This window comes from Drosophila serrata, unplaced genomic scaffold (genome assembly GCF_035046125.1).
Source record: "Drosophila serrata isolate PLE 108 unplaced genomic scaffold, ASM3504612v1 contig_8, whole genome shotgun sequence".
In the NCBI taxonomy this organism is placed as follows: Eukaryota; Metazoa; Arthropoda; class Insecta; order Diptera; family Drosophilidae; genus Drosophila; species Drosophila serrata.
In genome coordinates, this window is record NW_028256906.1 from 1,392,970 (window position 1) to 1,622,323 (window position 229,354).

Below are 229,354 nucleotides of genomic sequence, written 5' to 3' on the forward strand. Positions count from 1 at the left end.
CCCTGGAAAAGTAATTTTAATTAGCCAGTGGTGCCAGCCACCACCCCCCCCCGACCAAAGTCGTTTGCTGAAAAGTGGGTGGAAAGCGGGGGTGGGTAACAACCCCCTGGGGATGCGCTTAAGTGCCTTGAGGATGAGTAGTATTCCTGTTCTCCCTTGCTCCCGCTGTGTCCTATTTGGCTTTTTGAAGGTGTCGTAATTGCACTCAGCTCACTTGATTCCCGATAAAAGCGGAACACAGGGAATACGGATTTCGAATGCAAACAAATTAAAAAGCACTTAACAAGGGAACAGGGCGGGGCAAGAACCGGGAAATCCGGTCACAGAAACAGAAAAGAAATCAAATGGAATGGAGTCCCATCTCCTAAAAGAGAGAGAGAGAGCGGTCATTTACCAGTTTATCAGGGTTTATATAGGAAAATATATAATAAAAGGGTCTTAGTTATGAGATTCTTTTAAAGAATTTATATTACATATTATTTATTTAACATAATAAACACAAATTTATTCCCATATCTACGCATAAACAATCACTAATAACCTACTTATTAACCTTTTACTGCTAACCAATTTGTGACTTAAATCTACTCTCTGTCGATATCGAGTTAATCACTCTTCGATTTTAGTGCATTTAGCGGTAGAGTGGTAATTATGAGTGCCCCTAATGCCATCGTGGCATACCTGATACCTTTGATTGTCAGTTGCCGGAGATAAGTTTCTGGTCCTGAATGGCCCAAATGGCAGGAAGGGTGCCTCGCATAAATACTTATAAGTCCGGGTCCCCTATCAAAATCTTATCGCCGCAACACATCAAGACCAAGAGTCCAGAGTCAGAGTCAGAAGGTTTTTCCAACCCACAACAACGAACCAGTCAAAGAGTTGGGAATCGGCGTTGACAATATTTTTCATGCTAAGAGACTTTTAAGCTGTCAACGCGCGCCGCTCATAAAAATCGACCACCAGCTTGAACAGAGTGGACGGGAATCGAAAAAACGTGTCCCAAATTGAATCGGTTCAGACTTACACACAGGCAAAAAAATATATATATCAAATAATATATATTATTATAAATAGAAACAGACTTTCAACCACTATATGAAAATATATAAAGAAAGTCAAGGGAAAGACTTGTTTTAAATCACTTTTAGACATGGCTAGGATCTATGGGTTCTTCTTTACTAGGTTAAAGTTTTTCTGTGTGCATCTTGAAGCTTTGAATTGGTTTTAGAATTGCATTTCGAGGTTTCCCAACAGCGTCAAACTGTCTGGCAATTGTTTTATACATTTAATGTGCTACGGGGAAGTGGGTGAAGCTTAACTTGATTGGAATGCAAATTAAGTGAGTGAGGAATGTGAAAAATAGTTTAATCAAGATTACAAAAGTAATCAGTTATCTTAAAAATACGAAATTATGCTCAGTTTATCAGATTTTCCATTGAAAAATGTGAAATCAGATCGATTTAATCTGGCATATAAAACGTATTTTAAGAGTAAGAGCAATGGAAACTGTAAAGTCGGGTAATTAAACAGACTTCGTGGTATAAATTTACTATAGATTTGTGTTCAAAAATATCACAGTTTTTGCCGCATTTTATAGTTAAATTAAACAATCCTTCACTGATAAAAATATAGATATTTTAATAGAAATAAATTTGTAATTAAAAAAGTCCATAAACTTGGAAGAATTTGACTTGCAAGTTAGGATTATTATTGAGCAACTTTCTCATATATGCAAAATAGGTAACAGGACCTTCTTCGTCGCAAAGTTCACAACGTGGTTGGGGAATCCTGATAGGCTGTTCCCCATCGTTATTTGCTTTTCCCGGTGGTGAAAAAAAACAAATGAAATGAAACCAAATGAACAAACAAATTGGCATCGCTGTAACATCAGCACGTGCCCTTATGTGAGTGTTGATTCGAAAGTGTGTGGTGTATGTGTTAGTCTGTGTGTGTAAGGGCTTGTTGACAATTGCCAATGGCTGCCTTGTAATTCCCAATCTATGAATATCAAATAGGCCTGGCGTGCCCCATGCCCATCCAGGGAGCCCAAAGTCCCCAGCTCTCTGCACGAAAAACCGGGAGTTGGGCTGTTTGTCAATCAAATCATAATCTGAATTTTCGAACAACAACAATGAGGTGAGTGTAGAGCGGATGAGACAGTAGAATACACTTAAAAAATCCAGAAGGCATTCTTCCTGATAGTAACTTGTAGTAACTTTATCTGTTAAATGGATTGTTATATTCATTTGTTCATTTGTATATTTGTTCATTTCTTCATTTTCTCTTTTTCATATATTATCAGTTGTTTTTCTGTTGTTCAATTATGTTCATGTCCATTAATACCGAATGGATCTCTTCAAATCACAACAATACCAAGTTTATTTAATAAATCATATTTTTAATACGTAATACTACCTAAATTTTTTTCAGTGTAGATAGAATGGTAGATGGTGAGATGAGGCACAGTAGATAGGGAGAGGAAGGAGATGGAAGGATGAAACGTGTAGATATGGACAGTAGGAAGGCGCAAATGCAATTTTACAATGTTACATGAAACGAGAAAACGCGCAATTTGTGCTCCCACAAGTGCGAATGAGATAGAAAATTGTAGAGTGAGTAGGACTGAGAATGGGGGTGTGAAAGAGCAGGAAAGCACAGAGAGTTCTCTGTAAGAGGGAGTGAGAGAGAGGGCAAAATTGTGGAAGAGGACTTGTGCTTTGACGCCTTTTTGATTTGATTGTCCATGACATGGCAGTGGCCCAATGGAGGGAGGATCCCAATCCCAATCCCAATCCGCTCAACCGAACCAGACCCCATATATATATATATATATACAAATGTATATATATATCTGTGTGTGCTTTCGTTTCGTACCTCTAAACCCTCTCACTGCAGGTTCATCATTTGTAATTCAAGTTAAAACGTAGTTAGTTGGCGCCATTGTCACTGTCTTTATAGACTCCGATTTACTAAGATATGTAAGGGGACCTAGGAAATATATGATTTGCCAAATGTCCTTTAAAGTTTAAATATCTATTATAATTAACTATACTATATTCATTCCAGAAATACTTATTTCATTTGAAACTGATTTAAAATAGTAATGATCAGTATTCCCCTGTAAGAATCCTTAAAATCACAACCTAACTATCCTTTGACTTTAAAGAGTATCCTAATATTCGATTATTATATCTTCAAGCATTCCATATCCTTGTTTTTCTTGTTGCTTCTGCTGTTATTCCTTGGCGGCTTGTAATTTTCTTTTACGTTTCAATGCATTCATTTTCCATGCCTTCACAGGAGCCAACGTTTGTATTTATTCATACATATGTGTGTATGTGTCGTTGGTGTTCTTATTTTTGCATTTTTGACTCAATTATAATATTCATGCAAAGCAAAAAATAAAGTTAAGGACAACAAGGGGAACGCATAAGTAATATTGCTGCCAATCGGATTACATCGTGTGATCAAAATATTAAATCAAAGTCAGGGAAAAGTACAAGCAGGCTTTCATTTCCTTTTTTTTAAAGGTTTATATTCTTGTTTTACTTTCTTTTACTTTATATGATAAAATATATGGGGACTTTCGAAATAAAAAAGTGTAGAGCCAAAGAGGTCTTAAGATTATTGAAAAAATTAGTAAGAAAGCTACTGTTGAGTGTAAAAATCTACTAACTGACGAATAAGACAATATTAGCAATTTTATACCCTTGCAGGGTATAAAGCTTATAACTTTTTAAGGAGTCATTTCCGACCCTATAAATCATATATATTCTTGATCAGCATGAACAGCCGAATCGATCTAGCCATCTCAGACAAAAAAAAATTGTTTTTAATTTTTTTTCAAAATTTTTAAGGGGTTTCATCGTTAAAATTGTAAAAAAAAAATGATAAAAAATTTATTTTTTAAAAATCTTAAATTGAGTAAGCAGATTTATTACAATTATAAAAACTAACATAGAACCGCTTTCAGAATTAAAATTAATGCTTCTTTGGCTTAGTTATGAGATTTTTAAGATTTGATTTGTCGAAAAAATTGTCTATGAAAATCGAGTTTTATTTTCTAGATATTAAAAAATATAAATTTTGATTAATATTGAATTTTAAAATCATTTCTAAGCTTTAAAGCAAGTGTATAAATTTATATAAATAAATTAAATACGTTTTAATAAATATTTACTGTGTTATGTTGGTATCACAGAAGTAATCAAATCTCATAGAACATTGTAGCTTTGGGTACTCACCAAAGATAGCCAGGGATCCGAAAAATCTATATCTGGCCATTCTAGAATCTGTTATATTTCTTTTTAAATTCCCAAACATATATACTGATAACTTAATATTATTTTATATATTACATTGAACACAATTATCTATTTTCTTTATACCCCTTTTATGAACATCAACAAATGAGATTATTCAAATTTTAAAACATGTATATATGTAGTTCCCCATTCCCCAAAAACTTATTAAAATATTATCATAGATTTATATTTTCACCACTTCCAAATAAAACACAACTCTTTTCATTCGTTCTTCATCTGTCTTGTTCAGCTCAATAAAACACTTAAGTCTAATTTTGTTACAAAGTCCTTCCACTTAATCATTTTCTCGTTTTTACTCAAAAAATAGGATTTTAAATTATAGAAAAAGTTTAATTAATTATGCATAAAACAAACGCACACACGCATCTTTACTGCCTAGTAAAAAAAAAAATAAAAAAACAATCAAAAGAACCTAGGGTGGCCACACGATTCTCGCATTTCACGCTCACTTTTCACGTTTGCCTTACTTCACAATTTTTTGTATATATAAACTTTATCATTCTGACACCAAATACAGGAAGAGGGGCTCGTGAAAGTATACAAACAAACTAAAAAACTTTAGGTTATAGCCAAGTTCCATACACACAATACAAATATTGCATAAATCAAATTTCCAATTAGTTTTTATGGTAAACAAATAAAAGAACACAAACCTTGGTAAACTTCACAATAGATCAGAAATCAATAGGATAACAATTCTTAAGGTTTCAAATTCTTTATAAATGATCTTTATACCGTTTCTAACATACTTTTGGATCTTTATACTCTGCAACTATTAGGTTTTAACTTAAATTTAAAAGTACAATCAATTTATGATACTTTACGAACAAACAGATATCGGAAAATAAACCCATGCAATATGTATAGTGTGTTTCATTACTTAGTTTTAAACATACATAAGGATTAGGACAAGGATTCAAGGGCAGTATTCCCGTATGGGGCTACATACATAATTCAATTGCTGTGTATGGCGTTAAGTGTGTGTTAAAAAAAAAACAGTGTCTTGATTTTGTCTGTCCAGTACTGGGAACTAAGGCGGAAACGTTGGGCTTATAAGGTCTAATCGTAAATGTTAGAATTCGCAGGGTATGTAAAATGCTATCAATGAGTTTTTTTTTTTTTTTTTTTTTGGGAACTGAACACACACCCCGCAATATGATTTGTTTGTTTTTTGTTGTATGGAAAACGGAATAATTTTGCCAGATTTATGGAGGGAGGATAATAATGGTTCCAGTTTCCAAATTCCAGATTCTGGACACTGGCTGTGCTGCTCGCAGTAATTATTGTGTGTGGGCCGATATCACGATGTTGATCTGCGGATAGACATCTGGCTTGGCCTCCGATGTAATTAACTGAACCATCCGCTGTTGTAGTTCATCCTGGCTAGCTTGCGTTCCTGGTGGAATCATCCAAATGGCATCTAAAAAAGGGATTTAATCATTAGAACTTGTTTTCTTTAATGAAAGGAGGATAAAAAACAATAGAAAGAAATCTCCTTGAGATAACATAGATTATTTACTCTGCTGCTACATTACAGTTGAAATTTCATAGAAATTCAATTATTCAAAGATTTGTATTGCTAATTACTTAGCAACCTTGACGCTTATGCTTATGCTCAACGAGAATAAGTTAACCAGCTGATTCCTTCGTAAATTAAAAGTCTCTTTTGTTTATCTTTGCTCACCGCCAAAGTACCAGCCATTTGGTGTACACAATCGCCACATTATCGGTGGCTGCGTTGGCATCAGATCGGCCAGTATATCACAAGTTTCGCCTGGACGTAGGGCGGGCACATTGATGCGCTGCGTCTGGATGGGTGAGGTCAGATAGCAGTTGTTTGGCCAACGCTCAGTGCCATCATTCTGCAGCTGGAAGGCCTGCTGCTGGGCATTCAAATGTTTGCCCTGCACGATCTTCATCGAGGGCAGCGACTGAAGGCTGCAAAAGTCCAGGTAGCAACCCACTGCGGTCTGTAGGCTCCTGTAAAATAGATTATAATGATGAAATTCATAGTATTGTTTAGTTTTGTGAGGTCTCACCAGTTGCTCATCTCAAGGTAGAATCTGGCCGACTCCCGATTCATCTGATTGTTCATCAGACTCTGGAACTGGCTGATGAGATCCTCGTGATCCGTGGTGCCCATGCAGCTAAACTGTTGCAGCAATATGGAGTCAATATCGAAGTCGTTTGTCGGTAATCCTTTAATCGATGCTGCGGGCGCCGATCCGGCTGTTGTGGCTGCTGTGGGATTTGGATTCGGATTCGAATTCGGTTGCGGATGCGGATGGGGCAGCATGCCGGGCGGCGCTGGCAGCGGGATGGCCATCATGGGGTTTGTGGTTGTTGTTGTATTGGTTGTTAATCCAAACAGAGGCTCACATTGCATTTGCTGCTGCTGCTGTGGGTCGGCATTGGCATTTGTATTAGAATTCGAATTTTGATTTTGATTTAGGTTTAGATTCAGATTTTGATTCTGCATTTCTGTTGAGTTCTCGTAATTCTCCTCCACATCCATGTTGCTGCTGGCGGCGCTTGCTTGCTCTCGCTCCTTTGCTGGATTAGCCCGTTTCTTTGTGTCTTCTGCAATAAAGAAATGTGTAAATAAATCGCTTTCAAAACGTAAATGCGTTTTAAGCTTTGTTGTTATTTCGTGCACTTGTACACACACGCACACACGCGCATTCCGAAATACTTACACACGCACACACGCGCAGGGGGATGTAGCAGCTGGCGAAAACAACAACAACAACAGAGGTTGACCTCTGCTGCAGAGCGGCTGTCGAATGGCTGGAGTCCGAGTCGATTGCAGTAGCCTGTGGCCTCTGACCTCAATCGGCCAAACAAATCAGCGGCGATCGCTAAAACAGCGAAAATTTCCGGGAATAGAATAAAAAAGGCAACAATGTTTAACAGTGTGACCAGGTGGTGTTGAGCGAATCAAAGAGTGACAGCGGCGCGGCAATCGATATATTCAGTTAAAATACTGGAACATATCGATATGTTGATATATTTCCTATTGTCAATTTGAGTGGCACAGATAAAAAACAACATTAATATATTTTAATTCATTTTTAAAACGTCACATTATTGTATCCTCTTTCTGTATTGTTACAACTTTGAAGATATTTCTATTCTCACACTCTGCTGGCAAAATACTAATTGTGTTCCCCCGCCTATGTGGCAACGCCAATCAACTTTATAGTATTTTTTCTCTTGTTTTATGCCGACGACAAGAGTATCCCAACTATTGTCATCCCTTTTGCTCTCTCTTCCTCTCTCCCTCTCTCTCTTTCTCTCACTCTATCCCTCTCTCTTTAAAACCATTTACATCGCTCTGAGAACCTGACATTGCGCCAAGCGATTTGATTACGTTCATGTTTGAGTGTGACCAGCAGCCGCGGGAGTAAAAATCCTGTCTTTCTCTGACGAATTTCGGCATTTTTATCGACAAGTGCGGTCGGCCAGACCAATCTCTCCGACTCTCGCGAGATTTTCTCGCTGCTCCGTCGCATTAACAATTTGTTAAGTATTGTTAACAAAACCGTACAGTAGCCGGTTCATTGCAGATTGCGACTTAAACCGCCGTATTGGTTTAATCGAAACAGTGAATATTTTACCTAAAACAACGCGTAGTTTACCAATTTTTTTTTGAGAAAGAAAACAAAATACAAACAACGAGCGGTGATTGTGTGCAAAGGAAACAAGCCAAAAATATTCAGTTGGAGTTCGCAAGAGAGATTTAAACAACAACAAAATAGTAAACAAATAAAAGTTACCGACGAAAGTGTCTTCGCCAAGCGAAATAACAGTGAAATTAATAATAAAAGGCATAATTTATTGAATATATTCAACCAATCAAACGCCAGTTATACGAATTCGAGAGAGTTGAGCGAAGCGACAAACAAAACCACAACAACAACAACAAAGATGGCAGCACTAAACAAATTCACAAAAACACTGTCCATTGATGAAAAGGCGGAGATCAAGGAAAAATTCACCGAGGTAAGTTGGTGGTGGCAGAGGACAAGAAACGAGTAACGAAGATATAATGAGAAATCATGAATAATAAGAAACCGAGTTAAATGTAGAAATTCAATCAATAACAATAATAGAGACGGCAAATTATTAAAATTAATTGTCAATTGCATGACTCACTCGCATGCACCCACACAAACACACAGGCATACCACCAAGCGTGGCTCTGAAAGGAAGAGGAGGTGGAGAAGGAAGAAACCGTTAAGCGGTGCATGTGGGCGTCGTCGTTGATAATGGGGAGCAACGACGCCGACGCCGACTGCGACTGCGACTGCGAAGCTGGCCTTCAACAGTGCGAATCAACCCCCCATGATGTTACGACGAGGAGAAGGATGATGACGAGGTGGGGTAGGGGCAGGATAGAGAGAGAGAGAAGAAGAGAGCAAGAAAAAGTAGCGACAACGTTGAAGAAGAGTCAACGCTTTGCCAGCTAACGGTTAATGTGGCTGCTTCCATGGGCTCCACTGTATGTCTGTGTGTGTGTGGTAAAGAGGGTGTGTGTCTGTGTGTGTTTAAGAGAGTGAAAGAGGGAGAGAGTATGTGGGTGGAAGGGGGGACAGATGAGCAAACAAGTTTCCCACAACATCTCCTTTATCTTTTCTTCTCTCTGTAGCTCTCGGAAAGAAATAGAGTTGGACTATTATTGTACGAACGTATTTGATTGTATTTTAAATACTTTTACTTGCATTCCAGGGCTTATTCTGCAATTGCATTCAAAATACTTCTACTTTGATTTTTTTTCGAAATAATATTTCTAATACTTTCCCTACATCCTTTCCCCAAAGAAATAAAATCTTTCTGCTCTACATTTGAGTACAGGGTATCTCCTAGTCGCTATCATAGCATAACAAAAATATAAATAAATAACAAATAAATAATAAACAAAAAATTTCACTTGTCAACTATATATATTTGTTTGTACAACTTTGCAAAAGATTTTATTTAAATTTTAGCAAGGTTAGCAGAGCGGTATAACGTGCATTTATTTCCATACTATGACACCACATAAAAGTATCTCCCCTCGGTCACCCTTAACAGGGGGGGGGGGGAGGGGGTTGGATCTCAAAAAACCAGTTTCTGCTTAAAATAAAAATACAAATCGCAAGCACACAAGCACAAACGTTAATATACCAGCAAACTCACTTAGAGAGCGTGAAAAACAACGTCTCAGCATCAGTTTATATCTTGGCTTTGCTCTGAAAGCAGCAGCCGAACAGTGGGGCCACCACAATGGGGCAATATCAGGGAATAGAGATTATTACAGGATCAATCAGAGTACAAAAACTAGAATAGATGGATAGTGTAGGATATTTCGTAGTTAGCTTCATCCAGGAGCTTATATTAAATATACATATATGGAAGTATAGGTATAGGGTAACGAATGTGCTTATCCTTCCCTTTTTTATACCCCTTACGGGTATTATAATCTCACTCAGAAGCTTGTAACTATGTGAAGGAGTCGTTTCCGACCCTATGTTTCATATATATTCTTGATCAGCATCAACAGCTGAATCGATCTAGACATCTCAGACAAAAAAAAATTGTTTTAAAATTTTTTCGAAAATTTTGAAGGGCTTTCATCGTTAAAATTGACGAAAAAAATTTGCAAAAAAATTAGATTTCTAAAAATTTTTCATTGAGTATGCAGATTTATAAACCATACAAAAACTAACTTTGGAATGCTTTCCGAATTAAAATTAAACCTTTTTTGGCTTGGTTATGATATTTTTAATCTTTGATTTATTGAAAAAATGGCCCTATCAAACCGTCAATAAATATCGATTTAAATAATGCAAATATTGTAAGTATAGTTATCCGTTTTTTGCCCCAATGTGCGTCGTGCCAGTCGTCGTCACCTTGGTTTAAGGGGGCACTGAGAGTCAAGCAATTTTAGTTTAATTTTATGCACACATTTAATAGTTTTCAATTGTTTCTTGCTATTTTACCGCCGTCATATACTTCACCTCGGTGTTCCCCTTTCCTCTAAGGCACTTTTATGCATTTTGCATTTCGCTGAGCTCGTAATTTTCCTCAATTCCAAGACCGAAAATAGAGGAATAACAAACACGCCAACGCTGAAAATGCAGAGTGGAGCCTAGCCGGTCATAAAAATATCAGTACGTTAAAAGACATAAAAAACGAGTTCGCAATCGGTAAAGCAGGATGCACAAAAAAAAAAAACAACCTAAGCAGTGGGATAGATAAATATTGGAAATAAATAACCACTGAAAAAAAAACTATATTTTTAAATAGTTAATAGCTCATAAATCGTTAAATCCCTCAAACCTTTAGTTCCCAGCGTTATCAAATGTCTAAAGCTTGTGTTTTCCTGTGTTTATTTGTCATTTAATTCCTGTTACTGACACTTAAATAATACTAAATTCTTGATGTAGTGCCTGTCAAGTCAAGATTTATATTAAATGCCAGTAAATTTTAATTAAGAAATTGTCAAGAAAATCATATGAGAAATGTCCTTTCTTTAAGATAACTTTCTGACTTGATTCGTTGAGAAAACCCTTTGTTAGGCTAACCAGGAGTTTATCTGTCTGAGAAATGTTAACAGGACACTAAGAAACAGGCTCTGATAGCGTCCTGTTAAACAGAGTTGAAGGAGGAGGAAATAGTTGTAATCAATTGAAGTATTTATGAAATAGATAAAAGATATATGAAAAGGATATAGTTATTAGTAAATTAAAAACGTCTCTATTCTGCTAGACAATGTAATACATTATAACCGCTGATCATTGCTAATGGCATATGAGTAACACATTGTGGCCTCTGTTAAATTCAAGAACTGAGGCTGAGTTGCCACACCCACGCACAAAGCACTGCCTTTGTTTGTCTTTCGTCTCTGGTTTCTTTCTTTTTTTTACCCCCCTCTTTCTCCTTGTTTTGTCTCTTCGTCTTGTTGTTTCAATTTCTGTTTCTGTTTTTGTTGCCTTTGCTGTTTCTCTGCTGCGTGGGAGTGTCAGTGTTAATTGCCGCTAAGCTGAGCATTTTGAGTGGCCGATGTGAGGGAGATATGAATGTATTTCTTTTTATGGGGTAATCCCAGTACTGCATACTTGATAAACTATTCCGGTTACAATATAAATTTATGAAAATATTTTACTGTACTTTATGTATAATATATAATTTTATAAATATGTTTTTTTTTTATAATTTATAAATATGTATATTTAATATACAATCAATGAACTGCGAGCCACTGTGCCAGTCCCTTTTTGATGGATTCTGTATGTCGAGTGTGTTGGTTTCCATTAAACAATCCTTGGCATTTGCATTAAAATTACAAAACAAGAAAGAAATGACACAGAAAATGGTTAAAGTAAATAAAAGAGAAGAGTGAAAATCGTTTTTAAATCGAAGTGCTTGAGCTGCGGCCCCTTTTGCATTTAAAATTAACTTGAATGCAACCATAACAATGTTGACAAAAGCCAAGCTGCATTCAGATCTCGATAAAATATATACATATATATTCGAAAAGACTGAAGCTAAAGTAAATATTGGTTTTGAAGTGAAGAATGGGGGGAACCTAAATCTCAGATAATAGCATCTATAAATGCTATTTTGTTCCTACGAAAATTCTTTATCGGAAAATTAGTACAACTTGCATTGTATTTACTGATAATATGATAGTATTTAGCCCTTGTTATAATGCGGGTACGTAAAGATACTTAACTCTGCCTGGTGGTCTAACTTCTTGAAGGCAATTTAGGCACAATTTAACACAAATAGATGTTAATTAGCGGCCTCAAAAAAATTATACAAAAAAACTGAAGGCAAGTCGCGTTTATTGTTTTGTTTGCAAAGCTTTTTGGGGAGGGTAAATGTTTGAGTGACGTAATTGCAAATATTAACTGGCCAAGAAAACAATTTTGCGTCACTTTGTTTCGCTTTCGTTAAACCGGATTTGTCTTCGGGTCGCCAGTGTTTTTAAGCATATCAAGTAAATTGCCATCCGATAATGCAACTACATTTTACCCTACCGAAACACCACCCATTACCTCATTCCACCCACTTTTTTTATGGTGCGACACTGCCAACAAAGGTAGTGTTACATCATGAAACATAGTCACAAAAGTAATGCCGAAAGCCGACAATTTTTATACATTAACTTAAAGTAATCTAAAACTGTAATAGTTAATTTATTTGACTTGATTGTCAGGTGACAACTATATGACTCTGACCTAATAGCAGTTCTTTGATCGATTTCCAAGTATTAAACCATAAACTTACGATTTATGTGGCATTATCTCTAGGCTATTTCGATTAGATTGGGTTTTAAAGTTAGATATGGTTTATATTTGATATTAAAGCCTAACAACAGAAGAAACTTATAGTTATATAACTATGCAGATGCTGATCTTAAATATTATAGTACCCTTTGTTAGAGTAAAGATATAAATATAAACAACACTACAACAAAAACGCCCGCTGATTGAACGTGACTCAACAACATCATTCCCTAGCATGTTAATCAACATTGTCTGAATACAAAGATAGATAGATATTCAAACGAGTACCCGTTAAATACTCGAATTGTCTACCCCTTTTGACCCCCTAACCAAGAAATAGCTGTTCAAATATGGGTAAAGGAAATCAACTGAACAAAAATTAATAATGAGCCCATGCGAATGCGTATGCCAATGATGATGATGATGATGATGATGGTGATGGTGATGGTGATGATGGTGATAATGATGGTGCTGATGATGGTGATGATGATGATGATGATGATATGTGATAGATAGTTATTTGCCTACCGTTGCACAGCCGTAACCGCAAAAGAAAAAAGACCACCAAAAGATACTTAATAACGCATAAGGCCCCACGAAATAGAAGGTACAAAACCGGTTACAAAAGTGTGCCAAAATTGGAAAAACCACTTCTAAATTCCATTCAGTCCAGGAGGTAAACAATTAGAAAATAAACGTGGGTCTTAAGCACCAAAATAATTGATTTTATTTAAAAGAAATTCTAAGAATGTGGGAGTTGAGAAGCTTAACATTAAACATTTCTTACAGGTTTGCATTTAACAGAAGGTCCCTCTGTTATGTTAGGTACTTTAAGAATAACAGCTGTTACAGATACAGCTTTACAGATATGCACTTATAAACATTCACCTTTTGCTGGGTATTTCATAGTCGTGGCTTTTAATAACTTTAATTAATTGAAATGCAAGTGAACCGAAATGTTTGCGGTTAAAGGCAGCTCTTAATTTGGCTAATAAACTAGTTTCCCTTATTTGAGATATCTATTACCCCATCATATCCATTAATATCCATTGAGTCAACAGTGTTTCGTCAAGTGTAGAGCACGCGACCAATAAGGGGGGGGATCTGCTGTGAAAGTCAACGGTGCAGTTCATTATGACAAATTTACAGTTCATCAGCGATACAAAAGAAAAAAAAAAACGAGTCAAATGGAAAATCGGGGAGACTGAATATATACGTACATATGTACATATGGATATATAAGCATTTGTAAAAAATGGGGTAAATATTAGCAATGAGACACTAAATCATCAGTGTCTCTGTTTACCATACCAAACCCCAAACCATACCATACACCATACAATACACCATACCATACCCAACCATACCATACAATACCATACCCTCCATATCCATAACCATATCCATTTTCCCCCCGATTTCTCCCTCTCTCTATCACTTCTCCTTCTCCTCTGGGGGCCAAGTGAAACCCGAAAATGGCAAAAGCTGATAAAACGAAGTGACAAACAATCCAACAACGCGCTGCCCGTAAAAGGTAAATGGCGTTCAGAGTTCAACAAACCCTGTCTCTGAGTTTGCAGAAAAAAACAATCCCAAAACCAGAAAGGAGACGAAGCCAAAGTCTGTATACCCTTGAAATTGTAAAGGATATAGTTCAGATTCATAAACTAACACTTGAGTAACTTACAAATTGATAACTTCAAAGCAAACTTTATTTCCTTGATGCCCACATTCAAAAACTTAATTTGAATATGTATTTTTAAAGATTTTGTTTTAATTAAGAAGGACATATTGATTCTGACTATATTACCTATATTACTATCCCCTCGAGTATTCATTACCTTTATATCTAAAACAGCTGCATTTGCAATAAAAATGACAATTATTAATTGCATAATGGTATATGCATAGTATAACAGTTGTTGCAGTTTTTTTTATTACAATATGTTTCGGTAAAACGTGGACCTTGTTGGGAGTGGCCAACAATTACAACAGTCAAGTGTCTTTGTATGTCCAGCCGGAGGGGTTAGTCATCTCGTCCATTTCAACGATGACTCCCGTTGGTGACTATTATGTATGACTGCATGGGGGAAAATACATATATATTTCAGTTTGACTTTAAATATTTTATCTACTTATTATAAGCCATAGATATTTTTTGCAATCCAATTAACCCAAAGAGGTAATATAAAGACCACATACAATTATGTTGTAGAGGAAGTCCTAAAGAAATTCTATTGTCGCATTTCCTTGTCTTATCGCATTGCTCAAACTTTCATTATCTTGGCCTGGGGGCATTAGATTTATGTTCGACAAGTTATAACTAAACAGAAATGACACTTGGCACATAATTCACTTGCTGATACAATGCCTATTAAAAAACCAATTACGTTTAATTGCGTGTCCCGCTCTTTGACTCTCTCTCTCTCTCTCTCATTTTATTTTTTGGTGGTTTTTACCTTACCTTACCTTTATCTCTTTCAATAAGTTTTTACCTGTACGGGTATTGCATTTAGTCGAAAACTTTTGCGATGCGTAAGCGATTTCTTTTAAAATGTATTTCATGTGGACACTTGAGTATGTTGCGAACAGGGTTGCCAAGTCAAGGGAGAAACCGTAGATTAACTTGTGACTCAACGGGAATACATATGAACATGAGTATATGTATGAATGAGTATTCATTTCCTTGTAGCATATGTTGTTTATTTACAAGATGTGAGTTGCTTCGACTAAATTAGTCATTCATTGATGGGGTATTTTTTAATGAATTGATTATTTTTATTTACTATTTTTTGATGGGTTTTGATTAGCATATCCTTTTAAATTGTTCAGGTTTTAATGGATAACGTTTACGTATCCTTTATAGTATAAAGATTATGTTCTTTAGTTTGACCTAGTTCAATATCTTTGTTTTACTTGAAAAGAGTAAAGTTGTTTATATAATTCTTGCTTGGATCGCTACTGTGGGTTAATTACACAGGTCAACTTGGTTCATACCCTTTTTTCGGGCCTGATTCCATTAAAATTCTATAGTTTTTAGTCTTGTGAAAATCTCCATTTAAATGTTTTATATAAAATTCTTGTGTTTCTTAATAAAATGTAAAGTCCTAGTAAAAAATATTGGTGAGTCCCGGTTATCGCATAGTCGTGGCACTTGACTTTAACGTTCTCTCTTTTATTTTATTTTTTTTTTGTCAACCTGTGTTATCAGTTCGCTCTAGAAAAGCGTTTAGAAGTTTTTGGTAGTGGAGATTAGAAGCACAAAATTACAAAGAATTGGCCATTAAAATTTGGTTTAATTTATATATTATATGTATATACAAATGTATTAAAGTACTGTTTATCACTGACTAATTTTCAATAATGTGCTTATGGTCTTATTTGTTACTATTCAGGATGACGCGTTCTCACAAAGGTGTTCTTCTACCACTCTCTTGCTCTTTTCATTACTCTCTTTCTCACTGATAAAGACTCTGTTCGATTGGTAGTTTTTATATATTTTTCTGATAAAAGAAAAGGCATAAATAGTGGGCCACACTGCACCGCTCGTTTAGTAACCAGAACGAGCTTGTCGGTAGCTTACACCAGGAAAGGAGTATTAAGGATTAGCAGAAACAAAGGATTCTATTAATTACCTAGAGGCAACACTCGCAAAATCCTTGAACGCTCTCTTTCGATCTTGTTTGCTCTCTTTCAATTGATTGGTTTTCGCTTAAAGTGTGTGCCGTGTATAGTGTGTGTGCGCGTGTGTTTAAATCAATTGGTTATTTTTTTTTGTTGTTAAACAAGAAGGAATCCGTGCCGTAACATAAACAAAATCTTAATTAACTTCGTGCGCAAATCAATTGAAAAATAATGGCCGATATTATCGACATCCAGCAACATCAGACGATCGAGGAGTTCAAGCTGAATCTCGAGGAGCAGTTGCCCGACGTAGGTGGCGCTAGCATAGCAGTTACAGTGGATAATCGCTAAAGCTGACATTGATAAACTAAAATCTAGAACCTTAGTATTTTTTTACATTCATTTTTTGGAAATGTGTTATTATTAAACCTTGCAAAATCCATTTATAAATAGAATATCGATATCAAATTCTATATATCAATAAAATATTGATAGTGATATTGAAATCGACAATACAATTTGGTGCCTATATCTGAAACATGAATTGATTTATAAATAATTTTTGAATATACTTGATATTGGTAAAGGTGAAAGTGATCAGTTTTCGATGTTTTAATATAGAAATATCGATTTATGATCGAGCAGCATCGATAGATCTTTAAATTTATATTGCCTTACTTCTTGATTTATGGAATTACATAGAACGGAAGTTAGCGAAATTGATTTATGGAAGTTCGACTGTAGTGTTGAATGGGTTTCTTTTTTTTTTATTACTCACGATTCACGTAATCGCGCTCCCTCTCAACTTTCGTGTGTGTGGTTCTGTGCTTTTCGATTGTCGCCATATCGCTGTTTCCCGGAGCATTTTATGGACTTTTAATCGATAACACAGACAAGAACCGACACGCATACAAATGGCCAAAAAGCGGGCCTTTTGCAGTGAAGAACACCTTCGATAAAGGCAGGTGACCCGAGCTTTAACTTCACACTGACGCAAAATAAAAGAAGAAATAGCAATAATAGCGAAAATCACTTCCGTTGGACGTCAGTCATAGTCTCCCTACTCCCTTTTTGATAACCAGATCGCCACATTCCACTTTTGTCCAAGGACTTTTGGGGTCTCTATCTCCCTATGGCTCCCACCACCCACTGATATCATTACCATATACATAATCGAGTGCTGTGTTCGATTCTATGTTCGTTTTTCTTTTATTTTTGCCACACACAAGTTTATCTTATCGGCAAACAGGCCAAGCGGAGCAATCAACGCACCACTACCAGTACAACCGCTGAGACCACCTATAAATTCCACAGTCCAGTATCAACCCAACTCCCCACTTTTCGCGCTTTTTGGGGTCTTTTCGATTTCCATGAGCGGCACACGAGGAAAAAAGAGAGCGCCCAGCTAAATATTTGTTTTTCCCTATATTGTGGCGGATATGGGTTGGGTTCATGGGAAATTAGCAAAAATTTCTAGTCCACTAACCATCGTGGTTTATAAATTATATATACACTTTGCATTATTTCATTGAATACAGTCTGAATATCTTGAGTAAATCCTAATGAATCCCTCTACTCTCAAGTATTTTCCCACTGAATCATCAAATGATTTATATAAAATTTGTTTAGATAGATATTCGCACTTTGTTTCTTTATTATTTACCGCCTCTTGAATGTTTAATTTCAAACCAAACAAAAGCTGATATTCAGCGATACTATGTTGTCAGTCAGTCAGGTGAAGAATAGTTCCCCAGGAACTAGAAAAAAAAGAATGCAAATTAAAGCCGATAAGGCCGACATACAGACACCGAACGACTTTGGTGATAAGGTCGCGTGAGATGGAAATTCAATTTTTTTTTTTTGCTGTTGTTATTGTTGTTTTCATAAACATTCCAGCGATAATGTGAAGGCACTAGAGTCTCTACGGATGTGTGTTTGCAATCTGGATTTGATTGATGACTCACAGACCGACCGATCGACTCACTCATGACCGGTGAGGATTACTCATAGAGATCTCTCTTCTCTGCCACTCAAGTGTTTCTATTTTTGGGCTCAAATATTAGCATTTTTTTGAGAAAGGGTCAAAAGTGTTTATTCATGGTTTAAAGATGAGTTGCTTGAATAAAATAAGCCAGAGAAGTACTATTTTTGTGAGTAAATGAATATTTAAAGAGCAAGGTTCATGGGGAAACTTAAATATATAAATATTAACCCTTATCCTCTGTTACTCTTCAGTTGGACGCCAACAAGGATGGCTTCATTGACCTGCACGAGCTTAAGGATGCCCTCAATCAGGTTGGCTTCAAGTTGGCCGGTTACCAGGTCCGCGAGATGATCGACGAGTTCAAAAGCAAGCAGCGTACCGCCCATCAGGGTAAGCTGAATCTGGAGGAGTTTGAAACGCTGTGCCTGGACCTCAAGAGCAAGGATGTTGCCAGCACATTCAAGACGGTGGTCTCTAAGAAGGAGAATCTGGAGACTCTAGGCGGTATGTCGAGCATATCGTCGGAGGGCACCACCCATTCGGTGCGCCTTGAGGAGCAGCTGGCCTTCTCCGATTGGATCAATTCGAATCTGGGACACGACAAGGATCTGCAGCATCTGCTGCCCATCGATAGCGAGGGCAAGCGTCTGTATTTGAGCATCAAGGATGGCATCCTGCTGTGCAAGATCATCAACCACTCCTGCCCGGACACAATCGATGAGCGGGCGATTAACAAGAAGAGTCTGACGGTGTACCGGGAGTTTGAGAATCTGACTTTGGCCCTGGTCTCCTCGCAGGCAATTGGTTGCAATATCGTTAACATCGATGCCCACGATCTGGCCAAGGGCAAGCCCCATCTGGTGCTGGGTCTGCTGTGGCAGATCATCCGCATCGGTCTCTTTAGCCACATCACCCTGGACAGCTGTCCGGGACTGGCGGGTCTGCTGTTCGACAATGAGCGTCTGGAGGATCTGATGAAAATGTCACCGGAGGCCATTCTCTTGCGATGGGTTAACCATCATTTGGAGCGTGCCGGCATCTCGAGGCGTTGCACCAACTTCCAGTCGGACATTGTCGACTCGGAGATTTACTCGCATCTGCTGAAGCAGATTGCGGGCAATGATGCGGACGTAAATCTGGATGCTCTGCGCGAGGCGGATCTTCAGCAGCGAGCGGAGATTATGCTGCAGCAGGCTGCTAAGCTCAATTGCCGTAGCTTCCTTACGCCACAGGATGTGGTCAATGGCGTTTACAAACTCAATTTGGCCTTTGTGGCCAATCTGTTTAACAATCATCCTGGCCTGGACAAGCCCGAGCAGATTGAGGGATTGGAGTCTATTGAGGAGACGCGCGAGGAGAAGAGTGAGTATTTAAGAGCAGTCAGAGCAGGAGAAAGAGAGAGAGAGAGTTCAAACTAAGGAAAATATGCATAACGCTCATACAAAAATCCTTGAGGTCTCACTCTCTCTCTTTTTATATTACAATATTCAATAGAGCCCAGCGCCAGAAAGCTTCTTGTTCATTACATTTTCTTTTGGTTAAAAAAATGTTAATCAGCTTTTACTGCTGTTTTTTGATTATATTTTCCACTTGTTTTTTGGGAAACACACACCCAACCCGCATCATACAATCAGTTTCTCTTATCGCGAAGCAAACTGAAACTCTTTTACTCGCTTCGTTGCTCTTAAACTTGTTTCACACAAGCAACGTATATTTGTTTTTATCAAACACGAGCCAAAAAAATATATATATACATATAGAATGTCTAAGAAACCTGACAAACATAGTTTTCAAGAAATATTCTATATGACAACGTCAAGGATAGCTTTTATAAAGAACAACACGTACTAGAAACGGTCAGGAAAAATAGCATAATTATAAACAATAGCAATGACAACATGTAAAAGCTAAAATGACGTAGAGGAAAAATATTTATTGTACCTAGATTCTTGTTGTTAAAGACTCCCAATGAAATATATAACTTATATCCTGTGTGTTCCATTTATTTCCAGCCTACCGCAACTGGATGAACTCGATGGGCGTGTCACCGCATGTAAACTGGCTTTACTCTGACCTGGCCGATGGCCTGGTCATCTTCCAGCTCTTTGATGTGATTAAGCCGGGCATTGTGAACTGGAGCAAGGTGCACAAGAGGTTCACGCCGCTGCGGAAGTTCATGGAGAAGCTGGAGAATTGCAATTATGCTGTGGATCTGGGCAAGCAGCTGAAATTTTCGCTGGTCGGAATCGCTGGTCAGGATCTGAATGATGGCAACGCAACGTTGACTCTGGGTAAGGCAAAATCACCTATTTTTATATAACATTTAATAGATATATTAATTAATTATTGTTAATTTTATGCGTTATAGCTCTCATCTGGCAGCTGATGCGCGCCTACACCTTGTCTATTCTGTCTCGCTTGGCCAACACGGGCAATCCCATCATCGAGAAGGAGATCGTTCAATGGGTGAACAATCGTCTGGCGGATGCTGGCAAGCAGTCACAGCTACGTAACTTCAACGATCCGGCCATTGCGGATGGCAAGATAGTGATCGATCTGATTGATGCCATCAAGGAGGGCAGCATTAACTACGAATTGGTGCGCACCAGCGGCACCCAGGAGGTAAGTATCCTAAGCTAACTAGTCTGGTTCTTAGGGAATAATGTTTTAATATTTAAATCATAATTTAAGGATAATCTGGCCAATGCCAAGTATGCCATATCCATGGCCCGTAAGATCGGTGCCCGCGTCTACGCTCTGCCCGAGGACATCACCGAGGTGAAGCCCAAAATGGTGATGACCGTCTTCGCCTGCATGATGGCGCTGGATTATGTGCCCAACATGGACAGCGTGGACCAGAATAATCACAACTCCGCCGCCGCCAACTCCAACAACAGCAATTAAGTGTAATTAAGTCACGTAACAAAAAAAAACTCAATCAATTATAAATATTAACGAGAAAGCAAAACAAAAATTGAAGGAACGAAGGGAAGAGCTGGAAAACTATGTAAACATTTCATAAATTCGCTTATATAAGTACTCTTTGGTCGAAAGATAGTCCTCGTTTCGGGCTACCACCTTTTTTTTTATATAATTCGATTACCTTTTTGTAATATTTTTATTATATATTAATATATATAGGAGAGTATTTGAGTTTTCCCCCTATTGTAATTAAGCGAAGCATTTTAATTCGAGTTTTCTCGATTCATTTTGTTTACCAATTTTGTAATTTTACAAAAAAGAAAAATGCTATCCAGCGACAGAGTAAATACACTGAAACCTTATTTTATAAATAGGGATCTTGCTATTTCTGCTTTAAATTTATAACAAAACAAAAACAAAAAGAGACCATGCAAGATTAAGAGAGAGAATTGTAAACAATGAAAGCAATTAACTTTGTAATATATAAAATATATATTTATAATATGCGCCTATATAGTAACATATATATATATTTACATAAATCGATATATATATATATATAAATATATATTTTTGCATAAAGGAGTTGTCCAAAAACGAAAAACAACAAAACCAACACCGAGAGTAGCGAAGAGTAAAACTTTGTATTTAACTTTCTTTTTTTGTGTAATTAATTGTAAGCCAGGAGTGTGTAAGCCGCATTTTGTTTATGTTTATTTTTTTTTTTTTGCTACGTACATATGTACATATGTGTTTTTTGTTCTACTTCTTTATACATATATATTTGTTTTTAATTTCGCATTTAAGTGAGTTCGAAGGGAAAAGAGATGGCAATAGGCGGCGCGGCGCTGAAAGAGAAGGCAAGAGGAAGGAAAAAGACGGCAACAATGGTCTTTAGTGCAATGAGGCGACATACAAATACAACAAAACAAAACAATACAAAAATAAATCCAGGAAAACAAAACATGAAAAATAAAAAAAACACAAAAACAAAACAAAAAACATTCAAATACTATATTCATAATAAAAGTAAAACAATAAAGTAAACCTTTAAAAAAAAATGTATTTAATTATGCAGTTTTACTGTTGAGTTGGGCTTTCCATATTTCCATATTTATGGATAATTATGGATTGTTCTCTAGAGCAATGAGCAAAGATCTGATCTTTGAAATATATAGCTTATGAAATGTCCGACTTCAATTGTACATTCTTAATTAGGCTATATATTAAAACTTCTATTAGAGCTTTTGGAAACCTATTCAGTTTGGTTCTATAAATCTAATTGGAGAGTTCAACGAAGCTTCTATTGAGATTACAACAACAAAAAATGTATGTTGGCTCATAAAGATCCTTTAGTCAACCATTTATTTGTGGATAATTATGGCTTTTTCTGCTATATCTTGTCCCCAACGTTGCTCTAGAAACAAAGAAAAACAAAATCACATTTTGTTAGTAGATATATTTATTTATTTATAAATTATTTTGGAAATATTTAGATTACATCGATTTATATTTTCCAAAACGGAATTAAAATTATATATTTCAGCTGATTTGCGTATATAAATGTGTAGCATGATTTCTTCTTGTTTATTATTATAATTATAATTATTTATTAATTACACTAGAGATTCAGTATATACTTTAGGTAGTGTTGTCTCTAAGGTATTAGTAATTCAGTTACGAAAAAATAGATAATCATGAAAGATATTTATTGTTGGATATATCCAACGGAAGCCCTGTTTATTATCGATCTGCATGCCTCGCACATCACTCTCAAGTCGGACAATCTATATATATTTTATAATATATATTGAAGCTATCCATTTCCAGGCATAATAACTCCATAGTAGATGCTGCATCCCGTTTCTCTATTCTATTTTGTAGTAATACTTTCGTTTCACACCTGTGCATATACATAAAAGAACTTTGTTTCTATTCGAAAATCTCGAGTGTTTTCTTTTTTGTGGCAGTTTGACGGCAGTCACCCCATTTTTGCATAGAGTTTGGTCTTGTTCTGGATCAGCTTTCTATATATACACATTAGTAACTAGAAAAAATTTAAGGAAGCGCGTTTGACTTGAAACTACCTAATTTTGGACGGTATATATTGAGAATACAAACACAAGGGAATATTGTTCTATCGAAATGCTCAACGGCAGCCATATATGTATTTATTATTAACTAAAATGTATACTTCTCCTAATCTCTGTCACTTTTCCTAATCGCTCTCTAGAGTTTATTTTCAAATCTATATACTTGTTGGGGAGTGCAGAACACACAAATCGAATAAAGATTGGTATCCAATCCTTTTTTTTACCTTGTTTTGCTCTTTACAAGAGACATTATTAATTATTATAAAATGCAGCGAATCGAAAGTTAAAAAGTCAGGATAACGTGACCATTAAACGGACATTTTAGTTTCTATTAATTATTATTTTAATGTGGCTAACTTTGTCGTCAGGCAATTGTAATTGGCACTTTTTTTGTTGTTTGTGTTTAAGTATGCAGATATATATATATGTATATATGTCAGTATGTAGAGTCCTTTGTGACCTACGTGTGAATGCAAATAATAATATTGTAAGGACATCCACTCAAGGGGCTGGACTTACGTCCTGCCACTTCTTGTTGGATGTCCGTTCTTTACAATATTGTAATTTAATAATTAATACCCTTCCCGGAACGTGTGGTTTTTAGTCGATTGTTTGTTTGTTTGTTTTTTTTTTTTTTTTGTTAATTAAAGTGACTCTCTTTCTCTCTCTCTCTCTCGATTTTTTATTGTGGCTACCATTACCACTTGCGTGGTGGTGGCGGCAAGGGCATATCCTTGCCAGCATGGTAGACACTCCTATGGGTCTCCACATATTCGCTCTGCGTCTGTGTCTGGGCCAGGACACGCTCACCTGTCCTGCCCTGGTGAGTCGTCAGTGGGAGTGGCTGGAATGGAATAATTGAAAGCTATAGTGCCATTTTTGGATAATTTATATAATGTATAAATCAATTCAAATATGATGTTGTTAATATCTGATTTTGTAGTTGATGGATAGATAGAGAAATCACACCTTAAGTGCGTAAACCAATTCTACAATCGAGGGAAATACTACTACTCTTTTTTACTACAACAGTCTTCTAGTACTACTTTCTTCACTTATTTTAGTATGATTATTGTCTTCTACTACTACTCTTCTCGTCTACCATGATTTTTTACTACTAATAGTCTCTTCTTTTAATGTTCTCTTCTAATGCTTTCTTCCGCTCTTCTAAAGCTTCTTCAACCACTCTCTTCTACTACTCTTTTTTCTTCTACTCTTCTCCCTTCTACTGTTCTCACTTCTTTACTCTACTACTCTCTCCGTTTAAATTCTTTCACTAATTTCTCCTACAACTTCACTCCTTTCTCCCTACTTTCTTCCACCTCTCTCTTCTGCTATTGATCTTTCTTGTACTATTCTCTCCCCTACAGTTCCCCCTTCTTCTCTCTTCTCTCTCCTCTCTTTTTTCTTCTCTCTTCTCTCTTCTCTCTTCTACAACTCCCTCATCCAACTCACTTGACGAACTCCTCGTCGTGCACGGGGTGTTCCCTCGGGTGAGGAGATCACCATCTCGTCGGGATCGGGAGCAGTCCAGTGCTCGGTGAACTCGCTGGCGGAGCGGGCCAGCGAAGGATGACTCAGGGAGCGGTGGAAGGAGCGACGGTCGTCATCGTCATAGTACTGCATCCGATAATAGCTGCTGGCATCGCTCATGTTGTCCGAGTGATCCGGCTGCGGTCGGCCAAAGTCCACGGTCACCTCGGACATGGAGCGGAAGTCGTTGTGGTCGGTCTGATACGAGGTGCGTGAGCTGCGGCGAGAGCGCTGCAGATTGAACGGTCCCTGGCCGCCATTGAAGCCACCTCCCGATGCCGATGAGGGGAAGCCCGGCATACCGGGGTCGTTGCGAATGGTACGGACACTGGAGCCGCCATCGCTGTCATACTCGTAGAGCGTGGGCAGGGAGCTGCGACGCGAACGCGTATCCCAGGGCTGTGGAGGAGCCTTCTTGCCACCGCGTCGTGGCATTCTCATTTCCACATCCGGATCATCGTCGCCGGGTGGTGCCAGGATACGGATGATAACGTCCCAGGTCTGGGGCTCAAACATACGCTCATAACGCGTATCCTGACGAATCCGCTCGAAGTCCTCCCGCACCACCGCCTCGGTCAGCATGGTGCGCAACGAGGACTGCGTGGTTATGATCTCCTTCCACTTGGCACGATCATCGTAGCTCAGATTACGCACCGAACTGACATCATCTCCGGCCTCCGACATCTCTGGCTCCTCCAGAATGCGTATGAGTACATCCCAATTGGGCACATCCTTGTCCTGGGGCGGCACCTCGATCGGCTTCATGTTGCCCACCAGCTCGGGACTGGTCAGCTTCAGTTTATTGTCATGGATCTGGGACGGTGGCTCGGCCAGCGGCAAGGTCAATTCGCTGCGCTCCATCTTGGGCGTAAGGGTCAGACCGGAGGCACTGGAGATATCCGAGAAGTTCTCCCACTGCTGCTGTTCCCGCTCATTGGGATAGTTGCGCACGCGCACATCAAACTTGGGATCCACTGGTGGCGGCGGTGGTGGTGCCGGTGGTAGTGGTGCCCTCGGCTTGCTCTTATACTCAGTGACACTTCGCTTGTGACTCTCAATATCCTCGATGGTCTTCTTCTCGGTAACCGTGCGCAGGTAGACATCATCCACGGTGTGCGAGGTCACTGGCGGCGGCAGCTGCACATTCGGCACATACTCATCCTCGTAATAGTGCATCGTGTCCACGGTCATGTCTGGAGCCTCGGAGGATAGGTCAGTGATCTCACTGGGTGCGGGGCCATCGGTGTAGTCAGACCATGTCTCTGGGCGACCATCAACCACCTCCTGATGCGTGCGCGTGTACACAGAGAACTTGGGCTCGGCAATGGCCATTGGTGGCGATGGAAGCGTTTGTGGTACCTGCGGAGCCGGATGCAACTCTGGCACGTACGTGAACTGGGAGTGGATTGTCTCAACATGTGGCGGCAGGGATTCCATGGTCATGACACTCTCACGATCCTCGTAGGCCTCCATTATGGTCGATAGGTTATTCCTGTCTGGACGCAGGGTGGCCACGCTTTCCGTGTCCGAGGTTACTGGCGAAGGCGGCGGTGGTGGTGACTTCTTGACGCGCACCTGGACATCGAACTTGGGTGAACCGGCTGCCACGGCCTCCTGAATGGGTATGGCGTGACGGGTGAGCGAGGATGTGGTCATAACAGCAGCCGCCGCTGGCATCTCCTGGGCTGGAACATAGTGGTCGCTATAGATGCTGGAAGTCTCCTGGATGAAGGCACGATTCTCGAAGCTACCCGCCGAACTGAAAGGCAGTGAACGTGTGTCAATCTCCTCGATCTCAGAGTGCGATTCGCTTGGATAATCGGATGGAATGAGAGCTCCCTCGCTGCCCGAGGAACTGTAGACAGCCTGGAGAGCGGCATGGGCACGCGGTATCTTAACGCCCTCAAAGACACTAATGTTACCCACACTGCTGCCACTCAGTTTGGTGATCTCAGAGCCACTGCCCATGCTCATGGGCAGGCGACGCACCACGGGTATAGGACGGCTACGCAGGCAGTAGTAGGAGACGGCCAGTCCCAGGAGCAGCAGAGTGAGGAACATAATGGCACAGATGATCATCAGGATTTGGATGCTCTTCAGCGGTGGCTGGAGCACAGAGCCCGTGGCAATGGGATTGAGACTGTTCAAGGAGATTCGAATATAGGATTTAATATAGGTTTAGGAAAGGAAACCATAAGGATACCCACATGGGAGCTGGCAGGGCTGGTGGCAGTGAGGGCACCGGCGGTGGATAACGGCAGACAATGGTTATAATTTCATCGCCATCCATCTCTAGATTGGCATGGAAACGCACTATAATGTTGTTGGTGAACACGCGGGTGGGATTCTGCAAAAGAATTCGAGATATGGAGTTGGATATATTCGAAACCAAAACAAGATCTTGCCACGCACCTGAATGGTTCCACATCCCTTCAGGGGCAGCTCGAGGCGGTAGCTAAGGGCTCCCTTGCCGCTCACACGACAGGCACTGCTGCGATCATAGTCAGCCTGTATGATGCCATGGAACGGATCGTTGAACTTGAGATCAACCTGAAGGGGATACAAGAAGAGTAGAGCTTCAGTTGAGGAGCAGGGAGCTGGGGTTAACCCAACACTCACCTGCATGGATCCGGCGGCACAGTTCAGCGCAGCCTTGGTTCGATTCAGGAATATCAATGGGCTAATGTCATCCAATTTGGTTACCTATAAAAGGGGGAAAGCATTTTATTAAGGGTACAAGGAGGAAGGGATCTTAAGCCTTTTACCTTGCCATCCAGAGTGGCCTCCTCGGGCAGTCCGTTTGTTGTGTAATTACCACTATCTCCATGCTGCACATAGTTCGATTGTCCTGCTACCAGACCACTGCAGATGAGGATCAAGAGCCCCACGGCCATTACTCTGGGCATGCCGACCCTAAATGGCCTCTGGTCCGAGCTCATTTCGTTGGGAATCCACTAAAAAAGGAAGAGAGCTAAGCATAAAAAAACAAAGAGATTAGTATTTACAAAGGAGAATAGGAATATAAACAGAGATATCAGGAAGCTTGTTTTTTAAGTCTACACATCCTCGAAAAAAGTATCTTGAGACTCTTAAGAGGTTCCAAAGATTGTTATAGAAGGATATATATATTCTTTAAATATATATGTAATATATATACAACTCGAAAGCACCGTTAGAGCCAAAAGCACACACATCATTCCAACAAGTGGCCTCGCCTCACTTGTGTCAACGACTTTCGTGCCAAATATTTCGCCTTCAAACGAACCGCAGATAAAAAGATACAAAAGCCACAACACAACACAACACCACACATAGAAAGAACTTAAAAGAGAACCTTTTGAATCTATATTCCAAATCTATTCCCGACTTTCTTTCTTTCTTTATTTTTATTTCGTGGGTTCTTTCGGTGAACCGATTAAGGTCGGCGATCTCCGCAACTGAAGAGCTGGTCAATGCCAGTGTCAAGATTGATAGGTCGGTCGTCCAACCGAGACCACCTTCAGACGCGATTAAACAGCTAAAAATATTCATACATCTGTGTATAGATGTATCCGATCTTCCAGCAAAGGCATTAAGTATTGCATAAAGGCGTCACAGCACACGCAATAAATATATATATATATTATATATAAAAGACTGTGCAATATACACCAAGATGTAATAAGTAGTTGTCGATATGCTCGAACAGACCAATAAAGCGAGACGAGACACCTACGACAATTTTGCCATATTTGTCAGGAACTTTTGCCTTGAAGCCGTCAGTCAGCCAGCCAACAAGTCAGCCAACAAGCCAGCCAGCTAGCCAGCTTAAGCGGGCCAAGACAGAGGCTCCAAGACAACGGCAAAGGTATGGCAAAGCCAGCAATGACTAAGACTACTTGACTTGAGTTTTCCATTTTTTTTTGTTTTTTTGTTTTTGCAAAAACGAGTTTTATAGCTTACCAAGCCAAGCCAAGACAAGCAAGCGAGCAACCAGCCTGCCAACACACCGTCGTAGATGCGGATACATACACCGGCACCGATACAGATACAGATACAGATACATCAAGAGTGCAAGAGCATTATGTGTGGTTACACTAGCAAAAAATATCATTATATTCCATGGATATCAAAAGATATAGATCACAAATATATATCACAGATAAAGAGTCTATATAGTACTATATCTAGGAAAAATCACCTTTGAGATAAACGCCCTAGAACTCAAGAAAAGATCAAAATTTAATTTACCGAAACATCTCGTACACCTGCACATATGATTCCCAGCTTGTTCTAACATCCCCAGAATGAAGTGACTACTACCAGCTGCCGGCCAACTCCTATAAAAGTGTGTGTGTGCAATTACAAAAGTTTCAAGTCACTACTGTTTTAAGTTAATTACCCCAAAATGAACCAGATATTTTAAATATGTCAAGTAAAATTAACCTTAAATTAAGAAATAAATTATGCTAATTAAACAATCAATTAAATACTCCTACAACTAATGAAAATTCTTTCTAAGTATACCAATAGTTCACATTTTATGAATATGGTAATTATGTCTTACGTATGACTAATCAGATTCAAGAATTAAAGATATAAGAGAGACCCTGAAATCAGATAATTAATGGATATATCTCTCAGTAAGCTATTGCTAACTAACTAATCAGTTGTTAAGTTTAAGGCAGAGCACCATAAAATCTAAACAAGCCACTAAAAATATCATTTTTAGGGTTTATTTTCTTATTTTGCTCGTAATTAACGTTGTACTGAAATATCTCGTACACCTGCGCATATGATTCCCAACTTGTTTTAACCTCCCCAGAATGAAGTGACGACTACCAGCTGCCGGCCAACTCCTATAAAAGTGTGTGTGTGCAATTACAAAAGTGTCAAGTCACTACTGTTTAAAGTTAATTACCCCAAAATGAGCCAAATATTCTAAATATGTCAAGTAAAATTAACCTTAAATTAAGAAATAAATTATGCTAATTAAACAATCAATTAAATACCCCTACAACTAATGAGAATTCTTTCTAAGTATACCAATAGTTCACATTTTATGAATATGGTAATTATGTCTTACGTATGACTAATCAGATTCAAGAATTAAAGATATAAGAGAGACCCTGAAATTAGATAATTAATGGATATATCTCTCAGTAAGCTATTGCTAACTGACTAATCAGTTGTTGAATTTAAACCAGAGCACCATAATATCTAAACAAGCCACTAAAAATACCAATTTTAGGGTTTATTTTCTTATTTTTCTCGTAATGAACGTTGTACTGAAAAATCTCGTACACCTGCACATATGATTCTCAACTTGTTCTAACCTCCCCAGAATGAAGTGACGACAACCAGCTGCCGGCCAACTCCTATAAAAGTGTGTGTGTGCAATTACAAAAGTGTCAAGTCACTACTGTTTAAAGTTAATTACCCCAAAATGAACCAAATATTTTAAATATGTCAAGTAAAATTAACCTTAAATTAAGAAATAAATTATGCTAATTATACAATCAATTAAATACCCCTACAACTAATGAAAATTCTTTCTAAGTATACCAATAGTTCACATTTTATGAATATGGTAATTTGTCTTAGGTATGACTAATCATATTCAAGAATTAAAGATATAAGAGAGACCCTGAAATTAGATAATTAATGGATATATCTCTCAGTAAGCTATTGCTAACTGACTAATCAGTTGTTAAGTTTAAGGCAGAGCACCATAAAATCTAAACAAGCCACTAAAAATATAATTTGTAGGGTTTATTTTCTTATTTTTCTCGTAATTAACGTTGTACTGAAAAATCTCGTACACCTGCACATATGATTCCCAACTTGTTCTAACCTCCCCAGAATGAAGTGACGACTACCAGCTGCCGGCCAACTCCTATAAAAGTGTGTGTGTGCAATTACAAAAGTGTCAAGTCACTACTGTTTAAAGTTAATTACCCCAAAATGAACCAAATATTTTATATATGTCAAGTAAAATTAACCTTAAATTAAGAAATAAATTATGCTAATTAAACAATCAATTAAATACTCCTACATCTAATGAAAATTCTTTCTAAGTATACCAATAGTTCACATTTTATGAATATGGTAATTTGTCTTAGGTATGACTAATCAGATTCAAGAATTAAAGATATAAGAGAGACCCTGAAATTAGATAATTAATGGATATATCTCTCAGTAAGCTATTGCTAACTAACTAATCAGTTGTTAAGTTTAAGGCAGAGCACCATAAAATCTAAACAAGCCACTAAAAATATAATTTGTAGGGTTTATTTTCTTATTTTTCTCGTAATTAACGTTGTACTGAAAAATCTCGTACACCTGCACATATGATTCCCAACTTGTTCTAACCTCCCCAGAATGAAGTGACGACTACCAGCTGCCGGCCAACTCCTATAAAAGTGTGTGTGTGCAATTACAAAAGTTTCAAGTCACTACTGTTTAAAGTTAATTACCCCAAAATGAACCAAATATTTTATATATGTCAAGTAAAATTAACCTTAAATTAAGAAATAAATTATGCTAATTAAACAATCAATTAAATACTCCTACATCTAATGAAAATTCTTTCTAAGTATACCAATAGTTCACATTTTATGAATATGGTAATTTGTCTTAGGTATGACTAATCAGATTCAAGAATTAAAGATATAAGAGAGACCCTGAAATTAGATAATTAATGGATATATCTCTCAGTAAGCTATTGCTAACTAACTAATCAGTTGTTAAGTTTAAGGCAGAGCACCATAAAATCTAAACAAGCCACTAAAAATATAATTTGTAGGGTTTATTTTCTTATTTTTCTCGTAATTAACGTTGTACTGAAAAATCTCGTACACCTGCACATATGATTCCCAACTTGTTCTAACCTCCCCAGAATGAAGTGACGACTACCAGCTGCCGGCCAAATCCTATAAAAGTGTGTGTGTGCAATTTCAAAAGTGTCAAGTCACTACTGTTTAAAGTTAATTACCCCAAAATGAACCAGATATTTTAAATATGTCAAGTAAAATTAACCTTAAATTAAGAAATATATTATGTTAATTTAACAATCAATTAAATACCCCTACAACTAATGAAAATTCTTTCTAATAGTTCACATTTTATGAATATGGTAATTATGTCTTAGGTATGACTAATCAGATTCAAGAATTAAAGATGTAAGATAGACTTTGAAATCAGATGATTAATGGATATATCTTTCAGTAAGCTATTGCTAACTAACTAATCAGTTGTTAAGTTTAAGCCAGAGCTCCATAAAATCTAAACAAGCCACTAAAAATACCAATTTTAGGGTTTATTTTCTTATTATTCTCGTAATTAACGTTGTACTGAAAAATCTCGTACACCTGCACATATGATTCCCAACTTGTTTTAACCTCCCCAGAATGAAGTGACGACTACCAGCTGCCGGCCAACTCCTATAAAAGTGTGTGTGTGCAATTACAAAAGTATCAAGTCACTACTGTTTAAAGTTAATTACCCCAAAATGAACCAAATATTTTAAATATGTCAAGTAAAATTAACCTTAAATTATTTCTTAATTTAATTTATGCTAATTTAACAATCAATTAAATACCCCTACAACTAATGAAAATTCTTTCTAAGTATACCAATAGTTCACATTTTATGAATATGGTAATTTGTCTTAGGTATGACTAATTAGATTCAAGAATTAAAGATATAAGAGAGACCCTGAAATTAGATAATTAATGGATATATCTCTCAGTAAGCTTTTGCTAACTGACTAATCAGTTGTTGAATTTAAGCCAGAGCACCATAATATCTAAACAAGCCACTAAAAATACCAATTTTAGGGTTTATTTTCTTATTTTTCTCGTAATTAACGTTGTACTGAAAAATCTCGTAAGGCAAGGCACTCGCTATTTACACTTGAAATCTGTAGACATAATATAAATAAGTACATATCCTTGCCCTATATTTATCTACATTATATATAACATAGTGACTTGTTAGTGAAGTTTCCCAGTTGTAATTGAATAACCTTTGTAATATTTCTTTTTTCGAGTGTAGGAGGAGTACATGGCAACTTGTGTGTGTCTATGTGTGTGGTGACACCTGGTCCAGGGGCTGGCTTTAATGACAACGTCTCCTTCTGCCCATTACCGGAATGTTCAGGCAGTACACGCAGAAATCTGGATTTGTCAAGGCTGTTTCTCAGGTATGTACAGACAATATTATTCCAATGCGTCATCGTGCATCGAAAGCTAAGAGACAAATGTTGATAGAACTTGTTTTTGCTACCTCCAAAATTGATATATTATTTAAATTTTACCAGTTTTGTAGGGAAAACATATAAAAAAGAGACAAATTTCAAGAAAAATGGAATTACTGAAATATATAATACATTTTGTAAACATTTATAATACATAATCATATTATAATTAAAGGTTTGCAAAACAAGTATTTGAGATACTCTAGCTCCTTTATAACATATGAGTGGAACCTTGCATGTTCCAGATGTACTACTTTAATGCGAAATATCTTGAATATGTTATATAATATGGCAAATGTGATGTATCTATGTATCTATATACATATATATTTTGGCTAATGAATTAAACGCCGTCACGCGAATGTATTTAAAAGAATACAACAAAAAATAGCTCAAAGTTTTCAAAGAGAGCATTGTGTGTGTGTGTGTGTGTGTGCAAAAGTTTCGACACACACCTAACATCATCGCTGCACATACCACACCTTTACATCTGTATGCATAGGCATACCTGTGTGTACAGGTAGGCATGCAGCTTCGCAGACACACACACGCTCTGAGATACAGATACAAAAGCACAGCTACATATATAGATACTTTTATATAGACAGAGATAGTCTTGCTTCGTTGCTCTGAGCTGTGAGCAAAACTGGTTTTATTTATTTATTTATTTTTTGCTTAACTCGTTGCTGCTGCTCACTCCGAGCTCTGGTCTGAGCTCTGCGTTTAATGATTAGGCGCTGCGATGGGTGGAGGAGAGTTTTGGGTACCACTAACATGTTTAAGGGAATAAGATTACATGTGGAACGGAACATCACATGCAATAGCAGTGTTGCATAAATTTTATTGGAAGGAAAAGAGATGAGATAAATATATAGATTTGATACCAAATATCGTTTTCTGCCTTGGTATATACACACTTTAGTTGTTGGAATTTGGTTCTAAAATAGATGTAACTAACAAGGGTTCTACACTCGGAAGAAATTCAATTTTTACTAATTTATAATCAGTTTTTGACAAAGTTTTTGCCTTTGAAACAGCATGTTGTTGAAATTGTTGGTGAGATTGTTGTTTAATTTTTTTACAAGATTGCCTCACTTAAAAATAACAAAATTTAAGATTTGTTTTAGTAGGGCTTAGCCTTAGTTCAAACTAATATATATTTTAGTTTAATATATATTTTAGTTTCAACTAATATATATTTTAATGCTATACTTATAACTAAAAACTATTACCATATAGTATATATAGTATAGTACAGTATATAGAATAATTTAAATTCCTAATGAATGCAGAAAATAGCAAAAGCCACGCAAATGTATGCATTTGATTTCCAAGTCAAACCTCTTTAATCATAAGCTTCTCGAAATTATTTAAAAATCTGCTTCGTTACAAAGTCTGCCTTAGAATTGATTACTTCCTAATATGTAAATAATTGTTATATTTTTTGTTCTGTGTAGGAATTAAGAGAGGGGCAAGCACGTCAACGGTCAGGTACGCATGCGCAGTACGCCTATTTAAATACTCCCTCTCCCTTGGCCATTCTCTTGCCAGCTCTGTGCTCTCTGGGAGCTTGCGCCAACCTTAACGACTTGGCTTAAACGTCATTGACCGTGGAGCGTAGGCAGGGCTTGTCTTAAAAGGGGGATTTCCGAAAATAACAATAAAATAATCGCTTAAAACTTGCATCAGCTATAAGCTATATGTATATACTAAATATGTATATTCAATTGAATTTCTCAGGGGGGAACTGAAACCCCTTCCTCTCTCCCTAGGCAGCCACGCCACTGCCTCAGAGTTAGTGTTCTGCTCTGGCAAGCAGCAGCTTCTATGGTGGCGGCATTTCGGCAATATTCCCACTTTTCAAAGCCCACAAGTGGCTATTATATGTATATATATATAGTATATATAATATATATAAATATATACATATGTGTATGGATACATATAAGTACAATCAATGATTATAAGTTGTACCTAGACATTTTTTATGCCTTTGAAAGGTTCCATTGAAAATTCGGGCTTAAAAAAGTTTAGAAACACAATTAAGAAAAGTCTACAAAACAATATTTATAAAATTGTATTGAAATTTGTACAAAAATAGATTGTAGAAAGGAAATCATGATATATTATAAATATTACATATAAAAATGCCTCATTTATAAAGAAATTCTCGTTGTAGAATATTTTTCAGCTACATTAAAAAAAATTGTTTTATTTCAAAGTCGAAATAAGAAATCAAAAAGGTTTAAAAATAGACTAAAATTTTCTTCTCAAGATAAAGCTACAAAAACCTTTTCCTCTTAACATCAAACAAATAGAATCTATATTCAATGGAAAATCTTGATAAGGCACACAAAATCAATTTTAATGAACCCATCAATGCGATTAGACCCACTTCCGTGGACAATAGGCCGAAAATGAGTGGAACTTTCGAAAGAATTTTATTCTGAGAGGCAATTACTGTACTTCAAGCATCAAATTACAGGTTAGAGCCACTATTTTCCTTTTTCTTTCTTATTTGTTTTATTATGGATGATTCAGTCAGTAGTTGTGTTATTTTTACTATCCCATTTTGTGAGTAATGTCAATTTCCGGTCAACAGATGCGATCTTTTTTCTCTGATGATCTCTTAATAGTTCTCAGAAGTGATATCCCGCGATTCACACATCACAGACACAAGCAAAAAATAAGGTATTGACTGATCAGAAAACTGAATCAAACAGTATATATATATATCCGTTTCAAAGGTTACTCCGTCACATTATATGCTGATCGTGCGAATGCGACGACTGTGCGCTCATTGTTTATTTTAATAATTTCACAAAAGCAAAAAAAAAGAGAAAAAAAACCGAATTAATGCTTTCCCAGTAAGCTACTAACACGGACCGCACTCTTGTTAGTATCTTACCAGGTTACCGGAAATATTACGAGCAAAAAAATAAAGAAAAGATAATGCAGAGAAACAGGAGAAAAGCTTGTAATTTGCATACTTTTTTTTTGTATGTTTGGAGTCGCGCTTAGGCGCCGTTGCCGTTGATCTTCGTTCGTTGATTTGTTGTGGGCTTAATTAATGCCGATTCTGTGCGAACTGCGGAGACAAGCGACCTGTTGCCTCTCTAACTTTTATCCGTGCCCGAACGCGCTCTAGCGGATTACCTGTTAGCGACTGAGTTGGCTGCTCGGCAATCTGGCAAACTGGCCCCCAGCCCGGGCCACAAAGCTGGCTTGCTTCGCTCCAACGCCGCTCCGCCGCCGCTCACAGCTTTTAGGCCAAGTTAGGACCGAGTCTGTGTTGGAGTTTTGTTCATCAATGTGTGTGTTTTGTTTTTTAATGTTTTTGTTTTGTCTCTTCTCAGCTGAGCAATTTGCCCATTCCACTCTCTCTCTCTCTGTCTCTGTGTTGTATTGTTATTTCTAGCTCCAACTTTGCTCTGCTCAATTCTCCAACTATTATAACTTTTTTGGTTTGATCAAATAACATTTACCAAGTTTATGCCATGAATTTCCTGACTTCTTACATACTAAATATAAGAGACACACGAGAGTATGTGAATTTAAATTATGAGAATTGCAAATTATACTAATTAAATCATTTTTCTATTACTACGAAAAATCGACTAAAAAAAATTATCCATACTTAGAATATTTTTCCAGAATTAAAAACACAATTCCATTAATTTTAAGCCAAGGCACCAAAATATCGCACACCTGCGCATATGATTCCCAACTAATTCTAACATCCCCAGAATGAAGTGACGACTGCCTGCTGCCGGCCAACTCTTAAAAATGTGTGTGTGTGCAATTTAAAGTGGCAAGTCATTACTGTTTATGGTTACTTAGACTACAGTCAATTAATATATTTGAATTCTGGTGTGAAATAAGGTCTGGTTGGACTTAGTGGAGCTCATCCTATTGGAGTCGGTAATCTTCTTCAAGTTCTGCGTCAGTTGAGTGGACACTACAGGAATATGCAATATGCCGCAGCTCCACCCACAAGTCGTCGTTCTCATCCAACAACACCTCCTGGTCGGTCTGGTTGGGCCAAGGTGTATAACGATAAACATCGTTTGGGATTGGATACAAATCAATGGATTTTGGGTAAGTTTTTTTTATGAGTACACCAAACGAGAAACTTATCACGGATCATGTTTGTGTAGCTGTTTATAAATAAATATTATTGGTAGTTTATAATATTTTCCTACATTTTAAATGATAATTAAATCAGTGCATATATGTAATTATTTGTAATTCTGTTAAAAATGCCTGAAATAAAATTTTAATACGTCGTCAGAATAAAATTGTTGATCGCCACCTACCGGCCAAAGAGCGAACCACAAACTGCGCTTCCTGTCTATATTCAGGGCAAAAGTATGCTTTGAATTTCCGGTACGTATATCGATTCAATTGCCAGAAATAAAATTTTAAAGTCGTTAGAATGAAGTTTTCTTGAAAGCCACCTACCGGTCAAACCGCCTCCGGGCAAAAGTGTGCACTGTATTGACATGTCAAATAGCATGTCTAAAAAGTCGTTAGAATATTTATCTAGAAAGCCACCTACCGGTCAAGTCACAAACTGCTTCCCGTCTAGATTAAGCGATTTTTACATGTCAAATAGCATGTCTAAAATGTCGTTAGAACATTTTTCTTGAAAGCCACCTACCGGTCAAGTCGCAAACTGTACTTCCCGTCTAGATTAAGCGCAAAAGTATGCTTTGTCTTAGTATTTCCGTCTCTTGTTAATCAATTCAGCCCAAAAGATGCAACACATTTGCGTCTAAATTTTTGTTGCATACTTTTGGGGCTTACACCCGACGGCAGTTGCTTTCTGCTGATTTCTGTTCGCCTGTTACTCAAAACCTGAAAACAGTCAATTTGCTTACTGAGGGTTGGGAAATTGAATGGCAAATGTTTTTTTCGTAAAAATGTAAATAAATACATAAGACCTTTACAAGTTAAATGAAATCTTCGAAAATTTATTAAATTTCAACTTATTTCCTAATTTATAAACAATTACATACTTAATTTCTTTACGCTGGCAAAAACTGTACAATCTGTTATTTTATAATTAAAGTTATTGTGGTGCATGTGCATGTGCTTTAGACAGCATACACATTCCGGTGTTTTTATTTTTTTTTTGTTTTCTTTTTATATTTTATACATAAAAACTGAAAATGTAAACGTTCTCTCTCTCCGGAAAACTATAATCATGGAAGGGGGGAAGGAGTTGGTTTCTGTCACATCTTAACCAATCAATTCTTTGATGGATTTCATTTCATTGATTGTTATTAAACCGAAATTGAGTAGTTTGTTTCAGTGTACGCCTGATAGGAATTTTCTAAAAAACAAGAAATTGTATTTATTAATATTCAATTATTTAACAAGAATCTAAGCAAAACCTACGCACCTGACAGATAAGCTATCGATTTTGGCAAATTAACAACATCGCGTCGGAATGTCGACAAGTTTTGCGTGAACCTAAAATAAAAAAAGAATAAATTATTATTAAGTATATAATACATAATATTGGCCAGTGGATTGGACCCAGATTTGGGTTTCCTCTAGGCCAAAGTATCCTGATTTTTAATTAGCGTTTTTTTTTTTAATTCCTTAAATCTTATTCTACTTCTAAAAACTCACTTTTCCTTATTTTTACTGGACACATTTCGCTCAATTCCAAACATAAGATCATCAAACCACTGCGCCATGGTCTGTTGCTTCTCCAAAGGCTGGCCGCAGATAATCCTCTCCTTAAGTGAACTGCAAATTACAATTATGTCAAGTTTATGGACTTAATTAAAAATATGTAACTACAGTTACCGATAGTAGTCTTCGTAAAGTAAAATTAGCACCAGCAAAGGACGCGACATGGACCATTGATTTCGACAATCCTCTGCCAAAACGTTGTTTAATAATGACGACATCATGCTCTGTAGCAAATCTGAATTAATCTCAACAACCTGCAAAAGAATAAAAGCCAATTAAATTTCGTTTAAGCTAAAATCCTTAGTTTTTCTATTTCAACATGGGACTCTTCACAAAGGAAGTATGGAGAATATAAACTCACCTTCAGGAACTGGGCATTTTCTTGCGTTAAGCTCCGCAGCTTTTTGTTTGGAAAAGTGGAAACTAAAATGACAGGTTTGTTTACTTTCTAAATTACTTCCATTAAAACAAATAATTACGTCCACGTTACCTTTCAGTTGAAGCTGCTTAAAGATGTATGAAACGATACTATCCAAAATTGTGCAGCAACTTATATAAATGGCTGAATCTAAACAATTATTAAAAAATAATTAATACAAATCGCAATAATTATTATAAAAATACCCACCCAACGCTGCCAGACCCTTTGTTAGACTCTTCAAGATGTACACAAAGGCAGAGGGCTCCAGGGCTGCGAGGTATGTGACATGATCTTGCGAGAGGCAATTCAATAAATTGTAATACGCCGTCGACAGTTTTGGATATTCCTATAATTATTAATAATTAATTCAGTTTTTTAAATTTTCATTCAATGCCTAAATATACTCACAATTAAATCGTTTTGCTGAATAGAGAGTATTAGCTTGGCTATTATATTAAGGACATTGTCCAATGTATCATCTCCATAGAGTTTAAAGACTCCACAATTCACATAGTTGCCGCCGAGGGAGTTTTTTAAAATCAAGAAGCATATGGCAATGCCCTTAAGTTTCATTGGATAAAGGCGATCGCGGGGCACATCCAGGTGCAGAATCCGATTGCCGTATATGCAGATAAGTTTGGAAGCCTCCCGAAATAGTAGAATACCCATGGGACTAGATACATTGCCCGCCAGCCTCTGTGTGCGACAATGTACCAGCTCAGCAAATAGTTTTAATACTGGCGTTGTTACGGCGGGATCATGGGCCCACAGTTCCACTGCCCGCAGTAATATTGGTAAATAGTCAGCATAGTACCTACAAATTATAAATTTTTATATATATTATTATGTATTACAGAAGAATAAAATAGAGTCATACGCACAGCCATTCGAATAACATGGTGTACTGAATACGAGCGTTGAGCGGCAGCGCCAAGCCACGAAGGTCTCGAGCCAGGCCAATGATGGCCTTTTTAGCCTCATCATTAGGGAAGCTATTGGTGCCCATTAGCACAGTTCTGAGAGATTCGAATTGATCTTAATTTAAGAGACAAATGTATGATTATTAATAGTAACAACGGATAAGTGAGAGCTTGTTTTAAATATGATATGATATGATTTAGAAAAACTATACTCACTTGTCAGTGGCGCCAAAAAATTATAGAACCTCTCCTCGTCCTCCCCTAAATCAAACATTAACAATCGTCCCAGGGATGTGTAGAACATCGTGCGACACCGCATTTCACTCAGCGAGGAGTTCGTTCCCAGGAATGGAAAGTGTTCACTGGTGTGATGCGTTAGCATAAACTGCACTTCCTCGAGGCGTGCCAGCTTGCGCACGGAATTGAAGTGTACAGAGAGATCGGAGAGTAGCATCAGAGTCTTGGTTATAATTGGTTCCGAGCGTCCCCAGTACTTTAAATTGGTAATGCTGAAAGTTAAGACATTAGATAGAGCATTATCGAAACTCGATTAACACTTACATTTTACGGTTTATAAAACTTAATAGCATTTGCTCGTCGCTAACTCCAAAGACCTCGCTCAGTCTCTTGTAGACATTCGCCTTTTGCGTCTGCTCACTGCTATGCATTTTCCGGACCTGATCTAAAAAGCTGAGTATGGCCAGCTCGAGCTTCTCGCAGCCAGCCTGCGGTAGACGGGCATCAGTCAGACTCATCAATTGTAATACTCTTATCACTAGCTCTGCGTCCATCGAGTCGTGCTCATCGCTTGTCGTCACAGAAAGACGACCGACTATCGCCGAACCGATGATGTACACCAGCCACGTTAACTGCAGCTCATGCACGGTGATGTCAATAGGATTGGCATTGGGCATTTGTACCAGGTTCTCGTATTCACGGGCCTTCTGATCAAAATGCTGGACAAGGAGGCCACACGTCTTGTTGTACTCGCACCTTTCGATTACCGACAGCTGCTCAAGCTGCTGCTGCACCATGCATAAATCGTCCAGCGGATCCTCCAGATTATCCCGAACTATCATCGGAACGGCATCTATGCGGGACTCAATGTACGCCTTTATCACCTCCGGTGTGTAGGAGCCCAGCAAATGCGGATCTGGAGATTTCACATAGGGAACTGAAGCCACCATGCGTTGCCAAAGCGTAAGTAGGTAATGTACACTATTCGGTGCAAAAAGCCACAACTAAAAATGGATAAAAAGGTTGAGTGGTCTAGAATATAAAAGATTGATCAAATCAAGAGCAAAGCATCCAACAGTTGACTGTTTTTGGTTCTTCCGAAATAAGAGAGGTCTTAAGAGGACCCTTTGGAGCAGTGAAGCTACTGGCTCTAGAGCGCTCTTCCTTAAACATGACGTTTGCTATCTTATTTGTTATATGGTCCAAACCGAAGCTCTTCCCCTTCATTTCTTCTAAGACAAAAGCTATCAACAATTGTTTGCTAGATCTTGAATGATTTGGAGAGTACATACATGCAGCGATTGAACCGTAAACTTGGCTATTAGTTCAATAGCTTCTGGATAACAAGGAACCGCTATAAGTTCACCCAGTTGATAATTGGATTTAAGGCGCGCCAGTAATCGGCAGAATTCGTGATAGTTATCTGGATCACTTAGGCCCTGAAAACATGATTAGTATTTGTTTTGTGTTGTTGTGTTTTTTTTATCAAGAACAAAAAAGAAAAGTATAATAAGGCATGTTAAACAAAAGAAAAGTACTCACGTGCAAGTTTGTCAGAATATCTTTGACGCCCTCAACCAAATGTGTTAAAAATTTCGTTCTTTCGGAATTGCTAAAAAGAGATCGACGCACAGATGTCATTTGAACCAAACACGATATGGAATAGCTAGCTAAACCATTTGGCAAAATCTGATATAAATCAAAAAACAGTTTAAGTGTGTTTGAATCTAGAAATGCAGGACGCCAAGCTGTGGGTATCTAAGTATAAGGACCAAATCAATAAAAAATTGCAAATAAATAAATTGCATACGTACTTGAACATTATTCATATCATCGGCCGACTCATCAGTCGAACTGCCAATAAAGTCAAAGCTTAGGCAATTTTTCGTAAGTCGTAAGACATGGGATATTAGCCTGGTAAAAAGAACAAATTATTATTATAAATGGATATTTTATAGATTCTTTTTAAGCTTTTGATAAATATAATACCCTCTTGCAAATCATCAGAATCAAGAGAGAATAATACTCACGCTTGCTGCGATTCATCCATATAATTGAGGGTCTTGCTATTGTCACGAGCAGTGACCAACAGCGAGCAGGATAACAAGAACGTATCGTAGAGCTGTTGGTCGCGATACGATGTTGCGATTTTTCTATTTTTTGAAAAAGACAAGTGCACATCTATCTCCACAATGGAATTCATTTCGCATACCAATTGTGATAGGATTTGGACACCGATTGTGCAATGCTCGACAGAGCCCTAATAAAAATTTAGGTATAAATAAGTATTTACTGAAAGACCTTAATTGTGTACATTACCTGTAAGAACTTTTTCACATCCTCCAGTAAGTTTTGAAATACCATTTCCCCCTTGAAGCTATCAAACCATCCAAATTTGGTTATTTTCGCCAGGAGAGTAACCAATGCCTGAATGACGAAGTGCTGCAAGTTGGGCCTGGTGGCCAAGTAGTTCAGGGCATAGCTTCGGATGTCGATTCGTTGTTCCAGACTCAGTCCCTGTATGAGCTTTGTGAGCGTGGACGCGGCCAGCAGCTGGGCATAGCTGGAGTCCGCTCTGTCCAATAGGAGCTGACATTTGGGCAAGGCGTCCTGGCTGGTCACAAAGGTACCCAAGGCCTTTTCCGCTTCGGCACGAATACCAACATCCGTGGCTTCGTATAGTTGCTTGCAGAGCACCTCGAGTTGCTGTATGTCCTTAAAACGCAATACAGTATCCACAGTCAATATTTACATTCGATATTAATTGCAATGTTAATACGAACCATCACGTTGCTATAAAATGTTATGCGATATAGTGAGTAGGTGGATTTTAAGTAGTTTCTTAAAACAAGTCGCGCTTGCTTTCCTAATTTACGGGGCTTACAGAGTATGTATATTCCTTACTAACGCTACGCAATGTGGAGCGGCTCCACCAATAAATAAGTTATTGAAAGTAATGGTTTACAACAAACCATCAAGCAATCAACTTCTTTAGTTTTAAACCGTTTTCATTAATATCGGGTTAATAATGAAAACAAAACACCAAATTGTTCTTAAAACAAACGACAAGTGTGACCAAAACATAAGACTTTAAAATTCCCAGCGACATTAATGCACTTGTTGAACCATTCAAGTAAGAAATGCAGCAATTCCTGCAACATTATGTTATCGATATTTTCGTTAATTGTTCAGTTTTTATAAATCAGCTGGAATCGGTGCCCATATTATTTATGCTATAAATATATATATCAAAGCCGAGGACTATTGTTTAACTGTTTTCGTATTAATTGCATTATTTTCATACTGTAACATTTATAGGCAATTCCCACAGAGACACATCAATTTTTGACCGTCTATCACGGAGTCGGTTTAAGGAGCTTTCCAGCTCTGCAAAATTAGCGGTCCGTTCCGCATGTGTTTTACGCCGTCTTCTTGCGAAATTAAGAACGTGCCCTTAATTCTGACATTAAAATAAATAATATGCAACAGGAAAATGTATAGAAATAAATAAATAATTTAAATATTACAAAATATAATTAAAGATAATTAACATAAATAACCAATCAAAAATTGCTATAGTAGATAAACAAAAAATGATCAGCCCTTTAATCAAATTTATGAGACTTATTCGGCTGGAAATCATCTGTTTTAGACGGTAAACGGTGAATTAAAAACAAAATCTCCGATTTTTTAAATAATCCAAGCCTATTCTCGAGATATACGTTTCGGAAAACCATATGAGCTAGAGCTTTAATAATAAATTTACATTCCCTATATAGTACTTACAAAAATATAAATTTTAAAAGATTTTTGCAAATCTTTGATTTCCAAGAAGACAATGTGAATTCCTTTGTATACCACTGCAGTTTTCAATTGAATCGGGAATGAATTTTAAATCTCTCATAACTAAGCCAAAAATCTATTAATTTTAATTCGGAAAACTGTTCTGAGCTAGTTTTTTTTATGTTAATAAATCTGCATACTTAAATTAAAATTTTTAAAAATTAACTTTTTTTCTGCGTTTTTGAACATTATTAACGTTAACGTTTGCAAAACTTGAAAAAATTTTCCTTCCGAACATGGCTAGATCAACTCGGCTATTGTTGCTGATCAAGATTATATAGAGTCGGAAATGATTATTTCACAGGTTGCAAGCTTTTATGAAATATAATTCCGTAGGTGCATAAAAAAAGCAATACTATTCTTGTTTTGACCTCTTTAGGTCACATCCTAGTTTCTCCTTGACCTTCTAAATAGCCTTATATCTAGAGTTTTAAATGATATCTTGGTCACTCAGATTACATTCCCAAAGAAATCGTACTCCAGAGAACTTGTCTTTGCAAAGGGAAAACCAGTTGTAACTATTATTTATTTTGTATTTTTTATTTGTCTAGACTGTTTTAGATTTAATTTTATTGGATTTTTTTGTTCAGAAAGGCATGCTAAAATAATGACCGTGATCGGGGGCCACTCGCAACCTCTATAAAAACCTTGGGGGTCCGGAATTGAATGTCCCGGAATGTTGTTGTTGGGGATGGTGTGATGTTGGCGATGGCTGCCCCTGCCGCACGATTTCAAATGGCGAATTTGAACGTTGCATAAAGTGATGATAGTTATTCTGTGGCAGTTGATGCTAGAAATATAATAACAAAATAATAATTACACTGGAAAATCCAATATATAATTTACTAACCTGTATATTTCGTAATGTCATAGCACTAGCAGCATTTCCAATTATATGTGGGCTTGGCCCATCGCCCAAATCTAATTGCAAACTCTCGGGCATGTCGTTACTATTGGCAACTGCACCGCGTCCATGCCCATGACCATTGCCGTTGCCGCGTACACTGCTTCCGTTGCCGCCACCGCCGCCGCTGCCGCCACCACCTCCACCGCCGCTTGTCAAATGTAGCTGCCCCAATGAGGCTGTTGCCATCGCCACATCCGGCATCATTTCGGAAAGATGACTATTACCCGTGTCCAGGCCACAAGCACCGCCGCCGCCGCCTTCAGCGCCCATGCCCATGTCCAACCCCAGACCATTGCCGCCATGTGGAAACCGAAAGTCTCCCTCGGTAATCAAGGCGGGCAGGTCGTTGCGTTGATGATGATGCACCGTTGACGACAGCCGCGCATAGCTGCACTGCAGAGCCGCTGGCCCCGAGGTGGATCCAAAAATACTGGCCACGCCAATTAGACCGTTTGAGTGGTGACGTGGGAAGGTGAGATTCCGGCTATAGCACGGGTGAGCGGCAATGTCTGTGCCGCACGACGATATGGATGAGCCCATCGATGAGGAGGATAAAAATGCGGCGGAAGGCGCCACGACGTTGGTGTGCCGCGGAATTGACCCCGTGGCCGCTGGCGATGGCGGCGGACTCTGATCCTCGTCCTCCAGCAAACAGTCCTCGGTTTGAGTGGTCGAGGCCACAACGCCGCCGCAGGTCTCCTCCGCTGAATGCGTCTCACCGCCACCCCTGCCCTCGTTGGCCTGAAGTAGTGAGTGTTCCAATATATCGGACACCTCATCCGGCAGATTGAACTCACGGACAACCCGCAGACGGATTTGCCGATCGATTTCATGCTTCGACGACAGCGGCAGCAGCAAGGCTCTCTGGCACATAGGCGACTGGCGCAGCTTGTGCTCCCGCTTGCGCATTGCCAGCAGGGTTTGGTTATCCGGCGGCGGTATAGCAGCTGCTCCGCCTCCGCCTCGCAACATTATATCCAGGTGGCCGTCGCCAGTACTTCTTCGACTTTCGGCAGCGCTGAGATCACTGTTCACCTTTGACTTCATATGCGACACCATATACAGTGTGTCCGGGATATCAGGGGGATGTCGGGATCGTCGCATCCGCATTAGTTCCGCCTGGTGATGGGAGGAGGTCATGCGATCCTGGAGTAGCGCCTTCACCTCCTCAAAATACGGCATGAAAAGACGCGGCCGCACGTATAATCCCTGATTCTTGCCGCCACGTATCCAGGCATTAATGCGTAAATTCTCCCTGTCGTCGCCAATCATGTGAGATGGCGGGGTGCTCACCAGTCCTCGGCGAATGGCCTGGCAGAGGACCTCGCAGTGCGGCGGCAGGACATGATCCATGCGCACCAAGGGTAATAGTTCTGAAAGTATTTCCCGCAACTCAACGTCACTGAGGTCGCGCTTTTTAACGCCCTTGCGGGCCACCGAGTGGGCGGTGTGCGACAACAGGTTGGGCTCACGATCCTCCATGCGACGAATGAGTTCCTGTTCGCCCCATTTCAGGACAGCCTGCAGCACCTCCAGTTCGGATGCTTGCAGAAAGTTGCTGTGCAAAATGTGAATAAGCTGAGCCTTGTCCAACTGATGCAGCACCGGCGAAGCGCTCACCGCGGAAAACTCCTCACGCAAATATTGACAGGCCTGGCGAAAGACCCAGGCCGATCCATGCGGCTGGCATCCCCACTTGAGGACCGTCGGCAGCGTTTCAATCGATAGCCACTCGAGGATCAGGTCCTCACAGCCCTGAGCCAATATGTCAAGCTCCAGGAACCGTCCAATTTGATAGAGTTCCATGGCCTCCTCCAGCGTTGTGGGTCGCACACGTCCTGTGTTTGTCAGGGCATGCACTTCGCCCAGGGATCCCGCCGATGTCCCAGATCCGACGCCACGCAATATCAAGCTCAAATCTACCGAATCGAGATAAATGGCTTGCAGCAATACTCGGGCATACCGCTTGGGTATAACCGTTTCGTCCAACACAATCCGTGTGGGCACGTGCAGCGAACGCTCCACGTACTCGTCAATATTCCGTGTGCGACGCGCAATTAAATTGCGGAAGAACGGCGAGCGGGCGCTCAGCACCGCTTTATGGCATGGCAGCTCAATCTTTGGCCGAAACCCGTACTCCGATGTTCCAGAGTCTTGCCGCAGATAATCGTTGGATCCATCCGCTGTGAAAACAAGTGCCGCATCCGCATAGTCACCTGTTTCCAACAGATAGCGCAGATCATGCTCCAGCGGATTTGGCGTCCCAAAATCCTTCCCCAGCTGACGCAAGAGTGTGACATCAATGTTCGGATCGTGCGGACAAAGGTCACCGGTGTATAGGTAGCGCAATAACGACGAAAACAGTTGCACATCTATGGGCGAAGTAGGTAACTCAAGACAGATACGCGCTCCGAAGCCCGGACATCCGGCCAGCAGGTCTCGAAAATACACACAACGTGCTGATAATATCGAACGATGAACTGAGAATATCGTTCCGCGAAACACAAGATCACAATCCGTACACAATGTTTGGTCATAGAGAGCGGCCAGATCCTGCTTGTACGTTGTGGCCGGTGGGCGTGCCAGCTCAGCTTGAACCTATAAGACAGAAATATATATAAAAATCCAAGGTAAACATATGAAAAATATAGGTTTTGCTAACCGACAAGTCCCTCAGAGCTGACAAGGCTTCGAACTCCTCGCAGAGAGCGGCCAGTTCGATGGGTGCCCAATCAGACACGAAATCTCGTAATACGCGCGCATGATCACAAGCCTTTGATGAGCGTCTACGACGTATGAATTTTCGCTTGAGTGTGGCAAAGCCCGTAGCCCGCTTCCGCCTTTGATCTCGATGATGATAATGTTGTGCTGCTCCGCCTGCCCCACCGCTGATGACAATTCCAGGCGTTCCGCTCAAGCTACCGCTGCCAGTTGTCATTGCCACAGCGCCCGCTGTCGACATCCCGGCCATGCTCATGGGCAGGACGACCGCTGATGCATTTCCATTCGGATTGTTGCTAGAATTATTATTTGCTACGTTTCCTCCTCCGGCTCCGCCGCCACCTGATGCGAGCGTGGGATAGCTGCTGCTTGAACTATTGGCTCCCATCTTAATATTATTATGTGTGCAATAAATACTAAATCAGATGCTGTGTTTCACATAAGGATCACATCTTGTCCTCAGATGCACGTATGTTTAGAATGTAATGGCATGAGGCTTTCCTCTGGATAGCCTTGCGCAAGTAGTAGTCATCAAGTGTTTTCCTTTTTGTTTTAATGCAACCAGATTCTGAAATATATGTAAAATATATGTACATACAAATATATAAATATATGTACATACAAATTATTAAATTGTTATTTAACCCATCAAGACTACAATATGTTATGAAAATATTGGTATTAAATTTAAGTAAGATAGCATAGACTCCAAAGAAAAAGAATTAAGATATAACAAATCATATAGGTTTGATCAAATTAGGATTATCTTTTTTTCCTTGCAAGAAAACCTAAACTAACCTGAATATTTTTTACTTTGACTATATGACTTAAGATTCATATATAATTCCAATTGGTTTCTTATTGCAAATCAAGCTGTATAGGAACTCCAATAACATTCCAATTTGAATTAATAAAAGGATTTAAAAGCTTTAAACTAAACTCTTACATATGTAAGCACTACATATGTTGTATATGAATGTCCATATATGTCTGAGAAACCTGGTATCTCATAGTCTAATAGTTGCAATGCATTTTTACCTTTCGATTAATTATATATAACAGATCATTTTAAAGAGCAATCCCGAAAATATAATATTATATACATACATATGTATTCATGCACAAACCTGTGCTTCCCAAATGCAGCTGTCACTGTACATTCAGTCTTCGGAATCCCAATATACACGATGTGTGATGAATGATGAAAGGGCAGACCAACTTGGATAATTCAATTAATGGAACTCTACTATTTAATATTACATTTATGGGTGCCTGTCGATTGCATTTCCCGACACATAGAATTCTGGAAACCTAAAACAGAGATGTTTTAAAGAATATATTTATGTATATACATATATAGATGTAAAGAATTCACTTACCGACAGGCCAAATAACGCAATGCACAAGTGCCACCATCATATTTTGGAGATTCTATGACCATCGTCTACCTTGACCCACATATAATTATGCATACATATATTATACATAGAGAGGTCTACTATGAAGACAAATATTAAGCCATCGTGTATATGAAAGTTTTCATCTGCATCGTGTCACAGAAATCACTTGCAATTATTTCAGAGATTACAACGACAACAGCAGCAGTTGTTTTACGTTAAAAACTGTTTCTAAGCTGGCTTTTGTCCGAAACACACTGAAAATATTTTGCACCTTTCTTTTCTTTTTTAATTTTCACACCAAAATAATAATCTCAGGTCATTTTTGTGACACTCTCCAGTTACACACATACATGCACGTCAATTGCAAGGGTGAAATGTTTTATGCAAAACAGTTATAAATACACTTGTCAATACGTTCATACTGGGTTAACATATATATATATACGTAGTTTTGTTTTAGCTTTTGTTAATGTAATGACAACTCGTATGGACTTTTATATTCTTCATTATATTGTTAATGCGCATATGTACATATATACATATTTCAACATAAGTGCCCACACACCAATATATATGTATGTACATTTATATGCATACATACTAATGTGTATCCGGATTTATGTGCACTGATGAAAAACATATGTATGGCTTAAGATTGAACAACTGAAAACGTATACACATACGCACGTAAGCTCAGCACTTCAGTCTAATTTTTTAATTCTATTTAATTGCAAGCCAGGCCACAATGAATTTTTCTTCACCACTCCATGTATGTATATTTATACCTACACACTTTTTCTCAACTTTGACTTTTTACAATAGGGAATTTCACATATAAAATGCTCAAATTCTATTGTTTTCACTGTTTTGACGTTTAAATGATACATTTACGTGTTGATTAATTCATATTTTATAATGGCCTTACATCAATTTATAATGTTGATTGTTTTATTTACATGACAATATTAAAATACGTTCGGAAAATTAATGTGCCCGTGCCTAGTATTTCGTCGAAGACACACGAATAAAAATACCAAGTGTGCTGGTTTTATTATACCAATACGAGTCATAAAAATATACTAAAAGATTCGTTGGCTTTAATCGATAAGTTATTGTGGTACATGCGCGTGAGCGTAGAATGCACAATAATCGTTCTCACTGGCACTAGCTTGGGCTTTGTACCAAGCAAAGAACTGTTTTTTTTTTCTTGGAAACATTAAAATAATTCAAGAAATAGATGTAGCTTAAAAAAATATTGTAAAAGGGATGGATAAAACAGCGGTGACAATACCATAATTAAATAAAAATTTGATAGAACTAAGGGCATTTTAAGTATTTTTTCCTATGAAGGGCTAAGAATCGGTATTTATCGAGTACGGCCTATAAAGTACATCGATTCTAAAGAGTGGCGCCAAAATGTACCCAAAGAAGAATTTAAAACAACATTTTTATAACAATTTTTTATGAATATTCTTGTGGGACAGCAAAAATAACACATACTTCTAATGTTCTTTGCTTTCGATAGCATGTTAAAAGTACTGTCGAGTCCTCGTTATTTGTTATCATAGTACAGCGACCTCAATAATGTGAAATAGCTCATTGACGTACTTAAAATCTAAAAAAGAAAACTATATGTTTTAAATTTGATTTCTATCAAATAGGCGTAGAGTATTTCATACACACCGCTGTAAAACTTTGTAAAGATAGAGTGGAAAATTTATAAGCTGTTATCTTGACGGGTTGTTGACTGCAGAGTATCATAAACCTTAAATGATTTTGGATTTGCTTGCTCGTCACTGTATACACATGGTTGCAATGCTCGGAACTTTCCCATTGGCATCCATAGAGAACATTCGCTGTAAAAGTCGACTAGTGTTTTTATTAATAATTAATTATACAAATAGGCAGTCACTTTATGTTCCTTACATGTTTCAATAAGGCATCTCCGTTTTCGCAAAGGACATACAATTGAGAGATCGCAGAGGATATGTACACTATGAATTTAACATAATCTCCGATAAACATATTTTTGCCCTGCACAGGTAAGAGGCAAAACTTTTTAATATAATTAAAACTAATTTTAGTTTATGTACTTACAGTTATTATCTGAAAGCCAACCATGCAAATTAGAATGGATGAAATCATAAGATTGACTAACAGAATTGGATTAAAAAAGTCTTCTAAGCGCTGAGCGAACCTAAAAAAAGTGATAAATGTTAAATTATAACAAAAGCTGGGAACATATAATATAAAATCGTATTACTACTAGTTACCTTATAATTTTATTATGCTTGTCTATGATTCGTTTTAAACGGTTCAGCTGCACACGTTGTGTGTAGTCCCAAGTATCACCGCCTCTTGCGTTAACTTTGACTTCAGTAAATAATTTGTTGATATTTTCGTGTAGTAAACGGAATTGACCACAGGTGTATGTTATAAAAAACCCAAAAATTGAATCTTCTGCAAACAGAGTGGTCACTACACAAATTCCTGCGTACGATGTAAACATGTAAGTTAGTACGTAACGAGTCCAACTACTATAGGGATCGTATGGAAAGACCATTTTGTAAGGAAATGGTTTCTCGTGTGAATCAAGCCCAAAGGTAAAAAATAGCTCAATCAAAGGTAAAACGCAGTACATAATTATGAGGCAAGAGAGCAATCCTGTCATTATGTAAAACGTGTTCATTCGCTTGCGACATTCAGCCACAATCGAATTGTTCAAGCTTCTGTAGAAGAGAACAGAATGTGGAATTAGTAAATCGATTAAATAAGCGTTAAACTTATAAGCCAGGCACACTAACATGTCCAGATTGACTCGTCTGATGATGCTGATTATAGAAAAATACTTACTCTGGCATCCATATTTCCATAGCAAATTTCTCAATGAGCTTTCGAAACTTTCTTTGGTTAAGCCTCAAATGAAGAAGGCGGACAAAATTAAGAACTCCCATAAATGTGGTGCAACAGTTTTCCGTTGTTATTATGATATCCGATAAGTTTTTAAACAAAAAAGCTGATTGGTAACAAATTGTAACGCCCACAGATGTTATAACGTACCAAGCCCATGCCGTATAAGCTATACCAAAAATTGAGCTATTTAAATTTGATTTATAACCATTTGTTGCCGTCGATGGCGGTAATGGCCAAGATCCATTAAGCTTTAGCCAAGTGCACTGAACAGGCATACGAAGACTTAAATGACTGTCCCTATGCCGGTATTTATAAAACATGGTATTGTCTTGAAAATTATCAGGATTCAATATTTTACCTGAACTGCCATCAGTTTTATACTTTTCCATTATACCAAACAATTCGGAAATATGAAAGAGAATTTATTATAAACAAAAAATTACCCAGTTTAATGAGCTTAATTTGAGTCCACAGTAAGTATTTTAATAAGGGGGTGCGCACGACCCGCCCTGTGGGACCATCTTACCCTTACCACTATTACCATATTAATGGCACAGCCATAAAAGCAATCACTTATTTGTTGGAAAGTTTCTCTTCTGATCAATCCCATTTCTCCGTTCAAAAAATATAATTAAAGAAAAAATAGATATTTAAATTCGATCAGATACGGGTTTGACAACTGAAACCTTTTATTTTTCAACAAATTTAAATAATTATATAAATAATAATAAATAAATAAATATAAAATATTTATATATCCGTCCTGAGACCCCAGTAACTATTACTTCATGAATAATTTTTAAAATTACAGGGAACGTTATAGGTCGAGAGCTTTTAAACTAGTGTTTTTTTTTTGCTTTGGCCAATTGGTTGGCCATTTACCTCTAGCTCATAATTAACTATAAATAGACCATCTATAGAGAGGCTAAAGGAAGATTTATACGATCCATAGAATTTCAAAACATATGGGATACAAAGATACAAAGTTTTAGCACGACATAAAACTCTGGACAGCCTCCAAAGTTGACTCAGCCGCAGTGAATTCTATAGAAATAAGGCATAATGAACCATCCCTTAGGTACTAAGTGGATGGAGGCTGAAATTCTGAGGCGATATGTATTGCTATATGATATTTTAAATCTTTTTTTCTTTTTTGTTTACTCGAACCTAAAAAGCTTTTTTGAATTCAAAAGTAAGACATTCAATATTAACTCAGTTTTACCGTTGAGATATTTGTAAGAAATAGTTACGGTACTTACGCTATTGCTCGTTTCTTATCGATATTGTATCGATATAAACATTTTACACCATAATGTATGTCTCCATTATCACTTTTTGTGTTGAGCAAACAGCTGTTGATTGTTTTGGGTTTTTTATAATACAGTAAAAAAAGTTTAAAATTAAATAAAAATTATTCATTCCAGGGAGTCTATTCATTCCGGAATTTAATTATTGAGAAATAAGTCCACTTCTTTCTTCTCAGCGACTAAGTATTTATAACGATTTTCTTCTATAAAATTTATTTTTAACGTAAAGTTTTTTCTTTCCGTTTATAATTTGCTTTCTAATCTGCATTCCCATACCGCGCTATCTAAAACATATTGAAGACCAGATGAGAATTGTCGCATTACCGCGAAATAATGACCAGTGCGAAGTGCCCCGATTGCATATCGATGTATCGATACGAATTAAATACACCGATACTATTTTCTTACACCCCAATTTGTTTCTAGGTGTTGGCTGCCAATTGTAGAGTGCAAATGAAAAGTTACGGATTGGTTTTCGTTACAATTTTCAGTTACATGTGTATTAAAATCTGAATCTATCGACGGAAATTTGGTTTTTCTTGTTAAAGTTGACGTTGCGTGTAAGTAACACATTTTCCGGAAAATCTGTATTGCGAATAACAAATTAAAGAAAACGACTGGATGTGTGTGTATGTGATATATTAAAATATTTTTCTCATGCCGTATGTATACAGATGCAACGAAATCTTTTATGCATTGATACTTATGTACATCTGACGGGGCCTCGGGAATCGTTTCTTTGCGCTACGTTTATTAGAAAACACGGGAAAATGTTTTACTCTTCGGTCTTTTTTTTTAAAAGTTCAACATTTAAAATTGATTATTTTTTGCTATATATTTCTTTCTTGCTCTTTGTCATGTGGGCTTACGCTACCGACCTTGGTGTGAATGGGACAAATAATCATCGCAACTGCTGTTGGGGACTTCCGACCTGCTTTTGCTGCCGTGTTCTCAATTGCGCACGGCTCGTATCACTGGCTGTGCTACTTACTCCAATCAGTTCAGCATTATACGCAGCGGTGGTGGTGCAAAAATTGCGATTTTGGTGTACAAAAAAGCAAAAGAAGAATATCCAACCAACAGAAGCAAGAAAGCAATCGAAAGGACGGGCAACATAAAGTAAAATTTGTATTTCTATCTTGTAATACTCAAGATACACTGTTTTTTTTTTGTAATTAGTGCTGTTTCTCGACGCACGACACTCTTTTAACAACATACAAAGTTGATCGAAAGGATTTCGAACACAACAGTTTTCATAGTCGTATTTGAGACACATACTAAAGAGCAAGCGGAGGAGCAGAGGCAGGAGCAGGAGCAGAAGCAGGTGACTTGACTGCATTAAAACAAGGTTGGTTAAACTAACTAAAGCAAAAACCTAGGAGATCTGATCAGCGGCACACATACACATTTTTTTTTTTTTTTTTTTTTCGCCAACCTTCAGAAAAGCCCGATAGATAGATAGTTGAAGAAATATGCGAACAAAATATAATTAACAAAGCAAAAAAGGGATATAAAATACAGAGAGCGCACATTTATACGTACATCTACATCTACATCAACAGCTCCAACTGTGCGGCAACGGCGTTAACAACAAATTTAATCGGAAGTGGAGGATAAATACAGCAGCATCAACTACAATTGAAACAGCAAAAACAAAAGATCACCGGTCTAAAGAAATGCAGGATTAAAATGTGTGAATAAGTGTAATAACCGAATGAAAAATAATACCGAGTTAATAATTTAACAAACCAACTAGAGACGACTGTGCACAAAATAATAGAATCGTTGTATGTAAGCATCTCATCCTACAAAGCTACATATTTATTAAAATAAGCTTCGACCTTCCTACAAATTCAACAAGAACAACAACTCGTAAGTACTTTCTTCATTATTTTAACTGAGTCAAAAATAAACGATTGTTTACCTTTCCCTTGCCTTTAGCGCTTTCTGCTACACCTGCTGCACTGCATCTGTAAAACGAACGCGTGAGAGTATACACAGGACTTGGAAACGCACGCCGGTCGCCGTGTACATACATACATAAACGAATCGAGGAAAAGAGAATACCAATAATAACATCTAACGAAAGATGAATGAACTAGACAGTCTTAGGCAGGAAGCCGAATCCCTCAAAAATGCTATCCGGGACGCTAGAAAGGCCGCCTGCGACACATCCTTGTTGCAAGCAGCCTCCTCGCTGGAACCCATCGGACGCATACAGATGCGCACCCGGCGTACATTACGCGGACATTTGGCGAAGATCTATGCCATGCATTGGGGCAACGACTCTAGAAATCTCGTTTCCGCCTCACAGGACGGTAAGCTAATTGTGTGGGACTCGCATACTACGAACAAAGTCCACGCCATTCCACTGAGATCCTCATGGGTGATGACCTGTGCGTATGCCCCGTCTGGCAGCTATGTGGCCTGCGGCGGCCTCGATAATATGTGTTCAATTTACAACCTAAAAACGCGCGAAGGTAATGTCCGTGTGTCCCGAGAGCTGCCGGGTCATGGTGGCTATCTATCATGCTGCCGTTTCCTCGACGACAATCAGATCGTGACCAGCTCCGGCGATATGTCGTGCGGGCTGTGGGATATCGAGACGGGCTTGCAAGTCACCTCCTTTTTGGGTCACACTGGAGACGTTATGGCCCTGTCATTGGCACCCCAATGCAAAACCTTTGTGTCCGGCGCCTGCGATGCCTCCGCCAAGCTCTGGGACATCCGAGAGGGAGTTTGCAAGCAAACCTTCCCAGGTCACGAGTCGGATATCAATGCAGTTACCTTTTTCCCCAATGGACAAGCATTTGCAACCGGATCAGACGACGCCACCTGTCGACTCTTCGACATTCGGGCCGATCAAGAGCTGGCCATGTACTCCCACGACAACATCATCTGTGGCATCACCTCTGTGGCATTTTCAAAGAGCGGGCGCCTGTTACTAGCAGGATACGACGACTTCAACTGCAACGTGTGGGACACGATGAAGGCGGAGCGGTCTGGCATACTTGCCGGTCACGACAACCGTGTATCGTGTCTGGGCGTTACCGAGAACGGTATGGCGGTGGCAACAGGATCGTGGGACTCTTTCCTGCGCGTATGGAACTAAAAACAAAGAGAAGAACTTCAAACTTCATTAAAAAAAAAGTAAAAAGGGTGGGGGTGGGGTCAACGGTTGCGCAGTCTGCGGCGATAGTGTTACTGCACCATTCATCCATCTTACATTGTGATCTGATGTAAATGGCATGTGAATGGTGTTGCCACCTTCCCGTGCGTGGTTTATATAAAATGATGACGGACGAAGACGAAGACGACGTTTTGAATATGTGGGTGTGGGCGCAGCTAGTTGACTAGAACGTAGACCACAACAACAAAGAACTTTATATACAACATTATTTATATTGCTATATACTTATTAACTAAAATTATACAAAAGAAGGAAAAAAAAAAACAAAAGTGCAGACATACGCAGCAACATACATACAAATAGACATACACACATGCAAACAAACGCACACACACACACAAAAACACACGCATACAAGAATATTATTAGTGTAAATGGGAAATTCAAGCAAAAAACAAAACGAAAGGAAGAGAAGAGAGAAGAGTAAAGAAAAGGATGCGCCCGCTGATATTCAGTCAGTTGTGTAGTAGTCAGAATTCCGGGTACAACAGCTACAGTTTAAAAACGTACGTAATGTAAACTTAGTTCAAATCGTGTATTTGAGTGCAGTGCAGTGCTAACGAACGCACGCACGCACGCATGCCTGATGAAACCTTGAACAATGTAAGAGAAAACAACGGTAAATGATACATACATAGGTATGTACATATGTATGTGTGACACATAAATACATTGTCTTCTGCGTATAATACATTAACTTCAGAAAAAAATGGGATCCTGATTAAGCGAAGTCAAAGAAGTAAAATAAAGTAAAAGCATTTAAAAAGAAAAAGAAAATAAGAAAGAAGGAAAGAGAGAAGAAAACATCACGGCGGCGAACCTAAAAGAAAATTAAAACAATTGAGCATAATAAACTTTAAAAATCAAGTAAACAAAAGAAAAAAAAGAAAAAGAAAAGTAAACAAAACAAAACACTATACAACATTTTTGTCTTATTATGTTTAAGTCCCTAATTTATATACAAACAAACAAAAAATAAGAATGATTTAAATAACAAACTATGCATTAGTAAAAAAAAAACCAAGTGGAAAACTATACATAATATGATGGCCATATAAGCTATAACAATAAATTTAAAAAAAAAACACCTTTAAATCTTATAATACATTTATAAATGTTTAACAAAATCTTAACATATACATTCATAGAAAAGCGGCATTAAGGGGCATCAAAATAAAACCATACTTACTGCAATGAAAAACAGCGTTTGAACAAAAATACATCCTCCCCCTCACTTCACCTCACCACAACTCAACTCGACTCACCTCACCGCAACCCATTAAAGCAGAGTTACATTTTTCAATTGTTCAATTCAATTTTTTGAGGTTTGTATATGTACGAGAGGTTTGAGGATGCTAAAATCGAATGTTTTATACGAAATGCTTGAAAAGTGAAAGTTTATTGTTTTCGGTTGTCATACGAATCTACACACTAACTCCCAGTTTCTTCTGTTTTTTTTTTTTTTTAAATCAATTGAAATACCAAAATGTATGTATATGCAGAGATTGATTGATTCCAGTATTCTGAAATCCTATTCTATGATTTGGAAGTTGTTGCATAGTTTTCAACACACACGCACACACACGCGCAAAAAAAAAGCTCTTGGTCCGATAGATAAACTCCGATTTAAAGTAATAGTTTTTTAAGCACCGAGGAATTAGGAAACTTAAACCAAAACCAAAAATACAATCCTTATCAACATTTGAAGTGCACAAGAAACGAGAGAAAGAGTGGAAGCATTGTGTATTTTTATTAACTTTTAATTCTAAACAAATATTGTACGCAATATCCTTATGTATATGTATGACTATTGGTGTGTTTGATACAACTGCAATTATTTGAGCTGTGCTTTTTAATAAGTACGTATTATATATTATGTAAACCCCCCTTTTCCCCTAACAACAACAACAACAACAACGCACACTACTCTTCAGACTCCCCAATACCTACCCCAAACCCCACGTCATGATTTATGTAATTCAAGCAGCATGTTTTCAACTACTTAAAATACGATATGGTTCTGTCTGTCACAGCCTTAGTGGATTATACCGATTATCCAGCATAGCATTGGTTGGTTCGAAATCTTCAAAATCGAAACTACAAATCTACAAAAATCTTCGAAATATGTTAATATCACAACCCCTCTGTATGTATGTGTGTTACCATGTAAATTTAATACTGTCCACATTATGTTAATATGTATACGCCACAAGATCGATCATATATATGCGAATATATTGTAATTTAGTTACTCTTTTATTTCGTCTGCCTAAATTTAAAGCATTTTATAAAGCGGTACATCTTTGTAATTAGTTATTTGTATTACAAAGTAAACCAACTTAAAACAAAATGAAAAGCTGTCAACAACAACAAATTGAAAAATCTAATTAAATAAATGATGTTCATGTAAGATTAACATTAACATAAACAACAACATACAACCTACAACCCATACATATTAAAATAAAAAACGAAAAATGAAAATTAAACATTACTAACATTAATTTATAATTTGTGTCATAGCCGTCAACTCAGCGTTATACCTAGAATATATAATAAAGAAAATTGTGTTAAGCAAATGCTATATCATTTAATGTATGTGCGTCGTGTGCCCATGCCGAAAATATTGATTAAGACATTTGGTCGGTTAGGAATAACGGGTTAATAAAACTGGCATGTTAATAGTCATACATTTAAATGCAATCTAATTAAATTATTATATTTTTTTTTTAATCTTTTCAATTTAGTCCTTGGTACTATTATCAGTCCTTTGCCATTCCATGTCCATTTTAAATTGAAAAGGATGTCGATATTTTGGAAACTAGTATTCTCTTTATTTGAAATATGTAATTGATAGGATTTCCTATTTTGTAATACTTTTTCTTTTTAATTAATAAGCATTTCAACAGTTTATATTATCCACAACTTATCCGACTATTTATTTAAATTTTGTTTTCGAATAGTTTTAAAAACTAAAACCCGTTTTTGCCAATACTTTTAATAGAACGTTGAAATAAGACACTTGAGGTGTTTTTTTTAGCTTTGCTGATAAAATTAGAAGAGGTTAGGTAGTACGTTTTTTGGTACTGCTGTCATAGGAATCTCTTACTATAAGCTTTAGCTTTTGGTAAGCATTCAAATTTAATGGTTTTAAATGGGTGAAAATAAGTTCTAGCATTCAGATAATTGCTTGAGTTAAACTAGTCACATCCCATATCTGCTGATGAAAACCAGGTTTGTATTCAAAGATAGTTAAACATTAGACCATTGTTTTTGGTCACAAGTCATTTACGCAATAATATTGGAGATAAATGACTCATACTTGGCGCATACTGTAGTGCATCTTCCTCTAATGAAAACAGCCCTAAATATCATGAGTCAAATGTGCGTCATCCTTCAGCATTATTTGGTGTGCTTTCTCGTGATTCTCAGAGTGTTGAAGATATTCTATTTTTTACAATTTACCTTATTAAATAAAGGAACAACAGTCGTTAACATATCTTTCGGTGAAATTAAATAATTGCATACTTTTTAGCGTCGTTTTTTTGGCTGAAATTAAAATATGCTCTGTATTATATTTTAAATTATGTGCATGTATGTTCCTTAAAAATTTAGCTATTAAAATGAATTTTATAAAGGTAAAGTATCTTAAAAAGCAAAACCTTAAGCAATATAAACTTCCAAGATCCATGTCTATAAGCTGTCTTAATCTTCTCATTGGTTAACGCTTGTCAGGAACTAGCAAATTCGTAAAAAGCTTTATTCCTAGATTTCTAATGAAATTAAATATATTTTTAACTATCTTGTGCTTAAATATTGTCTAATTCTTATACGTAATGGATAATGAACGCGGGAGATTTGAAACCAGAACGTTGTTGCTCTTATAAGGACATTTACGACATCGATGCTGGGGATAGTGTTTTGCAACATGTTCCTGGCAACATTTCCTTGTGGATCTCGCTATACGCAATTTCGATTTCCTTAAAATGTGCTTCTGTCCACACTGGACTGTAGATTTTGTCCTCAAAGTAGTAAAGGATGTCCTTTTCGATAAACCCAGCTTTGTGTAATCGATAAATGCGGAGTCCGCGCTCCTTCTTTGAATCTTGAGCCCAAAGGTAAACTTTATTTTAACTTACTGGAGAAAAAACTATTGGCCTGAAAAAAAAATACGCATAATTTGTATTTAAGTGTGTGAATATATTATTTATTTATTTATAATTGAACAATAATTATAATTATATACTGCGCATATAATTGTATATAATTGATAGCATTTGTAATAGGTATTTAATTTGATTTCATTTGTTTAGGGAATTACATATGTATGTATATTGAACTTTCGATTACGAATAACAAACAATTTTTTATAAACTCGACAAACATGAAAGAATCGTTTAGCAAGACTATGAATTAATTTTACTATGAATTATATTACGTTAATATATTTAATCTTCCTTGGATAGGCTACCCAAGTCGCTCAGAAAGATCTCGGGAGATAGGACATGTGAGGATCCGACCAAGACCTCCCAGTTGCGAACCGCATTGGTTACTTCATATGCGCACCTCATCTCCGACATGCTGACGCCGCCCACAATGAACACAATGAGTCTGGGGACGTTCTTCACCTGCGCCTGGGCCTTGTCCTTGTGCCAGTGGCCATACCGAGCACTGGCAGGTGCCTGATGGTAGTTGGTGTTTTGGGCACGGCCCTCGAGGAAGGGGAAATGACGCAGATCCAACTTATCCTCTATGCAATCCTCCATGATGTCCTTGATGACAGGTGTCCAGCGAGACATTTGGTAGGTGCTCTCGGTGATTCGTTCTTTTCGCGGCACGGAGTAGATCTTCTTGCGGGACTATTTCAATGGTTTAATAGTAAATCTCATGAACAAGTTAAATTATTAATAGAAACTTACATCGGCAATGACATTGATTCCCAAATAATTCAGATTTCGAACCATGTCCTGATCCTTGGGCGACAACTGCGCATGGGTGAATAGTTTGGTCAAGTTCTCCTCCGATATTCCATTCTTGATCATCACATAAAGCGCAATTATGCGAACTTTATCATAATTGGAGACATTCTGTATGAAAATACTTGCGTACACAAATTGACAAATATGTTAAGGATATGACTGCGCCTTACCGCATCTAACAAAATGGGAACAATGTTACGCATATGATCCTTAATCTTCTCCCCTTCGGCATCGGTTCCCATCGCTAAATCCTGTTCAACTCGGCAAAGTTTGTCGACATAGTTCTGGTAGGACTTCATACAGTCTTCGGCCAAATGCAAATGGGTCGAGTACTTGGACAGTTCCTTTTGATACTGCGGCATCTTTTTAATCATTTGCGATAAGTCGCGCATTGAAGACTTATCGGCTATAATAAAATTGGGATATATATTTGATTTATAGAGGTGTCAAATAATATCTGATTGGACTTACTGGAGCTCATCCTCTTGGAGTCGGTAAACTTTTTCAAGTTCTGCGTTACTTGAGTGGACACTACAGCAATATGCTCGTGGCGCAGCTCCACCCACAAGTCATCGTTCTCATCCAACAACACCTCCTTATCGGGCTGGTTGGGCCCAGGTGTATACCGATAGACGTCGTTTACGATTGGAAGCAAATCATAGGCCATGGCCTGCAGTGTCAGTTCATGCAAGAGCGGCGAGACACAATCGAAGCCACGATCCAGGATTAATAGCTGTGAACGGGACTTCTCCGGTCCCTCGCCCATGGTTGGTTCGTCGGCCTTGTAGGCGTCCAGCTTCTGCTGCACGGATGCAGCCAAATCAATGTTCCGATCCCAGTCACAGCGGTAGCGCACGTTCGGGTATTCCCCCAGAGTAGCGCATAGAGTTGCGATCTGCTCCGCGATGCGTTCAATATGCTTGCTTCGGATGGAAGCGAATGCCGGCGAATACAGGCACTGGAACGTATCCGGCGAGTCCAGCGAGAACACCTAGACACAAAGGAGTTATGCAGGTAAATATTACCAATCCCAATTAACTCTTCATGGTACTCTGCACTCGTAGAGCATCTTTATCTATGCCTCTACAGGAATATCCCTATCTCGCGATGTATTTTACGAAAATATTTTAAGAAACGCCTACCTAAAAATATAAAAAATATAACTATCTTCGCATGCCGAAGAGTATCCATACTTGCTGTATCCGCCTTCACATCTTGTGCAGCTATGGCAAAAGGTGATTTAATGAATATGCTCAAAATATGGTTACAACAAAACAACTCGAAACTTTTACCCTCGGAAAACCTTTTATCATTTAAAAACGATTTGTTTTCATGTATACAATTTCAATACATTAAATTGAACACTGCAAAATAAGTATAGCAAAACTTAAGGAGATTGTGTGTGAGAGCCTAATATAAAATTTAATAACCTAGCCCGATATAGAAAAAAAAGAGTCCAGTTAATAAGTTAAAACGTTCAGTTACCGTCAGAAAGTAATGCTTTAGTTATTTTACCTTCTTTTTGTACTAACAGTATTGAATTCTAATATATTTTTAGAAACAATATTGCATTTATTCATGTTTCCTGTAAGCTTAGTGAAAGAAAATTTTGGCGCACCTGGCATTCGTAAGGAAGAAATGCAATATTAATCTCCTTTAGAGTTTTGATCTTTCTTGCAGCGCACGATTTACACAAATCGTTGAATAATTCCTCTGGGCAAACTATAATTATATTCAAATTTAAAAAGAGTGAAATTTAAATTGAATATAAGTACAATAGCTCATTGATTTGATATAGTTAATTTTAACATGATGAAGGAAATCAAGAATGCATTTATGCTGGAAACCCCTGTCATTATTTCTGTAGAAGGAGGAGTAGATCAGCGAAAAAAATACATAGTATTTACATAGTTATATTTAAATTGAAAATGGTTAAAATGTAATAACTGACTGAACGAATATTGAATGTAATAGACCGGAAAAGGAAATGGGCGACTGAAATCTCATACCCTCAGTGAAAAAGACGTGCGCGTATCGGTAGGTTGGGCGAGCGGGGTTCTCAAAATCCCGAATCAAAGAACGAACCGACTCATCCGATGGGGTTATCAAATAAATAGCATCCATAGTTGGCAATGGCTCACGCTTCTTGTTAATATCTTCCACCACTGTAAAATTTGTAATATAATTTTGGATTTTTAATCTGCAGATCTGAAAAAAAGAAGACTTACAGGTGATTCCCTCGGCACTTATCTCATGCATTTTGGTGCAAGCCGAGACCATGCGCATACCCAGCTTGTCTACTACCAGGACACGCCATTCCATTCCACCGGCGCCAGCCTTGGGAGCTGACGTGACTTGTTTTTTCGGAGCTGGAGGCTTGTACTTGACCACCTCGTTCATGATCTCTAAAACAATACAGTATATGTGCATATAGAGGTTTAATTTCCTTTTTCCCCTTGCAAGTTTAAGATGCTAAATAAAACAAAACTAATAAATATTTATTAAGCTTATTTGGTGAGCAGATAAAAAATGTTCAATCTCAGAATAATTCTGTGGTGACTTTAAATGGACAACATTCTTGTATGTATGTTTTGATTGTAGAAATAAAACATGCGTATTGCTAAATAAAATATACATACATACATACAAAAATATGTAAATAAAAGCTGCGAGTTGTGCCGCCAAAAAAATGAGTCTGTATTAACTTTTGTTAAATAAATACACACAAAGGGTTTTGAAGGTCGATTACAAAAAGAAAATGCTTATTCTACGTTTTCGACTAATTTGTTTATTGTTCAATTATTATTAATGATGAAAAACTTATTTTAAAGATGATTTTAATTTAACCAACTTAAAGTAAATAATTTTATTTGTAAACGGATGAAAAAAAATGTGTATATAGCTTATTCTGACAGTATTTATCATATAAAGGAAGCTTGTAAGACTTCAGAAATTAATATAAAATACGGATTTGATTTCCGGGAAAAATCAATCGGATGCCATGCCCTTGCCAGTCTTGTAATATCAACTTTATTGCGACGAATTTTGGCAAAACGAATAGTTTTTTCACCTAAATCACACTTACTTTGACCAACTAATACTTTCAAAGCCATTTTTAATTGAATATTTTGTTAACCACAACAGGAATATGAATGGGAAAAGCTTAAATAATGTTTTGGTATATTTCTTCCTTTTAATGTCAACTGCTTTTTAATGCTCGCAAAATCGATGACCTACTCGATTCATCGATGCCAATAACATCGACTATTCGACTTATTTAATCGCTCAGATTACATCACGGGGGAACGGCATTTGACATTAATCCCCAGTTAACTTTCATTGAAATTTTTACTATACATCTTTATTTTTATTTTTTTTATTTCCTAATGTTTATATTTTTAATTAATTGAATCTTTCTTGAACGAATTTCTTGGAACAATATTTAAAAAATGAAAACTTAACAGAACGGTGGACGGTGGATGCGCCACTTGAGAATATGTTGTAATATCGTTTCATTCGTTTCAGAATTTCTATCGGTACTATCGAATAATTCCTGGCAATGAAAGACCTTTAACCTGCTAAAAACACCAAAGTCACTATTAAATGTGATAAATAAAATCCAACTGCGATTAAAACTCAACGAGGTCAGTGTGCTGGTGCTGCTCTGTGTTACAAATATACCTGTTACTTTCTCATTTGCATTCATTTAGTATTTTTTCTTGTGGTGCTATACATACATACACATATTTACATATAAATATATGTGCATATAAATATATTTATGTATGTATATTGCAATCCGAGGTGCACAATTGTGTAAATTGTAACGATATATAGCCAACTAAAAGATTTGGTATTTAATGTAATCATGATATACCTGTGTACATTCATACATATATACATATGCCTTTTTCTATAACATATCGTTTGTAATTTATTTACCATCTGTTAGGACACCGCCTCTTCCGAACGGACAAACATATATATATGTATTTCGTTTCATGTATACTTCCATCCGTTAAAATGTATGTATATGTATATATTCCTGACATGACGACGATAATAAATTCCAGTTCATCTAAACTTGCAGTTTTTAGCTCTCCCCGCAAAGTATAAAAAAAGGAACAACAAAATGGAATCGAACGTTGGAGAGGATTTGACACAAAAGTCTGTGGATGCGGAAAATGTGTTAAAAAATGAAGAATCTTCGTTTCTGGCAAACATACTACGGGAAATTCTCTACAGTCCCATGAACTTGGCTCTTTTAGCCATTATCTGCTTCTTGGTTTATAAAATTGTTCGGGATCGCACAGAAGTACCGAGTGTCGGTGCCCCAAAACCATCTGAGCCGGAGCTACCAAAAATACGGCGAGATTTTACGGTTAAAGAACTCCGGCAATACGATGGAAATCAGCCTGATGGTCGCGTTCTGGTGGCAGTCAACGGCAATATTTACGATGTTAGCAAAGGAAAGCGATTTTATGGTCCAGGTGAGTTTTTAATTAGAAATCAAGTCGAAAGAAGCATTTAAAGCATTTATTGAAATTAATTTCGTCTCGATAAGGTTTTGTTCAGAACCAAGGTCAGTTCCGTATTCAGGACACATTTTTAGAGGTCATAATGTACTAGTTATCGTTATCTACAATGGTTTTCGCTTATCAAAATAATCAAAAGAATTGTAAAATAAATAGTAACAAAGGAAGGATCTGACGAAATTCGCACGTTTTTTTTTTGTTATCTCTAGAAACTGATAAATGACACATTTTCTGATAGTTTAAAACTTCACTATTACTTTTTATAAATAGCGCGGCTTTATCATTCGAAATATCTGTAGTGTAAAATGTTCTGATTTTTTAAAACAGTCTTTTTTAAATGTTAACTTTTAATTTAAATCGTAAAACTTATTAAATGTACATATAATAACCCAAAAATCGAATACTCTTAAAGGTGGTCCATACGCTACGTTCGCTGGAAAAGATGCCTCTCGCAATTTGGCCACATTTAGCGTAAACTCCAACGATAAGGATGAGTACGACGACCTGAGCGATTTAACTGCTGTGGAGATGGACTCTGTAAGGGAATGGGAAATGCAATTCAAAGGTAGCGAAATGTTAATAATATACATGTTTATCATTATTAATATGCTTTCTTTTTTGATCACCAAGAAAAATATGAACTAGTGGGCAAGCTATTGCGAAAGGGTGAGCAACCAACTAACTACGATGATGATGAGGACGACGATAATGCCGCAAACGTAGAGGACGCCACTACTCCCGCTACTGATATTTTAAACGATCAAAACGAAGGTGCGCGAAAACGTCAGCCTGACAGGTCAAAAACGGAGGCTAATGGTCCTAATGCGAGCACAACTAAGGCGCAGAATGAATCTACCGATTGTTAGCACGCCCATATACATGCATCTTTTTTTTTTTGTTTTGTTAGAAAAACATACATACGTCTAAAACGTCTAAAAAATAATACATATAACCTGCAGCATTTCTTCAGACTATTTTATAAATGCTGTGTCTGCTCCTCTTTTTGGTAAATTGAAAAATAACTTGAGCGATAAAAGACATTATTAAATTTATGTGTATCACTAAAACAGAAAATCGTTATTTAAGAAAAAAAGAATCACATACACATATACGAGGGCTTTCTATGATAATTGTATTTAGTTTGCAGCCTTGAAACAGCTATTGTTGTTACTACCATTTTTCACGTTGTGGCTAAAATTGTTCCACAAGAATAATTGTATATTCATCTAAAAAACGGAAATTGTAAAGTTTTTTAAAGGAGAAGGCAAATTTGTGTGAGGGTATGAAATACTTCAAATAAAAGTGAATAACTCTAGTCGTTAGTTCATATATTTTTTGTTTTTCAAGAGGATGAGGCGCAGTTGGTGGGTGTTGTTTGAAAACCCCAATTAAAATAATAAATCTCTATGTTACGGAAATAGTAAAACGAATTGGTTTATTTTCAAAGCTTTTCTTAATTCCAAGATTATTTTCAAATCTGCAACTGTCAACGTTCCATATTCCATTGTTCCGATAAAAAATCATGGTATATTTTAAAGATCTATGCGCGGTCACACTTGCCCTCTTGATTACGAACATATAAAGTGTATTTTTTTAAGTGGGATATATAAGAATATGGATCGTCCCTTTAATTTGTTGTTTTACAATGCCATTTGCCGATTCATCAGAATGAAGCAACCAATATCTGTTACTGTAAGGCACAAGAGTACCAGCAAAACCAACAAAGTGAACGTGGTGCGCCAGAGCAAGATATTTAACTCTTTAGTTGGAAACCGGCGCGAAGGTAACACGCGCTGGTACCCCTCCCACGATGTGAACACCAAGAGTCGTCCGTCCAGCTTTCAGCAATCGGCATCCAACTCCATTCGTGCTCCAAAATTCGGAGGAATGTCTCATTCACGTGCCCATCTGGACAGTCGCAGAATGTCTGTGCTAAACAAGATGTTCATGACGACCATAACCGATTTTTTGGCAACCGGAGATGGTGATGCTGCCCGCTCTATTGTTGGCCGAGGTCTGCAAGTTTCCCATGTAAAGATCACAAGCGATTTCTCGCAAATCAATGTGTACTGGTCTTGTGGATCGTCGGCTGAGAAAGCTAACCCAATGCTCGAGGAGGAATTAAGCCGCTTGAGTGGCCAGCTGCAGCATGAACTTTCCCAGCTGAAACTAATGGGTGAAGTTCCCCGGATCAAGTTCGTTCGGGACAAAACGAGCGCGAATCTATGCCAGGTGCAGGAAATCCTGGCCCGGCTCGGTCCATTTGAATATGTGCCTTCGCAAAGCGATTCAATTGAGAGAAAAGTGAACAATCCATCCATAGAACCTTCTTCCCACGCAGACAGTTGGCCGCAGATGAGACAAGATGTTGTAAATTTTAACCAAAGCATAGTAATGGACAAGATACTCAATAAGATGCATAAATTTAAAGATGCCTGGGTCTCTCATATGAGGACGTTGTCCAATTCAAACGATTCGGCATAAAAAACGTTACTAATTAATCCACCTACAAACGCATAGTGCATTCAATACTATGGCATAGTAATAAATGGTTAAATATTTAACAATATTGTACAAGTTTATACGCAAGACGGCATTTTTAGGATGTTTGTTAAAAAAATCGAGTAGGTTAGAGCCAGCCGACAAACAGCTGATCGAAATTGAACGATATCTATTGGGGAATTACCTTGGCTACCACTGAAATATCGATAGTGCTATCGCTCTCTCCTCGTACGCCGTACATGCGCGATACATTGAATGTAGATGGCGCCAGTCGTCCGCAGGGCGGTATTTTGCAGTTATCGAGCGAAGTTTCCGACCTTCTACATCCCTAAATTCATTGAAGATTCCAGTTGAATGCTAGTCAGTGGTCCACATAAATAATTGTTTTGCTGTGAAAATTACTTGATAAATTACAAGTTGGGCGTACGCAGCGGGCGCACAACATTCTGCATTCAATCGGTTACTCACCGCAGTGTCACTCAAACAGTTGCCTTTTCGTTAGTTTAACTTGTGTACACATACACACAAATGTATATATTTTTTTTTTTAATGACTAACTGTTGTGTGAATGTACATGGAGAGGATTCTTAGTCCCAGCTGCAAATCGGGAGACCTGACTTGTTCGCACATAACGCATTCTGCTGGTTTCATTGTTTGTGAGCAGCTAAGTTTTTCGCCTTTTATTTTTTTTGCATTGGTATCGGTTTTACGTGATATCGAGTGTGTGTGTATGAGAACCACATAAGCGATTTTTGTTGTGCGCACGGCTTACGCATATTCTTTTTTTTTTATCTCAATGATAGTTAACCCGAAAAACATACACACACACCAGCAGTAATCAATGTGCAAGAAGCTGAAGTGACAAGCAAATTGAAAGCAGGAGTCAAGTGCATATAGAGACGCAAAAACAGTTTGATAACACAACAAGAATCGGACGGCAGCACTTGCAGCAGTTTCGCCAGAGCCCTCTTTTGAGCTAACGAAAAAACGGAACGAAAAAATCGGGGTCGAAGTAGTAGTAGGCGTTCTCCGCTGCGCAGCGCCGTCGTTGGACATCTACACCTCGAATTCTTCAAATCATTGCGAAAACATATAGATTATTTTGCTGAGACCGGAACAACAACAGTCGGGGAAAACGCGCCGCGATGGATAATCTAATAACCATTGTAAACAAGCTGCAAGATGCGTTCACATCGCTCGGCGTGCACATGCAATTGGACTTGCCACAAATCGCCGTTGTTGGTGGGCAGTCCGCAGGCAAAAGTTCGGTTTTGGAGAATTTCGTTGGCAAGTAAGTAATCATCGACATATAAACATAAAAGTATAATGCAAATATTGGCCGAAAGATGTTTGTTTGTTTATCTAAACGTGTGGGTTCCCAGCTAATGTTACCCCTTTTAACATTGTTGTTATTTGTTTAAAAAACATTGGCTTACAAGCGATTCGAACCGGAAAAGCATAGAGAAAAACATAAATATTTTGTGATATTGGATAATGTTTCCTTTTCGGGGAGAATTTCCTCCTGGTTAATCGTTTTTCAATCGCACAATTATGCAAGTACGCTTTGTGTACATACAATAGCCCAGAGCGGGTCTTATCAGTGGCCATCGAAAACAATGGTGTTTATCTAGCTTTTTCGGTGGAATGCCGGAGCAGGTGATGAGGCGGTGTAATCGTACATTTTTGGCCTCAAATATTAGTTAACAAAATTCGACAAAAAATCAGTTTTAACAATAAAATCAACCCCGTTTTGGCCGTAGTCGATGGGTCTTTTTAATGTCATTGCTCTCATTTTTGTACATATTAGGCTCTTGCGCGCGCTCTCTCTCTCCCACTCTCTCTCTGTGAATGTCGACCACCGACCGCCCACACTCTCAAAACACAAATACAATGGTTTCAACGCCCCAAAAAGAATGTCGATAGGAAAAATCAATATATATGTTACCGAGTCTACTTTCTTGCATTTTATCGTTTCGCTCTTAACAATTCCTATATATGTACATACATACCTAAGTACATATATGTATGTATATGCAGAAATGACCATGAACTTTGTCATTAAACATAAACATAAATGATAAGAACTATATTCCGTTATATTTTATATATTTTGGCAAGAAACGTAGACATCACTTTCACTTCTTTTTAATTTCCAACTAAAATAAATCCAAAAATTTAAGTTTAAATAATGATTGTTAATCAACCAATATAATTAAATACATAAATATCTATGTACTCAAGTACATTGCATTGCTTTGGTTTATCTTTATCTATTTTTGTGATAAGATATTGATACATTTTGCAACGTCCTTTTGTCATTCTATAAATGTTCCAGTAAACTTGTAACAAACAGCGTGTGTTGCTTACATAAGCTCTCTCTCCCTTCATATATATTCTAAATAATCCCGTTAGATTCGGAATGCGCAGGCGCATATATTTATATGAATATATGCATGTGCTCAGGGTCAAAAAATAATGTGTAAGCACACACAAGAGCCTGGCTTACAGAATCCAAAATATCTTGTACATCCATTCATGTATCTAATTAAAAATTATTTAGATATGCTACCATTATAATATCTTAACCTCGTCAAGTGTAATAGAGCTACTGATTACAGTTTATAAGTTACTTATCAGGTATAAAATACTCGTTAGAATGGTAGAAGTTTGTTGGTTATAATGGTTGGATTTTACTCAATATTTAGAGCTAGATACTAGTTATTGTATAAAGAAATATTGGGTAGTAAACAGGTATCAGACTACAAGAAACTCTTGATTGTGTAACTTATTCGTTACCATATAAAAGAGACTTGATTAATGGTTCAAGTTTCTCTTTATAATGTTATATGTTACTGGATACCCAGCAAGGAAGATATTTGGGGGCCATCAAATTGTTAAAATTGCTGAGTCTTGGTCTTTTAGATTTATCTTGGGCTATGAATAATTTCGAATGATTTTTCTTGTACATGAATTTTTATTTGTTGTTATAATGAGTCATTGTTAACAGGGACTTTTTACCACGAGGTTCTGGTATTGTGACTCGTCGACCTTTGATATTGCAACTTATAAACGGAGTTACCGGTATGTATCGACTACTTTGATAAATTCAAGAAAGAGTCATATTAAAATAATAAATATATTAACACAAATAGAATATGGCGAGTTCCTTCACTGTAAGGGTAAAAAGTTCTCCAGCTTTGATGAGATTCGCAAGGAGATCGAAGATGAAACGGATCGTGTGACTGGCAGTAATAAAGGCATTTCGAACATTCCAATTAATCTGCGCGTTTACTCGCCGCATGTCCTCAATCTCACCCTGATCGATTTACCCGGATTAACTAAAGTGGCAATCGGCGATCAGCCCGCGGATATCGAGCATCAAATCAAGCAGATGATCTTCCAGTTCATCCGGAAAGAGACATGCTTAATTCTGGCCGTCACGCCGGCCAACACAGATCTGGCTAACTCAGATGCGTTGAAGCTGGCCAAGGAGGTGGATCCGCAGGGTGTTCGCACCATAGGCGTTATAACCAAGCTAGATCTCATGGACGAAGGCACGGATGCAAGGGATATTCTGGAGAACAAGCTTCTGCCGCTGCGACGCGGATATATAGGTGTCGTGAATCGATCACAGAAGGATATCGAGGGACGTAAGGACATACATATGGCGCTGGCTGCCGAGCGCAAGTTCTTCCTAAGCCATCCATCGTACCGTCACATGGCCGATCGCCTGGGCACTCCCTACTTGCAGCGCGTCCTTAATCAGCAACTAACCAACCATATAAGGGACACGTTGCCGGGCCTGCGGGATAAATTGCAGAAGCAGATGCTGACCCTGGAGAAGGAGGTCGAGGAGTTTAAGCATTTCCAGCCTGGCGATGCCAGCATCAAAACCAAGGCCATGCTCCAGTAAGCTCTCAAATGCAGGGAATAATTTTCAATATATATAAACCCCGTATTCAATTACAGAATGATTCAGCAGTTGCAATCAGACTTTGAGCGAACAATCGAGGGCAGCGGCTCCGCCTTAGTCAATACCAATGAGCTCTCTGGCGGCGCCAAAATTAATCGCATTTTCCATGAACGGTAAGTGTCCTGCAGAAAAGACGTGAATTATTAATACTCACCTCCGTTTGTCTAGTCTACGCTTTGAGATTGTTAAGATGGCCTGCGACGAGAAGGAGCTGCGGCGCGAGATCTCATTTGCCATTCGCAATATTCACGGTATTCGTGTCGGTCTCTTCACGCCCGATATGGCCTTTGAGGCAATTGTCAAGCGACAAATAGCATGTCTCAAGGAGCCGGTCATTAAGTGTGTCGATCTAGTTGTGCAGGAATTGTCGGTGGTTGTCCGTATGTGCACAGCCAAGGTCAGTTAAATTAAACCCAATACCGATATGTATTTATTTCTAAACACAAACTATAGATGAGCCGGTATCCACGCTTGCGGGAGGAAACGGAGCGTATTATTACCACGCATGTCCGACAACGGGAGCACAGTTGCAAGGAGCAAATACTGCTCCTTATCGACTTTGAGCTGGCCTACATGAATACCAACCATGAGGATTTTATTGGTTTTGCTAAGTATGAGATATTTGAAATATGCCTACAGGATATATACTAATCATTATTTGAACTTTTAGTGCCCAAAACAAATCGGAGAATGCTAATAAAACCGGTACACGACAGCTTGGTAATCAAGTTATACGCAAGGGTCACATGGTTATACAAAATCTTGGAATTATGAAAGGTATGGATGTTAAAAAATGGATATATAGGGTATTGCCAGACTTGAATTTTAAGATATGTTGCATATAAAGCTAGCCTAATATATTCAAAATACGCTTAAAATATCGATGGTACAAGCTAAATATTGGATTATAAGGATTCTATGGATGGCACCATTGATTGCTAGTACTTTGTTTTGTTGAAATAAATCTCCTTGAACACTTATTCATTCAAGCTTTAATGTATATTTTTCAGGCGGATCGCGGCCTTATTGGTTTGTGTTAACATCCGAAAGTATCTCCTGGTATAAGGACGAGGATGAGAAAGAAAAGAAATTTATGCTGCCGTTGGATGGTTTAAAGTTGCGCGATATTGAACAGGGCTTTATGTCAATGTCTAGACGTGTCACATTTGCTTTATTTAGTCCCGATGGACGTAATGTTTATAAGGTTAGTAATTTTTGTTAGCATACAAAAAAATGAATTTTAAATGATTTCAAAACTAAAAAGAAAAGAAAAACAAAACAAATGAATCAAAAACAGAGAGACAAAAACCTTAAACTTCTTTCAACAAATTAATCATAAAAAAGAAAACAAAACAAAAACTAAAACACAACTAGACCAATTTTTTAACGTAAACTTTTGCAAAATAAAGAAGTAATTCAAACGTAACAATTTAATTCCAATTTGAATGAAACCTAACCTTTTGTTAATTATATAGTCTGAGGCAAACAGATCGAGATCAATGAATTATTTTTTTGTATAATATATAAAAATTACTATGTTTTTATCAACATTTGAGTCAAATTAAAGGCCAAGGAGCTTGCCACAGCAAAACAGCATATGTAAGCTCCTTGTGCTTTTTCTTCACATCAATTTTTGAAACTCATGAAGCATCGCGCGTCGTCCTAAAAACACTCTGTAGCTAAGTCTCCTAAACAAAAAGTAATCCTTTGGCTTGTACTGCTACTCATTAATGTATTCAATTAATATTATTGCTTTAATTGCTGTTTAACTCTGTGCTAGAAAACCGAGCAACTTAACATTTTACATTTGTTTCAGGTTTGGTTTGCTGTTAAGCATGTCTGAGAGAGAAAAGATTATTGATTGCATATTTAATTTAATTTGTGGGAAATTCTAAATCTTAACTACTTCACGGAGAATCTTACTGCTACAGTAACTAAATATTTTTTGGGGATTTTATTTAAAGAAAAATATTTGGAGTTTTATCAAAATCAGACGGCTATAAATACTTGCCACAAGAAAAACTGGCTCGTTTGTTGGTATTATTCTGTTAGAAATACTTTCCCTTGGTGTAGACCGACTATAAACCAGTTCTTAAATGTAGTACAGTGACAGCCGACTTCACAAGTATATCAAACGCTATACCCATAAGTCCATTTGTAAATAAACCTTTTCTTCAATTGGATCACTATAGATTAGCACTGTTCTTAAGCATATTGACCTTTTCATAAACCTAAAAGTAACTTAGTAGATAGAGTAAGCTTTTGTTAAATTAAAAGTGCATTGCAAATCTGAAGCAAACATGCTGCTAAAAATGTCCGATTACAATTGTTAAAAGTTCTCTTCATACAAGTTTTCTTTCTTTTTTCTCCCATTCTAAGAAGGATACTTACGTCATCTTGCCTTTCGTGGCTTTTGGGCTTCAAAAATACCATTTACTGCATCCCAATCCAAGCAGTTGTCATTATCGGCGATACTTAGGATCTGAGTTTCTAAAAGACTCAATGAGAGGCTAATGAGACTACAGCAAACATGACCGAAACCTATACGGGAAACAAACGAATCCTAAACGAGACCCAAACGAGTCCTAAACGAGACCTCAACGAGTCCTGAAGGAATCCTGAACGAGACCTTACCGGGAGCCTAGAGAAACCTACAAATACCTATTTACACGGGCCAGTTATTTGTTTGGAACCTAAAAACTATACCTATAATGTATATTTATATCGTGTGATTCTGATAAAGCTTCTAAGGCAAAAAGATTGGGGTTAAAACGAAGACACCCCTTTCGGAGGATTATTGTATGGGTATTCCGACTAGAAAGACAAACCCATAGACACAACGAGGTTCAATAGTACACTAGGCAGTTATATAGCCAAAGGAGAGAGAGGGGAGCAGCCAAAGGAGACAACGATATATAACATAGACACGAGTTTTGGTCCAGATCTTGTTCTTGATTCAAATAGGCCTTATGAGAGATGGAAACAATAATATATTTAATTGCTTTTTCTTTTCTTTTTGTTTATGTTAATTTCTTGCTCTTTTATTCGAACAACAATGCGGCGTGTGTGTGTGTTGTGTTTCTAGGATTACAAACAACTGGAGTTGTCCTGCGAGACGGTCGAGGATGTTGAGTCGTGGAAGGCATCCTTCTTACGGGCCGGTGTCTATCCCGAGAAACAGGAGACCCAAGAAAATGGAGATGAGGTGCGTATATATCTTTACAAGCATATATATATAAATAAGAAGAAATCTACTACTTACACTTGATATATCTTACATATTTGTGTGTTTAAAAGCAATGCATATTAATATTGTATTGTCTAAGATATCCCAAAACAAAATAGCCATTTTAAATAACATGAAAACATCTTTAATTTATCTCTTACTGGAGGTAGGCTGAGAAATACAAGAAAACAAAGTGTATTTATAGAGATATTTATGGATATAAATATCTGTCTATAAACAATAAACAATGTATTGCTGGCAAAGATTAGAAAAATGCAGGCATGATTAAACCTTATTAATAACCAAATACATATAGTGAAAACCAAATAGAAAAAGAACTACACAAACTTGATTGTCCAATATTTTATATCTTATCTTTTCGCTGTTCCGTTGTTGTTGTTGGCCAAATCAACAAACAATTATCTCTCGCCATATTGATGCTCTAAATGCATAATCTTCATCCAGGAAGGACAAGAGGTTTGTGTGAATTTCTAAGTAACTTTGACAATGTTCTCTTGTTTTTGTTTATTTTTTCAATTTTGTTTTGAATATAATTTAATGAAATGACTCATAGTAATATTGGGGCTTGCTCTGATTTAATTGAGAATAATAATAACATTTGTATAACCATTTTAATAGAGGCTCAAAGTTCACATTTTTGTATTCTAAATAAATATTTAAATTATTGTCAGAGCAGCCCGATATTTTATGTACTTGGTTTATATTTTTCTAATGTTGATTTCGTTGTTTACTAATATTATACTATGCTACTAAGGTAACCCCTATATAATTGTGTTAAAAAAATGTGATTTTTGCTTTTTATAAACATAAAACATGACTCTGTTACATATATATATATATATTTATATTTATATATATATATAAAAATTATTATTCATTACTAACATTGCATAAGGATATATTCATAAGATATACTTTTCCTGAATATTTAAATATGTTTTCTTATATTTAAATATTTAAAAAAGTGGAATATGCAATGCCCTACATAAGCGCCACATATAAACACCCTACCATATATATCCCGTTTGTCTTGGAGCTGAAAATATACCCCATAAATATATGTATATATACATACATACCTGAACGATCACCTTCAAGTTCGGAGCTGAATCCCGTATCATTCTTGTACTGCGTTCTGAAATACTAATCAAAATTATAATATTCGCCAAAAGGGGTAAAGAGCTTTTAACTACTCACTAACTATGGTCATGTTAGCTAGTTATTGATAACTTAACACAATATTTATAACCAATCAACTAACGGAAAAAGCAATCTGGTCGGATGACTTCGACCATAGAATTATCTTACTTATTTATTTTAACAATTGTCTTTATGTTATTTTCTTCTATTTTTCCCTCCACGTACCTCAAACAAAACGACAAAATTTTACCAAAAACAAAAATATATATGAATAAAACGCCAATAATAAAAATCTATACAAATAAATATTTAAAACGTTCTGTTTTTAGCAACAAGTATGTGTTGACCTCCAAAATTTGTTTTAAGATTAAATCTTCTTTATTAATGCAACGAAAGTATTTAGACAAGCTTTAAGTATTTAGTCTTGTGTCATTTTCTTGGTCATCTATTTTATATATTTTAATATTCTTGAAATTAATGGAAGGGTGTGCAACCTCTATTCGAGATTTATTTTTCTTTTTTTTTAGTTACTAGTAAACTCCAGACCTAGGACGAAAATAATTGTTTTGGTTACACACCTGTAGCGATAAAGAAAGTTCAGTAGGTGTTTTAGACAAAATTTAACAGAATATAAAGAGACAACTTATTAGTATCAGGTTTAATTGGAATAATATTTTTATAATACAATAAGTAATGAGATTAACTTTATTTATCTAGTCTTTAACACCTTTACCGGACTGCCACTGACTTTCCTTGGAATGTCAAAAAATATTAGCTTAAGAGGGACTTTATTGAGTTTGGATTATCTTAGTGTTTTTTTTATATGTTTCTTAAATAGATGACAATATTATTTGAATTTATATGAGTACTTTAAAAAGGATGATCCAAAATCCCAATCGAATGTCTTTGTTATTTTACCCGGGGTGCGCACAGAAATCGCTAGATTTTAAATCAATAGAAAATGTGTCTAAAAACAAATATTTTTAAAACCTTTGTGACTTACTTTCGGGTGTACTTTCGAAATGGCTCCGTGATTACACAGGTGCTTTCTGTGGGCACTCCTGTTTTGAAGAGAACTTTAAATCTTACATTTCGTTAAAGAAAATCAATCTCTATTCAAATTGCTTTCTTATCTGGCACTAATTAACTATTAAGTCATATTTACACCCTAACACATATACATGCATTTTGTTGTACAATTGGGTTTCACATTATTTTTGCACTCTTTATGCTCTTCTTTTTTACAAAACAAAAAAATCAATATGGCAAATCAATTCAATCAAATCGATTATTTCCCACACCAAACCCTTTCTTTAAACGAAACTTTCCACAAATCGCAGTCGCAGAGCGAGGAGAGTTCCTCCGATCCACAGCTGGAACGACAGGTGGAGACCATACGCAACCTGGTCGATTCGTACATGAAGATCGTAACGAAGACCACCCGCGATATGGTGCCCAAGGCCATTATGATGCTGATCATCAACAATGCCAAGGACTTTATCAACGGCGAGCTGCTGGCCCATCTCTATGCGTCTGGTGATCAGGTATTATATAACCAACTAAAGTTTAATTATAGTTTAAAACTAATGACATTTGCTTGCAGTCACAAATGATGGAAGAGTCGGCTGAATCGGCCACGCGACGAGAAGAAATGCTGCGAATGTACCGGGCCTGCAAAGATGCCTTGCAAATTATTGGTAAATAATATATATTCACCTCTTAAATGGCTTTGTTTATTAACTATTTAAATACCAAAATCCAAAGGGGACGTATCCATGGCAACTGTATCATCGCCATTGCCGCCTCCGGTAAAGAATGATTGGCTGCCCAGCGGCTTGGATAATCCACGACTCTCCCCACCAAGTCCGGGCGGTCCTCGTAAGCCAGCTCCTACCGCACAGGTACAAATAACATTTGTATACACCCTTCACATATTACATAATTATTTATTTACAGGGCACCATGGGTGGACGAAATCCCCCATTGCCGCCAGCTACTGGTCGCCCAGCTCCAGCGATTCCAAACAGGCCAGGAGGCGGTGCACCGCCACTACCTAGTGGTCGACCAGCCGGCACGTTGCCACCACCAATGCTACCATCGTAAGTATTAGAGCTCCAAGCCTTTAAAGTTATTTAACAATATCTATAGTGTATAGTATATAAACATGTGGAAGTCGACGGTTGAGACCTCTTTTTATAATATGCAAAAAAAATAGCTTTTAAAATTGACCTGGTCCTTGATCTCTCAGAATATTTTTATGTTTTGCTTCATTATTAAATTTTGGATTTTGTATTTTTCGACTTAATTGGTATGTTATTATTATTTTTGTTTCTTTGGACATTTCCATATCATAGAGCTGAATTTTTATTCAAGAGAGCTTCAGCAACATACATTTATTTATTTATTTATATAATAATAATAGATTACAAAAAAAGCACTAAATTGTGCAAGCAAACCTTGTAAAGTTAACTAGGTACATTTACATTTCTTAATTTTTTTTCAATACAACATTTGGTCTTGTGGAAATTTTTAATAACAACAACATAATTACTAAGTTGTAAGCGTTAAGGATGTTTTATGTTTACAAATCTAACAAAAATAACAACCTGGTTTCGTTAAAAAAAAACTCAAATTACCCATTTTTATACATATATGTATGTATATATTTTTATAAAGGTAGCAAAGATTTTTAATAAAATCCTTCCGTCACTATAAAGCTGCTTAAATCGACATGTCTGTCTGTCTGTTCCTTTTAGATTTATAATTATCATTTTTTGTATTATATGTTTTCATAACAAATTAGCTTTAATTAAGAACTTCTTTGTATATTTTTCAGTATAATTTAAGAAGAAAAAATTAATTTTTAAAGCTTGCGTATAACAAATTTAAGTATCTCAATCTCCTATACCTCAACCGATTTGCTCTCTCTGAAATATATTATTGATAGAATGAAAAGTGCAACTAACCAAAGACCAAAATTCGTCAACTGTTATATACGAGCTCTAAAAGTTATACCAAATGTATAGCATAGCATATACAGGAAAAATATAGAGCTAGTTATAAACCTTATGTTGCTTGTTAAGAATTTGATTACTTACATTTAAATAAGAGATTTGTTGAACAAAATTAACAAAACTATTTTTGTTATTTCTCTTTTTCTCTTTCTATGTGGTACGATTAACACCAAAAAAAAAAATAATAATAATGCATTAATCTAATCACTCACACACATAATGTAAACAGACGTCGTTAAGTTGTTGTTCAGCCATCGCGAGATATGTACATCCATAGGCCGAGATCGATCCACCTTATATAAATTAATATATGTATCTTGCTGACGATTTAACCAACACACAATATCGCCAATATTGAAATATGTATTTCGACTTTGGTATTATTCCGGCATAAACAGATAACACGGCAACAACGATGTGTGAAATCGATACATTTATCGTTAATCGTTTATGAACTATTGTAGTTAATATTTAATCTGGCGCGTTAATAATATTGAAAAAGAATTGTTTATAGACATATACATACAAACAAGCAGAAAGAAAAGAAGAAAGAAAGAAAGAAACTAGTCGAGAAGCACATGTTTCCTTTTATTCCAAAAGAAATTTGTTTTCTTTACAATTTACTCTTACTTTCCCGTGTATATATATACATACATATGTATATGTATGTGCTTATGTATGTCGATCGATGCATGCAATACCTTCTACATCAAATTATCCTGTTAAGTCTCGCTTACAACGGCAAATGCTCAAAAGTTACATACATATATACATACATTTGTATGGGCAGATGTCGAATGACGGATATTAACTAATGATCTTAATTATAAAAGTAAATAACTATAATATACGGCTTTCGTTATAACATATACATAATATTATATGGCTTTGTGTTATTGTTGTTGATGTTAACACTATAACTCTATGAAAATGAGAAATTGTTAGGTAAAGCACAATTAAAGCTACATATGTATAGTCAGTCACAAAGTATTTCCTTCTAATTGAAACCAAATTATAAACTTGTCCGTTGGTTAGAGCGACCATTTCAATTCATTTAAATTTAATTTTAAAATCGGCCTAAAGCTGGAGAGACACTTAAGAAACCTCGATGCTATTCGAACCATCGATAGCTTGTAACATTAATGTTTTTCCAGCTTTATAATAATCATATTCCAGGCGTATTATTTTATATTAATTTTTGTACTAGTTTCAATGTTTCAAATCAATTTAAAAACGCTTGTTTGCTTAATGCTAAAGCTACTTATACAAACATTAAGCAAAACTATATCACATTTCGAGCAAGTCGAGAGAAAACAAGGCATTCCTAGCTGCTGCAGTCGTGTTAACCCCTATAGATTTGTAGATAATTTGTTTCAGAGATTCAATTTGAAGTTCAATTTAGGTTTTTTTTTAATTGTAAATGAGATCATACTAGTTTTGTGACTCATTGTAGTAATCGATTATGACGAAGGAAATATGCAGCTACTTATATTACAACATACAAGCAAGTTTACGTATACTAAATAAAGTGCATAAATAAATAATTAAATAATAAATACGGCATTTGTGTTGTGTGTGTATCTATTGTATATCTAAAGTGAAGCTGGCGGGCAAGGTTTCTATGTATGTTTCAATATTTACTTCCAAGTAAAAATAATAACGCCATACAAATATCTGCATTCATGTATGTATAAAATAAAGGTATATCATCAGCATTTTTAGTTTATAAATTGTAATAGTTACCCAAAATACTTTAATTTTACAATGTTATCTATGTATTATCGATATTGTTTTGCTTTTGCTTTTATACTACATATATATTTGAAATGAAGTCGTTAAACAGAAAAGACAAACACCTTAGATTTGGCAAGGACGAACCAAGTGAACAAATAAAAAGGGGTTTCAAGCGTTACGATGCTTGTTTGGTTGCATAAGACGTTGGTCTAGCAAATATGATGAATGAATGAATGTACATACATACCGTATAAATGTAAAATACCATTTATGAATTTCAAGTCGAGTCACTGGAGCTGTTGGCGGTGCCATTACACAGCAGACGGGCGCCCATCGCTATGTGCCGGAGAGCATGCGTGGCCAGGTGAATCAGGCTGTTGGCCAGGCGGCTATCAATGAACTGTCCAATGCCTTTGCTACGCGGTTCAAGTAAACTGAGGATTGATGGAAAACAGTATTATGCACTATATAAATATTAATATATGCAAATTGGCGCACGCATCATATTAAGAAGATGTATATCGGTTGGTTTTCAAAGCTCTACAACTAAATTCGTCGGTATCACGAGAATCTTAGATATATTTTCAGCATTTTAGGTTCATTTTCTATTTAGAATAAATGTATCAAAAAATTTAAAAATATAAACATTTAATTTATTTTTGAGGATTAGTTTTGTTTAATTAAGATTTATTACCCTTTCATTTTAGAAATGAGATTTTATAAATAACCAACATAATGATTGAAAAAAGGAAATACACATATATATATATATATAGATACACTTATATATATATATATATATATATATATATTTATTTATTTATTTAGAAAACTTATATATATAACCGTGTTAATAAAAGTGTTTCGAAGATCACTTGTTTGCTTGTGTATTTTATTTAAACAATTAAAAAAAATCGTGAAAAGAATATTGGAAAATAACTGAAAACATAAAACGATTGATTTAATGATTTCCTTGCGATGACATCCTTTTGTGGCTTCTGCCCACTGCACTCCTAAATCTATAGATGCTGCTGCGGCTTAATTCAACAATAAGCTTTTTGAAAGGAATAATTATTTTAATATTTAGGATTGCTCTAAACTGACCTAACAGATGTTCTCTTTCCATATGTCACCATTAAAATTAACAAAAAATAATGTAAAGATTATTTTAGTTTGCGGTATGAGTTGACTGAATGTTTACACTTTGTCCATGCTCTAATTAAACCGTGATTATTGAGATATAAATAAATTCGTTTTAAGTTATTTTATTGCTCTCAATCGTTGCGCCAAAATCAACTAAAACTTTCGATATATTTAAAAACCGGTCACACTAGGCTTTTTCTGGTATATTTCCGGCAAACTTGGCAATATGTTTTACAGCGTCCTATGGTATGTGAGACAGGCCGACGTTCAGTCACACTGCACGGCATTCAACACTTTGGGAGTGAAATAGAAAGTTTTTAGTTTGTAAATAAACACGAAATACTCGATCACTGTCTCTTAATATAGGTTTAAAATATTTATTCAAAATGTTTTCGGTAACTTGTGTAGCCCCTGTTAATATTGCTCTAATAAAGTATTGTGAGTATGCAGTATTATTAAAGTTTTTACAGTGAAATCTTTAACAATTTGATCAATTTTCCAGGGGGAAAGCGCCATGAAGATTTAATTTTACCTGTTAATGACTCGTTAAGCATGACGCTAAGCACAAATGAGGTAAAGTATGCCTAAAATTGAGTTAAGCAGATGAGACTTGTTCATTTTATATTATTGATCTCCAAAGTTACATTTACTAAACTAAAAAGAATTAATTCAAAATAAACATTAAAAAGCATATAATACTATCGATCACGAAAGTATAGAGTATTTTCTACTGATTATCGGCTTAATCGGTAAGTTTAAAAGCTATCGGCCTTTAAACTTTTCCATAACTGCAGTTCAATCAACTATATATTCCACCTTTTCTTTAGTATCTTTGCATCTTTTTTGTTTTTTTTTATTTTTAAACAAATACATAAAAATGAATACTAACTGCATTACAATAGAGCTCAGTTTCTAACAAGTTTTCTTTTATGTATGCACATAATTATAGCTTTGCGCGAAGACAACAATAACTGCCTCAAAGAGCTTCGAAGACAATCGGATGTGGCTGAATGGCGAGGAAGTCTCTATTGAAGAAAGCTCACGTCTTACTCGCTGTTTAAAGGAAGGTGAGTAGTTTAAACATTCCCTTTCATCTGGTTCTCACTGTACTATATATTTTAGTTCGCCGTCTGGCTCTGGCCACTGGTTTTCAGAAGGTATCACCATCATGGAAAGTACACATTGCATCGGTCAACAATTTCCCCACCGCCGCTGGACTTGCATCCAGCGCCGCTGGTTATGCCTGCTTAGTGTATTCTCTAGCCCGTCTGTACGACATTCCATTGAGCGATGAGCTAACTACTGTGGCTAGGCAGGGCAGTGGGTCAGCATGTCGCAGTTTGTTCGGTGGATTTGTCCAATGGCATCGTGGTGTCCTGGAAGACGGCACTGACTCGGTAGCCAAACAAATTGTACCGTCCCAGCATTGGCCCAACATGCATGTCCTCATTTTGGTGGTGAATGACCAACGCAAGAAAACTGCCTCTACAAAGGGAATGCAGAATTCGGTTAATACATCGAAGCTTATTCATCATCGAGCCGATAAAGTTGTTCCCGAAAGGATAAATCAATTGAGAGAAGCTATTCAAAACCGGGACTTTCAGACATTCGGAGAAATAACTATGAGGGACTCGAATCAGTTCCATGCAATCGCTATGGACACCTATCCTCCGTGCGTGTATATGAACGACGTGTCCCATGAGATCGTATCGTTTGTGCATTCTTACAACGAAATAATGGGATCCTTACAAGCAGCATACACCTTTGATGCCGGACCGAATGCCTGTCTGTACGTTTTGGCGGAACACGTCCCGCAGCTAGTTGGCGCCATTCAAAAGGTATTTCCCAATGACTTACTTGATAGTACCGAATACTTACGGGGGCTTCCTATTTCGACTGAAAATCTGGAGACTTCTCAGAGCAATAAAATTAAGTTATTAGGCATTGAGCCCAAGAAGAATTCAATTAAGTATATAATTCATACGGAGATTGGCCAAGGACCAAGTCGTTTGGGGGAAGATAGTAGTCTATTGATAAACGGGCTTCCACTGAACCAATAACACAGTGTTTTGCCTTTTTTATATTAATTTTTATAAAGTATTAAACTTTTGTAAAGATTTTTAAAGTACAGTAATTGAATATATTACTTTGGTCCGAGCAGACACAGTAATTGAAAAAGAAAAACTTTTTAAGAAACAGAATCAGGTCTATTGTAATGATAACAATGGTTTTGGTTTCAAATGTTATCTGGATGAATAATTGTTAAATAAATCCTTTGGCGAAATTTATAAACATTTTATTATTTAATTTAATTAAGCAAAACAAATGAAACAGTAAAATAACGTATGAGAATAATCAATTGATTCACCAAAAGATGACGCAAAAAAGCTTAAAAGAGGTAATAGGCATGAAATGTAACGAAATCAGGAGAGTTTCGAACAGGTGCATTCATTCCTCACACAGAACGCATTCTAAAGCTTAATTTTTATACATCATGCAATGTATTTTGTCAACTTCGAAGACTTATAATAGTAGCTTCTGGCATTTATTTGATAAACAATTCAATATGTCCCTGATATAGACCTTTTTTTTGTGCATGTGTGGCACCGACACAATTATTTAAATGCTTGGTAATCGGTCTTTTTCATACAACTACATACATAGTGAAACTTTATTTAACAACAATAAAAATATTTGTGTATGGATGTATGTATATTTATATATATTATATATTTCTTGATTTTGACTTTTTTCCTATGTTGGTAGCTTTAAGAGAGAGAAGAAATAATCTTGAATTTTGTGTATATATTTTATGTGGTGCTGCTTCACCGGGGAGCAACAACATTATTGTTATATAACTGTGTGATGCCAGCACTGCCAGCCGCTTCTGCTCTGCTCTTCTAGTTGATGTAGGTAGCATCTCTCCCGGCTAACCGCTATTTAACCTCTATCTCTGCTGCTGACCCGGGGTCGGTTGTATTTAATCCTTACTCTGCATGTACTTGATCAAGTCGATGACGCGGTTGGAGTATCCAAACTCGTTGTCATACCAGGAGATGAGTTTGACGAACTTATCGTTCAGAGAGATGCCAGCCTTGGCGTCGAAGACCGAGGAGTGGGTGTCGCTGAGGAAGTCGGTGGAGACAACCTCCTCGTCGGTGTAGCCGAGAATTCCCTTCAGGGGGCCATTGGCAGCCTCCTGCACCTTGGCCTTAATTTCATCATAGGAAGCGCCCTTGCCCAAACGGACAGTCAGATCGACAACGGACACGTTGGGGGTGGGGACACGGAAAGCCATGCCAGTCAACTTGCCGTTGAGAGCTGGGATGACCTTACCGACAGCCTTAGCGGCACCAGTCGACGCCGGGATGATGTTCTGGGCAGCGCCACGGCCATCACGCCACAGCTTTCCAGATGGTCCATCGACGGTCTTCTGGGTAGCAGTGGTGGCATGCACAGTGGTCATTAGACCCTCGACAATCTCGAAGTTATCGTGAATAACCTTGGCCAGGGGAGCCAGACAGTTGGTGGTGCAGGAAGCGTTCGAGACGACCTTCATGTCCGGGCTGTAGGCATCCAGATTCACGCCGCACACAAACATGGGTGCATCGGCAGATGGGGCCGAGATGACGACCTTCTTGGCACCGCCCTTCAAGTGAACGGATGCCTTATCGAGGGTGGTGAACACTCCAGTCGATTCCACAACGTATTCAGCGCCAGCGCTGGCCCAGTTGATGTTAGCGGGGTCGCGTTCGCTGAAGACGGTGATCTTCTTACCGTTGACGACCAGGAATCCGCCCTCTGCGGAAACAGTTCCCTTGAAACGTCCGTGAGTGGAGTCAAACTTGAACAGGTAAACCATGTAGCTGACATCGATGAAAGGATCGTTGACGGCCACAACGGTGGCGCCCTTATCAATGGCGGCACGCAGCACCAGCCGGCCAATGCGACCAAATCCGTTAATACCAATCTTCGACATGATTATAGCTTTATTTCTTCACTTTTGCTCCCTAGAAAAAAATACAAGTCGATTAACAGATGTGTCTTTGTGTAGTTTCTCAAATGGCACTACCGTTCAGTTCGTTAGCAAGGAATCGACTGCGATAGCAGAGAAATTCGTTGAAGTAAGCTTTTTTAGCAATTTTCAAAGTCAGATGAAGGACGTTGATGTCAAACGAAATGAAGACAGTAAAATGGGCTTTCACTCTCACCTCTCTCAAAGCTCAAAGGCTACCCAATAAACAGAATTGGGCTCTTTTTCTAAATGAAACTAGTTCGAAGTGCAAAAAAAAAATGCACTATTTCATTAACTTTAGTTTAAAATACTTAATGGAAAGTTTTAAAATCTTAAATATCGCTATAAAAGAGTTTATTTTAATATTGTTCACGCCACTCGGAACTTTTTTGCATTACGTTTCTTCAAAGTGTTTGTTGTGTTAGCCGCCGCTTGCCAATTTTAAGAGCTTTTAGAGAGCATGAGAATTTTGCTGTGCGATGCGTGACACTCTCTCACACTAGATTACTCACATACACAGGTATTTTTTATATTAAACATGCCGAAAAATGCAGCATGTAATAATAACAAATTTCATGTTATTTCACCAACCATTTTTCTGATAGATTTACATGCATTTTTGGCGTCTAAACAATTGCAAAAATAAATAGAAAGGAAAAGCTCGTACGGAAAAGTACAACCATATGTAATGTTTGTCCGCCATGAGAGTGAGTGAGAGGCACATACATACTTTTCAAAGGCGTTTTTGCCTAGCCTTGTTTGCAAGCTAGCACCGGAGATGAGAAAAGAAAGAGCTAGAAATTACTCTATATACATATGTATATATTTGTATATATATATATGTATATATTCAATATGTACATATGTCTGTACGCATGTATATATGTGGTACCGGAAGCGGATGAACTTTGGATGACCTTTGCTAAGACCGGGTAATTATTTAATACTTTAATCTCTTCTGTGTACATAGAAAAAATGAAGATGTGCCGGATGTACTTGCATTTCCCTTTCATTTTTACATAATACATATTTATGTATATATTCATGTACATGCATGCAAACAACATCAATAATTTTGCAAATATACACCTATTCAAGATTAGGAATTGTATAAAAATATTATAGTCCAAATTTCAGGTTGAAAGTCAAACGGAGCTATCGAAATATAGAACAGTGGCTCACAGCTTATATTGGGAATATATTATATATTGAAAAATCTTAAAATATTACTAAAAAATATATACAAAATAAATCTTCCAATTTAGTATTGCCTAGGCGGGTTATAATACTCTAGAGTTTTGAAATCAACACAATCAGAATATGTCTACCTCTTAATAACAATAGATTTCAATCAGCACTGTCTATCCCTAATAACTAAAGAATTCAATAGTTTCGGTAGTTTATTATTAGTATTGGTAGCCCTTAAGATACGTTATACATGTGTTTGTTTTGCTGCAAGTCTTCGAAACCGATCTTAATTTTGCTTTTACGAGGTCCAACTTAATATAAAATGATAAAAACGTGCTAATGACATTAATCATGAGTTTATTTCGATTGATCAGAGTACATAATTGAATATAAAAAAATGTAAAATATATATTTTTGTGTAACAATGCCTAATAGTTTTATTGCAAAAATACAAAAATGCAATTTATATGCGTAGAAATAAAATGGTTGCCACCATTCAATATTAAGAATATATGCTAGCAAGCAAGCATATACTACAGTATATACAAATTATGTAAATAATATATAATCGTAAAATTGATACTGGATCATAAATGTAGCAAGAGATTTTTTTTAAATCGAACCGAAGCGATCGTATTTCCCAATAATTTTTTGCTTCTCAAAGTTGAGGGAACGTGGCAGACAGGAAAGGTTTTTAAGACATGCGTGCGCCTGCTCCTCCATAAACTGCTGATCTTTGGTTTTGCCACAAGCAACCCGTGCCCATTTGGGATCAATGACATGGTCAAAGGATGACGACGATAGGCCTCGATACATATAGCGACTACGACTGGAATGGAATGGCCTGCTATTTTCCTTTCTGCCCTCGTCAAACGGCAGGTCTTGTTCGCTACACAAAGTGTCCTTCATTATGCTGCATGGCGATGATAGAAATTTACTGGGCGTCTCCGTCTCAAAAGGCTGAATTCTCTTGGTGGTGCTGTCCCCACCACTGGGCAGGTGGTTGGTGCTCCAAGTTGATAGTAATGACTTCCTGGCACGTTTCTGGTGTGGGGACACCGACTTGGTCGCACTATTGTTGTTATCCACGCTCAACGAAGCCCTAAAGTCGCGCCGACTCTTTCGAATATCTACGTCGGAACAGTTTCTCGAGTGTTGTGTAGATTGCGAATCGTTCAGCTGTTCGTCTTGAATAATTTCAGCTAGATCCTCCACAAGGCTGGACGGGCTAGAAGGTTCATATTGTCGGCCGTCTCGCTTCTTCCCAATAGCAGCAAGCGCATTTTTAAAGGGTGTTGGCGTTCGCGGCCCAAGCTGACCTGTATATTTAAACAAGATACAGAGTGGCAATAAGAAGAGAGGCTCTTTTGATCTAATTATAATTACACTTACTCTTGTGGGGCGTTTCGATAGACGACGATTCCAATTCCTTTTTGATTTCCATTCCGACACGATTGTAGATCTTCGTAACAGGAGTACTGGCTCTCAAGTTCATATCCTCAAATGTTGTCAGACAAGGAGACTTAAGGAATTGACTCGGCGAGAATGGTAATGCTTTGATCGGCGTAATGACTGGTGACTCCGGGAGCCTGTTTGGCCTTACTTCTCCACTCAGGTGAGGCTGATGCTGAGAAGGTTCGGGTGTACGTTTCTGAGACCGCTTCAGTATGTTGGGCGTTTTTCGGGGAAGTCCTGTCATCTTTGTAAGTGAATGGTGATGCACGGCAGACTCTGTTTGAGGTTCAGTTCCAGTAGCATCCGTATCCTTGGGGCTGTCATCACTTCGTTCTGCTTTGACAATTTCCTTACTTTCCGTTTTTTCGGCAGAAACATTTTTCTCTTGCGAATTATTAAAACTCTTGCTAATGCCCCCGGACTTAATTAAGGTGATAAGATGAGTTCGAGAAGTCTTCAGATCACTTCCAGATGCGTTCGCCGACCTGCGCTCGGCATCATATTTACGGCGCATGGTCGAGTTCCAGTGATTCTTAATTGCGTTATCGGTGCGACCAGGCAAAAGCTTTGCAATTTTCGCCCATTGATTGCCAAGCTTAATGTGGGCGTGGTATATGATCCTGTCCTCCTCCTCGGTCCAAGCGGTTTTCTTTATATTGGGATTGAGGTGATTATGCCACCGTTCGCGACATTGCTTTCCAATGCGTCCGTTGAGGTACCGAGCTATTAGAGTCCATTTTTTTGGGCCAAAGCTGCGCACTAACTCAATAACCTTTTCGTCCTCGTCCCGCGTCCATGGACCCTTGATGAGTTCCGGATTAAGCACCTTGGCCCAACGCTGCTGCACCTGCTGCTCCAATCGATCTTTAAAATGGGGCCCGATAATCTCCCAGCTCTCACCATGCTTTTCCACCAAAGACTTCAGCAGTAAATCCTCCGATTTGGACCACCGCTTACCAAATCCATAATTCGGATGACACGTCGTCGCTGTTCCATTGGCACCCTTTTTGGGACTTGTTAATCCACTCGACGAGGGGGTTACACGAAATTGCGAATCGATATTGAAATTTAAAGTGACTGCTCCTTCTCCTGTTATAACATCCGATTCTTCTTTATCATCATCGTGATCCGAGTACTCCGACTCCTCGGAATCGGAATGATGATCATAGAGAACTTGTTCATCCCCATATTCACTGGCAGCACTAACACTAGCACTCACAACACTCGCACTCGCCATCTTGTCCTTTAGTTTTGTTTGCGCGGCGAACAAAAGTGATAAATTGCCGGACTTGTCTTCTCTGCTCGTTGATAATAATGGACGTCACGACCGCAGTACAAGCACTTGTTGGTATTGCTCTGATTACAATTATTACTATGGTAAAATGTATAATGAGCACAAATGTCACTAAAGGAGCAGCTTTCAAATTGCATATGACACGTCAGGCATTGGACCAGTTCACCCTGATGACGATGATCGCTGCGCAATATTGGGTGCGTCGCATCATTTTCCGTACGATCCAATAGGTCAGGTATGCTATTGCTGGCGTTCACGTTGTTTAGGGTCTGCTGCGTCTGCGGCTGTCTGTTCATAGACATGCTCATTCATTCAAATTCGTAACGTGCATGAAGCAGATAAAACCATACATCCAATTGTTGTATCCCACACGCCAAACATTTTGTCAATGTTAATTTGTTGCAGGCTATCCAACCATCTGCTTTGCTTAAAAGAGACTATTTTTGGTTGCGAACATTCGCTTTAGATGTTTATTTATATGATTAACTTTTTTGGTTAATTATAAGGCAAATATTTATACATTTTATTTTAATTGTTCACGTTATTTCGCTGTAATTTGACGGCGTCGTTTATCTTTTTAAAATAATGTAAACAGTGTGGCCGTTTCTAAGTTGTGACCGAATACTAATGAACATAAAAATGTAAAATGAATACCCTTAATGAAAGTTTGATATCGATAAATGCATGGAAAACACAGAATTGTCGCATGCAAAGCAAATATAAGTGTTCTCCCATTTATAAATTAACGCTTAGAAAGCAAAATGTGGCTAAAAAATATACAGAAGATGTATTCGCAAATAACCAATTTTTTTTAATTTAATTGCCGATATTTTTCGTTTGCTACCCGTCTATTTTAGATGGTACTTTTCACCGTTCACGTGTTATATATATTTCAATTTTCACTCTCAACCCCAAATTCACTGCAAAATTTCTATAGTAATCCACCAGACTTCTGGAGAGAAGAAGAGTCAAAGACTATATAAACAATAAATGGCATAAAAACGCTTGTTTCATATATTATATATGACAATAAGCTGAGTGCAATAATATCAGATAGTGGAAACTACCTATCATGCAAAAACAGTGTAGTCTATCGATAAATTGAAATTGAATTCTCAAAAAATCATTTTCACAACTTATCGACAAATTTGTCCACCTCTGAGACTCTGTATTGGTTCTTTGTGGTTAAAAATTTTTCGGAACATAATATTGTATTTTATGTAAAACACTATACATAATAATCGTGATGACAGTTAGTTGTAACAAAGTTTAACTTAAGTACATTTGTGTACAAAATGTTACGCGAATTGTCTGCAAAATATACATGCTTAATTGTATTTTAGCATTCAATAAGTTTCTTGTATGTACGTGCTGTGTAGTGCAGCTAGAGACGCTGGCCTGTCTCTGTTGCTGCGTACACAACATGAAGGGACGACACTATGTCGACAGCAATCGCAATTAGAAAAGTGTAAGCGAGATGACTATTGCTACTAGAGACATTGTATACAGCCCCATACATACAATGCGAACTAGCGCGCGAGCGCTCTCGTTGCCGATTGCAGCGACGACGACGACGACATCAACTATAGGCGACAGAAGCATAGAGAAAAAAAAAACCGAACGGCTACCTATATATATATTTAAATACATATATATTCAAGAGTACATGATGATATGTACATATAAATATATATATATGTTCTCATGTGTAAAAAGAAGTGTAAATGACGAATGAAGAAGTGCAGTTATATCCGATTATACATAAATAAGTGGAAACTATACAAAATAATAAACATGGACTATGTGTATATATTAAATGTGAATACAAAATATTGCGCGTACTAAACATAATTTGCATTACTTTTGTAAAAATCGGCTTTTTTTTGTTTGTTTTTGTTGTGTATGTGTGTGTGTGATTCGTAAGGTGTGTGAGGTGTTGAATAAAGTAAAGTACATGGAAATATGTATGAAAACAAATTACATACACTGTGATGTTACATTTGATGAAGGTGATAAAATCAACCAATATGGCTTTGCAAATGCGATTCGTCTTCCAATTCGCAAACGAACTGTAAATTGTAGGAAAGAAAATTTTAATTTAATTTCAAGTGGAGGATAATTGATTTTTTATTCTTTTTTTTCTTTTATTTCTTTGCTTAAGAAGAAGTGTTGTATATAGTAGTGTAATACATACATAGATGGAGTCACAAGTATGTTAAAACCTTTATTTTGTTGGTTTAGAGCCATCATCAGAGCCGGATGCATCGGATGAAGAAAAGGTTTGCTGTAGCAGCTCGTCGTGAGGCGTATAATGGACATCGATCATTTATATTCTTAAGGAACTGCTGCTGAACCATTGCTACAAATCAAAATCGAAACGGCTTTGGCTGGAAGGAAGCCCATTGCAAGTGACGACGACGACATGGACAGCGCTAAATTAAAGACTGCCTCTCCGTCTGCGTCTGGCGGCAACAACAACAATAACAGCAACAACAACAATAACAATATTAATGGATCCGGAGGTGGAGTAGCGCAAGTGACGACGCACGTTGCGCTGCAGGATCATATCGCAGGATCCGTTAAGACGAAACCCCAAGACGACAAAAGTGAAAAGCCACTGGGCGCAGTTAGTGGCCTGCCACCAGTAGCCAGTAGTCAGAATAGTGCCACGAAAAGTACTAATCCTGCTACTCCCGGTCCTGCTCCTGGTGTCGTGGTACTAAATCTTCCCCCGCCCACTGCCTCCGCCTCTGCTTCTGCCTCCGCCTCTGTCACCATTCAAGCCAATGCAGAAATCACCGAACAGTCAGCAGAACCAATAATTACCGTTGCCGGAGCAGCAGCATTGGGAGCATCTGATTTGGATTCATCGGCATCTACGCTAGAGCCAGCCTGTTCGGAAACAGCTTCGATGAGACCCAACAATAATACATGTGACTTTGATTCTGATACGGAACTATCGATAGTGGCCGCCGCGGCGGCAGCTGTCTCAGCGTCGTCAGCCATCATCGTCTCGTCGTCGAGGTCTCCTCCCACATCACGGCCTGCATCAGCATCCCTTATTTTACCGGCACTGAGTCCCAGTGTAGCCAACGCTGGGGCAGCAGCAGTAGCTGTATCCTCTTTGTCGGCTATGACGGGAAATCAACAGCAGATTCAGGCCGGATTTGGAGGAGGAGCTGGAGCAGGAGTGGGTGTTGGCAGCACGAATGGTCACAGTAGCAATAGCACTCACCTGAGTCTAAATGCAAAGCAACAGCGTCAGCAGAAACGTCGACGGGAACGTGCGCAACGTTTGCAAGCAGAACGCGACAGTCGATGTAATTCCAGTGCACTGAATGGCACATTCATTGCTGGATCTGTGGGAGTCAGCAGTAGTGGCGGCAGCGGCAGTGCTGTAGGAGCTGCCAGTGCAGCTCAAGGAGGCCTAGTTACGCCTGTCGGCGGCGGTGGCTCGTCGTCGTCTGTGGTGGTAATGGGCAATGGATCAGGGACAGTAGCCGGCAACGGCAACGGGATGATTTATCACATTAACAGCGCTGGCAGCATGGGCGAGGATAGTAACAATTCGAACGGCAACTTCACCAGCAGCAGCAACGGCAGCAATAATCTCCTGCCGCCAACAGATAGTATTGCTTCGTTGCTCCTCAACCCGCCACATTCCCCCGAGTGTAACTCAGGACTAATGGCCACGCCCAGTGATAGTGAGGGTGAGTCATTAGACGAGGATCTACTCTCCACATCGTCGTCGTCGACGCTTCTATTGCCTCGCGATAAGCCACCGCCGCGACCGCCACCTCCAGTTCGAAGGAAACTGCCTCGATCTCCGGTGCTGGAAGAGGAAATAATCGATGGCTTTGCTATATTGGAATTCAAGACATATGAAGATCTCGAGGTAAGTGTTGAATCGTTAATCTTAATTGATGTATACTAACCGCATCCCTATATAATTCGTCTAGTTTGCCATCAAATTGGGGCAGAAGCGTAAGGAGAAGCGCCTGTCGGCCCTCGAGGAGCTAACGTGTACCTATAGCATAGAGGAAATGAAAATTCCAAAGGTCATTGATACGGGCCAATCGTCGCATCCGATGCGTGTCTCCAGTCTATCCACATTGTCTATTGTTGGCAGCACGAACAACAATAGTTTAAAGGAAGTCTCTACCCAGCCACCAAATCGTCATAATCCTGTTAATATCAGCAGCAATGGGTCCGCCACTTTAAACAGTAAGAACGACACCGGCAGCAATGTTGTTTATATGCTGCCATCTGCGGCCTTGGAGACGGAAGCAGAACCTCGAGCACACTGGCGATCTGAATACGGACAGCAGCAGCAGCCGCAACAGCAGCAGCAGCAGGTACAGCAAACGCAACAGCTGCTGCAACAGGAGCAGCAGCAGCAACAGCAATGCGACAAAAGTAAAAGTAATGTCATCAGTAATGATGTTCAAATGAAGAATAATCACCAAATAATAAGTCAACCCGGCAACAAGAAAACGGATGGAGCGGTAACAATTGAACCAAGCACTGACACTAACTTTCTGGAGAATAATGGCCACGACAACGATTCCCTAATGCTGGATATAACCCTGACGCCAGCATTAGCTGGTGGTGGTGCTGCTACTGCTGCGACCGAGCACATGGATGTGGGGGCCATAAATGTCAATAATAAATCGCACAATTCAATTCCCAAGAGTAGCAGCAGTTCGAGTGATCCAAAATCGCTGCCCCAACTCCAGCTAAATAGTTTAATATCCAGGGATCTTACTGCGGGAGTAGTAGGAGTGCATAATAATCACCTGATGAGTATTGGCTGCAAAGCGGCGGCTACATCAGAGCACACGACAGTTAAAGTGAGTCTCAAATTTGTAATTTCATTCCTATCAATAAATATTTTCCCATTTCAGCAGAAATTGAACAGTTTGGAGAGTATGGAAATCGTCACACCGTCGGCCGCCGTGTGCCGCTCTTTGGATGTCCAGGAACTAGCCAATGGCTCAGCGCAGGTCGTTGGTGCCAGTGGCAGCGGTAGCAATAGCAATAGCAGCGGGAACAGTGCGAAAAAGAGTAGTGGCGAGCCAAGTGATCTTTTGAATGATGTAAGTATTTTAATTAAAAAAATATACAAGCATAATTGCTTACCTATGGCTTTATGTTCTCCAGACTTCAAAGAATGGTAGCAGTACCGGAAGCAAAGTGAATAATATCGTATGTATAGCTTTACGTTAATTAAATTTGGCTTGAAAACATTTCATTCATGATCATAAGCTCCCAGTCAACCAAAGGCAATAGTAAAATGAATCGCCAAACGATCCAATTTCACTGCCTCAAGCTGAGCGGCTTTTGTATCTCAAGTCATAGGCAGTACACTTTTTTGTTTACGCAAAGTTACTCTAGTTTGCGATAACGCTCACGAAGCTTTGGTTCACTGGTCTTTAGATTTCTTAAAAAATTAAATACCCTGCTTTATTGTGAGGCAATTTGTACTTATGAATGCTCTCTAATAAATTGATATTTATTAATATATAATTACAGAATACTGAGAAAATGTTCGATATTATGGACTATCCCACAACGACGACAACTTTGCATATTTCGAATAATGCCTCATCGGTTCAAGATCGATCAGCTGCCGCCGCCGCTGAACTGCCGCACTTTAAGGGCATTATGTCTTTGGCCGCCGCTGGAGACAATAATAATGTCACATTTTCGGGAGTGCCTTCGTTTTCTACGCCCTCATCCACGTTACCCGTGCCTGCCGCATCGGGTATGGAGACGGATGCCATGAAGTGTACGACGACAGCTTTAAATGAGAGTGCACAAGCCAACATGGCAGCCGTTTCAACGAAAGCCGAAGGTGAAAGTGGAAAAAGGGAACCGCCCGGTAGTATTTTACAGAAATCTACAGCCGACAAGCCGCTGCTTTATTCTGCTACCCTTGGCTCTTCTGCTGTGACCACACAAGTGAGTATTACTTATTATTCTCCTCCTACGACAATATGAACTCACTATTTCGTTTCTCAGTTCACCGGCGCTGGAATCGTACCCTTTGGGAATGATAAAAATGTGGTATCAGTCTCAGGTCCAGCAGCAGTTGAAAATGATCAAAAGGTGGCTTTTGGTGCCACCAAGCCGGCAGCCAGTTCAGTTTTAAACGGCTTGCCATCGGGATCAGGAGGAGGGCCGCGTCCCCTAGTGCCGCAGTCGCCGGTGGCTGTCACAACACCGTCACCATCACCATTCAGCGCACGAGGATTGGCGACTTCGAGTGTGATTCTGGCAGGCAGCAACACAAGAACCAGCAGTGGCTCTGAACCTTTGGCCGTGGCCACAGAAATAGCAAAGAATCAAAGTACGGTTCTGGCATCCTGCTCCTCCTCATCTTCCTCAACAACAGCAGCAGCAGCGTCAGCGGCGAGCAGCAATGCAGCTTTAGTCAATGGTTTTCTTTCTGTTTACCCGCCTGCCACAAGCACCACAGTAATTGCTAGCAGTACGATGCCGCGTGCTTCGCCGACCCATAATAACAACAAATTGATGTCACCAGCAGCAGCGGTAGTGGCAGCGGGAGCACCTGGCGTAGTCTCAACAACTGCATCCACTGCTGCTTCTGGCATGGGGAAGATGATGTTTGGCAGCGGAAGTACACCAGCACCAGGCTCGTCACCGTTGCTCTTCTCAGGAGCGGGACAACCCATGCCCATGCTAATACAGGCTCCACCTCCGTACCGTACTCCGTACGCCAACTACCCGCTGTTCACCCCATACAGCAGTCTGACCACGCACGGATCGTACCTGCCGCCTGTATTGCCGATAGTTGCCACGCCCAACATACCGCCGCCGCCCTCGCCTTCGCATCATATTCGTAGCTCGGAGGTCGGCCGTAGCAGCAGCCGCGAGTCGCCATCGGCGGCTGGGTTAATGAAGGCAAGCCAGTCGGTTCTACAAAACGTATCGATGGCAGCGCCGCCCGCCATGTTGCGCTCCATGACGCCGATCAGCAGTGGAAGTAACAGCAACAGTACCTCTCAGCCCATCGCAAGTGTCGTCACCACGAGCAGTGCCGGAAGCTTCCTCTCTTCAACAACCGCCCTGCCGCCCAGTCATTCACATAATATTCTATCTCATTCCCACAATATGCCTGTCTACGGGACAAGCAGCAGTGCCGCAACAGCAGCATCAGCAGCAGCTGCTTCTTCGCAAACGCTTCCTCCCCCAATATCTGCCCAAATACTGGCACAACCTGGGAACTTTTCATCGCTGTCCCATCATCTGCTGTCCACTCACCCAGCAGCAGCGGCAGCAGCAGCACAACAACAACAACAACAACAACAACAACAACAACAACAACAGCAACAACAACAGCAACAGCAACAACAGCAGCAACAACAGCAGCAACAACAACAACAACAACAGCAGCAGCATCAACCTATAGTACGTTATTCATCATCATCATCATCATCTGCCGCTGGCGCTGCTGCTGCTGGCTCCAACTTCAACTCCCCCTCAATCCTCACCGTCCAAAGTTTAACGACAGCGGTAACGTCGTCGTCGAGTTTGTCATCCTTATCGACGACCTCGTCGTCATCATCATCGTCATCTGTGATCCAAAAGATTATTTCGCCCAAAGGTGAAAGTCCCAGCAATAAGGATCGGGATTCTAGTCACGGGTAAGTCTTTCAGAAAGTCAGCCTAAGTCTTGTGCTTAGCCCAGGAGACGTAAATATCTAATCAAATTCTTTGCAGCAATCCAAGCATGAGGTCCTCCCACGTGGCATCAACTTTGCTGCCTGTGGTGTCGTCGCATGGCATCGGAGTGGGCTCTGCTGGCCCATTTTGTGGCATACCATCGAGCCAATATGGAGGCACGCCGGTCTTGCCCTCGAATGCATCCATGATGACCAGCATGGGAATGGGAATGGGGAGCCTGTCGTCTTATCCATCAAAGGCAGCGCTATGGCTCAAGTAAGTCGGGGATATTATCCCAAATGAATCGAACTGACATATGTTTTATCATCTTAATTTGTAGCTCCCCCGCCAATGGTATGGTGACATCCTGTGCTGCTTCCTCAGCGCCCATAGTATCCAGTGGCAGCAGTACTCGACCAACGCCACCGCTTCTTAACTGCACTCCGAGCATGGGAATGGCAATTGGCATGGGAGCGGGTCTGTCTGCGGCGAGAAGTTCTTGCAATACGATATCGCCCCACCCTTCCATTCCCTCAACTGCCAACCCGTCGCCGTACTTCCCAGCATCTATGCCACAGCCACAATCATCGCCATCGCCTGCCGCCATATCTTCAACAAGCTCTTCGGCCTCGCAATTGCCGATGGTGTCGCACGCTATGAGCAGTATTGTGACAACCGCAGCGGTCACCACGCCCACCACGTCCACGGCCTCATCCGTGGTACAACAGCCGGCGGTAGGGAGCAGTGCCAGTACAAGCACGTCGGCACATCCCTTTTCCGCCGAATCTCTGTTCCAGCCAAGCAAAAGTATGTACTTCTTCATAATCAATGGCATCATATGAATATATGTAACTAATGATATATGCTTTGCAGACGATCAAGCCGATTTGCTTCGACGCGAACTGGACAGCAGGTTCCTGGATCGTTCGGGATTATCGGTGGCGGCTCCCACGCCGCCTTCGTCGACATATTTACGGCCGCCCGACCTGCAGCAGCCACAGCAGCAGACGCCGCATCATCATCATCAGCACCAGCACACACATCTGCATCAGCACCAGCAGCTATTGCCACCGCCGCCGGCATCGGCAGCAGCTGGCTCGACTGTACAACCAAATCCGGGACAAATCTTTCCACCGCCGCTATTCAAGGACATTTCGAAAATGTCGGCCGTGGATCCGCAATTCTATCGCTCTGCGGGAGGCATGGGATTGCCACCCGGAGGAGGCTACGCGGGATATGCAGCGACCGGGCTCTTGCACAGTGGATTGGGAGGGCCAACGCCGTTTATGCCGCCCAACCATTTAACATCTTTTGCGCCCAAGGTAAGAAATGTTTTATTTTTCTTTAGAGATTTCCAAGTTGAAAAATATTCGATTGGTATTTGAACTTTAAACACAATATAAAATAGTTATAGCAATGAATTAAGTTGAAGGTGTATTGGCAATGCATTGACTTCATTTTTCTTGTTATAATACTTAAAATGATCAATTTATTATTTTAACAAGTTTAAAGCACTGTCCATAATTACTTCCTCTATAAAGAATTAAAAACATAGTGTTTAACGATCCTTAAGCATAACGGTACTCTAGGCCGAAATAGGTGTGTCGAAAAAGAAAGAGCAGGAGAGTGTAACAGAACAAATGCAGAGATAAAACAGAAAGAGAGAGATGCTTATACATACATATGTATATCCACCGAATCGCCATGCTCCGACTTACATTCTAGTAAAATTATATAGAAGAATAACTCCATAGTTTCATTCAAATAGCTTGCTTTAAATTTGTTCTAAAACAAATTTCGGACATCTGTGCATATGATTCCCAACTTGTTCTAACATCTCCGGAACGAAGTGACTGCTGCCGGCCACGTCTCAGGAATGTGTTGTGTTAAAAAAGTTGCAAGTCATTGTTTACTAGTGTTCAAAGTTAGTAACTGATCATACATACTTACTGGTCATAGATACTTACTGTTTAGAGTTACTTACTGGTCATAGATACTCACTGTTTAGAGTTACTTACTGGTCATAGGTACTTACTGTTCAGAGTTACTTACTGGTCATAGATACTCACTGTTCAGAGTTATTTACTGGTCATAGATACTCACTGTTCAGAGTTAATTAATGCTAATAGCTACTTACTGATTATAGATACTTACTTTTCAGACTTACTTAATGCTCATAATTTTATTTCTTCAATTTTCCGATCGTTCGTATGGGAGTTATATATATATATAGTCCACCGATTCGCCATGCTCTGACTTACATACTAGTAAAATTATATAGAAGAATAACTCCATAGTTTCATTCAAATAGCTTGCTTTGTTCCAAAACAAATCTCGCACATCAGTGCATATGATTCCCAACTTGTTCTAACATCTCCAGAACGAAGTGACTGCTGCCGGCCACGTCTCAGGAATGTGTTGTGTTAAAAAAGTTGCAAGTCATTGTTTACTAGTGTTCAAAGGTAGTAACTGATCGTACATACTTACTGGTCATAGATACTCACTGTTCAGAGTTACTTTCTGGTCATAGATACTCATTGTTCAGAGTTACTTACTGGTCATAGATACTCACTGTTCAGAGTTACTTACTGGTCATAGATACTCACTGTTCAGAGTTAATTAATGCTATTAGCTACTTACTGATTATAGATACTTACTATTCAGAGTTACTTAATGCTCATAATTTTATTCTTTAATTTTCCGATCGTTCGTATGTGAGTTATATATATATATAGTCCACCGATTTGCCATGCTCCGACTTACATACTAGTAAAATTATATAGAAGAATAACTCCATAGTTTCATTCAAATAGCTTGCTTTAAATTTGTTCCAAAACAAATTTCGCACATCTGTGCATATGATTCCCAACTTGTTCTAACTTCCCCGGAACGAAGTGACTGCTGCCGGCCACGTCTCAAGAATGTGTTGTGTTAAAAAAGTTGCAAGTCATTGTTTACTAGTGTTCAAAGTTAGTAACTGATCATACATACTTACTGGTCATAGATACTTACTGTTCAGCGTTACTTCTGGTCATAGATACTCATTGTTCAGAGTTACTTACTGGTCATAGATACTCACTGTTCAGAGTTACTTACTGGTCATAGATACTCACTGTTCAGAGTTAATTAATGCTATTAGCTACTTACTGATTATAGATACTTACTATTCAGAGTTACTTACTGCTCATAATTTTATTCTTTAATTTTCCGATCGTTCGTATGTGAGTTATATATATATATAGTCCACCGATTCGCCATGCTCCGACTTACTATACTAGTAAAATTATATAGAAGAATAACTCCATAGTTTCATTCAAATAGCTTGCTTTAAATTTGTTCCAAAACAAATTTCGCACATCTGTGCATATGATTCCCAACTTGTTCTAACTTCCCCGGAACGAAGTGACTGCTGCCGGCCACGTCTCAGGAATGTGTTGTGTTAAAAAAGTTGCAAGTCATTGTTTACTAGTGTTCAAAGTTAGTAACTGATCATACATACTTACTGGTCATAGATACTTACTGTTCAGCGTTACTTACTGGTCATAGATACTCATTGTTCAGAGTTGCTTACTGGTCATAGATACTCACTGTTCAGAGTTACTTACTGGTCATAGATACTCACTGTTCAGAGTTAGTTACTGGTCATAGATACTCACTGTTCAGAGTTACTTACTGGTCATAGATACTTATTGTTCAGAGTTACTTACTGATTATAGATACTTACTATTCAGAGTTACTTACTGCTCATAATTTTATTTCTTTAATTTTCCGATCGTTCGTATGGGAGTTATATATATATATAGTCCACCGATTCGCCATACTCCGACTTACTATACTAGTAAAATTATATAGAAGAATAACTCCATATTTTCATTCAAATAGCTTGCTTTGTTCCAAAACAAATCTCGCACATCTGTGCATATGATTCCCAACTTGTTCTAACATCTCCGGAACGAAATGACTGCTGCCGGCCACGTCTCAGGAATGTGTTGTGTTAAAAAAGTTGCAAGTCATTGTTTACTAGTGTTCAAAGTTAGTAACTGATCATACATACTTACTGGTCATAGATACTTACTGTTCAGCGTTACTTCTGGTCATAGATACTCATTGTTCAGAGTTACTTACTGGTCATAGATACTCACTGTTCAGAGTTACTTACTGGTCATACATACTCACTGTTCAGAGTTAATTAATGCTAATAGCTACTTACTGATTATAGATACTTACTATTCAGAGTTACTTACTGCTCATAATTGTATTCGTTAATTTTCCGATCGTTCGTATGTGAGTTATATATATATATAGTCCACCGATTCGCCATGCTCCGACTTACTATACTAGTAAAATTATATAGAAGAATAACTCCATAGTTTCATTCAAATAGCTTGCTTTAAATTTGTTCCAAAACAAATCACGCACATCAGTGCATATGATTCCCAACTTGTTCTAACATCTCCGGAACGAAGTGACTGCTGCCGGCCACGTCTCCGGAATGTGTTGTGTTAAAAAAGTTGCAAGTCATTGTTTACTAGTGTTCAAAGTTAGTAACTGATCATACATACTTACTGGTCATAGATACTTACTGTTCAGAGTTACTTACTGGTCATAGATACTTACTGTTCAGAGCTACTTACTGGTCATAGATACTCACTGTTCAGAGTTACTTACTGGTCATACATACTCACTGTTCAGAGTTAATTAATGCTAATAGCTACTTACTGATTATAGATACTTACTATTCAGAGTTACTTAATGCTCATAATTTTATTTCTTCAATTTTCCGATCGTTCGAATGGGAGTTATATATATATATAGTCCACCGATTCGCCATGCTCCGACTTACATACTAGTAAAATTATATAGAAGAATAACTCCATAGTTTCATTCAAATAGCTTGCTTTAAATTTGTTCCAAAACAAATTTCGCACATCTGTGCATATGATTCCCAACTTGTTCTAACTTCCCCGGAACGAAGTGACTGCTGCCGGCCACGTCTCAGGAATGTGTTGTGTTAAAAAAGTTGCAAGTCATTGTTTACTAGTGTTCAAAGTTAGTAACTGATCATACATACCTACTGGTCATAGATACTTACTGTTCAGCGTTACTTACTGGTCATAGATACTCATTGTTCAGAGTTACTTACTGGTCATAGATACTCACTGTTCAGAGTTAATTAATGCTATTAGCTACTTACTGATTATAGATACTTACTATTCAGAGTTACTTACTGCTCATAATTTTATTTATTCAATTTTCCGATCGTTCGTATGGGACTTATATATATATATAGTCCACCGATTCGCCATGCTCCGACTTACAAACTAGTAAAATTATATAGAAGAATAACTCCATAGTTTCATTCAAATAGCTTGCTTTGTTCCAAAACAAATCTCGCACATCAGTGCATATGATTCCCAACTTGTTCTAACATCTCCGGAACGAAGTGACTGCTGCCGGCCACGTCTCCGGAATGTGTTGTGTTAAAAAAGTTGCAAGTCATTGTTTACTAGTGTTCAAAGGTAGTAACTGATCGTACATACTTACTGGTCATAGATACTCACTGTTCAGAGTTACTTTCTGGTCATAGATACTCATTGTTCAGAGTTACTTACTGGTCATAGATACTCACTGTTCAGAGTTACTTACTGGTCATAGATACTCACTGTTCAGAGTTAATTAATGCTATTAGCTACTTACTGATTATAGATACTTACTATTCAGAGTTACTTAATGCTCATAATTTTATTCTTTAATTTTCCGATCGTTCGTATGTGAGTTATATATATATATAGTCCACCGATTTGCCATGCTCCGACTTACATACTAGTAAAATTATATAGAAGAATAACTCCATAGTTTCATTCAAATAGCTTGCTTTAAATTTGTTCCAAAACAAATTTCGCACATCTGTGCATATGATTCCCAACTTGTTCTAACTTCCCCGGAACGAAGTGACTGCTGCCGGCCACGTCTCAAGAATGTGTTGTGTTAAAAAAGTTGCAAGTCATTGTTTACTAGTGTTCAAAGTTAGTAACTGATCATACATACTTACTGGTCATAGATACTTACTGTTCAGCGTTACTTCTGGTCATAGATACTCATTGTTCAGAGTTACTTACTGGTCATAGATACTCACTGTTCAGAGTTACTTACTGGTCATAGATACTCACTGTTCAGAGTTAATTAATGCTATTAGCTACTTACTGATTATAGATACTTACTATTCAGAGTTACTTACTGCTCATAATTTTATTCTTTAATTTTCCGATCGTTCGTATGTGAGTTATATATATATATAGTCCACCGATTCGCCATGCTCCGACTTACTATACTAGTAAAATTATATAGAAGAATAACTCCATAGTTTCATTCAAATAGCTTGCTTTAAATTTGTTCCAAAACAAATTTCGCACATCTGTGCATATGATTCCCAACTTGTTCTAACTTCCCCGGAACGAAGTGACTGCTGCCGGCCACGTCTCAGGAATGTGTTGTGTTAAAAAAGTTGCAAGTCATTGTTTACTAGTGTTCAAAGTTAGTAACTGATCATACATACTTACTGGTCATAGATACTTACTGTTCAGCGTTACTTACTGGTCATAGATACTCATTGTTCAGAGTTGCTTACTGGTCATAGATACTCACTGTTCAGAGTTACTTACTGGTCATAGATACTCACTGTTCAGAGTTAGTTACTGGTCATAGATACTCACTGTTCAGAGTTACTTACTGGTCATAGATACTTATTGTTCAGAGTTACTTACTGATTATAGATACTTACTATTCAGAGTTACTTACTGCTCATAATTTTATTTCTTTAATTTTCCGATCGTTCGTATGGGAGTTATATATATATATAGTCCACCGATTCGCCATACTCCGACTTACTATACTAGTAAAATTATATAGAAGAATAACTCCATATTTTCATTCAAATAGCTTGCTTTGTTCCAAAACAAATCTCGCACATCTGTGCATATGATTCCCAACTTGTTCTAACATCTCCGGAACGAAATGACTGCTGCCGGCCACGTCTCAGGAATGTGTTGTGTTAAAAAAGTTGCAAGTCATTGTTTACTAGTGTTCAAAGTTAGTAACTGATCATACATACTTACTGGTCATAGATACTTACTGTTCAGCGTTACTTCTGGTCATAGATACTCATTGTTCAGAGTTACTTACTGGTCATAGATACTCACTGTTCAGAGTTACTTACTGGTCATACATACTCACTGTTCAGAGTTAATTAATGCTAATAGCTACTTACTGATTATAGATACTTACTATTCAGAGTTACTTACTGCTCATAATTGTATTCTTTAATTTTCCGATCGTTCGTATGTGAGTTATATATATATATAGTCCACCGATTCGCCATGCTCCGACTTACTATACTAGTAAAATTATATAGAAGAATAACTCCATAGTTTCATTCAAATAGCTTGCTTTAAATTTGTTCCAAAACAAATCACGCACATCAGTGCATATGATTCCCAACTTGTTCTAACATCTCCGGAACGAAGTGACTGCTGCCGGCCACGTCTCCGGAATATGTTGTGTTAAAAAAGTTGCAAGTCATTGTTTACTAGTGTTCAAAGTTAGTAACTGATCATACATACTTACTGGTCATAGATACTTACTGTTCAGAGTTACTTACTGGTCATAGATACTTACTGTTCAGAGCTACTTACTGGTCATAGATACTCACTGTTCAGAGTTACTTACTGGTCATACATACTCACTGTTCAGAGTTAATTAATGCTAATAGCTACTTACTGATTATAGATACTTACTATTCAGAGTTACTTAATGCTCATAATTTTATTTCTTCAATTTTCCGATCGTTCGAATGGGAGTTATATATATATATAGTCCACCGATTCGCCATGCTCCGACTTACATACTAGTAAAATTATATAGAAGAATAACTCCATAGTTTCATTCAAATAGCTTGCTTTAAATTTGTTCCAAAACAAATTTCGCACATCTGTGCATATGATTCCCAACTTGTTCTAACTTCCCCGGAACGAAGTGACTGCTGCCGGCCACGTCTCAGGAATGTGTTGTGTTAAAAAAGTTGCAAGTCATTGTTTACTAGTGTTCAAAGTTAGTAACTGATCATACATACCTACTGGTCATAGATACTTACTGTTCAGCGTTACTTACTGGTCATAGATACTCATTGTTCAGAGTTACTTACTGGTCATAGATACTCACTGTTCAGAGTTAATTAATGCTATTAGCTACTTACTGATTATAGATACTTACTATTCAGAGTTACTTACTGCTCATAATTTTATTTATTCAATTTTCCGATCGTTCGTATGGGACTTATATATATATATAGTCCACCGATTCGCCATGCTCCGACTTACAAACTAGTAAAATTATATAGAAGAATAACTCCATAGTTTCATTCAAATAGCTTGCTTTGTTCCAAAACAAATCTCGCACATCAGTGCATATGATTCCCAACTTGTTCTAACATCTCCGGAACGAAGTGACTGCTGCCGGCCACGTCTCAGGAATGTGTTGTGTTAAAAAAGTTGCAAGTCATTGTTTACTAGTGTTCAAAGTTAGTAACTGATCATACATACTTACTGGTCATAGATACTTACTGTTCAGCGTTACTTACTGGTCATAGATACTCATTGTTCAGAGTTACTTACTGGTCATAGATATTTACTTTTCAGAGTTACTTACTGGCCAAAAATTCTCACTGTTCAGAGTTATTTACTGGTCATAGATACTCACTATTCAGAGTTAATTAATGCTATTAGCTACTTACTGATTATAGATACTTACTATTCAGAGTTACTTACTGCTCATAATTTTATTTCTTCAATTTTACGATCGTTCGTATGGGACTTATATATATATATAGTCCACCGATTCGCCATGCTCCGACTTACAAACTAGTAAAATTATATAGAAGAATAACTCCATAGTTTCATTCAAATAGCTCGCTTTGTTCCAAAACAAATCTCGCACATCTGTGCATATGATTCCCAACTTGTTCTAACATCTCCAGAACGAAGTGACTGCTGCCGGCCACGTCTCAGCAATGTGTTGTGTTAAAAAAGTTGCAAGTCATTGTTTACTAGTGTTCAAAGTTAGTAACTGATCGTACATACTTACTGGTCATAGATACTCACTGTTCAGAGTTACTTACTGGTCATAGATGCTTACTGTTCAGAGTTACTTACTGGTCATAGATACTCACTGTTCAGAGTTAATTAATGCTATTAGCTACTTACTGATTATAGATACTTACTATTCAGAGTTACTTACTGCTCATAATTTTATTTATTCAATTTTCCGATCGTTCGTATGGGACTTATATATATATATAGTCCACCGATTCGCCATGCTCCGACTTACATACTAGTAAAATTATATAGAAGAATAACTCCATAGTTTCATTCAAATAGCTCGCTTTGTTCCGAAACAAATCTCGCACATCTGTGCATATGATTCCCAACTTGTTCTAACATCTCCAGAACGAAGTGACTGCTGCCGGCCACGTCTCAGGAATGTGTTGTGTTAAAAAAGTTGCAAGTCATTGTTTACTAGTGTTCAAAGTTAGTAACTGATCGTACATACTTACTGGTCATAGATACTCACTGTTCAGAGTTACTTACTGGTCATAGATACTTACTGTTCAGAGTTACTTACTGGTCATAGATACTCACTGTTCAGAGTTAATTAATGCTAATAGCTACTTACTGATTATAGATACTTACTTTTCAGAGTTACTTAATGCTCATAATTTTATTTCTTCAATTTTCCGATCGTTCGTATGGGACTTATATATATATATAGTCCACCGATTCGCCATGCTCCGACTTACATACTAGTAAAATTATATAGAAGAATAACTCCATAGTTTCATTCAAATAGCTCGCATTGTTCCGAAACAAATCTCGCACATCTGTGCATATGATTCCCAACTTGTTCTAACATCTCCAGAACGAAGTGACTGCTGCCGGCCACGTCTCAGGAATGTGTTGTGTTAAAAAAGTTGCAAGTCATTGTTTACTAGTGTTCAAAGGTAGTAACTGATCGTACATACTTACTGGTCATAGATACTCACTGTTCAGAGTTACTTACTGGTCATAGATACTTACTGTTCAGAGTTACTTACTGGTCATAGATACTCACTGTTCAGAGTTAATTAATGCTATTAGCTACTTACTGATTATAGATACTTACTATTCAGAGTTACTTAATGCTCATAAATTTATTTCTTCAATTTTCCGATCGTTCGAATGGGAGTTATATATATATATAGTCCACCGATTCGCCATGCTCCGACTTACTATACTAGTAAAATTATATAGAGAATAACTCCATAGTTTCATTCAAATAGCTTGCTTTAAATTTGTTCCAAAACAAATCTCGCACATCAGTGCATATGATTCCCAACTTGTTCTAACATCTCCGGAACGAAGTGACTGCTGCCGGCCACGTCTCCGGAATGTGTTGTGTTAAAAAAGTTGCAAGTCATTGTTTACTAGTGTTCAAAGTTAGTAACTGATCATACATACTTACTGGTCATAGATACTTACTGTTCAGAGTTACTTACTGGTCATAGATACTTACTGTTCAGAGCTACTTACTGGTCATAGATACTCACTGTTCAGAGTTACTTACTGGTCATACATACTCACTGTTCAGAGTTAATTAATGCTAATAGCTACTTACTGATTATAGATACTTACTATTCAGAGTTACTTAATGCTCATAATTTTATTTCTTCAATTTTCCGATCGTTCGAATGGGAGTTATATATATATATAGTCCACCGATTCGCCATGCTCCGACTTACATACTAGTAAAATTATATAGAAGAATAACTCCATAGTTTCATTCAAATAGCTTGCTTTAAATTTGTTCCAAAACAAATTTCGCACATCTGTGCATATGATTCCCAACTTGTTCTAACTTCCCCGGAACGAAGTGACTGCTGCCGGCCACGTCTCAGGAATGTGTTGTGTTAAAAAAGTTGCAAGTCATTGTTTACTAGTCTTCAAAGTTAGTAACTGATCATACATACTTACTGGTCATAGATACTTACTGTTCAGCGTTACTTACTGGTCATAGATACTCATTGTTCAGAGTTACTTACTGGTCATAGATATTTACTGTTCAGAGTTACTTACTGGCCAAAAATTCTCACTGTTCAGAGTTATTTACTGGTCATAGATACTCACTATTCAGAGTTAATTAATGCTATTAGCTACTTACTGATTATAGATACTTACTATTCAGAGTTACTTACTGCTCATAATTTTATTTCTTCAATTTTACGATCGTTCGTATGGGACTTATATATATATATAGTCCACCGATTCGCCATGCTCCGACTTACAAACTAGTAAAATTATATAGAAGAATAACTCCATAGTTTCATTCAAATAGCTCGCTTTGTTCCAAAACAAATCTCGCACATCTGTGCATATGATTCCCAACTTGTTCTAACATCTCCAGAACGAAGTGACTGCTGCCGGCCACGTCTCAGCAATGTGTTGTGTTAAAAAAGTTGCAAGTCATTGTTTACTAGTGTTCAAAGTTAGTAACTGATCGTACATACTTACTGGTCATAGATACTCACTGTTCAGAGTTACTTACTGGTCATAGATACTTACTGTTCAGAGTTACTTACTGGTCATAGATACTCACTGTTCAGAGTTAATTAATGCTATTAGCTACTTACTGATTATAGATACTTACTATTCAGAGTTACTTACTGCTCATAATTTTATTTATTCAATTTTCCGATCGTTCGTATGGGACTTATATATATATATAGTCCACCGATTCGCCATGCTCCGACTTACATACTAGTAAAATTATATAGAAGAATAACTCCATAGTTTCATTCAAATAGCTCGCTTTGTTCCGAAACAAATCTCGCACATCTGTGCATATGATTCCCAACTTGTTCTAACATCTCCAGAACGAAGTGACTGCTGCCGGCCACGTCTCAGGAATGTGTTGTGTTAAAAAAGTTGCAAGTCATTGTTTACTAGTGTTCAAAGTTAGTAACTGATCGTACATACTTACTGGTCATAGATACTCACTGTTCAGAGTTACTTACTGGTCATAGATACTTACTGTTCAGAGTTACTTACTGGTCATAGATACTCACTGTTCAGAGTTAATTAATGCTAATAGCTACTTACTGATTATAGATACTTACTTTTCAGAGTTACTTAATGCTCATAATTTTATTTCTTCAATTTTCCGATCGTTCGTATGGGACTTATATATATATATAGTCCACCGATTCGCCATGCTCCGACTTACATACTAGTAAAATTATATAGAAGAATAACTCCATAGTTTCATTCAAATAGCTCGCATTGTTCCGAAACAAATCTCGCACATCTGTTCATATGATTCCCAACTTGTTCTAACATCTCCAGAACGAAGTGACTGCTGCCGGCCACGTCTCAGGAATGTGTTGTGTTAAAAAAGTTGCAAGTCATTGTTTACTAGTGTTCAAAGGTAGTAACTGATCGTACATACTTACTGGTCATAGATACTCACTGTTCAGAGTTACTTACTGGTCATAGATACTTACTGTTCAGAGTTACTTACTGGTCATAGATACTCACTGTTCAGAGTTAATTAATGCTATTAGCTACTTACTGATTATAGATACTTACTATTCAGAGTTACTTAATGCTCATAAATTTATTTCTTCAATTTTCCGATCGTTCGAATGGGACTTATATATATATATAGTCCACCGATTCGCCATGCTCCGACTTACATACTAGTAAAATTATATAGAAGAATAACTCCATAGTTTCATTCAAATAGCTCGCATTGTTCCGAAACAAATCTCGCACATCTGTGCATATGATTCCCAACATGTTCTAACATCTCCAGAACGAAGTGACTGCTGCCGGCCACGTCTCAGGAATGTGTTGTGTTAAAAAAGTTGCAAGTCATTGTTTACTAGTGTTCAAAGTTAGTAACTAATCGTACATATTTACTGGTCATAGATACTCACTGTTCAGAGTTACTTACTGGTCATAGATACTTACTGTTCAGAGTTACTTACTGGTCATAGATACTCACTGTTCAGAGTTAATTAATGCTATTAGCTACTTACTGATTATAGATACTTACTATTCAGAGTTACTTAATGCTCATAATTTTATTTCTTCAATTTTCCGATCGTTCGAATGGGAGTTATATATATATATAGTCCACCGATTCGCCATGCTCCGACTTACATACTAGTAAAATTATATAGAAGAATAACTCCATAGTTTCATTCAAATAGCTCGCTTTGTTCCAAAACAAATCTCGCACATCTGTGCATATGATTCCCAACTTGTTCTAACATCTCCAGAACGAAGTGACTGCTGCCGGCCACGTCTCAGGAATGTGTTGTGTTAAAAAAGTTGCAAGTCATTGTTTACTAGTGTTCAAAGTTAGTAACTGATCATACATACTTACTGGTCATAGATACTTACTGTTCAGCGTTACTTACTGGTCATAGATACTTACTGTTCAGAGTTACTTACTGGTCATAGATACTCACTGTTCAGAGTTAATTAATGCTATTAGCTACTTACTGATTATAGATACTTACTATTCAGAGTTACTTACTGCTAATAATTTTATTTATTCAATTTTCCGATCGTTCGTATGGGACTTATATATATATATAGTCCACCGATTCGCCATGCTCCGACTTACATACTAGTAAAATTATATAGAAGAATAACTCCATAGTTTCATTCAAAAAGCTTGCTTTAAATTTGTTCCAAAACAAATTTCGCACATCTGTGCATATGATTCCCAACTTGTTCTAACATCTCCGGAACGAAGTGACTGCTGCCGGCCACGTCTCAGGAATGTGTTGTGTTAAAAAAGTTGCAAGTCATTGTTTACTAGTGTTCAAAGTTAGTAACTGATCATACATACTTACTGGTCATAGATACTTACTGTTCAGCGTTACTTACTGGTCATAGATACTTACTGTTCAGAGTTACTCACTACTCATAGTTACTTAATGATCATATTTAATTTCTGGTCAGAGTTGATCTACAAATCGTCCGATGATTCCTATGTCATCTTTATATATGTACTTATGTACATCCCTACATTACATTCGGTGCTTAACAGCACAATTAATTGAACTGTTATTCTTTAACCTTGAGTCCTATCAATGGCTTTTTGAACATTTTATTCCCTGGAGTATTTGCATTTTTTAAGTTATTTTTATCTATATTTATATATAATTTTTTAAAAAATTTAATATTAAAAACTTTTTAATCAAGTTATAAAAGAATCAATTTCATTTCGGAAAACACTTGTGCTAGTTTTTATTAGGTTAATAAATCTGCATACTAAATTTACATAAACAAACAAATTTTTTTTTCGTGTAATTTGAAATTTGAAAATTTTAACGATGTAACCCCTTTTAAAATTTTAAAAAATTTCGAAATTTTTGTTTTGCCGAAGGTGGCTAGATCGACTCGGCTGTTGATGCGGATCACAAAATTATAATACCCCTCGTTAATAATAAATAATTACAAATATTTAATGACAATTAATTTCCTTGCAGAAAACTGGTCGTTGGAATGCCATGCATGTTCGCATTGCGTGGGAAATATATTATCACCAAAACAAGCAAAGCTCGGACAAATCCGGAGGCTGTCCTCCAGCGTCTTCTAGTCTTCTTGGCAACAATAGTTCCAGCGTGAACCCAGCATCATCTGCGATTAACGCACCAATTGCTGCCGGCAACCTGCTTAGCAGCGGAGGCGGAGGAAGCGTTAGTGGTGGAGCCAACACACCAGTTAGTAATGTTGCCGCTGGCCCAGCTGTTGGCAGTGGTGGTGGTAGTGGTAGTGGTGGTGTCGTTGTGCCTAACGGACAGGCTTCAGCCTCGGCCATTGGTATTAAGACGACGCCAGCGTTATCTATAAATACAACACCGCAGCATCTCCTGCATCGCGCGAACGAAATGCCGCCCGCGGCCGCATTCGCCAGTGCTTTGCCTGGTCGATCTCCGTTTGAAGCCTCTCCCTTGGCAGCGAGCTTCATTGGTGCGCCACCTAGTCATATTGGTAGGTAGTAGTGTCTTTTGACTCTTAAATCACAAGCAGCAACTATAACGATTTTTGTAATGGACAGGAACAGCTGTGTCTCAGTTCGGACGCTACGTGACTCCTTTTGGATTTACAGGCCTAACGCATTTCGGTGGACATTTGGACTCGTGGAGGTAAGGTCTACTAACTGGTAATATTGATAATATAGACCATTGGGTGGGTCCGTTGCAAAGATAAGCCGTGATACCCCGTTATTTCCTACATTTTTATACTATACATATAATATATACATACATTTTTAGGACAAATGCCATGCAACGGAGTGTCGCCTATCATCCATCGAGTGCTCTAGCTTCCCCAAACTGGCCCATAAAGGCGGATCCCGGCCTGGACAATGCCCGTCGCGAGGCCGAGGAACGTGAACGAGAATTACGTGAGCGTGAGCAGCGGGAGCGTGACCGGCAGCGTCGCGAGAGAGAGGAGCGTGAGCGAAAGGAGAAGGAAGAGAAACTGAAACGAGAGCACCAGGAGCGGGAGAGAGAACGTGAGCGTGATCGAAAGGAACGGGAGCGGGAGCGAAGGGAGATAGAGCGTCGTGAGATGGAACGGGAGCGGCTCCTACAGCAGCAACGTATAAATGAAAGCAACAAGCAAGCAGCGGCGGCACAAGCGGCGGCGGCTGCTGCCTCTGCAGCACCTGTGCGTGACCGGTCGCCGCATCGAAACGTCGGCGAACTGAATGCGGAAATTCGCATAAAAGAGGAGCATCCGCGACCAACAAAGGACGAACAGGATGTAATGCTTATGCGAGCCTCGGCCGCGGCTGTCGCTGTAGGCGGAGATCCGCGCTATCACTCATCCTCGCTGGCAGCTGCCCAGGCCAATGCCGCCGCGGCAGCTGCCCATCACCATCATCATGCTAACTTCATGGCCGCCAGTCGACATGGATTGGCACCGCCTCCGCCATCGCATTTGGCCCGCACAATGATGCCGCCCACCCTAAGCGTTGGCGGGCCCATCACGCACTTCAGTGCCCCCGCTCCACCCGGCTGGGGCATAGATCCCTACCGTGACCCCTACCCCATCCTGCGCTACAATCCCATCATGGAGGCGGCCCTGCGTCACGAAGCGGAGGAGCGACAAAAGGCTATCAATATATATGCCGCCCAATCCGCTGCCCATTTGCGAGGCAAGGAGCCGAGCCCCATTCCGCCGCCGCCAGTGGGTGTGGGTTCTTTGGGTCCACCGCCGCCCCATCACCGCCTGCAGATCGTTTCGCCTCAAAGTCAACCACAACAGCAGCCCCAACAGCTACAGCAAACCGCTGGAAAGACGAACTCTGGACCATCGTCGGGGGCGGGGCCACCGCCACCACCAATCGTAGGCATTCCAGTCCAGCACATGATGAGCGTTGATGCGTTAAGCCAACAGCAGCAGCAACAAGGAGTAGTTAACCCGAAAAAGGAATCTGTCGACCACACAACGTCCATGGGGGGCTTAGTGGTTGGCGGTGCTGCCGGAGGAGGAGGTGGAGGCGGAGGAGGTGGTGGTCTCAGTACAGTAGTACCTGGTGGTGTAATAGGAATATCTCCAGTGTCATCAGTGGCGCCAAGTCGATGATAAGCAAATTATTAACGCTGCTTCTAGCCTCTATATAAGTAATAATAACAGTACTAGCGAATAAGACGCAGAGGAAATTTTCAAAATTTCAAGCACACCCCCATCTGTAGGGATAAATCTGGTAGAAGATACACTTCGATGATTTTACAGGTAAACACATCGATGATCAGCTCTACCTGTGCACATCCCGATTCCTGATTCCCCTTCCTCTCCTCCTTCCTTGTTTCCACTATACCCCTCCTCCTTTTCCTTCTCCTCGCAGCCAGAGAGAACACCAATAAATAAATAAAGCGAAACGCTTTTGTAAACTACATTTAAATAAAATACAACGTTTGAGTGCAGTATTTGTATTGCCAACGTGAGGGAAGTCAAAAGAGAAGTAAGAAACTATGAATAGAGAAAGTGAGAGAGAGAAATTAATCAAATTAAATGAGGTAAAGACTTCCTTGTACTTCACACAGACACACCTAGAGTTTTCAGTCCCAAAGCACAACAAGCACCATCACTGATTCCCTCACATAAATCCCCACATCCATACATTACCTTCCTCGACTCGCATAAATCTTGTCTCGCTTGGTGACGTCACACATAAGTAATATAAAGATAAACCTTACTTATTTATAATAAATACAAAAAATGACTAGTATAAAACAAAAGCAAAAACAAACTTAAGTTGGCAAAACATTTAGTTCTAGTTTTAGTGTATTTGTATTATTTGTATAATATATATATATATATAGGGTTAAGGAACGAACAGCCAAGCGGCGGACATAATTCGATCGATTGTAAATATTTATAAATATAAACATATTCGACAAATGGAACTCATGATGTACTCTACTAGCTATACGACGACATCAACATGCAGCTTATGGACATCCAAACTATGATGACGATGCAATGATACATAACTGTATGTATATTCTGTGACAGCTTCATTCCCTTCGTGCATTACATGTTTAAGGACTTATTATCACATATGCAATTTATGTAAAAAATGAGAAAAATTAATAATAGAATCATTACAAAAACTAAAAGACACCCCAAAATGTTTTTTAACTATGGGATACATATAAAAGTTAGTAAAATCTACATTACTGCCTCAGGGGTGGGCACCAAAATTAAAACATTGGATCATTGATAGCAATAATTCTTAGAAGCTGTTATCCACATCCACCTTTCTTGATTTTCCCACAAATATATCAACACAACCCTTACCTATCAACCCAGATTTAGCAAATGTCTATGTTTTTAATTCTATTTATTTTAATTTAATTACCATTCTCAGTATTTAAATTTTATAATACATGGAGCCGAACGCGCTTTTAATATTTATTTTAGCGTATTCTCATTTGGTTATCTATTATACATTAAACCCATTTTTTTACACAATTACTTTTACGTTATTCATATATTCAAGCATTATATTGTTTTGAAATTAATTTTAAAAAAACATTTTATTTGACAATTTTAAATTTAATATTACAGAATATTGTTTACTTGCAACCAATTCTCCAATTATGTATAACAATTTTTAATTCACTGAGTTTGTGTTAAAAGGAAAATAAAATATTAGGTATAAATGTTTTTGTTAAAAATAAGCGTTATTCCTTTTTTCTTATTGCTTCTTTTTGTTTTTATTTTCTTTTCCTTTAAATAATTTCTTACTCTACATATTAAAAAAAATTGGCTTCGACTTTTAAATTAGTTTAAACGATGTAATTAATATTCATTTTTCGTCGTATTACAAAATTCTTATTAACCAATTTAAAATTTTGAAACATTTATATAAATAAAATTAAATTTACTTACCATTAACAACAAAATGGGATCGAAAATCATCAAACCAAAAAGGGATATTCTTAATCATCGTAAGCTTAAAATAAATTGATTTTTATGCCCTTGCATTGGGTATTATTATTTGTCTGTTGTCTTGATTTATCTTTTATATATAAAATATACGCAGAATAAGTATAGAACCATATCTCTATGTAGGAAGATATTTATAGGCACGACCCAAACAAATATGTATGTATCGTTTATTATTGTAATTTGTATTAATTTTTTCTTTAAAAAAGAGACAACCTAGTCGTTCTAATATGCCCGTCATCTGTCCATTCTGGAAAAAAATAACGAAAAGATAATGATTGCCACAATTCACATTTACATCGATTTGCCACTCAATATGCAGATTTATTACCAAATTAAAAACAAAACTAAAAATAATTATTTAAAAAAATTGATTTTTCTGTTAAGTTATATAAATTTCAAATCCCAGGAATATGAATACTAAATTCCAATTTACTTAAGGAGCAGACAGGACTGGGCCCGCTAATACTGATATATAATATACACTACATAGTACTTTCTTTACAATTCTTCCGTATATACTTTTAATATGAAAAGGAAACTATCTGTGTTGTGCTGTTGTGCAAATTCTGAACTTATAAAAAGCACATAATTTTACTTTTCAAGAACAAGTCATTATACCCTTGCAGGTTATTATAATTTTATTCAGAAGCTTGTAATCCTTGAAGGAATAATTTCCGACCCTATAAATCAAATATATTCTTGATCAGTCAATCAATAGGCAAATCTTTCTAGCTTTCTTTTTAAATGTTCAATTTTTTAAAAAAGCGAAAAGGGGGTTAAATTGTTAAAATTTTCAAAAATTGACAAATATTTGAAATTTATTCAAGATTGTTGATTGTTAAACCCACTTAAAACCAACAAAATAAAGCTTTCCGATTTAAAATTAATTCATTTTTGGCTTAGTTATGCGATTTAAAAACTTTGATTTTTAAACAAAATTGTTGGCATTATGGCTTAAAGAATGGGAATATTTTAAGCTTAGTTATTATCAATTTCTTTAAAAGAGAGTGATTACTTCCTATAAACGTCGTAGGAAAGACAACTGGTAATAGTACATATATGTACCTATGCTTTAAAAGATCGGAATTTTAACCATTTCTGCGCTACAGATAATAATAATACCCTTTACAAGAGTGTACACACGAAATGCATAAAGATCGCTTTACTTTACTCAAAATTGTATTTACATGCTAGTTTTGGATACACTGCTTTCGAAATATTTACTTTTTCTTTTACTTTTTATTAGTGTTTTTTTTTTCAAATATTTTTTTACGATAATAGTTGCCTGATTTGCGAAAGCAGACTTAAATTCAAATATCATATAAAAATATGTCTAATGTAGGTAATATCTAAATAATAGTTGTTTAAAATTACTGACTTGACAGTATAAATTAGACTGAATTGAATAATAATAATTATTAAATTCTGAGAAACTTGGCTGAAATTTGTGTACAATTTATGTTTTTTTGTGCGCCTGAGAACGACTCAAAGCTTCCAAATAAGAGTTGAGTGTGTATTTGCTTCATTTCTCTTTGTTCTTATAAATCTTCAGTTGAGCTTTTTAACATTTGGAGAACAAGGGAGCGATTCTGATTAGTGCTCACACATGGAGAATGAGTAGATGAGCGTAAAGCCCACAATCTAAGATGGCAAGTCGTGTATGCCACAAGATTTCACATAATCAAAGATAATCATTATAATTCCTTAGAGAATTGTGTTCAATTTACATGTGTGTGTGTGTGCGTAGATTACCGCGAAGCCAACTAGCTGCATAGTTAGATCATGTGCAACTGCTGCTGCTCGTTAAGTTTAAAAGCCGCCGCCGCATTGCTTAGGAGGTGAAAAGGCACGCTAGCAGCATCCAATGATGGCGGCGACGCTGCAGCTGTGGCTACTGCCGCTGGACTATTGCTGCCGCTGGTACTTGCAATTCCGGCCTTTAGCTGCATCGTGTCGATGGATACGTGCTGATGATGTTGAGATGGGTGATGTGCTGTTACGATAGCCGGCTCTGACGCAGCCGCTAGTGTTCCTGAGTTTGTCGTTGTGATGATTATGTTGCCGGCATGCGAGGCACCACGTCCGCGCTTCCGTTTCGGAAGAATTCCCTTGCGAGCCATGTAGAAGCGAATGGTGGATACTGGAATATTGAACATATTGCTGACGGTCTGGAATGTCTCGCCCTTGGAAACACACTTGGCCGCTTGTGCCAGCGATGCCTCCGAGCGCCGGACACGCTTATACGAAGTGTAACCATCGACTGAGGTGGATAGCAGCCCCAGAGAGACATTCGTTAGCGATGTGTCATGTGGCTCCGTATCTGTCATGCTAAGCGATAGGCAGGATGCGCTGTTCTTTGCCGCACCTGTTGTAAAACTATTGTCATTATCCTCGACATCGTTAACGGCCACATAATTGTGATCGTCTTCAATCGTAGTATCCATATAATGCTGCTGCTGCTGATGAAGCTGAAGTTGTGTTCTGCAAAAGTGATATATGTTCGGTTTAGTTTATGTTTTGTGTGTTCTCTACAGGAATATATATTTAACCTTAATGGAGGATAAGATCTTCTTTTACGTACCTCGGTTGCTGTAAATAGGCATTTGTCCTGCTGCTGTTAGCCAGTGGCGCGGCAGCGGATGCATTATAATCCTCAAAATGATCTCTGTAGGCATTCCAATTGTTAGACACCTCGTCGGCCGACTCATCTTCAGTGGGTGCATTCGAGTTGCTGCCCAGAGCGGGCGCCGAGACGCATTGTTGAAGATTGTTAGTGCCATTAATTTGGTGGTGTCGTTGGCGCCCTTCCTTGATAATCTGTTGCTGCTGCTGCTGTTTGGATGTCAGGACTGGAGGGGTTGTGGTCGTTGAGGTTGACGTTGTTGTTGAACTAGTGGCTGCATCGTCCACGATATCGGTGCTATCCACCCGGCTTGCTGAAGGGGGCGCTGCTTCCTGCTTTGCTTGAGCCTGCTGAAGCTGCTTGTAATTTATCGTTGCCTCCGAACCGTATAGTCCACGGATTCTGAGCTGTTCGGCACAGCGGAGCAACTGTCCCAATCCGGCCTGTGTGACATTCACCTCGCCTTTGTACATGAAATCAACAAGCGCCTGGATTTCCCAGAGCTTTATCTCCCGTGGCAATATAATGACGGGATGCTTGCATGGATGCTCGGCCAGTATAGTCTCAAAGTAGGTGGAGCAGGCGGCCAGCACTAGACGGTGACATTGCAGCTGATGACCCTCGCAGGCAAGCGTCACATCCACGAATCTCTGGCCGGCCAAGAGCTGGGGAAAGGCGGCGCCAATGCTTCCCAAATGACTGTTCCAGCGCACGCAAAACTCTTGCGTGACGGCGCTCATCGCGTTTGAAGAAAGGTTTCTAATTTGCTCAGTTATCTGTTATCTAAATATAAGCTCTTTGAAACTTGTCCTTATGATATTTACCTGTTATAAAATAGAAACAGATATTAGCAATAGATTTTAGAATTGTAAATTGTTAATGCATACGTACATACTTAGTGTAAAGTACTATACGGAAATCTCAACTGCCGCTGGCTTCGGTTTATCAAAACGTATTTCTTTTTTTCTGTAAGAATAGATATTATATTTGTATTACTTATTATTTTATTTAAATTAGACCTCGAAATTCTATATTTTACTCTATTTTTTGTATACATATATTATCACTTTAATTTCAATTCTTAAGACCCAATATCGACCTGTCACTACGTATTTCTACTTTTGAACTAATATCACTTAATATTATCGTCTTTAACCCGATTCCCTCAATCGCCAATTGAGCCTATTTCAACGATTAAATAAAAATTATTTACTTAAAAACGAACGCTTATAAATATTTCTATAAGCAGTGTCGGGCCCCAAATGTGGAGCTCGGAGCCTGGCAAGGTACCATACGCATCGGCATGTGCATGTATTGTTTGTAATATATACCGGTACTTTGATCTCCCCCCCCCCCCACCAAGAGAATTGGTTTCAAACTCTTAACCCTATAAAGCAACTATATTAAATAACAGCCTCAAGGCACTTTTGGGGCTTAGAGGGTTAAGTTTTTGTGTTTGTAAACTCAGTCAGCTCACTGGCGCCATCTATCAAAACATAAGGCACCAATCCAGGTTCTAAGGAAATATACATACGTTTAAACATACATATGTACTGGAATTAAGAAACAATCTTTTAAAAAAGCGTTCCTTGAACCATCTTGTTTGTGATAATAATAAGAAAATTGTTGCTCTTGCCTGTTACGGCGTTCACCTAAAGGAGCAGCAAAACAATAAATGCGAAACACACACATACAAACATATGTTTATGCATATACATGCTTGTGTTTGAGTCGGTGAGGTCCCGGAGCTGAGCTCTAATAAGAGAGCGAAAAAGAAAATACCAAAAACAAATAGAGTTCTGCACGGCGGCATAGTCGTTAATAAAAATAAACAAATATAGTTTTGGAAAACTCTGCATTTATCCAAGATGTACATGCGTACTTACAATGGCCTGTATGTATGTATGCAGAGGTAAGCACTTTTTATCGTTTCCATTCCTTCTATATTTAGTGTAAAGGATGTGGATGTGTGCTCTTGCAAAAATATACGAACATATGTACATATGTATGCATAGATGTATTCATAAATACATACCTGTTTGTAAAAAGAATTGTACTTTTTCTGCCTTCTGAGAAAAGGAGCGAGGCAATTTTTAGCGTTAACTGTTCGGAGTTTTGAGTTTTAGGTACGGGGTGAAAACAATTTTCAAGTTAGGCGTAATGCGGACCCTTTACGCAAACTACATACAAATGTCCTGTGCGCGTGAGCTACTAACGCCTGGGTCTTTTTGTTTAATAAAAGAACTACACTGGCATGACTCACATACATACACATGATTGCACATACATAAGTGGTTAAAAAGATTTTATTGATTTTTCTTATTAGTTTAAGAGGCCTGCGAGCTATTCCAAGGCATTATTTCGAAAATGTTCATTCACATTCATTCGTATGCGATGCTGCGCGCGGTTTTATCATTTTCGGTGGCAGCTAAACCAGCACTGATTGACACTTACTAGAACCAAAATAAATAAGAAGCCTATGTGTTGAAACGGTGCTGGACTCAAGCTTTTATACACCTTTCTTAAGTCGCGTTATTTCCAATTAAATTTAAATGGAGAAATTAAAATTTGCTTTCGCGCTGCCAACTTCTTTTATAATCATTGTTATTTAAAAAACGCGTTAGGGATTGTTACTGGCATCTAATCAATTACCCTAAATATCGTTATCGAGCTGACACGAACTCTCCGATAACGAGATATTGAATAAGACATCGATGACAGTATTGTTGGTTTTCTTAAACAGTTTATTCGGAAAATGTATTTAAATATACTTCAAATATACTTCAAATATGCTTCAATAAATGGTCCCCACTATCGATATATACGTGAGCGATGGTTGATGTTTTTACTTCATTTTTTATAATGGCTTCGCTGTTGCACTCTAATTTAATATATACATACATATTTCGTTGATAAAACTCTATTTTTTCCATAAACGGCATAGCCATAAAACGAGAATATCGATTATTAGTATTTGCATAAACATCGTCTTCATCGCACAAGAATATCGATACATTGATATTTCGCACACCCCTATCTTTCAGTCCGAATAGTTAAACAATGAATTATGTGTGTTTGAGTTAAATAAGAATTAAATTGTAATCTGCTTCTGTGTGCTCGCTTAGTCGCCGTCAAGCAACAAAGCGACGTCTTCGTATATGTACGTTTGAATATACATACGTACTGATAATTTGTGCAATATATACACGGTTAAATGCAACGCATATTTTGTATAAAACAAAGAGAAATTTAGTGTTTTTGTTTTTGCCGTATATCTCGTTCTTCGTTTTTTTTCGGTCAATGTATTTGTGCTGTTAATTTTTTTCCAAGTAACCATTACGTGTTTATGTGGCATACTGCGGCCTGTAAATGTATGGTATACATATGTGTGTTTTTTTCCGATACAGATTAGATATATATGTAAAGGTGAAAGTTCAATTAATTGTGGTGCATTTATTTATTTTCGGCTGTATAGCATTTAAAGCGCAAATTAATTAATTGTACTTGTGCCGTGCCGCTGAATAAACGAGAGCAAATTTTTGTGTACCTGTGTGTGTGTGTGTGTGTGTGAGTGAATGACTAATTCTTCAAAGCACAACTCAACATGGCTGACTTTAACTGTGGTGGGCAGAGTGTGCTTTAACGACGATATATCGCTGCCTCTTTTCTTCCCAAGTACTAGATTCCACTCTCGCCATCGGACCAAAAAAATGTTCTGTGAATTTCTCCACTGGAACCAAATCCAGAATTGTACATATTTTATCTCCGTTGAACGGAAGGAATTCTCTGATAGTGATTTAGAGTTTTCACAAGCTTTACATATGTATTTATCTGTGCATACATCCTCTAGTCATATCATTTTAAGGGCGTTTCTTCTTGTTATCTCTAGTGTCAACTTTTTTCACTTGATGACGCTGTCACTTTCTATCAACAAAGTAGCATAGACGCCTTTAATTTCGTGTTCTCAATCACATTACACGCTAATAATATGCCTATTAAAATCTTTTCTATTTAGTTGGAACAGTCCGCGTCCTGGAAATCAAGTAACTAATTAAATCGAAGCAAATACGTGAAAGAAAACAAAGAACCCGTAATATATAACATTTGATCGAATCAAACAAAAAAGTGTGCAGCACATCTTAACAAAATCATCATCACCTACCAGCATTGCTTGTGCGGCCCGTTAAGATGACGCAACCGTTGCCCATTCGTTTTCAGGAGCACTTACAGGTATGTTTTCAATACCGGTTTACCGGTTTTTGTTAATCTAATAAATGTAGGGTGTATTTGTATGGGCACAATAGGGTGCATTTGAGGTACACCTTTTGAGCGAAGAAACGCGTTGCAGCAGCAACTTGTTGAGCTCTTGCTGCGGCCTCAGAGGAATAATGTTATAGTAATTATATAAATTTATATTATTTAGGTTAAATGCATTTGTTTTATACTCCTACCTTCATATCAGAAGTGGCTTCGTTCTGCTTCGTTTGTTAGTTAAACATACATACTAATTTTGTAATTATGTTCTTTCCAATTCATAGCTCACAAATGTTGGAATCAACGCCAATTCCTTCTCCTTTAGCACGCTCACAATGGAGTCGGATAAGTTCATATGCGTGCGGGAGAAGGTTAATGATACCAACCAAGTGGTCATCATTGATATGAACGATGCCACCAATCCCACTCGCCGTCCAATATCAGCTGATTCGGCAATTATGAATCCAGCTAGCAAGGTTATTGCGCTCAAAGGTAAATTGCTAAATATATCCTAATATGTGAAGAAGGTAAAAAGACTTTAATCATAAAAAAAAAATTAATAAATTGTAATATGTGCACTTTAAGTATAGTAATTCACCATTGCTAACTTGATATATGCTTTAAATTTACCCCCCATTTTCGTCTATAGCCCAAAAGACGTTGCAGATCTTTAACATTGAAATGAAATCGAAAATGAAAGCGCATACAATGAACGAGGATGTGGTGTTCTGGAAATGGATATCTCTAAATACCCTGGCTCTTGTCACGGAAACAAGCGTATTCCATTGGTCAATGGAGGGCGATTCGATGCCACAGAAGATGTTTGATCGGCACTCCTCCCTAAACGGATGTCAAATAATCAACTACCGATGCAATGCATCCCAGCAATGGCTACTTCTCGTGGGTATCTCGGCGCTACCGAGCCGCGTTGCCGGCGCAATGCAGTTGTATTCCGTGGAACGTAAGGTTTCCCAGGCCATTGAAGGTCATGCTGCGAGCTTTGCCACCTTTAAGCTTGACGGCAACAAGGAGCCAACGACGCTGTTCTGCTTCGCTGTGCGCACTTCGAGCGGCGGCAAGCTGCATATCATTGAGGTGGGAACACCGCCGACTGGCAACCAGGCTTTCCCCAAGAAAGCCGTTGATGTATTCTTCCCACCGGAAGCCCTGAATGATTTCCCCGTGGCAATGCAAGTGTCGGCCAAGTATGATACCATTTATTTGATAACCAAATATGGATATATTCATCTGTACGATATGGAAACTGCGACGTGCATCTACATGAATCGTATATCGGCCGATACGATTTTTGTGACGGCACCGCACGAAGCCAGTGGCGGCATCATAGGCGTCAATCGCAAGGGCCAGGTGCTTTCGGTGACCGTTGACGAGGAGCAGATCATCCCGTACATCAATACGGTGCTGCAGAATCCCGATCTGGCGCTGCGAATGGCTGTTCGCAACAATTTGGCCGGAGCCGAGGATCTGTTTGTGCGAAAATTCAACAAGCTCTTCACCGCTGGACAGTATGCCGAGGCTGCCAAGGTGGCTGCATTGGCTCCGAAGGCCATTTTGCGTACACCGCAAACAATTCAGCGTTTCCAGCAGGTTCAGACGCCAGCGGGTTCCACCACGCCGCCATTGCTACAGTATTTTGGCATTCTGCTCGATCAGGGAAAGCTGAACAAGTTCGAGTCCTTGGAGCTGTGCCGCCCCGTTTTGCTGCAGGGCAAGAAGCAGTTGTGCGAGAAGTGGCTAAAGGAGGAGAAGCTCGAGTGCAGCGAGGAGCTGGGTGATCTGGTAAAGGCGTCGGATCTGACACTGGCCCTCTCCATTTACCTGCGCGCCAACGTGCCCAACAAGGTTATCCAATGCTTCGCGGAGACGGGACAGTTCCAGAAGATTGTATTGTACGCCAAGAAGGTGAACTACACGCCGGACTACGTTTTCCTGCTGCGCTCTGTTATGCGCAGTAATCCCGAGCAGGGAGCAGGCTTCGCTTCAATGCTGGTGGCCGAGGAAGAACCGCTGGCGGACATCAATCAAATTGTGGATATCTTCATGGAACACACGATGGTACAGCAGTGCACGGCCTTTTTGCTCGATGCTCTGAAGCACAATCGACCGGCTGAGGGTGCCCTGCAGACGCGCCTCCTCGAAATGAACTTGATGTCGGCGCCGCAAGTAGCCGATGCCATCCTGGGCAACGCCATGTTCACTCACTACGACCGCGCCCACATTGCCCAGCTGTGCGAGAAGGCCGGACTATTGCAGCGTGCCCTGGAGCACTATACCGATTTGTATGACATCAAGCGAGCCGTTGTCCACACGCACATGCTGAACGCCGAGTGGCTGGTCAGTTTCTTTGGCACCCTCTCTGTGGAGGACTCTCTGGAGTGCCTGAAGGCAATGCTAACGGCTAATTTGCGCCAGAACCTGCAAATCTGTGTCCAGATTGCCACCAAATACCACGAACAACTGACAACTAAGGCGCTGATCGACCTCTTCGAGGGCTTCAAGAGCTACGACGGACTGTTCTACTTTCTTAGCAGCATCGTGAACTTCTCCCAGGATCCAGAGGTGCACTTTAAGTATATTCAGGCCGCCTGCAAGACGAATCAAATCAAGGAGGTCGAGCGCATTTGCCGCGAGTCCAATTGCTACAATCCCGAGCGGGTGAAGAACTTCTTGAAGGAGGCCAAGCTTACGGATCAGCTGCCGTTGATCATTGTTTGTGATCGCTTTGACTTCGTTCACGACTTGGTGCTCTATCTGTACCGAAATAATCTGCAGAAGTATATCGAGATTTACGTGCAGAAGGTTAATCCCTCTCGACTGCCCGTTGTGGTTGGTGGACTGCTCGATGTCGATTGCAGTGAGGATATCATCAAAAATCTGATTCTGGTGGTTAAGGGTCAGTTCTCCACGGACGAGCTGGTGGAAGAGGTGGAGAAGCGTAATCGCCTTAAGCTGCTGCTGCCTTGGCTGGAGTCTCGAGTCCATGAGGGCTGCATTGAGCCGGCCACGCATAATGCCCTTGCCAAGATCTACATCGATTCGAACAACAATCCGGAGCGATTCCTCAAGGAGAATCAGTACTACGATAGCCGTGTCGTGGGACGTTACTGCGAGAAACGGGATCCTCATCTAGCCTGCGTGGCCTATGAGCGTGGATTGTGCGATCGAGAGCTGATTGCCGTTTGTAACGAGAACTCTCTGTTTAAGAGCGAGGCCCGCTACCTGGTCGGACGCCGTGACGCTGAGCTCTGGGCCGAGGTTCTATCCGAGGCCAATCCCTACAAGCGACAGTTGATCGATCAGGTTGTCCAAACGGCGCTTTCCGAGACGCAGGATCCTGATGACATCTCAGTAACCGTCAAGGCCTTTATGACCGCCGACTTGCCAAACGAACTGATTGAGCTGCTTGAGAAGATTATTCTTGACTCATCGGTGTTCAGCGACCACCGCAATCTGCAGAACCTTCTAATTCTGACCGCCATCAAGGCGGATCGCACGCGCGTTATGGATTATATCAATCGATTGGACAACTACGATGCCCCGGACATTGCCAACATTGCGATCAGTAACCAGTTGTACGAGGAGGCCTTTGCTATCTTCAAGAAGTTCGACGTGAACACCTCCGCCATCCAGGTGCTCATCGATCAGGTTAACAACCTTGAGCGAGCCAATGAGTTCGCCGAGCGATGCAATGAGCCGGCTGTGTGGTCTCAATTGGCCAAGGCTCAGCTGCAGCAGGGACTGGTTAAGGAGGCCATCGACTCGTACATCAAGGCCGACGACCCGAGTGCCTATGTGGATGTCGTTGATGTGGCAAGCAATGTTGAATCGTGGGACGATCTCGTGCGGTATCTCCAAATGGCCCGAAAGAAGGCCCGCGAGAGTTACATTGAGAGCGAGCTGATTTATGCCTACGCTCGGACGGGACGTCTTGCTGATCTGGAGGAGTTCATTTCGGGTCCGAACCATGCCGACATCCAGAAAATTGGTGATCGCTGCTTTAGCGATGGAATGTACGATGCCGCCAAGCTGCTGTACAACAATGTCAGCAACTTTGCAAGACTGGCCATCACTCTGGTGTATCTGAAGGAGTTCCAGGGAGCCGTGGACTCGGCGCGAAAGGCCAATTCGACGCGCACCTGGAAGGAGGTGTGCTTTGCCTGCGTCGATGCGGAGGAGTTCCGATTGGCCCAAATGTGCGGATTGCACATCGTCGTTCATGCCGATGAGCTGGAGGATTTGATTAATTATTATCAGAATCGCGGACACTTTGATGAATTGATTGCGTTGTTGGAGTCGGCTCTGGGCTTGGAGCGTGCACACATGGGCATGTTCACAGAGCTGGCCATTCTGTATTCAAAATTCAAGCCGTCGAAGATGCGCGAACATTTGGAGCTGTTCTGGTCCCGGGTTAACATTCCGAAGGTTCTGCGTGCCGCCGAGTCGGCACATTTGTGGTCAGAGCTGGTCTTCCTTTACGACAAGTACGAGGAATATGACAACGCCGTTCTGGCCATGATGGCCCATCCCACGGAGGCGTGGCGTGAGGGACACTTCAAGGACATCATCACGAAGGTGGCCAACATTGAGCTCTACTATAAGGCAATTGAGTTTTATTTGGACTTCAAGCCGTTGCTATTGAACGATATGCTACTTGTACTGGCACCCCGCATGGACCACACTCGTGCCGTTGGCTACTTCTCGAAAACCGGCTATTTGCCGCTAGTCAAGCCCTATTTGCGCTCAGTCCAATCTCTCAATAACAAGGCAATCAATGAAGCTCTCAATGGACTCCTAATCGACGAAGAGGACTACCAAGGGCTGCGCAATTCGATCGATGGTTTTGACAACTTTGATAATATCGCATTGGCTCAAAAGCTTGAGAAGCACGAACTTACGGAATTCCGCCGCATTGCTGCCTACTTGTACAAGGGTGAGTTTTAACCGCAATTGATTCTATAAGTGAATATCTTTACCTTTAATATTAATATTTTTATGTTAGGCAACAACCGCTGGAAACAGAGCGTGGAGCTCTGCAAAAAGGACAAACTCTACAAGGATGCTATGGAGTATGCCGCCGAGTCGGGCAAGCAAGATATCGCTGAGGAGTTGCTGGGCTGGTTCCTGGAGCGTGATGCCTACGATTGCTTTGCAGCATGTCTATATCAGGTAAGATTTAAAAATTTAAATAATACAAATAATATAAAAAATAATGCAAGCAAACTGTGATATGATATTAATTCTTTGCTTAACATTTTCATTAGTGCTATGACTTGCTGCGCCCCGATGTCATTTTGGAACTGGCCTGGAAACACAAAATCGTTGACTTTGCCATGCCTTACTTAATACAGGTAATGATTTTTAATTAATTATACGCTTAGTTCTTGCATTCTATATATATGCTATTTGATGCATAGGTTTTGCGCGAATATACCAGCAAGGTCGATCGGTTAGAGCTGAACGAAGCTCAGCGGGAAAAGGAAGACGATACTACGGAACATAAAAATATTATTCAAATGGAGCCACAGCTAATGATCACTGCTGGCCCGGCAATGGGCATTCCGCCGCAATATTCGCAGAATTATCCGCCAAATGCTGCGGCGACTGTTGCAGCAGCGTCAGCAGCAGGAGCAGGGCGTAACATGGGTTATCCGTATTTGTAGGCCACATTATAATTCTAATTATACAACATTAAACCATTAATTAAAACGACCTTTACAAAATAAATGTATCAGCATTATAAAGAAAATACCAATAAAAACAAGAACAATAATATTAATCGTCAAAGAAAGTAATTTGCATACAAAACAATATAAATTCAGATCAAGAATAAGTCGTAAAATCATTCAACAAAAGAACATCGAAGTTTTAAAAGTTTTCGATGAGTTATCGATATGTACCCATTGCCAGAAGCATGGATCAATTTTTGGCGTGTTTTTCTTGTTATCCTTTATATATAGAAAAATAAATTGCTTTTATCATATTTAAAGATTTTGTTTTTGATTACAATACTGAAAACATAGTTAAAGAGATCAAGCATAAATAAATATATACATTATTTACTGATTTTACAAATTTCAATCAAAGATGGAAATAGCTTATTAATTTGGGCTTAAAATATATGAGAATACACATATGTATGTATGTATAAGGACATATTTCAGCATTGCAATTGATACTGTATGTAATTATTTCAAGATTTCCTTTAATACACTTCCCGTATAAACAACCTGGTACATTTTAAATCATATTCCAACTATTATCTGTAAACAAAACTCTAAAAGAGTAAACACATTTTACTGTTCAATTTCCTGTAAGAAATATCACATTAAAATATGATTAATAAATATTCAGTGTCGTAGTTGGGACACCGTTTCGTAAGAATGTGAAAATATGCTACGTACATATGTACATATATAGTTTTTATAGAGTTTTATGTTTGAAATTTTACAGTTATGCTGCGGAATTCATCCACATTCATACAGACATACGTTTATATTAAATAATTTGTTAGTTTAGTATTCCCCACATTTCCAAAACATTTTTTTTAAATACATAAATAATACATAATTACATAAATACATATGCATTACTAAACCTTGTATTATTATTACATTTATTTATTACTTTGATGTATGCGACAAATTGTCCGAAAACTTTAATTTTTTTACTCAACAATCAAAGTTAGTTATATTAAACTTGCTACAATCAGTTGTGTTATTTATTAAAAATTCGAATAACATAACGATTGCTACTCATACATACATACATACACACATATTCAAAGTATTATTGTACCTTATGCCTTTAATATTTTCTTATATTATTTCAAGAAACTTATTTAATACAAATACAAATTAAAAATTATTTTAAATTCGATATGAAAGTATTTTAATTTGTCTTTTTTGGGGTACCGAATTGGGGCACCAACTACACCGAATGTATTTGAGCAATAAAATGCCTCTTAATCTTTATTATTGTTCAGCTGATACCCTTTTCTGGTCCGTCTTGGCTATATTGCTAAAAATTGGCTGACCGGAAATCGAAGTTTCACGGTTTTTATACAAGTGTCCTAAAGTATGCTACAGAATTGTACAGTAAAATTAAAATACCTAAATACCGACAAATTCAAATGCCTATTATCTTTTTTCAGTATGTTAAGCAGTGTTTATCGATAACTGATAATCGTGCCATGTTTTAGTGCTTCTGCAATTGTCAAATTTTTCCCCGCTTCTGAATTCAGAGTGACCATAAAATAAATATAAAAAATATGATATCGATATATCAACGACCGACAGCCATCGAGGGAGAATTCTGTTAAATTACGGTCTTTCTGTCTGAGTGAGAGCGATCTGTTAATGAACTTTACTTCCTACATGGGAATTCTACGCCAAAGGCCAGAATTCTATCTCATGAATCTGTAAATGTGTAAAATGGCTTAATAGACGTGTATGATGTAAAATGTTAAATAACAGCGTTGAAATTCAGAGTGACCAAAAAAGCAATATCAAAAATTATCACATAAAAATATTGCAACATCGATATTTTGGCAAAAGGAATCACGATATAAACATAACCCTGTTGGCAAAAAAAAATATATAAATTTGGAAACATGGAGCTAAACATAGAGTTAAAGAAACTTCGGGAACTGGTAAGCAGATAGCCTCTAAAGCCCAAACCTCCAACTAAAACATATCCGAACACATTCAATGAAGGAACTTAAAACGCATGGACTGGCCACCCGGCTGAGTTCTGGCACCTCTGACCAGCTCGACGGCGATCTGATTCAGCTCCAAATTGAAAATAAAAAGCTCAAGCACCGGCTGCAGATTCTCAAGAAGGTAATATTTGAACTCTCGAAAGAGTGCATAAAATCATAAGGTTCCTGTCCGTCCTTCTTCCCCCAGTCCATTGCAGAAGAATCAACAGGTGCAAATAATTGTGAAAACTGCTCGATCACTGAGCACTTGGAGAATGTGTTTGCGCAAGCAATCGCCGTGGCGTATCCGGAATATAGCAAGACCCCTGTGTTGATAGCTCCCGTCAGTAGTGGGTCGGCGAAATTCGGTGACTATCAGTGCAACAATGCCATGGGCTTGGCAAAGAAGTTCAAAGAAGCCGGCATTAATAAGTCCCCCCGTGAAATTGCCATCGAATTGCAACGAAACTGCCCTTCTTCGCCCATTATAGACAAGCTGGAAGTAGCTGGAGCAGGCTTTGTGAATGTTTTTCTAAGCAAGTGAGTTGTAAGTGGTTTCCGAATCGATCGTGGCTGTAAAACATAAATTTTTGCAGGGCTTTTGCAGCTGAAGCGCTGAGCAGCCTGCTGCGGAACGGCATTAAACCGCCATCGGTGCCTAAGAAGCGTGTCTTGATCGACTTTTCGTCGCCGAACATAGCAAAGCAAATGCACGTCGGTCACTTGCGTTCCACAATTATTGGCGAATCGATTTGTCGGCTGCTGGAGTTCCTGCAACACGATGTATTGCGTATAAATCACCTTGGCGATTGGGGAACACAGTTTGGAATGTTAATTGCCCATTTGGAAGATCGCTTCCCCAATTATCTGAACGAGAGTCCGCCCATTCATGACTTACAATTGTTCTACAAGGAATCGAAATTGCGGTATGTGTTGCTTAAACAGCCTCTGATCCCGTCTTTAAGCCAAGTTTTCTTTTTTCTATTTCACAGATTCGACGAAGACGAAGAATTCAAAAAGCGTGCCTATAGTCGCGTAGTCTCTCTCCAAAACGGCACACCGAACTCTATTAAAGCCTGGGAATTGATCTGCAATGTTTCGCGTAAGGAGTTCCAAACGATTTATGAGCGTTTAGATGTAACCATCGAAGAACGTGGCGAGTCGTTCTATCAATCACGGATGCTGTCCGTGGTAGAGTTTTTGCGTTCGAAGCAATTATTAGAAACGGACGATGGACGGGAGATTATGTGGCCCGACGAAAGCAAGACGGGAATCCCACTGACAATTGTCAAGTCAGACGGCGGCTTCACCTATGACACCTCGGATATGGCGGCCATACGCCATCGTGTAGAAGAGGAGAAATGCACTTGGATGATTTATGTGGTCGATGCAGGACAAAGCACACATTTTAACACCATATTCAAGGCAGCGGAACGCTCTGGCATTCTGAATCCAGCCGTCCATCGTGTGGACCACGTTCAGTTCGGTGTAGTACTTGGCGAGGATGGAAAGAAGTTCAAGACTCGATCTGGTGATACTGTTAAGCTATCCGACTTGCTTGACGAGGGTATGAAGCGTTCGTTGCAGCAGCTGGAAAGTCGTGGACGCGAAAAGGTGCTCACTCCTCAAGAGTTAAAGGACGCCCAGGAGGCTGTGGCCTACGGATGTATCAAGTATGCCGATCTGCGTCATAATCGTGTTGGCGACTACATCTTTTCATTCGATAAGATGCTGGATGATCGAGGCAACACTGCCGTTTATCTACTGTACACCTATACCCGTATATGCTCGATTGCACGAAACTCTGGGGAAGATTTCACCGATTTGGCCAAGGTGCTGAGCAAAGCTACCATTGAATTGGACCACGAAAAGGAGTGGAAGCTGGCGAAGACCCTTTTGAAAATGCATGACATATTTATCAAGTGTTCCAAGGAACTTTACCTGCATTTCCTGTGTGAATTCTGCTATGAGGTATGCGCTGTATTCACAGAATTCTATGACAGTTGTTATTGCATTGAAAGAAATAAGGCTGGTGAGATTATTGGAGTTAACCGCAGTCGAATTCTGCTGTGCGAGGCAACAGCGGCCGTTTTGAGGCAGAGCTTTTATATTTTGGGCTTAAAACCCGTTGTGAAAATGTAGAATTTCCAATTCAAAATATTTGACTAAAAGCTTGTAAACGAATAAAACCAATCAAGCTATAAAATTAATTCGATTAAATTTACTTTGTTTAAATTTTGTTCAGTGTTAATCGATTATATTCGATTGAATATTTTGTGGTATGAATGCGGTATATTAAAAACCAGAAAATACTAAGTGGTTAAAAGCTAGTATAAGCGGTTAGATGTTGTTTTTCGACTCTGGTCGCACTTATCGTGATTTTGTGTTTTTCTTGTATGAAACCCGGTTTGATGGTGTTTTCCGATTCTGGTCACACTTATCGTGATTGTGTTAAATTTTACGGGTGTGTGTTGTTAATAAATATATGGAATTGATAATTTACTGAAACATTTGATGTGAGAAAACCAAGTACGCGTCTTGTGCTTTATATCTGTGGAATACTATATGTCTAAGGCATTTGTAGGCCTTGTGCAAATACAATAATCCAGTTGCTCCGAACTGTTGACAGAGTTGTATTCAATATACATATAAAAAAAGGCAAAACTATAGGCCGGACATTGAAATGCACTAAAGTGAATAATGTTTTAGAATCCCTGCAAGGCAACTAAGATTTTACACAAGCTGGACTTGGCTTATTTGCAGGACAATGTAAACAGAATTTGTTTTTGTCATTCCCAACAATTACCTGCTTCGGAACACACCTATATACCCTAATATGTACATGAGTTGTATGTATGTCTGCTATATAGTACACTCATCTGTGAATATATTTATGTACGCACATATGTACATATGTGTGTAAAGTCGGTAAATCCTAATAGATAACTTGTTTCGCTCCGATGGAACACGCATAGTTTAACAGGCCGATACCGGTTTCAAACCAAAATTACCGGCGTAACTCACAACACTTTGTTATCTGCCATCATTTTAAAAATTGATTAATTTTTTGTATTGTTAATATTTGCTTTTTGCACTAAAGAGTAGTGTGTTTATTGCTACAATTCCTGGTTAGATTCGAGTGCCTTGCCTGTTTGTTAAAGCTTGTAAAACCTTGCTTACAAGTTTGAAGTATTTCCATGGATTTTACTAAAATAAAGTGTTTTGTTTTATTTTCTCACTTCAATAGAGTTCGGCGACGATAGAATACATTTAACTCGAGATAAACTACAGGGCGCACGAATTCGGATGCAATGGAAAGTGCCAGTACTGGTCGCCGAAGGAACAACATGCGGGTCAACGCGGAGGACAATGCACTAGATCAAATAACGAAAGAGGTAACACTACAGCTCTACAACATCCATTCGAATCTTTGGTATATTCTTTATTTATCTAGGCGGAGGCACGACTTGCAGCGCGTCGACAAGCTCGTGCCGAGGCCCGCGAGATCCGTATGCGAGAGCTGGAGCGACAGCAAAAGGAGCTCGAACTAACAGCTGACCGTGTATTTGACATGCAAAGCACCACAGGAGGCGTTGCAGGTGGTGGCGATACACTCCTCTCTACGCATCCCTCACGCCTCGTCTATGGCGGTCTTATAAATGTGGCCCGTTCATCGGTATCGCGACGTAGCAGTGAGGACTCTTTGGAGGAGGACGGCCGAAGTTTTCGTGACTTCAAACATGAGCTTAAAGTGAGTTCTACAGTCGGATTTTATGTTTCATTATTGGTTAACATTTTTGTTTGCTCCTAAAAGGACGTTGAGGAACGGTTTCGAAAGGCGATGATAACGAATGCCCAGTTGGACAACGACCGTGCATCACAGGCTTACGAAGTGAAACTGCTCAAGGACAAATGCGAAATAATGCAGGAATCCTTTGCGCAACTGCAGCGCGAATTCAAGGAGAAAATGCGCGACTGCAATGCCCTCAAACGAAGCTTGGATCGCGCCAACCTTGAGCTGAAGCTGGTGCAGGGACAGTTAAATGAGCGGGACTTGTTAATATCGGAGCAGGGTCTTCTGATTGTGGCTGTTGAGAACGAGGATGGCAGTGATGCTAAGCGGGCTCTGGTTAGTGTTGAGAATGCCAAGCTCTTGGCCTCCGTTCAGGGTTCTTTAGGTGAGGGCTAATCTACAGAGCTATATCCATTGGTATTTACCTATAATATCGCTTTCATTCCCTTTCAGATGTTAGACTTAAAAAATTCAGTGACGAAAAGAAGAGATTGCTATCCGAGGTGCACAGTCTTCACGAACAGCTTGATGAATATAAAAGCGGAGGAATGGCTGGCGCATCTGGAAGTTTTGCACATGGTTCTCTTGGCGAAGAAGATGATTACGAGGCTCAAAGTAAGTTCACGTTTATTACTATGGAAAATGCTTATAGTATTTAAGTTCGCTTATCTCTCGTAACTATTAAACAAGGGTGCAACTCAGTTATAAACGCATTTGCGCGTGGGTGAAATTAGACATTTATACATTTATTATACAACAACTCGATAGTCCAGAGTCTTTCGAACATATTAAACGCGGCAATCCAAAAGATTAATCATTTCTGAGTGGCGAAAGTTTAAGAAACAAAAATAACTTAAATTTACTTAAATTAAGCTTTCACAAATACCATTATTTTGGGATTGGGTTGTATATTGAAAGGTGGATATTTTAAAGTGGAGCAACTTGCGGACAGAGAAACATACGAAAAGGGCTAGATCGACTCGACTGTTGAAAATCTTAAACGGGATAGGGGTACACGCTTTCTTTTATTCTGTAAACTATACATACATAGATATAACTTTTACAAACCTTGTTCTTACCTCTTCAAGCTTTATTTGTAGTTCGTATTATTTTGCATTTTATATATTTTGTAGATAGAATATTCTTTTTTTAAATTTTCCCTTTAAAAAAACTGCATTATATTCAAATCTTACTACGAGCCTTTGTCTCTCTTCTTGCATCATCCCGCAGGGGAGTCAAACAAAATCATTTCAGACTATAAATATAAGCTGCAAAAGGCTGAACAAGAAATCGCAAATTTACAATCGAGTTTAGCACGTTCAGAGACTCAAGTCATTCGATACAAAAGCACTGCGGAAGCCGCCGAAAAGTCAGAGGCTGAATTAAAAGTCGAACGCCGCAAGCTCCAACGTGAGGTAAGTTTTGAGGACTTTTCACGACCTAATTTTTGTCACTTATAAATACTAAACAAAAAAATAATAATAATGAAAAACCAATCCGAAATATTTATTTTCGATTGCGCGATATCGCACCTAAATTTTAAGAACAAGTATTGTACAAACTAATTGAAATTTGCACTTGAAAGTTATTGATATAGTAGAGACTCTAGTAAGAAAGGAGACTGTAGTCGAAAGTTGCCATCATGAATCAGCAATCATTTTTAAGGACACAGTTTAAACAACACTACACATACAACACCTATACTTTTTACACATTAATTTATTAGAGTTTCCTAGTTTATTAGGGTTTCCTAGAAAGCTAGATTCAAATAATCTACAGACCAATTTTTTGTGTTCTATCCTAATCTAGCACCACTTATTAAGTGGAAGAGAGGGAATATTACAAAAAACATTCAGGCGGTGAAAGCGAAAAAATGCGTTGCGAAGACCCAATTAATATATAGATATTTTAATCTTAAAAATTATTCAAATATTTATAAAAAATAGAGTAAATAAGGTGAAACTTTCACCCTTGCAGGGTATGAAACGCAGTGAAAAAAATCTTTTCCGACCCAATAAATCATATATATTCTTGATCAGCATCGAAAGCCGAGTCGATCTAACCATGTCCGGGTGGAGACAACATTTTTTTTATTTTTTTTTTTTAAAGAGGTTACATCGTTAAAATTTTCAAAAATTTACAAAATTTAAAATTTTTAAACTCAGTATGCAAATTTGTTAATTGTTAAAAAACTAACACAGAACAGATTTCCGAATTGAAATTAATGATATTTTTATTAAGTTATAATATAATTGGAAACTGCAAGTTTTTACAAAATTCGTCTTTCCGAAGTAAGCTTCCTTTCTAGTTAGTTCTCATACTCATATACATTAGTATCGGGAAATTTGGAAATATGCTGGGTATATAGTCTTAAGCTAACGAAGCCACTGCAGAATGTACTTACTGTTAAGCTCGCTCTTCTGGTTGCTCGGTTTCTTTCTTGATTTTAGAGCGTAGAGAGCGAGAGCAGTCGATTCCATTACAATTAATCTCTTTTATATTCCTCCGTCGTAGCATCGGGAAATACTGGAAAGATTGGAGGAGGCGGAGACGGCCAATAACCATTTGTTAAAGCGTTTGGATAAATTAAAAAACGCCAAGAGCGCCATCCTAAAAGACTTATGACCTAAAATGGGTAACAACTCCATTATTGCCTCCAATCACAACGACGTCACAGCATCATCCGATGATGGCACCAAAAGGAGCAGCACGGAATTAACAAAGTCTGAATGCGATAAGACATAGAAGATTAAAGTCCCGAAAGCAAGCACGCATCCTACGTTATAAATTTAATACACTTAAATGGATCAGTATCCTTACTCTTATGCGCATGTGTACTCCTCCAACGGCAAACATCAAATTGTGTTTATTTATAATACATTTAGTGCGAAAATTAGTAATAATATCAAATTGATTCATTAGCGGATATATATATATATATATATATATATATATATATATATATTGATTTTGTGCCCACGCTACCGTTAATGACATTTATACATTTTTTTTATTTTGTTACGTGAGCAAGGTATAGTTCATGCTTTTGATTTAACATAAGGTTAAACGCAAATATATTATGTAATAACATTGTTCTGTAATATTTCAAATTAAATATATATACATTTTATTTAATAACACCGGAAATTCGGTAATTAATCAATTAATAATTGTGTTTTTGATAAATGCCAAGATTATAACTTCTTTGAAAGCTTAAAACTGAAAAATTTAAATTAATTTAAAGATAGTTGCTCAAAGTTCTATATAACTTTAACTTTATAAGCAATGGAATGTTTACTATAACATGATGCGATAATTCTATCATAAGTGATGTAAGTCGTTGTGTCGTTGTGCAATTCGCAAGTTACGGTGGGAGAATTAGTTGCTATATGTCTTCACTAAGATTTCTTGATTAATAGATTCTAAAAGAGTATTTCTTTTTTTTACGTATTTTTTCGAAAAGCAAGATTTGCCTTAGCTGTCACTTTATTGCAAACATTTTGGAAGTGTCTCACTTTCTATATATTTTTAAAGAAACTAAATTAAAATGATTGCTATATTTTTTATGTTGATATGGAAGAATTTTAAGAAACAAAACCACCATACTGTGATTTTCATAATGTCTATTTTTGTGCCTATGCTTGCGGCCGTGATACCTTTAGTGTCTCCGTATTATAGTGATCCAAGTATTATAGATAATCCCACAAAGGTCGTAGAGATGAGTTTTGATTTCAATTGGAAATCGCTAATTGGAAAAATTAATGATCGACGAGAGCGGATGCTGAAGGCACAGATGAAGTAAGTGTGAGTGTTCTCAAGAGTAGACTTGTTAAGATTTATTTTTAAAACCAATTGGTAATTACAGCTTTAAGGCCAATGTCTTCATTCCGCAAATAAGGGTGGCATATGCAAACAGTTCGCATGTAGGCTTACGTAAACTTATGGAAACTGCATTGGGAAATCTTGGCATTAATGAAAGTCAAACTTATGGATTTGAAAATTGCGATGTTATGCGCACCAACGCTACCTTTGAGCACTATATAGCCAGCGTTTGTTTTCACAATGAGCACGGGGATGAGTCCAAAAATGGCCTGCCCCAAATGCTTTATTTTTCCATTATCCTGCCCTCCGAGGTGCGCAACTATGAGCACTCTTGGTTAGGTAAGACCTGGAAGCAAAGCAACCCCACCATTGGGACCCATGTATCGAGGAGTGTGGCAGAAATCGGTGACGATGGCTCCATGGAATACTTGCAGGAGGGCTTTGTCCCGCTCCAGTACTATATTAGTACCGAATATGTACGGATGGCTTCCAAAGGTGCAAAAATGCCAACTCCTAGATTGCGTCCCATGAATTCAGATAAACTTATCAATAATGATGCATTCTCCGAATCTTCAGTCACTACAGCTAAAATAATAATGGTGCTTGGGTTTATGTTTCCGGTGGTTATACTAGTTAAGGTATGGAATTAGTTTCCTACTTCCCAAAACATGAACAATATATATTCTCAGTTAATCCAATTTTCTTTTTTTCAGCTCATAGTGGAGGAGCACGAGTTGGGACAGTGCTTTGTGCTGGAGGTGAATAATGCCGGTAAATGTTTACAAGTCACTGCTTGGTTTTGCAATGCAAGCATACAGCTGCTGATAACTTCCTTCTGTCTTGGAGTATTGATTATGGTATATTTGATTTTTTTATCTTTCTAATTAAGTTAATAACTAAATTAATTTCTTTTAGTATACTTCAACTTCGATTCCCATGTCTGAACTGTTCTATACGGTTCCCTTTTTTGCCTCATACAGCATCTCTGTGGCCAGTTTTATCATCTTTTTATCCGCCATAATACGTAGTACAAATTTGGCATTGGTTTTGGTACCCATTATTTGGTTTCTTTTGCCGTTTCCTTTTTTGTTCACAGAACAGCTCAAGTTTGAATCGTCTTTTCTTTTATATTTGCTAGCCACCTTTCTTATGTGTAATGTCACCCTCAGCCGAGGACTAAGCCTACTGTTTGAAGACCATACAAGCACTAAATTCGCAAGAAAAAAACTTCTAACAGATGATAATTTTATAAATCTTACATTTCCTGCCCTTATTGGGATCTTTTTCCTACAGGCAGTAATTTATAGCCTATTGGTACCCATAATTCAGGTTCCTGAATGGGTGCTTTTCTGGCGTTTCTTGAAAAGCATTCCCAGAAAATGCAGATTGTGTTGCCGAAGAAAGAAACGGAGGCATTTTAAAGAAAACTTTCTGAACTTAAACACAATGTTTCAAGAGGAATCCAGAGGTATAATGAAGGATATTAAATCAGCCATCACCATTGATTTGGGGCTTACAAGCACTAAAAACGCCACCAATAAGCCGGTAAAAGCTCGTGTGCTAGAAAATGTAATCAGAGAAGCAGGTATAGAATTTCGACGTGTGTCCAAGAAATTTTTGAAAACGTATGTGATTCAAAAGTTCACACTAAGTGTGTTTCCGGGAGAAGTTGTAGTCCTATTGGGTCACAATTCGTCGGGGAAGACGACAATTATGAGAATGATACGTGGCGTGATACTGCCGTCGTTTGGCGAGATCTACATATCTGGCATTAATACCGTCACGAATAATTTATATTTTAACAAGAGGTCCCAAAAGCATGTCGGAATCTCTCTGACCTACATTGCATTATTCGTCGAGCTTACCGTGTCCGATCTTCTGGTGTTCTTCAGCAGACTGCGCGGCCTTAGGAAGTTTGAGGCCCGGGAGGAAGTAGAATCCTATCTGCAATCCCTGAAAATGGAGTATATGAAAAATATTCTAGTGGGTAATTTGAGCATTGGACAGAAGCGAATTGTGCAATCGATATGTGCCTTTGTTGGTCGAACCGAGATAGTCGTTCTTCACAAACCCTTGGACGGTGTAGATGGGGCCACGGCCACTCTGTTTTTTAGCTTTGTTCAGCGAGAGAAGAAAAATCGTAGTATTTTTGTCACCACGAATCGCTCGAAGGTAGCAAGTTTCCTGGGTGACCGCATTGGGATTCTGGTGCAGGGTCGTCTTTTGTTCCTTGGAACAGAAAGAGAGTTGGGCGATGAATACAATGATGTCTATCGATTGGTAAGCCTTAACATTATTTTCCTTTAATGCTCAATTGTGCTTCTTAGTAACTCATATTTCTCTTAACAGACCATCTATGGTAATGCAAACTGTGATTTTGACGAAATTCAAATGTTTTTGGAAGACTTTACAACCACTGGGGTTGAGATGGAGTCCAGAATGGCCGACTTGGCAGTTTATCTTATAAATAGAGTAGACTTTCCTGGATTGATTAAGTTGCTTGATAACCTACCAAGGAAGAAGGTGGAGTTAAAAATAGATAGCTTTAAAATTCAGGAATGCAGCCTTGATCAGATCCTCATTAATTGGTTTACACCGGAGCCGTTTGAATTTGCTCTTCAGGAAATGGAGCCAGAACATCTAAAACTTAGAAGCAAATATGACTCATTGAAGAGATTTCTGAGATTAGTTTCGCAATTTTTAATTGTTTTCCGCCATCGTGCGTTAATTGATGTATATAACTCGCACTTTCTAATTATCAAGATTATCCTGCCCATGTTCATGACCCTGTGGCTGGGGATTTGTATTGCACACCATCCGTCCAATGTCCTGTCGCAGGGGAATAAAGTCTTTCCCCTTGCTAATCGTGAAGATAGTGGCATCACTCTAGCACAAATAGGATCACCGTTAGGCACTAATGGTCCACTGAAAGCAGCCTACGATGAATTCATAACAACCGGAGCCAAGGAAGTTGATGCAGACCTGGACATCACAGATATGGAACAGATGCGCCAAAGCTATGGGATACTCGAAGACGAGAAGATTCTGGGAACAGTCTTGTTCAAAGCGGACGAGGTCGAGGCTCTTTACAACAACAGGTGGGGTTACGCAGCACCCCATAGTCTGGGACTTGTGATGAACTCCCTAGCCGTGTATGTACTTTACTTTCTATATAATCTATAATCCATATCTATATCTATCTATATTTTGCAGGGGCTTTGTTGGTCCTGATTCGGGAATAAAGGCGGAAATGGAGACGCTGCCCTTTTCGACAACACATCGGTACAACAATCTGCACAATGTACCCCTGCTGACCATCAGCGTGGTATGCTTCAGTTTCTGCTTTTGCTGGACCATGCCCTTGTTGTACATGAACCTTAGCCAAAAAGTTCGCTTTAACTATATAGAGTTGATTGCTGGAATGCGGCTGAGCCTGCTTGCCAGTGCCATATTGCTCTATGAGCTACTTGTGTTTGCGTTTGCCTTTGTCACCTTGCACCTGGTCATCATTATTTTAGGGATGGACTCTGTGATGTACGGTGATTTTTGTTGTAAGTTTTAACATCTTGAGAGAGAAGCTTAAGATTAACTTTATTTTTTCTATTACCAGTGATATATACACACGTCGTAATGTTGGTGGCCCTGTGTGTCCTCAGCACAAACATACTGATATCTCTTGGATCAACGGTTACCCAGAATGCTTACCTATTGGTCCTGACATTTCACACAGTGGGCGTGATCGGTTACTTGCTTGTAAGACAGTTTTCAAAAACATCCATTAGGTATATATATATATTTATGGACTTTTATCCGCTTTTCTCCATGATGGATCATCTAATGACCGTGGCTAATGTATCGGAGACTAAATGGCTCTGTCGTGATATTCAGATTTATGAGACCAGTGTCTACGTGGACAAGTGCACTACCAAACCAAATTGTTGTCGTAAGATTGACTTTAGTTAAAGAAAAAAAAACAAATATACCTAGTAGCTCAAACCCCTTATACTTCTACAGATGATCCAAAAGATGAGTACTATCACCATCGCTACGTAGCCTGCAACTACATATATTTAGTCATTATATTGATCTTAATTTCGTTTCGCATAAAATCATCATTACCCAAAATTAAATCGCGACACGGAAATTACTTGTGGGACAGTGAGTGAGTGAGTTCTGGTATTTATTTTCCCGTACAAAGATCTAAATTTCTTGTGCTTCCAGTGCTGATAGTTACAAGGATCAGAAAATCCTACATTTTGGCCAACCCTCTGATTTGGAAAATACTTGGATAAAAGAAAAGTCACGGGTTCGGACCCTGGAACGATCCTTGATATGGAGTAGGAGTCTCCATGTGGGGCATTTGAGTGTATTATTTGACAAGTTTGTGGCACTAGACAAAATCAATTTTATGCTCGATAGGTAAGCGTTTCCAGATAAGATGTTCGATTCGATCCTGTAGGATTATTGTTTATTTATTACCTCGTTAGGTACCAAGTCCTAAGCTTGTATGGACCAAATGGATCGGGTAAAACGGTTCTGACCAAATCCATTCTGGGCTTTTACGCTCCCAACACAGGTCGCGTGGATAGCCCGAATAGGATGCCGTATCAGAGATACAAGTCGCAAATCGGCAATCTTGCTGGCTATAGTGCTCAAGAGGTTTTCCTGATGCAGGAGCTAACGATATTGGAAGTTCTGCGTTTGGTACTGCATATACGTCACTGGCTAAAGGACAAACAGCTCAAATATGAGGCGACGACGATATGCAAAATCCTAAACCTATACGACTATCGGCATAATATTCTTTCGACCTGCAGTCAGGGTGTACTAAAGCGATTAAGCATCGCCCTTGCCCTCATGACCAATACCGATCTGATCCTGTTGGACGACCCCTTTGCCAACCTGGATGTGATTACACTGCACACTGTACTCCACTCCATACAGGATGCCTGCAGACATGGCCTCTGCATCATCTATACGTGTTCCGATGCAGATTTCTCGGCGCCTGCGCAGCGTTTGGCGGCGATTAGTCGGAGCGCCTTGATCGGTATCGGTGAACGCCATGAGTTAACCCAGAATTACTACTCAACATACTATATTGTCGAGACCAAAATCAATATGCCCAACATCGATGCTTTGATAAGGATGGAACTGGAGGAAGACGAGAATGATGTGGAATCGGCAAGCGAGAGGAGGCAGACACAGATATTTTTAGGTGTGAGTACCTTTGTAATGCGCATATTTCCGAAGGCCATTCTCAAGTAAGTGATTTTTTCGAATTTCTTTATTGTACCATATATCAAATACCTATTGTCCAGTCCCAGTTCAGTAAGCTATCCAAGGATCGGCTTTTGGCTGTCCAGTCAAATTTATTCCGTGTCGCAAATATTTCAAAAACTTCATAGATACCAAGATAACTTTTATTCATTTACCATTGCCCAGCCATCAGTTAGTACCCTATTTCATCAGAATTCACCAGAGGAGGAGAGGCCAAGGAATTAAATACTTAAATTATTATTATATTATAAATAAAGCTACATATACACTAATTTCAAGAAATGAGAAAATTGAACTGAAGAAATAAAGTCAATTAATTTTGCTTACAAAAACATCGAACAGTTTAATTTATTTCGGTTCCAACAGAAATGGCTGGACATTAGGTAGTAATATTCAAAGCAAAAGTTTATATACATATATATATATGTATATGAATCGTTGCGTTATATATATGTATATATTTGTAAGTGCAATAAATGTGTGTATTACTTTTACATTTCGAACTGTGCCAACTAAGAGCCTGGACTAAGTTTTTACTAAATTTTTAATATTTTTATTTATTAAATTTAGTATGCAGATTTGTTAACCGTTCAAAAACTAAAACAAAAAAGTTTTGCGAAGTGAAATTGATCCATTTTTAGTTGTGATTGATTGAACATTCGAAATTTTAGAATAACCACTATTTTCTATGTGACTGCGATATTGTCTCGGACTTTCCCACTTGATATATCTTTTAAATATTTTAATGTAAGTATTTTTAAGTTTCCTTTTCGTTAAGTGTAGTATGTATTTCCGATCAAATAGGTATTGCTGATGCATCAGTCGGAAGTGCATTACTCAAAGCTTTGAACGTATTATTCAGCTTGTAAACTGCGTAAAAGCTGTTGATATTTTGTCATTGTTTTGTAATTGATTTAACCCCGCCCTCCCATTGAGTTGCCAAAAGCTTGTGTCCTGGAAAGCAGCAGGCAGCAGCAGCCACCGGACCGCCAGTGAAAGCTTCGGGGGCCCAGAGAAAACTTTGAAGCGATGAAAACGAGAGTTGAAGTCTCCAACGTTCGTTTGTTCATTCGTTCGTTCGCGTCGCGAGCGATGCTGTAATATCTGAATACCTTACATTCGCTATATTCGCAAGTACGCCGAGTGACGTTGATGCTGTATAGCGCAGAATATCGCAGAATATATATAAAATTAAATTACAATTAAATCTGTGGAATACTCCCTGAACTCGCCAGAAAAAGATTAACTGATTTAAATCATTTGATGGAATTAATCCCTTGGCCCTGACTTTATATACTTTACATATGTTCGTTCGGGTGAGAGTGTGTGCGTGAGGGACACATAGATACAGATACCAACAACAAATGAGACAACTAAATTCCCCAGAATAATAATATATAATTTATGTTAATACATGTTGACAATGTCCTTTGCCTTCCATCATATCTGTTTCATTGCCAAAGCTTAGGCAAGCTTTAAAATAGAGACGTGTAATTCGCGAAATCCCACGCAAATCCGCGAAACCGATTCATGAACAAAATGTGAGTAACTCTCGCCTAAAGTGCAGTGGAAAAATAGAATAAAAGAAAGCGTCTCAGTAGTGCCGCCGCCCTAATGCTGCGAGTCCTTGGAGCCCCCCAAGTTTACCGGAGCTGCCCCATACGCCAAGAAGGGTAATCGAACTAACTAACTAATCAGAGTTGATGCGGATGCTGTGCTCTAATTTTATTTTTTTTTGATAATTTCATGAACTGATTATAAATGTAAGTTATATACATACATAGCATAAGTACATACTTGGCAATGTTAGCATCACAATACATAGAAACTGAAGCAATATACTTTAATGTAATAGAGTAAAAATATAGCTTAACTATTTGCAATATTTATACTTATATACAATTTCCTGTGTGTGTGTGTGTGTGTGTCTATGTATTGCGGATGTGCGACACCTACGCATAAACTAGGAAAGTGTATGTACAACGGCCATGCCATGTCACACGCAAGCGCTCACGCCGAATTTCATTCTCTATCTCTTTCTTTCTCTTCCAGCAGACACCGTTAAAGTAGCATCAACAAAAACAACAACACAACAAAAACAACAGTACCGCAACATCAGCAGCAGCTCAGCCTCAGCATTAAAAGCTCCCACACACACCGTTACACAGTTGCGTGCCTATGAGTGTACGCGTGTGGCAATGTATTTGACAGCCTTTCCCATTTGGCCCTTGGTATGCTTCGTGTATTTTTTCTGTAAGTATATTTCCCAACTGAATGAATGGGGTCCAGGATTTTATTCAAGATTATGGCCAACAAACGAAGTTTGTACATTATTTCCGTTAAAATTTGAACCGGCAGACATGACAGAGTGTCTGCACGTAAACATACATAAATGTTACATCAAATGTATATAATTTGATGTACTTATGTACATACTTACATTCGTCGATCGTATAATGCAAAAATACAAATGTATGTACTTATTTATGGCTGTAAAAATCTATTGCCTACTTTTTTGGGTCCACCTAGGGGCTACTGCACGAGTAAAATTAAATCGTATTGAAGCCGTATTTAATTTATTTTGTTTGCTTTGCATATATTTGACTACTTAACGGGAGCGGAAAAGGGCGTAACATAAAAGTTACATTTTACATATTAATATTCTGTTAAACAATTATTAAAAGAATAACACTTTCTGCGTTTTTAATTAAAATTAAAGATAAAGATAAATCCTATTAAGGGGATTCGAATCATATAAAAAAAAAACTTATTTACTTATTTACTTATTTATTATTCAATTTAATATTTTCTATTAGGTGTCGGGTTTGGCGACCTAACCAAATACTCAGTAGAACGTAATGGAGCTAGTGATGTTGGCAACTTGCCGGAGAATGCATCTGGACGGTTGGAGTGGTTTAGACAGGAACATGGGCGTGGTGCCGCTGGCTTAGAGGTCGGGAATGAATCTCAGGAAAACAACAGGTTGATGGCTGAAAAGTTTCAAAAGATTGGAACGAAATTTATTACCGTCTCCGATTATCCGCCGTTTCAAAGCCACAACGAAGACAGCCAGGAAGTGGATCAAAATGGCCACATGGAGCCGGGTGTTGTGCAATCAAAGACGGGGGGCAGTAATCCGGGCGACGAGACTCCTAAGTTTCGTAACATTGGAGCAAAGAAAAGTCGAACGGAGGTGGGAAACCCCAGGGAACTGGATCGACTCAGTTCCCGTGGACGTGATGGTTTCATTGGCGGAGCCAATAACAAGCAGAAGCCATTTCGAGTGAATCTAGCCGTTCTGGTTCAGGACGATCCCAGTCAGCCGGGTGAGAAGTACACAAACTGCCAGAACCAAAATGAATCCGACGAGAGTGCCTGCAAGACGGAGGAGGAAACCACCGACCAGATGTCCAACCTGCAAAAGAACTGCGAAACGACGGGTCTCCATGTGATGTGTCCGCGCACCTATCGCTGCATCAGTAAGTACTGGTTGTGCGACGGTGATGACGACTGCGGTGACTATTCGGACGAGACGCACTGCGGGGCCCGCACCAACTGCACGGAGGATCAGTTCGAGTGCCTCAACGGATTCTGCATTCCCCGAACCTGGCTCTGCGACGGCGAGAATGACTGCAAGGACTTTTCCGATGAGACACACTGCAACCGCACCAGCTGCACGGACGAACATTTCACCTGCAACGATGGCTACTGCATCTCCCTAGCCTTTCGCTGTGACGGCGAGCCCGACTGCAACGACAACTCTGATGAGCACAAGTGTGCCGCGGTGATCAACAGCTGTCCCGAAGGAGAGTTTAAGTGCCGCGGTGGTCTTGGCGGCGCCGGCGGTCCTAGTGGCCAGTGTATACTAAATCGCTTCCGGTGCGATGGTGACAATGACTGCGGCGATTGGAGTGACGAGGAGAATTGCCCACAGAAGCCATCGCTCTGCACTTCGAACGAGTACAAGTGTGCGGATGGAACCTGTATACCGAAGCGCTGGAAGTGCGACAAGGAGCAGGACTGTGACGGTGGCGAGGATGAAAACGATTGCGGAAGCTTGAGCTCAGAGCATCCATTGACATGCGGCACGGATGAGTTTACCTGCAACAATGGACGCTGCATTTTGGTAAGAACTTCTCAAGGTCTAAGATTATTACCTGAATATTTTGTATATGCAGAAAACGTGGCTCTGTGATGGGTATCCCGACTGCACATCCGGCGAGGATGAGGTCGAATGTCACCTGCAGTGCGACGTTGGCCAGTTCCTGTGCCCAACCAAACAAAACGTAACACATCTGAAGTGAGTAGAATATATTTCCGATAAATTATCAGATATTTACAAGTCTTACTTAATCTTTTCTAGAATATGTGTTCACCAGAAGCACATTTGCGATGGCCACAACGAGTGTCCGGCTGGCGAGGACGAGAAGGACTGTCCCAGGGAGCAAAAGTGCTCGGAACCCAGGCAGTGTGAGCAGCTCTGCATCAAGACGAACATGGGATTGGACGAGTGTGCCTGTCGCCTGGGCTACGTAATGAACAAGAACAAGGTCAAGTAAGTATAGAAGATAGATAGTAAAGACTATATAGATACTACCTGTATGCATTCCAAAAATCAAGCTGCACAGACATCGACGAGTGCCAGTATATGACCAGTCCGGTATGCTCTCAAAAGTGTCACAATACCCTGGGCTCCTTTAAATGCTCCTGCGAAATAGGCTATATTCTGCGCCCGGACTTACGTTCCTGCAAGGCTCTGGGTGGAGCCATGACCCTGCTGGTGGCCAATCGGTGGGACATACGACGCGTAACGCTGAGCAATAACCGGTACACAGCAGTTGTCAAGGGGCTGCACAATGCCATTGCTCTGGACTTCCATCATCGTCGGGGACTAATGTTCTGGTCTGATGTGTCCACGGATGTCATCAAAATGGTGTTCATGAATGGTACCCGGGTTCGCGATGTCATCAAGTGGGGATTGGAGTCGCCGGGCGGCATAGCCGTGGACTGGATACACGACCTGCTCTTCTGGACCGATTCCGGTACAAGGCGCGTGGAAGTGTCCAACTTTCAGGGTAATCTTCGAACAGTAATTGCCTCGAGTGACCTGGACAAGCCGCGAGCCATTGTGGTGCATCCGGGTGAGGCACTGGCCTTTTGGAGTGACTGGGGACCCAATCCCAAAATCGAACGTGCCCACATGGACGGTACACAGCGAAGGGTCATAATTTCCAAGGGCGTTACATGGCCCAATGGCCTGGCCATAGATTATCCGAACGGCAAAATCTACTGGGCGGATGCAAAGCAACATGCCATCGAGTGCTCCAACCTAGATGGCACTGAACGGAATAAGATCCTTAGCACTCACCTGCCACATCCCTTTGCCCTGACCATCTTTGAGGACACCATGTACTGGACGGACTGGAACACTAAGACTGTCTCAGCGGCGGACAAGACAACGGGCAAGGAGTTTCGAGCGGTTCACGAGAACTTTCACTTCCCCATGGACATCCATGCCTTCCATCCAGCCCGGCAGCCAGAATATCCGGATCGCTGTCAGAAGGATCGGCGGGGCTTGCGAGGCGGCTGCTCGCACCTGTGCCTGCCCAACAAAACCTCCCGGAGATGCGGCTGTCCCATTGGCCTGTCGCTGAAGGATGACGGCAAGACCTGCAAGAGCACGGCGGACAGGCTGGTGCTAGTGGCTCGTCGCAAGGACATACGGTTGCGACAACTCAAGAACAATCAGGCCGATCCCGATGAAGTGGATATGATTGTCCCGCTGGATAACCTAAAGCATGCCGTGGCCCTGGACTGGTGCAGCGACACGGACTTTATCTACTGGACCGATGTGGAGCGCAGCACCATTAACAAGGCGCACCTCAATGGAAGCTACCAGCAGCGGGTGGTGCACTCGAATCTCGTCTCACCCGTTGGTTTGGCTCTCGACTGGATTACTGACAAGCTCTACTGGACGGATCCCTCGACGAATCGCATTGAGGTGGCCACCACCAACGGAAAGATGCGAACTCTGCTCATTTGGGAGAAGCTGTACAAGCCCAGGGATATTGTGGTGAACCCCATAGGTAATAACTAGTTTTCAGTTTAGTTATTATTTAGTTATTAATTAATGTTTTCTTTGCAGATGGTCTCATGTTTTGGTCGGACTGGGGTGATGATCCTATGATTGAACGTGCCAATATGGATGGTCATGATCGCGCCATTATATCCTCGAAGAAATTAATATATCCCAATGGTCTGGCCATTGACTATGAAAAAAGTAAGCTATACTTTGTGGACGGCGGCACCAAGACCTTGGAAAACATGAACTTTGATGGCAGCAATCGTCAAGTGATTTTAAGTGAGTAACATTAATGCAAAGTCTATATTTTACCTTACCCTATCCGAGCTCCTTTAGCCCACCTAAGAATCATTCAACCTCTATTTAATTAAACATTTTTTAATTTGTAAAATAAAACAGATGGACTTGGACATCCCTTCGGCTTGGATGTGAGCGAGGGTCGCGTTTATTGGACAGATTGGGACACCAAGTCGGTGATGAGCGCCAATAAGCTAACCGGCGGCGAGTCCAACATAATCATTGCAAACACCACTGACCTGATGGACATCCGGGTATTCCATCGCACTCGCAGGCGTATCTACAATGCCTGCGATAAGTCCAATGGCGGCTGCTCGCACCTGTGTCTCCTCAATCCCACCAGCTACACGTGCGCCTGTGCCGTGGGTGTGCAGCTGAAGGACGACATGCGGACGTGTTCGGAGGGCCCAACCAAGTACCTGCTGTTTGCACATCGGATCGATATCCGGCAGATATCGTTGGACTTTGATCATCTAATCGATGTGGTCCTTCCACTGCCGCCAATCTCGAATGCTGTGGCCCTGGATGTTGATCGGAATACTGGCACTATATTCTGGTCAGACACCATTGAGAACGTCATCATGAGCTCCAGTCCCGATGGCCTTCATGTCCACAAGGTGGTCGGCGACAGCCTGGAGAACCCCGATGGCCTGGTCGTTGACTCGATTGGCAGGACTATTTACTGGGCCGATGCTGGACGTCACACCATTGAGGTGGCCAGCCTGGATGGCAGCAACCGGCATGTGATAGCCTACAAGGATCTGGAATCACCGCGTGGCCTGGCTCTGGACTACGAGGCGGGGCTACTGTTCTGGACGGACTGGGGACACAATCGTAAAATAGAGCGCTCCCATTTGGATGGCAACGAGAGGTCGCGTATTGTCACAGCCAACTTGGGCTGGCCGAATGGCCTGTCGCTGGACCTCAAGAGCAAGCGCATCTACTGGGTGGATGCACGTCACAAGACCATCGACTCCTGTGACTATACGGGGAACCAGCGGAAGTTAATCATATCGTCCCTGCATCATCCCTACGCTTTGGCCCTATCGGACGACAAGATCTACTGGACGGACTGGAAGTCGAAAGCCCTGCACATGACCGATAGGCGCAACATAACCGCCAAGCGGGATGTAATCACGAACATTGACGGACTGATGGACATCAAGGTCATCTCGCAGGATCAGCCCATAATTGAGAATGTGTGTGGTCGCAATAACGGTGGCTGTTCGCATCTTTGTCTGCGGAATCCATCGGGATATACCTGCCAGTGTCCCATTGGACTGAGGTTACGTCAGAATAGTACAACGCAATGCCAGAATCTTCCAGATGTAAGTGCGCCTTTCCTATGTGCTCTTAAAGCTATACATAATCTTGAATCCCTTACAGGACTACCTTCTGATTGCCTTGCGTTCTGGAATTGGCATGATTTCCTTGAACTCTGGCGATTACATGGATGTTGTCCTGCCCATCAATGGGGTACATGGCGCCGTTGTCCTGGACTATCACTACCGAGAGAATATCCTATTTTTCGCCGATGTCAACCTAGATGTCATACGGCGGGTGAATCTGCTGAACTTCACCGACAGTCGCGTCATTGTCAGCACTGATGTACTGACTCCAAATGGCATTGCGGTGGACTGGATAGCAGACAACGTTTATTGGTCTGACACGGATCGGAAGTTGATTGAGGTGTCACGGCTGGATGGCAGTTCCCGCAAAAGGATCATTGAGGATGACCTGGGCGATCCACGGTCACTGATTGTCCACCCAAAAAAAGCGTACGAATGTTACACAAAAATTTCATATATGTATTTTGAGTAAATATATTGTCTTCTTCATTCTCAGCTATTTATTCTGGTCGGACTGGAGTTCGCCAGCAAAGATTGAGCGCAGCTACTTGGATGGCTCGAATCGAACGATTCTGGTCACATCTGGAATTGGTTTTCCCACAGGACTTACCATCGATTTCGAGTGAGCATTTACCAAGGGGATTGGATGTTTTTCATTATAGTTTCTATATAACCTGACACATTTATTTCCTATAGAAATCGGCGCTTACTTTGGGCCGACGCCTTGGAGGACAACATAGGTCAAGTAGATTTCAATGGCAAACGGCGACAGACCATTGTTCCCTATGCACCGCATCCCTTTGGCCTGACTATGGTGAATCTCGATCCCTGAGTTCTTCCAATTCCTCCTTACTGATGTGTTCATTTGCATTCCTTCCAGTTTGATAATAATATATTCTGGACGGACTGGTACAACAAGTCGGTGTATCGCTCCCAGCGCATGCCCCGCGGCGTCTATGGCAATCCCTTTGAGGTGCGGGATGCGCTGAGTGGTGCCTTGGACATACGGGCCGTTTCGCTGGGCCGGCAGCCCAAAAGCTGGAATCACTGTGCCCAGGATAATGGCGGCTGCTCGCACCTTTGTCTATATCGCGCCGTCGATTATATATGTGCCTGTCCCGACCGACTCGATGCCAAGGACGAGACGCCGTGCTCGACTAAGCCCAAGGTGTTTGTGCATTCGCGTTTGGACAAGGATCAGGCACCGGAATACTCGGACGAATCCACCGATGATTCCATACCAACCGAGCTGCTGGGTGACCCTGTCCATGGCGAGGACGAGCATACCCGGAAAACTGACCACGAACGGGAGTTCTTCGTTCTGGTGGCCCTCGGTGTGGTCATTGTCATGGTGGTCATCACAATACTTGTGATTTTTAGTAAGCATATTAACATATTCCATATATGGCATACATTATAATGGTTTATCTTTACAGTGCTTGCCTTCAACACGAGCAGAAAGAAAACGAAGCGCAACTCGCGTGGATCCAGTCGATCTGTCCTGACCTTCTCCAATCCAAACTACAACGTCGATGGCACGCCCATGGAGCCCAAGACAAACATTTGGAAACGATTCAAGCACGACAAGTCGCATGTACGTATATATATTTTCATATTGTGTTAAATTTATATATATTTATATTGTTTTTCTAACTTATCAGCAGGATCGAGTGGGGGTCTTCGAAGAGCGCAGTCTGACAACGGAGACAGCTTCGTCCAGCCTTTTTGTCCCGACACCATCGCCCATGGCGTCGCCGTCAACAAAAACAATCCAACTGACAACGCTCTCGACTATCACGTAAATGGCAAAAAATAGTAAATAATATTACAAATGCCTTCAAGAAAGCGCAAAAAGCAAAAGAAAGCAAATCTTCGAGAACAAAAATGCTCTATTTTAATCAACATCTGTCTGAAGAATAGATTATATAAGCTGACACAGCCTTTCAAATTTTTTTTTTACCTTTTCTTTTGTCGATTTCAAAATAATGGTAATCCCGAGTTTTAAACCATTAAAAAAAAATACTCCTTCAGCACCATTAAATATATATATTTATAAGTGGAACCAAGTCCCCAGTCAGATCACGAAAGGTATTTTTAAATATTTTTTTAACAACAAGTTTATTTCCTGTTTTATTTCATTGATTGATGTTGAGTTCATTCTAAAAGTAAAAACTTTGGACTATAAAGACTATTACAATTGATTCAAAACTCTACGAAACTTTTTTTTTGTTTCTGCTTTATAATGCATTTATTATTTCGACATCATAACTTTCATTTCAATAATCTTATTTCTTTTATTTAAATCAGAGGTGGCCAAAATCCATAGAGGTAAGCGCATGAGAAAGAGAGAGAGAGAGAGAGAGAGAGCTCACGAAGACCCTTTTGTCCGCATCTACATTAAGATATTTATTAAAATATTTGATGATAATTGTGAATATTTATTGCTTCATCAAGGTAGTATTGTCCAAGTTTTTACAAATTTTCTTTATTTAAAAAACATTTGCATTTTTGATTTGTTCTATGTAAAAAACAAATCCAAAACACCGTTCGGATCAACAGTTTTGACATTGTTAATGAGAACGAAACCTTTTGTTCGGGGTTTTAAAATGGGCAAAAATATACAACTAATGAATAATGACCTATTTTATTAATCAAAGTAAAACTTATATGTATGTATGTAAATTCTTATTGTACATGGTACGGTTATATATATATATGTATGTTCCTAAGAAGCCGTGCAGCGGTCCGTCTGCTTCGTTGATTTAAACTTAATTCTCAGGTGTAAAGACAGACACTAGGCTGGATTATATATGACAGATCCGTCATCGAAACTATATATTTGTACATAGGTTAAATGATGAGCAGTTTGTTTTTCGTTTTTATACTCACAACTTGATATCATCTCTTTTATTTTTTAAATATATCAATTGTAATCGGAATTCATGTAAAACGAAATGTACGTACTGTCAGACCGTTAGCAGCTATAAAGGGGCATTTGGTAAAATTGAATATCCTCAGTTTTAAGTATATAATAATGTGTAAATACTGATTAAAATTTGAATGTTATTCAAAATATTTTATTTGTTTTATTGGGCAAAACCCAGTTCATGTCGAAAAAACAAACAGAAATCAAATAAAAACAAAACGATAAAGAAAAAAAAATTAAATAAGAAAAGCTTAAATAAACTAGAAGCTACGTTATGTCCTGTTCCAGTTCCGCAACGAATAGAGTAGATACTCCTGGCCTCCTGGCAAAGATAATAGTATACCCTAGCTAATAAAGTAAGTACAATTTATATATAAAATCATTTCAGTTTCTCTGATTCTTCTAGATCCTCTAAAGAGAAGGAAAGAGAGGAGTCAATTTATCGCCTTTTCTTAACTTAAATTCAAATTTTCTTGTACCTTTTATATATAAACTTACAGGGTATTATAATTTTATTCCGAAGCTTTAAACAGAGTGAAGGAGTCGTTTCCGACCCTATAAATCATATATATTCTTGCTCAGCATCAACAGCTGGGTCGATCTAGCTATGTGCGGTAGAAAAAAATTTTTCAAAATTTTTTCGATTTCGAAAAAGACAAGGAAATACATCGTTAAAATTGTCAAATTTTGATACAATTTTTTATAATTTTTTTATTTTAAATCCGAATATGCAGATTTGTAAACGTTATAAAAACTAGCACAGAATCCAAATCAGAATCAAAACTATCAGAATTAAAATTAATGCATTTTTGGCTTAGTTATGATATTTGAAAAACTTTGATTTATATCAATTTAACATACATAATTAATACACATATTTTAAGTTTTCTTATAGCTATGCGAATGACACGTTGCCCATAATAGTATGCAATAAATGAGCACCGGGAATCAATTAAAATCAATACCCCTAAAACAGTATGCTATATATAAACTGAATCATCTTGCAAAAATGTTTTTTTTTTAACGCTGTTGCCTTTTTTTGGGTCCAGCAGCAACACATCGAATATGCCCTACCTAGAGATAATCGAGCGGCTGCCCCAGCTGCACGACTGCTTCACAGAGATGCGCGAGCTCGATCTTAAAGTCCAAAGTGAGTCTCTCCAAACACCATCAGGTTGCAGCGTCTAATCTCCCACTCACTCTATCCACTGACAACATGGACTCGCTGGACACGGAGGCGCACCTCTCCTTTAAGCAGTGCAACCAGGACGAGCTGCAGCGTGGACACGGAGTCCCACAGCCTGCGCGGTGAGTACTTCAAGGTGATAGAGGACGCCGATGAGAAGACAGACAGCGCAACGCAGATCCCTGAGCTGGTCGAGCGCTATTTGCGGCGCCTGGACATCGAGTTATTCAACTTAAAGTGAGAACTGGAGGCGGAAAAAAACAGCATCACCTCGAGTGTCACTCCTTGGCGCTAAACGGCGTGAGTGTTAGCGTAACTGTGCCACGGTCACATACAATCTCCAGGAGCTTGGCGAAGGAGCCTTCGCTTCCAGTTCCATTGCCACAGCAGCCAATCAAGCGATAGTGACCACCCAACAGGTGCAGCAGGAACGCAGAACGGTCAGTCTGAAGGCCAGCTATGAAGCTATCCATGGAGCCAGGTGGGCCAGAGCGGCCTACATCAGCCCGGCGGGGCGGCGGCAGTGGCGGCTGGAACAGCTTTGGCCACCAACGCGCCGCTGGAGCCACTAGCAGCTCGCACCACACCAGCCACGGTCATGAACATGGACATGGCCACGGGAAAGAACACAGCAGCCACAGCCGGCACGGCAATCACCACCAGGAGAAGCTAAACACGGCCCTGCTGCTGCCACATGACTGACTATGCAAACACGGCACCTTCAAGTCCGTCGGACACTTCATCGCCTCGACCTCCTTGATGAGCGTGGATTCGGTGGATATGCTCTCTACGGCGGCGGCTGCGGCCTTGACTAATCTCTCGCCCTGTGCTTGGCCCACGGCTCTCCATGACGGTAGAAGGAGCCACAGGCTACGAATCCCAGCCCCAAGAACGGGCAACGTGTCCGATAAAGTCAAACAATTAAATAATAACTTGGAGTTTATCATATATTAACTAAAATTGATCGTGACTGCATTAAAAACTTTAATTTGAATGAAACATTTAAATTAATTCTTTAGTGCTGGGAAACGCAAAAACTTTAACAATCGATAACTTTATACTTCGTGAGCCAGTTAAGTGTAACCAGCTCGGGTAAATGTAAACAAATCTTAAAGCTTCAGCAGTCTGACAGCTGTAAACTATCGATAATTTTTCAGGTCGTGATAAAATCAAGTGTGACCAACATCTATTACGGTATATACCGAATATTCGGCATTTTGAAGGTAAAACTTTGCAGGCACACTGCTGCTAATTTAGTGAAAGTCATTTCGCAAGAATGTTGTTTTAAATCGCCGATGATTTTGTTTTTTTGGCCTGGCATTAACATATCTAACATCCTCTACCTGGAGATGATCGAGCACTTGTCCTAAGAGCTGCCCGAGCTCGATCTTGCAGTGCAAGGTGAGTCCCGCCAAACAAAATCAGGTTGCAGCGTCTAATACCTCATCCACTCTATTCACTGACAGCACTGGACAAGAAGGCGCACGTCTTCTTTTAGTAGTGCATGCGAGTCGAGCTGCAGCACGAGGCCATGGACACGGAGTTCCACAGCCTGGGCGGTGAGTACTTCAAGGTGATGGAGGACGCCACCTTCTCGTGGCCGTCGCGACGCAAATCCATGAGCTGGTCAAACGCTGCGGCGCCTGACAGTGACCTATTCAAATTGAAGTGCGAACTAGAGGCAGACAACACCGGCATCACCGAGATCATTGTGCGTCACTTCCAGGATCTGAACGAAAACTCCACGGCAGTCACTGCTCTGCTGCTGGGCATGAACCAAAAGGAGAATTAGTAGCGGCGCCAACTCGGCCGACAGCCTGGTCAAGAGCTCGGCACAAGCTCGGTAGGGTATCGGCTGCCCAAATCAGTGCCAGCCAGCGACACCGGAAGCTGGAAAAGCGACGCAAGACCGTCTGCACGGTGCATCTTTAAGAAAAGCGCGCCAATCTCAACCACTCACTACCCGTTTTCGCATCCAGCTCGGCGGCCGAATCAATTTACCATTTCGTTCGCCGCTAGCGTCACAACCGAACAAGCCCAGGCGGCCAATCATGTCGGCAGCAGAGTCACCACGCATCTCACCCTGCCCGTGGGCATCAATCAGACATACACAGACAATCTGTGGCCTCCACTGCACCGATTGCAACTGCAGCCACAGGAAATGTAGATGGTGGATACCCCACCGCCGGCGGCAAAGCCACGGTCACCTACAACCTGCAGCAGCTTGGTGGAGGAGCCAGTCAAGCGATAGTGGCCACCAAACAGATGCAGCATGGACGCAGAATGACCAGTCTGAAGGCCACCTATGAAGCCATGTATGGACCGGCTGGTACCACGGCCGAATTCTTCCGCCTGCAACCATAGTAGTCTACAGGTGCCACCAGCGGTGCAGCCGCAGCCAGAAGTAGCTCGCACCGCTCCCACCAATCCCAGACGCACCACACCAGCCACGGCTCGCTCTCCATGACGGCGGCAGGAACAGTTGGTTTGACGCGCAAACTTGCCAACATGGCTGGAGGCGTACAGCAGCCAGTCAATCGATAGTGGCCACCAAACATATGCAACATGGACGCAGAGCGACCGGTGTGAAGGGCATCTATGAAGCCATCCATGGACCGGCTGGTACCACGGCCGAATTCTGCTTCCGCCTGCAACCAGAGTAGTCCACAGGAGCCACCAGCGGTGGAGCCGGGGCCACAAGCAGCTCGCACCACTCTCACCAATCCCAGACGCACCACACCAGCCACGGCTCGCTCTCCATGACGGCGGCAGGATCCGTTGGTTTGATGCGCAACCCCGCCAACGTGGCTGGAGGCATACAGCAGCCAGGCCATCGATAGTGGCCACCAAACAGATGCAGCATGGACACAGAACGACCAGTTTGAAGGGCATGTATGAAGCTGCTGCTACCACGGCCCAATTCTGGTTCCGGCTGCAACCAGCAGCCAGTCAATCGATAGTGGCCACCAAATATATGCAACATGGACGCAGAACGACCAGTCTGAAGGCCATCTATGAAGTCATCCATGGACCGGCTGGTACCGGGCAACGTGTATCTGCCAGACAATAAGTGAATGAAACGATAGTGAACAAATTAAATATTAGCATGGGGTTTATCATATATTAACTTAAATTGATCGTGATTGCATTTAAAACTTTAATTTAAATAGAACAATTAATTTAATTTTTTTTTAAATTACAGCAGTGCTGGAAAACGCAAAAACTTGAACAATCGATAACTTTATAGTTCGTGAGCTGGTTAAGTGTGACCAGCTTATGTAAATGTGAAAATGCCTTAAAGCTTCAACAGTCTGGCAGCTGTAAACTATCGATAATTTTTCAGGTCGTGATAAAATCAAGTGTGACCAACATCTATTACGGTATATACCGAATATTCGGCATTTTGAAGGTAAAACTTTGCAGGCACACTGCTGCTAATTTAGTGAAAGTCATTTCGCAAGAATGTTGTTTTAAATCGCCGCTGATTTTGTTTTTTTGGCCTGGCATTAACATATCTAACATCCTCTACCTGGAGATGATCGAGCACTTGTCCCAAGAGCTGCCCGAGCTCGATCTTGCAGTGCAAGGTGAGTCCCGCCAAACTAAATCAGGTTGCAGCGTCTAATACCTCATCCACTCTATTCACTGACAGCACTGGACAAGAAGGCGCACGTCTTCTTTTAGTAGTGCATGCGAGTCGAGCTGCAGCACGAGGCCATGGACACGGAGTTCCACAGCCTGGGCGGTGAGTACTTCAAGGTGATGGAGGACGCCACCTTCTCGTGGCCGTCGCGACGCAAATCCATGAGCTGGTCAAACGCTGCGGCGCCTGACAGTGACCTATTCAAATTGAAGTGCGAACTAGAGGCAGACAACACCGGCATCACCGAGATCATTGTGCGTCACTTCCAGGATCTGAACGAAAACTCCACGGCAGTCACTGCTCTGCTGCTGGGCATGAACCAAAAGGAGAATTAGTAGCGGCGCCAACTCGGCCGACAGCCTGGTCAAGAGCTCGGCACAAGCTCGGTAGGGTATCGGCTGCCCAAAATCAGTGCCAGCCAGCGACACCGGAAGCTGGAAAAGCGACGCAAGACCGTCTGCACGGTGCATTTTTAAGAAAAGCGCGCCAATCTCAACCACTCACTACCCGTTTTCGCATCCAGCTCGGCGGCCGAATCAATTTACCATTTCGTTCGCCGCTAGCGTCACAACCGAACAAGCCCATGCGGCCAATCATGTCGGCAGCAGAGTCACCACGCATCTCACCCTGCCCGTGGGCATCAATCAGACATACACAGACAATCTGTGGCCTCCACTGCACCGATTGCAACTGCAGCCACAGGAAATGTAGATGGTGGATACCCCACCGCCGGCGGCAAAGCCACGGTCACCTACAACCTGCAGCAGCTTGGTGGAGGAGCCAGTCAAGCGATAGTGGCCACCAAACAGATGCAGCATGGACGCAGAATGACCAGTCTGAAGGCCACCTATGAAGCCATGTATTGACCGGCTGGTACCACGGCCGAATTCTTCCGCCTGCAACCATAGTAGTCTACAGGTGCCACCAGCGGTGCAGCCGCAGCCAGAAGTAGCTCGCACCGCTCCCACCAATCCCAGACGCACCACACCAGCCACGGCTCGCTCTCCATGACGGCGGCAGGAACAGTTGGTTTGACGCGCAAACTTGCCAACATGGCTGGAGGCGTACAGCAGCCAGTCAATCGATAGTGGCCACCAAACATATGCAACATGGACGCAGAGCGACCGGTGTGAAGGGCATCTATGAAGCCATCCATGGACCGGCTGGTACCACGGCCGAATTCTGCTTCCGCCTGCAACCAGAGTAGTCCACAGGAGCCACCAGCGGTGGAGCCGGGGCCACAAGCAGCTCGCACCACTCTCACCAATCCCAGACGCACCACACCAGCCACGGCTCGCTCTCCATGACGGCGGCAGGATCCGTTGGTTTGATGCGCAACCCCGCCAACGTGGCTGGAGGCATACAGCAGCCAGGCCATCGATAGTGGCCACCAAACAGATGCAGCATGGACACAGAACGACCAGTTTGAAGGGCATGTATGAAGCTGCTGCTACCACGGCCCAATTCTGGTTCCGCCTGCAACCAGCAGCCAGTCAATCGATAGTGGCCACCAAATATATGCAACATGGACGCAGAACGACCAGTCTGAAGGCCATCTATGAAGTCATCCATGGACCGGCTGGTACCGGGCAACGTGTATCTGCCAGACAATAAGTGAATGAAACGATAGTGAACAAATTAAATATTAGCATGGGGTTTATCATATATTAACTTAAATTGATCGTGATTGCATTTAAAACTTTAATTTAAATAGAACAATTAATTTAATTTTTTTTTTAAATTACAGCAGTGCTGGAAAACGCAAAAACTTGAACAATCGATAACTTTATAGTTCGTGAGCTGGTTAAGTGTGACCAGCTTATGTAAATGTGAAAATGCCTTAAAGCTTCAACAGTCTGACAGCTGTAAACTATCGATAATTTTTCAGGTCGTGATAAAATCAAGTGTGACCAACATCTATTACGGTATATACCGAATATTCGGCATTTTGAAGGTAAAACTTTGCAGGCACACTGCTGCTAATTTAGTGAAAGTCATTTCGCAAGAATGTTGTTTTAAATCGCCGCTGATTTTGTTTTTTTGGCCTGGCATTAACATATCTAACATCCTCTACCTGGAGATGATCGAGCACTTGTCCCAAGAGCTGCCCGAGCTCGATCTTGCAGTGCAAGGTGAGTCCCGCCAAACTAAATCAGGTTGCAGCGTCTAATACCTCATCCACTCTATTCACTGACAGCACTGGACAAGAAGGCGCACGTCTTCTTTTAGTAGTGCATGCGAGTCGAGCTGCAGCACGAGGCCATGGACACGGAGTTCCACAGCCTGGGCGGTGAGTACTTCAAGGTGATGGAGGACGCCACCTTCTCGTGGCCGTCGCGACGCAAATCCATGAGCTGGTCAAACGCTGCGGCGCCTGACAGTGACCTATTCAAATTGAAGTGCGAACTAGAGGCAGACAACACCGGCATCACCGAGATCATTGTGCGTCACTTCCAGGATCTGAACGAAAACTCCACGGCAGTCACTGCTCTGCTGCTGGGCATGAACCAAAAGGAGAATTAGTAGCGGCGCCAACTCGGCCGACAGCCTGGTCAAGAGCTCGGCACAAGCTCGGTAGGGTATCGGCTGCCCAAATCAGTGCCAGCCAGCGACACCGGAAGCTGGAAAAGCGACGCAAGACCGTCTGCACGGTGCATCTTTAAGAAAAGCGCGCCAATCTCAACCACTCACTACCCGTTTTCGCATCCAGCTCGGCGGCCGAATCAATTTACCATTTCGTTCGCCGCTAGCGTCACAACCGAACAAGCCCAGGCGGCCAATCATGTCGGCAGCAGAGTCACCACGCATCTCACCCTGCCCGTGGGCATCAATCAGACATACACAGACAATCTGTGGCCTCCACTGCACCGATTGCAACTGCAGCCACAGGAAATGTAGATGGTGGATACCCCACTGCCGGCGGCAAAGCCACGGTCACCTACAACCTGCAGCAGCTTGGTGGAGGAGCCAGTCAAGCGATAGTGGCCACCAAACAGATGCAGCATGGACGCAGAATGACCAGTCTGAAGGCCACCTATGAAGCCATGTATGGACCGGCTGGTACCACGGCCGAATTCTTCCGCCTGCAACCATAGTAGTCTACAGGTGCCACCAGCGGTGCAGCCGCAGCCAGAAGTAGCTCGCACCGCTCCCACCAATCCCAGACGCACCACACCAGCCACGGCTCGCTCTCCATGACGGCGGCAGGATCCGTTGGTTTGATGCGCAACCCCGCCAATGTGGCTGGAGGCATACAGCAGCCAGGCCATCGATAGTGGCCACCAAACAGATGCAGCATGGACACAGAACGACCAGTTTGAAGGGCATGTATGAAGCTGCTGCTACCACGGCCCAATTCTGGTTCCGCCTGCAACCAGCAGCCAGTCAATCGATAGTGGCCACCAAATATATGCAACATGGACGCAGAACGACCAGTCTGAAGGCCATCTATGAAGTCATCCATGGACCGGCTGGTACCGGGCAACGTGTATCTGCCAGACAATAAGTGAATGAAACGATAGTGAACAAATTAAATATTAGCATGGGGTTTATCATATATTAACTTAAATTGATCGTGATTGCATTTAAAACTTTAATTTAAATAGAACAATTAATTTAATTTTTTTTTTAAATTACAGCAGTGCTGGAAAACGCAAAAACTTGAACAATCGATAACTTTATAGTTCGTGAGCTGGTTAAGTGTGACCAGCTTATGTAAATGTGAAAATGCCTTAAAGCTTCAACAGTCTGGCAGCTGTAAACTATCGATAATTTTTCAGGTCGTGATAAAATCAAGTGTGACCAACATCTATTACGGTATATACCGAATATTCGGCATTTTGAAGGTAAAACTTTGCAGGCACACTGCTGCTAATTTAGTGAAAGTCATTTCGCAAGAATGTTGTTTTAAATCGCCGCTGATTTTGTTTTTTTGGCCTGGCATTAACATATCTAACATCCTCTACCTGGAGATGATCGAGCACTTGTCCCAAGAGCTGCCCGAGCTCGATCTTGCAGTGCAAGGTGAGTCCCGCCAAACTAAATCAGGTTGCAGCGTCTAATACCTCATCCACTCTATTCACTGACAGCACTGGACAAGAAGGCGCACGTCTTCTTTTAGTAGTGCATGCGAGTCGAGCTGCAGCACGAGGCCATGGACACGGAGTTCCACAGCCTGGGCGGTGAGTACTTCAAGGTGATGGAGGACGCCACCTTCTCGTGGCCGTCGCGACGCAAATCCATGAGCTGGTCAAACGCTGCGGCGCCTGACAGTGACCTATTCAAATTGAAGTGCGAACTAGAGGCAGACAACACCGGCATCACCGAGATCATTGTGCGTCACTTCCAGGATCTGAACGAAAACTCCACGGCAGTCACTGCTCTGCTGCTGGGCATGAACCAAAAGGAGAATTAGTAGCGGCGCCAACTCGGCCGACAGCCTGGTCAAGAGCTCGGCACAAGCTCGGTAGGGTATCGGCTGCCCAAATCAGTGCCAGCCAGCGACACCGGAAGCTGGAAAAGCGACGCAAGACCGTCTGCACGGTGCATCTTTAAGAAAAGCGCGCCAATCTCAACCACTCACTACCCGTTTTCGCATCCAGCTCGGCGGCCGAATCAATTTACCATTTCGTTCGCCGCTAGCGTCACAACCGAACAAGCCCAGGCGGCCAATCATGTCGGCAGCAGAGTCACCACGCATCTCACCCTGCCCGTGGGCATCAATCAGACACACACAGACAATCTGTGGCCTCCACTGCACCGATTGCAACTGCAACCACAGGAAATGTAGATGGTGGATACCCCACCGCCGGCGGCAAAGCCACGGTCACCTACAACCTGCAGCAGCTTGGTGGAGGAGCCAGTCAAGCGATAGTGACCACCAAACAGATGCAGCATGGACGCAGAATGACCAGTCTGAAGGCCACCTATGAAGCCATGTATGGACCGGCTGGTACCACGGCCGAATTCTTCCGCCTGCAACCATAGTAGTCTTTAGCAGCCACTAGCGGTGCAGCCGCAGCCAGAAGTAGCTCGCACCACTCTCACCAATCCCAGACGCACCACACCAGCCACGGCTCGCTCTCCATGACGGCGGCAGGAACCGTTGGTTTGATGCGCAACCCCGCCAACGTGGCTGGAGCCATACAGCAGCCAGGCAATCGATAGTGGCCACCAAACAGATGCAGCATGGACGCAGAATGACCAGTCTGAAGGCCACCTATGAAGCCATGTATGGACCGGCTGGTACCACGGCCGAATTCTTCCGCCTGCAACCATAGTAGTCTACAGGTGCCACCAGCGGTGCAGCCGCAGCCAGAAGTAGCTCGCACCGCTCCCACCAATCCCAGACGCACCACACCAGCCACGGCTCGCTCTCCATGACGGCGGCAGGAACCGTTGGTTTGATGCGCAACCCCGCCAACGTGGCTGGAGCCATACAGCAGCCAGGCAATCGATAGTGGCCACCAAACAGATGCAGCATGGATGCAGGACGGCCAGTCTGAAGGCCATCTATGAAGCCATCCATGGACCGGCTGGTACCACGACCGAATTCTGCTTCCGCCTGTAACCAGTGCAGTCTACAGCAGCCATCAGCGGTGCAGCCGGAGCCACAAGCAGCCAAGCGATAATGGCCACCAAACAGATGCAGCATGGATGCAGGACGGCCAGTCTGAGGGCCATCTATGAAGCCATCCATGGACCGGCTGGTACCACGACCGAATTCTGCTTCCGCCTGCAACCAGTGCAGTCTACAGCAGCCATCAGCGGTGCAGCCGGAGCCACAAGCAGCTCGCACCTCCCTCACCAACGTGGCTGGAGGCGTACAGCAGCCAGCCAAGCGATAATGGCCACCATACAGATGTAGCATGGACGCAGGACGACCAGTATGAAGACCATCTATGAAGCCATCCATGGACCGGCTGGTACCACGACCGAATTCTGCTTCCGCCTGCAACCAGAGCAGTCTTCAGCAGCCACCAGCGGTGCAGCCGGAGCCACAAGCAGCTCGCACCACTCTCACCAACGTGGCTGGAGGCGAACAGCAGCCAGCCAAGCGATAATGGCCACCAAACAGATGCAGCATGGACGCAGGACGACCAGTCTGAAGGCCATCTATGAAGCCATCCATGGACCGGCTGGTACCACGACCGAATTCTGCTTCCGCCTGCAACCAGAGCAGTCTACAGCAGCCATCAGCGGTGCAGCCGGAGCCACAAGCAGCTCGCACCTCCCTCACCAACGTGGCTGGAGGCGTACAGCAGCCAGCCAAGCGATAATGGCCACCATACAGATGCAGCATGGACGCAGGACGACCATTCTGAAGGCCATCTATGAAGCCATCCATGGACCGGCTGGTACCACGACCGAATTCTGCTTCCGCCTGCAACCAGAGCAGTCTACAGCAGCCATCAGCGGTGCAGCCGGAGCCACAAGCAGCTCGCACCACTCTCACCAACGTGGCTGGAGGCGAACAGCAGCCAGCCAAGCGATAATGGCCACCAAACAGATGCAGCATGGACGCAGGACGACCAGTCTGAAGGCCATCTATGAAGCCATCCATGGACCGGCTGGTACCACGACCGAATTCTGCTTCCGCCTGCAACCAGAGCAGTCTACAGCAGCCATCAGCGGTGCAGCCGGAGCCACAAGCAGCTCGCACCTCCCTCACCAACGTGGCTGGAGGCGTACAGCAGCCAGCCAAGCGATAATGGCCACCATACAGATGCAGCATGGACGCAGGACGACCATTCTGAAGGCCATCTATGAAGCCATCCATGGACCGGCTGGTACCACGACCGAATTCTGCTTCCGCCTGCAACCAGAGCAGTCTACAGCAGCCATCAGCGGTGCAGCCGGAGCCACAAGCAGCCAAGCGATAATGGCCACCAAACAGATGCAGCATGGATGCAGGACGGCCAGTCTGAAGGCCATCTATGAAGCCATCCATGGACCGGCTGGTACCACGACCGAATTCTGCTTCCGCCTGCAACCAGTGCAGTCTACAGCAGCCATCAGCGGTGCAGCCGGAGCCACAAGCAGCTCGCACCTCCCTCACCAACGTGGCTGGAGGCGTACTGCAGCCAGCCAAGCGATAATAGCCGCCAAACAGATGCAGCATGGACGCAGGACGACCAGTATGAAGACCATCTATGAAGCCATCCATGGACCGGCTGGTACCACGACCGAATTCTGCTTCCGCCTGCAACCAGAGCAGTCTTCAGCAGCCACCAGCGGTGCAGCCGGAGCCACAAGCAGCTCGCACCACTCTCACCAACGTGGCTGGAGGCGAACAGCAGCCAGCCAAGCGATAATGGCCACCAAACAGATGCAGCATGGACGCAGGACGACCAGTCTGAAGGCCATCTATGAAGCCATCCATGGACCGGCTGGTACCACGGCCGAATTGTGCTTCCGCCTGCAACTAAAGCAGTCTACAGCAGCCATCAGCGGTGCAGCCGGAGCCACAAGCAGCTCGCACCTCCCTCACCAACGTGGCTGGAGGCGTACAGCAGCCAGCCAAGCGATAATGGCCACCATACAGATGCAGCATGGACGCAGGACGACCATTCTGAAGGCCATCTATGAAGCCATCCATGGACCGGCTGGTACCACGACCGAATTCTGCTTCCGCCTGCAACCAGAGCAGTCTACAGCAGCCATCAGCGGTGCAGCCGGAGCCACAAGCAGCTCGCACCTCCCTCACCAACGTGGCTGGAGGCGTACAGCAGCCAGCCCAGCGATAATAGCCGCCAAACAGATGCAGCATGGACGCAGGACGAGCAGTCTGAAGGCCATCTATGAAGCCATCCACGGACCGGCTGGTACCACGCCCGAATTCTGCTTCCGCCTGCAACCAGAGCAGTCTACAGCAGCCACCAGCGTTGCAGCCGGAGCCACAAGCAGCCAGCCAAGCGATATTAGCCACCAAACAGATGCTGCATGGACGCAGGACGACCAGTCTGAAGGCCATCTATGAAGCCATCAATGGACCGGCTGGTACCACGACCGACTTCTGCTTCCGCCTGCAACCAGTGCAGTCTACAGCAGCCATCAGCGGTGCAGCCATCAGCGGTGCAGCCGGAGCCACAAGCAGCTCGAACCTCCCTCACCAACGTGGCTGGAGGCGTACAGCAGCCAGCCAAGCGATAATGGCCACCAAACAGATGCAGCATGGATGCAGGACGGCCAGTCTGAAGGCCATCTATGAAGCCATCCATGGACCGGCTGGTACCACGACCGAATTCTGCTTCCGCCTGCAACCAGAGCAGTCTACAGCAGCCACCCGCGGTGCATCCGGAGCCACAAGCAGCTCGCACCACTCTCACCAACGTGGCTGGAGGCGTACAGCAGCCAGCCAAGCGATAATGGCCACCATACAGATGCAGCATGGACGCAGGACGACCAGTCTGAAGGCCATCTATGAAGCCATCCATGGACCGGCTGGTACCACGACCGAATTCTGCTTCCGCCTGCAACCAGAGCAGTCTACAGCAGCCACCCGCGGTGCATCCGGAGCCACAAGCAGCACGCACCACTCAGCGATAATGGCCACCAAACAGATGCTGCATGGACGCAGGATGACCAGTCTGAAGGCCATCTATGAAGCCATCCATGGACCGGCTGGTACCACGGCCGAATGCTGCTTCCGCCTGCAACCAGAGCAGTCTTCAGCAGCCACCAGCGGTGCAGCCGGAACCACAAGCAGCTCGCACCACTCTCACCAACGTGGCTGGAGGCGTACAGCAGCCAGCCAAGCGATAATGGCCACCATACAGATGCAGCATGGACGCAGGACGACCAGTCTGAAGGCCATCTATGAAGCCATCCATGGACCGGCTGGTACCACGACCGAATTCTGCTTCCGCCTGCAACCAGAGCAGTCTACAGCAGCCACCAGCGGTGCAGCCGGAGCCACAAGCAGCTCGCACCACTCTCACCAACGTGGCTGGAGGCGTACAGCAGCCAGCCAAGCGATAATGGCCACCATACAGATGCAGCATGGACGCAGGACGACCAGTCTGAAGGCCATCTATGAAGCCATCCATGGACCGGCTGGTACCACGGCCGAATGCTGCTTCCGCCTGCAACCAGAGCAGTCTTCAGCAGCCACCAGCGGTGCAGCCGGAACCACAAGCAGCTCGCACCACTCTCTCCAACGTGGCTGGAGGCGTACAGCAGCCAGCCAAGCGATAATGGCCACCATACAGATGCAGCATGGACGCAGGACGACCAGTCTGAAGGCCATCTATGAAGCCATCCATGGACCGGCTGGTACCACGACCGAATTCTGCTTCCGCCTGCAACCAGAGCAGTCTACAGCAGCCAGCAGCGGTGCAGCCGGAGCCACAAGCAGCTCGCACCACTCTCACCAACGTGGCTGGAGGCGTACAGCAGCCAGCCAAGCGATAATGGCCACCATACAGATGCAGCATGGACGCAGGACGACCAGTCTGAAGGCCATCTATGAAGCCATCCATGGACCGGCTGGTACCACGACCGAATTCTGCTTCCGCCTGCAACCAGAGCAGTCTACAGCAGCCACCCGCGGTGCATCCGGAGCCACAAGCAGCACGCACCACTCAGCGATAATGGCCACCAAACAGATGCTGCATGGACGCAGGATGACCAGTCTGAAGGCCATCTATGAAGCCATCCATGGACCGGCTGGTACCACGGCCGAATGCTGCTTCCGCCTGCAACCAGAGCAGTCTACAGCAGCCACCAGCGGTGCAGCCGGAGCCACAAGCAGCTCGCACCACTCTCACCAACGTGGCTGGAGGCGTACAGCAGCCAGCCAAGCGATAATGGCCACCATACAGATGCAGCAAGGACGCAGGACGACCAGTCTGAAGGCCATCTATGAAGCCATCCATGGACCGGCTGGTACCACGACCGAATTCTGCTTCCGCCTGCAACCAGAGCAGTCTACAGCAGCCACCAGCGGTACAGCCGGAGCCACAAGCAGCCAGCCAAGCGATAATAGCCACCAAACAGATGCTGCATGGACGCAGGGCGACCAGTCTGAAGGGCATCTATGAAGCCATCCATGGACCGGCTGGTACCACGACCGAATTCTGCTTCCGCCTGCAACCAGAGCAGTCTACAGCAGCCACCAGCGGTGCAGCCGGAGCCACAAGCAGCTCGCACCACTCTCACCAACGTGGCTGGAGGCGTACAGCAGCCAGCCAAGCTATAATGGCCACCATACAGATGCAGCATGGACGCAGGACGACCAGTCTGAAGGCCATCTATGAAGCCATCCATGGACCGGCTGGTACCACGACCGAATTCTGCTTCCGCCTGCAACCAGAGCAGTCTACAGCAGCCACCAGCGGTGCAGCCGGAGCCACAAGCAGCTCGCACCACTCTCACCAACGTGGCTGGAGGCGTACAGCAGCCAGCCAAGCGATTATGTCCACCATACAGATGCAGCATGGACGCAGGACGACCAGTCTGAAGGCCATCTATGAAGCCATCCATGGACCGGCTGGTACCACGGCCGAATTCTGCTTCCGGCTGCAACCAGAGCAGTCTACAGCAGCCACCAGCGGTGCATCCGGAGCCACAAGCAGCTCGCACCACTCTCACCAACGTGGCTGGAGCCGCACAGCAGCCAGCGAAGCGATAATGGCCACCATACAGATGCAGCATGGACGCAGGACGACCAGTCTGAAGGCCATCTATGAAGCCATCCATGGACCGGCTGGTACCACGGCCGAATGCTGCTTCCGCCTGCAACCAGAGCAGTCTTCAGCAGCCACCAGCGGTGCAGCCGGAACCACAAGCAGCTCGCACCACTCTCACCAACGTGGCTGGAGGCGTACAGCAGCCAGCCAAGCGATAATGGCCACCTTACAGATGCAGCATGGACGCAGGACGACCAGTCTGAAGACCATCTATGAAACCATCCATGAACCGGCTGGTACCACGGCCGAATTCTGCTCCCGCCTGCAACCAGAGCAGTCTTCAGCAGCCACCAGCGGTGCAGCCGGAACCACAAGCAGCACGCACCACTCAGCGATAATGGCAACCATACAGATGCAGCAGGGACGCAGGACGACCAGTCTGAAGGCCATCTATGAAGCCTTCCATGGACCGGCTGGTAGCACGGCCGAATTCTGCTTCCGCCTGCAACCAGAGCAGTCTACAGCAGCCACCAGCGGTGCAGCCGGAGCCACAAGAAGCTCGCACCAATCTCTCCAACGTGGCTGGAGGCGTACAGCAGCCAGCCAAGCGATAATGGCCACCATACAGATGCAGCATGGACGCAGGGCGACCAGTCTGAAGGGCATCTATGAAGCCATCCATGGACCGGCTGGTACCACGACCGAATTCTGCTTCCGCCTGCAACCAGAGCAGTCTACAGCAGCCACCAGCGGTGCAGCCGGAGCCACAAGCAGCCAGCCAAGCGACTATAGCCACCAAACAGATGCTGCATGGACGCAGGACGACCAGTCTGAAGGCCATCTATGAAGCCATCCATGGACCGCCTGGTACCACGGCCGAATTCTGCTTCCGCCTGCAACCAGAGCAGTCTACAGCAGCCACCAGCGGTGCAGCCGGAGCCACATGCAGCTCGCACCACTCTCACCAACGTGGCTGGAGGCGTCCAGCAGCCAGCCAAGCGATAATGGCCACCATACAGATGCAGCATGGACGCAGGATGACCAGTCTGAAGGGCATCTATGAAGCCATCCATGGACCGGCTGGTACCACGACCGAATTCTGCTTCCGCCTGCAACCAGAGCAGTCTACAGCAGCCACCAGCGGTGCAGCCGGAGCCACAAGAAGCTCGCACCATTCTCTCCAACGTGGCTGGAGGCGTACAGCAGCCAGCCAAGCGATAATGGCCACCATACAGATGCAGCATGGACGCAGGGCGACCAGTCTGAAGGGCATCTATGAAGCCATCCATGGACCGGCTGGTACCACGACCGAATTCTGCTTCCGCCTGCAACCAGAGCAGTCTACAGCAGCCACCAGCGGTGCAGCCGGAGCCACAAGCAGCCAGCCAAGCGATTATAGCCACCAAACAGATGCTACATGGACGCAGGACGACCAGTCTGAAGGCCATCTATGAAGCCATCCATGGACCGGCTGGTACCACGGCCGAATTCTGCTTCAACCTGCAACCAGAGCAGTCTACAGCAGCCACCAGCGGTGCAGCCGGAGCCACAAGCAGCCAGCAAAGCGATTATAGCCACCAAACAGATGCTGCATGGACGCAGGACGACCAGTCTGAAGGCCATCTATGAAGCCATCCATGGACCGCCTGGTACCACGGCCGAATTCTGCTTCCGCCTGCAACCAGAGCAGTCTACAGCAGCCACCAGCGGTGCAGCCGGAGCCACAAGCAGCCAGCCAAGCGATTATAGCCACCAAACAGATGCTGCATGGACGCAGGACGACCAGTCTGAAGGCCATCTATGAAGCCATCCATGGACCGGCTGGTACCACGGCCGAATTCTGCTCCCGCCTGCAACCAGAGCAGTCTACAGCAGCCACCAGCGGTGCAGCCGGAGCCACAAGCAGCTCGCACCACTAAGCGATAATGGCCACCAAACAGATGCAGCAGGGACGCAGGACGACCAGTCTGAAGGCCATCTATGAAGCCTTCCATGGACCGGCTGGTAGCACGGCCGAATTCTGCTTCCGCCTGCAACCAGAGCAGTCTACAGCAGCCAGCAGCGGTGCAGCCGGAGCCACAAGCAGCTCGCACCACTCTCACCAACGTGGCTGGAGGCGTACAGCAGCCAGCCAAGCGATAATGGCCACCATACAGATGCAGCATGGACGCAGGACGACCAGTCTGAAGGCCATCTATGAAGCCATCCATGGACCGGCTGGTACCACGGCCGAATGCTGCTTCCGCCTGCAACCAGAGCAGTCTTCAGCAGCCACCAGCGGTGCAGCCGGAACCACAAGCAGCTCGCACCACTCTCACCAACGTGGCTGGAGGCGTACAGCAGCCAGCCAAGCGATAATGGCCACCATACAGATGCAGCATGGACGCAGGACGACCAGTCTGAAGGCCATCTATGAAGCCATCCATGGACCGGCTGGTACCACGGCCGAATTCTGCTTCCGGCTGCAACCAGAGCAGTCTACAGCAGCCACCAGCGGTGCATCCGGAGCCACAAGCAGCTCGCACCACTCTCACCAACGTGGCTGGAGCCGCACAGCAGCCAGCGAAGCGATAATGGCCACCATACAGATGCAGCATGGACGCAGGACGACCAGTCTGAAGGCCATCTATGAAGCCATCCATGGACCGGCTGGTACCACGGCCGAATGCTGCTTCCGCCTGCAACCAGAGCAGTCTTCAGCAGCCACCAGCGGTGCAGCCGGAACCACAAGCAGCTCGCACCACTCTCACCAACGTGGCTGGAGGCGTACAGCAGCCAGCCAAGCGATAATGGCCACCTTACAGATGCAGCATGGACGCAGGACGACCAGTCTGAAGACCATCTATGAAGCCATCCATGAACCGGCTGGTACCACGGCCGAATTCTGCTCCCGCCTGCAACCAGAGCAGTCTTCAGCAGCCACCAGCGGTGCAGCCGGAACCACAAGCAGCACGCACCACTCAGCGATAATGGCCACCATACAGATGCAGCAGGGACGCAGGACGACCAGTCTGAAGGCCATCTATGAAGCCTTCCATGGACCGGCTGGTACCACGGCCGAATTCTGCTTCCGCCTGCAACCAGAGCAGTCTACAGCAGCCACCAGCGGTGCAGCCGGAGCCACAAGAAGCTCGCACCATTCTCTCCAACGTGGCTGGAGGCGTACAGCAGCCAGCCAAGCGATAATGGCCACCATACAGATGCAGCATGGACGCAGGGCGACCAGTCTGAAGGGCATCTATGAAGCCATCCATGGACCGGCTGGTACCACGACCGAATTCTGCTTCCGCCTGCAACCAGAGCAGTCTACAGCAGCCACCAGCGGTGCAGCCGGAGCCACAAGCAGCCAGCCAAGCGACTATAGCCACCAAACAGATGCTACATGGACGCAGGACGACCAGTCTGAAGGCCATCTATGAAGCCATCCATGGACCGGCTGGTACCACGGCCGAATTCTGCTTCAACCTGCAACCAGAGCAGTCTACAGCAGCCACCAGCGGTGCAGCCGGAACCACAAGCAGCCAGCCAAGCGATTATAGCCACCAAACAGATGCAGCATGGACGCAGGACGACCAGTCTGAAGGGCATCTATGAAGCCATCCATGGACCGCCTGGTACCACGGCCGAATTCTGCTTCCGCCTGCAACCAGAGCAGTCTTCAGCAGCCACCAGCGGTGCAGCCGGAACCACAAGCAGCTCGCACCACTCTCACCAACGAGGCTGGAGGCGTACAGCAGCCAGCCAAGCGATAATGGCCACCATACAGATGCAGCATGGACGCAGGATGACCAGTCTGAAGGGCATCTACGAAGCTATCCATGGACCAGCTGGTACCACGACCGAATTCTGCTTCCGCCTGCAACCAGAGCAGTCTTCAGCAGCCACCAGCGGTGCAGCCGGAACCACAAGCAGCTCGCACCATTCTCTCCAACGTGGCTGGAGGCGTACAGCAGCCAGCCAAGCGATAATGGCCACCATACAGATGCAGCATGGACGCAGGGCGACCAGTCTGAAGGGCATCTATGAAGCCATCCATGGACCGGCTGGTACCACGGCCGAATTCTGCTTCCGCCTGCAACCAGAGCAGTCTACAGCAGCCACCAGCGGTGCAGCCGGAACCACAAGCAGCCAGCCAAGCGATTATAGCCACCAAACAGATGCTGCATGGACGCAGGACGACCAGTCTGAAGGCCATCTATGAAGCCATCCATGGACCGGCTGGTACCACGGCCGAATTCTGCTTCCGCCTGCAACCAGAGCAGTCTACAGCAGCCACCAGCGGTGCAGCCGGAGCCACAAGCAGCCAGCAAAGCGATTATAACCACCAAACAGATGCTGCATGGACGCAGGACGACCAGTCTGAAGGCCATCTATGAAGCCATCCATGGACCGCCTGGTACCACGGCCGAATTCTGCTCCCGCCTGCAACCAGAGCAGTCTACAGCAGCCACCAGCGGTGCAGCCGGAGCCACAAGCAGCTCAGCCAAGCGATAATGGCCACCAAACAGATGCTGCATGGACGCAGGACGACCAGTCTGAAGGCCATCTATGAAGCCATCCATGGACCGGCTGGTACCACGACCGAATTCTGCTTCCGCCTGCAACCAGAGCAGTCTACAGCAGCCACCAGCGGTGCAGCCGGAGCCACAAGCAGCTCGCACCACTCTAACCAACGTGGCTGGAGGCGTACAGCAGCCAGCCAAGCGATAATGGCCACCATACAGATGCAGCATGGACGCAGGATGACCAGTCTGAAGGGCATCTACGAAGCCATCCATGGACCGGCTGGTACCACGACCGAATTCTGCTTCCGCCTGCAACCAGAGCAGTCTACAGCAGCCACCAGCGGTGCAGCCGGAGCCACAAGCAGCCAGCCAAGCGATAATGGCCACCAAACAGATGATGCATGGACGCAGGACGACCAGTCTGAAGGGCATCTATGAAGCCATCCATGGACCGGCTGGTACCACGGCCGAATTCTGCTTCCGCCTGCAACCAGAGCAGTCTACAGCAGCCACCAGCGGTGCAGCCGGAGCCACAAGCAGCTCGCACCACTCTCACCAACGTGCCTGGAGGCGTACAGCAGCCAGCCAAGCGATAATGGCCACCAAACAGATGCAGCATGGACGCAGGACGACCAGTCTGAAGGGCATCTATGAAGCTATCCATGGACCGGCTGGTACCACGACCGAATTCTGCTTCCGCCTGCAACCAGAGCAGTCTTCAGCAGCCACCAGCGGTGCAGCCGGAGCCACAAGAGCTCGCACCACTCTCACCAACGTGCTGGAGGCGTACAGCAGCCAGCCAAGAGATAATAGCCACCATACAGATGCTGCATGGACGCAGGACGACCAGTCTGCAGGCCATCTATGAAGCCATCCATGGACCGGCTGGTACCACGACCGAATTCTGCTTCCGCCTGCAACCAGAGCAGTCTTCAGCAGCCACCAGCGGTGCAGCCGGAACCACAAGCAGCCAGCCAAGCGATAATAGCCACCAAACAGATGCAGCATGGACGCAGGACGACCAGTCTGAAGGCCATCTATGAAGCCATCCATGGACCGGCTGGTACCACGGCCGAATTCTGCTTCCGCCTGCAACCAGAGCAGTCTACAGCAGCCACCAGCGGTGCAGCCGGAACCACAAGCAGCTCGCACCACTCTTACCAACGTGGCTGGAGGCGTACAGCAGCCAGCCAAGCGATAATGGCCACCATACAGATGCAGCAAGGACGCAGGACGACCAGTCTGAAGGCCATCTATGAAGCCATCCATGGACCGGCTGGTACCACGACCGAATTCTGCTTCCGCCTGCAACCAGAGCAGTCTTCAGCAGCCACCAGCGGTGCAGCCGGAACCACAAGCAGCACGCACCAAAGCGATAATGGCCACCAAACAGATGCAGCAGGGACGCAGGGCGACCAGTCTGAAGCAGCCATCCATGGACCGGCTGGTACCACGGCCGAATTCTGCTTCCGCCTGCAACCAGAGTAGTCTTCAGCAGCCACCAGCGGTGCAGCCGGAACCACAAGCAGCCAGCCATGCGATTATAGCCACCAAACAGATGCAGCATGGACGCAGGACGACCAGTCTGAAGGCCATCTATGAAGCCATCCATGGACCGGCTGGTACCACGGCCGAATTCTGCTCCCGCCTGCAACCAGAGTAGTCTTCAGCAGCCACCAGCGGTGCAGCCGGAACCACAAGCAGCCAGCCAAGCGATTATAGCCACCAAACAGATGCAGCATGGACGCAGGACGACCAGTCTGAAGGCCATCTATGAAGCCATCCATGGACCGGCTGGTACCACGGCCGAATTCTGCTCCCGCCTGCAACCAGAGCAGTCTTCAGCAGCCACCAGCGGTGCAGCCGGAACCACAAGCAGCTCGCACCACTCTCACCAACGTGGCTGGAGGCGTACAGCAGCCAGCCAAGCGATAATGGCCACCAAACAGATGCAGCAGGGACGCAGGGCGACCAGTCTGAAGGCCATCTATGAAGCCATCCATGGACCGGCTGGTACCACGGCCGAATTCTGCTCCCGCCTGCAACCAGAGTAGTCTTCAGCAGCCACCAGCGGTGCAGCCGGAACCACAAGCAGCCAGCCAAGAGATTATAGCCACCAAACAGATGCTGCATGGACGCAGGACGACCAGTCTGCAGGCCATCTATGAAGCCATCCATGGACCGGCTGGTACCACGACCGAATTCTGCTTCCGCCTGCAACCAGAGCAGTATACAGCAGCCACCAGCGGTGCAGCCGGAGCCACAAGCAGCTCGCACCACTCTCACCAACGTGGCTGGAGGCGTACAGCAGCCAGCCAAGCGATAATGGCCACCATACAGATGCAGCATGGACGCAGGACGACCAGTCTGAAGGGCATCTATGAAGCCATCCATGGACCGGCTGGTACCACGGCCGAATTCTGCTCCCGCCTGCAACCAGAGCAGTCTACAGCAGCCACCAGCAGTGCAGCCGGAGCCACAAGCAGCTCGCACCACTCTCACCAACGAGGCTGGAGGCGTACAGCAGCCAGCCAAGCGATAATGGCCACCATACAGATGCAGCATGGACGCAGGACGACCAGTCTGAAGGGCATCTACGAAGCTATCCATGGACCAGCTGGTACCACGGCCGAATTCTGCTCCCGCCTGCAACCAGAGCAGACTTCAGCAGCCACCAGCGGTGCAGCCGGAACCACAAGCAGCACGCACCACTCAGCGATAATGGCCACCAAACAGATGCAGCAGGGACGCAGGGCGACCAGTCTGAAGGCCATCCATGGACCGGCTGGTACCACGGCCGAATTCTGCTCCCGCCTGCAACCAGAGCAGTCTACAGCAGCCACCAGCGGTGCAGCCGGAACCACAAGCAGCCAGCCAAGCGATTATAGCCACCAAACAGATGCAGCATGGACGCAGGACGACCAGTCTGAAGGCCATCTATGAAGCCATCCATGGACCGGCTGGTACCACGGCCGAATTCTGCTCCCGCCTGCAACCAGAGCAGTCTACAGCAGCCACCAGCGGTGCAGCCGGAGCCACAAGCAGCCAGCCAAGCGATAATGGCCACCATACAGATGCAGCATGGACGCAGGACGACCAGTCTGAAGGCCATCTATGAAGCCATCCATGGACCGGCTGGTACCACGGCCGAATTCTGCTTCCGCCTGCAACCAGAGCAGTCTACAGCAGCCACCAGCGGTGCAGCCGGAGCCACAAGCAGCTCGCACCACTCTCACCAACGTGGCTGGAGGCGTACAGCAGCCAGCCAAGCGATAATGGCCACCATACAGATGCAGCATGGACGCAGAACGACCAGTCTGAAGGGCATCTACGAAGCCATCCATGGACCGGCTGGTACCACGGCCGAATTCTTCTTCCGCCTGCAACCAGAGCAGTCTACAGCAGCCACCAGCGGTGCAGCCGGAGCCACAAGCAGCCAGCCAAGCGATAATGGCCACCATACAGATGCAGCATGGACGCAGGACGACCAGTCTGAAGGCCATCTATGAAGCCATCCATGGACCGGCTGGTACCACGGCCGAATTCTGCTTCCGCCTGCAACCAGAGCAGTCTACAGCAGCCACCAGCGGTGCAGCCGGAGCCACAAGCAGCTCGCACCACTCTCACCAACGTGCCTGGAGGCGTACAGCAGCCAGCCAAGCGATAATGGCCACCATACAGATGCAGCATGGACGCAGGACGACCAGTGTGAAGGCCATCTATGAAGCTATCCATGGACCGGCTGGTACCACGACCGAATTCTGCTTCCGCCTGCAACCAGAGCAGTCTTCAGCAGCCACCAGCGGTGCAGCCGGAACCACAAGCAGCCAGCCAAGAGATTATAGCCACCAAACAGATGCTGCATGGACGCAGGACGACCAGTCTGCAGGCCATCTATGAAGCCATCCATGGACCGGCTGGTACCACGACCGAATTCTGCTTCCGCCTGCAACCAGAGCAGTATACAGCAGCCACCAGCGGTGCAGCCGGAGTCACAAGCAGCTCGCATCACTCTCACCAATCCCAAACGCACCACACTAGCCACGGCTGGTGACATAGCTACGGCCACGAGCATGGACACCTCGGCAGCAGCCACAGCGGGCACTGCAGTCACCACCAGGAGAAACAGAAGAAGCTTAACTCGGCCCTGCCGCTGTCCACGTCTCTGGCTGTAGAGACGGTGGACACCTCCACGTCCGACGGTAACTCCATTGCCTCGTTAACGTCATACATGAGCGTGGATACGATGGATTCGTCGCCGTAGAGAGCATACGGCGGCGGCGGCTGCAGCCTCGACTCGACCTCGAATCTCCCGGCCTGGTCCACGCTCTCCATGACGGTGATAGGTGCGTTTGATTTGGTGGGGCACGGGCATTAAAATAATTAATTTAATAAAATTATAGTTTCCGTTTTACCATTTGTGTTACAACTCAATTTTAAATGAAAAATTGTATTGTTCTCAAGTTACAGCAGTGCTGGAAAATGCAATGTCTTCAACACTGTGCAGCACTGATCTATCGATAACTATACGTTGTGAGCAAAAAGTGATCCGATATTTGGTTTGAGTCTGAGCTAACTGTTATACCAAGATCTTGCGAAGGTTCGAAACTTGGACTTTTTATAACAGTTTATCAAATTTTTAGTCGCCTTCTGCTGCCTTCTGTTCGCCTGTTACTCCAAACCGTGAAACGTGCAATTTGCTTCCAAATTTTCGGAACTCGGCCCATCCCAATGCCCAGGAACCAGGTCAATGAATCAGCACATATATATATTTGACAAATCCAGCTTTATTTGGAAATGAGAAAACTTGCTTCCTTACTAACTATACATATTATTTGGATACATATATTTTTATAACATTGGATATCGCATTGGAATCTCGTGCATCAGCTCTTACGGGGCGACCAGACGCCACCAGCACGGAAAACGAAGGCCATCAGGCGAAGTCAACCTCAGTTCCGTTCGTGTCCGTGCTGCGTCCACGCTGCATCTGTTTGGTGGCCATTATCGCTTGGCTGGCTGCTGTACGCCTCCAGCCACGTTTGTGAGAGTGGTGCGAGCTGCTTGTGGCTCCGGCTGCACCGCTGGTGCCTGCTGTAGACTGCTCTGGTTGCAGGCGGAAGCAGAATTCGGTCGTGGTACCAGCCGGTCCATGGATGGCTTCATAGAAGGCCTTCAGACTGGTCGTCCTGCGTCCATGCTACATCTGTATGGTGGCCATTATCGCTTGGCTGGCTGCTGTACGCCTCCAGCCACGTTGGTGAGAGTGGTGCGAGCTGCTTGTGGCTCCGGCTGCACCGCTGGTGGCTGCTGTAGACTGCTCTGGTTGCAGGCGGAAGCAGAATTCGGCCGTGGTACCAGCCGGTCCATGGATGGCTTCATAGATGGCCTTCAGACTGGTCGTCCTGCGTCCATGCTGCATCTGTATGGTGGCCATTATCGCTTGGCTGGCTGCTGTACGCCTCCAGCCACGTTGGTGAGAGTGGTGCGAGCTGCTTGTGGCTCCGGCTGCACCGCTGGTGGCTGCTGTAGACTGCTCTGGTTGCAGGCGGAAGCAGAATTCGGCCGTGGTACCAGCCGGTCCATGGGTGGCTTCATAGATGGCCTTCAGACTGGTCGTCCTGCGTCCATGCAGCATCTGTTTGGTGGCCATTATCGCTTGGCTGGCTGCTGTACGCCTCCAGCCACGTTGGTGAGAGTGGTGCGAGCTGCTTGTGGCTCCGGCTGCACCGCTGGTGGCTGCTGTAGACTGCTCTGGTTGCAGGCGGGAGCAGAATTCGGCCGTGGTACCAGCCGGTCCATGGATGGCTTCATAGATGGCCTTCAGACTGGTCGTCCTGCGTCCATGCTGCATCTGTATGGTGGCCATTATCGCTTCGCTGGCTGCTGTGCGGCTCCAGCCACGTTGGTGAGAGTGGTGCGAGCTGCTTGTGGCTCCGGCTGCACCGCTGGTGGCTGCTGTAGACTGCTCTGGTTGCAGGCGGAAGCAGAATTCGGTCGTGGTACCAGCCGGTCCATGGATGGCTTCATAGATGGCCTTCAGACTGGTCGTCCTGCGTCCATGCTGCATCTGTATGGTGGCCATAATCGCTTCGCTGGCTGCTGTGCGGCTCCAGCCACGTTGGTGAGAGTGGTGCGAGCTGCTTGTGGCTCCGGCTGCACCGCTGGTGGCTGCTGTAGACTGCTCTGGTTGCAGGCGGAAGCAGAATTCGGTCGTGGTACCAGCCGGTCCATGGATGGCTTCATAGATGGCCTTCAGACTGGTCGTCCTGCGTCCATGCTGCATCTGTATGGTGGCCATTATCGCTTCGCTGGCTGCTGTGCGGCTCCAGCCACGTTGGTGAGAGTGGTGCGAGCTGCTTGTGGCTCCGGCTGCACCGCTGGTGGCTGCTGTAGACTGCTCTGGTTGCAGGCGGAAGCAGAATTCGGTCGTGGTACCAGCCGGTCCATGGATGGCTTCATAGATGGCCTTCAGACTGGTCGTCCTGCGTCCATGCTGCATCTGTATGGTGGCCATTATCGCTTCGCTGGCTGCTGTGCGGCTCCAGCCACGTTGGTGAGAGTGGTGCGAGCTGCTTGTGGCTCCGGCTGCACCGCTGGTGGCTGCTGTAGACTGCTCTGGTTGCAGGCGGAAGCAGAATTCGGTCGTGGTACCAGCCGGTCCATGGATGGCTTCATAGATGCCCTTCAGACTGGTCGCCGTGCGTCCATGCTGCATCTGTATGGTGGCCATTATCGCTTGGCTGGCTGCTGTACGCCTCCAGGCACGTTGGTGAGAGTGGTGCGAGCTTCTTGTGGCTCCGGCTGCACCGCTGGTGGCTGCTGTAGACTGCTCTGGTTGCAGGCGGAAGCAGAATTCGGCCGTGGTACCAGCCGGTCCATGGATGGCTTCATAGATGGCCTTCAGACTGGTCGTCCTGCGTCCATGCTGCATCTGTTTGGTGGCTATAATCGCTTGGCTGGCTCCTTGTGGTTCCGGCTGCACCGCTGGTGGCTGCTGAAGACTGCTCTGGTTGCAGGCGGAAGCAGAATTCGGTCGTGGTACCAGCCGGTCCATGGATAGCTTCATAGATGGCCTTCACACTGGTCGTCCTGCGTCCATGCTGCATCTGTATGGTGGCCATTATCGCTTGGCTGGCTGCTGTACGCCTCCAGGCACGTTGGTGAGAGTGGTGCGAGCTGCTTGTGGCTCCGGCTGCACCGCTGGTGGCTGCTGTAGACTGCTCTGGTTGCAGGCGGAAGCAGAATTCGGCCGTGGTACCAGCCGGTCCATGGATGGCTTCATAGATGGCCTTCAGACTGGTCGTCCTGCGTCCATGCTGCATCTGTATGGTGGCCATTATCGCTTGGCTGGCTGCTTGTGGCTCCGGCTGCACCGCTGGTGGCTGCTGTAGACTGCTCTGGTTGCAGGCGGAAGCAGAATTCGGCCGTGGTACCAGCCGGTCCATGGATGGCTTCGTAGATGCCCTTCAGACTGGTCGTTCTGCGTCCATGCTGCATCTGTATGGTGGCCATTATCGCTTGGCTGGCTGCTGTACGCCTCCAGCCACGTTGGTGAGAGTGGTGCGAGCTGCTTGTGGCTCCGGCTGCACCGCTGGTGGCTGCTGTAGACTGCTCTGGTTGCAGGCGGAAGCAGAATTCGGCCGTGGTACCAGCCGGTCCATGGATGGCTTCATAGATGGCCTTCAGACTGGTCGTCCTGCGTCCATGCTGCATCTGTATGGTGGCCATTATCGCTTGGCTGGCTGCTTGTGGCTCCGGCTGCACCGCTGGTGGCTGCTGTAGACTGCTCTGGTTGCAGGCGGGAGCAGAATTCGGCCGTGGTACCAGCCGGTCCATGGATGGCTTCATAGATGGCCTTCAGACTGGTCGTCCTGCGTCCATGCAGCATCTGTGTGGTGGCTATAATCGCTTGGCTGGCTGCTTGTGGCTCCGGCTGCACCGCTGGTGGCTGCTGTAGACTGCTCTGGTTGCAGGCGGGAGCAGAATTCGGCCGTGGTACCAGCCGGTCCATGGATGGCTTCATAGATGCCCTTCAGACTGGTCATCCTGCGTCCATGCTGCATCTGTATGGTGGCCATTATCGCTTGGCTGGCTGCTGGACGCCTCCAGCCACGTTGGTGAGAGTGGTGCGAGCTGCTTGTGGCTCCGGCTGCACAGCTGGTGGCTGCTGTAGACTGCTCTGGTTGCAGGCGGAAGCAGAATTCGGCCGTGCTACCAGCCGGTTCATGGAAGGCTTCATAGATGGCCTTCAGACTGGTCGTCCTGCGTCCCTGCTGCATCTGTTTGGTGGCCATTATCGCTGAGTGGTGCGTGCTGCTTGTGGTTCCGGCTGCACCGCTGGTGGCTGCTGAAGACTGCTCTGGTTGCAGGCGGAAGCAGAATTCGGTCGTGGTACCAGCCGGTCCTTGGATGGCTTCATAGATGGCCTTCAGACTGGTCGTCCTGCGTCCATGCTGCATCGGTAAGGTGGCCATTATCGCTTGGCTGGCTGCTGTACGCCTCCAGCCACGTTGGTGAGAGTGGTGCGAGCTGCTTGTGGTTCCGGCTGCACCGCTGGTGGCTGCTGAAGACTGCTCTGGTTGCAGGCGGAAGCAGAATTCGGCCGTGGTACCAGCCGGTCCATGGATGGCTTCATAGATGGCCTTCAGACTGGTCGTCCTGCGTCCATGATGCATCTGTATGGTGGCCATTATCGCTTCGCTGGCTGCTGTGCGGCTCCAGCCACGTTGGTGAGAGTGGTGCGAGCTGCTTGTGGTTCCGGCTGCACCGCTGGTGGCTGCTGAAGACTGCTCTGGTTGCAGGCGGAAGCAGAATTCGGTCGTGGTACCAGCCGGTCCATGGATGGCTTCATAGATGCCCTTCAGACTGGTCGCCCTGCGTCCATGCTGCATCTGTATGGTGGCCATTATCGCTTGGCTGGCTGCTGTACGCCTCCAGCCACGTTGGAGAGAATGGTGCGAGCTTCTTGTGGCTCCGGCTGCACCGCTGGTGGCTGCTGTAGACTGCTCTGGTTGCAGGCGGAAGCAGAATTCGGTCGTGGTACCAGCCGGTCCATGGATGGCTTCATAGATGCCCTTCAGACTGGTCATCCTGCGTCCATGCTGCATCTGTATGGTGGCCATTATCGCTTGGCTGGCTGCTGGACGCCTCCAGCCACGTTGGTGAGAGTGGTGCGAGCTGCTTGTGGCTCCGGCTGCACCGCTGGTGGCTGCTGTAGACTGCTCTGGTTGCAGGCGGAAGCAGAATTCGGCCGTGCTACCAGCCGGTTCATGGAAGGCTTCATAGATGGCCTTCAGACTGGTCGTCCTGCGTCCCTGCTGCATCTGTTTGGTGGCCATTATCGCTGAGTGGTGCGTGCTGCTTGTGGTTCCGGCTGCACCGCTGGTGGCTGCTGAAGACTGCTCTGGTTGCAGGCGGGAGCAGAATTCGGCCGTGGTACCAGCCGGTTCATCGATGGTTTCATAGATGGTCTTCAGACTGGTCGTCCTGCGTCCATGCTGCATCGGTAAGGTGGCCATTATCGCTTGGCTGGCTGCTGTACGCCTCCAGCCACGTTGGTGAGAGTGGTGCGAGCTGCTTGTGGTTCCGGCTGCACCGCTGGTGGCTGCTGAAGACTGCTCTGGTTGCAGGCGGAAGCAGAATTCGGTCGTGGTACCAGCCGGTCCATGGATGGCTTCATAGATGGCCTTCAGACTGGTCGTCCTGCGTCCATGCTGCATCTGTATGGTGGCCATTATCGCTTGGCTGGCTGCTGTACGCCTCCAGCCACGTTGGTGAGAGTGGTGCGAGCTGCTTGTGGCTCCGGCTGCACCGCTGGTGGCTGCTGTTGACTGCTCTGGTTGCAGGCGGAAGCAGAATTCGGTCGTGGTACCAGCCGGTCCATGGATGGCTTCATAGATGGCCTTCAGACTGGTCGTCCTGCGTCCATGCTGCATCTGTATGGTGGCCATTATCGCTTCGCTGGCTGCTGTGCGGCTCCAGCCACGTTGGTGAGAGTGGTGCGAGCTGCTTGTGGCTCCGGCTGCACCGCTGGTGGCTGCTGTAGACTGCTCTGGTTGCAGGCGGAAGCAGAATTCGGTCGTGGTACCAGCCGGTCCATGGATGGCTTCATAGATGCCCTTCAGACTGGTCGCCCTGCGTCCATGCAGCATCTGTTTGGTGGCCATTATCGCTGAGTGGTGCGTGCTGCTTGTGGCTCCGGATGCACCGCGGGTGGCTGCTGTAGACTGCTATGGTTGCAGGCGGAAGCAGAATTCGGTCGTGGTACCAGCCGGTCCATGGATGGCTTCATAGATGGCCTTCAGACTGGTCGTCCTGCGTCCATGCTGCATCTGTATGGTGGCCATTATCGCTTGGCTGGCTGCTGTACGCCTCCAGCCACGTTGGTGAGAGTGGTGCGAGCTGCTTGTGGCTCCGGCTGCACCGCTGGTGGCTGCTGTAGACTGCTTTGGTTGCAGGCGGAAGCAGAATTCGGTCGTGGTACCAGCCGGTCCATGGATGGCTTCATAGATGGCCTTCAGACTGGTCGCCCTGCGTCCATGCAGCATCTGTTTGGTGGCTATTATCGCTTGGCTGGCTGCTTGTGGCTCCGGCTGCACCGCTGGTGGCTGCTGTAGACTGCTCTGGTTGCAGGCGGAAGCAGAATTCGGTCGTGGTACCAGCCGGTCCATGGATGGCTTCATAGATGCCCTTCAGACTGGTCGTCCTGCGTCCTTGCTACATCTGTATGGTGGCCATTATCGCTTGGCTGGCTGCTGTACGCCTCCAGCCACGTTGGTGAGAGTGGTGCGAGCTGCTTGTGGCTCCGGCTGCACCGCTGGTGGCTGCTGTAGACTGCTCTGGTTGCAGGCGGGAGCAGAATTCGGCCGTGGTACCAGCCGGTCCGTGGATGGCTTCATAGATGGCCTTCAGACTGGTCGTCCTGCGTCCATGCTGCATCTGTATGGTGGCCATTATCGCTTCGCTGGCTGCTGTGCGGCTCCAGCCACGTTGGTGAGAGTGGTGCGAGCTGCTTGTGGCTCCGGCTGCACCGCTGGTGGCTGCTGTAGACTGCTCTGGTTGCAGGCGGAAGCAGAATTCGGTCGTGGTACCAGCCGGTCCATGGATGGCTTTATAGATGCCCTTCAGACTGGTCGCCCTGCGTCCATGCAGCATCTGTTTGGTGGCTATAATCGCTTGGCTGGCTGCTTGTGGCTCCGGCTGCACCGCTGGTGGCTGCTGTAGACTGCTCTGGTTGCAGGCGGAAGCAGAATTCGGCCGTGGTACCAGCCGGTCCATGGATGGCTTCATAGATGCCCTTCAGACTGGTCGTCCTGCGTCCTTGCTGCATCTGTATGGTGGCCATTATCGCTTGGCTGGCTGCTGTACGCCTCCAGCCACGTTGGTGAGAGTGGTGCGAGCTGGTTGTGGCTCCGGCTGCACCGCTGGTGGCTGCTGTAGACTGCTCTGGTTGCAGGCGGGAGCAGAATTCGGCCGTGGTACCAGCCGGTCCATGGATGGCTTCATAGATGGCCTTCAGACTGGTCGTCCTGCGTCCATGCTGCATCTGTATGGTGGCCATTATCGCTTCGCTGGCTGCTGTGCGGCTCCAGCCACGTTGGTGAGAGTGGTGCGAGCTGCTTGTGGCTCCGGCTGCACCGCTGGTGGCTGCTGTAGACTGCTCTGGTTGCAGGCGGAAGCAGAATTCGGTCGTGGTACCAGCCGGTCCATGGATGGCTTCATAGATGGCCTTCAGACTGGTCGTCCTGCGTCCATGCTGCATCTGTATGGTGGCCATAATCGCTTCGCTGGCTGCTGTGCGGCTCCAGCCACGTTGGTAAGAGTGGTGCGAGCTGCTTGTGGCTCCGGCTGCACCGCTGGTGGCTGCTGTAGACTGCTCTGGTTGCAGGCGGAAGCAGAATTCGGTCGTGGTACCAGCCGGTCCATGGATGGCTTCATAGATGGCCTTCAGACTGGTCGTCCTGCGTCCATGCTGCATCTGTATGGTGGCCATTATCGCTTCGCTGGCTGCTGTGCGGCTCCAGCCACGTTGGTGAGAGTGGTGCGAGCTGCTTGTGGCTCCGGCTGCACCGCTGGTGGCTGCTGTAGACTGCTCTGGTTGCAGGCGGAAGCAGAATTCGGTCGTGGTACCAGCCGGTCCATGGATGGCTTCATAGATGCCCTTCAGACTGGTCGCCGTGCGTCCATGCTGCATCTGTATGGTGGCCATTATCGCTTGGCTGGCTGCTTGTGGCTCCGGCTGCACCGCTGGTGGCTGCTGTAGACTCCTCTGGTTGCAGGCGGGAGCAGAATTCGGCCGTGGTACCAGCCGGTCCATGGATGGCTTCATAGATGGCCTTCAGACTGGTCGTCCTGCGTCCATGCTGCATCTGTATGGTGGCCATTATCGCTTGGCTGGCTGCTGTACGCCTCCAGCCACGTTGGTGAGAGTGGTGCGAGCTGCTTGTGGCTCCGGCTGCACCGCTGGTGGCTGCTGTAGTCTGCTCTGGTTGCAGGCGGGAGCAGAATTCGGCCGTGGTACCAGCCGGTCCATGGATGGCTTCATAGATGGCCTTCAGACTGGTCGTCCTGCGTCCATGCTGCATCTGTATGGTGGCCATTATCGCTTGGCTGGCTGCTGTACGCCTCCAGCCACGTTGGTGAGAGTGGTGCGAGCTGCTTGTGGCTCCGGCTGCACCGCTGGTGGCTGCTGTAGACTGCTCTGGTCGCAGGCGGGAGCAGAATTCGGCCGTGGTACCAGCCGGTCCATGGATGGCTTCATAGATGGCCTTCAGACTGGTCGTCCTGCGTCCATGCTGCATCTGTATGGTGGCCATTATCGCTTGGCTGGCTGCTGTACGCCTCCAGCCACGTTGGTGAGAGTGGTGCGTGCTGCTTGTGGTTCCGGCTGCACCGCTGGTGGCGGCTGAAGACTGCTCTGGTTGCAGGCGGAAGCAGAATTCGGTCGTGGTACCAGCCGGTTCATGGATGGTTTCATAGATGGTCTTCAGACTGGTCGTCCTGCGTCCATGCTGCATCGGTAAGGTGGCCATTATCGCTTGGCTGGCTGCTGTACGCCTCCAGCCACGTTGGTGAGAGTGGTGCGAGCTGCTTGTGGCTCCGGCTGCACCGCTGGTGGCTGCTGTAGACTACTCTGGTTGCAGGCGGGAGCAGAATTCGGCCGTGGTACCAGCCGGTCCATGGATGGCTTCATAGATGGCCTTCAGACTGGTCGTCCTGCGTCCATGCAGCATCTGTGTGGTGGCTATAATCGCTTGGCTGGCTGCTTGTGGCTCCGGCTGCACCGCTGGTGGCTGCTGTAGACTGCTCTGGTTGCAGGCGGGAGCAGAATTCGGCCGTGGTACCAGCCGGTCCATGGATGGCTTCATAGATGGCCTTCAGACTGGTCGTCCTGCGTCCATGCTGCATCTGTATGGTGGCCATTATCGCTTGGCTGGCTGCTGTACGCCTCCAGCCACGTTGGAGAGAATGGTGCGAGCTTCTTGTGGCTCCGGCTGCACCGCTGGTGGGTGCTGTAGACTGCTCTGGTTGCAGGCGGAAGCAGAATTCGGTCGTGGTACCAGCCGGTCCATGGATGGCTTCATAGATGGCCTTCAGACTGGTCGTCCTGCGTCCATGCTGCATCTGTATGGTGGCCATTATCGCTTGGCTGGCTGCTGTACGCCTCCAGCCACGTTGGTGAGAGTGGTGCGAGCTGCTTGTGGCTCCGGCTGCACCGCTGGTGGCTGCTGTAGACTGCTCTGGTTGCAGGCGGAAGCAGAATTCGGTCGTGGTACCAGCCGGTCCATGGATGGCTTCATAGATGCCCTTCAGACTGGTCATCCTGCGTCCATGCTGCATCTGTATGGTGGCCATTATCGCTTGGCTGGCTGCTGGACGCCTCCAGCCACGTTGGTGAGAGTGGTGCGAGCTGCTTTTGGCTCCGGCTGCACCGCTGGTGGCTGCTGTAGACTGCTCTGGTTGCAGGCGGAAGCAGAATTCGGCCGTGCTACCAGCCGGTTCATGGAAGGCTTCATAGATGGCCTTCAGACTGGTCGTCCTGCGTCCCTGCTGCATCTGTTTGGTGGCCATTATCGCTGAGTGGTGCGTGCTGCTTGTGGTTCCGGCTGCACCGCTGGTGGCTGCTGAAGACTGCTCTGGTTGCAGGCGGAAGCAGAATTCGGTCGTGGTACCAGCCGGTCCATGGATGGCTTCATAGATGGCCTTCAGACTGGTCGTCCAGCGTCCATGCTGCATCTGTATGGTGGCCATTATCGCTTCGCTGGCTGCTGTGCGGCTCCAGCCACGTTGGTGAGAGTGGTGCGAGCTGCTTGTGGCTCCGGCTGCACCGCTGGTGGCTGCTGTAGACTGCTCTGGTTGCAGGCGGAAGCAGAATTCGGTCGTGGTACCAGCCGGTCCATGGATGGCTTCATAGATGCCCTTCAGACTGGTCGCCCTGCGTCCATGCAGCATCTGTTTGGTGGCCATTATCGCTGAGTGGTGCGTGCTGCTTGTGGCTCCGGATGCACCGCGGGTGGCTGCTGTAGACTGCTCTGGTTGCAGGCGGAAGCAGAATTCGGTCGTGGTACCAGCCGGTCCATGGATGGCTTCATAGATGGCCTTCAGACTGGTCGTCCTGCGTCCATGCTGCATCTGTATGGTGGCCATTATCGCTTGGCTGGCTGCTGTACGCCTCCAGCCACGTTGGTGAGAGTGGTGCGAGCTGCTTGTGGCTCCGGCTGCACCGCTGGTGGCTGCTGTAGACTGCTCTGGTTGCAGGCGGAAGCAGAATTCGGTCGTGGTACCAGCCGGTCCATGGATGGCTTCATAGATGCCCTTCAGACTGGTCATCCTGCGTCCATGCTGCATCTGTATGGTGGCCATTATCGCTTGGCTGGCTGCTGGACGCCTCCAGCCACGTTGGTGAGAGTGGTGCGAGCTGCTTTTGGCTCCGGCTGCACCGCTGGTGGCTGCTGTAGACTGCTCTGGTTGCAGGCGGAAGCAGAATTCGGCCGTGCTACCAGCCGGTTCATGGAAGGCTTCATAGATGGCCTTCAGACTGTTCGTCCTGCGTCCCTGCTGCATCTGTTTGGTGGCCATTATCGCTGAGTGGTGCGTGCTGCTTGTGGTTCCGGCTGCACCGCTGGTGGCTGCTGAAGACTGCTCTGGTTGCAGGCGGAAGCAGAATTCGGTCGTGGTACCAGCCGGTCCATGGATGGCTTCATAGATGCCCTTCAGACTGGTCATCCTGCGTCCATGCTGCATCTGTATGGTGGCCATTATCGCTTCGCTGGCTGCTGTGCGGCTCCAGCCACGTTGGTGAGAGTGGTGCGAGCTGCTTGTGGTTCCGGCTGCACCGCTGGTGGCTGCTGAAGACTGCTCTGGTTGCAGGCGGAAGCAGAATTCGGTCGTGGTACCAGCCGGTCCATGGATGGCTTCATAGATGCCCTTCAGACTGGTCATCCTGCGTCCATGCTGCATCTGTATGGTGGCCATTATCGCTTGGCTGGCTGCTGGACGCCTCCAGCCACGTTGGTGAGAGTGGTGCGAGCTGCTTGTGGCTCCGGCTGCACCGCTGGTGGCTGCTGTAGACTGCTCTGGTTGCAGGCGGAAGCAGAATTCGGCCGTGCTACCAGCCGGTTCATGGAAGGCTTCATAGATGGCCTTCAGACTGGTCGTCCTGCGTCCCTGCTGCATCTGTTTGGTGGCCATTATCGCTGAGTGGTGCGTGCTGCTTGTGGTTCCGGCTGCACCGCTGGTGGCTGCTGAAGACTGCTCTGGTTGCAGGCGGGAGCAGAATTCGGCCGTGGTACCAGCCGGTTCATGGATGGTTTCATAGATGGTCTTCAGACTGGTCGTCCTGCGTCCATGCTGCATCGGTAAGGTGGCCATTATCGCTTGGCTGGCTGCTGTACGCCTCCAGCCACGTTGGTGAGAGTGGTGCGAGCTGCTTGTGGTTCCGGCTGCACCGCTGGTGGCTGCTGAAGACTGCTCTGGTTGCAGGCGGAAGCAGAATTCGGTCGTGGTACCAGCCGGTCCATGGATGGCTTCATAGATGGCCTTCAGACTGGTCGTCCTGCGTCCATGCTGCATCTGTATGGTGGCCATTATCGCTTGGCTGGCTGCTGTACGCCTCCAGCCACGTTGGTGAGAGTGGTGCGAGCTGCTTGTGGCTCCGGCTGCACCGCTGGTGGCTGCTGTTGACTGCTCTGGTTGCAGGCGGAAGCAGAATTCGGTCGTGGTACCAGCCGGTCCATGGATGGCTTCATAGATGGCCTTCAGACTGGTCGTCCTGCGTCCATGCTGCATCTGTATGGTGGCCATTATCGCTTCGCTGGCTGCTGTGCGGCTCCAGCCACGTTGGTGAGAGTAGTGCGAGCTGCTTGTGGCTCCGGCTGCACCGCTGGTGGCTGCTGTAGACTGCTCTGGTTGCAGGCGGAAGCAGAATTCGGTCGTGGTACCAGCCGGTCCATGGATGGCTTCATAGATGCCCTTCAGACTGGTCGCCCTGCGTCCATGCAGCATCTGTTTGGTGGCCATTATCGCTGAGTGGTGCGTGCTGCTTGTGGCTCCGGATGCACCGCGGGTGGCTGCTGTAGACTGCTATGGTTGCAGGCGGAAGCAGAATTCGGTCGTGGTACCAGCCGGTCCATGGATGGCTTCATAGATGGCCTTCAGACTGGTCGTCCTGCGTCCATGCTGCATCTGTATGGTGGCCATTATCGCTTGGCTGGCTGCTGTACGCCTCCAGCCACGTTGGTGAGAGTGGTGCGAGCTGCTTGTGGCTCCGGCTGCACCGCTGGTGGCTGCTGTAGACTGCTCTGGTTGCAGGCGGAAGCAGAATTTGGTCGTGGTACCAGCCGGTCCATGGATGGCTTCATAGATGCCCTTCAGACTGGTCGCCCTGCGTCCATGCAGCATCTGTTTGGTGGCTATTATCGCTTGGCTGGCTGCTTGTGGCTCCGGCTGCACCGCTGGTGGCTGCTGTAGACTGCTCTGGTTGCAGGCGGAAGCAGAATTCGGTCGTGGTACCAGCCGGTCCATGGATGGCTTCATAGATGTCCTTCAGACTGGTCGTCCTGCGTCCTTGCTACATCTGTATGGTGGCCATTATCGCTTGGCTGGCTGCTGTACGCCTCCAGCCACGTTGGTGAGAGTGGTGCGAGCTGCTTGTGGCTCCGGCTGCACCGCTGGTGGCTGCTGTAGACTGCTCTGGTTGCAGGCGGAAGCAGCATTCGGCCGTGGTACCAGCCGGTCCATGGATGGCTTCATAGATGGCCTTCAGACTGGTCATCCTGCGTCCATGCAGCATCTGTTTGGTGGCCGTTATCGCTGAGTGGTGCGTGCTGCTTGTGGCTCCGGATGCACCGCGGGTGGCTGCTGTAGACTGCTCTGGTTGCAGGCGGAAGCAGAATTCGGTCGTGGTACCAGCCGGTCCATGGATGGCTTCATAGATGGCCTTCAGACTGGTCGTCCTGCGTCCATGCTGCATCTGTATGGTGGCCATTATCGCTTGGCTGGCTGCTGTACGCCTCCAGCCACGTTGGTGAGAGTGGTGCGAGCTGCTTGTGGCTCCGGCTGCACCGCTGGTGGCTGCTGTAGACTGCTCTGGTTGCAGGCGGAAGCAGAATTCGGTCGTGGTACCAGCCGGTCCATGGATGGCTTCATAGATGCCCTTCAGACTGGTCGCCCTGCGTCCATGCAGCATCTGTTTGGTGGCTATTATCGCTTGGCTGGCTGCTTGTGGCTCCGGCTGCACCGCTGGTGGCTGCTGTAGACTGCTCTGGTTGCAGGCGGAAGCAGAATTCGGTCGTGGTACCAGCCGGTCCATGGATGGCTTCATAGATGGCCTTCAGACTGGTCGTCCTGCGTCCATGCTGCATCTGTATGGTGGCCATTATCGCTTGGCTGGCTGCTGTACGCCTCCAGCCACGTTGGTGAGAGTGGTGCGAGCTGCTTGTGGCTCCGGCTGCACCGCTGGTGGCTGCTGTAGACTGCTCTGGTTGCAGGCGGAAGCAGAATTCGGTCGTGGTACCAGCCGGTCCATGGATGGCTTCATAGATGCCCTTCAGACTGGTCATCCTGCGTCCATGCTGCATCTGTATGGTGGCCATTATCGCTTGGCTGGCTGCTGGACGCCTCCAGCCACGTTGGTGAGAGTGGTGCGAGCTGCTTTTGGCTCCGGCTGCACCGCTGGTGGCTGCTGTAGACTGCTCTGGTTGCAGGCGGAAGCAGAATTCGGCCGTGCTACCAGCCGGTTCATGGAAGGCTTCATAGATGGCCTTCAGACTGGTCGTCCTGCGTCCCTGCTGCATCTGTTTGGTGGCCATTATCGCTGAGTGGTGCGTGCTGCTTGTGGTTCCGGCTGCACCGCTGGTGGCTGCTGAAGACTGCTCTGGTTGCAGGCGGAAGCAGAATTCGGTCGTGGTACCAGCCGGTCCATGGATGGCTTCATAGATGCCCTTCAGACTGGTCGTCCTGCGTCCATGCTGCATCTGTATGGTGGCCATTATCGCTTCGCTGGCTGCTGTGCGGCTCCAGCCACGTTGGTGAGAGTGGTGCGAGCTGCTTGTGGTTCCGGCTGCACCGCTGGTGGCTGCTGTAGACTGCTCTGGTCGCAGGCGGAAGCAGAATTCGGTCGTGGTACCAGCCGGTCCATGGATGGCTTCATAGATGCCCTTCAGACTGGTCGCCGTGCGTCCATGCTGCATCTGTATGGTGGCCATTATCGCTTGGCTGGCTGCTGTACGCCTCCAGCCACGTTGGTGAGAGTGGTGCGAGCTGCTTGTGGTTCCGGCTGCACCGCTGGTGGCTGCTGAAGACTGCTCTGGTTGCAGGCGGAAGCAGAATTCGGTCGTGGTACCAGCCGGTCCATGGATGGCTTCATAGATGCCCTTCAGACTGGTCGCCCTGCGTCCATGCTGCATCTGTATGGTGGCCATTATCGCTTGGCTGGCTGCTGTACGCCTCCAGCCACGTTGGAGAGAATGGTGCGAGCTTCTTGTGGCTCCGGCTGCACCGCTGGTGGCTGCTGTAGACTGCTCTTGTTGCAGGCGGAAGCAGCATTCGGCCGTGGTACCAGCCGGTCCATGGATGGCTTCATAGATGGCCTTCAGACTGGTCATCCTGCGTCCATGCAGCATCTGTTTGGTGGCCGTTATCGCTGAGTGGTGCGTGCTGCTTGTGGCTCCGGATGCACCGCGGGTGGCTGCTGAAGACTGCTCTTGTTGCAGGCGGAAGCAGCATTCGGCCGTGGTACCAGCCGGTCCATGGATGGCTTCATAGATGCCCTTCAGACTGGTCGCCCTGCGTCCATGCTGCATCTGTATGGTGGCCATTATCGCTTGGCTGGCTGCTGTACGCCTCCAGCCACGTTGGAGAGAATGGTGCGAGCTTCTTGTGGCTCCGGCTGCACCGCTGGTGGCTGCTGTAGACTGCTCTTGTTGCAGGCGGAAGCAGCATTCGGCCGTGGTACCAGCCGGTTCATGGATGGTTTCATAGATGGTCTTCAGACTGGTCGTCCTGCGTCCATGCTGCATCGGTAAGGTGGCCATTATCGCTTGGCTGGCTGCTGTACGCCTCCAGCCACGTTGGTGAGAGTGGTGCGAGCTGCTTGTGGTTCCGGCTGCACCGCTGGTGGCTGCTGAAGACTGCTCTGGTTGCAGGCGGAAGCAGAATTCGGTCGTGGTACCAGCCGGTCCATGGATGGCTTCATAGATGGCCTTCAGACTGCTCATCCTGCGTCCATGCAGCATCTGTTTGGTGGCCATTATCGCTGAGTGGTGCGTGCTGCTTGTGGCTCCGGATGCACCGCTCGTGGCTGCTGTTGACTGCTCTGGTTGCAGGCGGAAGCAGAATTCGGTCGTGGTACCAGCCGGTCCATGGATGGCTTCATAGATGGCCTTCAGACTGGTCGTCCTGCGTCCATGCTGCATCTGTATGGTGGCCATTATCGCTTCGCTGGCTGCTGTGCGGCTCCAGCCACGTTGGTGAGAGTGGTGCGAGCTGCTTGTGGCTCCGGCTGCACCGCTGGTGGCTGCTGTAGACTGCTCTGGTTGCAGGCGGAAGCAGAATTCGGTCGTGGTACCAGCCGGTCCATGGATGGCTTCATAGATGCCCTTCAGACTGGTCGTCCTGCGTCCTTGCTACATCTGTATGGTGGCCATTATCGCTTGGCTGGCTGCTGTACGCCTCCAGCCACGTTGGTGAGAGTGGTGCGAGCTGCTTGTGGCTCCGGCTGCACCGCTGGTGGCTGCTGTAGACTGCTCTTGTTGCAGGCGGAAGCAGCATTCGGCCGTGGTACCAGCCGGTCCATGGATGGCTTCATAGATGGCCTTCAGACTGGTCATCCTGCGTCCATGCAGCATCTGTTTGGTGGCCGTTATCGCTGAGTGGTGCGTGCTGCTTGTGGCTCCGGATGCACCGCGGGTGGCTGCTGTAGACTGCTCTGGTTGCAGGCGGAAGCAGAATTCGGTCGTGGTACCAGCCGGTCCATGGATGGCTTCATAGATGGCCTTCAGACTGGTCGTCCTGCGTCCATGCTGCATCTGTATGGTGGCCATTATCGCTTGGCTGGCTGCTGTACGCCTCCAGCCACGTTGGTGAGAGTGGTGCGAGCTGCTTGTGGCTCCGGCTGCACCGCTGGTGGCTGCTGTAGACTGCTCTGGTTGCAGGCGGAAGCAGAATTTGGTCGTGGTACCAGCCGGTCCATGGATGGCTTCATAGATGCCCTTCAGACTGGTCGCCCTGCGTCCATGCAGCATCTGTTTGGTGGCTATAATCGCTTGGCTGGCTGCTTGTGGCTCCGGCTGCACCGCTGGTGGCTGCTGTAGACTGCTCTGGTTGCAGGCGGAAGCAGAATTCGGTCGTGGTACCAGCCGGTCCATGGATGGCTTCATAGATGCCCTTCAGACTGGTCGTCCTGCGTCCTTGCTGCATCTGTATGGTGGCCATTATCGCTTGGCTGGCTGCTGTACGCCTCCAGCCACGTTGGTGAGAGTGGTGCGAGCTGGTTGTGGCTCCGGCTGCACCGCTGGTGGCTGCTGTAGACTGCTCTGGTTGCAGGCGGAAGCAGCATTCGGCCGTGGTACCAGCCGGTCCATGGATGGCTTCATAGATGGCCTTCAGACTGGTCATCCTGCGTCCATGCAGCATCTGTTTGGTGGCCATTATCGCTGAGTGGTGCGTGCTGCTTGTGGCTCCGGATGCACCGCGGGTGGCTGCTGTAGACTGCTCTGGTTGCAGGCGGAAGCAGAATTCGGTCGTGGTACCAGCCGGTCCATGGATGGCTTCATAGATGGCCTTCAGACTGGTCGTCCTGCGTCCATACTGCATCGGTAAGGTGGCCATTATCGCTTGGCTGGCTGCTGTACGCCTCCAGCCACGTTGGTGAGCGTGGTGCGAGCTGCTTGTGGTTCCGGCTGCACCGCTGGTGGCTGCTGAAGACTGCTCTGGTTGCAGGCGGAAGCAGAATTCGGTCGTGGTACCAGCCGGTCCATGGATGGCTTCATAGATGGCCTTCAGACTGGTCGCCCTGCGTCCATGCAGCATCTGTATGGTGGCCATTATCGCTGAGTGGTGCGTGCTGCTTGTGGCTCCGGATGCACCGCGGGTGGCTGCTGTAGACTGCTCTGGTTGCAGGCGGAAGCAGAATTCGGTCGTGGTACCAGCCGGTCCATGGATGGCTTCATAGATGGCCTTCAGACTGGTCGTCCTGCGTCCATGCTGCATCGGTAAGGTGGCCATTATCGCTTGGCTGGCTGCTGTACGCCTCCAGCCACGTTGGTGAGCGTGGTGCGAGCTGCTTGTGGTTCCGGCTGCACCGCTGGTGGCTGCTGAAGACTGCTCTGGTTGCAGGCGGAAGCAGAATTCGGTCGTGGTACCAGCCGGTCCATGGATGGCTTCATAGATGGCCTTCAGACTGGTCGCCCTGCGTCCATGCAGCATCTGTATGGTGGCCATTATCGCTGAGTGGTGCGTGCTGCTTGTGGCTCCGGATGCACCGCGGGTGGCTGCTGTAGACTGCTCTGGTTGCAGGCGGAAGCAGAATTCGGTCGTGGTACCAGCCGGTCCATGGATGGCTTCATAGATGGCCTTCAGACTGGTCGCCCTGCGTCCATGCAGCATCTGTTTGGTGGCCATTATCGCTGAGTGGTGCGTGCTGCTTGTGGCTCCGGCTGCACCGCTGGTGGCTGCTGTAGACTGCTCTGGTTGCAGGCGGAAGCAGAATTCGGTCGTGGTACCAGCCGGTCCATGGATGGCTTCATAGATGCCCTTCAGACTGGTCGCCCTGCGTCCATGCAGCATCTGTATGGTGGCCATTATCGCTGAGTGGTGCGTGCTGCTTGTGGCTCCGGATGCACCGCGGGTGGCTGCTGTAGACTGCTCTGGTTGCAGGCGGAAGCAGAATTCGGTCGTGGTACCAGCCGGTCCATGGATGGCTTCATAGATGGCCTTCAGACTGGTCGCCCTGCGTCCATGCAGCATCTGTTTGGTGGCTATTATCGCTTGGCTGGCTGCTTGTGGCTCCGGCTGCACCGCTGGTGGCTGCTGTAGACTGCTCTGGTTGCAGGCGGAAGCAGAATTCGGTCGTGGTACCAGCCGGTCCATGGATGGCTTCATAGATGCCCTTCAGACTGGTCGTCCTGCGTCCTTGCTGCATCTGTATGGTGGCCATTATCGCTTGGCTGGCTGCTGTACGCCTCCAGCCACGTTGGTGAGAGTGGTGCGAGCTGCTTGTGGCTCCGGCTGCACCGCTGGTGGCTGCTGTAGACTGCTCTGGTTGCAGGCGGAAGCAGCATTCGGCCGTGGTACCAGCCGGTCCATGGATGGCTTCATAGATGGCCTTCAGACTGGTCATCCTGCGTCCATGCAGCATCTGTTTGGTGGCCGTTATCGCTGAGTGGTGCGTGCTGCTTGTGGCTCCGGATGCACCGCGGGTGGCTGCTGTAGACTGCTCTGGTTGCAGGCGGAAGCAGAATTCGGTCGTGGTACCAGCCGGTCCATGGATGGCTTCATAGATGGCCTTCAGACTGGTCGTCCTGCGTCCATGCTGCATCTGTATGGTGGCCATTATCGCTTGGCTGGCTGCTGTACGCCTCCAGCCACGTTGGTGAGAGTGGTGCGAGCTGCTTGTGGCTCCGGCTGCACCGCTGGTGGCTGCTGTAGACTGCTCTGGTTGCAGGCGGAAGCAGAATTCGGTCGTGGTACCAGCCGGTCCATGGATGGCTTTATAGATGCCCTTCAGACTGGTCGCCCTGCGTCCATGCAGCATCTGTTTGGTGGCTATAATCGCTTGGCTGGCTGCTTGTGGCTCCGGCTGCACCGCTGGTGGCTGCTGTAGACTGCTCTGGTTGCAGGCGGAAGCAGAATTCGGTCGTGGTACCAGCCGGTCCATGGATGGCTTCATAGATGCCCTTCAGACTGGTCGTCCTGCGTCCTTGCTGCATCTGTATGGTGGCCATTATCGCTTGGCTGGCTGCTGTACGCCTCCAGCCACGTTGGTGAGAGTGGTGCGAGCTGGTTGTGGCTCCGGCTGCACCGCTGGTGGCTGCTGTAGACTGCTCTGGTTGCAGGCGGAAGCAGAATTCGGCCGTGGTACCAGCCGGTCCATGGATGGCTTCATAGATGGCCTTCAGACTGGTCGTCCTGCGTCCATGCAGCATCTGTTTGGTGGCCATTATCGCTGAGTGGTGCGTGCTGCTTGTGGCTCCGGATGCACCGCGGGTGGCTGCTGTAGACTGCTCTGGTTGCAGGCGGAAGCAGAATTCGGTCGTGGTACCAGCCGGTCCATGGATGGCTTCATAGATGGCCTTCAGACTGGTCGTCCTGCGTCCATGCTGCATCGGTAAGGTGGCCATTATCGCTTGGCTGGCTGCTGTACGCCTCCAGCCACGTTGGTGAGCGTGGTGCGAGCTGCTTGTGGTTCCGGCTGCACCGCTGGTGGCTGCTGAAGACTGCTCTGGTTGCAGGCGGAAGCAGAATTCGGTCGTGGTACCAGCCGGTCCATGGATGGCTTCATAGATGGCCTTCAGACTGGTCGTCCTGCGTCCATGCTGCATCTGTATGGTGGCCATTATCGCTTCGCTGGCTGCTGTGCGGCTCCAGCCACGTTGGTGAGAGTGGTGCGAGCTGCTTGTGGCTCCGGCTGCACCGCTGGTGGCTGCTGTAGACTGCTCTGGTTGCAGGCGGAAGCAGAATTCGGTCGTGGTACCAGCCGGTCCATGGATGGCTTTATAGATGCCCTTCAGACTGGTCGCCCTGCGTCCATGCAGCATCTGTTTGGTGGCTATAATCGCTTGGCTGGCTGCTTGTGGCTCCGGCTGCACCGCTGGTGGCTGCTGTAGACTGCTCTGGTTGCAGGCGGAAGCAGAATTCGGTCGTGGTACCAGCCGGTCCATGGATGGCTTCATAGATGCCCTTCAGACTGGTCGTCCTGCGTCCTTGCTGCATCTGTATGGTGGCCATTATCGCTTGGCTGGCTGCTGTACGCCTCCAGCCACGTTGGTGAGAGTGGTGCGAGCTGGTTGTGGCTCCGGCTGCACCGCTGGTGGCTGCTGTAGACTGCTCTGGTTGCAGGCGGAAGCAGAATTCGGTCGTGGTACCAGCCGGTCCATGGATGGCTTCATAGATGGCCTTCAGACTGGTCGTCCTGCGTCCATGCTGCATCTGTATGGTGGCCATTATCGCTTCGCTGGCTGCTGTGCGGCTCCAGCCACGTTGGTGAGAGTGGTGCGAGCTGCTTGTGGCTCCGGCTGCACCGCTGGTGGCTGCTGTAGACTGCTCTGGTTGCAGGCGGAAGCAGAATTCGGTCGTGGTACCAGCCGGTCCATGGATGGCTTCATAGATGCCCTTCAGACTGGTCGCCCTGCGTCCATGCAGCATCTGTTTGGTGGCCATTATCGCTGAGTGGTGCGTGCTGCTTGTGGCTCCGGATGCACCGCGGGTGGCTGCTGTAGACTGCTCTGGTTGCAGGCGGAAGCAGAATTCGGTCGTGGTACCAGCCGGTCCATGGATGGCTTCATAGATGGCCTTCAGACTGGTCGCCCTGCGTCCATGCAGCATCTGTTTGGTGGCTATTATCGCTTGGCTGGCTGCTTGTGGCTCCGGCTGCACCGCTGGTGGCTGCTGTAGACTGCTCTGGTTGCAGGCGGAAGCAGAATTCGGTCGTGGTACCAGCCGGTCCATGGATGGCTTCATAGATGCCCTTCAGACTGGTCGTCCTGCGTCCTTGCTGCATCTGTATGGTGGCCATTATCGCTTGGCTGGCTGCTGTACGCCTCCAGCCACGTTGGTGAGAGTGGTGCGAGCTGCTTGTGGCTCCGGCTGCACCGCTGGTGGCTGCTGTAGACTGCTCTGGTTGCAGGCGGAAGCAGAATTCGGTCGTGGTACCAGCCGGTCCATGGATGGCTTCATAGATGGCCTTCAGACTGGTCGTCCTGCGTCCATGCTGCATCTGTATGGTGGCCATTATCGCTTGGCTGGCTGCTGTACGCCTCCAGCCACGTTGGTGAGAGTGGTGCGAGCTGCTTGTGGTTCCGGCTGCACCGCTGGTGGCTGCTGTAGACTGCTCTGGTTGCAGGCGGAAGCAGAATTCGGTCGTGGTACCAGCCGGTCCATGGATGGCTTCATAGATGCCCTTCAGACTGGTCGTCCTGCGTCCATGCTGCATCTGTATGGTGGCCATTATCGCTTGGCTGGCTGCTGTACGCCTCCAGCCACGTTGATGAGAGTGGTGCGAGCTGCTTGTGGCTCCGGCTGCACCGCTGGTGGCTGCTGTAGACTGCTCTGGTTGCAGGCGGAAGCAGAATTCGGTCGTGGTACCAGCCGGTCCATGGATGGCTTCATAGATGCCCTTCAGACTGGTCGTCCTGCGTCCTTGCTGCATCTGTATGGTGGCCATTATCGCTTGGCTGGCTGCTGTACGCCTCCAGCCACGTTGGTGAGAGTGGTGCGAGCTGCTTGTGGCTCCGGCTGCACCGCTGGTGGCTGCTGTAGACTGCTCTGGTTGCAGGCGGAAGCAGAATTCGGTCGTGGTACCAGCCGGTCCATGGATGGCTTCATAGATGCCCTTCAGACTGGTCGTCCTGCGTCCATGCTGCATCTGTATGGTGGCCATTATCGCTTGGCTGGCTGCTGTACGCCTCCAGCCACGTTGGTGAGAGTGGTGCGAGCTGCTTGTGGCTCCGGCTGCACCGCTGGTGGCTGCTGTAGACTGCTCTGGTTGCAGGCGGAAGCAGAATTCGGTCGTGGTACCAGCCGGTCCATGGATGGCTTCATAGATGCCCTTCAGACTGGTCGTCCTGCGTCCATGCTGCATCTGTATGGTGGCCATTATCGCTTGGCTGGCTGCTGTACGCCTCCAGCCACGTTGATGAGAGTGGTGCGAGCTGCTTGTGGCTCCGGCTGCACCGCTGGTGGCTGCTGTAGACTGCTCTGGTTGCAGGCGGAAGCAGAATTCGGTCGTGGTACCAGCCGGTCCATGGATGGCTTCATAGATGCCCTTCAGACTGGTCGCCCTGCGTCCATGCAGCATCTGTTTGGTGGCTATTATCGCTTGGCTGGCTGCTTGTGGCTCCGGCTGCACCGCTGGTGGCTGCTGTAGACTGCTCTGGTTGCAGGCGGAAGCAGAATTCGGTCGTGGTACCAGCCGGTCCATGGATGGCTTCATAGATGCCCTTCAGACTCGTCGTCCTGCGTCCTTGCTGCATCTGTATGGTGGCCATTATCGCTTGGCTGGCTGCTGTACGCCTCCAGCCACGTTGGTGAGAGTGGTGCGAGCTGCTTGTGGCTCCGGCTGCACCGCTGGTGGCTGCTGTAGACTGCTCTGGTTGCAGGCGGAAGCAGAATTCGGTCGTGGTACCAGCCGGTCCATGGATGGCTTCATAGATGCCCTTCAGACTGGTCGTCCTGCGTCCTTGCTGCATCTGTATGGTGGCCATTATCGCTTGGCTGGCTGCTGTACGCCTCCAGCCACGTTGGTGAGAGTGGTGCGAGCTGCTTGTGGCTCCGGCTGCACCGCTGGTGGCTGCTGTAGACTGCTCTGGTTGCAGGCGGAAGCAGCATTCGGCCGTGGTACCAGCCGGTCCATGGATGGCTTCATAGATGGCCTTCAGACTGGTCATCCTGCGTCCATGCAGCATCTGTTTGGTGGACATTATCGCTGAGTGGTGCGTGCTGCTTGTGGCTCCGGATGCACCGCGGGTGGCTGCTGTAGACTGCTCTGGTTGCAGGCGGAAGCAGAATTCGGTCGTGGTACCAGCCGGTCCATGGATGGCTTCATAGATGCCCTTCAGACTGGTCGTCCTGCGTCCTTGCTGCATCTGTATGGTGGCCATTATCGCTTGGCTGGCTGCTGTACGCCTCCAGCCGCGTTGGTGAGAGTGGTGCGAGCTGCTTGTGGCTCCGGCTGCACCGCTGGTGGCTGCTGTAGACTGCTCTGGTTGCAGGCGGAAGCAGAATTCGGTCGTGGTACCAGCCGGTCCATGGATGGCTTCATAGATGGCCTTCAGACCGGTCGTCCTGCGTCCATGCTGCATCTGTATGGTGGCCATTATCGCTTGGCTGGCTGCTTGTGGCTCCGGCTGCACCGCTGGTGGCTGCTGTAGACTGCTCTGGTTGCAGGCGGAAGCAGAATTCGGTCGTGGTACCAGCCGGTCCATGGATGGCTTCATAGATGCCCTTCAGACTGGTCGCCCTGCGTCCATGCATCATCTGTTTGGTGGCTATTATCGCTTGGCTGGCTGCTTGTGGCTCCGGATGCACCGCGGGTGGCTGCTGTAGACTGCTCTGGTTGCAGGCGGAAGCAGAATTCGGTCGTGGTACCAGCCGGTCCATGGATGGCTTCATAGATGCCCTTCAGACTGGTCGTCCTGCGTCCTTGCTGCATCTGTATGGTGGCCATTATCGCTTGGCTGGCTGCTGTACGCCTCCAGCCACGTTGGTGAGAGTGGTGCGAGCTGCTTGTGGCTCCGGCTGCACCGCTGGTGGCTGCTGTAGACTGCTCTGGTTGCAGGCGGAAGCAGAATTCGGTCGTGGTACCAGCCGGTCCATGGATGGCTTCATAGATGCCCTTCAGACTGGTCGTCCTGCGTTCATGCTGCATCTGTATGGTGGCCATTATCGCTTGGCTGGCTGCTTGTGGCTCCGGCTGCACCGCTGGTGGCTGCTGTAGACTGCTCTGGTTGCAGGCGGAAGCAGAATTCGGTCGTGGTACCAGCCGGTCCATGGATGGCTTCATAGATGCCCTTCAGACTGGTCGCCCTGCGTCCATGCATCATCTGTTTGGTGGCTATTATCGCTTGGCTGGCTGCTTGTGGCTCCGGCTGCACCGCTGGTGGCTGCTGTAGACTGCTCTGGTTGCAGGCGGAAGCAGAATTCGGTCGTGGTACCAGCCGGTCCATGGATGGCTTCATAGATGCCCTTCAGACTGGTCGTCCTTCGTCCTTGCTGCATCTGTATGGTGGCCATTATCGCTTGGCTGGCTGCTGTACGCCTCCAGCCACGTTGGTGAGAGTGGTGCGAGCTGCTTGTGGCTCCGGCTGCACCGCTGGTGGCTGCTGTAGACTGCTCTGGTTGCAGGCGGAAGCAGAATTCGGTCGTGGTACCAGCCGGTCCATGGATGGCTTCATAGATGGCCTTCAGACTGGTCGTCCTGCGTCCATGCAGCATCTGTTTGGTGGCCATTATCGCTTAGTGGTGCGAGCTGCTTGTGGCTCCGGCTGCACCGCTGGTGGCTGCTGTAGACTGCTCTGGTTGCAGGTTGAAGCAGAATTCGGCCGTGGTACCAGCCGGTCCATGGATGGCTTCATAGATGGCCTTCAGACTGGTCGTCCTGCGTCCATGTAGCATCTGTTTGGTGGCTATAATCGCTTGGCTGGCTGCTTGTGGCTCCGGCTGCACCGCTGGTGGCTGCTGTAGACTGCTCTGGTTGCAGGCGGAAGCAGAATTCGGTCGTGGTACCAGCCGGTCCATGGATGGCTTCATAGATGCCCTTCAGACTGGTCGCCCTGCGTCCATGCATCATCTGTTTGGTGGCTATTATCGCTTGGCTGGCTGCTTGTGGCTCCGGCTGCACCGCTGGTGGCTGCTGTAGACTGCTCTGGTTGCAGGCGGAAGCAGAATTCGGTCGTGGTACCAGCCGGTCCATGGATGGCTTCATAGATGCCCTTCAGACTGGTCGACCTGCGTCCATGCAGCATCTGTTTGGTGGCTATAATCGCTTGGCTGGCTGCTTGTGGCTCCGGCTGCACCGCTGGTGGCTGCTGTAGACTGCTCTGGTTGCAGGCGGGAGCAGAATTCGGCCGTGGTACCAGCCGGTCCATGGATGGCTTCATAGATGGCCTTCAGACTGGTCGTCCTGCGTCCATGCAGCATCTGTTTGGTGGCTATAATCGCTTGGCTGGCTGCTTGTGGCTCCGGCTGCACCGCTGGTGGCTGCTGTAGACTGCTCTGGTTGCAGGCGGAAGCAGAATTCGGTCGTGGTACCAGGCGGTCCATGGATGGCTTCATAGATGGCCTTCAGACTGGTCGTCCTGCGTCCATGCAGCATCTGTTTGGGGGCTATAATCGCTTTGCTGGCTGCTTGTGGCTCCGGCTGCACCGCTGGTGGCTGCTGTAGACTGCTCTGGTTGCAGGTTGAAGCAGAATTCGGCCGTGGTACCAGCCGGTCCATGGATGGCTTCATAGATGGCCTTCAGACTGGTCGTCCTGCGTCCATGTAGCATCTGTTTGGTGGCTATAATCGCTTGGCTGGCTGCTTGTGGCTCCGGCTGCACCGCTGGTGGCTGCTGTAGACTGCTCTGGTTGCAGGCGGAAGCAGAATTCGGTCGTGGTACCAGCCGGTCCATGGATGGCTTCATAGATGCCCTTCAGACTGGTCATCCTGCGTCCATGCTGCATCTGTATGGTGGCCATTATCGCTTGGCTGGCTGCTGTACGCCTCCAGCCACGTTGGAGAGAATGGTGCGAGCTTCTTGTGGCTCCGGCTGCACCGCTGGTGGCTGCTGTAGACTGCTCTGGTTGCAGGCGGAAGCAGAATTCGGTCGTGGTACCAGCCGGTCCATGGATGGCTTTATAGATGCCCTTCAGACTGGTCATCCTGCGTCCATGCTGCATCTGTATGGTGGCCATTATCGCTTGGCTGGCTGCTGGACGCCTCCAGCCACGTTGGTGAGAGTGGTGCGAGCTGCATGTGGCTCCGGCTGCACCGCTGGTGGCTGCTGTAGACTGCTCTGGTTGCAGGCGGAAGCAGAATTCGGCCGTGGTACCAGGCGGTCCATGGATGGCTTCATAGATGGCCTTCAGACTGGTCGTCCTGCGTCCATGCAGCATCTGTTTGGTGGCTATAATCGCTTGGCTGGCTGCTTGTGGCTCCGGCTGCACCGCTGGTGGCTGCTGTAGACTGCTCTGGTTGCAGGTTGAAGCAGAATTCGGCCGTGGTACCAGCCGGTCCATGGATGGCTTCATAGATGGCCTTCAGACTGGTCGTCCTGCGTCCATGTAGCATCTGTTTGGTGGCTATAGTCGCTTGGCTGGCTGCTTGTGGCTCCGGCTGCACCGCTGGTGGCTGCTGTAGACTGCTCTGGTTGCAGGCGGAAGCAGAATTCGGTCGTGGTACCAGCCGGTCCATGGATGGCTTCATAGATGCCCTTCAGACTGGTCGCCCTGCGTCCATGCTGCATCTGTATGGTGGCCATTATCGCTTGGCTGGCTGCTGTACGCCTCCAGCCACGTTGGAGAGAATGGTGCGAGCTTCTTGTGGCTCCGGCTGCACCGCTGGTGGCTGCTGTAGACTGCTCTGGTTGCAGGCGGAAGCAGAATTCGGCCGTGCTACCAGCCGGTCCATGGAAGGCTTCATAGATGGCCTTCAGACTGGTCGTCCTGCGTCCCTGCTGCATCTGTATGGTGGCCATTATCGCTGAGTGGTGCGTGCTGCTTGTGGTTCCGGCTGCACCGCTGGTGGCTGCTGAAGACTGCTCTGGTTGCAGGCGGGAGCAGAATTCGGCCGTGGTACCAGCCGGTTCATGGATGGTTTCATAGATGGTCTTCAGACTGGTCGTCCTGCGTCCATGCTGCATCTGTAAGGTGGCCATTATCGCTTGGCTGGCTGCTGTACGCCTCCAGCCACGTTGGTGAGAGTGGTGCGAGCTGCTTGTGGTTCCGGCTGCACCGCTGGTGGCTGCTGAAGACTGCTCTGGTTGCAGGCGGAAGCAGCATTCGGCCGTGGTACCAGCCGGTCCATGGATGGCTTCATAGATGGCCTTCAGACTGGTCGTCCTGCGTCCATGCTGCATCTGTATGGTGGCCATTATCGCTTCGCTGGCTGCTGTGCGGCTCCAGCCACGTTGGTGAGAGTGGTGCGAGCTGCTTGTGGCTCCGGATGCACCGCTGGTGGCTGCTGTAGACTGCTCTGGTTGCAGCCGGAAGCAGAATTCGGCCGTGGTACCAGCCGGTCCATGGATGGCTTCATAGATGGCCTTCAGACTGGTCGTCCTGCGTCCATGCTGCATCTGTATGGTAGCCATAATCGCTTGGCTGGCTGCTGTACGCCTCCAGCCACGTTGGTGAGAGTGGTGCGAGCTGCTTGTGGCTCCGGCTGCACCGCTGGTGGCTGCTGTAGACTGCTCTGGTTGCAGGCGGAAGCAGAATTCGGTCGTGGTACCAGCCGGTCCATGGATGGCTTCATAGATGCCCTTCAGACTGGTCATCCTGCGTCCATGCTGCATCTGTATGGTGGCCATTATCGCTTGGCTGGCTGCTGTACGCCTCCAGCCACGTTGGAGAGAATGGTGCGAGCTTCTTGTGGCTCCGGCTGCACCGCTGGTGGCTGCTGTAGACTGCTCTGGTTGCAGGCGGAAGCAGAATTCGGTCGTGGTACCAGCCGGTCCATGGATGGCTTTATAGATGCCCTTCAGACTGGTCATCCTGCGTCCATGCTGCATCTGTATGGTGGCCATTATCGCTTGGCTGGCTGCTGGACGCCTCCAGCCACGTTGGTGAGAGTGGTGCGAGCTGCATGTGGCTCCGGCTGCACCGCTGGTGGCTGCTGTAGACTGCTCTGGTTGCAGGCGGAAGCAGAATTCGGCCGTGGTACCAGGCGGTCCATGGATGGCTTCATAGATGGCCTTCAGACTGGTCGTCCTGCGTCCATGCAGCATCTGTTTGGTGGCTATAATCGCTTGGCTGGCTGCTTGTGGCTCCGGCTGCACCGCTGGTGGCTGCTGTAGACTGCTCTGGTTGCAGGTTGAAGCAGAATTCGGCCGTGGTACCAGCCGGTCCATGGATGGCTTCATAGATGGCCTTCAGACTGGTCGTCCTGCGTCCATGTAGCATCTGTTTGGTGGCTATAGTCGCTTGGCTGGCTGCTTGTGGCTCCGGCTGCACCGCTGGTGGCTGCTGTAGACTGCTCTGGTTGCAGGCGGAAGCAGAATTCGGTCGTGGTACCAGCCGGTCCATGGATGGCTTCATAGATGCCCTTCAGACTGGTCGCCCTGCGTCCATGCTGCATCTGTATGGTGGCCATTATCGCTTGGCTGGCTGCTGTACGCCTCCAGCCACGTTGGAGAGAATGGTGCGAGCTTCTTGTGGCTCCGGCTGCACCGCTGGTGGCTGCTGTAGACTGCTCTGGTTGCAGGCGGAAGCAGAATTCGGCCGTGCTACCAGCCGGTCCATGGAAGGCTTCATAGATGGCCTTCAGACTGGTCGTCCTGCGTCCCTGCTGCATCTGTATGGTGGCCATTATCGCTGAGTGGTGCGTGCTGCTTGTGGTTCCGGCTGCACCGCTGGTGGCTGCTGAAGACTGCTCTGGTTGCAGGCGGGAGCAGAATTCGGCCGTGGTACCAGCCGGTTCATGGATGGTTTCATAGATGGTCTTCAGACTGGTCGTCCTGCGTCCATGCTGCATCTGTAAGGTGGCCATTATCGCTTGGCTGGCTGCTGTACGCCTCCAGCCACGTTGGTGAGAGTGGTGCGAGCTGCTTGTGGTTCCGGCTGCACCGCTGGTGGCTGCTGAAGACTGCTCTGGTTGCAGGCGGAAGCAGCATTCGGCCGTGGTACCAGCCGGTCCATGGATGGCTTCATAGATGGCCTTCAGACTGGTCGTCCTGCGTCCATGCTGCATCTGTATGGTGGCCATTATCGCTTCGCTGGCTGCTGTGCGGCTCCAGCCACGTTGGTGAGAGTGGTGCGAGCTGCTTGTGGCTCCGGATGCACCGCTGGTGGCTGCTGTAGACTGCTCTGGTTGCAGCCGGAAGCAGAATTCGGCCGTGGTACCAGCCGGTCCATGGATGGCTTCATAGATGGCCTTCAGACTGGTCGTCCTGCGTCCATGCTGCATCTGTATGGTAGCCATAATCGCTTGGCTGGCTGCTGTACGCCTCCAGCCACGTTGGTGAGAGTGGTGCGAGCTGCTTGTGGCTCCGGCTGCACCGCTGGTGGCTGCTGTAGACTGCTCTGGTTGCAGGCGGAAGCAGAATTCGGTCGTGGTACCAGCCGGTCCATGGATGGCTTCATAGATGGCCTTCAGACTGGTCGTCCTGCGTCCATGCTGCATCTGTATGGTGGCCATTATAGCTTGGCTGGCTGCTGTACGCCTCCAGCCACGTTGGTGAGAGTGGTGCGAGCTGCTTGTGGCTCCGGCTGCATCGCTGGTGGCTGCTGTAGACTGCTCTGGTTGCAGGCGGGAGCAGAATTTGGTCGTGGTACCAGCCGGTCCATGGATGGCTTCATAGATGGCCTTCAGACTGGTCGTCCTGCGTCCATGCTGCATCTGTATGGTGGCCATTATCGCTTGGCTGGCTGCTGTACGCCTCCAGCCACGTTGGTGAGAGTGGTGCGAGCTGCTTGTGGTTCCGGCTGCACCGCTGGTGGCTGCTGTAGACTGCTCTGGTTGCAGGCGGAAGCAGAATTCGGTCGTGGTACCAGCCGGTCCATGGATGGCTTCATAGATGGCCTTCAGACTGGTCGTCCTGCGTCCATGCTACATCTGTATGGTGGCCATTATCGCTTGGCTGGCTGCTGTACGCCTCCAGCCACGTTGATGAGAGTGGTGCGAGCTGCTTGTGGCTCCGGCTGCACCGCTGGTGGCTGCTGTAGACTGCTCTGGTTGCAGGCGGAAGCAGAATTCGGTCGTGGTACCAGCCGGTCCATGGATGGCTTCATAGATGCCCTTCAGACTGGTCGCCCTGCGTCCATGCAGCATCTGTTTGGTGGCTATTATCGCTTGGCTGGCTGCTTGTGGCTCCGGCTGTACCGCTGGTGGCTGCTGTAGACTGCTCTGGTTGCAGGCGGAAGCAGAATTCGGTCGTGGTACCAGCCGGTCCATGGATGGCTTCATAGATGGCCTTCAGACTGGTCGTCCTGCGTCCATGCTGCATCTGTATGGTGGCCATTATCGCTTGGCTGGCTGCTGTACGCCTCCAGCCACGTTGGTGAGAGTGGTGCGAGCTGCTTGTGGCTCCGGCTGCACCGCTGGTGGCTGCTGTAGACTGCTCTGGTTGCAGGCGGAAGCAGAATTCGGCCGTGGTACCAGCCGGTCCATGGATGGCTTCATAGATGGCCTTCAGACTGGTCATCCTGCGTCCATGCAGCATCTGTTTGGTGGCCATTATCGCTGAGTGGTGCGTGCTGCTTGTGGCTTCGGATGCACCGCGGGTGGCTGCTGTAGACTGCTCTGGTTGCAGGCGGAAGCAGAATTCGGTCGTGGTACCAGCCGGTCCATGGATGGCTTCATAGATGGCCTTCAGACTGGTCGTCCTGCGTCCATGCTGCATCTGTATGGTAGCCATTATCGCTTGGCTGGCTGCTGTACGCCTCCAGCCACGTTGGTGAGAGTGGTGCGAGCTGCTTGTGGTTCCGGCTGCACCGCTGGTGGCTGCTGAAGACTGCTCTGGTTGCAGGCGGAAGCAGCATTCGGCCGTGGTACCAGCCGGTCCATGGATGGCTTCATAGATGGCCTTCAGACTGGTCGTCCTGCGTCCATGCTGCATCTGTATGGTGGCCATTATCGCTTGGCTGGCTGCTGTACGCCTCCAGCCACGTTGGTGAGAGTGGTGCGAGCTGCTTGTGGCTCCGGCTGCACCGCTGCTGGCTGCTGTAGACTGCTCTGGTTGCAGGCGGAAGCAGAATTCGGTCGTGGTACCAGCCGGTCCATGGATGGCTTCATAGATGGCCTTCAGACTGGTCGTCCTGCGTCCATGCTGCATCTGTATGGTGGCCATTATCGCTTGGCTGGCTGCTGTACGCCTCCAGCCACGTTGGAGAGAATGGTGCGAGCTTCTTGTGGCTCCGGCTGCACCGCTGGTGGCTGCTGTAGACTGCTCTGGTTGCAGGCGGAAGCAGAATTCGGCCGTGCTACCAGCCGGTCCATGGAAGGCTTCATAGATGGCCTTCAGACTGGTCGTCCTGCGTCCCTGCTGCATCTGTTTGGTGGCCATTATCGCTTAGTGGTGCGAGCTGCTTGTGGCTCCGGCTGCACCGCTGGTGGCTGCTGTAGACTGCTCTGGTTGCAGGCGGGAGCAGAATTCGGCCGTGGTACCAGCCGGTCCATGGATGGCTTCATAGATGGCCTTCAGACTGGTCGTCCTGCGTCCATGCAGCATCTGTTTGGTGGCTATAATCGCTTGGCTGGCTGCTTGTGGCTCCGGCTGCACCGCTGGTGGCTGCTGTAGACTGCTCTGGTTGCAGGCGGAAGCAGAATTCGGCCGTGGTACCAGGCGGTCCATGGATGGCTTCATAGATGGCCTTCAGACTGGTCGTCCTGCGTCCATGCAGCATCTGTTTGGTGGCTATAATCGCTTTGCTGGCTGCTTGTGGCTCCGGCTGCACCGCTGGTGGCTGCTGTAGACTGCTCTGGTTGCAGGCGGGAGCAGAATTCGGCCGTGGTACCAGCCGGTCCATGGATGGCTTCATAGATGCCCTTCAGACTGGTCGTCCTGCGTCCATGTAGCATCTGTTTGGTGGCTATAATCGCTTGGCTGGCTGCTTGTGGCTCCGGCTGCACCGCTGGTGGCTGCTGTAGACTGCTCTGGTTGCAGGCGGAAGCAGAATTCGGTCGTGGTACCAGGCGGTCCATGGATGGCTTCATAGATGGCCTTCAGACTGGTCGCCCTGCGTCCATGCTGCATCTGTATGGTGGCCATTATCGCTTGGCTGGCTGCTGTACGCCTCCAGCCACGTTGGAGAGAATGGTGCGAGCTTCTTGTGGCTCCGGCTGCACCGCTGGTGGCTGCTGTAGACTGCTCTGGTTGCAGGCGGAAGCAGAATTCGGTCGTGGTACCAGCCGGTCCATGGATGGCTTCATAGATGCCCTTCAGACTGGTCATCCTGCGTCCATGCTGCATCTGTATGGTGGCCATTATCGCTTGGCTGGCTGCTGGACGCCTCCAGCCACGTTGGTGAGAGTGGTGCGAGCTGCATGTGGCTCCGGCTGCACCGCTGGTGGCTGCTGTAGACTGCTCTGGTTGCAGGCGGAAGCAGAATTCGGCCGTGGTACCAGGCGGTCCATGGATGGCTTCATAGATGGCCTTCAGACTGGTCGTCCTGCGTCCATGCAGCATCTGTTTGGTGGCTATAGTCGCTTGGCTGGCTGCTTGTGGCTCCGGCTGCACCGCTGGTGGCTGCTGTAGACTGCTCTGTTTGCAGGCGGAAGCAGAATTCGGTCGTGGTACCAGCCGGTCCATGGATGGCTTCATAGATGCCCTTCAGACTGGTCGCCCTGCGTCCATGCTGCATCTGTATGGTGGCCATTATCGCTTGGCTGGCTGCTGTACGCCTCCAGCCACGTTGGAGAGAATGGTGCGAGCTGCTTGTGGCTCCGGCTGCACCGCTGGTGGCTGCTGTAGACTGCTCTGGTTGCAGGCGGAAGCAGAATTCGGCCGTGCTACCAGCCGGTCCATGGAAGGCTTCATAGATGGCCTTCAGACTGGTCGTCCTGCGTCCCTGCTGCATCTGTATGGTGGCCATTATCGCTGAGTGGTGCGTGCTGCTTGTGGTTCCGGCTGCACCGCTGGTGGCTGCTGTAGACTGCTCTGGTTGCAGGCGGGAGCAGAATTTGGTCGTGGTACCAGCCGGTCCATGGATGGCTTCATAGATGGCCTTCAGACTGGTCGTCCTGCGTCCATGCTGCATCTGTATGGTGGCCATAATCGCTTGGCTGGCTGCTGTACGCCTCCAGCCACGTTGGTGAGAGTGGTGCGAGCTGCTTGTGGCTCCGGCTGCACCGCTGGTGGCTGCTGTAGACTGCTCTGGTTGCAGGCGGAAGCAGAATTCGGTCGTGGTACCAGCCGGTCCATGGATGGCTTCATAGATGCCCTTCAGACTGGTCGCCCTGCGTCCATGCAGCATCTGTTTGGTGGCTATTATCGCTTGGCTGGCTGCTTGTGGCTCCGGCTGTACCGCTGGTGGCTGCTGTAGACTGCTCTGGTTGCAGGCGGAAGCAGAATTCGGTCGTGGTACCAGCCGGTCCATGGATGGCTTCATAGATGGCCTTCAGACTGGTCGTCCTGCGTCCATGCTGCATCTGTATGGTGGCCATTATAGCTTGGCTGGCTGCTGTACGCCTCCAGCCACGTTGGTGAGAGTGGTGCGAGCTGCTTGTGGCTCCGGCTGCACCGCTGGTGGCTGCTGTAGACTGCTCTGGTTGCAGGCGGAAGCAGAATTCGGTCGTGGTACCAGCCGGTCCATGGATGGCTTCATAGATGCCCTTCAGACTGGTCGCCCTGCGTCCATGCAGCATCTGTTTGGTGGCTATTATCGCTTGGCTGCTTGTGGCTCCGGCTGCACCGCTGATGGCTGCTGTAGACTGCTCTGGTTGCAGGCGGAAGCAGAATTCGGTCGTGGTACCAGCCGGTCCATGGATGGCTTCATAGATGGCCTTCAGACTGGTCGTCCTGCGTCCTTGCTGCATCTGTATGGTGGCCATTATCGCTTGGCTGGCTGCTGTACGCCTCCAGCCACGTTGGTGAGAGTGGTGCGAGCTGCTTGTGGCTCCGGCTGCACCGCTGGTGGCTGCTGTAGACTGCTCTGGTTGCAGGCGGAAGCAGCATTCGGCCGTGGTACCAGCCGGTCCATGGATGGCTGATGGCCTTCAGACTGGTCGTCCTGCGTCCATGCTGCATCTGTATGGTGGCCATTATCGCTTCGCTGGCTGCTGTGCGGCTCCAGCCACGTTGGTGAGAGTGGTGCGAGCTGCTTGTGGCTCCGGCTGCACCGCTGGTGGCTGCTGTAGACTGCTCTGGTTGCAGGCGGAAGCAGAATTCGGTCGTGGTACCAGCCGGTCCATGGATGGCTTTATAGATGCCCTTCAGACTGGTCGCCCTGCGTCCATGCAGCATCTGTTTGGTGGCTATAATCGCTTGGCTGGCTGCTTGTGGCTCCGGCTGCACCGCTGGTGGCTGCTGTAGACTGCTCTGGTTGCAGGCGGAAGCAGAATTCGGTCGTGGTACCAGCCGGTCCATGGATGGCTTCATAGATGCCCTTCAGACTGGTCGTCCTGCGTCCTTGCTGCATCTGTATGGTGGCCATTATCGCTTGGCTGGCTGCTGTACGCCTCCAGCCACGTTGGTGAGAGTGGTGCGAGCTGGTTGTGGCTCCGGCTGCACCGCTGGTGGCTGCTGTAGACTGCTCGGGTTGCAGGCGGAAGCAGAATTCGGTCGTGGTACCAGCCGGTCCATGGATGGCTTCATAGATGGCCTTCAGACTGGTCGTCCTGCGTCCATGCTGCATCTGTATGGTGGCCATTATCGCTTCGCTGGCTGCTGTGCGGCTCCAGCCACGTTGGTGAGAGTGGTGCGAGCTGCTTGTGGCTCCGGCTGCACCGCTGGTGGCTGCTGTAGACTGCTCTGGTTGCAGGCGGAAGCAGAATTCGGTCGTGGTACCAGCCGGTCCATGGATGGCTTCATAGATGCCCTTCAGACTGGTCGCCCTGCGTCCACGCAGCATCTGTTTGGTGGCCATTATCGCTGAGTGGTGCGTGCTGCTTGTGGCTCCGGATGCACCGCGGGTGGCTGCTGTAGACTGCTCTGGTTGCAGGCGGAAGCAGAATTCGGTCGTGGTACCAGCCGGTCCATGGATGGCTTCATAGATGGCCTTCAGACTGGTCGCCCTGCGTCCATGCAGCATCTGTTTGGTGGCTATTATCGCTTGGCTGGCTGCTTGTGGCTCCGGCTGCACCGCTGGTGGCTGCTGTAGACTGCTCTGGTTGCAGGCGGAAGCAGAATTCGGTCGTGGTACCAGCCGGTCCATGGATGGCTTCATAGATGCCCTTCAGACTGGTCGCCCTGCGTCCATGCAGCATCTGTTTGGTGGCTATTATCGCTTGGCTGGCTGCTTGTGGCTCCGGCTGTACCGCTGGTGGCTGCTGTAGACTGCTCTGGTTGCAGGCGGAAGCAGAATTCGGTCGTGGTACCAGCCGGTCCATGGATGGCTTCATAGATGGCCTTCAGACTGGTCGTCCTGCGTCCATGCTGCATCTGTATGGTGGCCATTATAGCTTGGCTGGCTGCTGTACGCCTCCAGCCACGTTGGTGAGAGTGGTGCGAGCTGCTTGTGGCTCCGGCTGCACCGCTGGTGGCTGCTGTAGACTGCTCTGGTTGCAGGCGGAAGCAGAATTCGGTCGTGGTACCAGCCGGTCCATGGATGGCTTCATAGATGCCCTTCAGACTGGTCGCCCTGCGTCCATGCAGCATCTGTTTGGTGGCTATTATCGCTTGGCTGCTTGTGGCTCCGGCTGCACCGCTGATGGCTGCTGTAGACTGCTCTGGTTGCAGGCGGAAGCAGAATTCGGTCGTGGTACCAGCCGGTCCATGGATGGCTTCATAGATGGCCTTCAGACTGGTCGTCCTGCGTCCTTGCTGCATCTGTATGGTGGCCATTATCGCTTGGCTGGCTGCTGTACGCCTCCAGCCACGTTGGTGAGAGTGGTGCGAGCTGCTTGTGGCTCCGGCTGCACCGCTGGTGGCTGCTGTAGACTGCTCTGGTTGCAGGCGGAAGCAGCATTCGGCCGTGGTACCAGCCGGTCCATGGATGGCTGATGGCCTTCAGACTGGTCGTCCTGCGTCCATGCTGCATCTGTATGGTGGCCATTATCGCTTCGCTGGCTGCTGTGCGGCTCCAGCCACGTTGGTGAGAGTGGTGCGAGCTGCTTGTGGCTCCGGCTGCACCGCTGGTGGCTGCTGTAGACTGCTCTGGTTGCAGGCGGAAGCAGAATTCGGTCGTGGTACCAGCCGGTCCATGGATGGCTTTATAGATGCCCTTCAGACTGGTCGCCCTGCGTCCATGCAGCATCTGTTTGGTGGCTATAATCGCTTGGCTGGCTGCTTGTGGCTCCGGCTGCACCGCTGGTGGCTGCTGTAGACTGCTCTGGTTGCAGGCGGAAGCAGAATTCGGTCGTGGTACCAGCCGGTCCATGGATGGCTTCATAGATGCCCTTCAGACTGGTCGTCCTGCGTCCTTGCTGCATCTGTATGGTGGCCATTATCGCTTCGCTGGCTGCTGTGCGGCTCCAGCCACGTTGGTGAGAGTGGTGCGAGCTGCTTGTGGCTCCGGCTGCACCGCTGGTGGCTGCTGTAGACTGCTCTGGTTGCAGGCGGAAGCAGAATTCGGTCGTGGTACCAGCCGGTCCATGGATGGCTTCATAGATGCCCTTCAGACTGGTCGCCCTGCGTCCACGCAGCATCTGTTTGGTGGCCATTATCGCTGAGTGGTGCGTGCTGCTTGTGGCTCCGGATGCACCGCGGGTGGCTGCTGTAGACTGCTCTGGTTGCAGGCGGAAGCAGAATTCGGTCGTGGTACCAGCCGGTCCATGGATGGCTTCATAGATGGCCTTCAGACTGGTCGCCCTGCGTCCATGCAGCATCTGTTTGGTGGCTATTATCGCTTGGCTGGCTGCTTGTGGCTCCGGCTGCACCGCTGGTGGCTGCTGTAGACTGCTCTGGTTGCAGGCGGAAGCAGAATTCGGTCGTGGTACCAGCCGGTCCATGGATGGCTTCATAGATGCCCTTCAGACTGGTCGTCCTGCGTCCTTGCTGCATCTGTATGGTGGCCATTATCGCTTGGCTGGCTGCTGTACGCCTCCAGCCACGTTGGTGAGAGTGGTGCGAGCTGCTTGTGGTTCCGGCTGCACCGCTGGTGGCTGCTGTAGACTGCTCTGGTTGCAGGCGGAAGCAGAATTCGGTCGTGGTACCAGCCGGTCCATGGATGGCTTCATAGATGCCCTTCAGACTGGTCGTCCTGCGTCCATGCTGCATCTGTATGGTGGCCATTATCGCTTGGCTGGCTGCTGTACGCCTCCAGCCACGTTGATGAGAGTGGTGCGAGCTGCTTGTGGCTCCGGCTGCACCGCTGGTGGCTGCTGTAGACTGCTCTGGTTGCAGGCGGAAGCAGAATTCGGTCGTGGTACCAGCCGGTCCATGGATGGCTTCATAGATGCCCTTCAGACTGGTCGCCCTGCGTCCATGCAGCATCTGTTTGGTGGCTATTATCGCTTGGCTGGCTGCTTGTGGCTCCGGCTGCACCGCTGGTGGCTGCTGTAGACTGCTCTGGTTGCAGGCGGAAGCAGAATTCGGTCGTGGTACCAGCCGGTCCATGGATGGCTTCATAGATGCCCTTCAGACTCGTCGTCCTGCGTCCTTGCTGCATCTGTATGGTGGCCATTATCGCTTGGCTGGCTGCTGTACGCCTCCAGCCACGTTGGTGAGAGTGGTGCGAGCTGCTTGTGGCTCCGGCTGCACCGCTGGTGGCTGCTGTAGACTGCTCTGGTTGCAGGCGGAAGCAGAATTCGGTCGTGGTACCAGCCGGTCCATGGATGGCTTCATAGATGCCCGTCAGACTGGTCGTCCTGCGTCCTTGCTGCATCTGTATGGTGGCCATTATCGCTTGGCTGGCTGCTGTACGCCTCCAGCCACGTTGGTGAGAGTGGTGCGAGCTGCTTGTGGCTCCGGCTGCACCGCTGGTGGCTGCTGTAGACTGCTCTGGTTGCAGGCGGAAGCAGCATTCGGCCGTGGTACCAGCCGGTCCATGGATGGCTTCATAGATGGCCTTCAGACTGGTCATCCTGCGTCCATGCAGCATCTGTTTGGTGGCCATTATCGCTGAGTGGTGCGTGCTGCTTGTGGCTCCGGATGCACCGCGGGTGGCTGCTGTAGACTGCTCTGGTTGCAGGCGGAAGCAGAATTCGGTCGTGGTACCAGCCGGTCCATGGATGGCTTCATAGATGCCCTTCAGACTGGTCGTCCTGCGTCCTTGCTGCATCTGTATGGTGGCCATTATCGCTTGGCTGGCTGCTGTACGCCTCCAGCCACGTTGGTGAGAGTGGTGCGAGCTGCTTGTGGCTCCGGCTGCACCGCTGGTGGCTGCTGTAGACTGCTCTGGTTGCAGGGGGAAGCAGAATTCGGTCGTGGTACCAGCCGGTCCATGGATGGCTTCATAGATGGCCTTCAGACTGGTCGTCCTGCGTCCATGCTGCATCTGTATGGTGGCCATTATCGCTTGGCTGGCTGCTTGTGGCTCCGGCTGCACCGCTGGTGGCTGCTGTAGACTGCTCTGGTTGCAGGCGGAAGCAGAATTCGGTCGTGGTACCAGCCGGTCCATGGATGGCTTCATAGATGCCCTTCAGACTGGTCGCCCTGCGTCCATGCATCATCTGTTTGGTGGCTATTATCGCTTGGCTGGCTGCTTGTGGCTCCGGATGCACCGCGGGTGGCTGCTGTAGACTGCTCTGGTTGCAGGCGGAAGCAGAATTCGGTCGTGGTACCAGCCGGTCCATGGATGGCTTCATAGATGCCCTTCAGACTGGTCGTCCTGCGTCCTTGCTGCATCTGTATGGTGGCCATTATCGCTTGGCTGGCTGCTGTACGCCTCCAGCCACGTTGGTGAGAGTGGTGCGAGCTGCTTGTGGCTCCGGCTGCACCGCTGGTGGCTGCTGTAGACTGCTCTGGTTGCAGGCGGAAGCAGAATTCGGTCGTGGTACCAGCCGGTCCATGGATGGCTTCATAGATGGCCTTCAGACTGGTCGTCCTGCGTTCATGCTGCATCTGTATGGTGGCCATTATCGCTTGGCTGGCTGCTTGTGGCTCCGGCTGCACCGCTGGTGGCTGCTGTAGACTGCTCTGGTTGCAGGCGGAAGCAGAATTCGGTCGTGGTACCAGCCGGTCCATGGATGGCTTCATAGATGCCCTTCAGACTGGTCGTCCTTCGTCCTTGCTGCATCTGTATGGTGGCCATTATCGCTTGGCTGGCTGCTGTACGCCTCCAGCCACGTTGGTGAGAGTGGTGCGAGCTGCTTGTGGCTCCGGCTGCACCGCTGGTGGCTGCTGTAGACTGCTCTGGTTGCAGGCGGAAGCAGAATTCGGTCGTGGTACCAGCCGGTCCATGGATGGCTTCATAGATGCCCTTCAGACTGGTCGCCCTGCGTCCATGCAGCATCTGTTTGGTGGCTATAATCGCTTGGCTGGCTGCTTGTGGCTCCGGCTGCACCGCTGGTGGCTGCTGTAGACTGCTCTGGTTGCAGGCGGAAGCAGAATTCGGTCGTGGTACCAGCCGGTCCATGGATGGCTTCATAGATGCCCTTCAGACTGGTCGCCCTGCGTCCATGCATCATCTGTTTGGTGGCTATTATCGCTTGGCTGGCTGCTTGTGGCTCCGGCTGCACCGCTGGTGGCTGCTGTAGACTGCTCTGGTTGCAGGCGGAAGCAGAATTCGGTCGTGGTACCAGCCGGTCCATGGATGGCTTCATAGATGGCCTTCAGACTGGTCATCCTGCGTCCATGCTGCATCTGTATGGTGGCCATTATCGCTTGTCTGGCTGCTATACGCCTCCAGCCACGTTGGTTAGAGTGGTGCGAGCTGCTTGTGGCTCCGGCTGCACCGCTGGTGGCTGCTGTAGACTGCTCTGGTTGCAGGCGGAAGCAGAATTCGGTCGTGGTACCAGCCGGTCCATGGATGGCTTCATAGATGGCCTTCAGACTGGTCGTCCTGCGTCCATGCAGCATCTGTTTGGTGGCCATTATCGCTTAGTGGTGCGAGCTGCTTGTGGCTCCGGCTGCACCGCTGGTGGCTGCTGTAGACTGCTCTGGTTGCAGGCGGGAGCAGAATTCGGCCGTGGTACCAGGCGGTCCATGGATGGCTTCATAGATGGCCTTCAGACTGGTCGTCCTGCGTCCATGCAGCATCTGTTTGGTGGCTATAATCGCTTTGCTGGCTGCTTGTGGCTCCGGCTGCACCGCTGGTGGCTGCTGTAGACTGCTCTGGTTGCAGGTTGAAGCAGAATTCGGCCGTGGTACCAGCCGGTCCATGGATGGCTTCATAGATGGCCTTCAGACTGGTCGTCCTGCGTCCATGTAGCATCTGTTTGGTGGCTATAATCGCTTGGCTGGCTGCTTGTGGCTCCGGCTGCACCGCTGGTGGCTGCTGTAGACTGCTCTGGTTGCAGGCGGAAGCAGAATTCGGTCGTGGTACCAGCCGGTCCATGGATGGCTTCATAGATGCCCTTCAGACTGGTCGCCCTGCGTCCATGCTGCATCTGTATGGTGGCCATTATCGCTTGGCTGGCTGCTGTACGCCTCCAGCCACGTTGGAGAGAATGGTGCGAGCTTCTTGTGGCTCCGGCTGCACCGCTGGTGGCTGCTGTAGACTGCTCTGGTTGCAGGCGGAAGCAGAATTCGGTCGTGGTACCAGCCGGTCCATGGATGGCTTCATAGATGCCCTTCAGACTGGTCATCCTGCGTCCATGCTGCATCTGTATGGTGGCCATTATCGCTTGGCTGGCTGCTGGACGCCTCCAGCCACGTTGGTGAGAGTGGTGCGAGCTGCATGTGGCTCCGGCTGCACCGCTGGTGGCTGCTGTAGACTGCTCTGGTTGCAGGCGGAAGCAGAATTCGGCCGTGGTACCAGGCGGTCCATGGATGGCTTCATAGATGGCCTTCAGACTGGTCGTCCTGCGTCCATGCAGCATCTGTTTGGTGGCTATAATCGCTTGGCTGGCTGCTTGTGGCTCCGGCTGCACCGCTGGTGGCTGCTGTAGACTGCTCTGGTTGCAGGTTGAAGCAGAATTCGGCCGTGGTACCAGCCGGTCCATGGATGGCTTCATAGATGGCCTTCAGACTGGTCGTCCTGCGTCCATGTAGCATCTGTTTGGTGGCTATAGTCGCTTGGCTGGCTGCTTGTGGCTCCGGCTGCACCGCTGGTGGCTGCTGTAGACTGCTCTGGTTGCAGGCGGAAGCAGAATTCGGTCGTGGTACCAGCCGGTCCATGGATGGCTTCATAGATGCCCTTCAGACTGGTCGCCCTGCGTCCATGCTGCATCTGTATGGTGGCCATTATCGCTTGGCTGGCTGCTGTACGCCTCCAGCCACGTTGGAGAGAATGGTGCGAGCTTCTTGTGGCTCCGGCTGCACCGCTGGTGGCTGCTGTAGACTGCTCTGGTTGCAGGCGGAAGCAGAATTCGGCCGTGCTACCAGCCGGTCCATGGAAGGCTTCATAGATGGCCTTCAGACTGGTCGTCCTGCGTCCCTGCTGCATCTGTATGGTGGCCATTATCGCTGAGTGGTGCGTGCTGCTTGTGGTTCCGGCTGCACCGCTGGTGGCTGCTGAAGACTGCTCTGGTTGCAGGCGGGAGCAGAATTCGGCCGTGGTACCAGCCGGTTCATGGATGGTTTCATAGATGGTCTTCAGACTGGTCGTCCTGCGTCCATGCTGCATCTGTAAGGTGGCCATTATCGCTTGGCTGGCTGCTGTACGCCTCCAGCCACGTTGGTGAGAGTGGTGCGAGCTGCTTGTGGTTCCGGCTGCACCGCTGGTGGCTGCTGAAGACTGCTCTGGTTGCAGGCGGAAGCAGCATTCGGCCGTGGTACCAGCCGGTCCATGGATGGCTTCATAGATGGCCTTCAGACTGGTCGTCCTGCGTCCATGCTGCATCTGTATGGTGGCCATTATCGCTTCGCTGGCTGCTGTGCGGCTCCAGCCACGTTGGTGAGAGTGGTGCGAGCTGCTTGTGGCTCCGGATGCACCGCTGGTGGCTGCTGTAGACTGCTCTGGTTGCAGCCGGAAGCAGAATTCGGCCGTGGTACCAGCCGGTCCATGGATGGCTTCATAGATGGCCTTCAGACTGGTCGTCCTGCGTCCATGCTGCATCTGTATGGTGGCCATTATCGCTTGGCTGGCTGCTGTACGCCTCCAGCCACGTTGGTGAGAGTGGTGCGAGCTGCTTGTGGTTCCGGCTGCACCGCTGGTGGCTGCTGAAGACTGCTCTGGTTGCAGGCGGAAGCAGCATTCGGCCGTGGTACCAGCCGGTCCATGGATGGCTTCATAGATGGCCTTCAGACTGGTCGTCCTGCGTCCATGCTGCATCTGTATGGTGGCCATTATCGCTTGGCTGGCTGCTGTACGCCTCCAGCCACGTTGGTGAGAGTGGTGCGAGCTGCTTGTGGCTCCGGCTGCACCGCTGCTGGCTGCTGTAGACTGCTCTGGTTGCAGGCGGAAGCAGAATTCGGCCGTGCTACCAGCCGGTCCATGGAAGGCTTCATAGATGGCCTTCAGACTGGTCGTCCTGCGTCCCTGCTGCATCTGTTTGGTGGCCATTATCGCTTAGTGGTGCGAGCTGCTTGTGGCTCCGGCTGCACCGCTGGTGGCTGCTGTAGACTGCTCTGGTTGCAGGCGGGAGCAGAATTCGGCCGTGGTACCAGCCGGTCCATGGATGGCTTCATAGATGGCCTTCAGACTGGTCGTCCTGCGTCCATGCAGCATCTGTTTGGTGGCTATAATCGCTTGGCTGGCTGCTTGTGGCTCCGGCTGCACCGCTGGTGGCTGCTGTAGACTGCTCTGGTTGCAGGCGGAAGCAGAATTCGGCCGTGGTACCAGGCGGTCCATGGATGGCTTCATAGATGGCCTTCAGACTGGTCGTCCTGCGTCCATGCAGCATCTGTTTGGTGGCTATAATCGCTTTGCTGGCTGCTTGTGGCTCCGGCTGCACCGCTGGTGGCTGCTGTAGACTGCTCTGGTTGCAGGTTGAAGCAGAATTCGGCCGTGGTACCAGCCGGTCCATGGATGGCTTCATAGATGGCCTTCAGACTGGTCGTCCTGCGTCCATGTAGCATCTGTTTGGTGGCTATAATCGCTTGGCTGGCTGCTTGTGGCTCCGGCTGCACCGCTGGTGGCTGCTGTAGACTGCTCTGGTTGCAGGCGGAAGCAGAATTCGGTCGTGGTACCAGCCGGTCCATGGATGGCTTCATAGATGCCCTTCAGACTGGTCGCCCTGCGTCCATGCTGCATCTGTATGGTGGCCATTATCGCTTGGCTGGCTGCTGTACGCCTCCAGCCACGTTGGAGAGAATGGTGCGAGCTTCTTGTGGCTCCGGCTGCACCGCTGGTGGCTGCTGTAGACTGCTCTGGTTGCAGGCGGAAGCAGAATTCGGTCGTGGTACCAGCCGGTCCATGGATGGCTTCATAGATGCCCTTCAGACTGGTCATCCTGCGTCCATGCTGCATCTGTATGGTGGCCATTATCGCTTGGCTGGCTGCTGGACGCCTCCAGCCACGTTGGTGAGAGTGGTGCGAGCTGCATGTGGCTCCGGCTGCACCGCTGGTGGCTGCTGTAGACTGCTCTGGTTGCAGGCGGAAGCAGAATTCGGCCGTGGTACCAGGCGGTCCATGGATGGCTTCATAGATGGCCTTCAGACTGGTCGTCCTGCGTCCATGCAGCATCTGTTTGGTGGCTATAGTCGCTTGGCTGGCTGCTTGTGGCTCCGGCTGCACCGCTGGTGGCTGCTGTAGACTGCTCTGGTTGCAGGCGGAAGCAGAATTCGGTCGTGGTACCAGCCGGTCCATGGATGGCTTCATAGATGCCCTTCAGACTGGTCGCCCTGCGTCCATGCTGCATCTGTATGGTGGCCATTATCGCTTGGCTGGCTGCTGTACGCCTCCAGCCACGTTGGAGAGATTGGTGCGAGCTTCTTGTGGCTCCGGCTGCACCGCTGGTGGCTGCTGTAGACTGCTCTGGTTGCAGGCGGAAGCAGAATTCGGCCGTGCTACCAGCCGGTCCATGGAAGGCTTCATAGATGGCCTTCAGACTGGTCGTCCTGCGTCCCTGCTGCATCTGTATGGTTGCCATTATCGCTGAGTGGTGCGTGCTGCTTGTGGTTCCGGCTGCACCGCTGGTGGCTGCTGAAGACTGCTCTGGTTGCAGGCGGGAGCAGAATTCGGCCGTGGTACCAGCCGGTTCATGGATGGTTTCATAGATGGTCTTCAGACTGGTCGTCCTGCGTCCATGCTGCATCTGTAAGGTGGCCATTATCGCTTGGCTGGCTGCTGTACGCCTCCAGCCACGTTGGTGAGAGTGGTGCGAGCTGCTTGTGGTTCCGGCTGCACCGCTGGTGGCTGCTGAAGACTGCTCTGGTTGCAGGCGGAAGCAGCATTCGGCCGTGGTACCAGCCGGTCCATGGATGGCTTCATAGATGGCCTTCAGACTGGTCGTCCTGCGTCCATGCTGCATCTGTATGGTGGCCATTATCGCTTCGCTGGCTGCTGTGCGGCTCCAGCCACGTTGGTGAGAGTGGTGCGAGCTGCTTGTGGCTCCGGATGCACCGCTGGTGGCTGCTGTAGACTGCTCTGGTTGCAGCCGGAAGCAGAATTCGGCCGTGGTACCAGCCGGTCCATGGATGGCTTCATAGATGGCCTTCAGACTGGTCGTCCTGCGTCCATGCTGCATCTGTATGGTGGACATAATCGCTTGGCTGGCTGCTGTACGCCTCCAGCCACGTTGGTGAGAGTGGTGCGAGCTGCTTGTGGCTCCGGCTGCACCGCTGGTGGCTGCTGTAGACTGCTCTGGTTGCAGGCGGAAGCAGAATTCGGTCGTGGTACCAGCCGGTCCATGGATGGCTTCATAGATGGCCTTCAGACTGGTCGTCCTGCGTCCATGCTGCATCTGTATGGTGGCCATTATAGCTTGGCTGGCTGCTGTACGCCTCCAGCCACGTTGGTGAGAGTGGTGCGAGCTGCTTGTGGCTCCGGCTGCACCGCTGGTGGCTGCTGTAGACTGCTCTGGTTGCAGGCGGAAGCAGAATTCGGTCGTGGTACCAGCCGGTCCATGGATGGCTTCATAGATGCCCTTCAGACTGGTCGCCCTGCGTCCATGCAGCATCTGTTTGGTGGCTATTATCGCTTGGCTGGCTGCTTGTGGCTCCGGCTGTACCGCTGGTGGCTGCTGTAGACTGCTCTGGTTGCAGGCGGAAGCAGAATTCGGTCGTGGTACCAGCCGGTCCATGGATGGCTTCATAGATGGCCTTCAGACTGGTCGTCCTGCGTCCTTGCTGCATCTGTATGGTGGCCATTATCGCTTGGCTGGCTGCTGTACGCCTCCAGCCACGTTGGTGAGAGTGGTGCGAGCTGCTTGTGGCTCCGGCTGCACCGCTGGTGGCTGCTGTAGACTGCTCTGGTTGCAGGCGGAAGCAGCATTCGGCCGTGGTACCAGCCGGTCCATGGATGGCTTCATAGATGGCCTTCAGACTGGTCATCCTGCGTCCATGCAGCATCTGTTTGGTGGCCATTATCGCTGAGTGGTGCGTGCTGCTTGTGGCTCCGGATGCACCGCGGGTGGCTGCTGTAGACTGCTCTGGTTGCAGGCGGAAGCAGAATTCGGTCGTGGTACCAGCCGGTCCATGGATGGCTTCATAGATGGCCTTCAGACTGGTCGTCCTGCGTCCATGCTGCATCTGTATGGTGGCCATTATCGCTTGGCTGGCTGCTGTACGCCTCCAGCCACGTTGGTGAGAGTGGTGCGAGCTGCTTGTGGCTCCGGCTGCACCGCTGCTGGCTGCTGTAGACTGCTCTGGTTGCAGGCGGAAGCAGAATTCGGTCGTGGTACCAGCCGGTCCATGGATGGCTTCATAGATGGCCTTCAGACTGGTCGTCCTGCGTCCATGCTGCATCTGTATGGTGGCCATTATCGCTTGGCTGGCTGCTGTACGCCTCCAGCCACGTTGGAGAGAGTGGTGCGAGCTGCTTGTGGTTCCGGCTGCACCGCTGGTGGCTGCTGAAGACTGCTCTGGTTGCAGGCGGAAGCAGCATTCGGCCGTGGTACCAGCCGGTCCATGGATGGCTTCATAGATGGCCTTCAGACTGGTCGTCCTGCGTCCATGCTGCATCTGTATGGTGGCCATTATCGCTTGGCTGGCTGCTGTACGCCTCCAGCCACGTTGGTGAGAGTGGTGCGAGCTGCTTGTGGCTCCGGCTGCACCGCTGGTGGCTGCTGTAGACTGCTCTGGTTGCAGGCGGAAGCAGAATTCGGTCGTGGTACCAGCCGGTCCATGGATGGCTTCATAGATGGCCTTCAGACTGGTCGTCCTGCGTCCATGCTGCATCTGTATGGTGGCCATTATCGCTTGGCTGGCTGCTGTACGCCTCCAGCCACGTTGGTGAGAGTGGTGCGAGCTGCTTGTGGTTCCGGCTGCACCGCTGGTGGCTGCTGAAGACTGCTCTGGTTGCAGGCGGAAGCAGCATTCGGCCGTGGTACCAGCCGGTCCATGGATGGCTTCATAGATGGCCTTCAGACTGGTCATCCTGCGTCCATGCAGCATCTGTTTGGTGGCCATTATCGCTGAGTGGTGCGTGCTGCTTGTGGCTCCGGATGCACCGCGGGTGGCTGCTGTAGACTGCTCTGGTTGCAGGCGGAAGCAGAATTCGGTCGTGGTACCAGCCGGTCCATGGATGGCTTCATAGATGGCCTTCAGACTGGTCGTCCTGCGTCCATGCTGCATCTGTATGGTGGCCATTATCGCTTGGCTGGCTGCTGTACGCCTCCAGCCACGTTGGTGAGAGTGGTGCGAGCTGCTTGTGGCTCCGGATGCACCGCGGGTGGCTGCTGTAGACTGCTCTGGTTGCAGGCGGAAGCAGAATTCGGTCGTGGTACCAGCCGGTCCATGGATGGCTTCATAGATGGCCTTCAGACTGGCCGTCCTGCATCCATGCTGCATCTGTTTGGTGGCCATTATCGCTTGGCTGGCTGCTGTACGCCTCCAGCCACGTTGGTGAGGGAGGTTCGAGCTGCTTGTGGCTCCGGCTGCACCGCTGATGGCTGCACCGCTGATGGCTGCTGTAGACTGCACTGGTTGCAGGCGGAAGCAGAAGTCGGTCGTGGTACCAGCCGGTCCATTGATGGCTTCATAGATGGCCTTCAGACTGGTCGTCCTGCGTCCATGCAGCATCTGTTTGGTGGCTAATATCGCTTGGCTGGCTGCTTGTGGCTCCGGCTGCAACGCTGGTGGCTGCTGTAGACTGCTCTGGTTGCAGGCGGAAGCAGAATTCGGGCGTGGTACCAGCCGGTCCGTGGATGGCTTCATAGATGGCCTTCAGACTGCTCGTCCTGCGTCCATGCTGCATCTGTTTGGCGGCTATTATCGCTGGGCTGGCTGCTGTACGCCTCCAGCCACGTTGGTGAGGGAGGTGCGAGCTGCTTGTGGCTCCGGCTGCACCGCTGATGGCTGCTGTAGACTGCTCTGGTTGCAGGCGGAAGCAGAATTCGGTCGTGGTACCAGCCGGTCCATGGATGGCTTCATAGATGGCCTTCAGAATGGTCGTCCTGCGTCCATGCTGCATCTGTATGGTGGCCATTATCGCTTGGCTGGCTGCTGTACGCCTCCAGCCACGTTGGTGAGGGAGGTGCGAGCTGCTTGTGGCTCCGGCTGCACCGCTGATGGCTGCTGTAGACTGCTTTAGTTGCAGGCGGAAGCACAATTCGGCCGTGGTACCAGCCGGTCCATGGATGGCTTCATAGATGGCCTTCAGACTGGTCGTCCTGCGTCCATGCTGCATCTGTTTGGTGGCCATTATCGCTTGGCTGGCTGCTGTTCGCCTCCAGCCACGTTGGTGAGAGTGGTGCGAGCTGCTTGTGGCTCCGGCTGCACCGCTGGTGGCTGCTGAAGACTGCTCTGGTTGCAGGCGGAAGCAGAATTCGGTCGTGGTACCAGCCGGTCCATGGATGGCTTCATAGATGGTCTTCATACTGGTCGTCCTGCGTCCATGCTGCATCTGTTTGGCGGCTATTATCGCTTGGCTGGCTGCAGTACGCCTCCAGCCACGTTGGTGAGGGAGGTGCGAGCTGCTTGTGGCTCCGGCTGCACCGCTGATGGCTGCTGTAGACTGCACTGGTTGCAGGCGGAAGCAGAATTCGGTCGTGGTACCAGCCGGTCCATGGATGGCTTCATAGATGGCCTTCAGACTGGCCGTCCTGCATCCATGCTGCATCTGTTTGGTGGCCATTATCGCTTGGCTGCTTGTGGCTCCGGCTGCACCGCTGATGGCTGCTGTAGACTGCTCTGGTTGCAGGCGGAAGCAGAATTCGGTCGTGGTACCAGCCGGTCCATGGATGGCTTCATAGATGGCCTTCAGAATGGTCGTCCTGCGTCCATGCTGCATCTGTATGGTGGCCATTATCGCTTGGCTGGCTGCTGTACGCCTCCAGCCACGTTGGTGAGGGAGGTGCGAGCTGCTTGTGGCTCCGGCTGCACCGCTGATGGCTGCTGTAGACTGCTCTGGTTGCAGGCGGAAGCAGAATTCGGTCGTGGTACCAGCCGGTCCATGGATGGCTTCATAGATGGCCTTCAGACTGGTCGTCCTGCGTCCATGCTGCATCTGTTTGGTGGCCATTATCGCTTGGCTGGCTGCTGTTCGCCTCCAGCCACGTTGGTGAGAGTGGTGCGAGCTGCTTGTGGCTCCGGCTGCACCGCTGATGGCTGCTGTAGACTGCTCTGGTTGCAGGCGGAAGCAGAATTCGGTCGTGGTACCAGCCGGTCCATGGATGGCTTCATAGATGGCCTTCAGAATGGTCGTCCTGCGTCCATGCTGCATCTGTATGGTGGCCATTATCGCTTGGCTGGCTGCTGTACGCCTCCAGCCACGTTGGTGAGGGAGGTGCGAGCTGCTTGTGGCTCCGGCTGCACCGCTGATGGCTGCTGTAGACTGCTCTGGTTGCAGGCGGAAGCAGAATTCGGTCGTGGTACCAGCCGGTCCATGGATGGCTTCATAGATGGCCTTCAGACTGGTCGTCCTGCGTCCATGCTGCATCTGTTTGGTGGCCATTATCGCTTGGCTGGCTGCTGTTCGCCTCCAGCCACGTTGGTGAGAGTGGTGCGAGCTGCTTGTGGCTCCGGCTGCACCGCTGGTGGCTGCTGAAGACTGCTCTGGTTGCAGGCGGAAGCAGAATTCGGTCGTGGTACCAGCCGGTCCATGGATGGCTTCATAGATGGTCTTCATACTGGTCGTCCTGCGTCCATGCTACATCTGTATGGTGGCCATTATCGCTTGGCTGGCTGCTGTACGCCTCCAGCCACGTTGGTGAGGGAGGTGCGAGCTGCTTGTGGCTCCGGCTGCACCGCTGATGGCTGCTGTAGACTGCACTGGTTGCAGGCGGAAGCAGAATTCGGTCGTGGTACCAGCCGGTCCATGGATGGCTTCATAGATGGCCCTCAGACTGGCCGTCCTGCATCCATGCTGCATCTGTTTGGTGGCCATTATCGCTTGGCTGCTTGTGGCTCCGGCTGCACCGCTGATGGCTGCTGTAGACTGCACTGGTTACAGGCGGAAGCAGAATTCGGTCGTGGTACCAGCCGGTCCATGGATGGCTTCATAGATGGCCTTCAGACTGGCCGTCCTGCATCCATGCTGCATCTGTTTGGTGGCCACTATCGATTGCCTGGCTGCTGTATGGCTCCAGCCACGTTGGCGGGGTTGCGCATCAAACCAACGGTTCCTGCCGCCGTCATGGAGAGCGAGCCGTGGCTGGTGTGGTGCGTCTGGGATTGGTGGGAGCGGTGCGAGCTACTTCTGGCTGCGGCTGCACCGCTGGTGGCACCTGTAGACTACTATGGTTGCAGGCGGAAGAATTCGGCCGTGGTACCAGCCGGTCCATACATGGCTTCATAGGTGGCCTTCAGACTGGTCATTCTGCGTCCATGCTGCATCTGTTTGGTGGCCACTATCGATTGCCTGGCTGCTGTATGGCTCCAGCCACGTTGGCGGGGTTGCGCATCAAACCAACGGTTCCTGCCGCCGTCATGGAGAGCGAGCCGTGGCTGGTGTGGTGCGTCTGGGATTGGTGAGAGTGGTGCGAGCTACTTCTGGCTGCGGCTGCACCGCTAGTGGCTGCTAAAGACTACTATGGTTGCAGGCGGAAGAATTCGGCCGTGGTACCAGCCGGTCCATACATGGCTTCATAGGTGGCCTTCAGACTGGTCATTCTGCGTCCATGCTGCATCTGTTTGGT

The 229,354-nt window shown here is 45.1% G+C and overlaps 23 protein-coding genes, 2 long non-coding RNA genes and 4 pseudogenes across 143 annotated transcripts; 19 read left to right on the top strand and 10 right to left on the bottom strand.

Annotated features, from left to right (window-relative positions):
* Positions 1-4,523: 4,523 nt before the first annotated feature.
* LOC110184387 (protein ILRUN) lies at positions 4,524-7,350 on the bottom strand. 2 transcript variants are annotated; one of them, XM_020952893.2, is made up of 4 exons: positions 7,022-7,350; positions 6,365-6,905; positions 6,010-6,305; positions 4,524-5,745 (listed from the first exon to the last, which is right to left on the bottom strand). In XM_020952893.2, the coding sequence occupies exons 2-4, from the start codon at positions 6,838-6,840 to the stop codon at positions 5,606-5,608; spliced, it is 912 nt and encodes a 303-aa protein (XP_020808552.1). In that variant the 5' UTR covers positions 6,841-6,905; positions 7,022-7,350; the 3' UTR covers positions 4,524-5,605. The 2 variants fall into 2 exon arrangements, with proteins under 2 accessions (XP_020808552.1, XP_086683176.1); XM_086827050.1 differs by lacking the exon at positions 7,022-7,350 and adding an exon at positions 6,990-7,006.
* Positions 7,351-7,752: 402 nt separating this feature from the next.
* Fim (plastin-2 fimbrin) lies at positions 7,753-22,189 on the top strand. Of its 2 annotated transcripts, none has more exons than XM_020952970.2 (5): positions 7,753-8,327; positions 18,458-19,568; positions 20,219-20,497; positions 20,575-20,828; positions 20,898-22,189. In XM_020952970.2, the coding sequence occupies exons 1-5, from the start codon at positions 8,253-8,255 to the stop codon at positions 21,108-21,110; spliced, it is 1,932 nt and encodes a 643-aa protein (XP_020808629.1). In that variant the 5' UTR covers positions 7,753-8,252; the 3' UTR covers positions 21,111-22,189. The 2 variants fall into 2 exon arrangements, with proteins under 2 accessions (XP_020808629.1, XP_020808628.1); XM_020952969.2 differs by lacking the exon at positions 7,753-8,327 and adding an exon at positions 13,706-16,531.
* Positions 22,190-22,572: 383 nt separating this feature from the next.
* On the bottom strand, positions 22,573-36,273 carry pot (zona pellucida domain protein papillote). Its single transcript, XM_020952869.2, has 7 exons — positions 35,981-36,273; positions 27,520-27,725; positions 27,374-27,457; positions 27,167-27,304; positions 26,962-27,101; positions 24,677-26,894; positions 22,573-24,065 (listed from the first exon to the last, which is right to left on the bottom strand). Exons 2-7 carry the CDS (start codon positions 27,691-27,693, stop codon positions 23,919-23,921), a joined length of 2,901 nt encoding a protein of 966 aa, XP_020808528.2. The 5' UTR covers positions 27,694-27,725; positions 35,981-36,273; the 3' UTR covers positions 22,573-23,918.
* Positions 36,274-37,942: 1,669 nt separating this feature from the next.
* Ranbp16 (Ran-binding protein 16) lies at positions 37,943-43,545 on the bottom strand. The gene is made up of 17 exons (XM_086827056.1): positions 43,055-43,545; positions 42,591-42,986; positions 42,302-42,531; positions 42,086-42,185; positions 41,814-42,029; positions 41,564-41,710; positions 40,596-41,275; positions 40,251-40,543; positions 39,996-40,149; positions 39,523-39,928; positions 39,322-39,460; positions 39,184-39,261; positions 39,055-39,116; positions 38,808-38,947; positions 38,628-38,747; positions 38,395-38,465; positions 37,943-38,325 (listed from the first exon to the last, which is right to left on the bottom strand). Exons 1-17 carry the CDS (start codon positions 43,055-43,057, stop codon positions 38,276-38,278), a joined length of 3,285 nt encoding a protein of 1,094 aa, XP_086683182.1. The 5' UTR covers positions 43,058-43,545; the 3' UTR covers positions 37,943-38,275.
* LOC147645139 (uncharacterized) lies at positions 42,051-42,569 on the top strand. Its single transcript, XR_015270415.1, has 2 exons — positions 42,051-42,188; positions 42,242-42,569. It is a non-coding gene; the product is annotated as an uncharacterized LOC147645139 (long non-coding RNA).
* A 1,088-nt stretch (positions 43,546-44,633) lies between the features above and the next one.
* On the bottom strand, positions 44,634-50,223 carry LOC110184399 (BTB/POZ domain-containing protein 7). Of its 29 annotated transcripts, none has more exons than XM_086827223.1 (6): positions 50,068-50,223; positions 49,122-49,190; positions 48,870-49,053; positions 47,684-48,310; positions 44,965-47,619; positions 44,634-44,904 (listed from the first exon to the last, which is right to left on the bottom strand). In XM_086827223.1, the coding sequence occupies exons 4-6, from the start codon at positions 48,128-48,130 to the stop codon at positions 44,752-44,754; spliced, it is 3,255 nt and encodes a 1,084-aa protein (XP_086683349.1). In that variant the 5' UTR covers positions 48,131-48,310; positions 48,870-49,053; positions 49,122-49,190; positions 50,068-50,223; the 3' UTR covers positions 44,634-44,751. The 29 variants fall into 29 exon arrangements, with proteins under 29 accessions (XP_086683349.1, XP_086683270.1, XP_086683357.1 ...); XM_086827144.1 differs by having other exon boundaries at positions 49,122-49,285; XM_086827231.1 differs by having other exon boundaries at positions 49,122-49,186; positions 50,068-50,197.
* A 364-nt stretch (positions 50,224-50,587) lies between these two features.
* Or13a (Odorant receptor 13a) lies at positions 50,588-52,436 on the bottom strand. The gene is made up of 6 exons (XM_020952983.2): positions 51,996-52,436; positions 51,416-51,871; positions 51,240-51,339; positions 51,069-51,176; positions 50,826-51,011; positions 50,588-50,757 (listed from the first exon to the last, which is right to left on the bottom strand). The coding sequence occupies exons 1-6, from the start codon at positions 52,373-52,375 to the stop codon at positions 50,695-50,697; spliced, it is 1,293 nt and encodes a 430-aa protein (XP_020808642.2). The 5' UTR covers positions 52,376-52,436; the 3' UTR covers positions 50,588-50,694.
* Positions 50,840-51,409, top strand: LOC147645140 (uncharacterized). Its single transcript, XR_015270431.1, has 2 exons — positions 50,840-51,184; positions 51,242-51,409. It is a non-coding gene; the product is annotated as an uncharacterized LOC147645140 (long non-coding RNA).
* Positions 52,437-53,797: 1,361 nt separating the features above from the next.
* Positions 53,798-59,131, top strand: Gbeta13F (guanine nucleotide-binding protein subunit beta-1). 7 transcript variants are annotated; one of them, XM_086827492.1, is made up of 5 exons: positions 53,798-53,922; positions 54,363-54,481; positions 54,542-54,710; positions 54,804-55,234; positions 55,304-59,131. In XM_086827492.1, exon 5 carries the CDS (start codon positions 55,452-55,454, stop codon positions 56,472-56,474), a length of 1,023 nt encoding a protein of 340 aa, XP_086683618.1. In that variant the 5' UTR covers positions 53,798-53,922; positions 54,363-54,481; positions 54,542-54,710; positions 54,804-55,234; positions 55,304-55,451; the 3' UTR covers positions 56,475-59,131. The 7 variants fall into 7 exon arrangements, with proteins under 7 accessions (XP_086683618.1, XP_020808567.1, XP_086683629.1 ...); XM_020952908.2 differs by having other exon boundaries at positions 54,925-55,234; XM_086827503.1 differs by having other exon boundaries at positions 54,542-54,686; positions 54,925-55,234.
* Positions 59,132-60,737: 1,606 nt separating this feature from the next.
* On the bottom strand, positions 60,738-64,871 carry LOC110184377 (protein ROP). The gene is made up of 8 exons (XM_020952877.2): positions 64,617-64,871; positions 63,760-63,936; positions 63,541-63,696; positions 63,150-63,253; positions 62,003-62,522; positions 61,702-61,937; positions 61,472-61,639; positions 60,738-61,411 (listed from the first exon to the last, which is right to left on the bottom strand). The coding sequence occupies exons 1-8, from the start codon at positions 64,642-64,644 to the stop codon at positions 61,001-61,003; spliced, it is 1,800 nt and encodes a 599-aa protein (XP_020808536.1). The 5' UTR covers positions 64,645-64,871; the 3' UTR covers positions 60,738-61,000.
* On the top strand, positions 64,794-67,381 carry MSBP (membrane steroid binding protein). Of its 11 annotated transcripts, none has more exons than XM_086827514.1 (6): positions 64,794-64,859; positions 65,057-65,175; positions 65,484-65,556; positions 65,622-66,021; positions 66,479-66,631; positions 66,697-67,381. In XM_086827514.1, the coding sequence occupies exons 4-6, from the start codon at positions 65,664-65,666 to the stop codon at positions 66,930-66,932; spliced, it is 747 nt and encodes a 248-aa protein (XP_086683640.1). In that variant the 5' UTR covers positions 64,794-64,859; positions 65,057-65,175; positions 65,484-65,556; positions 65,622-65,663; the 3' UTR covers positions 66,933-67,381. The 11 variants fall into 11 exon arrangements, with proteins under 11 accessions (XP_086683640.1, XP_086683709.1, XP_086683678.1 ...); XM_086827583.1 differs by having other exon boundaries at positions 64,797-64,859; positions 65,605-66,021; XM_086827574.1 differs by having other exon boundaries at positions 64,843-64,999; positions 65,605-66,021.
* Positions 67,382-67,734: 353 nt separating this feature from the next.
* On the top strand, positions 67,735-68,635 carry LOC110184481 (uncharacterized). Its single transcript, XM_020953032.2, has one exon. The coding sequence runs from the start codon at positions 67,735-67,737 to the stop codon at positions 68,548-68,550; it is 816 nt and encodes a 271-aa protein (XP_020808691.2). The 3' UTR covers positions 68,551-68,635.
* Positions 68,636-69,251: 616 nt separating this feature from the next.
* On the top strand, positions 69,252-82,550 carry shi (dynamin-1 shibire). Of its 8 annotated transcripts, none has more exons than XR_015270444.1 (15): positions 69,252-69,859; positions 71,576-71,649; positions 71,721-72,477; positions 72,538-72,654; positions 72,710-72,938; positions 72,995-73,152; positions 73,212-73,318; positions 73,552-73,745; positions 75,627-75,746; positions 76,233-76,244; positions 77,258-78,472; positions 78,532-78,625; positions 78,693-78,829; positions 78,885-79,027; positions 81,959-82,550. XR_015270444.1 is itself a non-coding variant. In XM_020953027.2 (15 exons), exons 1-15 carry the CDS (start codon positions 69,714-69,716, stop codon positions 82,107-82,109), a joined length of 2,643 nt encoding a protein of 880 aa, XP_020808686.2. In that variant the 5' UTR covers positions 69,252-69,713; the 3' UTR covers positions 82,110-82,550. The 8 variants fall into 8 exon arrangements, 6 of the variants coding, with proteins under 6 accessions (XP_020808686.2, XP_086683518.1, XP_086683525.1 ...); XR_015270443.1 differs by lacking the exon at positions 81,959-82,550 and adding an exon at positions 80,172-81,498; XM_020953027.2 differs by having other exon boundaries at positions 78,269-78,472.
* Positions 82,551-82,732: 182 nt separating this feature from the next.
* Mvd (mevalonate diphosphate decarboxylase) lies at positions 82,733-85,746 on the top strand. The gene is made up of 4 exons (XM_020953042.2): positions 82,733-83,257; positions 83,322-83,392; positions 83,769-83,886; positions 83,942-85,746. The coding sequence occupies exons 1-4, from the start codon at positions 83,206-83,208 to the stop codon at positions 84,877-84,879; spliced, it is 1,179 nt and encodes a 392-aa protein (XP_020808701.1). The 5' UTR covers positions 82,733-83,205; the 3' UTR covers positions 84,880-85,746.
* Gapdh2 (Glyceraldehyde 3 phosphate dehydrogenase 2) lies at positions 85,458-86,919 on the bottom strand. The gene is made up of 2 exons (XM_020953044.2): positions 86,892-86,919; positions 85,458-86,829 (listed from the first exon to the last, which is right to left on the bottom strand). The coding sequence occupies exon 2, from the start codon at positions 86,796-86,798 to the stop codon at positions 85,800-85,802; it is 999 nt and encodes a 332-aa protein (XP_020808703.2). The 5' UTR covers positions 86,799-86,829; positions 86,892-86,919; the 3' UTR covers positions 85,458-85,799.
* A 144-nt stretch (positions 86,920-87,063) lies between these two features.
* Positions 87,064-116,188, top strand: tay (tay bridge kinase). 29 transcript variants are annotated; one of them, XM_086827322.1, is made up of 15 exons: positions 87,064-87,354; positions 87,440-87,766; positions 93,013-93,050; positions 93,111-94,666; positions 94,731-95,621; positions 95,676-95,867; positions 95,932-95,976; positions 96,304-96,732; positions 96,793-98,438; positions 98,515-98,733; positions 98,798-99,264; positions 99,331-99,779; positions 113,045-113,549; positions 113,617-113,704; positions 113,834-116,188. In XM_086827322.1, the coding sequence occupies exons 4-15, from the start codon at positions 93,194-93,196 to the stop codon at positions 115,149-115,151; spliced, it is 7,722 nt and encodes a 2,573-aa protein (XP_086683448.1). In that variant the 5' UTR covers positions 87,064-87,354; positions 87,440-87,766; positions 93,013-93,050; positions 93,111-93,193; the 3' UTR covers positions 115,152-116,188. The 29 variants fall into 29 exon arrangements, with proteins under 29 accessions (XP_086683448.1, XP_086683507.1, XP_086683487.1 ...); XM_086827381.1 differs by having other exon boundaries at positions 95,679-95,867; XM_086827282.1 differs by lacking the exons at positions 87,064-87,354; positions 87,440-87,766 and adding an exon at positions 91,903-92,239.
* On the bottom strand, positions 88,363-91,079 carry LOC147645141 (uncharacterized). Its single transcript, XM_086827603.1, has 2 exons — positions 89,415-91,079; positions 88,363-89,341 (listed from the first exon to the last, which is right to left on the bottom strand). The coding sequence occupies exon 1, from the start codon at positions 91,077-91,079 to the stop codon at positions 90,723-90,725; it is 357 nt and encodes a 118-aa protein (XP_086683729.1). The 3' UTR covers positions 88,363-89,341; positions 89,415-90,722.
* Myb (proto-oncogene like protein Myb) lies at positions 88,363-91,370 on the bottom strand. Its single transcript, XM_020953033.2, has 2 exons — positions 89,415-91,370; positions 88,363-89,341 (listed from the first exon to the last, which is right to left on the bottom strand). Exons 1-2 carry the CDS (start codon positions 90,712-90,714, stop codon positions 88,635-88,637), a joined length of 2,007 nt encoding a protein of 668 aa, XP_020808692.2. The 5' UTR covers positions 90,715-91,370; the 3' UTR covers positions 88,363-88,634.
* A 207-nt stretch (positions 116,189-116,395) lies between the features above and the next one.
* On the bottom strand, positions 116,396-122,308 carry LOC110184384 (uncharacterized). 8 transcript variants are annotated; one of them, XM_086827442.1, is made up of 5 exons: positions 121,682-122,300; positions 121,533-121,620; positions 120,538-120,612; positions 119,605-120,470; positions 116,396-119,504 (listed from the first exon to the last, which is right to left on the bottom strand). In XM_086827442.1, the coding sequence occupies exons 4-5, from the start codon at positions 120,384-120,386 to the stop codon at positions 118,799-118,801; spliced, it is 1,488 nt and encodes a 495-aa protein (XP_086683568.1). In that variant the 5' UTR covers positions 120,387-120,470; positions 120,538-120,612; positions 121,533-121,620; positions 121,682-122,300; the 3' UTR covers positions 116,396-118,798. The 8 variants fall into 8 exon arrangements, with proteins under 8 accessions (XP_086683568.1, XP_086683587.1, XP_020808548.1 ...); XM_086827461.1 differs by having other exon boundaries at positions 120,542-120,612; positions 121,682-122,281; XM_020952889.2 differs by lacking the exon at positions 121,533-121,620 and having other exon boundaries at positions 121,682-122,308.
* A 186-nt stretch (positions 122,309-122,494) lies between these two features.
* Chc (clathrin heavy chain) lies at positions 122,495-130,310 on the top strand. Of its 7 annotated transcripts, none has more exons than XM_086827612.1 (7): positions 122,495-123,022; positions 123,662-123,876; positions 124,185-124,392; positions 124,550-128,851; positions 128,921-129,087; positions 129,183-129,269; positions 129,336-130,310. In XM_086827612.1, exons 2-7 carry the CDS (start codon positions 123,835-123,837, stop codon positions 129,579-129,581), a joined length of 5,052 nt encoding a protein of 1,683 aa, XP_086683738.1. In that variant the 5' UTR covers positions 122,495-123,022; positions 123,662-123,834; the 3' UTR covers positions 129,582-130,310. The 7 variants fall into 7 exon arrangements, with proteins under 7 accessions (XP_086683738.1, XP_020808494.1, XP_086683735.1 ...); XM_020952835.2 differs by having other exon boundaries at positions 122,643-122,806; XM_086827609.1 differs by having other exon boundaries at positions 122,656-123,017.
* Positions 130,311-131,081: 771 nt separating this feature from the next.
* Positions 131,082-133,823, top strand: ArgRS (arginine--tRNA ligase-like protein). The gene is made up of 5 exons (XM_020952894.2): positions 131,082-131,569; positions 131,634-131,759; positions 131,826-132,157; positions 132,214-132,543; positions 132,610-133,823. Exons 1-5 carry the CDS (start codon positions 131,531-131,533, stop codon positions 133,757-133,759), a joined length of 1,977 nt encoding a protein of 658 aa, XP_020808553.2. The 5' UTR covers positions 131,082-131,530; the 3' UTR covers positions 133,760-133,823.
* A 136-nt stretch (positions 133,824-133,959) lies between these two features.
* LOC110184393 (leucine-rich repeat flightless-interacting protein 2) lies at positions 133,960-138,573 on the top strand. 10 transcript variants are annotated; one of them, XM_020952904.2, is made up of 7 exons: positions 133,960-134,081; positions 134,865-135,012; positions 135,072-135,368; positions 135,432-135,795; positions 135,864-136,025; positions 136,641-136,825; positions 137,925-138,573. In XM_020952904.2, exons 2-7 carry the CDS (start codon positions 134,929-134,931, stop codon positions 138,033-138,035), a joined length of 1,203 nt encoding a protein of 400 aa, XP_020808563.2. In that variant the 5' UTR covers positions 133,960-134,081; positions 134,865-134,928; the 3' UTR covers positions 138,036-138,573. The 10 variants fall into 10 exon arrangements, with proteins under 10 accessions (XP_020808563.2, XP_086683849.1, XP_020808561.2 ...); XM_020952902.2 differs by having other exon boundaries at positions 133,990-134,146; XM_020952903.2 differs by having other exon boundaries at positions 133,997-134,133.
* A 96-nt stretch (positions 138,574-138,669) lies between these two features.
* LOC110184440 (phospholipid-transporting ATPase ABCA3) lies at positions 138,670-144,841 on the top strand. 6 transcript variants are annotated; one of them, XM_020952979.2, is made up of 11 exons: positions 138,670-139,208; positions 139,276-139,870; positions 139,946-140,089; positions 140,148-141,512; positions 141,582-142,384; positions 142,446-142,783; positions 142,843-143,175; positions 143,247-143,394; positions 143,454-143,651; positions 143,720-144,493; positions 144,551-144,841. In XM_020952979.2, the coding sequence occupies exons 1-11, from the start codon at positions 138,958-138,960 to the stop codon at positions 144,732-144,734; spliced, it is 5,133 nt and encodes a 1,710-aa protein (XP_020808638.1). In that variant the 5' UTR covers positions 138,670-138,957; the 3' UTR covers positions 144,735-144,841. The 6 variants fall into 6 exon arrangements, 4 of the variants coding, with proteins under 4 accessions (XP_020808638.1, XP_086683785.1, XP_086683787.1 ...); XM_086827659.1 differs by having other exon boundaries at positions 143,720-144,449; XM_086827661.1 differs by having other exon boundaries at positions 140,526-141,512.
* A 190-nt stretch (positions 144,842-145,031) lies between these two features.
* Positions 145,032-155,312, top strand: Lrp4 (LDL receptor related protein 4). 7 transcript variants are annotated; one of them, XM_086827639.1, is made up of 15 exons: positions 145,571-146,050; positions 146,111-146,272; positions 146,562-146,762; positions 147,326-148,635; positions 148,688-148,809; positions 148,873-149,064; positions 149,130-150,595; positions 150,655-150,870; positions 150,991-152,216; positions 152,275-152,666; positions 152,734-152,859; positions 152,934-153,051; positions 153,118-153,616; positions 153,674-153,831; positions 153,899-155,312. In XM_086827639.1, the coding sequence occupies exons 3-15, from the start codon at positions 146,708-146,710 to the stop codon at positions 154,037-154,039; spliced, it is 6,021 nt and encodes a 2,006-aa protein (XP_086683765.1). In that variant the 5' UTR covers positions 145,571-146,050; positions 146,111-146,272; positions 146,562-146,707; the 3' UTR covers positions 154,040-155,312. The 7 variants fall into 7 exon arrangements, with proteins under 7 accessions (XP_020808545.1, XP_086683775.1, XP_086683772.1 ...); XM_086827644.1 differs by having other exon boundaries at positions 145,578-146,050; positions 146,565-146,762; XM_020952886.2 differs by having other exon boundaries at positions 145,032-146,272; positions 153,902-155,312.
* Positions 155,313-157,662: 2,350 nt separating this feature from the next.
* Positions 157,663-159,078, top strand: LOC110184431 (inhibitor of growth protein 3 pseudogene; annotated as a pseudogene). Its single transcript, XR_015270517.1, has 2 exons — positions 157,663-157,750; positions 157,816-159,078. The product of XR_015270517.1 is annotated as an inhibitor of growth protein 3 pseudogene (transcript).
* An 806-nt stretch (positions 159,079-159,884) lies between these two features.
* Positions 159,885-161,265, top strand: LOC147645142 (inhibitor of growth protein 3 pseudogene; annotated as a pseudogene). Its single transcript, XR_015270530.1, has 2 exons — positions 159,885-159,936; positions 160,002-161,265. The product of XR_015270530.1 is annotated as an inhibitor of growth protein 3 pseudogene (transcript).
* On the top strand, positions 160,075-163,560 carry LOC147645143 (inhibitor of growth protein 3 pseudogene; annotated as a pseudogene). Its single transcript, XR_015270520.1, has 2 exons — positions 160,075-162,124; positions 162,190-163,560. The product of XR_015270520.1 is annotated as an inhibitor of growth protein 3 pseudogene (transcript).
* Positions 163,561-163,873: 313 nt separating this feature from the next.
* LOC147645144 (inhibitor of growth protein 3 pseudogene) lies at positions 163,874-164,880 on the top strand (annotated as a pseudogene). Its single transcript, XR_015270518.1, has 2 exons — positions 163,874-164,015; positions 164,081-164,880. The product of XR_015270518.1 is annotated as an inhibitor of growth protein 3 pseudogene (transcript).
* Positions 164,881-170,189: 5,309 nt separating this feature from the next.
* LOC147645145 (uncharacterized) lies at positions 170,190-172,381 on the top strand. Its single transcript, XM_086827750.1, has 2 exons — positions 170,190-170,845; positions 171,242-172,381. The coding sequence occupies exons 1-2, from the start codon at positions 170,190-170,192 to the stop codon at positions 171,465-171,467; spliced, it is 882 nt and encodes a 293-aa protein (XP_086683876.1). The 3' UTR covers positions 171,468-172,381.
* The last annotated feature ends 56,973 nt before the right edge of the window (positions 172,382-229,354 follow it).

What these genes read in the sequence shown, in the direction of transcription:
- Fim (XM_020952969.2), top strand. Translation starts at nt 16,454, where the DNA reads ATGGCCGATATTATCGACATCCAGCAACATCAGACGATCGAGGAGTTC. An exon ending in TCGAGGAGCAGTTGCCCGAC is followed by an intron (nt 16,532 to 18,457) that starts GTAGGTGGCGCT and finishes GTTACTCTTCAG; the next exon opens with TTGGACGCCAACAAGGATGG. An exon ending in CAACGCAACGTTGACTCTGG is followed by an intron (nt 20,498 to 20,574) that starts GTAAGGCAAAAT and finishes TATGCGTTATAG; the next exon opens with CTCTCATCTGGCAGCTGATG.
- Myb (XM_020953033.2), bottom strand. Translation starts at nt 90,714, where the DNA reads ATGGCGAGTGCGAGTGTTGTGAGTGCTAGTGTTAGTGCTGCCAGTGAA. An exon ending in TATCGAAACGCCCCACAAGA is followed by an intron (nt 89,342 to 89,414) that starts GTAAGTGTAATT and finishes TTAAATATACAG; the next exon opens with GTCAGCTTGGGCCGCGAACG.
- LOC110184384 (XM_020952889.2), bottom strand. Translation starts at nt 120,386, where the DNA reads ATGAGCGCCGTCACGCAAGAGTTTTGCGTGCGCTGGAACAGTCATTTG. An exon ending in GCCTATTTACAGCAACCGAG is followed by an intron (nt 119,505 to 119,604) that starts GTACGTAAAAGA and finishes TCACTTTTGCAG; the next exon opens with AACACAACTTCAGCTTCATC.
- Chc (XM_086827612.1), top strand. Translation starts at nt 123,835, where the DNA reads ATGACGCAACCGTTGCCCATTCGTTTTCAGGAGCACTTACAG. An exon ending in GTTTTCAGGAGCACTTACAG is followed by an intron (nt 123,877 to 124,184) that starts GTATGTTTTCAA and finishes TCCAATTCATAG; the next exon opens with CTCACAAATGTTGGAATCAA. An exon ending in TGCTGCCTACTTGTACAAGG is followed by an intron (nt 128,852 to 128,920) that starts GTGAGTTTTAAC and finishes TTTTTATGTTAG; the next exon opens with GCAACAACCGCTGGAAACAG.
- LOC110184393 (XM_020952904.2), top strand. Translation starts at nt 134,929, where the DNA reads ATGGAAAGTGCCAGTACTGGTCGCCGAAGGAACAACATGCGGGTCAAC. An exon ending in TAGATCAAATAACGAAAGAG is followed by an intron (nt 135,013 to 135,071) that starts GTAACACTACAG and finishes TTATTTATCTAG; the next exon opens with GCGGAGGCACGACTTGCAGC. An exon ending in CTCCGTTCAGGGTTCTTTAG is followed by an intron (nt 135,796 to 135,863) that starts GTGAGGGCTAAT and finishes ATTCCCTTTCAG; the next exon opens with ATGTTAGACTTAAAAAATTC.
- Gapdh2 (XM_020953044.2), bottom strand. Translation starts at nt 86,798, where the DNA reads ATGTCGAAGATTGGTATTAACGGATTTGGTCGCATTGGCCGGCTGGTG.
- LOC147645145 (XM_086827750.1), top strand. Translation starts at nt 170,190, where the DNA reads ATGGCCACCATACAGATGCAGCATGGACGCAGGACGACCAGTCTGAAG. An exon ending in AGCCAAGCGATAATGGCCAC is followed by an intron (nt 170,846 to 171,241) that starts CTTACAGATGCA and finishes GATAATGGCCAC; the next exon opens with CATACAGATGCAGCATGGAC.
- tay (XM_086827322.1), top strand. Translation starts at nt 93,194, where the DNA reads ATGGACAGCGCTAAATTAAAGACTGCCTCTCCGTCTGCGTCTGGCGGC. An exon ending in CAGAGCACACGACAGTTAAA is followed by an intron (nt 95,622 to 95,675) that starts GTGAGTCTCAAA and finishes TTCCCATTTCAG; the next exon opens with CAGAAATTGAACAGTTTGGA. An exon ending in AAGGCAGCGCTATGGCTCAA is followed by an intron (nt 98,734 to 98,797) that starts GTAAGTCGGGGA and finishes CTTAATTTGTAG; the next exon opens with CTCCCCCGCCAATGGTATGG.
- pot (XM_020952869.2), bottom strand. Translation starts at nt 27,693, where the DNA reads ATGAGCTCGGACCAGAGGCCATTTAGGGTCGGCATGCCCAGAGTAATG. An exon ending in AGGCCACTCTGGATGGCAAG is followed by an intron (nt 27,458 to 27,519) that starts GTAAAAGGCTTA and finishes CCCCTTTTATAG; the next exon opens with GTAACCAAATTGGATGACAT. An exon ending in CCAGCCCTGCCAGCTCCCAT is followed by an intron (nt 26,895 to 26,961) that starts GTGGGTATCCTT and finishes CTCCTTGAACAG; the next exon opens with TCTCAATCCCATTGCCACGG.
- LOC110184440 (XM_020952979.2), top strand. Translation starts at nt 138,958, where the DNA reads ATGATTGCTATATTTTTTATGTTGATATGGAAGAATTTTAAGAAACAA. An exon ending in GTCTTGGAGTATTGATTATG is followed by an intron (nt 140,090 to 140,147) that starts GTATATTTGATT and finishes AATTTCTTTTAG; the next exon opens with TATACTTCAACTTCGATTCC. An exon ending in ATCAATTTTATGCTCGATAG is followed by an intron (nt 143,652 to 143,719) that starts GTAAGCGTTTCC and finishes TTACCTCGTTAG; the next exon opens with GTACCAAGTCCTAAGCTTGT.
- Mvd (XM_020953042.2), top strand. Translation starts at nt 83,206, where the DNA reads ATGTTTTCGGTAACTTGTGTAGCCCCTGTTAATATTGCTCTAATAAAG. An exon ending in TATTGCTCTAATAAAGTATT is followed by an intron (nt 83,258 to 83,321) that starts GTGAGTATGCAG and finishes TCAATTTTCCAG; the next exon opens with GGGGAAAGCGCCATGAAGAT. An exon ending in TGACGCTAAGCACAAATGAG is followed by an intron (nt 83,393 to 83,768) that starts GTAAAGTATGCC and finishes ACATAATTATAG; the next exon opens with CTTTGCGCGAAGACAACAAT.
- Ranbp16 (XM_086827056.1), bottom strand. An exon ending in TTTTTTGGCGCCACTGACAA is followed by an intron (nt 40,150 to 40,250) that starts GTGAGTATAGTT and finishes TCTTAAATTAAG; the next exon opens with ATCAATTCGAATCTCTCAGA. An exon ending in TTCAGCAAAACGATTTAATT is followed by an intron (nt 39,461 to 39,522) that starts GTGAGTATATTT and finishes TAATAATTATAG; the next exon opens with GAATATCCAAAACTGTCGAC.
- Lrp4 (XM_086827646.1), top strand. Translation starts at nt 146,708, where the DNA reads ATGTATTTGACAGCCTTTCCCATTTGGCCCTTGGTATGCTTCGTGTAT. An exon ending in ATGCTTCGTGTATTTTTTCT is followed by an intron (nt 146,763 to 147,325) that starts GTAAGTATATTT and finishes ATTTTCTATTAG; the next exon opens with GTGTCGGGTTTGGCGACCTA. An exon ending in ATCCCTTTGGCCTGACTATG is followed by an intron (nt 153,052 to 153,117) that starts GTGAATCTCGAT and finishes CATTCCTTCCAG; the next exon opens with TTTGATAATAATATATTCTG.
- Gbeta13F (XM_086827497.1), top strand. Translation starts at nt 55,452, where the DNA reads ATGAATGAACTAGACAGTCTTAGGCAGGAAGCCGAATCCCTCAAAAAT.
- LOC110184377 (XM_020952877.2), bottom strand. Translation starts at nt 64,644, where the DNA reads ATGGCTTTGAAAGTATTAGTTGGTCAAA. An exon ending in GCACGTCTTTTTCACTGAGG is followed by an intron (nt 63,254 to 63,540) that starts GTATGAGATTTC and finishes ATATAATTATAG; the next exon opens with TTTGCCCAGAGGAATTATTC. An exon ending in CTCCAAGAGGATGAGCTCCA is followed by an intron (nt 61,938 to 62,002) that starts GTAAGTCCAATC and finishes ATTTTATTATAG; the next exon opens with CCGATAAGTCTTCAATGCGC.
- shi (XM_020953027.2), top strand. Translation starts at nt 69,714, where the DNA reads ATGGATAATCTAATAACCATTGTAAACAAGCTGCAAGATGCGTTCACA. An exon ending in TTGGAGAATTTCGTTGGCAA is followed by an intron (nt 69,860 to 71,575) that starts GTAAGTAATCAT and finishes CATTGTTAACAG; the next exon opens with GGACTTTTTACCACGAGGTT. An exon ending in ACTTATAAACGGAGTTACCG is followed by an intron (nt 71,650 to 71,720) that starts GTATGTATCGAC and finishes TAACACAAATAG; the next exon opens with AATATGGCGAGTTCCTTCAC.
- Or13a (XM_020952983.2), bottom strand. Translation starts at nt 52,375, where the DNA reads ATGTTTTATAAATACCGGCATAGGGACAGTCATTTAAGTCTTCGTATG. An exon ending in TTGGCTTTCAGATAATAACT is followed by an intron (nt 51,177 to 51,239) that starts GTAAGTACATAA and finishes TTACCTGTGCAG; the next exon opens with GGCAAAAATATGTTTATCGG. An exon ending in CTTTACAAAGTTTTACAGCG is followed by an intron (nt 50,758 to 50,825) that starts GTGTGTATGAAA and finishes TTTCTTTTTTAG; the next exon opens with ATTTTAAGTACGTCAATGAG.
- LOC110184387 (XM_020952893.2), bottom strand. Translation starts at nt 6,840, where the DNA reads ATGGATGTGGAGGAGAATTACGAGAACTCAACAGAAATGCAGAATCAA. An exon ending in TACCTTGAGATGAGCAACTG is followed by an intron (nt 6,306 to 6,364) that starts GTGAGACCTCAC and finishes TCTATTTTACAG; the next exon opens with GAGCCTACAGACCGCAGTGG. An exon ending in AAATGGCTGGTACTTTGGCG is followed by an intron (nt 5,746 to 6,009) that starts GTGAGCAAAGAT and finishes TCCCTTTTTTAG; the next exon opens with ATGCCATTTGGATGATTCCA.
- ArgRS (XM_020952894.2), top strand. Translation starts at nt 131,531, where the DNA reads ATGGAGCTAAACATAGAGTTAAAGAAACTTCGGGAACTG. An exon ending in TAAAGAAACTTCGGGAACTG is followed by an intron (nt 131,570 to 131,633) that starts GTAAGCAGATAG and finishes CATTCAATGAAG; the next exon opens with GAACTTAAAACGCATGGACT. An exon ending in GTGAATGTTTTTCTAAGCAA is followed by an intron (nt 132,158 to 132,213) that starts GTGAGTTGTAAG and finishes AAATTTTTGCAG; the next exon opens with GGCTTTTGCAGCTGAAGCGC.
- LOC147645141 (XM_086827603.1), bottom strand. Translation starts at nt 91,079, where the DNA reads ATGAGCATGTCTATGAACAGACAGCCGCAGACGCAGCAGACCCTAAAC.
- MSBP (XM_086827514.1), top strand. Translation starts at nt 65,664, where the DNA reads ATGGAATCGAACGTTGGAGAGGATTTGACACAAAAGTCTGTGGATGCG. An exon ending in AAAGCGATTTTATGGTCCAG is followed by an intron (nt 66,022 to 66,478) that starts GTGAGTTTTTAA and finishes ATACTCTTAAAG; the next exon opens with GTGGTCCATACGCTACGTTC. An exon ending in ATGGGAAATGCAATTCAAAG is followed by an intron (nt 66,632 to 66,696) that starts GTAGCGAAATGT and finishes TTGATCACCAAG; the next exon opens with AAAAATATGAACTAGTGGGC.
- LOC110184481 (XM_020953032.2), top strand. Translation starts at nt 67,735, where the DNA reads ATGAAGCAACCAATATCTGTTACTGTAAGGCACAAGAGTACCAGCAAA.
- LOC110184399 (XM_086827223.1), bottom strand. Translation starts at nt 48,130, where the DNA reads ATGGGAGCCAATAGTTCAAGCAGCAGCTATCCCACGCTCGCATCAGGT. An exon ending in CAGCTCTGAGGGACTTGTCG is followed by an intron (nt 47,620 to 47,683) that starts GTTAGCAAAACC and finishes TCTGTCTTATAG; the next exon opens with GTTCAAGCTGAGCTGGCACG. An exon ending in TGACATTACGAAATATACAG is followed by an intron (nt 44,905 to 44,964) that starts GTTAGTAAATTA and finishes TTATATTTCTAG; the next exon opens with CATCAACTGCCACAGAATAA.